Raw genomic sequence first — 280,000 nt, 5'->3', positions numbered from 1 at the left:
TGTCAATATCAGAGAGATGCTTTTGGGAAGAGAGTGAGACAGAGGGCAAGCGAACATGCTTTGAGTGTCTCACTGTTTACTATTGCTTGTTTGGACATGTCAAGGGCATCAGTTAGTGACCCTGACCTTTCAGATCCAACTGTCAGGAAAACAAAACTTTTTCCATCCCACATTGAGCAGCTTCAGAATGTAATTTTCCTTTTTTCGGCAACCCATTTTTATGTCATTTGTTTGCTTTGTGCTCTATACCCTTGCCTGTGTGCAAAAGGTACAGAATAAAATCAAGAGAATGTAACTCATCTGTAAGGCTTCTTTTCGTTTTGAACTATGAATCATGTAATTTGGTTGATCACAATGCAATAGCCTAGCTGTTAAAAGGTTTCTCTGTGTTTGTCTTTCTATTGTCTCTTTGTTATACAGCATTTATAGAGCTTAGACCATCATAAAGATCTCTGGAGTCAGTCCGGCCTCTAGACTCCTTTGATACCCTTGTGTAATCCTGTTAAACTTTAGGGCTTCTTACACTAAGACTTGAATTGGTGGGTCCCTTTAATCTGTTTTTCTGAATCAAGCAGACTAGAAATTATTTAGTGATACTGTATTATTGTTAAGTTTAAACATTCCTCTTATCTGACAGACTGGGCTTGTTCCTATGTGCTGACGTTTGTCTTAGTGCAGTGGAACAATCAATGACGACATAGAATACAACCATGCTGTAAAAATGTGATTGAAACATCCTGTTATGTTCTCTGGGAATTTTTAATTTGAAGTGTCTCATAAGTATCTGTCTGTTATGGAATCTGTTCTTTCTGAAAGGATGCCTAGAATCTCTCCAGAGGTTTCCTATTTTACAGTGTGCTGCTGCTCTAAGCTGAGTAAGTCAGAATGCTTTGGATAAGACAGCTGCTAAAACTCTTCGCCTAAATTTATCCTGACACTTTCTCTTGCTCTCTGCTTCCTTATGTGTCTGTTCACATCAAGCACTTTGCGCTTAGTGGTGTATTTATACTGTAGTAGGAAAATCTGCTGTATAGTCTGAATGTACAGTATTATAGATACAATTTAATACATGTTTGTAAACAAACTGTTAGATGTAATACGAATAACAGCTGCAATGCATTAAATATGTAAATAATATGATTTAATAATATGAAACCCCAGCACAATCTGCGTATTATAAATGCTCAAGGCAGACATATCTTCTGAACCTCATAGCTGTTTGCTGCTGATCCCATCATAAAATGCATAAAGTTGAGCATTTCTCCACTGTTTGACACTATCATTGCTTTCCATTTTTTGGGCTCTGAATTATCCTGAAGACATTTCTTGCATTTGTGCATGAAATCTATGTGAGAGTTTTTCTTTAAACTCCATATGTAGCTCATATTCGGCAATCTGCTGTACCTGCAGTGTCATCTGCCACAGACTTTCAGATATCTCAGGCATGTGGAGAGGCACATAGTGACGATATCACAACATACCTACTGCATTTCATGTCTGTACGGATTAATCGTGTCTGTACAGCTCTGCATTTGATTCTGATATTTCATGGATGTCAGCTCTTCATTCTGAAATATCTGGCATACATGCTTATACCAACATATTTAGGCATCATATTTGAACATTAGCAGCACCGCCAAATTTGTGACTGTGCCTCTCCCACAATGACAGCATAGCACAGACACATGACTACAAAAGATAACCTAAAAATGCCAGGAATGTTGACACTGTCTTCCACCCTGCAGCACTGCCTTAATAGTAGATCAATGAGAAGGGATGCAGAACAATCTGAGCAGCATGTGACCCATGAATATCCTGACTTGCCCTGCACTCATACCACACAGTTCAGGCCTGAATGTAGTGTCTGTACCCAGGCGTACAATGCTATTCTGGGCCTGTTAGTTCATGTACTCTTAGATCAGAACTGGTTACATAAAGAGCAGCCGATCATTATCAGGGAGATCACAGACTTCTTTAGAATTAAAAAGTACTGCCTATTAAACAATTACAAGAAGATTTTTTTCTGATCCACAATATTGTTCACCTAAATATAAGACCTGTGTGAGTTTCTTTCTTCTGTGGAAGTGAGAGAAAAAAAAACGCATTTTTCAGCAAGTTTCAATAATTCAACATATATTACAGTCAGTGGAGTACAATGCAGTTTTTTTTTTTATTAAATTTTTTTGCATGAACCTTATAAAAAGGAAGACTGATATGTCCAGCCATATGACAGCCATGTTCTCTACACTTAACTATCAAGTTGATTTGTAATTGCTAGATAAAAAAGCCATTCACACCAAGAACAATAACTAGAAAGATAACTATAATGTTTTGGTTACTTGTGTAAGGCTCGTTCAATAAAGAGGGGAACTGAGACGTCACGTACCAATTCGTCTCTCCTCAACGTGACATCGACTGAAGTGAAACTTGAAAGGGAACTTTAATTATATTAGCATCCACACCAATGCACAACATTTTTCTGTGTAGTATAAGCATGTGTAGCCATTTCATCATCTGCAACTTTAGATGCTTGAGCTCTTTAAAGTCGAGTGAATTCTGATTGGCTGTCAATGTTTTTATCATTTATCAGCTGGAAAAATTCATTCTAAAGTGTTTCAATATTGTTCCTCTGTGACATTATCATTATTGCGGTGTGGACTGCCCTTTTCTCACAGAATTAGAACAATAGTTAAAACATTATTGTTATAGTTATCATCCTTGGTGTGAACAGGCCATAACTCTGAAAAGCTTGTTCGAACACACGCATTAAATTTAAAGCACATTTACTGTTGCTATACAAATTTTCACTGGCAAAATCTTGTCATTACAGGAATCCATGAGATTTGCTTGAGGGGCAAAATAATTCCACATGCAGATTTCACAACCGATTCCCTCGCTGCACTGACCAAAAGAAAGCTTCTTGGTTTGAAAGTGGTGTCTCTGTGTGCTGTGCTTCATACATCTAAATCAGAGGCATCCAAACTCGGTCCTGAAGGGCCACTGTCCTGCTGAGTTTAGCTTCCCTCCAGGAGCATGATTGAACACCCATGATCTACATTATTGACAATAGAAAACTGACTTTTTTTGTCTTGTGAAAATTTCACAGAAACTTTGCAAAATGTATCCACACCTTTAATCATGACCTCATATAAAAAATATAACACTGAAAGGCATGTCTCTATAGTCCAATTAGTTAAAAACAGCACTTTCAGAAAAAGCTGATGTCAAACCCAAAATTTGCTCTCATATCTTCACATTTCAGTGTTCCTGAGTCACTAGACCCAGAGAACACTATGTCTGTCGCTGGTGATCAGAGTGAGCATAAGTGCTAACAGATGCCAGTACTACTGTCTTGGTTGAGTCACTAGCTGCAGGGCTTACAAAGGAGGGGCACATGTGTGCAATGCAGACATCAAGCCAGCTGCAAATCGGTTTTCAGGGTGAAGTGTTTTTGGTTTTGAAGCCTTGTGCACCTGTGAATACAAATGAGAAACAAAATGTTTTAATGGGTGAGGAGCAACACGTCATTGTTTTTTACAAGGTGGTGAGTAGTCTAATGCTGAAACTCTATTCACAGGAAAGTTTGGTGGCCTTTCTCTCACATTTCTTGAAAAGTATTGTGTGGAACTTTACTGTGTGGTTTTCATAGAAGGTCTCTTGGTCTCTGAGAAAAACGCTTCGCTTTGGGCGGAAATATGATGAGAAATGCATTTCATATTGAGAGCACGTCACAAGTCACATGCAGTGCACTCTCCACTGAGAAGGTGACAGATGGGTGAGTTGCTTGTCATTCAGTGAATGCAAAAAATGATCAGACACATTAAGGCAGACATATTACAACATTTATTTAAAAGTGTGTAATCTGTCTGATATTTTAAAGAAAATGAAGTCTAGATTAGCCTCTCCCAAAAAAGCAGCTCAGAAAAAAACTGTTAAATGCACCTTTGAAACAGATATATAAAGACATTTTCACCCCTTGAAATTGCTGGTTCTGAGAATACTTGGACAGCTATGATGAAAAAGACTACAAAGAATATGTTTGTGGGTGTTTGTTACTAGAATGACCTTAAGGGGATCTCCATAGTACCTCCTTTGCAATTGACCCAGTTTCTTGACTTCAGTGGATCAGTTGTCATTAATTAATAAAAGTAAACTGCAAAGATCAATTACTATCCAAGGGAGTGAGAGATTCTCTTTGTGAACCCGCAGTCTGCTGTTCTTTGTTTTCATAAGCAGGTGTGTGTTGCTTTGTGTGCGCATGAGCTTTGCTTTCTTGTCGGCTGACTTTCAAGTACACAAAGACTTTTCAGGTGCTACTTGAAATGCTCTTTTAAGTTTGGATGCACTTGCTTCGGGCATTTGCCATCGGAACAAGAAATCTGGTGTAAGTATTTGCTGTTAAACATATGCAGCTTTCTTTTCAGAAAACTTCCAGTAATGTTACTTTGGAAGACTGAGCACGAGGCTGACTGGACAGCATAACTAGAGAGCAAACAAACCTCAAATGAGTATCTGTCTTATGGGTAGTTTAGCACCCTTTCTCTTGTAAACCACAAACCATATACGCACAACAATGAATGAGATGAATTGACTTAGTAAAGAGAGTCAGGAAACGGGATTCCTATTAACTTGCTGCTAATATACTTGTAATTTTGTTTAATGCAAAATAAGAAAAGTGCATATTAGATTTAAATATCACCCCATATATTGTAACCTTTACTGTCAAGACAGCTCAGTTTCGACTGTTGTGTTTGGGGAGTTCAGCTCAATTAGTCATCTAACAGATCTGGCTCTACACTGCCTCTCCTCCAAATGGATGGTGCAAAACCTACACATGACAGAAGTCAGTCCCCCATTGCAAAGGGGGCCCTTCAGTTGAGCAAGCCCTATAAAGAAAGCAGCTGGTGTATGGGTGGTGAAAGGTCAGTAAGAGCTTGGAGAGGTGCCAGTTTCTCTAGTGAAATCGTAACCCCGCTTTCTCTCTTGTAGACTGTGTTGAAATGCCCTGAACTCTCTCCTCTGATGTAATGGAGTGAAAATAAAACGCACTACTGAAAGGCAACAACTTTGAAATGAAACACACTTTTAAGGTATTTATTTTAAAATTGATTGCAGAAATGTTAGCTTCTTCACCACAGTTTGACATTGCATTGTGAATATTTGACTAAGACCACAACTTTGTAATAGGAAACTCCCACCACCCCTCCGCACAAAAGAAAAGTTACACTAGTGTCTATGTGATATTTTTCAGATAACATCCCAAGTGCCCATTAGACCTCAAAATGTCCTCAAAATGTCACTTAATCTTAGTTCCTTTTTAAAATCCACATCTCATTCCTCATGAACATGTATTCCAAGGCTCTTCTTCGCCGTCAGTCTCATAAACGTTCTCTCACAGTCCACCTGTCCTTTTCTCTCCTGTGGTCTCCATGATACCACCAAAACAGACTTGAGTGGCACAGGAACCTTGACTTTTCCATGCTCGTCCAAAAAAAAGATTCTGAACATCAGCTTTTCCAGGACAGCCAACCGTTCGCTGGGTCAGTCCACTTTTATCTTCCCAGTTGTGAGGGTAATCCAGACAATATCTCAAAGCTTTTTCGCTTTGCACCGGTGCACCCTATAGGATGGACAACTTCAACTTGTATCTGATTTATTCATGTGCCAAAGCCATCTCCTATCATCGCTCCGGCAGACTAATAGTAGGCACCCATTCGTAGACATTGCGGCTCTCCTCGCAGAACAAGCCCAATCTCTCAAGAGCAGAATCTTTCAAAGAGTCAGCACTGGGGCTCTTAAAAAAAAAAAAAAAAATAGTGATATTAGTATGACACACAGATGAAGTGCAAATGTAGGCGTTGACAAAGTGTAGGTGCAGATGCAGTGAAGAGGAGTTGAGCTACTCACAGTTACAAGTATGCAGTGTACGTCCTTAGGTTCCTCATCCTGTTCGCTGCCCACAATGTCAGCAAGACGTTCAATGTAATTCACACGCACAATGTTGATGTCGTTGTCGAAGCAGAAGGCTTGGATGAGAGTGAAGTGGATCTGCAAGGCGATGTCACATTCATACTCCTCATCCGTAGCCAGGACGCAAAAAGCAACGCTGTCTGGGTCACTGAGGTTGCATAAAGAAGACATTGATTAGGGAACAGTTCAGCATGTGCTGCTTGCATATATGCATAAAGATGCACCCAATTATTCATTATTGGGAAGACTAGGTAATTAAAAGAAACATTTCCATTTTCTTCCATATGCATACTTTCAGTGACTAATGATCTAATGTATACTAAAAGCAACACTTTAAGGCGTTTAGTAATAAATGAACAGATACTTACACATTCATGACTTGTGCAGACTCATATACCCCAACGGTAAGGCAGTCCTGCTTCCTAGCTGAGACCAAAAGCTCCTCTAGTGCTGTTCCTGCCCTATGCATTCTGGAGAACACAACCGGCTTGTTAGTCCATATACTTAACCTAGCATTTGATTGATAAAACGAAAAAAAAACGAAAACAGCATCTCCTGAAGAAACTCACCTATCGCCAGCAGCACCTGCGTTATCTTGTCCACTAAATTCTTCAAAAGTCATTGTTTAAATCCACGTTTCGCTTGCGTTCGCCTTGAGGTGAGCTTTAAGTGTCTGATGCCGTGTCACCAAGCACTCGCCGTGTTTTATACGGAATCAGCTGTGTTTCTCGGCAGTGGGCGGGCATTCCGCTCATACCCGCTCTGATTGGCTGGTGGCACGGGTGTATGCAAACTACTCTGATGACTGTAAACAGCCCACGTGGGTGTTCAAATATCTCTCCGTCAACAAAACAAAGCACGGCTTGTGCTCTTTCTTACTGCTTGGGTACAAACTGCTGAAGTTTTTGAGTCCAATTTACTATCTAGAAAAAGACGGAATTATGTCAGAGTTCAAGTTCAAGTTCATTTATTTATATAGCACATTTAAACAGCCGCTAGACAGACCAAAGTGCTTTACAGAACAAGCATATAAAAATAAAAACAGCAAAACACACATAAGCACATAGAGAACAAATAAGCTAAGATTAATTATAAATCAAAGAAACAAATGTAAAATAATAAGAACAGCCTAAGAAAAGTAATCAATATGCTAACGAGAATATATAGGTAGGTTTTGACCAGAGACTTAAAAACAGAGAGGTTGGGAGCCGTTCTGATCTCTAGAGGCGTGGTGTTCTACAGACGAGGCCCTGCCACCACAAAAGCACACTCAGCTCTACGCTTAAGTCTAACACGAGGGACTACCAGCAGCGCCTGGTCGTGGGATCTGAGACTTCTGGACGGAATGTAAGGATGAATAAGTTCAGAGAGATAAACCGGTGCTAGGTTGTGTAAAGATTTGAAGACAAAGAGAAGAATTTTAAAATCTATTCTCTGCCGGACTGGTAACCAATGTAAAGATCTGAGGATGGGAGGAGAAATATGATCATATTTACGACAATTATGGATGAGTCTGGCCGCAGCATTTTGGACTAACTGAAGACGGGAAATTTGAGAATCTGATATACCGCAATATAGTGAGTTGCAATAATCCAGCCGACATGTGATGAAAGCATGAACCACCATTTCCAGAGTTATTGGAGTGAGAAAGCCTTTGATTTTAGATAGTAAGCGAAGTTGGTAGAAACCGGAACTAACTACAGATGAGATGTGTTTATCAAACTTGAAGACTGGTCAACAAGAACACCTAAGTTCTGCACTCCTGTAGATTTAAAGGGAGATAGACTCCCCAAGTCTGGGCATGTGCACTGGGACCTTTCACTCGGGCTGAAAACAATGAGCTCGGTCTTATCATCATTAAGAGATAGGAAATTTTGAGCTAGCCATGCCTTCACCTCCTCTAAGCATAGATGAAGAGAGTTTAATGCTGCAGGATTATTGCGCTTGATTGGAATGTAAATTTGGGTGTCGTCTGCATAAAAGTGAAATGATACACAGTGTTTCCTAAAAATTGTGCCCAGCGGTAGCATGTAAAGAGAAAATAGAGAGGGAGCCAAAATAGAGCCCTGTGGAAGACCACAGCTCAGAGGTGCCATGGAGCTGGAAAAGTTTCCCATCTTTACTAAATACTTTCTGTCAGTAAGGTAAGACTGGAACCATGACAGGACAGAGCCTTTTATGCCCACCCACGTCTCCAGTCTAGCTAACAGAGTAGGGTGGTCAACGGTGTCAAAAGCCGCCGACAGATCTAGGAAAACTAGAACCACAGTGTCTCCAGAGTCAGTGGAGAGATAAATGTCGTTTAGCACTCGCAGGAGAGCGGACTCAGTGCTGTGGACAGTCCTAAACCCAGATTGAAAGACCTCATATATACAGTTATTTGACAAAAAATGTTGGAACTGATCCAACAAGATTTTCTCTAATAACTTGGAAATGAAAGTTAGGACAGAGATGGGCCGGTAATTTTTTAAAACAGAAGGATCCAGTGAAGGCTTCTTGAGCCAGAGGAGTGACCGTAGCCACTTTAAGATTGGCCGGAACAGAGCCAGTGCTTGTTAATAAGGGATACCATACCTGGACCCACCGAGTTGATGATTAATTTTAAAAATCTCGGGTGAATGATATAATTTGGGCAGAATGAAGGTTTGAGCTTGGCGCTCACATCCTTCAGTGTCTGGAGGTTAATGTGAACAAAAGCCTCCCAAACACAGGAGGTACGCGGCATAATAGGGGGGAGAGTTAATTTGGGGCAGATACTGATTCTTAATTTAGTGATTTTGTTAATAAAAAATCTCTGGAAGTCTTCACATAGAGCATCTGAGGAAACAGACAATTTAGCAGATGGGTTTAAAACAGAATGAATTACAGAAAACAAGACCTTAGGGTTAGAGGGATTGGATTCAATTAAGTTTGAGAAGTATGCGGCTTTAGCTGATTTAGCAGCTTTCTGGTATGCTGTAAGAGAGTCTTTGAACATGCGGAAGGAGACAATTAGCCTGTCCCGTTTCCATTTGCGTTCGGCCTTTCTACATATTTGTCTTTGGTGACGAGTGTCAGAATTTTGCCACATATCTGATTTTGGTTTGGGTTTGTGAGGCTTAAGAGGAGCAGTCATATTTGCTACTTTAAGCCAGGCAGAATTTAAAAGGCTAAGATGCTGATCTGCATCCAGGTCAGATAAATGTTGGTCCAAGTGCAAGTGAGAGCATAGCTCAGCAAAGCACAAGTCGAAGTTTGTGTTGAACTGTGGAGAATAGAACCGCGACATAACAGGATCAATAGTGGGTTGAGGAAGCTCCAGAAGAGACAGTGAGAATAAAATAGGCTTGTGATCAGAGAGAGGAAAATCAGAGAATAAATTATCAGTGACATCAATCCCATAAGATAACACAAGGTCCAGTGTGTGGCCCTGGATGTGGATAGAGTTTTTGACCCACTGCAGTAGGTTAAAAGCATCTATTAGGTCAAGAAACTCCTGCGACAGGGAATTTGAATGACAGCAGACATGAATATTGAAATCGCCCACATTTTCAGTAATTATTCAGTAACATCTTGAAACAGCATCGCTGCACATATCAGACTACAACATCAAGTCTTGTTCAAGCTGGTGTAGACTATTGCAAATTCTGTAATTCTGTATGCAGCAGCTTGCTGAACAGACTATTTAGTTGGTCTTTGGTCTCCCAGCCTGGTTTGGAGGGATTATAGGCACTTTGCAATAGTAATGGTAGAGAGCTGAAGACCATTTTAATAGTCTGGGAGACCTTTACAGCAGGGTAGAGTAGATATGACTTGATCTATGTTTACTTGTTACTTTTACAGACATTTATCTTAATATACCAAATGATGTAATAACTCGTGCGTCAATATTATTTAAAAGCACCACGATTTGGGGTTTCTGATTGATATTACTCTTATGTTAGGCGCCATCTAGCGGCTGTGCACAAGTGGCTGAGTGTATCATGCACTACGGATACAAAGATGCACTTGCTCATCATCTCAAATAGCAGGGATGAATATTTGCTTATGTTAAAACACTCAACCTGCAAGGGTACTGGATACAGGATACCGCAGTAAAGCGGCATCGAAAGTGGCATTATATCAATAGATTTATTGTTCTCCTTTTCTTAAGCCATCTGTGCAGGGCTAATGATAGTACAGTGTTTCTAGATGTTGTGGCGCCATCTGCAGGTACAACAAGGAAATAAGGAAAAAAAAAGATTTCTCGGTGTTATGACGTTTTTTTCGTACGTGTCAAAAAAAGATTGGTACAGATTCATTTGCATTGAAGTAAAACAGGATATTTGGTTTTTATAGGTTACTTTGTGCTGATTTGCATTTCTTTCTATCAGCCTAAATAGGACAAGTCTGACTGTGATAACATGCTCCGACATGTACCGGAGACTGACCTAGTTTCAAGGTTTAGACTTATATAGATCACTTTCTCAAAATCCTATTGTTTTGAAATTAGTGCCATTATATTTCTAGTGTAATTATTATTATTTTATTGTTCATTCATCATTTCTTTATATCAATTTTCATTGTGATAAATGGCCAACAAAAATTGTTTTTTTATATTAAACTGAGAATTTTTTATTAATTATAACATGATCACAACAGAAATAAACAGTTTATGAACATTCCATGTTTACAGATACATCAGTGCATCATATGACCAAAGAAAGAAAGAAATCATTTAAAAAAGACTGCAATAAAAATAAGTCTTTTTAAGAAACAAACAAAATAACATAAAAATGCTTCTCTGACACAGCAGATCATGACATTTTTTTCATACGTATATACATATACAGACATAAACTTTTTTTGCGTGGATATGTGCAACACTATGCCCCCTCTAAAAGGTACATTTAATGCAAAATTTACAGCGGTTTAACGGAAGGGGTTCTAAGTAACAAATAATGCACAAGCAAAAAAATAAAATAAAATAAAAAATGAAAAAATTATTTAAAAGCTTTTCCCTTTTCTAAATACACTCCCATATCACTAGGACTGATCATTTTTCAGTAGTGGAATCTCTTTAAGCATATGGCTCCCTTACTAAAAAAGGGAAATCATATTTTACTAGATGCCCAAAAGACCTTAAATGTCTCAAGTAATACAAACAAATAAATACATTTCCTGAATGTACTAATACTCAATGTGGACGCAATGCAGAGTTCAAAACAATATGACTCCTCCATCATTTGTGCAGATGAATAGGACAATAACATCCAAAAATGGCTGCTATTATTAAAAAAGTGCTATTATAGGATGACAGTTGATCCATGTAAAAAATAAAAATGAAGGAAAAAGGGTCAGAATGTGATGCTACAATAAAAAAGAAAATGGCTATACTGAATTTTTCATCTAAGACAAAGCAAGTTTTGTTTTAGATGCTCTCCTACATTTCATCAGATCGGTGCTGTTGAATTATAACTGATGTGGGTTTCTGTTCCATCCAGCTCTCCTCGGTTTTGCTCTGGCCGTCGTAGATCACTGGAGAAGATGCTGAGTTCCTGTGGGACTCTGAGAGAGATCCGTCCGCTTTGAGATCTGACTGGGCAGGATCAGGGAAGTCAGCAGATGAGTTGTTGTTGACACCAGACTCAGAGTCAGACTGCTCGACCCGCTGGTAGTCAGGTGTGTGGTTCTGAGCACCGGACAGCAGCACCTGGTTATTCTCTATAGTCGCCATGAGGAGGACATCCTGATCTTGCACTTCTTTAGCAGACGTGGATATAATGTCATCTTTCCGGATAGCTGGAAAAGACCGTAGGGCTCGGGACATTCCTAGAAGCAAGGAATTTTTTTATTACACGTAAAGCACCAGTACTTGGGTAGAAAACGGAGTAAATACAATGTACAATGTTTTGTTATACATTATTTTATGTTTTTTTTTTCTTTACTTTGCTCCAGGCATATTTTTTGTTACTTGAAATAAAATAACTTTTAACTGAAATAAAATATTTAAAAAACTAAACTCATTTTATTCAGCTAGTTTCCAAGGCAAACTGTTGGTTTACTTTAATTTGGAACAACTAAAATAACTCCAACTAAAAAAACTAAAACTAATTACATTTTTTTTTTAAATAAAAAGTATACAAACATATTTAAAAACATATTAATAAAAATGATAAAAACACAATACGAAACTGCAAAAAGTTTAAATAAAATTAACATACAAACAAAATATAAAAATAAAATACATTTCAAAATATTAACAAGATTTATAATAGTATATAAATTACAATGAAATAACACTACTATTACTCCTAGATATAAAAAAATAACATGAAGCTTGTATCTTTTATGTTTATATTTATTTTACTGCTTTTTTATTGCCACTTACTAGACTTTTTATGTATAACCTTAATCAATGTTTGTTCGAGAAATATTTAAAAGGCACATGCTACTTATTTTAATGCCATTTAAATATATTTATATTAACTATTTAACTTATTTTTTAAACAATTATCATTATTATATTAGACATTAGTTATTGATATTACATATTATTAGCATATTAGTTATCCTTATTAAATTAGCATCAAGAATTGTGAAATTTCCCTGGTACTGATTACTGAAACTGCATTATTACATAAGCAGAACAATACAGTACAACAAAACAGAATAACAAGCAGGACAACATTCCACAGCACCCTATGGAAACGAGGACAAATGCTGTCTGTGCTCACCTGTAGATGATGTATACAGATCTTTCTGATTGCTGCTGCCAAAAGGATTGACTGAGGGGAAAATGATCAGACAGAAAGAAAGCAGGAACACCTGAAAAAGTGACACCGGAGAAGGTCAGGAAACACATCACACTGCCATTGTATTTATGCAAGACACAAAGTTTACATGACATGCTTGTGAAAGATTACATTCGTGCATCATATTTCATTTATGATCAATAAATATGTGTTAAAATAAAACCAACTCAACAGAACTGCAACCCCACTGATAGATTCAATTCTATAGCGGCTAAATACTCACCATAATACAAGTGGTAGTTGTGGTGGTTTTCATCGTGGACATTTTCACCATAGCCTGCAGTTTTCTTAGCTGTTCAATAAGGGATCTTTATATAGAAAACCAACAACTGTTGTTAGTACCAATTAAGTATCATTACAGTCTCCACTAAAATTATGTTATGCTACTGATGATGAAGGCTTACATGTTTTGTTTCTGCAGCATCTGAACTTTCTTCTGTAATTCCTGGTTGTGAGCAGTGCAGATCGCAACCCTATGGATATACAAAATATTATTTCAATTACTTAAAACTAGTTAAGTAATTTACAAATGGCATTCAAATTCTTCACACTAAAGATTTTTTTAAAGGAAATTAATACTTTGATACAGCATTAAATTGCTCAAAAGTGACAGTTACGTCATTTATAATTTTATAAAAGTTTTCCATTTCAAATAATTGCTGTTCTAAAAATTACTGTTCATCAAAAAATCCTGAAAAAAAAAACACATTAGAATGATTTCAGAAGGATCATGTCACACTAAAGACTCGAGTAATGACTGCTGAAAATTCAGCTTTGAACCACAGTTGAATAAATAACATTTTACAACATAATAATGTAGAAAACAGTTATTTTAAATTGTAGTGACATTTTACAATATTACTGTTTTTACTGTATTTTTGATTATTTAATGAAGTCTTTGTGAGAATCAGACACTTATTACAGTGTTGTATCTTCGGCTTGCATAATATATACTATTCATTCCTGAAACCTTATTCATTGAATTAATGGTTGCACTTTATTTTAAAGTACGTGTACTTACATGTACTTGTAGTGTACTTATAGTGTACTTATCTAAGAAAGTTCTAATAATACAAGGTAACTACATGGGGTAGGGTTAGATTTAGGGGTAGGTTTAGGGTAAGTACATAGTTATTACATAGTTATTGAAATTACTATAATAAGTACATAGTATGTACATAAGGAACAGGACTGTAAAATAAAGTGCTACCGAATTAATAATAGCTGAAGTATCAACTGAACTACAACAGTTGGAACACTGAATACACAGTGTATTGTGCAATAGCTTCATAGTTAAGTGTTAAGTGTTAAGAAACATTCTGATTGTCATAGTGTCTGTCTCTACACTAACCTGTTCTCTAGGCCATCAACGTAAACTTTCTTCTTCTTGCGACTCTCCTGAGCAGACTGCTTATTCCGGATCTTTCTCCTCACCCTCTTCAGGGTCCGTTCCTCGGCCTGAAGGCACACAGCATTTTAGAAAACACTGTCGTGTTACGTTTCATTTTGCATTTCAAAATTTGTTGCAAAACATCAACATGAAAGCACCATTAATCAGAAACCATTTCTCTTACCTTTGTAAGAGGCATATGAGTTGGAATGGTTGCACCTTCTTTCGCCAGAAGTCTCCTCTCCTCATCAGTCAAAACAATCTCTTTGAACTGGAACTGGAGACAAAATTTGCACGTTATATCTGATCTGGGACGTCATGGTAACTATTTGCTGTTTTCTTAAAATCATTTGAAATGTACCTGGTTGTCTAGTTTGCTGCTCTGTGTGAAGTCTTCAATCGTGAGTGAGCAGGGCAGCTCGGGGGAGAAGTCATCTTCCATACTATCATCCAAATCATCTGACCGGAAGATAATCAAACTTATGATGGGACACTTAAATAAACCACTTGACAAAAGAAAATGAAACAAGAATATTTTACATGTCTCTACACACCACAACATGACCTTACCTACATCTATGAAGACGTCAGACTCCGGATTCTCTGATCTGACACTCAGCAGGGCATCTTTGCCCTGTGGAAGGGTGTAAGAGTGGTCTGTCTGCACCACCTGAGCCTCGTAGCTCTCTGTCACACATTCAGAATAAAGCAGAGGCTCGACGCCTGGACTGGGGACAGCGTCTGTCTCACTGCTATCATGTGGACTCTGGCAGTATGGAGGGGTGGTGTCCTCAGAGATGCCGCTGTCACTGCCGTGAGGAGACTGAGACAAGCAGCTTACAGTCAGGCCATCCTCTTCCTCCCCCAGAAGACTGCTGAGAAACTCCTCTGTATCCATTGCACTCAGCATCTGCAACAATGAAAACATTTCTTTGTCTCTATTTAGTCTACACACTGTACAGCAATTTCTATTTAGTTATTTATATTATTCAAAGTAAATGTATATAATTAATGTAATTATGTATTTAATTTGCAACAACGTATGTATATTACATTACTACTATTACATGTATCTATCATGTATGTTACATACATCTTGCTCTAAAAGCAAATCATCCAGCAAGTTATTCCCCTCTGTGAGGAACAGATCGCCGGATACTGGGTCTTCATCTGGGAAGATTAGACCAAACAGGTCTGTGTTCTCCATATCCTCGCAAACTGACATCTGACAGTGCTTTGGAGAAGTAGAAATCAAACAAGACTGTATGAAACAGGGCAGATCCGCAGCGAAACTGCGCACTGACAGCTGATCAAGCTCAGACCCCGCCCACTCGTCATGTGACTGCTGCAACACCACTAATAACTACTAACAACTGCAGTTCACAGCATTAACAACAGGTCACAAGCAAAGAAGTAAAATGGTTCAACTGTGTGTGACGAATAATTTTAAAGCCCATTAAACCAGGAAATACTACTATAACACGATGACAGCTCAGTTCATATAATAATGTTTAGTGAAAAAAAAAGAACCGAGACAGGTAAAATTTGAATCGGATTTGGTTATGTGTTCCGCTTTGCATATTCATCACAGTGACAATATGTATCGTCGAATTTAACAGATTTATTTATAATGAAAATAATAACGCTTATAACAACGCTTTTAATAATAAAAAAATATTGGGGGGAAATTGAATAAAATATAATACAACAAGACAATGGAATTATTATAAATTGAACATATAGGAATGAAAGCATTTGGTAAAGCATGTGACAGGTCTGACATTTGACAGCTCTAGTTACAGTAAGCATTCTGCATTTTGCTGAGGAAGGCAAAGTCGAGAAGCATCTAAAATGCTTTAAATAAAGCCTTACCTCTGATGATCTTGTTTCGAAATAACATACGTTGACATAGACAACAAATAGGAAGTGCCTTTACTCTTTGTCCTGTTCCTGATGAAATCACCCTCCAACAAGGCAAAAATTGCGTCATCACGTATGGGCGCGTCAGTACGTTAACGTCTTCTGCGAAGGGCTTTCTTGGAGTTGTAGTGTTAAATGTCATGCCTCGAATACGCCATTTATGAATCTGTAGGCTACTTTAGGAAGACTTCGTGAAAATGTTATTACAAAAGTGAAGTAGAAATGTGTGTGCATTGCAGTTGTAATTATATTACAATTAATTGTAATTGTAATAAATAGATATAATTGTTGATTTTGTGCACACAATGCAACATTCAAAAAAGGTTATAATTATAAATTATATGTAAACATTATTTATACTAATTTAATATTTTACATTTTAATATTCAAAGAATTACATCTAATTCAACATGGCCTAATAAAATTTTATTCACAAAATTTGTGACTTGTAATTTCTATTATTTTTCACAATTCTTATTTTACACAGTAAAACTACACTCTTTTACACTCATATGAGATACATTAAAACATTACAAAAATACAGTAGAATAGGATTGGCCAGCAATGAATGATTAAATTGGTAAGCATCACTTCACACAATAAGAAAAGATGTTTTAGAACATTTCTGGTAAATTATATTGCAAAGAGAATGTTTGAAACAATGCAGTCCGAAGCACTTTATTACATTTATAAAATACATTTATGATGTGACATCCATGACAAGACAAAAGTCTTGCACTCATTCACTTGCAAACATTCATACTTTCTATTCATTCATATGGACTACTTTATTTAGAGGCATTCACTGATCTCATTTTCAAGTGAAAAAAGATAACAAAAGAGGTATATCAAATATAACTACCTGAGCTATAGTGTCTGTGAGCTCCTTTCAGAGCATCACAGAATGATGCAGAGTTTAGATTTATGCCTAAGGCTCCTGTATGTCTTCAGACGGTCCTTTTTAGCATCAGTTCCATTCACTACGTGAGTAACTACTGGCATGCTCTCCACTGCTTGTCGTTTATGCGAGCGGTGTAAGAGGATTCGATAGACTCCAGTGATGGAGCTCCTGCAGTCTTTGCCCTGGTTGTTATGAATGTGGTCTGCAGTGATGCCAAGAGCCTCCAGGGCGTTCTTCATCTCCATATCATGCTCTTCAAGCTCCCCCGGCTTAGACTCAGCCAGATGGAGCGGTTCCAGTTTGAAGGGCTCAATGGCTTTTGGAAACTCCACTGGCAGCAGCCACTCACAGCCCATCATCTGTTCTACAGTGTAGCGGTCAGACGGATTGGGTTGCAGAATGCCCTGGATCAGTTTCTGGCAAGGTTCCGGCATCCAAGTAGGAACTGTGTACGTCCCATCCAGGATGCAGCGCTTTAGTTTGGCCACCGTTTCGGAACGGAAGGGCATGGTTCCAGTCACCATGAAGAAGAGCATGACCCCCAGTGCCCAGATGTCAACACAAGCACCTATGTAGTGCTCATCCCTGAAGAGCTCAGGAGCGGCGTAAGGGGGAGAACCGCAGAAGGTGTTGAGAGTCTCGTTGCGGCGGCTGACAGTGCTGAAGCCGAAGTCTCCCACTTTAACACAGGTGCTACAGGTGTAAAAAACATTCTCTGCTTTCAGGTCTCTGTGAACAATGTTATTGTCATGCTGCAAAATGAGAAAGATAAACTACTATTAACTTCTAAATATACAGATATTTTGAATAATGTTTCTAAACTGATTTAACTGGGTAAATATATTCGTATCAAAATATTAAAAAGAAAATCTTGTGAATTAAAATATATTTGTTTGATATTATTTGATATTTTTTTTAAAGTCCGTACTATGTAATAAAGGTTTCTGTGTAAGAACTGTATTCTTTCAGATGCTTTTTCTTTACAATATCAGGGCAATTGTATCTGCCATTTTAACTTAATCTCTCAAAACTATTATCATTATTGTCATTATTTATATATAAGGTTCACCATTGTTTTGAATCAAATTTAGCAATCTTCTATATATGCATATTGATTTTTACTACAATTTAGGACATTTTATTCATGATACAACACAAAAAAGGCAAATAAATAATAATAATTATTATTAATTATACAAAAAATATTTCATATACTAATCTTTATTTACTAAATATTTGACCTAAAATTTTTAAAAGTAAACAATAATTATTAACTATAATATTATATTCAAATACAGGTGTCGAGGAAAAGTTAAATTTCAGTAATTCAACTCAAATTGTGAAACTCATGTATTAAATAAATTCAATGCACACAGACTGAAGTAGTCAAAGTCTTTGGTTCTTTTAAGTGTGATGATTTTGGCTCATATTTAACAAAAAACCCACCAATTCATTCACATCTCAACAAATTAGAATGTGATGACATGCCAATCAGCTAATCAACTCAAAACCCCTGCAAAGGTTTCCTGAGCCTTCAAAATGGTCTCTGACAATCATTGACACCCTTCACAAGGAGTGTAAGTCACAAAAATTAATTGCCAATAAGCTGGCTGTTCACAGAGTGCTGTATCCAAGCATGTTAACAGGAAGTTGAGTGGAATGAAAAGGTGTGGAAGCAAAAAGATGCACAACCAACCAAGAGAACCACAGCCTTATGAGGATTGTCAAGCAATATCGATTCAAGAATTTGAGTGAACATCACAAGGAATGGACTGAGGCTGGGGTCAAGGCATTAAGAGCCACCACACACAGACGTGTCAACAGTGGCGGTTCTACACGGAGGGCTAGGGAGGCCCGTGCCTCTGTAGACATGTCCCTAGCCACCCCTGTGGCCACCCCTGTGCTGAAAAAAAAGTAACATGATTTTACAAGCGAGCGCCAAAAGCGGAACTAATGTGACGCAACGTTCTACACGGGTAAATTAGTGCAGCGCACCCAAACACTTAGGAACTTAATCATATTTAGGGATGCAAACATCGCGCTTTTCGGCGCATCCCGTTTTTTTCACATCAGTTTGGGTGACTTGGGTCTGATTATAATTTCTCAAAGTCATCTGAAGCAATTCCATAGCTTAATGTTATGGACAGAAGACTATTTACATCATTAAATTAAAGTTTACGGAAACTTCCCTCCTCTGCGGCTGTCAATCATTCTCCATTCAGTATTCAAATAGCGCGCACCTCGTCCATTTACAGCAGGATGCATGGTAAAACTCTCCAATATTATATACTCACATTATAATGCTTGATCTGTAGATAAAAAGGCTGTGGATTTGCATAAAATGACTTTATTTTGTGTATTTGCATTTTATGTTTGTAGCTGTTTTTAAGAGACTCGCTTGTGCCTGGTTAGATCACACACGTTTTAAAAGCCGTAAGCTTATTATATTTTTAGCCTGCACACTACATTTAAAATAAGCATAATTTAATTGTATATCATTTCTGTGTAGTGTAAGCATTATAAATATATACACTTCTGAATTCTTGACATTCATATATAAATATTAAATTGTGAAATGTATGATTGCCTGATTGAATTTTATAAGAGTACTAATAGTAATTTGTTTTTATTAACATGTTTAGATTGTGTAAAATTACTGTGTAGATTTTTTAAGAATTACTTTTTGTATTTATTTGCATTACATTTAAATAAAATATGTTGCCATTTTTTATGTGCCCCACTGGTTAAACACTGGCCCCTCCTTGGCCCCCCTAGTAAAATTTGTCTAGAACGCTACCTGGACTAAGAAGAAGAACTGGACTGTTGCCCAGTGGTCCAAAGACCTCTTTTCAGATGGGAGCAATTTGGGGTGTAATGTCATCTTCTGGTGTTGGTCCATTGTGTTTTTTGAAAACCAAAGTCACTGCACCTGCTTACCAAGAAATCTTGGAGCACTTCATGCTTCCTTCTGCTGACTAGCTTTTTGAAGATGCTGATTTCATTTTTCAGCAGGATTTGGCATCTGCCCACACTGCCAAAAGCACCAAAAGTTGGTTAAATGACCAGGTGTTGGTGTGCTTGACTGGCCAGCAAACTCACCAGACCTGAACCTCAGAGAGAATCTATGGAGTATTCTCAAGAGGAAAATGACAATCATTTATTGGTTTTATGAAGTATTTAATTTGTTGAGATAGTGAATTGGTGGGTTTTTGTTAAATATGAGCCAAAATCATCACAATTAAAAGAACCAAAGCCTTAAACTACTTCAGTCTGTGTGCACTGAATTTATTTAATATACAAGTTTCACAATTTGAGTTGAATTACTGAAATAAATTAACTTTTCCTTGACATTCTAATTCATTGAGAAGCACCTGTATATTCAAATACTTTCAAGTTTTACAATTGTATTTTTATTTATCTGGATCTTCAATCTAATCAACAACTAATTCAACAACCTAATAAAAGAATCATAAGATTAAAATTTTTACATATCACATCTTACATATTCTATAATATGAATATATCCAGATGCATTTGAAATGATCATAGATCTTTGTGTCAATTAACAACATTTTCATTGAATTATATGTTATATTTCTGAATAAATTCTGACAAAATACGGGCGCTGTGTCACTGACCTTTATGTATGTGTTCTCCAACTATGTACATTATAGAAAAACTCAAAAAGTAGACTGGCATAAAATGGCTTAAATCTGCCAAATTTGAAAGGTCAGGAAAAACATAAGAATCATGACGAGAATATGTTTATACCCTGTAAACATTTAGTCCACAATTCTAACAGATTTCCCATTGAATTCTATTCATTTGCATCATGTACATCTCACCATATGCTTCACAGCTGAGAGAACCTGAGAGAAGACAATCTTGCTGTCGATGTCGGAGAGCTTCCCCTCTGTGCTGATCTTCGTGTAGAGCTCTCCTCCGCTTGCGTACTCCATGACCAGGTGCAGACGGGTCAGCGTCTCCACCACCTCATACAGACGGATGATATTTGGATGGTGCAGCGTTTCCATGCTTGATATCTCCTTGGACAGCAGCCTTTGGGTCTTCTGATCGAACTTGGTTTTATCCAAGATCTTGATGGCTACTTTGTCTGTGGATGACAACAAAGTTTCAGTTACCGAAGACTATCATTCAGAAAACCGTCTTTTTTTTTTGTCTGAGGGACATCTGAATTCCTACTAACTGTATATATGAACTGTTTATTCAAACAGCAGTAAAAGTCAACAAGTAATAAAGGGAAGACATTTGAGTAGTTTTGGTATTGGATATGGTGCCATGCGATATGGAAAGTCATTCCACATCCTCTCTTCAAGATCTGCTGCAGCACTAGTACAAATCCTCGAAATGCTCTTCGAGTAAATTCACAAATGGCTTAGTAAAGGCACACCACAACCCCCTATTCCTTACACATGGCAATCTTTGCTGAGGCCTACAACAATTCTAAAGGTCTCAACAGAAATGTGATGCCTCATAATCAATCTGTGTCTAGACCAGACAAGTTGTCTCAGCTTGACTTTGACTGAGGACATGACTCCCACAATATCAATGTAAACTTGACTCTCAGGACACATATTCATCAAGAGAACAACACTGAGCATAAAGCACGCTTACTTGGGTTAAAAAATATATAAATACTTTACAGGGTGTCAGTGAGCTATATGAATATGCCAGGTTCATAAAATTCTACAAAGTGTCAGTGAGCTGCTCCAAAATAAATATATCAATATTTTAGCCTCCTACTGTAGCTTGTGGGGAAAACCACTCAGTAAAGTCAAAGTGTAATATGTGTAATATGACCCATTACACAAAATTCAGTTCAGAGGCTCTTAACTGACACGTACCTTTTGTCAGAGCATGGATGCCCAGCTTAACATGGGAAAAGTTTCCACAGCCGATCTCGCCACAAATCTTGTAGAAACCGATGCGGCGGCCCATGGTGAGCTCTCTCACCATCATCTCATCTTGGCACATGTCCAGATTGAGCTTCTCCAGTGGGGTGAGGCGGTGTGGCTGGGTCCCCTCATCGTCCGTGCAGATGTCGGTGCGGTCTTGTCGACTCCATCGGGCATAATGCTGGGGACCCGTGGCCACTTCTAAGACCCCAACAGAGCCCCTCCCAGCTGGGTAGACAGCAGTCATCCTGCCACAGACCACTGAGGGCTCAGCTCATGGCAGGAGACCTGGAACTAAGGCACCACCTGAAGGCACAAAATGAAACACAATTAGAGAACAGAGGAAAAGTTAAAGGGAAAAAATACATTTGCTTTTTTATCTCTGCCTATAAACAATATCCATAATTTATCAAGGAGCAAATTATATAATAATAAAAAACAGAAACATTCTGAATAATAATTATTTTAATAATCTTAAAATTGTAGTGAATATATATATATATGTGTGTGTGTGTGTGTGTGTGTAGAAAATTATAACAATATTGATGATAATAATTGAACAAAAATATTATTCTTATATTATATACAGTATATAATACACACACACACACACACACACACACACACACACACATTAATTAATTGTATGCAAATATAAATATAATTGATATATACACAATAATAAAAAAATAATATCTACATACAAATATTTATTAATAAAATAAACAACACTATTTCTCTAAATTTTTTACTAATAAATAGTAATAATTTTATAAATGCACTTTAATAAAATAAATGCACAACATAGGGACAGAGTTTTTCATTATAAAAGCATTCAGACATGAATGGATATTCCTCTCTCACCTTCACATGTTGCCCTGTACGTCTGCTTCAATTTGCCAAATTAGCTCATTATCATCACCTCATCTCAACTCAAGCTTATACACATATCTAACAACAAAAGAGAAGTTGTTTAGGGTCATCAGCTTCACCCAAGTGGCCCGGTGCACAGTGCTGTTCTTTCCCCTCAGTCCTGCATCTTCCTTAATTGGTGCGTAGTCTCAGTGATAAAAAAAAAAGCACTGTGGATAAGCGTAGAGAACGATGAAGGCTGTGATTGTTGCCTGGCTGCTATAACAAGGCTCCACGTTGCTCTCGCTGGCCCTGGCTTCATGTACGGTGCTTTCTCTCATTTAACATCGTTGCCTGGTTGGTCATTCAGAAATGGGGGTCCCACCTGGAAAACAGCCACTCCCTTTCATTCGTTTACCTCTGTGTGTTTCTTTGGTGCTTCTGACTCACTCTACAGTTTTCTTTCTTGGATTAGTGTTTACAGAGATCCTAATCCATGCCTTTTTTAGTAGCCCTTAAGTCTCCAATTTAAACATAGGGACTAAACTAATAGATTCACATTTACCTGGTGAGAGAGAGAGACAAAAAATATATCAGTACCATGACACACTGCCTTTATCCTGTACTTCTTTTCCGAAAGGTAAACCCTTAGCTGCTTTTTCTTTTAAAGCTTGTCTAAACCAGGATGCAATTTAATCATTTTTTGTGACAAAATTTGATGCATTTGCAGTTTTAACTAGATAGTAAAGTTTGTGGTCAAACTTTAAGTTGGCTTGAAAAAGCCTGGCCAGAAAGTTTGAAAAATGTAGAAAGTTTGAAAAGTTTAAAAAGATTTAAAAGTTTGAAAAGTTAAGAAGTTTAAAAAAGAAAGTGATTAACATATTGCTAGCATTAAAAGCAAGTGACTACCATGTCATTAGCATGATTAGCAAAGTTGCTAGCATGTTTGCTAGCATGATTAACAGGTGACTAGCATGTCGCTAGCATGATTAGCAAGTTACTAGCATGTCGCTAGCATGTTTGTAGCATGATAAGCAAGTTACTAGCATGTCGCAAGCATGTTACTAGCATGTTCCGTAGCATTATTAGCATGTTGCTAGCATGTTTCTAGCATGATTAACATGTCGCTAGCATGTTTCTAACATGATTAGCATGTCGCTAGCATGTTTCTAGCATGATTAGCATGCGGTTAGCATGTCTCTAGCATGATTAGCAAGTTGTTAGCATGATTAGCATGTTGCTAGCATGTTTCTAGTATGTTGCTAGCATGTTTCTATCATGATTAGCATGTTCCTAGTATGTTGCTAACATGTTTATAGCATGATTATCATGTGACTAGCATCTTGCTGGCATGATTAGCATGTTGTTAGCATGTTTCTAGCATGATTAGCATGTTGTTAGCATTTTGCTAGCATGTTTCTAGCATGATTAGCATGTTGCTAGCATGTTTCTAGCATGATTAGCAAGTGACTAACATGTCGCTAGCATGTTTGTAGCATGATTAGCAAGTGACTGGCATGTCACTAGCATGTTACTAGCATGTTCCTAGCATGATTAGCATGTTGCTAGCATGATTAGCATGTTGGTAGCATGTCGTTAGCATGTTGTTAGCATGATTAGCATGTTGTTATCATGTTGTTAACATGATAAGCATGTTGCTAGCATTTTTCTAGCATGATTAGCATGTGGCTAGCATGTCTCTGGCATGATTAACATGTTGCTAGCATTTTTCTAGCATGATTAGCAAGTGACTAGCATGTCAATAGCATGTTTGTAGCATGATTAGCAAGTGACTAGCAGGTCGCTAACATGTTACTAGCATGATAAGCATTCGGCTAGCATGTCTCTAGCATGATTAGCATGCTGCTAGCATGTCTCTAGCATGATTAGCATGTTGCTAGCATGTCTCTAGCATGATTAGCAAGTGACTAACGTGTCGCTAGCATGTTTGTAGCATGATTAGCAAGTGACTGGCATGTCACTAGCATGTTACTACCATATTCCTAGCATGATTAGCATGTTGCTAGCATGTTTCTAGCATGATTAGCATGTTGGTAGCATGTCGTTAGCGTTTTGTTAGCATGATTGGCATGTTGTTAGTATGTCGCTAGCATGTTTTAGCATCATTAGAATGCGACTAGGTTGTTGCTAGCATGATTAGCATGTGACTAGCATGACTAGCATGTCTCTAGCATGATTAGTAAAGTGACTAGCATGTTTCAATGCTAATCCAGGTAAAACCAGTTGATTCAGATAGAAACCAGCTAAGACCAGCGTGACAGTGGCCAAAACTACTTTAAAACCATGTTAAAAGCATGTTTCTAACCTGATTATCAAGTTACTAACATGTTGTTAACATGTTTCTATACTAAACCAGCTAAAACCAGTTTATTCAGTAAAGAAAACCAGCTAAAACCAGCTAAGACCAGCTAAGATCACATAAGGCCAGCGTGACAATGTCCAAAACCACTTTAAAACCATGTTAAAGGATTGTTTCTAGCTGATTAGTGAGTAACTAGCATGTTGTTAGCATGTTTCTATGCTAATCCGGCCAAAACCAGCTAAAACCAGTGGATTCAGTAAAAACCAGCTAAAACCCAGCTAAGACCAGCGTGAGAGTGGTCAAAACCACTTAAAAACCACCTTGGGAGACTAGCCAAAACAACTGATCAGCTTAGGCTGGTTTTAGCTGTATTCTCATTAGAGAGTTTTTAAGGTTTGCTATGGTAGTAGAAAGCTTGAATACATTATAAGTCTTATTTTGTAAAAGTTTGTACCCCCTCAATGAAAGTCTATGGGATTTAAGGTGTTTTTGGTAGTCTGGTTTACGAAAACCATAAGCCAGATCAGTTAGAAAAGATATAGCAACCCGAGTCAGACCAGTCTGAAGGTCTGACCCGAGTTTGGTGGTTCCAGCTTGAAAGCTCTAGGAGGAGAGTGTTTAAAATTTGGCTCAGAAGAATAATAATAAGATTAAATAGTAGATCAGTAAGTTGGCTTTTTCAAGCCAACTTAAATAAATCATTTCAGTTATTTAAACAAGTATTAAATACATTTTTTAACTGCAAATTATTATGTGCATTTGTGTGTGTTTCAGGATGCAATTAGGGTGAGTTTGCTGATGTAGTTTTCTGTAACAATGTCCCAACAGAGCAGAATATAAGAACACAGAGTGCCGTCATCTCACTCTCTAGAGCCGCGGAGTGCTAACAGCACACATAAGACAAGCACTACACCCCCATTACACCACACTGGAACACAAATTAAATGATAGACGACGCAATAAAAATATTAATTCACATATTCAAATGATAAGTTCAATTCAAATGATTCCGGAATGATCATGTGACACTGAATACTAGAGAAATGGCTGCTGAAAATAATAATAATAAAAAATAAAAATAAAAAATCATATATTATATATATAATCAGATGGCTGAAAATACAGACCTTTGAGCTTCACACTAGACTGCCCTACTTCACACACACTCTGTTTACCAAGGCACACAGCACACAAAATCAAAGTGATGTTTCTCATGAATACTCAAATCCTCAGGCTTCAAACACCTTCCTGCTTGTGTGTTCTGCTGATTGCTGAAAGGGCTGCAAAGATTGACCTGCTGACAGAATTCTCTTTTAAAGTGTAGAACAAGGAGGGATCCTAAAAAGATCCTTTCAAGTGCATGTGTCTGCATAATGATCTCACACTCTCACCAGTTTTCCACCAACTTTCTGACCCTTAGAAACATATTAACTTATGTGATTAGTTTTTATTATTTCATTTATTATTATTATTTATTTATTTATGTTCGTAAACACCCTCCTCTCATGTCAAATAATATAGAGGGCTTGGCTTTGTTTATTGGTTTTAACTGCTTCATTCCTCGCTCTCTCAATTTCAATTTCAATTTAGGTGTACTTGGCATGACAAAAACTGTACATTTGTATTGCCAAAGCAGTTGCAGCTGGGCCGCTTACAAATAGTGCACATATGTATTAACAGAAAGAAAAAGAATAATAATAAAAATATTTAAGTATTAAGCATGTAGTGCAAAATGAATTAGTGTAAGTGTATAAGTTAGAAATAACATAAAATAAGATATAAAGTATTAAATTTACAGAGGCAAAATATACATCTAAATAATATAATAGAGTAATATGGCATAACAATCTACATGTGCTGGATACATCAGATCAGGGCAGGTTGAATGTTTTCTCTTCTCTCGTGACAGCAGACACATATTGAGCAGCAAACACACAGCAGATCTTGTGCTCTCCTAACAGATACGGCAGTTTCTCCTGGTTTGAAAGAGTTTTAAATGTCTGATGGATCTGCTGTATTTTATCATAGAACACTGTCTGTCCGTGTATTTGGAGCATTCTGTTCGGAAGCATTCTCTCCCTCTCTCTCTCTCTCTCTATATATATATATATATATATATATATATATACACAGTGCACAGCATAAATGAGTACACCCCCTCTGAATTAATATAAACTATGTATTTTCTTAATGATCACTAATATATATCATGGAAAGATGGCAAAATTAAAACATATTAAACATCTACTTAATAAAAACAAAATATACGCCAATATTTTCTGTAAGATAAGTAAATTAGCCAGTTTTGTTTAAATGAAGGATTGCATAAATGAGTACACCCTAGATTTAATTCAGAAAATGTATAATATTCTATATATAACAAAGTATACTGCTCTGACCCTTCATGGCACTGAGTGTACAAGTTCACATCTGTCCTGTTTAACTCCTGGACAACCTGCTTAAATGCTCTGGTCTTTAATGGGGAGTTTTGCTCAGCTCGTCTCTACAGAATCCCCTACAGCTGCTCAAGAGCATTAAGATTGAGTGAAATACATGTCCACTGAAGGATTATCACCTTGGGAAAAAATGTTATGCTGAAAAAATGGCCAACAATGTACGGAATGAGGAGAGGGTAGATTCTTCTGTTTCAAGTTTTTGTATTACATCACACAGTAGTGTGTGAATTCATGCCAGCGTTGATAAAGCACAACTCCCTCACACCTTCAGCACTCATTCATCCCTATATAAAAGCTTTACTACCACAGAACCTCACTACCAAGCACTTATCACTGTACCCCTCTTTTAGCAACAACAGAACATTTTGGATGCTTTAGGATCCAGAATAACTGACTTGGTCTCTTGAGACCAGAGCATGGATTCCCAGAAGTCTCTACTTTATAAATCCATTACTATAAAAAAGCATATAGCTCATAATTTAGTTCCTTTCTGGGACACAGCACCATTAGCACGAGTCTCATGTGCAGGATTTCGAATTTGGTCCTTGCATCAATAGTGCGATTCTTTTCACGCCCCATGGGACAGAAGCACTGACTAAGCATTAAGCATTGTCCACAAGGGCCATTTCTACTAATCCGGCCCTGATATACACACAAGATAAACACTAAACACACGGGATATCAGTGGCCCCTGTAAGAAAAAAGCCTTGCTGCATGTACAGGGTTCAGATAGTAAAACCTCTGGCTCTAAAATGCAGGCACTCATTCTATGAAATGCTCCTTCAAGGAAGTCGTGGCCTAGTGGTTAGACAGTTTAACTCCTAACCCTAAGGTTGTGGGTTCGAGTCTTGGGCTGGCAATACCACGACTTACGTGCCCTTGGGCAAGGCACCAAACTGCCACCTGTTCTCCGGATGCCACAGCATAAATGGCTGCCTACTGCTCCAGGTGTGTGTTAAATGCAGAGCACAAATTCTGAGTACGGGTCACCATACTTGGCTGTATGTCATGTCATTTTCACTTTTTTTTCCCACTATGACTCTCCTCACTACATCCAAATATGCCTACTTCCCTACTATATAGCAGGCAAAAAGCAGTATGTGAAAGGAGTTCTATATCCGAATGCATAGTTTTCATATAATATTTGGCAAAAAGTACCAGGATGACCTTCCACTTCTAGCGAGATTCTAAAAAGCACATTTGTTGTACTCTTTACTATCCCATGAGGCCACAGAAGAGGTATTGATGCAACTAACACCATAAGTTAGATAACAAAGTCACATGTCATTCATAACCTGTTGAACACAAAAGAAGATATTTTAAAGAATGTGACCTCCATAGTATTTTTTCCACACTACTGAAGTCAGTGGCTACTTTGAAGTGTTTGGATACCATATTCTTCAAAATATCTTCTGTGTTTAGAAGAAAGAAACTCATACAGGTTTGGAACACCTTGAGGGTAAGTAAACAATGATAGTATTTTCATTTTTGGGTGAACTATCACATTAATGACAGAATATGTGTTATTAAATGTGTTATTAAATATATATTTAAAAATGTGTGGATGACAATAATAAACATATTTTGAAGAGGCTGTACATGTTAAAATGATTAACTGGTTACTGTCTGTTTCTTAATAATGATATTAATTCTACATAAAAAATGCACAAAACCACAAGCATCACACATGCTTCTTAGATGAGTATTAAATACGGAAAATAATTAAGGAGTTCATCTGATGTTTGGACCTTTGAGGAAAAAGAAAACATGCAAATAATGTGTGGAAACCAAAAAAAAAATAAAAAATGGCTGCTTCTGTTGCATTGTGCCCTGTTAATGTATTCCATCAAAGCAGCTTTAATCACAGACCTAAAACCACGTTTCATGTTATCTAACTGAGGATTCATCAAAGGAGCCTGAACAAAAGTTGCCATCAATCCATGAGAAACTACAAAGGATCATTCAATATCATAAATTACAATATTCTCAGTAAATTAATACTTCGTTCTATTCAGGAGCCATTTGGGATCAGCTCTATTCATTCAGACGTGAAGATTCACACACCTGTACTGTTCAAACACTAATGCTGCCCTATTATTTACACCACCAGACCCTCTGCAGACTAGACCCCCACAAATTCCCAAATGCAAGACTAAAATCATGTTAATTGCAAATGCCATTTGATCAGAGGAGTCTGAATCAGTTTGTCTAGCTTTATAAATGTTCAGTCATAAAGGCTGGTAAAAAAAGAAAAATATAATACATATTTTTACACAGATATTAGCAATAGTACATATAATATGAAATATTACATTATAAATTAATATAATTTTAACAAAATTATTCTGCAAGGGTAAATCTTTTAATTTAAACGCATTCTAAGTCACTAAAGGTGACAACACCCATGTTAGTGTCAGACTTTGGTGTCTATATGAGCTCTGTGTAATATAATTATGAGTGATAATAAGACCAGCCACATTTTTTAGATGATGCTCGTATCTGCGCCAAAGATGAATTGTAGTTTACAGGCTTCCATAACAACCGCTGCTGATCAACATCAATATTTGTCTGGTAATATCTGAACAAATTATACCTATAAGCCTTGTAAACAACTTGTAGGCAAATATTAATTCATCATGCTTTTAACCTTTCAATATGATAAGAATCGATAAGGATAAATATCCTTACCTTTCTGAAGCGTTGCTCGTTAAAATATTGTGCGCATTCGTTACGGGAACATTCAGCTTGCGGCTGTCACAGACTGAATGTGATGCGCGAGGACTCCGTGCACCGTCACAGCGAATGGGAGGTCAAATAACGGGACAGCTCTGTTAACCAATCACAGCTTGGAGGTGGGACACGGGGTTTTCTTAAACCAATAGGCTATTAGGACATTTCCAAATAGAAAAAAAATATATGTCCGTTGTGTTTTGCAAAAAAAAAAAAAAAAAAAAAAAAAAAAAAAAAAAAACCATTTAAAAAGAGTAACAATTTGGAGACTCTAGTTTAAATTAAACAAAAAACAACAAAATCAAAAAAGTCACTTACCTTTGAGACTATCCGTGGACCAGATTATTATCCATATCAATGTATCAATTTATTAAGTGATTATGATCCTATAAACTAGTGTGTTTCATTAACACAGCCATTCCCTTGCAAAATATAAAGACAACCATATATTTTAATTTGTTTAAAGAAATATAAATAATTATAATGGGATGTTTTAAACATTTTTAATCAAACTGTTTTAAGATATTAATAATAATATCGAAATTAACTACATTAATGATGAGAAACAATTTTAACATCCTGCAGCCCTCCAATAAATTTTTAGAGGTCCCATAGTGGGTCACGGCCCTCTTGTTGAGTCACTGCCCTTACAGGCGATCAAAGCACCTCTGGTTTAACCCATGCCCACTTCAGCCCTAAAGAGTTGCTGTATATCCCAATTACATTTAATTTCCTGTTCACATTAAACACTGCTACTGAAAACAGGCTCAGAGTGCCACATCAGGGTTAAAACCTGTGACAAATATTTTATACATTATTTTATTGCTCTGTACAGCTGAACAGCAAATTTACTAGAAATTAATTGTGCAGACCATTGTATTCCAGCATTGACTGAAGCTCAAGAACAGAACTGCATACATGTTGTCTCTTGATTATCCGGGAACACAATTTGATTTTTAATTATTTTATGAAAATAAGTTTCTTACAAGCACTATAAACATACATCCAAAGATAACTTAAAAAAAAAAAAATCTTACCACCCCCGAAACAGTCTTGGTGACATGCACTATTCATGTAATTACATCTCTCACTATTCTTATCCACAAAATACATTAAAAAGCATGACTGAACCCGTGATCAGATTTATAGAGACACGGCTTTCTGAGAAGTGAAAAGCAAAGCTTACTGTATAATATTAATGTGGTATGGTAGGAAAGGAGAAAAGGCCTGGATCACCTTCCAAGTTTATACTTAAAATGTCCATGCACAGGGGAGGCCTTTCATACATTTGCAGTCTTTTCTTCTTTCGAACGGTCCACTGCCTCTTGTTTAACTTCACAGTCTGCTGGTTCTGCAACAGTCACCTGTCCTATTTGGATTTCTATTGCTTGTTCTTTAAATCTCTTGTCATCTACTTGTAAAACCACTGTCTCTTCCACCCCACCCACAGTCTGAGAAGGCTCTTCCTCCACCATGACAGTCTCGTCAACAGCAACAACGTCCACCGGCTCCACAGTGATATGCTCCACACACATGCCGTCCTCCAGGATCACCCTCTCCTCTCCCTCCTCAACCTCTGCCACAGCCAAGACCGTGGTTGGGTCTGAAATCATGACATCCTCTGTGCCGATAACCTTCTCCTGTAAGCCGTGGATTTCTTGCAGATGAGTGTGGAGGTCTCTAGTTAGCATGAACCATTGATCGCAGATGGTGCAGTGGTTGGGTTTCTCACCCGTGTGGATCACCAAATGGTACTTGAACTGCTCCCAACTATTGAAAACACTGCTACAGACCTGAGAAGGGAAAAAGATAAGTGAGTAGGGCTGCAAGAATAAGCAAAATAAAACTGAAACTGCCATATAGTGTAATTATTAAATTGCATTTAATTCAATTTATTTTCCATTTTTGGCATCACAATAGACCACAACCACCTTCCCAAACTTAAAATGATAACGTTTATAAATCCACGGTTGTCAACAAAAGAAAACAAGCCTGAAGTATTCTGTCAAAAATAAAGCTTGATGCTTTGGCATTTGAAAATGATAGATGCATTTTGGTTGATCCAATATCAAGTGGACAACGCTAAATACAGGTGTGAACGGGGTGTAAAACGCTTTGTCCACTTTCGACCACTTCCAGAGGTACTGAGGTAGTCAAATGCAGTCAATCAGACTGGTCTCGTAGTGTGGACGCTCACATGGTCAAATGCATTCGAACAGCCACAAAAGACCATCCCCTCTCTGCCTACTGAACCAATTCTAAAACATTACGGGACGTGAAGGCAAAAAAAAGTTTAAAACAAACCCACAGCTTTCAACATAGTTTTGTAGTTATCATAGCAGAAACAAAAGCTGCTGCACTCCTTATCATTTTCCGTTGTCTCCTTTGGCATTTTTTTGTAAATTTCGCAAGCATACTTATGAAATACTAGATTGAAAGATCAAAAACAGCCCTTACATACACTTGCCCATAGACCCTGCACTCAAAATCAGGGCAGAAGTGGTTGAAAGTGAACAAAGAGTTGGATTAAAACACCAGGGCTCATATTCACAAAAGATTTTATCTTAGCACTAAGAGTTCACCTAAATAGCAGTAAAAGTTTTCAGCTAAGGAGTTTCTCTTAAAACCTATTCAACTTTAAAGTTTAAGCTAAGAGTAAGGGTGGGGTTGACCTCTTTTCTATGAATGATGTCAGCTTGCTTACTAATTACGTCCACAGTGATTGGCTGATAGTCTCTGTCAGAGATTTATTCATAGAAATATTGAAGAGTGCAATATTATGTTGCCATATTCAAATAAAGGTTTAAAATGAAAACTGCTTATCGCCACATTCAAATAAAGATTTTAAAAAGCAGGCTCTGTCACTAATTAAACCATTATATGTTCAGCTAATTGTCAGCCTCTTACATGTGTGCTACTCATAATTAGTGAATATGCATATAAACAGCCTTTTTAATTAACAGAGTAGAAGAATCATAGCTGATAGTAAAGCATGCAAACGTAAAAGAAAACCACAAGCACAGCTGTTACTTCTTGTCCAGCTGGTTAATGAAAACAAGGATATAATATCAAAGGAAAATTTGGAGTTGGAATAACCTCTAAAACCAAAGGTGATACCTTTTTAAAAGCTCATTATCGTCAAATGTTTTTAAAATGTTTATATTCTAGGGCAAATTGTCTGCAACAGCCATTTTAGGATAGTTTGTGGCTTGGTCTTTATAGTGACTAAGGAGTCCTCTTCACTACTCCTAATGTTTCACAGATTTAGGAGCTAGTTTTAGTGTTAAAATGTTTTGTAAAACACTTAGAGCGCAAAACATGCGTAAAATATGATTGTGTGTTTTTTTTTTAGTCCTGTAAGGGAGTAAAAATGCATGTTTGGATAATATGTTACTGGCTAAAACCAACCTGGCATTCATAGAGCTTCTTTCTCCCTTTTTTGGCTCCAGCGCCATTTTGACATGCTGACATGTGGCACTTTAGCGTACTGTTCCTGGCAAAACGTTCATGGCACTCCGGGCACTCAAAGGGTTTCTCACCTACATATACATGAATAAATGAAAAGCTGATTAGAGATTAAACTTGAATACATTTGTTAAAATCCATTTAACCTCATAATATCTCACCCACACACCTGTGTGCTTCCTTAAATGCTCTTTGAAGTGTCCAAAATGATCAAACTGCTTTTCACAGTACTCGCAAACATGCACTTTCTTTTTCTGCCGTCGGGATTGTTCCTCTGCATCAAAATGATAATTATTCAGGTGCAGTTTAAGGGCTCCTTCGCGGGCGTATGTTTTACCGCAGTGTCTGCAGACAAAGCCCCTATCTGGAGTAGTGGTGTGAGTCTTCATGTGCTGTTTGAGGTGGTAGTAGAGTTTGAAGCAGCGGTCACACGTGTCACAACGGAAAAGGTTGTCCAGCTGAGAGATCTGAACCTCCACCACTTCAATATTCTCCAGGGTCTTGGAGGCCATCACAGCCTCATCCTGCATGACTATTGTCTCATCTTCTTCATTTTTCATCACATGGACCGTTTGCTTTCCCTGCTGGTACTGGCTGGTGATGTCAGCCAATAAGGCCAATGCAGAGTCATCCGATGAGGGTTCAGTGGAATTCCTGGCAGCATCCACTACTTCCACCAGGCCGCTTTCCTCCACCTCAATATGTTCCTCGCCAACCTCCACTTCAATTTCAACAGATTCAGTCTCCACTGAAGGAAGAGTCTCAGTGATCACATTGGAGGTCTCTGCAATCTTCCTCTTCTTAGCCTTGCTCTTTCCAGTCAAGGCCTGGGAGGAGTTTATTGAGGTGGTACCATTCCTTCTAGATGGGAGAAGAAACATAATAGTTAAAAATCAACTTCAGGATAAAAGCAGGCAAAAGAAAATGTATAACAATGAGTAACCTGTTGTTCAAGGCTTTGATTGCCTCGTGCATTTGAAGGTACTCCGCAGCTCTCCAGACATCATTGACTTCTTCCTGACCATTCACAGCTAATGTAGCCGTATAAGTGAACTCCATTAGGTGGCGGAAGGCAGTGTTGCTTACACCTAGTGAAATAAATTATTGAGCATTTAATATTTTAAGTATTTTTTAGATTATTACTATTAGCGCTGGGAGAACATAAAATACAAAAGTAGAAATGTGTCAACTTGTAGATTTAATTGCTATCAACTTGGATACAAAAACTTGAGGTCTGACTCCAGTGGAACAGGTTTAAAATTTTGATAAGAGCGTAGGACACAAAGACAGAAAAAAAAATGTAAACGTATGGACCTGATGATCTCTATTGGACCTGATGCGGTCTATTGTGATGCCAACTTTCCATTATTCGTTTTGAGTGTTTAACAATATTTGAAACAATTCATATCAATAGCTCTATGACCATTGCATTATCCTCCGTCTTCTCCATCAATCTGTGATAGTATGTTTAAATGGCCAAACCCTCCAGAAAACTGGTGCAGGCAGCCGCACCAAAACATTCTCCCACATTTTTTGACAGCTTGAAATTTAAAGTATAGGCTACATTATCTGACTAAGCAGAAAAACTTATCGCCCGATGCCGATATCTGAAAAATGTCTAATATCGGCATTGGGCGATACTACTACTACACAGCTCACACTCTCTCTCGTTTACTGTCGTTGTGAACAGTTCTGTCTAATACAGATAGAACTCTGCCTAATAATCGGATATAAAGGTTAAACAAATTAATGTATACTAAAAGTATTATAATGATTAGAGGTCGACCAATGTATCGGTTTTGCCGATTAATCGGCACCAATAGTTGAGTGATGGAACAATCAGTTATCAGCAAAAATCCATGCCCATAGTTTTCCGGGTTGCGTCTGTTGCTGGAGTGGCTGAGAAGGGTGTTTTCATTATACAGAGCGAGAGCGGCCTCTAGTGGCTGAAATCACTGACAGCATTTTGTTTAGACACGTGATGCTGCACGCTGAACAAAGCGAGAAACTTCAGACCCGGATTTAAATCCAGCTGACAGAAAATCCTGCCGCGCCATTCACATAGTTTTCCATTAAATTGGATATTTGACCCGATTCATTTTTAATGTACATAATGAATTGTATATCGAGCATTTTCATCGAAACGTTTGTATTTCTGTGGCTCTAATAAAGTCTGGATTGCTATTTCCGTTTGCTCCGTTTTTTAAACGATGAACTTCAAACTTATCTATGCCTCATTGTTCATTCTTGAAGTAATCTTGTGTCTGTTTGGTGAATAAATAAACAGTTTTAGACCGCTGCTCAAGGGCAACTTGAAGCGATGTGTCCGGAGTGTGTGTGATACCGGTGAGTTCTCCTAGACTCTGTGCTGCTCTTTTATTTTGATTAGATAATCACTAAGTGTTTAAGGATAGAAGCAGTTAAAATGTGAGAGTTAAATTGTACTGGAATAAATGTAGGGCCCTTCGTTTTCCGTGATGCAGAAAACGTGGAATCGTGGAACAGAACTCACAGTTTAACGTGGAATGTCACGGAATTGGTAAAATATTGAATAAATTAAAAGCAGGTCATTACACTTAAATCAAATCGCGATATGGACTAATACCTATAACTATTAAGCTGGGAAAGTCAATACACAGAACTGTAAAGGTATTTACAGAAACCCATCAAAAAAGTCCGGCTTGATTTTTCAGTAGAATGTACATAATAACATTATTTTTTTAATATAGTAAATCCTATTTGTTTCCAAAAAAAAAAGTTAGCTTCATTTTCAGTAATTAAAAGATAAAATTAAAATTATATTAATGGTTCATGTCTTGATTTGATAACCAGAAAAAAATCAATACACAACAGAATTTTTGAGGGGGAAAAAAATCATAAGGCTTCTTTAAGAAAAAGCTAAAATAAATTAAGTTGTTTTATGCATTCAAATAATTAGACATGCTAAAACACAGAATTTGGTAACAATAAAAAAAAATATGGTGAGAAAAAATAAAGCATTTAATAGGGCCATAAACGTAATTTTTGTTCAACTTTTATTAAATGAATGTGAAAATGTATACGTTTCATGATTTTAATTAATTAGACATGCTTAATTAATAAACTTTAATTTAACTATTAAAAAGGAGTGGAGAAAAATTAAAACAATACAGAAACTACTACTAGTATGGTTCAGTACTGTTTTTTTTTTTTTTTAAATAAAGCACTATTTTAGTTTTTCTTCAGTATCCATTTTAAATACTATTGGTTAATTAATCTGTATCGGTCAGTGTGGTCCAACCTAGCCATCGGTATCGGCAAAATCCACTATCGGTCGAACTCTAATAACGATTGCTTTTAGCTGTGAGATCTTGTGAAGTGTGTATGTGTATCCAGCATGATCAAGTGTTCTCTGTGTGGCGGTCAGTCTTTGTGAATTACATGCTATAAACTTTAAACTCGTGATTTTAAATTATGCTGCGCTTTATGCATTTGCCCACTGTCATATTTGTCATTTTCACTATGTGTTGTATGTAAAATGACTGTTACCCTTACTTTATTAAAACAATATGATTCCAAATGCACACAAACTTCCCAGAATACTAAGTGTGCTGTTGGTTACAATTGCTCAGCTCAACTTAATGTTTTTATAAAATATTTATTTATTTGTGGAAAATTCTTAAATTATCTAAAGTATGTTTATTTTACACAATTTTTTAACCACTGTCATACTATTTCAAATGTCTTAAATATTAACAGTAAAAAAAAATATTTTATATATATATATATATATATATATATATATATATATATATATATATATAAAAGGGTTGTGCCCTCTCTCTTGCTCCACCCATGCATGATAATATCATGTGTCGTCGATCTCAGGGGGTGACGATATGACGATTTGAAAAATGACCATATCGCCCAACACTAATAGATAGATAGATAGGCTTTATAGCAGCTATAAGCCCCCCTGCTTTCCAAGATATCGGCATCAGCTGTCAAAAAAAACAAAAAAAAAAAACAATATCGGTCGACCACTAATCTATTATCTGCTATACAAAAAAATGCCACCAAGTCGTCAACAGGTGCTTTCAGTTTAGACAGATATACTGATTAAGATTTGACATTCTTTGACATCCAGAACAAACAGGCTACACTAATAATTAATAACAGTTTTTGATTCCATACAGTTGTGTGTATTGTTTGGTACCTTCAATCTCCACTAGAGGCTCTTGAGTGAAGTCCTGGAAGAATTTGTGGAAAAACTGACTGCAGGCAGCCAGAACAGCTTTGTGGGCTCTAAACTGATGTCCTGTTAATGTAACTACAATCATCAACACCACCAAATATGTTCAACTGTTTATTTAACTGTATAATAGTTTGCATAATTCAGTAAGATACTATATTTTGAGGTAGAAAGGCCGGAAACCATACCATCGACGATAAGAGTGATGTCTGTGAACTGATCCAGCCGACGCTGCTCATTCAGTTTGTCAAGCATCACTTTGTAATGGGCTGGAAACTCATGCCCATAGTCAACATCTCCATCAACAGACATGGCTCAGCCCTTTCCCTGCGCATGCAAGTACTATTAAGAAACAAATAAACATGACAGAGTCAGAAAATTATGTATGCATGTGTAATATGCATATTATTATACACAAAAAAAGATGCATGTGACTTAATGCTACCAAAAAGCAGTTACAATTGCTTTTGCTCTTCTAAGTGGGTAACGTAGACATCTACAATATTAAAATATTAAATGTATTTTGACAGCCAACAAATTCTTCTACAAACTTTCACTAGCTTATGTCATTTAACACAGACAATGTTTTCAGATAAATTAGGCACATACTTTGTAATGGCCCCTATGCCAACAGATCCACAGAGTAGCGGTCATTTCTAAACAGCAAGCTGAATAAGCGCTTTTCTACAGGGAACTTCTCTACGCAAGAAGGGCTGCTTTACACCCAACTGGTCAAACTGCTGCAAAAGCCACGTCTTCAACAGCCCAACCGTACAGAGGCCCTACAGAAATATACAAACGGCAAAAGCAGCAATGTGTGCCAGTCAACTTCATGTTCCTCGCGCGCTAGGCCTGTGGATGCTAACGCATTCGCCATTTGTTTTCTGGACCATTGTCGTTACGTCATCAAATCGCGCATTAAAATGCTCTTTTAATCAAACAGATTCCCTCTCGGCTAAATAATGAGTGATGCCGGGTGTCTAACGCTCCCGAGAACTTACCCCGGGTGACGCTGTGATGTTTAGTGCAGTAGTTTCTATTCGTTGGAGGCCTGAATCGATGTATGTGCTGTTTTTCCTCCGCTCGTCGGAAAAAGGGCGGTCGCTCTTGCTTTGGCCTCGAGTTCCCATAAGCCCCTGCGGAAGGGTTTTATCGCGCGAGGCTGACAGGTGGTGGTTACCAGGGCGACGGAGCCCAAAGATTATGTCATCTTCAAGAATGGAAAATTTAAATACGTATTATACGTGTTATAAGTAACATTTTGGGGTTGGCAGCCTGATTTGGATTAAAAGAAAAATCAATAATACTATAATTACTCTATAATTCATTACAAAATTACCTACTAATAAACCTATTGAATGCTTGTACATACAGTTCATTGATATATTATTATTATTATTATTATTATTATTATTCACTTCATTTAAAAAAATATATATGAATATTTAAATTACATTTTAAATGTTTTGTTTCTAAAACGTTTTTAATGGCTTTAGTTTTAATAACCCTGATCCAATGTAGCAATGTTACTTTTGTTCAAAAATCCACAAATTAGAAAAAAAACCTCAGCATTTATTAAAGTCTAAAGAGAACATTATTTTGACCAATTCATCTGTTATAATTAATTATAGCTATATATTATTTGTTCATCTAGACCTATAAGACATCAAACATAAATATTATTACATTTTTCACCAAGGGTATTTGAAGATAAGTTGAAATTTGAGATATTAAAATGTTTTTTGTTTCTCTCATGTAATCCACCTTATTCATTGACAAACAAAGCTCTCCAGTGATACACTCTTAAATCTAAAGGTTCTTTATTAGCATTGATGGTTCCATTAAGAACCTTTAACATCCATGGAACCTTTTCATTAAGAACAAATGGTTCTTTTAAGAACTGCTCACTGAGAGGTTCTATGGGAAACCTATGATGATTATTGTATGGCATGACTGTGAAAACACGTTTGGAATCTTTATTTTTGAGAGTGTAGCATTAATATGACAAAAAAAAAAAAAAAAAAACACGGCAGCAAGATTGATTTTTAATGAGCCGAGAAGAATACATGTCACACCTCTGTTTATAAATTTGCACTGGCTACCAATAGCTGCTCACATAAAATTCAAGGCATTGATGTTTGCCTACAAACCTACTGGCTCTGAACCCATTTACCTAAATTTGTTACTATAGACTTATGTGCCCTCTAGAAGATTGCGTTCTGCAAGTGAACGTCACTTGATTGTGCCATCCCAAAGAAGTACAAAGTCACTTTCACAGACTTTTAAATTAAATGTTCCCTCCTGGTGGAATGCCTCCCCAACTCAATCCGAGCAGCAGCTTAGAGACCTTAGCCATCTTCAAGAATCTCTTCCATCTTTATTTGGCCCTCTAACTTTAGCACTCACTATTCTAATTCTATTCTTTAAAAAAAATCTAACCATCCTCTAATCTTTTTTTATTCTATTTTCATTTATTATGCAATTGTGTGTGTGTGTGTGTGTGTGTGTGTATATATATATATATATATAATACCTCTAACACTAGCTTGCTCTATTCTTTTTCTATTCCATCTGTTTTCTTTCTTTTTATTTATTATATTATTTAAAAGCCCATGCTACATTTACTGTGTTAAGTTAACTGAGACTTGTTATAGCACTTATATATCATTGCTCTTTTTGTTGTTTTTGATTGCTTCCACTGTCCTCATTTGTAAGTCGCTTTGGATAAAAACATCTGCTAAATGAATAAATGTAAATGTAAAAAAATGATGATGCTTGTAAATGTAGTTCGAGGAAAGAACTAAGATTTGATTGCTGGAAGCATGTTGTGACGAGTGGGGCGGGGCCGAGGGACATGGGAGCGAGGCCGGGGGAGTGATTGGAGATGAACTGCACCTGTTCGACCCACCGGTCTCGAGGCCCATGGAGGAGATGGAAGGATATAAAACTGGAGCGACGACAGTGAAGGACGAGAGAGGACCAGGCCTGGGCTTTTAGTTGTGTTTTGGTTTTTATTTTATGCGCACCAGTCGTCCGTGAGGGGCTGGTGCGCTGTTTTGTGTTTATTTTGTTATTAAAATGTTTTTGATTGTCCGCCGGTTCCCGCCTCCTTCTTCCGGATGAATATGAAGGTTGATATCATTACAGTGGTGCCGAAGCCCGGGAGAAGGAGGGACGCGCTGCTGAAGATCCCTCGCCGCTGTGGTGAATCCGCGGTGCCATCGAGCTGGCGAGGAGTGTGCCGCCATGGACGCTCGAGGCGGTGGACTGGAGCGAGTTGCCGGGGACGGGCGAGCTCGCTACCGGCCGCCCACGATGTGGAGAGACGGCTGCCGTCCGTGAGGGAGCGGAGGAGTCGGCGCCGTTCGCCAGGTGGCCGGAGCCTGCTGCCTCCGCCGGAACGGGGAGGAGCAGGGAACGGGGGACTCCTGCCGGCTGCCCAAAACCGGAGGAGCCGTCGCCGTCCACCGGGCGGCGGAGGAGTGTCGTGCCGTCCGCCGAGGGCCGTCCAGTGCCACCGCCAGGCACCGCGGAGGAGATCACCCAGCTGGTGGAGGGCCGAGCAGCGGTGCGTCTGGGAACCGGAATTTTTTTTTTTTTTTTTTTTTTTCCTCTCTCCCCTCTCTCGTCTCTGTCGCTCCTCCTTCCATCTCCTTTTCTCTCGCCTCGCCTGTCCTACCCCCAGGTTCCCGCAGGTCCCCGGGAGCGGCCCCCCCGGAGGGAGGGGGGGGGGGGGGAGTAGAGCGCAGTCTCGGGAGTACCCCCCGGCCTGCGAGGGGCGATGGGGGTATGTGACGAGTGGGGCGGGGCCGAGGGACATGGGAGCGAGGCCGGGGGAGTGATTGGAGATGAACTGCACCTGTTCGACCCACCGGTCTCGAGGCCCATGGAGGAGATGGAAGGATATAAAACTGGAGCGACGACAGTGAAGGACGAGAGAGGACCAGGCCTGGGCTTTTAGTTGTGTTTTGGTTTTTATTTTATGCGCACCAGTCGTCCGTGAGGGGCTGGTGCGCTGTTTTGTGTTTATTTTGTTATTAAAATGTTTTTGATTGTCCGCCGGTTCCCGCCTCCTTCTTCCGGATGAATATGAAGGTTGATATCATTACAGTGGTGCCGAAGCCCGGGAGAAGGAGGGACGCGCTGCTGAAGATCCCTCGCCGCTGTGGTGAATCCGCGGTGCCAACGAGCTGGCGAGGAGTGTGCCGCCATGGACGCTCGAGGCGGTGGGCTGGAGCGAGTTGCCGGGGACGGGCGAGCTCGCTACCGGCCGCCCACGATGTGGAGAGACGGCTGCCGTCCGTGAGGGAGCGGAGGAGTCGGCGCCGTTCGCCAGGTGGCCGGAGCCTGCTGCCATCCGCCGGAACGGGGAGGAGCAGGGAACGGGGGACTCCTGCCGGCTGCCCAAAACCGGAGGAGCCGTCGCCGTCCACCGGGCGGCGGAGGAGTGTCGTGCCGTCCGCCGAGGGCCGTCCAGTGCCACCGCCAGGCACCGCGGAGGAGATCGCCCAGCTGGTGGAGGGCCGAGCAGCGGTGCGTCTGGGAACCGGAATTTTTTTTTTTTTTTTTCCTCTCTCCCCTCTCTCGTCTCTGTCGCTCCTCCTTCCATCTCCTTTTCTCTCGCCTCGCCTGTCCTACCCCAGGTTCCCGCAGGTCCCCGGGAGCGGCCCCCCCGGAGGGAGGGGGGGGGGGGGGGGAGTAGAGCGCAGTCTCGGGAGTACCCCCCGGCCTGCGAGGGGCGATGGGGGTATGTGACGAGTGGGGCGGGGCCGAGGGACATGGGAGCGAGGCCGGGGGAGTGATTGGAGATGAACTACACCTGTTCGTCCCACCGGTCTCGAGGCCCATGGAGGAGATGGAAGGATATAAAACTGGAGCGACGACAGTGAAGGACGAGAGAGGACCAGGCCTGGGCTTTTAGTTGTGTTTTGGTTTTTATTTTATGCGCACCAGTCGTCCGTGAGGGGCTGGTGCGCTGTTTTGTGTTTATTTTGTTATTAAAATGTTTTTGATTGTCCGCCGGTTCCCGCCTCCTTCTTCCGGATGAATATGAAGGTTGATATTATTACACATGTATAAATTGTAAAATTAAATGTAAAAACAATACAACATAACCTCAATCTAAACGATCTTAAAATAGGAAGCAAACATCAAAAGGTTTATACATGATCTGTTAAACCATTGCAGGTTTGGTAGTTAAACATTAGGCTAATCTAAAAATGATTGTCCAAGCTTGAGATAAAGTATCTAAAATCAAATAGATTAGACAATTTCTCAACACGCTATTGATTTAATGTACTGTTGTTCATTGTCCAACCAGATGGAATGTCTTTGAATGTTTGAAATGTGTTTTGGTTATGTAAGTTTTAAATACTGTCTTCTTAGAAAATGCACTTTATCATTGTTTTTCCAGTCTTACAGAATTTAAGAACAGGGTGTTCATAAAAGTTCAGCAAAGAGACAGGAAGCTTCAAATTTTCATCTCAGCAGGAAAAGGGCTGACACTAACCCAGCTGTGTACTGCTGCTCAAAAAATGCAGGATGTTAAGAGAACCATGCAAATAAATAATTATTGATTCTATACAATTTAATGCTTTAACAATGCTCTGATACATAATTGGTTGTAATCCACCCCCCCCCCCCCACACACACACACACACTGTTTAGTATCTAGACTTTTTTGACAAACATTTTGCCATCAGTTTTTCTCTCTTTTTTCCATGAAAGAGACATGAGTGAAGACACGAGTGAACAAATTAAACAGTTAGAAAGGGAAAAAAGAAAATAAAAAACAAACTTTAGCTGAGTCATATAGCAATACTAATCCTCTTATAGATATTTTTCTTTTCTTTTTTCTTCCACTCAAGCTCAGGCTTGTCACAGGGACAGAGGGACTTCTGACCCGCTTTCATTCAGGAAAAACAAGAGCAGTATAAATAGGAGGAGCGGTGTGGGAGCAGGTTGTTTTTGTCTAGAACCAGCTCAGTAGTGATGTGTCGTTCGTGAACGAATCGTTCTTTTTGAACGAATCTTTTAGGTGAACGAATCGTTCTCGTTCACGCAATCCACTGACTCATATTTCTCGTTCACTGAAGTTCCTCCCTCCACAGCAGCGTGGCGCTATTAGCAGTGCATGCGCAGCTCGGTGAACCGGGTAACTCAACCATTTCATCCTGTCAAAGAATTACTCAACCTCGAGCCAATAGCCTTCGATTATGAGATGTGACAGAGCAAGTGATTTGTTGAATGTAGTGAACGAATACGCCCTTCAATGAACTAGTTTCATATGAGTCTGAACGAGATCTAGAGATCTTATCGTTCGTGAATGAAATGTCTGAACTGGCACACATGTCGTTCCTGAATGAGTTGAATGAACAGATACGTCGTTCGTGAATGAAATGAACTGGTATAGCTTATCTCGTTCGTGAATGAAATGAATGGGGGTAAACCGGGTTAGTCTGCCATTTAGCATGTCAATCTCGCAAAATGCAAAGAGCAGTTACAGGTACTGTGCACATACACTTATTTTGATATTTAGCATACAGAACTCAACGTTTAATCCCCGATTTATGAATGAATATATAATATACAATCTCATCAAACAATTAAAATGCTAATTAGGCAAGAAAACCTTGTGCTTTGTTCATCTGAACAACTTAATTAGACTTTATATATTGAATGCGATTATGCACACATTTTTATAAAGCCAGGTCAGTTTTTGTAACAAGTGAATACGTTCGTTGACTTAAGACAAAACACATAATACACACTTTTTTACCACCTGCTGGCATATTTTGTGTAATACAAAAAAAATTATCACTGAACGAATCATTTTGGTGAACGAACTGAAAATGAACGAATCTCTAGAAAGAATCATAATTTCCACCACTACAGCTCAGAAAGTATCGCTGCTGAAGACTCTCAAGACTCCAAAACAAGTAAGTTCACTCATCAATTATGGGTTATCATATTTTTTTAGATTTCTTTCTCTTCTTTCGACAACTTTGATTGACTTTTTTTGAATATATATATATATATATGTATATTCACTGGCCACTTTTCTAGTACCGGAAGGACCCCCCTTTGCCTTCAGAACTGGTACATATTGACATAATAGCATTACGGAGCTGCTGCAGATTTGGGTGCACATCATCCATGATGTGAATCTCCCATTCCACCACATCCCAAAGCTGCTCTACTGGATTGAGGCCATTTGAGTAAAGTGAACTCAATGTCATGTTCAAGAAACCAGTCTGAGATTATTTGAGCTTTAAGTGACGTGACATAAGTGACATGACATACAGAATTCGTGCTCTGCGAACACATCCAAAGTGCGCACACACACACACACACACACATGCACACACATCAGTGAACACACAGCCGGAGAAGTGGGCAGCCATTTATGCTGCAGCACCCAGAGAGCCATTGGGGGTTCAGTGCCTTGCTTAAGGGCACCTCAGTCGTGGTATTGCCGGCCCGAGACTCAAACCCACAACCCTAGGGTTAGGAGTCAAACTCTCTAAACACTAGGCCACGACTTCCCTTTGTTACATGGTGCATTTACCTGCTGGAAGTAGCCATCAGAAGATGATTACACTGTAGTCATAAAGTAGTTGTGCGTTCAGAGATGGTATTCTGCATACCTTGTTTGAAACGAGTGGTTATTTGAGTTACTGTTGCCTTTCTATAATCTCCAACCAGTCTGCCCTTTCTCCTCTGACCTCTAACATTAACAATTAATATTTGTCCAAACAACTGCCACTCACTGGATATTTTCTCTTTTTCAGACCGTTCCCAATAGATCAGCAGTTTTTTTTTTGTGATAAATTTTTTATTGGTTTTTCCATTTAGGAAAACAAAAACAAAACAAACAACAACAAAGCAAATAAACAAACAGATGTAGCTAGCATCAATTTAACAGTAATAGCAAGATTAACAGAGAAATTGACATGGTAGTGTAGCATAACAAATAAATAAATACGTAACAATAGCAAAACTACCAAGCATATGAAATCAAATAGACAGAGTATATGCAGGGAATACCACATATCCACCCATCCCCCCAGCCCCCCAACCCCCCACCCAACAGGACCCCAAGAGAGAAAAAAAAAGATGACTACAATAAAGATTTTAGCGTAGAGATGGTATCATCTCAACATGAGATGTTTCAGGTTTGGCCAAGTGCAAGTTTGCTGCCCAACGTTCCATAATGGCGATATCCATGTAATCTAGCAGCCATTTGTTTAAGGATAATAAATGAGAAGGTTGCCATCTACCTGCTATCAGTTAACGTTTGGATTTAGCAGGTAGGTTCAAACCTGAAGAGTCATTCAATAATAAGAGAGTAGGCGAGTAAGGAATCTCCTGAGACAATAATGTGGACAATACACTACAAACATTTTTCCAGAAAGCCACAACACCTGAGCAATCCCACACCATATGAAAAAAAGTGCCCAAACTCTTTTGCAAGCACAGAGTACAATTAGGAGAGGGCAAAGCTTTAAATCTGAACAAACTGCGGGGAGTGTAATATGACCTGTATATAAAGTTGTATTGAATCATTCGGTGGTTTGGGTTACTGGAAGAGAAAGACAGATTTTGCCAGATCAAGTGCCAGTCCAGATTATTATTATCAGATGGCAAATCCTGCTTTCAAACTCTATCCAGAGAGAATAGTTTGTCTGATGCCTGCAACAAGACAGCATAAATAATAGAGACCAACCCCTTACCCCCAGTCAAAACCTTATGAAAAGGATGTAATCCTAGTGTGCCATTCATAGACTGTAAAAAAATATGGACGTAGGGTCTGTGACGTCACCCATAGACTCCTCAATTGCGGTTTTGAAGCGCAAAGTGTCCAGAGCGGGCTGTCGCCATCTTGGCAGCGCGTCACCGCGCGACTCTCCCGGATAATCGAAAATGGGCAAAAAGGCGGGAGCTGATTGCTGAAGCCACGCCCACCTAGCACGACGGCATTGTCAGCAGCGGCAATCCACCTGTCACTCAAGTGGCCACGCCCCTAATTATGCAGAATTTTAAGTCTTAATATAATTTAAACGGATGAGTTTTAAAAAAATTCACCCCCCTCACAGTTGTCATGAAGGACAAAATTAGCAATATAGACCAAAATCATTTTTTGAACCAGGCTGTAAACACGTTTTCTTCTGCTTTAAAGTTGGGCATTTTAACATGGGGAGTCTATGGGATTGACTCCCTTTTGCAGCCAGCCTCAAGCGGCCAGTCGATGAATTGCAGTTTTTGTCACTTCCTGATTGGCCTCACGAGAGAGAGCGCGAGGTTGCCGCTCGGTGCCATTCCAAGGAACCCCATAAGTGCGCATTGCTGTACGTAACTGAAGATAAAAGAAAAAGGAGGAACCGGGTAAATTAAAGATTTTCTGAACGTCTAAGAATGAGCGGAGACCTTCAGCCCCAAAAATGTCAGATAGTGTAAATACACCATCATTTGCCCAACTAGAAAAGTATATAGGGCGTCCTCCTAGCTGTAGACGAGAGTTAAAGAAAATAGATAACTGGAGAGACCAATTTGGAGATATTTTACAATATTTTTCGGCAGCATTCCAAGTGGAAATTAGCTCAGTGATAATGGACCCAAATTTAACCTTAGATTGTTTAATAGAAATATTAGAGTAAATAAGATCTTGTAAGATTGGTGGGGCTTTACAATATTTTCCTCAAAAGAACGCCAAGATACACAAGATGCCGTGTCAAACCAGGTGGAAAAAGGGCGCAACACAAAGGCCCAATGGTATAATTGGAAGTATGGGAGTCCTAAACCCCCAGACTTTTTTGGCCTTTGAAGGACAGAGATTTTAATTCTGTGTCTTTTACCCACCCAAATAAATTTAGAAAGTAGTACATTAATTTTTTTCCAATAAGCTTTGGGAGGTGCCAATGGAAGCATAGAACCAACAAAATTTATTCAGGAGAGAATATTCATTTTAATCACTGAAATGCGGGAATGAAAAGACAAAGTTGGAGAACTCCACTTTAGAAGACTATTTTCCACCTCGACAAGTACTTTATTGTAATTATTAGTCACTATGGATGATACTGTAGGGAAAATTGAGATTCCTAGATATTCAAACGTCTGAACAACTGGTATGTTCATTGTGGCCACGGTGGCAGGGGCCTGTCCGGTAGAAGAATTCAGAAGCAATAATACAGATTTTTCCCAATTGATTTTATATCCTGAAACCTGACCAAAGTCCTTAAAGATATTTAAAATGTGAGGAAGACTATGAGAAACATTATGAAGGAAAAGAAGGATATCGTCTGCATAAAAAAGATATAAAATGTTTGGTATTACCATAATTTCCGGACTATAAGCCGCAACTTCTTTCCCACGCTTTGAACCTCGCGGCTTAAACAACAACGCGGCTAATATATGGATTTTTCCCGCTTTGAGATTTTTTTTTTTTTTTTTTAAACACATTCTGTGACGTGCTCAGTTTTTTGGCGGAATGAAGCTTTCATTAGACCAATGAAATTGCCGAACGGGTTAAGGTCAAAAAACTTTTTTTGTTTACTATTTAGATTAAATCGAGCGCGCGCTCTAACTTCCCATCATTCTGATTACGGTAGTCATTTTGTCACCCTCATCATGGCAAAGACATGGAGAAATGCATATGATGCAGCTTTCAAGTTGAAGGCGATTGATCTGGCTGTTGGAAAAGGAAATAGAGCTGCTGCACGGGAGCTTGGTCTTAATGAGTCGATGATAAGACGTTGGAAACAGCAGCGTGAGGAATTGACTCAGTGCAAAAAGACAACTAAAGCTTTCAGGGGGAAGAAAAGCAGATGGCCCGAACTAGAAAATGAGCTTGAAGACTGGGTCAACACACAGAGAGCAGACGGCCGAGGTGTTTCAACTGTGCAGATCCAAATTGAAAGCCAAAATAATCGCCACCACAATGAAGTTTGAGGATTTTAGAGGTGGACCATCGTGGTGTCTCAGATTTATGAGACGTAAAGGCCTGTCCATCAGGGTACGGACGAGTCTATGTCAGCAGCTCCCTCCCGACTACGAGGAAAAAGTTTCAAACTTCCGCAAATTCACTGATGCAAAGATAGCGGAGCATTCCATCGGCCCGCACGACATCATAAATATGGATGAGGTTCCTCTGACGTTTGACCTGCCTCTCACTCGGACTGTCAACAGGAAAGGCGAATCATCCGTCATGCTGAAAACAACTGGGCATGAAAAAACGCATTTCACCTGTGTTCTGAGCTGCACGGCATCGGGAGAAAAGCTTCCACCGATGGTGATTTTTAAACGCACGACGATGCCGAAAGAAAAATTCCCGAGAGGAATTGTTGTGAAAGTTAACAAGAAAGGATGGATGACGGAAAGCCTAATGCATGAATGGCATACGGAGTGTTACGGCAAGCGACCGGGAGGATTCTTTCACAGGAACAAGGCATTGCTCGTTTTGGACAGCATGAGGGCCCACATAACAGATTCGGTGAAAGAAGCCATCAAGAGAACAAACTCAATTCCAGCTGTGATTCCTGGAGGCACAACAAAGTATTTGTAGCCACTCGACATCAGTGTAAATCGTGCATTTAAGGTGGCGCTCCGTGTTCAGTGGGAGGCTTGGATGACAAGTGGGGAGAAATCCTTCACTAAAACGGGCCGCATGCGAAGAGCAACTTATGGTCAAGTCTGCCAGTGGATCCTGACAGCGTGGAGCATTGTCAAAAAATCCACTATCATCAGCGGGTTTCGAAAGGCTGGACTGTTGCGTGTTGAAGAGGGCTCAGCGGGGGATTTGCCTTCGGATGAAAGTGACGAGAGCGACAATGAAAACGATCCAATGTCGGATGAAGCAATTCTGAGGCTATTCAACTCCAACACCGAAGGAGATGACTTCAGTGGTTTCAGTGCACAGGAGGAGGAAGATAGTGACCAATGACTTTCTTGGTAGGCTACTGTTTACTGCTAATTTTTTATTTTATTTTTTTGTGACAAGCCGGTTTTGGTTAAAGCCAGTTTATTTTTGTTACAAACCGTGTTTCGTTAAAGCCTTTTTAATTTTGTTACAAGCCGTGTTTCGTTAAAGCCTGTTGTTTCAATGTACCGGTAGGCACCTGCGGCTTATAGGCATGTGCGGCTTATTTGTGTTCAAAATAATGATTTTTTTAAAAATTCAGTGGGTGCGGCTTATATTCAGGTGCGCTCAATAGTCCGGAAATTACGGTATGTATAACAATAGGGTTATGACTAACTGACTGCCGAACTGCCTGAGCAAGAGGCTCAAGAGATAAGACAAACAACAAAGGTGAGAGAGGACAACCCTGTCGAGATCCTCTAGATATGGGAAATTGCTTAGAACAGGTGATCCCTGTCAAAACCGTTGCAGTAGGATCATTATGTAAAGTTTGAATCATAAGCTTAGAACAGGTGATCCCTGTCAAAACCGTTGCAGTAGGATCATTATGTAAAGTTTGAATCTAAGACTTTGGCGAACAACTTAGTATCAGCATTTAGAATAGAAAAAGGACGATAACTCGAACACTCAGTAGGTTCCTTACCCTTTTTTAAAAGTAAAGAAATAATAGCAATATTTGAATTGTTAAAAAAAGAACCCTTAGTACCTTTATACCATCAAGCCCTGGAGATTTATTCTTATTCATGCTCAATAAGGCTTTGTATAACTCACTCAGAGTTATTGGAGCATCAAGTTCAAGAGCAGAATCATAAGAAAGCTTTGGAAGTTGAAGAGGGTTCAGAAAGCTTTTGCATGCCTGCTCATTATAAATAAACTCTGAGGAGTATAAATTAGAATAAAATGAGCAGAAGACATCATTAACCTCATTTGGATCAGAACACAGTTTACCTGTGGAAGATTTAACACACGTTATGTTGGCCACAACCTGTCCTCCAACCAATACGCTCGTATAGGTCGTTTGTCCAAATCCCTGAAATACGACCCATCAGAGCGTATACTACAATTGCGCCCCTATCGGCAAAAGGTCGTTTTCATATTAATGTTTTGTACTCTTTTATTTGCCCTCTGATTTGCGTTTCGTGTAGCTCAGTTGGTAGATTATTGCGCTATACATTGATAGGTAATCATGGTATCATGGGTTCGATCCCAGGGAATGCACATGCATGAAAATGTATATGCTCAATAAATCATAATTTAGCATGATTTCTGTGAGGGTTAGGTTTAGGGGTGGGGTTAGGTGTGGTCATTCGAACGAGTAAGCCACCTAGTAAAATATGTAGGAAATACTGTGAGATCGGTGTAAAAAGCCCACACATTGCAATTGAATAAACGTGCGTTTTGATTGGTAATGACGTTATACGTCATTTCATGACGACAGACGCAACGCAATACTGTCATTATTTTTACGCCTGCTAGAGGGCGTTTAACTTTAAAACGTAAATATAGGTCGTAAAAGGTGCTTGCACAAACGACCTATATGGTCGTTTTTTGTTGGAGGACAGGCTCCATTCGAACGAATAAGCCACCTAGTAAAATATGTAGGAAATACTGTGAGATCGGTGTAAAAAGCCCACACATTGCATTTAAATAAACGAGCGTTTTGATTGGTAATGACGTTATACGTCATTTCATGACGACAGACGCAACGCAATACTGTCATTATTTTTACGCCCGCTAGAGGGCGTTTACCTTTAAAACGTAAATATAGGTTGTAAAAGGTGCTTGCACAAACGACCTATATGGTCGTTTTTTGTTGGAGGACACGCTCGTTGGCCAATTGTTCATTGGTTTTAAGTTTCAAAGCCAGTGGATGACTTGGTTGAGCACTGTACAAGTTATGAAGTTGCCTAGTCCTATGAATGAAAAAGTCAGATTTGTTCTTAAGTAGTTGATTAAGGTCTTTCATCAACAAATCTCGCTCAAGAATAAGGTCAGAGGTAGCATTCAGAGACAAAGTACGCTCTAAAGTTGAAATTCTATTTTCTAAATCTACGATATGCTTCCATCTTGTTTTGTTTAGATTAGAGGCCAATCCAATTGTTTTGTCCCTTATGAACCCTTTTACAGCTGACCAGAGTACCCTGGGATCATCAACAGAGGATCTATTTATCGTTAAAAATTGGTCCAGCTGTTCTTTCATTTCCCTCAGAAAGGTTTCATTCGGCAATAAAGTACAATTGAACCGCCAACGGGCCGCTCGTTTGGGGCCTGGAGAGATTGCCAGTTTGACAAATACAGCCCTATGGTCAGAAAGAGACATAGGAAGAAGAGCGAAATCAGAGGCTTTTTCAAATAAATGTTTAGAAATGAAAATGTAATCTATACGGGAAAAAGTTCTATGTCGTGATGAAAAACAAGAAAACTCCTTTAGAGAGGGATTAGCAGTCCGCCAAACATCTATTACGGCACAGTCTAAAGCCCATTTTCTTAATGCAGTGGAAGCAAGACGTTGGTTTGCCTAATGAATTTCTAATGAATGTGACCAAACCGCATTGAAGTCACCTCCTATTATTAGACCAAAATCAGATAAATCCGGTATAAGTTTAGTCAGATAATCAAAAAAGCTCCTATCAAAAGCGTTAGGGGCATAAACGGAAACAAAAGCTATTTTTTTATCATTTATTAGAGTTTTAATAAAGACAACTCTACCCTCAGAATCTTTCCCAGTGTCTAAAATTGTAAACTGAAAACTACGTTTAGCAACAATTGCTGCTACTCTGTTTTTTTTTTTAATTTGAATTTGAATTTGATAAAATTTATTATGAAATCTGGAAACATCCCTTTCCAGAAGATGGGTTTCCTGAAAAAGAGCTATATCTATTTTCATCCTCCGCAAAAAATCCAGAGTGCTTGTACGTTTATGAGGAATATTAAAACCCCGCCCATTCCACGACAAAAAAGAGACACTAGTCATAAGTGTCTGAGTAGAAAAATAATATTAAAATAGTGAACCAATAAACTACCACCTCGAATGCAAAATGAAAAGTGTAAAGTTCTATCCTTTGGGGCCTGTCCCACCCAACCATTATCCCTCCATTCCGAAACAACCCCACCAAGCCTACCCTCATTCCCTTCTGAAACCCCAAAAGAAAAAAAAAAAAAAGACAGATGGAAAAAAGGTCCATCTAAAGCCCACCCTCACCCCCCCCAAAAATTGAAGTGACAGTAAAGATGGTTAGATAACCCCTTTCTCTCCAAAAAAAAAGGAAAGAAAAAAAGATAAACTCCATCTGAGTGCAAACTGCATAACAACACAGAAAATATACAAACTGGCAGGCTTCTCGAACCAAAGCCGCCGACCAAACAACTGTAAACAAGTCAGAATGACCAGAGTGACGACCCATCAGTTCTGACACGTCATCCAGGAAGTAAACAAACCAGCATATAAGGAACTTAACAGAACGGTACAGTAAAGTAGATAAGCGCTCAAAACATGAGCCCTACCCCAGTTAGCGGGATTGTCTTCCTCTGGACAAAGAAACTTCTCCGCCTCTGATGGATCACAAAATAAATGTTGTTCTGATCCACGGATAAGTTTGATGACAGCCGGGTAGAGCAAGAACGCCTGGTATCCTTGCTGTCGGGCCCGGTGCATGACAGGGAAACAGGGGCGCCTCCGCTTCGATGTGTGGTCACTATAGTCCGCTGTGAACCGAATGGTGTGCCCATCGACTTCAATTGGATTTTCCCTGGCTTCTTTGAGGATGCGATCTCTGTCTATATACCGGAGAAATTTTATGATCAAAACTCTAGGAGCCGAAGTGGATTGGCGCAGGTGACCCACGCAATGAGCCCGCATTAGCTCCGGAGGATTGCCGGCGAGTCTCGGGAACCATTTCGAGACGTTAGCACTCAGGTAGGCCAAGGCATTACCCTTTTCTGCTCCTTCTTTTAAGAACATCAGCCGTAGGTTGTCCCTTCTGCTTCTGTCCTCCAGATCTGCCAGTTTGGACTGTATCTGGTCCAGAGAATCGCCATGTATTAAAGCTGTAATCTCCGCTTTCTTTATGCGCTCCTGAAGTTTAACGGAGATGATGCGTTGTTTGTCAATCTCCTCAGTGTGTTTGTTCAGAGTCGCTTGCATATTATCAAGCTGAGTCTCTATGCGATCAAATCTTTCGTTGGCATTCATCTCAGCTTTATTGAAATGTTTCATAAGAACAGCTTCAAGAGAGGCCATTGTGAGGCTTTCAGATTCCTCCTCTTCATCCTCATACACCGTTTTTTTTAAAGCGTCTCTAGATTTGCTATTGTTTCGACCTTGTCTCGACATAGCATAAAGCACAAGTTTTAGGTTTTCAATTTATGAAAGTTTAGGAAGAAATTAAAAAGCCTGGCAGTGAACAAGTTTGCATCAAACAATTTGGAGGGAGAGGAGCTGAAGTTCTAGTCTGCCATAGGGGTGGGCGATATGTAAAAAATATCATATCACAATTTTTTCTGGGGATACCACGATTCACGATTTTTATCCCGATTCTTTTTCAAGTTGGTTTTTTAAGACTATTTTGCAAATTACAAAGGTACAATACAACCAAACTAATGTCCCCATATAAAAAATATACTCTTACAATGTATGTTTAAGAATATTTTAATCAAGTGAAGATTTAATGCAAGTGCTATTCTGCAAAGAAAGAACATTCAACAAGACTTGCATTACAATTACTGTACCATCAAAATGAACATTTGTTTAACAAATCTAACAAATCTTAGTTTAACAAGTCTTACAAATCAGATAGCTTATTAGACATAGATCCTCAGCAACACCTTCAAAAATGTAAATGGCTTATTTTTATTTTTTTACAAAGTTAAATAAAGTTTAAATAAAAATATTAACTGTCAATGCAAGTGCACAGACTTTAGCATAACTCCCAAAATAAACATTGGCTTAGAAAAAAAAAATAAACATACAAACTGTAAACAACCTTTTGTACTCTGTTAAGTACCATAGATTTTTGTGCAACATGTTTCAAAAACAAAAAAAATTAAATAAAGATACAAAAATATTTCCTGACCTCATTCCTGAGTCTTGTAAACTTAGCAGCTTTGGAACATATAAATTTCTGAAGATTACAAAGTATGACAAATCACAATCATAAATTCTTAGAAAGGAAGACCAGCTGATTCACTTTCTCAGGCTTAAGAGATGCCCTTTGGCAGGTGACGATATTGCCACCAGTGCTGAAAGCCCTTTCCGAGGGAGCACTTGGGGCTGGAATGCAGAGATACTTTCTAGCAAGCTGGCTAATTCTTGGAAAGTTTGCCTCATGGACTTTCCACCATTCCAGCGGATCCACCTCACTTTCTGCATTTGGCGTGGACAAGTATCCCTTCAATTCTCCTTCTATTGCCTCTTTCACAGATGAGGAAACTGATGTGGTTGCAGATGCACTTGCAACACCGAAAAAAAAAAAACCTGAGTGATTTCTTTGCTTTCTTGGGTGGTGTCTGATCCTCATCAAGGATTTGTGATGTGGAGGCTGAGGTACTAGATGTGGGCTGCTGATCTGATTTTGGATCCTGTATGTGTATGGTCATCAAAGACTCCAGCTCAGCCACAGCTCTGGTTTGTATTCCCTCTACCTTGTCTTTGGCAATGAATTGTGTTTTGAATCTGGGATCGAAAAGCGAAGCCATATCCAGCAGGTCATCAGTGGTGGGGTCCTGATATTTGTCAGTGAGGTAATTGAGAATGGTTGTCTTCATTGTTTTTGTTAGTTCAGTGTCTTCATCATTCAGGCTCAAAATGTTGACTTTCAACATGTGAAGCACTGGCTTGACACAAGATACACTCACATAGTCCTCACCTGAGAGTGCATCAGTAAAGTCTCTCAGTGGACTCAGTGCCTTTTTCACAGACTCAATCAGGTCAACATCTTGCCATGATGGGACCAAATGCCTTACCTTCTTGTCTGCCTTCAGGACCTGAGAAATCGCCTTTTCCTGGTCAAGCACTCGCTCAATCATGCTGAGCCTCGAACCCCATCGCGTTGGGGACTCAGTGATGAGCTTCTGTTGAGGTAGCTTTAGCTCAGCTTGAGCATTACTTAGTTCCCTCTTTTTCTTCCAGCTGAAGGAGAATGTGCTGACAACTTTCTTGCAGACAGATGTTGCACGTTTCAACACGAGGGTCTTTGGCACTTTTTTCTAAAAAAAAAAAAGAACAATGTATCAATTAGATTTAACCAAATGCACAACATAATGTAAAAATGTATATAAAATGTTTAAATGTATATATAACATTTCATTTACAAAACATTTACTCATACCAGTGCAATTATTATAGCAAACTAATCTCATGATTTTACTACGTTCAAAGTTCCTAATGTAATTTGCAATGATTTATTATAATAGCTGAATATAATCACTTGAATATCGGAGACCATTATTATTTTTAGTTGCACTTACCGATGGCTAGGTGGAGTCTGTGCCCAAAACACTGCAGACGGGTCCAGCTGTTGAGCTCCAAAGCCTTCACCATATTGGCCCCACTATCTGTCGTCATACAGGTCATGTTTGCTTCTTTCAGTCCCCAACATTCAAGCGCGTCCCTAAGACCTTGCGCTATGAGCTCGCCTGTGTGGTCTTGTGGAAAATATGTTGTTTCTAGACACGCACTGCACAACTTCCACTCATGAATAAAGTGAATCGTCAGACTTAAATACGACTCTGACGTACAGCTAGACCATAAATCAGCCGTTGTAGCAAAAAACTTTACGTTTTGAATTTTATTTTGAATTTTGCTGCGGCACTCTGAATAAAGCTGTGGAATGGCAGTGGAGGAAAAATATTTGCGACTGGGTATTTCGTAACGTGGATCTACGACTTTGAACAGTCTTTTAAAGCCCTCATTTTCCACAGTCTTTATAGGAATCATGTCTTTGGTCAGGTAAAATGTCACAGCATCAGTTACGTCTTTCCAGCGCTTGCTCGTCCTCTCATACGGAGTTCCTTTCTGATATGTTTCTTTCGTTAGAGTTGTTTGTTTAAGCCTTGTCATTTCTGGCTGCTTGGTTGTACCTGGTGATGTACTCGCGTGGGGTCCTTTTAAAATTAGACTCTCTGCATATTCTTTCGGGTGCTTTCTCTTGAGGTGGTTAAAAAGGTTCGTTGTGTTGCTATCCGTCATGCGAATCTTATCATTGCAACATTTGCAAATAACTGTTGTTTGCGCTGTGTCTGTTAGCAAAAATCCGAACCATTTCCATATTACAGAAGTTGCTTTTTTTTTAGGAACCAACTCCTCCGTGTTTCCCTCCATTGTCACGGACTCAGTCACTTAATCTCACTGAATTTACGAGCAACATATACGAGATTGTTAACCTGGCACCATCTATCGAACTGCTAAGGATATAACGTGTTGTGCACTATATATGGCGATACAACGATTTTTCTGAAAAAGTAGATCGTGCAGTAATTTTGATCGTCCACGATCAAATATCGTGTTATCGCACAGCCCTAGTCTGCCATCTTGTCCGCCATCTTGGACCTGGCCAGATCAGCAGTTTTTGAAATACTCAGACCAGACCGTCTGGCACCAACAAGCATTCCACGTTCAAAGTCACTTAAATCCCCTTTCTTCCCCATTCTGATGCTTGGTTTGAATTTCAGCTCGTCTTCACTTTTGAACTTCAGCTGGTTGTCATCACTACATAAATGAACATTTTAGGTAAGGATCCTCTTTACTGTTATTATTTAATGGGCATATAGAACAACAACAACAACTTTAATATTCAAAAATTACTTTTCATGTTTAAACTAATATAATTTTTTTTCTGACTTTTGTTTTTATAATATATAGTTTGTATTCTATACTTGTTGTTAAAATTTCATGTAAGCTGTTTGGCATCAATAAAGCATGTTTAAAAACAGTTTCATTCTTTATTGGGATCTATTCTATGACTCCATGAAGAACCTTTAGCATCCTTTCCAATGCATAAAAATTTCCATTGCATGGAAAAAGGTCCTTCAGATTAATAAACTGTTCACTGAATGGTTCTTTGGGGAACCCAAAAGGCTTTATTTATCTATGGCAAGACTGAAAAAAAAACCTTTTAGAAGCTTTATTTTTATTTTATGAAATACAATTTATTTTAATACTATTTATTTTATAGTATTTTAAATTTTATGACTGCATACAGTATTTTCAATTTTATGACTGCATATGGTATTTTCGATGTGCCATTTTCTTCTGGTCATTACAGAGTTCACTGCAACTTGAACACTGCGAGAAAAGCACAGATGAGAATACACCAGTAGAGGAAGAACAGCGTGGCCGAGGGGATGGAGAGACACAGGCATGCTGGCTCCCACCATCACCACCATCACTACCTGACCCAGGCTGACTGTGGTCAGGCAGCCGTTGAGCCACCAATCATGAAACACACTAGGTGAAAAGTTCAGTACAGCTGTTACAGCACTGGACTTTAGCATGCAAATTGGAAAAATTTGCAAATTGGTTATTGTTAGAAGGAAGATATATAACTCGCATACATCTAAATGACAACATGTGCACTAGATTTTGATTTATTTATTTATTTAGGTTAAATCTGTAATATTACAACCAAACTTCCAGTGTCTGATTGTTTCTGAGAGTGTGTTATTGTAACGAGGAGTTGTGAGGAGTGGCAGAAAGCAAGTGCGAGATTAATGAGATTTAATGAAGACAATGAGACCATACAAAACTGAGACACAAATAACGCTGGGAGGAATGCACAGTCCAAGATGGTGGTGAGGAATGACGAATCCGGAAGGCGGAGGTGAGTTGGCAGCAGGAGAGGGTTACACAGGAACTGCGGGGAAGCGAGCCGAAGGTAAGTGGTGTTGCTTGGTGGTGGGTTGCGTAGAGTGGACGGGGTTCCAGGAACACAAGGCGCTAGACAAGCCAATTTATAGGAAAGAGTAATAAGTAGGGGTGCTCCGATCACCATAGGCCGATCGTTATGCGCATCTAGTCAGTAAAGCCGGTTCTCTAATCAGCGGTAAATTCCATCAGGTGCGTGATTTCACATAGAGCAGCTGTTACTACACAGAGCCATTGTTAACTGAGAAGCTGCGCAAATCCACGTTCATTTTCAGCGTTTATTTGCGCATCTTCTCATTTAACAGCTGCTCAATGTGAAACCACGCACCTGAGATAATTTACCGTTGATTAGCGAACCGGCTTTACTGATGAGATGCGCATTAACGATCGGCCGATCGTGATCGGAGCACCCCTAGTAATAAGTGACAGCTGTTGCTGATGATAATTAATGGAGATGCCCACAAACTAATCAGTGCTGACGCGTAACACACAGACTTCACCCACAAAGTGCAAAACCCAGAGATCACAGTTTACCAACCATGACAGTACCCCCCCCCCTCTACGAACGCCTCCTGGAATTCCCAGAAGGGCCTACCTGCTGATTGTAATCATCAGTAAGGGAGTGAACCAGTATGTCCCTAGCAGGTACCCAACTCCTCTCCTCCGGACCGTAACCTTCCCAGTCCACCAAGTACTGGAATCCTCGTCCCCTCCGTCTCGAGTCCAGAATACGATTAACCGAATAAGTCAGTTCCCCATCTACGAGACGCGGCGGCGGGGGAACCGGGGTAGGCGGATTAATACGTGAATAAAACACGGGTTTAATTTTGGACACATGGAAGGAGGGATATATCCTCCTGTATGCCGGAGGTAGTTTGAGGTGGACTGTCACCGGACTAATGATCTTGGTGATAGTATACGGGCCAATGAATTTGGGAGCTAATTTATTAGAAACGGAACGGAGAGGAATATTGTTCGTAGAAAGCCACACCTTTTGACCCACGACGTAAACGGGAGGCTTTGACTGGTGGCGATCGGCCTTGGCCTTAGTGCGCTCCCTCATCCAAAGCAGAGTCTCGCGGGCTCTGGTCCAGGTGCGGTGGCACCTCTGGACAAAAGCATGAGCGTAGGGGACCGCGACTTCAGATTCCAGACTAGGAAAAGCTGGTGGCTGGTAACCTAAACTGCACTGAAACGGAGAGAGGCCCGTGGCTGACACTGGTAACGAATTTTGAGCGTACTCCACCATAGAGAGTTGTTGGCTCCAAGAAGAAGGATTCTTGGAGACCAAACATCGCAACGTTCTCTCTAAATCTTGGTTGGCTCGCTCAGACTGCCCGTTACTCTGGGGATGATAACCCGAAGACAGGCTAACCGTCGCTCCCAGCAACTTACAAAATTCTTTCCAAAATTTGGATATGAATTGGGATCCCCTGTCAGAAACCACATCTACCGGGAGGCCATGTAACCGAAAGACGTGGTCTAGGACAGTGACCGCTGTCTCCTTGGCTGTCGGTAATTTGGGCAAGGGAATGAAATGTGCTGCCTTCGAGAACCGGTCCACTACGGTCAAAACGACCGTCATGCCATTAGAGGGCGGGAGGGCGGTAACAAAATCTAGTGCGATATGTGACCAGGGTCTCGAAGGGGACAGACAGCGGTTGAAGAAGCCCATCAGGAGGCCGGTTAGACGACTTACCACTGGCGCAAACTGAGCAAGCCAAAACAAAATCGTGGACGTCACGAGCCATAAGTGGCCACCAGAATCATTGTTTAACTAACCCCTTGGTTCGGCTTATCCCTGGATGACAAGCAACGTTAGAGCAGTGACCCCACTGAATAACTTCGGACCGTAACTCTTCCGGCACAAATAAACGATTCGGTGGGCAACCGGGCGGAGGCGTTACCCCTTCTAAGGCCGTCTTGACCTTTGATTCGACCTCCCATACGAGTGCTGAGACAACTATTTTCTCAGGTAAAATACACTCAGGAGTCACCGGGCGGGCGGAGGGATCAAAAAGACGTGACAAAGAATCGGGTTTGACATTTTTGGAACCCGGGCGGTACGCGGAGTAAAATCAAAACGCCCGAAAAAAGTGCCCACCGAGCCTGCCTGGAATTGAGTCTTTTGGCAGTTCTAATGTACTCTAAATTCTTGTGATCGGTCCAAACAATGAAAGGTACCCCTGAACCTTCCAACCAGTGATGCCACTCCTCTAAAGCTAATTTGACGGCCAACAATTCTCTGTTACCAATGTCATAATTGCGTTCAGCAGGAGATAACCGATGAGAGAAAAACGCACAGGGATGCATCTTATCGTCCGAGGCAGCACGTTGGGAAAGAACTGCTCCTACCCCCACCTCTGATGCGTCGACCTCTACCACGAACTGCCGTGTGGGATCAGGGGCTACAAGGATGGGAGCCGAAACGAAGCGGCTCTTGAGGTTGGTAAATGCAGTTTCGGCTGCTTTCGACCACCTGAACGGAGTACTGGGGGAGGTCAAGGCCGTCAGAGGTGAGACTAGTTGGCTGAAATTACGAATGAAACATCGATAGAAATTGGTGAACCCCGGAAACCGCTGTAGGGCCTTACTGGAATCTGGAGATGGCCAATCTATCACAGCCTTAACTTTGTCAGGATCCATACGTATTCCCTCGGATGAGACGATATACCCTAGGAAGGGAACAGACTGTGCATGGAATACGCATTTCTCCGCCTTGACAAAAAGCCCATTCTCGAGTAATCTCTGGAGCACTCTTCTGATGTGTTGAACATGTTCCTGGAGAGATGAAGAAAAAATCAGTATGTCATCCAGGTAAACATATATGACTGATCTACCATGTCTCTCAACACAACATTAACGAGTGCTTGGAAAACCCCTGGCGAGTTGGAGAGCCCGAACGGCAATCTGGAGATGGCCAATCTATCACAGCCTTAACTTTGTCAGGATCCATACGTATTCCCTCGGATGAGACGATATACCCTAGGAAGGGAACAGACTGTGCATGGAATACGCATTTCTCCGCCTTGACAAAAAGCCCATTCTCGAGTAATCTCTGGAGCACTCTTCTGATGTGTTGAACATGTTCCTGGAGAGATGAAGAAAAAATCAGTATGTCATCCAGGTAAACATATATGACTGATCTACCATGTCTCTCAACACAACATTAACGAGTGCTTGGAAAACCCCTGGCGAGTTGGAGAGCCCGAACGGCATCACCAAATATTCAAAGTGCCCTCTAGGGGTGTTAAAGGCGGTTTTCCATTCATCCCCCTTCCTGATGCGGACCAAATGATAAGTGTTGCGTAAATCCAATTTTGTGAATACGGATGCTCCCTGTAACCTCTCGAAAGCTGAAGACATCAACGGTAATGAATAGGTGTTCTTTATTGTGATGTTGTTCAGCTATCGGTAGTCAATACAAGGTCGCAGAGAACCATCCTTCTTACCCACAAAAACGAATCCCGCCCCCGCTGGAGAAGAGGAAGGGCGGATAAACCTCGATGCCAAGGAATCAGAAATGTATTTCTCAATGGCCTCCCTCTCCAGAATAGAAAGAGAGTAAAGTTTGCCTTTAGGCGGAGACTTACCTGGCACTAAATCTATAGCACAGTCGTAGAGACGATGCGGAGGAAGAGAAGCAGCACGGGACTTACTGAACACCTCCTTCAGGTCCAAGTACTCTGCGGGCACGTTTGATAAAACCATGGTCTCTTTCTGAAAGACAGAAACAGGCACAACAGGACAAGCAGAAACCAGACAAGACTCATGACAACTTTCACTCCACAAGGTGACAGTGTTGGAACCCCAATCCACTCGTGGATTATGTTTGATTAACCAGGGGTGACCTAAAACAATGGGAGCTACAGGGGAGTCCATGTGGTAAAAGGATATGGTTTCACTGTGGTTGCCTGAGGTGAGCAGAGTGATGGGTTCAGTGTAGTGGGTTACGTGTGGCAGTTCCTGGCCATTGAGTGCGGTGACATGGATGGGATGAGACACAGGAAGGTTCAAGTGACGTGCAAGGAGAGAGTCAATGAAATTACCTTCGGCCCCAGAGTCCAGAAGGGCGTGACAGTCGTGAGTGTGTTTCTCCCACCGCAGTTTCACCGGAAGGAGAGTCGATGATGTGGTTGAGGACTTCCCGGCGGAGATCCCACCTGATAGTAGCCTCAAACTTGCTACCGGGCTGGCTCTTTTACCGGGCATGAATGGATGGAATGCTCTGAGCAACCGCAATATAAACACAGTCCTTGGGACCTCCGCTGCTCTCTCTCCCTCCGGGAAAGCCGAGCTCTACCCACCTGCATGGGTTCGTGATCGTAGATGGGACCAACCATGTTCTCTCGACTCGAGCGGCCCCTTTCCAGAGAGACATAATGGCGTGTAGGACTGACTTGTCTACCCAGGCAGTTAATCCGAGTGTCCACCCGAAGGGCCAGGTCGATTAGGCCGTTGAGCGTTGGGGGCAGCTCGAGGAGGTAGATCTCCTTTTGAACACGGTCGGCCAGCCCATGCAGGAATCGATCCCACTGCGCCGCCTCGTCCCACTGACACGCGGCCGCCAGGCTGCGGAACTGAATGGAATAGACCGCCACTGATGATTTTCCTTGTTTCAGGCCCGAGAGCTGGTGAGCGGCCTCCCTGCCGGCCGCGGCTCGATTGAAGACCCGTTTCATCTCTTCGGAGAGGGAGTGGAACGAGGAGCAACATGGATGTTGATTCTCCCACACCGCCGTCCCCCATAAGGCGGCCCTGCCAGAGAGTAGGGTAAGAGCAAACGCAACCTTGGACTCCTCTGTCACGAAGGTGCGGCGCTGCAATGCAAAATGCATGGAACATTTGTTAAGGAAAGTCTTGCAAAAGTTTGGCTCACCGGAGTAACTCTGTGGTGCCGGAAGTCGCGGCTCTGGCCGGAAGTGGTCCTGGGAGGTCTCCCGGCGGATGGGCGGCGCAGGCGGCGCAGTGGGAGAGGTGAGTTGATGAACCTGCTGGGTGAGCTCAGACACCTGTGTCACCAGCGCTTGGATTGCGTGTCCGGTGTTCACGATGCTCTCCTGCTGCTGATCCATGCGGTTGACGCTGTGGTGAATGAATTCAGACAGTGAAGTGGTGCTCGCTGCTTCCATGGTTGGTGAGAGCGTTCTGTAACGACTGGGTGAAGGAGTGGCAGGAAGCAAGTGCGGGATTAATGAGATTTAATGAAGACAATGAGACAATACAAAACTGAGACACAAATAACGCTGGGAGGAATGCACAATCCAAGATGGTGGTGAGGAATGACGAATCCGGAAGGCGGAGGTGAGTTGGCAGCAGGAGAGGGTGACACAGGAACTGCGGGGAAGCGAGCCGAAGGTAAGTGGTGTTGCTTGGTGGTGGGTTGCGTAGAGTGGACGGGGTTTCGGGGAGACACGGACAACCAACACAGAAACACACAAGAAAGCAAGGCATAGGTTACAAACATGAAACAACACTCTCACGAACACAAGATGCTAGACAAACCAATATATAGGAATGAGTAATGAGTGACAGCTGTTGCTGATGACAATTAACGGAGACGCCCACAAACTAATCAGTGCTGACGCGTAACACACAGACTTCACCCACAAAGTGCAAAACCCAGAGATCACGGTTTACCAACCAGTTATGTTCATCATGTTAGTGTCTTTTTACCTTTAAATGCTTTATGCGGCCTTTATGAAAGCAGGTGTGAAAACTATGCGCTAGTGGTGCCTTTGTGATGTTATGCCACATCGAGCAGAGGGCAACTCTTGCTATACCCAAAGCTATACTATATTAAAATCTGGGGTATTAAAATATTTTTTTCTGTTATTCAGAAAGATGTTTTAGTTTTTTCAGTTTGGAGATGGAGCTGGTAAAGTAGGTGGAGAGATTCTGATCTTAAAGGTTTCTAAACAGGACCAAACACTGTTGAATTATTTCATTAAATTGCAATGCACTACTTTACAATCTATATCTGTTCATACTTGGCATTACACAAATATTAATGGATCATAGGGAAATGAACAAAACTGTAATTTTTAATAAAAATTTATTAGAGTAACTGGAAAAAGGTTAGGTCATTGGTATCTTGGGAAAAAAATATTTGAAACATTTGACATATTAATGAGGTTTTCCTGGAAAGAGAGAGAGAGAAACATGTTACTTAGATAAATTCAAATAAAGTTTTCAAAAAAAATCTCTACCCACTCATTAACTGAACTGTGAGTGAACTTTACTTTGATTTTTATACATAACATATATGCAACAGACACAAACTATCCTACCAGTAATTTGAAATTGTACATTTTGACTGATGACTTAAGTTAATTTATTTATTAATGTATTTTATTTAAATGTATTGATTTTAATTGATTACTTATAAATACATTATTATAAAATAATTTATACAATTATTTGTCTTATCATTTAAATCAATATATCCTTTTTTTCATTTTAAAATAATTTTAACATTTAAAAAAATAATGTATTTAGATACTATATATGATATTATATATATATATATATATATATATATATATAATATCATATATGATATTATATATATATATATAAACGCAAATTTACATGATTTAATTCATGTATTATTACTAAATAATTAATTTCATTTATTATTTTTTTATTTAATTTAACCGATGACTTATAAATACATGGTATTAATATGAATTAATTTATAATATATAATATACCATTTTTAAAAAATAATTAAATAACTATTGGTAACACTTTATTAATAATAGATAACCCTAACCCCATAAGAAGGCTACACGTCCTACTTAGAACTTGCGTAATTACATTGCAACTATATGACACCTTAAGATAAAGTGTAACCTAAATATTATAATAATATTTTATAATTTTCAACGTATTTTATTATATACTTCATATTCTATTTAGATACACTTATAAAATTATTATTAAAGGGCAAATATAACAATAATCTGTTAAAAAAAACCTGTTACTGTTCATTCCGCTGTTTACGTCATTCCGAATTTTCACCGACAGATGGCGCGCGCGCACTGATTCAGCTTTCGTCCACGTTGCTTTCCCTTTGAGACCTATACTTGTTCCCTTTGAGAGCCTCTCCAGAATTTTTCTCACAGACCTGCTGCTGTTTGCAGTGTGTTTCCTTTTAGATCCGGTTAGACACACAAATGTCCTTTGCCATGCACGTGCAACTTAGACATAGTATCCTGGCAGAAAACACAGGTAAAGAGAAAGTGAAGGAGAAATCAGCGTTTTTACCACTGCCACGCAAACACCTTCTGAAAAATCACTTGCAGTATTTATAGCAGGACAGCATATGTGCCTCTCAGTTGCAGACTAATGGCTGGAATAACGTTTCACTGCACGATTTTTGCCTCGATTTCCACTCGATTTACTGTGGCTTGTGTGTGGAAAAGCAATAATTTGACCTTGAAACTTTTGTAGCAAAAGATAAAGAAAGCAGTTCCCTTGATCGTTTTAACAGCCATTGAGATGCCCTTGAGACTCAAACCTCCAGTTCAAAGCATACATCACAAAAGGTCAACAAGCCAGTAGAGGCAATAAATGGTCAGGATGGGAGGTTTTGATAGGCTTAATTGGCTTGAAGATCCAATGCAAGAGAGCAGAGACTCATGGCGAATTACTTACAATGTCCTGAGAGGCGGACTGTGAGAGTGGGCTGCACAGATTCAATCAGCCTCATGCAGTGTTGCTAAGTACACACCATTCGCCAAATTGCCTGATCTGCTTTCGCTATCAGCTAGGGTCCTGCTGCTTCTGTATCTACTTAGCAGAGACCGGAGAGCTTCTATCTTGTACTTGCTGGACGCCTGCTCTTCCCCTCGTTCGCAGTACATTAAAGCTTCGGTGGTGTTGACCTGGCTTTCATAATGCATCAGGCCCTTTCCACAGCATGGCTCTCAGTGATGTAGTTAAGTAAGTCTGTCACACACATCATGCTAACATCATACTAATGGACCCCTTGTGCTGTGGGTTACAATTTGTTCCTGTTTTCCACTAAAAGCCTGTGAAATAAGAATGAAAATAACTTCCTGATGTGCGTGAACTGGATATTACCTTTGTGCAATTAAGATGATTCATTTATTCATATCATAAGTGTCATATCCATCTACAGTGTGGCAGACCACAGAAATAGTAAAGAATATGTACCATATTTAAGGATTAATTCACTTTCAAATGAAAAATTCTTGATAATTTACTCACTCCAATGTCATCCAAGATGTTCATGTCTTTCATTCTTCAGTCAAAAAGAAATTAAGGTTTTTGAGTAAAACATCCAAGTATTTTGGTCCATATAGTGGACTTCAACAGTAAGCAAATGGTTGAAGATCCAAATTGCAGTTTCAGGGCAGCTTCAAAGGGCTCTACATGATCCCAACCAAGGTATAAGTGACTTATCTAGCCAAACCATCGGTCATTTACTTAAAAAAATAATATTTATGTTCTTTTTAACCATAAATGCTTGTTTTGCTCTAGCTCTTTTTGAACATGTGCATCTTCAGTTTATGTATTACATAATTCCGTTGGAAAGGTCATGTGCAGTTAACTCTTCGTCTGGTTCAGAAAGGTAGGGTAGGGTCGAAAAACTCCATCTCATTTTCTCCTCCAACATCGTTTAACCTTTTTTGTAAAGGGCATTTGACTTTCACACTGCCATTCCAGAAAATACATGGGTAAAGTGTTCCGGCAATTGTTCCTGGGTCACTAGATTTTGCACTTTCACACTGCCAGTGATTACCCGGGATATGTGCTTGCTTTCACACATAACCCGTAAAAATCCAAGTATAGGTCTCTGCAGTAAAGTAATGGGAGTTATCAGATCAGGGTGTTTTTACACCATCTGATTGGTTGACTTCATAGTGATGTTAGGTTAAGGGGTGGGGTTGGGTAAGGGGGATCATTTAGATTGCATGATTTAGAAACACCCAGCAGTTTGAAAACACCCACATGGTGATAAACGCCCACTTTTGCTCTGCAGAGACCTAAGTCTCTAAAAATCCCATAATGACACGTGACATCAGGGCATGACGTGATTTTTCTCAGTTGTTGTTCACAAACATATGGAAGCATATGGGTAGCAATATTCAATTTGGAATGTAATATGCAAAATGAGAATGCAATATGTAAAATGGCAATGCATTTCTGTATTTACATTTACATTTTCCAATACATTTGTGCAACATTTGGTGGAAAATGAAAATTAAATTACACAATTTTCATTTGCCATTTCATACACTAGTTTTACTAGTTTTAATATGTAAAATGAATACTAATTTTAACGCTTTATAAGTTGCTAAATTAAAATGAAAATGTATTACAGAAATTAGATATGTGTAACATGTTCAAGCAAAAACTGTGGCAAAATTATCATTCAAATGCTATTTTTCTTAATTGCATTAACACTCACAGTCAAGACACTTACGATTGCATTTTCATTCAGTGTCCCGCAATGAATGTAGCAAAATTCAATGTGCACATTGAAAATGCATTCCGAGCCGAATTATGTGCCCAGCTACATCTGATTCAAATATTATGCTAATTAACAGTGAGCGGTGGTTTCAGACATTACAGTGCCGTACATGCACTGACTCTTATTCTGTCTGAAAGAATGAAAAGAACGAGCTGAAGGTGGAGCGATTCGACCAATCAGATGAAAACAGATGAAATATTAAAACCATAAACCAAAATTATCAAAACGTACACGGACCAACTGTCTTGTCCATGTTCTTTCACTTGAATCCTCTTCTTGAGTCTTGAGTCTCTTGACCTTCTGCAAGCCCCGCCTTGTTCACGCAGTGATTGACATGGCGGGAGGGGGCGGACACGTGATCGGCTCGGAATGCATTTTCAATGTGAACATTGAATTTTGCTACATTCATTGCGGGACATTGAATGAAAATGCAATCGTAAGTGTCTTGACTGTGAGTGTGAGCAGCAGCCTTCCGATTGATATCTCTATAACCCTCATTAGAGAGATCATAGAGTACTGCACATTCAGATACAGACATTATCAATCATTCTAATCTCTCCGCCTTTTCGTTCTACTCGCTTCTGAAGCTTTCCGATACTTTTCAGCGGTGTAGCCGTATCGGAGCTGATTTCAACTGCCAGTGTGAAGGCGGCGTAAGTGTCTTGACTGTGAGTGTTAATGCAATTAAGAAAAATAGCATTTAAATGATAATTTTGACACAGTTTTTGCTTGAACATGTTATACATATCTAATCATTTCTGTAATACATTTTCATTTTAATTTTGCAACTTATAAAGCGTTAAATTTACTATTCATTTTACATATTAAAACTGGTGTGTGAAACTGCAAATTGAAATTATGTAATTTCATTTTCATTTTGCACCAAACGTTCCACAAATGTATTGGAAAATGTAAATGTAAATACAGAAATGCATTGCCATTTTACATATTGCATTGTCATTTTGCATATTACATTCCAAATTGAATATTGCTACCCATATGCTTCCATACAATCAATCTTATGTTCAGGGCTATTTCTGTTTATTTTTACCAGTTTGTCTTCACCTTGAGGGAAATGATGCCTAAAACGCTGGAACATATATTTTCACAGTCATTCCCAAGCGCACAGTACACATTCAGCCAGAATAATATACTAATATTACGTGCACCAAGATTAACTTAACAGTCCATGTCTTTAAATAAAAAATGAAACAACCAACAGCATACAGCCACAGGAAATCAAACAGTTTGAGGCCATCTTTATTAAACTGAAGAAAACAGAACAAGGCAAATGCTGAAAATTACAGTGATTTGAGGTTTGATGAATTCAACCAATTCCAATAGCAAACTGTACAAATGTTTCAATAACAAACCTGAATCAAGTTCTTTATAATGTCTCAGTAATGCTCAGCGGTGTGCATCCGTAAGGCAAATACACTGCTCCAAAAATATCTAGTCACATACAAGACTAACCATACAGAAGATTAAATGTAATAGCATGTCTATATATCATGTACATTTATCAACTTGCTTGTACAGACATTTAACTGCCTATGCATTTTAAGAATTTTGCAAAAGATGGAGATTCATAGGAAAATGCTACATGAGAAGGTAATAGAGAGGAGCAGCACTTCAGGAAACGCAACAAACAGCAGAAGTACATTATATGTAACAAAATACATATCATACACCACATATCATGACAGCTTAAGACATTTCTATTAAAACATGAACATGCTGGTTTCACAGCAATGGCAGCAGCAGAAGAGTTGTATAATACTTGATATTTCTCAGTAAGGCAATATCTTTACATATAAAAGAATGGCACATTGCTTAGCACAGTGTTAAGATTGACTACATCATGTATAGGCCCACTAATCATATATACACATAATAAACATGCAGGACTTCTCAAGTGAAATCATTACTCCTCATTTATGTTTTAAACTTACTGATTTAGCTTATGTCCTGTTCTGTGTGTGTGGAGGCACATAAAGTGTAGGCCATTCAAATCGGTCTAAATATATCATATTAAATACTTTATATTTCTGCATGTCATAATACAAAAGTAAATGTTTTAATTGTTTTTTTTTCTTCTCCAGCTCATTTTCAAAATAAGAGAAAGCTAAATACTTTCTACTGTACCATTTTTTCTCTACACCAATATCTACACTATGTATATATATTGTGACGGGAGGAGCACAAGACAGACACAGTGGGCGTGTCGTAAGGCCTCGGCGAGGCTTTTAATAACAGAAATCAAATAAAACAGGGAATAAGAGTGGCCAAAGGGGGAGAGTGTCCAAAACAACAGGGAATCTGGTGTCCTCGTCATGCTGCAGGGTTCGTGTGGGTCGGGCAGTGTTCATGGAGGAAGGGTCCAGGCAAGGGGCGAAGTCCGGCGGCCGCTCCCATCTTCGGTCCGGGGCGCGAGGGGCGGCGGCTTCCTCAAGCGGCCGCATCACTCTCGTTGGCCGCGGCGCTGGAAGGGGATGGACGGCCCGGCATCCTGGCCCGACGGCCGTGTAAACGGGTGCGGTTCCTATCCGGATCGCGGGTCCGGCAGCTCACGTCTCTGGTGGCGCGGGAGTCCCTCAACGCACCCTTCCTGGACCCACAAGGACACCAGTGTGCATGCACGGGGAAGAGACCGGTCTCTCGAGGAGAGGCGCGTTGGGCTTTTAAACAGCGGCGGTGATGAGGCTCCATTTCCTTCAGACTCGTCCAGCACACACCCACTCCAGTCGGGAGCCTGGTGAAGGACGGCGATTTTGGACGGGGTGCCGGTGACAATCAGGGGGGAGGCAGCTGACTCGTCACAATATATATATCTAATATGAATTTCAGCATCAAGTCCTTCCCTCTGGCTCATTGTTCAACAGTTTTTGGTCCCATTGTCTTAGGTGTATCTGTGTGTTCGCATAATAACAAAGGCTTATCATCATAATTATGGCACTTCATTCTACTGCGGTAAAACAAAGCATTCAAATTGTACTAAATAAATTATTAAATCAAACAATATATTTGATTAGCCTGAGTTATAAAAGCACATACAATGCCTTCCAAAATCAATTTAAACATGTTTTGTATTTAAAGAACTTAAATACATTTTTCTCAGTAAACAAAACTCTGGAAATGAGATGATAAAATAACTCCACATTTTACGTGTGAACTATAGCAGAAAACTAAAGAAATGTTAAACTATGCGCAGGTTGAAAGTAACAGCACAATTTAGACCTTTCACATATAAATGGGAAAAACTGACCACAAAGGGTGCACTACAAGCAGGTTCTGCTCGTGGCATCTGTGCAGATCTGGCAGAACATCAGCCTAGTTCTGTGATGTCTGTAAATAGCAAATTACATGAAGCTATTTATGAAGATCAGTTGATTCAAAACTGAATATTCTGTCATTATTTACTCACGCTCATGTTGTTCTTAACCTGTATGCTGTTATTTATTTTATTTTTTTCATGGAACACAAAAAGGAAACTTTTGGTAAATATTCTCATTGCTATTTCCTATACTATATCAGTTCACAGTAGGTTGATCAAGCTTTGAAAATGGCAACAAAAGTAATCGTATGCATCCTGGAACTGCAGAGACCAAATCAGTAAGTCGATGAGTTGAACTCAAAGACTGGATGAGTGAACTAGTTGTTCTTGTGAGTCTGTTTTAGTGAACAAAATAGGATTTGATTCGATTTACAAACTGGACTTTACTTATGCCCCAGACTAATGGAGCTGAAGATTATCACAGTATAACAGCTTAAACTTTGGTTTGTTCATCACACAAAGCTTTCAAATGACATCAGACACTAGTCGTATTGATGAATTTCTATTTGGGTAATTTTTGAAGCTTAAAATCATGGTTCACTGTCTTTGTAAATGAGGAAACAAAAATGTGCATGATGAATATATTTAAAAATAAACAGAATTGTCATTGTGGGTTAAACTATTTCTTTAGCTATACTGTTGGTATATGCAATATTAAGAATTAATAACAATTCACCGAGCAAGAAATGGTTTGTGAGACTGTCTGAATACCTTTAGTATACATGTAAAAGATTGGGGCACAAATAAATGTAACTCCAAATCAGCAAAAAAAAATAAAAAAATAATTCACTTTTGGAAGGCACTGTAACTACAACAGACACCTAAAACAAATAGGACCCAATATTCAAGCATCATAGTCTCCTTCTTCACCATCATATACCTCCACTGTGTTTCTCTAAAAACAGAGAACGTCACAAAGTGCTCAATATAAGCTCATCTACTGTATAAAACTTAACAAGCAGTACTTTTTCTGTACAAACTTATCAAGAACATAGAATTACATCTGTGAGAATTTCACCAAATGGGTTTCCAATATGTGGCTTGACAAATCTTAACACTCTATGGTTGTAAATAAAAAAGATAGTTTTTAATTCTCCAGTTATTATAATGCATGATTTCATAAAATAGCTCTACTTAAAAGCAGCTTTTGTCCCTGTGTAGAGGCCATGGTGCACAATAATTTGCTGTTTCTAGAGGACATCACTTAATTCATTGTCCAGGCAAGAATTGTAGCCTTACTTAATTGCAAGTCTTTTTCTAATTAAACAAGTCCAAAAATTGGCACATCTTTCCCAGCTATTCTGTAGTGTAACTCTCATTGTAAATGCATGTATACATTTATAGTGTCTTCATCAATATAAAACTGCTACATGTACAAAGATAACATATAAGAAAACTTGCCATACAGTCTGCATTGCACAGCAAAGACTCTATAAGCACTTTGTTTTTGACATTTCCCCTGAACACATACAAATAAAAATGTATTTTTTTCACTTTTTGAACAAGGTAACACCTTGTTCAGTGGGCTATTATCATTACAAAAACTCGTCTTAACCTTTTCTAGTAATGATGGCAAATATTACAGTCATATATAGTGATGCTAAAATACACATTTGCACCACAATCATATTTAGCATATTAAAAAAGTAAATTTGCTGAGTTTATCCATCTGGATGTGGCAGAAGATAAAGTGTGCAGAAAGGATGCAGCGCTCAAAATGGCTCCCATAAATCTGGGGAAGCAGGTTCCCTTAAGATCAAGGCTGTGTGGAGACTTGAGAAAATATACTGACTCGTCCACAAAACGAAATAATTCAGGAACCTTGATATGAAGCAATGGAATATATTTAATATACCATATATGAGCAAATCTGGGTTGATGTAATCAGAGTAAAGTGATTCATCTTTCACCTGTGTAAACAATTTTTTATAAAGATATGTTTGAATTAATTTAGTCAACTCTTCATCCCAATGCCACAGTTGCTCTAGATCTGTAACTTTGTAATAAGATAAACACATTTTCAAAACGGTTCTCAGACACAGCAAGCGAGCGTATATCTGTAGTGATTTTTATAGATTTTTTTTTTTTTGCATGTAACCAGCTGTTTCTGATTGTAAATTGAAAGCACATTTAAAATTTCCCGGTGAGCTACCATATCACTGCTGCAACAGCTGACAGAAAATAAATGTTTTAAGCTTGTTCCATTTTGTTGCATATATTACAGAAAATTCATGTGCAGAATTCCCAATCAAAATGGAATTTCCATCAACTGTCACGCCATTCATGCAACTTTGGTTTCCAGCAGTGAAAAGGTACAACAAGACCATGAATTTTGTGCTTTTTAGTTCCTTCATGGGTTCAGGTTTCCCAGGAGTTCTGGGGTGAGGTACCCCATGGGCATGGTTGGCATTGCGGAGAGATGTTTGTTTGGGCTGTGAGGGCATATCACGGGCTGTGAGGAAGGAGGATTCAGGAGGACGCTGTGCTGGGCGTTTACTTCCTGCACTACAGTATAGTCTGATACTGGTGGCAGTATGGGGGCCGGAGGAGCTTCAGGAACCAGGCACGGCATCTGGGAATCATTGGCGGACACCAGGTACTCACCATTCCAGAGGTTCCCCTCAACAGCTTGGGTTGAGAATGCTTGGTACCCCTGCTCAGGACCAGGGCTGGGTGGCATATCGGCAGAAAGCAGCCTGGATGTGTTCTCTGAGGTGTAGGCTCCATTGGAAACCAACTGGAATTGTATCTTCTTCTCATTCTCTTCTTCCTTCTTTTTCACCGGAGAGCTGTTCAGTTGTCCAGGTGAAAGCACCACTCCTCCTGCTGGTGTGAAATCACTTACTTGGGCATAAAAGTCCATGTTAACCCAGCTGGGCACAGTGGGTTGTGTTTGAATGGGCGTTTCCTCAACTTCTGATGTCTGCTGGATGCCAAGATCAGGGATGGATGAGCTGCTTCTGGAAACCAAAGGGTGGTTATCTCCTCGTCCAGAATGGCCAGGCAAGTCCACGGGTTTAGGGATTTCTGGGTCACAGCTGCTAGCACGACCTGACTCGTTGTCACTTTTGAAATTAAGGAAGTGAGAAGAGTCTGAGCGGGACAAGCCCAGCAGATGTTGTGTATCAGAACTCTCATTCTTCTCTGCAGGGTCATCAAGGTCCAGCTGGATGAACTCCACCCATGGATCCTCATGGTAGAAGTCCGGCTTGTACATATCCTGACTGCTCAACAAAGAATGGAGCTGGTCAAGCTTTCCATTCTGTCAGTTAAGGAAAATATATATGGTGTTATTAGTACCTACAAAACAAGTCCCATATACAATCAAATAAAACTATGATAGAAAAAAAAATACAATAAATAATTTTCAAAACCAATCATCATGCATCAGAAATATTAAATTTATATGTTGGCATATGTGTGTTTGTTTTCGAATTGCTCGTGGAGTTTAATTGTTTAATTCTTACATTATGCTCTAAAAATGGAATACGAGGGTTGTTTAATTAACAAGTCCCTGAGCTTTCCGGAGGTTTTAATAATTACGGGAGAACACCCACAACATGTCAACAATTATGACCTTTTCAAAACAATCAAGTTCTGCAGTGATTCGTGCCACTTTGCAAATCATGCTAGGTTTGCACAGAGGCTCAATCTTTTCAGTCTAATTTTATAATGCAACAATTTAAATAATTATTATGTAACACTCTTCCTAATATACTTATTCATGTAGTCACATCATTGTTTTGGTGACAATTGCTGTAGTAATTTCTGACTAATTCTTAAATTAAAATCGCACAAGGTAATGCATTTTCCATGCTATACTTTCTCTATTACATTATTATAATTACTTGCAGTTGCAAAAACAAGACAAATATAATTCTTATTAAAAGATTAACAAAATGATCAGGTACACGTTCATTTAAAATTGTACATGTTTGATGCAAAATTACCTTCAGCAGCTCTGGGTCGATACCTTTAATTTTAGGTGCAGGAATAGGTGGTAAAAATATTACCATCAATCTGTGAAAACAAAATGAGCAAAATATTGTAAATGAAAACCATTATATGCATTTGTAATTGTGTGTTGCTCCTGGGGTTTCCCTGCTTATATCTTAACATGAAAACTAATTACAAATATATATATATATATATATATATATATATATATATATATATATATATATATTAAATCTAATTTAATAAAATAATTTAAATCTTAATGGTTTAAAAAATGGGTTCATTTGCATTGTGTATAATCTAATTTCTGACATAATTTCAATTTTTTCTTCCTTTTGATTCTGGGTTGAAATATAACCATATCTGTGAGATACAACATGTAGGTTTTTAAAATAGTTATCTCACCTCTGCTGCTGAGAGAAGATGAGGAGGACAAGAAGAATCACCACTCCGATCACTCCAAAAATTAACACCAACGTCGTCGGGAACATTGATTCTATGCAAAGAAAAATGTTCTTTACTTACCCTGGAGCAATTTGCTTAACTGTTTAATGATGGTTCACCTGTACAGCTGCTTTCACTTTGTGCAAACAACAAGTCAAGTTCTTGGCATCAACTAACCTTTGCTTGGTATCTGTGCCACATGCACAATGATGCTGTTACTGAATTCGCCAAAGTTGTCAAAGGCTAGCATCTTGCAGCGCACCCGGACTTCGTACTCTTTGTCAGTATGCAAACCGTAGATTGACTGCTGTGTGCCACTCTCCAGATCCAGCTGTTATAAGAAAGGATGAAAAAGTAAATAAAAAAAGAACAAACCAAGGGATTGAGAAATAAACTAGCATTTGTGAGCCATTACATTTACTCAGAGAGAAAGATTTTCTCAGGGCTGTCAATTGAATGTGTTGAAATGTTAAAAAGATTTAACATTCATTTAGTTGACAAATTGCAAAATGGATTACAGTGGATCAATGATATGGAAATTAAACAACATTTAAAGCCAACTATAAAGCCACTTTTTTCAATGCAATACTATTTATTTGTTTTTCTCCAAGCCTTCCTTTGTATTGTAACATTGCACTTTTATACTAACCTTGCTTCAGCACCATATTTTGACCCACAAAGAGAATAACTGTCAAGAACCTCAATAAAAGTTATCCGTAAAATTTATAACTGAAACTCTCTTGAGGACACCAAAAAGCAAATGTACTTATATGTGACCTCAGAAGAGGGCCTACAGGAATAACTATAACAGCGAATCATTCCCCTCTGATCTGTCAACATATGACAGTGATTTAACATGTTGCTCAATGTGGTTTTTCGTATGTCTGCTCAATCTGAGCAGGATTGCCGGGCAGGACAGGGGGACATGGCTGTCAGGGAGTGTAAACCGAAATAGCTCCTGAAGATCCTGCCAGATGCAAAGATCTCCCTGAATTACAGAGCATACTGTATATGACTGCTCTGGACCAGTGGTGACCCTTTAAGAGTAGATGAAAACTGGCTTATAATGTGTCTCCAACACAAAATTGGGTGGTATAACCAATTTCCTCCACTGCAATGCCTGGGAGTCCATCGAGACAGGAAGAGCAAAACAGCCTCAGAATGTTCTGTGATGGTCTGATGAGCTCCACAGACTACCTTTTAAAGATGGATTCTCTTGGTTTACGTTATTTTATGCCACAGCACTGCTTAACATTTAATCCTCATTGGCTGGTAAAAATGTTAAATGTTAAGGTAACACTTTATTTTACTGTGCCCTTTTTACATGTTACATGTACTGTAAATACTACAGTAATAACCGTAAATTATACATTATTGCATGCATCTATCCCTAGACCAAACCCTCATCCTAACCCTTACCATATAGGCAGTACATGTAGTTAATTAATATTACACAGTACTTAAATGTATAATTACACTGTATCAAGAATACAGTAAAATAAAGTATAACCAAGGATAGTTTTAATATATTGATACGAATTATATTATTTAGGCAGCATTTGCATATTCATACTTAATTTAACAACCTTTTATCAAAACATAGAGAGTAAGTAATTATAAATAGTCCCAATATTATTGACCATATATCACTTTTCTACATCATCTTTAAAGTAAGAGCATGTGTATGGTTTATAATCAAAATGAGTCTCCCACACACAATATTGAGATGAAAATCTGAAAAATATCTAATGTGCATGTGGTATAAGTAGTGTGCATACACTTGTGACTGTTGAATTATTGAAAATTAATGTAACTTTTTTTTTTTTTATCAAGGTTATGCTAAACCTTTCATAAACCACTCTTCTTTTATTCTTCTCCAGTATGAGGTGCTAGCAACATACCATCTCCCAGTGGGAGGCATTCCTGACCCGGTAATGAACCTGGTACACCAGGCTCATCCAGCCCATCTGCACATCTGCTGATGGAGGGGGAGCCCAGCGCACAAGGACGTCAAAGTGCAACCCTGAGCGACTCACGTTCAGTAGAGTCCAGTTCAGCCCAACTGGTGGGTCAGGATGCACTGGAAAAAACAAAGAATTTTAAGTCAGGCCTCCAACACTGATATTTCTGTAACCGTGTCCATGGAGCAGTTTCATAGCTATTAACTGACCTATGTTCTCCACTGTAAAGCAGGCCTCATCATAGGTTATGTTCTGAGGAACCGAGCGCAGCTGGACGCAGTAGGAGGTCCAAATCTGTGTGTAGGTCTTGTTGAAGTAACACTCGTTTTCCACAGTACGTGTGTAGTCTGGACACTCCTGCCACTCAGAAAGAGCTCTAGATGCCATTCAATAAAGCACAAAAACAATATTAAACAAAATTATATGATGTATATAAATCTTAAACACCTCAGTACATTGCACTACATGAGTATTTGAGTAGTTAACTTGAAATACTTATAAATGAAAACATTAAAACATACAGTCTGGTGAAACATGCTATACTCTAAATATAAATACAATCTAAAACCATTTTAAACAACATTTGATTATTATTTTATAATTATTATACACGCTAGGGAAGTCGTGGCCTAATGGTTAGAGAGTCGGACTCCCAATTGAAAGGTTGTGAGTTCGAGTCCCGGGCCGGCAGGAATTGTGGGTGGGGGGAGTGCATGTACAGCTCTCACTCCACCTTCAATACCACGACTGAGGTGCCCTTGAGCAAGGCATCGAACCCCCAACTGCTCCCCGGGCGCTGCAGCATAAATGGCTGCCCACTGCTCCGGGTGTGTGCTCACAGTGTGTGTGTGTGTTCACTGCTCTGTGTGTGTGCATTTCGGATGGGTTAAACGCAGAGCACAAATTCAGAGTATGGGTCACCATACTTGGCTGAATGTCACGTCACTTTCACTTACTTTTATGATCTCTAATAATGTAGTTGTACTTTTAGCAATTCTTTTTTTTACATCACAAGATCATTATTATAAATTAATATAATATTGTTACTTAAAATGTTCATGGTCCACTAAATGACACAATTTTCAAAAACATTTTGAACATTTATCAGAATAGGCTGCATTTATTTGATCAAAAATACAGTAAAAACAATACCATTGTGATGAACCTGACCATTTTAAAGGACTGGTTTCTTTTTTGATGTATTTTAAAATGTAATTTGTAGCCATTACTCCATTCTTCAGAAATCATTCTAATATGCTGATTTGCTGCTCAAGAAACATTGTTTTCAACATAGAAAAAATGTAAGAAATTTCTTGAGCAAAACAGACTTCTTTCAAAAATATTAAAAACGCTTCATGAGTCCACATTTTTGACTGGTTGGTAGTAAAAAGTTTTAAAATATATCATATTAATATAAAAAAAAATATTGCAATATTGAAACTTTTAAATAGTTGGTGTCTTAAAGTGTTTGTCTCTTACTTTTTTGTCTTGTAGAAGACCCTGAGGGCTCCAGGCTCGGTGAGGTTCTGGAAGGTCCCAGCGCTCCACCAACAACGGAAGGTCTCCTGCTCTCTGGAGCGGCAGCCCATAAAATGAGGTCCTCTGCTTGGATCTGAATCAGGAAAAGAAGAGAAAAACGAACAAACTATAAAATGAATTAACAGCATGAAAAGCAGGTATATATATCATTATTTAAACAACAAATAAAAACATCAATTATTATTTTTATATACTGTGTGTATGTTATCTTTTAGCACATTGTCAGTTCTGTCCTCTGCAGTTGAGCTCCTCTGGTGCCAAGTTTACCAGCAGTCCTCTCCGTCCTCTGCTTTTGCGCAGCCATAAATAAGCCTTGGAGGGTGCAATTGATTTTCTCATCCTCTATTTCTTCGCTCCTTTCCTAAATGCAGTATAAATCAGCAGAGCTTGCATGTGGCAAGAAATCCGCTAAAGGTATCAAGATTTTTTTATGACTGTTTTTTGTTGATCCCTTTCTGAAATGTAACAGTAAGAGTAAATCTAGGTCTGATCGTGTTGGGAAGGGATTTCCAGTGGCTCAAGTGTGTGAGTTCAAAGCTATTTTAAAATCACTTTATTAAAAATGGCACATACAACTGGTGTTGTATGGAAAAGAATTGCTTGAAGATTTTCCATAATGTTCCTTTTGTGTACTGCAGATTACATAAAATAACAGCATATGAAAATGACACAAAGCTAAGTAAACAATCACTAATAAACACTAAAGCGTTATTCTGGATCCTCTCAGTGTCTAATGCTCTCTCTCCTCCTTTCTGACTCCAAATACTCTGTTATTGCTGTTCCCTCCCCCTCAAAATTCCGGCATGTGCAATAAAAGAGCTTGCTATGGAAGCGATTAGGTCTGAGATGAACAAATGATTTGTGGGCCACTGCGGAAAGGATGGGGACAGAACAGATAGGGACATTATCACCACCAAATTGTTCCTGGTCAATATTTGGTTTGGTGATGAAAAAAAAAAAAAAACGTCTTTAGGCACACATAATTTGCTCTCAAGAAATGTTGCAAGAGCAGCTGTAAAAAAGCCAAATTTAAACTTTGGGACCAGGTTCAACTGTGTTAGATGTCAGTTTAGGAAACTTTTATACCAGGAACAAATCAGACATATTATTTATTTTTTTCCTTTGTTACAAAACAATCTCTCATTATATTCGCAATAATTTTTTTGTTGGGGGATATTTCACAACTTTTTTTTGTGATAATTATGCAAGCTGTGAGTTATGCAGTTTTTGCACATGATGTTGGAACTATGAGTTGAAACTTTGGAGCCAAAGTACATGCATTAAAAAGAGCTCATCTATCATTGAGATGCTTGGCAGAGTTGTGGAATACTAATCTGCGTATGTGGTTGTGCAGGCGGGAATATTTTGGACCTGTACTGACCAACGATTCCTACGCAAGAGATGTTACAAATCATTAATGAAATTCAGTATGGATTTTTATACATGTGTTCCAGAATGAAACGCACCAAATAAATCATTTCTTTTTCAGTTAGAACTTTAACATTGTTTTTGAAAGACATGAAGCCAAAATGCTTTGTGTTATTCTGTTCACCCACCCCCCCTCCCACTCCATTTCAGATACTTATAAATAATAGCTAAATTAATATGCAGTTGTTTATGCATACACCTTCTGATTAGAAACTTAAATAAAGCTACAGCTTGTGTGGGTGAAGGTTTTCCGTGAATGAAAAACATGATGTTTACTCAGCTTCCTGCAAAGATAGACCATCAGTAACTAGGATACCAGACCAGACAGAAAGACAGAAAAAACTTTGAACAAATAGGCCACATTTCAACAATTAAACTATCTTGATGGACTCCTTGAAAAAGCACCTTTATCACTGGCTGTCCAGCAAATGTATTGATTGGCTCAGGCTTATGAGCTGCTTAGCAGACGCACTTTTGCCTGCAAAGATGACAGTTTAAGAGCAGAATTACAAGAAAATGCGTACTTCAGTGAAGCTAAATAGCATGTGTCAACTCACACAGTGTTGGTTACACATGTGCACTTATGAGAGCACTTACATAAGGTTGTGTGAGCCTTTTGTATGAATGCTGTTACAGTTGTGCGTCATTCAGACAGGAACCATGTGAAACTCATTTGAAAGTGAGCATCACTATGCCCTATTGACACTGAAGCACCTGAAGTAAGCACTAAGAAGACGTACTTCACATTATTGGCACTTAATTTAAATCAGAATGTTACTTTAATCACACAGGTTCATTTACTTGTGTTTAAATAGAGAAACAGCCGGCCAATTTTATTTTATTATTTATTATTTTTAAATAACAAACCTTCTGAAAACTGTAGTTAATTTCATGAAAGAACTTATAAATGAATAATTTATGTTTTACATTAAATACAAACTCCTTACAGATTGAAGAGTGTTAAGTACTTAAACTGAACATTTCAAACACAGAACCTTAAACTAACAGAAAACAAACAGTAAAGATGATAAACCAATCACACACACACACATTTATATTTAAGAAATATTATTTTATTCTGCAAAGATGCATTAAATTGATCTAAAGTAACAGATCTTACCTACCCAAACTTTTAAAATGGTAATGTAAATATAGTTCAGTTTAAGGTTTACAGCACAATGACATGTAGAAAGCTGCAACAGTTACTGTTACATCATAAATGTTTGTGTGGTGATATAAACAAACATAAAAACATGCAAATAATATTTCCTATTGATAGTCCTTTCCTTACGAAAGGAAAATATATTTACCAATATATTTCTTAAAATTTTTATTTTCTAATATATTATATATTTGAATACATTGAATAATATATTGATGATACATATATTATATAATATATTGCAAAATATACAAATGATTGCCGCTTTCAATATATTGGAAAAAATAAATATTAAATCCCATATATAAGAATATATGCCTAATATATTACATGATATTTTCCAATATATTGCAATATATAAGGGTTAGGAGAATGCATGGGTATAAATCTCTCAAAAGAGCAAAAAAAAAAAAAAATCTTTATTTTTATGTGTTCAGTGTGAGGAGGTCACTTGGACACCTCGAAATATCTGAAAAAAAACCTGGACTTTCTGAGAAAAACAGCATGAGAACATTATGTGCCATTAGCATATGGATGTGTTCATTACCAGACAGGGATTCCAAGCCTTTATCACAGAGAAACAGAACATTATGATTATCATTCATGCACTATCCACAGAGAGCTGGTTGTTTTTACATTTATTCAACAGTAATTGGTTCTGGAAACATTTTGACCAATATGCTTTACAACTTATTTAGAGCTTAATAATGAAAAACAAACAGCAACGGCTTAACATAAATCCAGAGCTCATGACTTTATTCATATGGCAAATATATAAATGAAGCGCACACATCCCATTCACCGCTTCTTTTACTGTCATCTGCTCTGGAAGCCTGAATTATGAAAGAACACTGAAAGCTTCTCTTTATTTAAATGAGATGTTTGTGATTGGATAATTCATTACGTCAATGGGCTGTTAAAGGGTAAACAGCTACACAGATAGCTCTTTTTATTTGAAAGTCTTTAATGTTAAAAGCTCAATATTTTCCTTTAGGTGTTCAATTGAAATTTTAAGTTAAAATGTGAAGTAGAAACAAGTTTTTCCATTGTCGTTGTTGCCAGAAACACTTTAAAAAAATAATTTACCTAAGCAACAAGGGGTCAACTTGGTTAATAAACAAGACAAGTAATGAGCACACATATGGCAGCAGTTATGTAATCTACATTCTCCTAGTCCCTCAAAACTAATTGCCAATCACACACACACACACACACACCCATTCACAGTCACTAATGAGCACATTTGAAAAGCCCTCTGACCCATGGCATAACCGCATCTAAAGAGGTTCAATATTTAGTCCAAAACACAACTAAAATAATCAATACATTTCAAGAGAGAAAGAAGTGCAGCAGCAAACAACTCTTGAGTAAATAAGCTTTATGCAAATTTATTCCTTAGCTTAAAAAATACACCCTTCATGATAAGCCACCCAACATGTAGAAATTATATTTGAAAAAAAATGGGTTTATGTCTTTTCAAAAGTGTAAGAAAGTCATGATTTTACAGCATTGGTAAAAGTTGATGGGGCCAAATTTTACCTCTAAAACCATGCAAAGGAAGTGCTTTCCAAATTATGCCTGATTAAAATCCCAAGGGAAAAAGTCTCTCAGAAAGATCCATTCCTGCAGGGTCACCTAGGGTGACCTTTTCACTGCTCCAAAACTGCAAACACACTAATGGTTCTTACTGGTAAACATAATGCGCCTTAAAGGTATAGTTCACCCAAAAATGAAATCTAGATGTTTGCCATGGCATCCAAGATGTAGGCGACGTTGTTTCTTCAGTAGAACACAAATTATGATTTTTAGCTTCAGTCGTTGCTGTCTCTCAGCCGTACAATGCATGGCAAATGGTAACAGAATCAATGAAAGTAAAAAAAAAACATGCTCAGACAAATCCAAATTAAAACCTGTGGCTCATGACGATACATTGATGTGTAAAGACACAAAATTATCAGTCTGTGCAAATATAATATTTTACCTCTGATTCACGCAATGTCTGAACTGTTAGAACTCTTGTGAACGCACTTCAGAGCGGCAAGCGCATGAAGCATTCTTCTTCTTCTTGCATTATGGCGGATCGCAGACTTATAAGTGCATTACCGCCACCTACCTCTCATTGACACTGCTAACTGAGATTGTAGATAGAGTGAATGCTCCACACTAGAGCTGTAATCGGGCCTTAAAATTTAGGCCAGACAGGACCCGAGCCCAACAGGTTTCGGCCTGAGCCCGACAAGTAAATTTTGATTGACAGCTTTTTTAAAGCCCGAACCCGTTTACAGCCCGACATTATTTAAATGTGCGCACGCACACAACTCTTTTGCCTTTTGTCAATAATGAGTCATTTATACGTTTTAACATTATTTATTCATAACTAACATAGACTAGACCACTTGGAAGTTGGAATAAAGAAATAAAATAAGTCCTCTGTGACATCGTAACATCTCAGCATTCTAGACATAGGCTCATTTAGCCTATAAATAGACCTACACACCAATAAAAACGAGTCTTTTTTAACAAATTAAATTAAGATAAATTTTAAATTAAGATGGGTATTTGGCAATAACGAAATTAAGATAAAGGCTCCGCCGGATTTGCTTCGCACTAGCAGATGATATTTAATAAAATAATAATGCCAACATTAGCGTAAATACTCTGTCCACATTATGCATTTAAGACTCAATGAATATTTAGCTATCATTTGAAAAAACTTTACTCACAGAGATTAGGCTAAGCCTACATGTTTTTCGTCCAGGAAAATTATTGAATCCACTGTAGATGTCTTCGGCACATTCCTGCGCTCACTGATGGCACGTCATTATTCACTCATTATTCTCAATATAGACATGGTCAAAACTTTTCCACACTTCAGACTTTGCTTTAGTTGCTGGTACAACCAAAACGTAATCGCGAGAGGCAAGCCTCCGTTACATCTACTCAACATCCATTTTCGCATCTTTCTCACGCTAATCGAAACACATCACATGACCGCTCCTTTACCTCGCAAACTGGAGCGCAAGCCCGAGCCCGACCCGAGCTTGTGTAAGATGATATAAATTAAGCCTGAATTAAGCCTCCCATCTGGTCCCGTCGGGTTTGGGCAAAGATCTTCAGCTCTACTCTACACTCCATTCTAGTAGGTGGCAGTAAATGCACCTAAAGCTGGTTTGCCAACTGCCATAAAATGTCAAAGAAGAAGAAGTGGTAGATAGAGTGTCAATAGTCCATTTGAGAGATAGGTGGCAGTCATGCACCTTGTCTATGCTCTGCCATAATGCAAGAAGAAGAAGAAGAAGAAGAATGCCCAGGGGGGCGGGGTTTCATATTTTTTTGAAGCACCCCTGGGCGCCGCCATTGGCTAGCGGACCCCCACCTGCTGTTAGCATTCCATTGACTCCCATTCATTTTGGCGTCACTTTGACAGCGAATAACTTTACATCTGAGGCGTTTAAAGACTGCATTTGTCCATTAATTATTTCTAAAGAAACACTAAAATGTATAAAAGGCTCCATTACCTTGTATTTTACGTTATGGTCCCGTAGAAGCAGTTTTTGTAAAAAATAGGCTAACAACCTATTGCGTCATAACCAGCAACTCTCTGCCGCACAGTAGAGAAATTACCGTATAGACAGGAGGAGAAGCTCGAAGGCAATCTTTTACTGTCTATGAGGCTATCGGGGGGACGTGGAGGCATAAAGTCAAGGGAGATAATTAATCAGAATACTTACCAAAATTTGCTCCTGTTCACGCTCGCCTTCTCTGGAAGATTCGTTGGGTGATTCAGATTTCTCTTGGCACAGGGATTAGAAGACTTACAGGTTGCTCACGTGACATCTACGTCATCAAGCTCAGTTTGAATCTGCGCAGTACGCCCGACTCCCAGGAAGTGCGTGCTTCTAATTGACTTCACTTTTCTCCGTTGAATCCAATGGGGTCGCTGTGTCCATTTCTTTTAGTGTCTATGAGAATGCCTCGTGCGCTGGCCAATGTGAAGCACGTTCACAAGAGTTCTAACAGTTCAGAAATTGCGTGAATCAGAGGTATAAAAAAAATAAATACAAATAAAAATAAATAAATAAAAAAATAAAAATAAATACTGTTCACTTTCTTGCACAAACTGATCGTTTTGTGTCTTTACACATCAATGTATCGTCATGAGCTGCAGAGTTTAATTTGGATTTATCTGTGCATGTTTGTTTTTTTTACTCTCATAGATTCTTTTACCCTTTACCATGCATTGTACGACTGAGACACTGCAACGACTGAAGCTAAAAATCATAATTTGTGTTCTAATTTTCATTTTTGGGTGAACTATCCCTTTAAAGCACTTGTAAGACTTATTAGAAATAAAGAAATATCAATGAACCCTTTCATGAATAAGTTTTAGAATTCTAGCTGAGCTCTCAAAGTGAGTTTTTTTAGAATGTTTGCCTTTATTGTTTCCATGGCAATGCGCCATGCTTGTCACATGACACACCACAGCAACAATAACACTTTATGACAGATCTTTTCATTCATTTAATCTTTCTTTATTCAAATATATTCACAGTCTTGCTTACCGTGTCACCAACCATCTGTTATTCAGATTCTCAAATATGTGTAAGTGAGTATGTTTTGTCATTTAAAAAACTTTATAAATTATCTTGATCTATAACGTGAGACGGGCACCACATTTGTTTATGCCACAGTTCAGAGTCTTGTCAGTCAGATTTACAGCACATGAATTCATCAGTTTCTCACGAAATACATGCAAGTGAGTGGCTGGTGAATTGGGAGAAGAATAGAGTAAACTTTATAGTTACTTACATTATGTATATCTGTCTCTGATAGGAATAAAATATGTCTGCAAATTATATTTGAATGGATTGTTATTGCTGCTTCCATAGACATCAGTGTGTATTTTACAAATTCTGAATTATTGTTTTACAAGTACTTCAGTTTATTTAAATGTCTGAAACCTAAAATAAACATTACATGGTTTAAAATTTTTTTTGTGATATATATGACAAGCGCTGAGTGCATCTGTCTATTGCTCAGTGCCAGCCAAAACATTAAAGCACAGTTTGAATCTGACATCATTCAACATTCTAAATCCCATATGTAGGACTGACCGTACTCCCAGGGGCACAGAATTAAAAATCCCTGGGGGGGGGGGGGGGGGGGGGGGTTTAGTTTTCTGCTCTTAACAGATTTTTTTTTTTTACAACAAGCACACAGATTGTAGCAAATTTGTTTTGCTCTGGCAAATCTCAGAATATTTTTAAAGGAACACTCCGACTTTTTGGGACTTTAGCTAATCACTCCGCCCAAGTAACGTTAGCTGTGCTCCTACGCCTAGTGAGAATATAGTTCCCAGTATTTATACGATTAAAAATGGTCTCGGTCTCATATAGCCTTGTTATTTGTACACGCTGTGACTATACAGATCACAACATGTAAATAGGAAATGTTTGTATTATTTTGTCACTTATTGGGATTACTATGCTACCATTATCCATTTACATCCAGTCTTTGTGCTAAGCTAGGCTAGCGGTGGGTGCGTCAAATAACACTTACAGAACGCACAGAAATGAAAAAGGTATGTATGGACTTATTTAACTCTGGGGGATACTGTGAATAAGCTAAAGTGTTTTAAGTAATCAGATATCAGCCTACTCAAACACTGATAAAACAATTTTTGCTTTGGCACTGCTCAAATTCCACAGTTGAGAGACAGAGAAAGTTTGGACACACCTTCTCATTCAAAGAGTTTTCTTTATTTTCATGACTATGAAAATTGTAGAGTCACACTGAAGGCATCAAGGGCTATTTGACCAAGAAGGAGAGTGATGGGGTGCTGCGCCAGATGACCTGGCCTCCACAGTCACCAGACCTTAACCCAATCGAGATGGTTTAGGGGTGAGCTGGACCGCAGACAGAAGGCAAAAGGGCCAACAGGTGCTAAGCATCTCTCGGGGAACTCCTTCAAGACTGTTGGAAGACCATTTCAGGTGACTACCTCTTGAAGCTCATCGAGAGAATGCCAAGAGTGTGCAAAGCAGTAATCAAAGCAAAAGGTGGCTACTTTGAAGAACCTAGAATATGACATATTTTCAGTTGTTTCACACTTTTTTGTTATGTATATAATTCCATATATAATTCCACATGTGTTAATTCATAGTTTTGATGCCTTTAGTGTGAATCTACAATTTTCATAGTCATGAAAATAAAGAAAACTCTTTGAATGAGAAGGTGTGTCCAAATTTTTGGTCTGTACTGTATATATATATATATATACACATACACACACACACACACACACACACACACACACACTCACCGGCGGCGCCAGGGGGGTCTTGGGGGGTCTCAAGACCCTGCAAAAAAACGCTTTGACCCCCCATTTGACCCCCAAAATATATATCCGGGACCGAACTGATTCTTTTGGTGATTGATTCTGAACTGATTCTGTGCTAATGTTATAAGTGTGGGTAAACCAAGGGATTAAATGAAGGGCAGTCATCGCCAATGACATTACATCGAGTGCAAAGTAACCGGCGAACCGTTTATTTTTTTCAACTGTGTGCAAAGCAGTAATCAAAGCAAAAGGATTGGATTGGATCCAATTGTCCGAAAGAACCGGTTCACTTGAGCACCTGCTCCTTTGCCCCTTAAGTGCCCTTTTGTCAAAGCAAAATTTCCTCAAATTTTTTTTGTAATAACATGCTCTTTTGTGAATGCCTGCCCACGCCCAATCATAATATTAGTACAATTTATTAATAATAATTTAGCCGTAAATAAAATGACCAACATGATGACCTTTCACCTGATGATGACGACCTCATCCGACCGGGACGATTCCTCACGTCGCACGCGTATTTTTTAATTGTTAGAGGATATTTTCAACACCGTGGCAGCTGGTAAGTGGTGTTTCATTCTCAGCGAAGTGATTTTTATTTTTATTTACTTATTATTATTTTACAAGAACGATGTGATGTGAGAACATGCAGATATGTTGTTTATATTGCTATGTGTAGCCTGTAGTGTAGAAGTAACAGTAGTGTGCTGTTTGAGGGAGAAAAGTTTCACAGGCATCGAAGGGTCTGGTCTTTTTTATGTTATTTGACTAAACTATTATTATATTACAGTACTTATTTATTTTTTAACACGTTGAGTGCCTTAAAAATAATTATCACAACACTGGTAAGGCTTATTCAGATTTTCTCATTCTCCGAATTATCATTATAAAAATAAAAACAATTCAGAAATGAATTAAAATATAATTATATTTTAAATGTGACGCAAATATTTTTTTTTTCTACAATAGCAACAGTGTTTACAACAGCAAGACCACTTTAGCCTGTAAACTCAATAATATCTCTCTGGAAATAAATGTAAAAATATCAATGTCAATAAAAAATGCATAATATACCTGACATCAAAGTGCAGTGTGAAGGATATGAATAACAAATGTAGCCTGTCATTTGTTTACATCACAAAGGTGTTCAATTTTGGACAACTACAACAGTAATAATAATATTAATCACTATATTCCAGTGTATCAGTTTTTTATGTTTTGTATCAATATTTAAGGTGGACTTATTGATTAGGTGCAAGAGTAGTCGTGATGGTTAAAATAATAGATTAATGCTGAAATAGTAAATTGAGCCTTGTTCCTAGATGGACAGAGAGTGGAAAGTAATAGATCAAATGAGGAGATGGAGATAGAGGAAGAAAAAGAGGGAAATGTAGAGGCACAAGTGAAAGAAAGAGAGCAGGTAACAGCAAGTCAGGAGACAAAGGCTGGTGAGAAAGAGGAAAATGTAGAGGCACAAGTGTTTTCTATAGTTTTTTTTCTTAATTATTCTGTAGAACAGAGAAGAAAAAGCCATCAGTTTGGGACAATTTAAGACATTTCAGTTTCTAATCCCAGAGCTATTATTATTTTAAACTTAAAATTGTCTTCTCTATTGTTTCTTTTTCAAAAACTGCATCAAAGCATTTGCTGCTGTATCAATACATAATAATCCATATCGATACGCGAATCAGCAAGGAATGCATCACAATATATTGCTGTATTGATATTTTGAACAGCGCCATTTAAAGCCTTGTTCCATGTGCCCCTTTTATACTTTGAGCACCTGCCCCTCCAAAGGTCTCTGCACGGCCCTGTTCAGAGGGAGTGTCAGCCACGTTAAAAAAGTTAACCGCTTAAGTCATTTGTGGATTAATGCTTATTGGAGACGCTAACCATTTCAAACAATTCAGTTCGATTTGGTGAACTGGTTCAAGAAGATCCGGTTACATCGAATGATTCGTTCGTGAACCGGATATCACTACACTTGAGTGTTTTGAAATCTCACACAACAGACACCGAAGAGAAGACAATGCTGAATAAAGTCATAGTTTTTGCTATCTTTGGACCAAAATTTATTTTCAATGCAGTAATACTCAGTTATCAGCCATGTCCACTGTGTTTTTTGTTGGTTTTCAGGAGACCCCCCTTGAAATGATAAGGACTCCCCCCATTGGCCCCCTAATCAAAATTGTCTGGAGCCGCCACTGCACACACTATTCAATATTTGATCAAATGTACATAAAAATATAAAATGTAGTTATTAATGTATTTAGGTCTGCTTGTCTTTATGTCCACAATTGTCTGTGGTCATTGCATAACAGTCTCTAGGATGAACAAAAAGGTCAAAGGCAGCAGACACTTACAGCAGAATGTAAACAGGTGTTAAAAATAACTGCAAAGAACACACAGACACACACACAATCACACACACACACACACACACACACACACACACTTACACCTACATACAAAGTGTACAGAAAGTCAGATGAGAAACTCAATACGTTGCAAGTGTTCACTTAACACAAATTTCAGTACCCAGATAATGTATAGACTATAATGTATATATATATATATATATATATATATATATATATATATATATATATATATATATATATATATATATATAACCACAGATAAATGTCTGTTGCCATTTCCTAACATGCAAATGATTGTTTTTCCAAATGTAATGTCAAGCCAGTGCAAAGAGCCATAAACAAATGCTGGCCTCCAGCTGCCCTGTCTAAGTCCATCATTAGCACAACCGCTCTTTGATGTTCATTGTACACAAATCCAGACCCTCAGGCTAAACTGCAGCAGATTTATGTCAAATGAACCTACAATAATGACCCTAATCCTCTCTAATACTATAATAATGAGGCCATTACTAGAGTTAATCTACTAAATCAATTCTTTATAGGGAATTTTACCAAATAAATAAATGTATACAAATAAATAAATATATTATGCCAAAGTACAGTATCATATAAAGAAATAAATATTATTTTAAAAATATTATATACTTTAGCGTTATTTATGTAATGCTGTATATATATATATATATATATATATATATATATATATATATATATATATATATATATATATATATACATACACTACAGACCAAAAGTTTGGACACATCTTCTCATTCAAAGAGTTTTCTTTATTTTCATGACTATGAAAATTGTAGATTCACACTGAAGGCATCAAAACTATGAATTAACACATGTGGAATTATATATGGAATTATATACATAACAAAAAAGTGTGAAACAACTGAAAATATGTCATATTCTAGGTTCTTCAAAGTAGCCACCTTTTGCTTTGATTACTGCTTTGCACACTCTTGGCATTCTCTCGATGAGCTTCAAGAGGTAGTCACCTGAAATGGTCTTCCAACAGTCTTGAAGGAGTTCCCCGAGAGATGCTTAGCACTTGTTGGCCCTTTTGCCTTCTGTCTGTGGTCCAGCTCACCCCTAAACCATCTCGATTGGGTTAAGGTCCGGTGACTGTGGAGGCCAGGTCATCTGGCGCAGCACCCCATCACTCTCCTTCTTGGTCAAATAGCCCTTGATGCATTATGTAATTAAAATGTTATATTATATTATATTATATTATACTTTTGACTAAATAGATATATCATCTCATCTGTCATTAAAGCTCTTGTTAAACTGCTTACCGTTTAACATTTTTTATTACCACAAACGAAACATTCTACATTGCTAACCCTCAAAAATCTATAAACCAAACATTTAACATTTGTCTCATATTTCTATAAACCATTATGCTGAATCTGCAGACCACAGAAATATGCCTGCAAATGAAGAGGAATAGTTTTATGGCCGCATGCTCCTTCTGGATAAAGTTTCATGTGAACGGCCATGTGGTCCTGCTCTCCATTTGGAAACTGGACTATTTTTCTGAACAAAAAGAGCCAAACTTCGCTGTCCTCTGCTGTACTTTCTCTTCAGGCTCAGCTCTCTCCCTGACTTCACCCGGCAGCTGCCTAACATAAATAAACTATAGCCCAAAAGCGGCTCCGCCTTCGTCTGAAACTCCCTGAGTCACGGCAGCAGACTCTCATGTTGCTGAGCGCTCCCAACGGCCCCTGTGTTGTGCGAGGGTTATGGCAGACAGAACGGCACAGGGGGAAAAAAAGGAATGAACATGTCAACATAATCACTAGGACTTTAAATGCAAACAGCATGTTCTGCAGAAAACATTGCTTCAGCGGTACAGTGGCTTGCTCCTTGGTGAACATATTGTTAGTGGAGGAAAAATAGATAGAATAGACTGAAAAATAGACTGACTTCAAAGTATCTTTTCGTGCTACCAAAAGTTTCCTGTGTATGAACAGACTGCCCTGAAGCCTTCAGCACGTCTGTATGCTTATTTATAAATTTATTTAGAGGACAATCCCGTTAAAACAACCTGGCCTTGGTCATTTTACATCAGGATTGGGTTAAGACCCAAGCTTCTTGAGACTGTAGAAGAGGTTTAATATTATGCTCATAATGTGATTATTGTAATCTGAAGTGCTCATTGATATTTTTAATGTTAGATCTACTGATAAATACAGCAAACAGTTAAATGGTATGATAAAGTAACTTTTAGTTTTAAAGTTATCATTGTGCTGTATTTATTAATTTATTTGCATCAATTACACAAAATGATTAACAAAACAACCATTCATACTCAAGTGAGAAGTGCATAATGCTTCAAACTTAACAGTTAGACCAGTGCTTCCCAAACCTGTCCTTGAGTGCCTGCCCTGCACTTTTTGTATGGCTGCATCTGAAAACTTAAGCAGGTGACTTGCTGCCTCGCTGCCGTATCAGGTAAATGACTTCGGAGGCAGCGTTTATGGCTTATGACAGGCTATAACACTGCATGACAAACGACGCACGAAAATGCTGAAAATCGGCCCGACCCGAAAAAGAGTCGCACAAGTCAGAATTCGGCTCAAAATCGGATGACAATCGCACAGTGTATGCCCGGCCTTAGGGAGACATACAAAATGTGTAGGACAGGGGTTCCTCCAGTACAGGTTTGGGAAGCTCTTCGTTAGACAATAACATTAAGGCATAAATTTGTTTTAAAAAATACACGCATGGCTTTGACAGCGCAGGCCTGCAGTGCTGGCAGGTCACTCTCTCTTCTCCACAAGACATCATCATGTCTTTGAAATTCCAGCCAAAACTAAAGAGTCATGGTTGCCAGAACTCTCTCAGAAGCCATAACTCAAGACGATTACTTCTGTTCTCAATTAAACCGCAGCCTGTCCTCAGAACACCTCTGAAGAGAACTTCGTCAAGGCAGACAGCATAAAACAGGACAGATGGACAATGTTCAATAGAGTTTCCAGATTTCTGTCCTTAGGATTTTTTTAATGCAAAGAAATATTTTAAATGCTGCATCATTTGAACAATCGAAACCCAGATACACAATGGCACCGTCCATCAAACACTTAATTGTGGAAAAATATTCAGGGCAAAAGATATGTTTTATGAAGCATAGCTAGAACTTTATGATCATCTCAGACAACAAACTCTCATGGCAATTCGTAACTAATAGTGGTGAATTAATACATTTTCATACAATCTGCTTACGCCCCACTGTGGACTTTTATGCTTAGTTTTTTTTTTTCATACAATTTTCTATAACATAAATTAGTTGCATTTTCTCATGAGACTGGGTTAATTTGAATAAGACATATTTCATAAGGCAAAAAAAAATAAAATAAAATTGCACATAGTCTGATGAATATAGTTTTAGTACATTTTTGTTGGAACAGCTTGGAATTTAAACTGAGAACGACACTAAATGCTAATGAATTAATAGCCCTTTCTTTAGTTTAAATTATTATAAAAAAAAAAAAAATGACACAATGAACATGATTCTCCACATCACATTTTTCTAAAAAACATTCTCTCCAACAGGCAATAAAGCCATATTTTCATCCGTAGTAGTTAAATAATAACTTAATAAACATTAAAAGAGAATAATTCAATCATAAAACCAAAAAAATGAACTTTAGTCAAAGTGCTAAAGTTTGTGCTCCAACTTGGGTCATTAACCCAAGTCATTCACTGCATCTCTGAAAGCCTATTACACAAATGTTATTCACAATAACATATTACTGCCTTGACATCCCATGTAGTTCATCATCCCATAAGCGCCATTGTATCCTGTCCCTGGACTTTGGATGACCACAGTCAATGTGTTTACTTTCAAACAAAACCTATTTAATGAAGGATTGTTTGACTAGACCAAAGCTAAATGTACTGTGTGCTCAAAGGTGAATAATCTTGACACAGGCTCAATGATTTTCCAATAATGACCTGGCACAGACATCTACAGTTTTACTCTGTGATTGATGAGAGCCCTTCGTAAATTTATTCATATTACAACTCTCATTTTCACATTTTACATGAACATTTGCAAAAATTACTTATAAATCAATCAATGAATCAATCTTAATTGTGTATTCATTTTGAGTATTTATAAATGTATTGTTTTAAATATTATAAAATAATAAATATACATATTAATTAATTAAATATCATTAATAGCATCAATAATTATGTATTAGTTTTTAAATTACACTTATTAATTTAATAATTATTTGTTCATTTCATTATTTACAACTAAATAAAGTGAAAATAACGCTAATTGACAATATATGCCTCCTAACCATCTGTAATTTCCATAAAAATTAATTTTTCTACCATCGGAGTAATTTAAAAAGTATCACCTAAATGCAAAGCCCATTTTTGCTGTAGTACAGCTGACAAAGCAGCCAAAGACATCCATCTGATGTACTGTATATTTACATAAGCAAACAATTAACAAATAGGGCAGACTAAATGCATAAACCACCTCATTTCTCCTTGGATAGACTGTAGGGCTGCACAATATATCTAAATAAAATCAATATCACAATATGGATTTGTGTGACTGTCAAATGGCCCAGGCAGCCATTTAATTAAATTCATTTATGCATTTTCCAGCATGGCACTACACGTGTAGCTGACCAGTGTCTGAGAATGCCTTGGTTCATTTACTGTCAATCAAGCCATTGTGAGACACTGACTGTAAAATAAAACAATTATTTTTATTAATCTTTTTTAATTTTTCAGTATTATTACAATATATTTATTATTATGTTTAATATCTTTATTTAATAATAATCACAACAATCTTATAAACCATTTTTATAAACCAATAACCGCAATAAAATCATCACAATTACTATTTAACACTGGAAATGTGGCCTATGAAAGCTCAAAGAGATTTTTCAAACTCTGAAATGTTACTAAAAGAGATTCGAGATCCAATTATGAATTCACCATTTATTCAAATTGTATTCATTCTTTCCAAATAAAGCTATTTAAGGTGAATATAACTGTATTTATTCATATCAGAATATATTCTAATAGATCGACCAACCTGATTGCAAATTGGCCAGCTTTGGCAAAGTAAAAGAACAAATGTTTTTGACGTGGTTGCAAGTGCAGTACCTGCAGTGAACAGCTCGGATCCTCTTGCGGACACCAGTCCGTTTCCACACAGCAAGCCCAGGTAGAGCAGACTGAGCGAGAGAGAGTAAGCCATAGCTTCTGCTGTCTCCCTGAGTAGGGGAAAAAGAAAAATCATTATCAGTGGTGCTCCCGGATGACACCCCTCTGACAATAATGAGCTGAAACCTCCTGAGAGCCCGGGGCCACTGCCATCTCCATTGCTTTTACAATTAATTTTCTTACTCTTTCATGCCAAAGTGCGTTGGCTGTTACCGTTAATTCTTAGCTGGTCTGTGTGAAACCCTATATGAGGACACCAGAGAATTAACAACCAGACACTGCCTCTCCAATGCTCAGCACTTCCAGTCATACGTGGGTTTGTCATTATCTGTAGGTAACCGAGGGTCTTTTCAGCATGCAGACAATGCGGAGGATGCTTTCACAAGCTAATACTCTGCATTTACTGTGTTAAACTAGAGATTCCATTATGAAATTATGCTAGGCTGACAGAAAACCATTCAAAATGTCAAACATTCATTGTATCTCAGCTAAACGTTCTGGTGAAACTTCATCTCACACACAGTGAAGCATAAAGAATTTAAACTGACTCCGACATATATAAGTGCTAGATGTGCAACAGAAATACTGTTGACACATTGCCATCTTTCGTTCTGTGATTTGTGTATTTGGGGGAGCTTTGTGATTTACACTTTGAGCTTGGGTTAGTCTGTCGGTGACCCTTGACTCTATTCCTTCACCACTTTTGGGTCTTATCACAATAATAATAAAAGAGATAATGGTTTGTCTGAAATGGTGATGACATTGTGACAGTGAGAAATTACTGTCACAAGCGTGTAGTCTGAACAGGTTGTATCCAGCTAGCTGAAGAGTAAGGCTAAAAATAAGTAGACTATATTTGTTTGGTCACAGCATAAATTATAGAGAGGTCAGTGGTACTTTGGGACTGATGAGTCTTTTCTTAATAGTCAAACTTAGCCTGTAGATTTATATAGACAGCCTACTCATATTTTTAAAATGTGTGTCAAATATATGACATCAAATAAAATCTTAAATGGCCAATTAATAAATACAACTAGCTAATGAACGCTGTTTAGACTGTGCTTGCCCTTATGTGTTTCTGGATCTAGTTTGATTAATGAGGAGTTCTGGCCTTAAACTTGGCTTCAGAGCTGTTTTTCTTCTGCACTTGGCAGTGGATTGTTGAAAACAGCACCAGGCTATAATTTCAAAATGTGCGAAAATACACAGTCAGCAAATAACTGGCTTTGTTGCATTTGACCTATAGCTTCACCCCATCTCATCATCTAACAATGCTAGAATAACAACATAACCCTGTCTTTTTGCTTTGTAAAATACGTTTTAGTATTTTGTATTTACATTCACAAAACTTAACTAAAAGCATATGATTTACTAAATTATTCAACTCAAATATTTTCTAAAATTATACTGTAAAAAATGTTATTGTATCCTTGTGCTTTGGTCTCAAGTCTGGTATGAAAAGATTCAACAAATACACCTCCAACTCGCCTTGATCCTCCCTATTCTTCTCAAAGAGACAGCCCTTCTCAGTCAGTGGAGAGGCCCCAGTACTCACACGAACGCTGCTATCTTACAGCAATAGAGTGTAAAATGTATTACACATTATACTGACAGTCCAGTACTTATTAGGTCTATGAGACTGTATTGCATTTAGTAAAGTATAATTAAGTACATTTACATTTATTCACTTAGCTGACGCTTTTATCCAAAACGACTTACAATTGCCACATATGTCAGAAGTCGCACACCTCTGGAGCAACTAGGGGTTAACTGTCTTGCTCAAGGACACATTGGTGTCTCACAGTGGATTCGAACCCGAGTCTCTCACACCAAAGACAAGTGTCTTATCCACTGCGCTAGCACCACCAATAGTACAATAATAAAGTACTATTATTATTGATAGTATAATAGTAAATGAGTTTGGAAATGTTTGAAAGGCTGCATTTATCTGATTAAAAATACAGTTAAAACAGTAAAATTAAGAAATATTTTTACAATATATTTTAGAATGTCATTTATTCCTGTGATGCAAAGCTAAATTTTCAGCATCATTACTCCAGTCTTCAGTGTCACACGATCCTTCAGAAATCATTCTATGCTGATTTGGTGCTCAAGAAACATTTCTTATTATTATCAATGTTGCTTAAAATTTTTGTGGAAATTGTGATACATTTTCTTCAGGACTCTTTGAAATAGAAAGACCAAAAGAATAGCATTTATATGAAATGCAATGTGTCCTTGCTAACAAATAAATAAATAAATAAAAACACTAACCCCAGATTGAATATTATATTATATTACATTATTTTAGGAGGCATATACAAACGCTCTGCTGCAACATATCCACATTTCCACCATGTGGAGTGTTCGGAGATACTGTGGGAGGGCCAGTAGGGTCTGATCCCACAAGGGAGTTAAAGAAGCATCGGCAGTCTACACAGAGGACATGATTGTCCAGTTAGCCATGAAAGGGAGGAGGGGGAGGAACCTCCCTTGAATCTGATTGGCTGGAAGAATTTCCCGCTTCTCAAGTTCTTCAAAGATTGCTCCAGCACTGCATATTAGGCAATGCTTCTCACCCTTTAGCCTCCAAAATTTGTCCATTTGAGGGCTATGACTTTGAAACAAAACTTACTCTAATGATTGATGTAGCACAGACATTTCCCTATAAACACACACACATATGAGCATTGTTGTACAGTGGGTTGTGCGAATAAACAGGTCTGTTTTAGGTTATTGGAAGTGTGTGGTTTAGAGGATGACAGCCCATAGTTTGGTCAAATTTATTTGTTGCTTAAAGCATTTAGAGCAAAGCTTGATATAAATAAAAAAATATTGCTTTCAGTGTGGGTTTTAACTGGTCCTTAATATTTCACACAGAGACTACAAAGACTCTTAAAACTTTATGTCACATATTTCATTTTCTGTGTTTTTCCGTTCTCCTGCCTTGTTTGTTCCCATGTTCTTTTATTAATTTACTCCACACCTGTTTCAGTTCTCCCAATTAAGTTTCTAGTATAAGTTCTGTGTTTTTTCCCTGGTCTTTGCCTGCTATTATTTTGGTGTACGTGTTGTGCTTCCCCAGCTCCTCGATTTCTTGTGTTTGCTTTGTGGATTATAATAAAAGACTGTTATTGGACTACATCCTTAGAGCACAGTTACAGTGACAGAATAGCACACCCTCAAACTAAGTAACAATATAGTGGTGTTTTTATTTCTTTTTTGATTTGTTTCTCCCCTTTGCCAGAATGGATTTACCAGCTGTTAAACTCCTGTGCCTGGAGCAACAGGACCATTCGAGGAGGACCATACCAGGGACTTTTCCGATCTGGCTCAGCCTGAGCGAGCAGTGTAAGGCACCCCTGCCAGCGAACAGTCCCAAGAAGGATTTTGACACTGGATTGAATTCTGGAGAACAACGGATCTCCATTCACTGTCAGCCCCACTCCCGAACCAGAGACCAGCCAGCCCTCTTCCCGCTACATGGAGCAAATGCCTAAGCCCACCGCAGATGGAGATCCTGAGCCTGCCGCGACACTTGAGTCAGCGTGCATAACCGCTACTAAGCTGATTGTCGCACCGGAGCCTAAGCCTCAACACCGATCTGACCAGGTGCGTGAGGCGGCAACATCACCTATCCCCAAGGGAGTTTTGGTGGAGATCGAGGGCTGGGAGGGTGAGCTGCAGCCGGTTTCTTGGATAAATTATGAGGAACTAATGGACATTTTCAATCTGACTTAATAGACTGGTATGGGGAGGTTATACCCAGTTCTCCTTCGCTGGTTCCGTCTAGCCCTGAATTTCCTGGGTCTCCGCTGGTTCCGCCCAGCTCCTGTCCTCCGGTGTTCCCTCCCAGCGTCCCTCTCCCACCTCCTCTTAAGACCAGTCAGTTCCTCAGCCCCATCTCCACTGGTGCCTGTCATTCACTCAGCTCACCCTCAGTCAGTGCAATCTGGGCGCTCCATTTCCAGTCTCCAGCTCTGCCTTGGTGTGAGGATACCCTGTCTCCACCTCCAGCCTACGAGCCCTGGACTTCACCTTGGTCCTTCGACCCATCAGCTTTGGCTCCTAGCTCCCTCGTCTCCACCATGGCCCATCTTCCCAACAGCTCCACCAGGCCCCCTTGTCCCTTCAGCTCTGCCTTGGTCAGTTGTCGACCATCCGCTGCCTCGGGACTCCACTCCTCTGTACTTTTGGCTCTGTTAGGCTCTTCCTTTCCTTCAGCTCCACCTCCATCCTCAGTTGCTTTGGCTCCGCAGTGGTCTTCTGGAGCCCTGCCTCAGTCGCTTGAGCCTTCAGCTCTGCCTTGGCCCTCTGGATCCATCCTGGGCTCCTCTTCTGCCAGCTCAGTCTCCGTCAGTCGGCCCCCTGGTGTTGTTAGCCCTTCCTCCTCCATGGCCCTCCCCCCATCGACTCCACTGTGGGCCGCTATCCTGGCTGGTCTCTGGAACTCCACCTGGCTTATCTTCCTCCAGGTTCCTCTCATCTACTCCGCCCTATGAACTATGCCCATTTCCCATTACCTGCCCCACGCCCGCCTCCTAAACCCCCATCCTCCCTCTTCTGGAGTTGGTGCGAGGACACACTTTTCTGGGAGGGCGGCGAAATGTCACATGTATAATCTGTTTTGGTTTAGTTTTCTGTGTTTTCATTCTCCTGCCTTATTTGTTTCCATGGTTTTCGATGAATTAGCTTTACACCTGTTTCAGTTCTCCCAATTAAGTTTCTAGTATATGTTCTAAGTTTTTTTTTTTTCCCTGGTCCTTTGTCTGTTACTAGTTTGGTGTACATGTTGTGCTTCCCCAGCTCCTTGATTCCTTGTGTTTGCTTTGTGGATTATAATAAGACTTATTGGACTACTCCTGCGTTGTGTGCCTCCTTAGAGCACATCTACCATAATATAATTAAGGGAAAAGATGCACCATTAACACTCTCTAGATATCAGTGCAAGACACATAATTCAAACAAATACACAACTCAAATAATGTAGTAAACAGTATATATAATATAAGCAAAGTTTAAAGTTCTGTCAATTTCAATTACATACAACTCTATTATAATAATATAATGCTTGGATGCATTTCTACTTAAATGGATGACCTTTTGTGCCGGAGTAAGGTCAGAAATCATAATTTTCACACTTTCACTTCATTTAGTTCACATTTTCAAACACAAAACCTCTGAATGACGACTGTTGTAGGCTTCACAAAATGAACTACTAATTTAACAAGTCTAGAGCTCCGGCTAACAAGCAAGAGAGTATATCATTTCTGTCGGGCCAACATCCAAGACTAAATGAATAACATCCATTCTTAGCAATGAGTAATGCAAGCAGAGTTTACCATTTCAAACCTGTTGATCTCTGCTATATAATAAACGTCCAAAGTCACTGAGTCATACTCTGTTATGATGGTACACTCCAAACAGGAAGTAATACTAAATCTGTGTGCTTGGTCATAAATTGCTCTTAATAGCACCTATTTAGCAACTTTATATCAGCACTCAGACAATCAAGCAGAGATTAAATCTGATGGCTGAATCTATGTGCACTAAGACTAAAACCACTATACATTTTTCCAGTTCTTCCTAGCTCAATCATACTTACATCTATGATGTAAAACAAACATGTAGGCATCATCTGAAACTACCGATGATATCAGTTTATTACCAAGAATGTTGTGGTAACATGTTCCACGGATAAATGTATTTGTTAAAGTAATGTACACCATATTATCCAAGTCACTTAAAAAGTACAAAAAGTAGCACACATTAATTTTCCACTTATTTAATTTATTTAGTGGCAAATAGAAATAAAATCCTGGAATGTTTTTCCTGGAAAACCTTAATTTCTTTGCAGCTGAATAAAGCAAGACATGAACATCAGTAGGGCTGCAACTAACGATTATTTTGATAATCGATTAATCTGTCGATTATTTTTACGATTAATCGATTAATCGGTTTATGTACTTATATTTTAGTTTTTTCCATTTTTTCCCCAAGTAAATTATTAATAAATGGTCTTTATCCTTCAGCATGGATTTTTTAAAGAGATTTTAACCATTTTGCACTGTCATATCCTAATCAAAAATATACCTGGAGTTGTTTTATTGTGTTAGTAATCCTTTGTCGAACTCTTCTGCAATCAGAACACTGACCCATACTCTAGCAAATTTCACAAGGAGATTTAAAATAATGTTTTCACCATGGCAGTCCTTAGAGCTCCTAAAGTAGTTTAACATCCCGAACGAAGCTTATTAAGGAATCTTTCAGAACATATTTTCACGAAGAATAAGGATAAAACAGAATAAAATTGCAGTGCATTGTATTTTATTATTTACTGGGAAACAGCTTTATAGCTTTTGCTGTGAAATTGTAAACAATCCTTCGAATAAAGTGCCAGTGGCATGAAACCTGAATGGAACTCACAATTTAAAGTAAAATCCATCAGAAGGTTGTCCAGAAGAAAAAATTGGACAGTCACACACAAAAAACCTGCTGTGTGAAAAAGAGCAGTGAATACTTAGAAAAAAAGTGCATTTCAAATATCTTTAAACATTTACCTCTCTCATTCAGTCATAATTAGGCTGCACGACTGAATTTTGAACTGGTAAACGACAAACTGATCACAGAACATGTTTGTAAAGCTTTAAATGTTAACTGTTAAAAAGCAATGTTATCAGCTTTTACGACTAAACATTTGCAAACAACATTGTACTGGAGAATCTGCACAAATAAAAGTCTTAGGGGCCGTTCACATATCGTGCCTAAAAACGCGTGGAAAACGCTAGGTGCACCGCTTTCTCCTCCTTTCCAAAGCGTTCGGACAGAAGCGCCCCTGAGGCGTCTGCCTTTGCTAAGCAACCATGACGTGCTCTCTCCTTGAAGACGCGGAAATTTCAGCAAAGGATAAATGGATTTGCAGCTTTAAAAATCGCTTGCAGTAGCTCTGCTACTAAATTTATTTCAAAATGGAAATCCATATACAACTATGATCAGCTGTTCCTTTCATCTTGACTGAGCTTTTAACGTTGTTACGGGAAAGGATGAAGCTGATTGGTTAGTTCTTGTCACATGACCCGCGATGCGCTTGCAGCATTCTGAAAAGTTGAGATGTTTTTAACTCGATGCGGTGCGGTGTTGGAAATAACCAACTTGAGCGCGCAAAAGACGCGATATGTGAACATCCCCTTAAACAGTTCAGTAGTGCAGAGTTTACAGGTTAATCTTCTTTTTTGAAGGCTCAAAGTAAAGTACTCCCACATCACGCTAAATGCTGCAGAGACGCTGTTCGGGAAGCACGTGACATAAAACGAGGCCAGCTATTGGCTATTCGCTACTTCTCCTGCTGTACTGGCTGAGTAAAACCTCCGGTGGCTCATTACTGCCACACTTTGGTCACCGCAGATTTGAAATATGCACGAAATGAGCCGCTTACGGCAAATAAAAGTTATTTAGCAACGAATCGATGACTAAATTAGTTGACAACTATTTTAATAATCGATTTTTATCGATTAAATCGATTCGTTGTTTCAGCTCTAAACATCAGGGATGACATGGGGGTGAGTAAATTATCAGGAAATTTTTATTCTGGAAAAGAACTGAACCTTTAACAATTACCCTTACAGTGGATCTCAGTAGTGTTCAGTGCATATGTATTATTGCAGCATTGTTAATATCCCATGAATTTACTGTTGTAATCTAATTCTAGCATAATCTTTAAATGTCATTACTTACACCTCACAGCATTTAGCTAGTGCAGAAAAGAGGATATCAGAGAGGATTCAACCTTTCCTATTCTGATTGATTTAGTCTGAAGACTATATGCAAAGTTCAAAGGTGACATTCAGTCACCCCAGTTGCTCAAGCAAGCAAACAGTGTGTTATGGTGAAACAAGCACAAAACCTTGTGTAAACAATTATACATGTAAATACATGTGCACAGGGAAAAACTGCATGTGCTGCAGTTTTGCTGGAGAAAAGGGGATTTTAACTTGGTTAGACAGGGGTTTAACACTACACTGGACTGTTCAAATAGAGATTAAAGGGGGTTCCTGCCAGCAGCAGCATATGAGAGTCTTTTTGCTTTGTGTTGGCATTCACTTCTGGCTGGTGAGACCCGATCGTCTCTGCCGCTCCTATTTCACAAGGGCAGTGGAAAAGCCTAGGTCAGCAGAGCAGGCTACTGGAGGGGGATGGATCTACATTCTGCCGAACCGTGTGTGTGTGTGTGTGTGTGTGTGCACAGACACATATGTCTGTGAGGAGAGAAAACTGAGTTTTATGATATTGACTCCAAACAAGGAGAGAGAGATATCATGATTTCAACACCTGTGGTAAACTAAGGTCAATCATGTTTGTGCAGAGAGTGCTTGCAAACCTGTTTGTGTTGCAAAGGTCTTCGAATGTCTAGATGTTTTTCACAAAGAGTCAAAAGCTAGTGCACTGTAAGGCTTAAACTTTCATACTCTGACTCTGTTCTGAGTTTAACATTTAAGTCACATCTAAAAGTGCATTCAATATTTTTGTGTTGTAAACTGCTGTTCAAAGGTTTTTAGAGTGCTTGAACTGAAGTGAACATTTTTTTTGATAACGTAAAGGTTCTTTGCTCTCTTTTTGTACAATTAAATTGTTACAGGGGTATTAGTAACTTACAATGTTTTTATTAAATTCACATAAAATACAAAGTCAGTCATATTAAAATATTTGGTACCCATATCTGGTACTTAAGTAAAGAGACAGATTTTTAAGCAAAGTTAGATTACACTATACTTTGCCCATCGCCCATTATAGATCAACTAACAATCTATAAAGGTGCAAAATGCATTTACTTACACATACTGTATTTGAGAATCTAGATATTTCATGATATATTTTAGGAATATTTTGTATAAAAATAAAAAAATTATAAAACTCCTGCTGAAAAAAAACAACAGACACCATTACAAAATTTGTAATGGTTTTTACTAGTTATAATGGGACTTGTATTGGTTTTACTGGAAACTGTAATGGAACATGTTGGTTTCTACTGTTAATTGGATGCCTTCTATAGGTGGCTTGTTAAGCCCAATAAATCGGAATATGTCCCAAAATACATTACAGAAAACCATTTTTTATGGTATTAATGTTTAAAAGTTGATGGTTTGTAACGTTTGTAATGGTAACTTGAGGAGAACAAATGGTCACTAAATACGACTTTGGAATGGATAAGTTAAAAGTAAATGCAAGTTGGCTCAAAAAAGTTATATCTGATAATATCCATTTGTTTTCGAATGGCTCAAAAAAGTTATATCTGATAATATCCATTTGTTTTCGGATGCCACTTAGTTCAATATTTTACAAACAATGAAATGCAGACATTTTAAGTGTCCTAAAAGTGTGCAAATATTAATAGCTAACCTAAAAGCTTCTCAGCATTAGGGAAGCATTTTAAAGTCAGCCGATTAAACATCTAGAGTTTAACATAAGCTGATGTGCATGTCATGCCTTGAATAGGAAACCTGCACAACATGTGACCTTTTCCACAATGAAGAAACATGTCGCAAACTGGGGATACAGAAAAAAATGAACTGGAAAAAAATTGCAATATAGTAATAATAAATTAATACTTTTTTTAAAAAATCACTGTAAAGCAGTAGATTCATTTCAGAAAAATCGTTCAACACATTTGAGTCAGTGTTTTAGGAATATGCAAATCTGCAGCACTCTTCTTGCTATCATCTTAAGACCTCTCTCTTCATAACAAGCTGCCTAGCTTCATTCACAGATGCATTTCAATCTGGAACTCATGACCTTTCTGTTTAAGCATCTGTAAAATGGGAAATTTGATTGCAGCACTTTTACATCTCTTTGTTCAGGATTTTGTAGAATTGCACAGGTAATGTCATGGCTGCTTGGAAATATTAAATGCAGCGAGTCTTGGATTTGCAGCCTATTTCAATGCCATTTATGGCTGAAAATGTGTAAGGGGTTTTTAGAATAATTTCTATGATTATTTTCTGTGATTTTGAGTTTTTAGATGGTCAAGCTTGCTTAATTCATCAGTATTAAAATTCAAAGTGAAAAAGTTATTACTGCAGTATTCAAAAGTGTTATCAATGTGCTACATACTAAATCTTATTTTACAGCAGAGAAAAAAGGCACAAAATAATAATATACAAAACTAGAAGACACATTTGTTGAAACAGTAAAGAAATACCAGCTTCTTTATATTTTCAGACCTCAAATGGACTTGATATATCTGAAGGGCCCTCAAACCTGCGGAAAACAGCTGTATGACAGACGCCACGTGCATAAATCCAGCTGCCGCGCTAATTCATAACAGGAATAAACAGCAAATGTGTCCATTTAATTCCCGCTCTGTTTAACTTGCTACTCTGGCCTTGATTTGACGAGGGTAATAAATATTTTCAAACACTTTTTACAGCCGATAAGCCACCCGAGGCCCCTTATAAACATATGCGTGCGTATTTATGTCTTACTCCCTCTTACGCTGAGAACTGCGCAAAGTTTATACGACAGAACAACATCAAACGAGAAACAACAACAACATAAAGATTACTAAGTTACTTATCAAAAGAATTTTAATATGCACACACAGCACGCAAAATGTGCTAGATTTCCCAAACTGTTTACTGCCCTGTGCTCCACAACCTTTGCACACCCCTTAAAACCAAAGCGTAGCCCAACTAATACACTTAAAATAAAGACGTTTAAATGCATATCATGCAAGAACACTTGATAAGAAGACAGCGAAACTTACTCAGCTCCAAATAAGTTGTCCGCGAGCAAAATCTGTTGAGAGTTTTTACTTTTTGAACAGTTCGTTCATCCGGATCAACAGACTTGCCTGTAGTGGGGCTCTCGGCAAACTCCGATGCAAAAACAAGAAAAACTGAACAAAAACGTGATCAAATCACACTCAGAAATCACCCGAACATCTTTTCCGAAAATACCGCTGAACGCGTTGAACGGTTTTCAGGAATAACGCGTTGTTGACAGTTATTTGTTAATAGGGAGCGGGGGCACCGCACGGATCTTTAAGGGTCTCACGTTGACTGCGTAGCACTTCAAGTCTTCAATTTTCACCCAGTGGGTCTGGTGTCACTGGCTCGCGCCCCCTGTCGACAGATATTCGAGTCCTCAAAAGCCTGGCGCGAGCTCCGAAATATAGCGGTCTCCCACGCGCTGAGCGCGCGCAACATCCAGACCGAACACTAGTGCCGCGTAGAATCGAGTGAGTTTAATCAGTACAGATCATCGCGGAGAGTTTCTCTCTGTTGTTTTCGAAAGTGTCGAAGGTCACTTTAACGCCGTATTTGGCCAGTTTTGAGAGAGCCAGCGTTTTTGAGGGAGACCAGTCACTCTTTTGGTTGTTTATTTGGGAGAGAGCGCACTGCTTCGCGTTTCAACCAGTTTATAAAAGACATCCAGCTCAGGGCACTCTTTTTGTCTATTATTAGGGAGAGAGGACACAGGCTGCTCTTTTTGGTTACTTAATTTGACAGTCTTTCATTCAGATTGGCCACTTTTGTTCAGTGGTCACTCTTTTGGTTTACTAATTAGGGAAAGAGAACAGATTGGCAACACTTTTCAGTCACTTGGTCAGGATTTTTGAGCAAGACCAGATTTTGTCAGTTATTTTAACTTATCCACACTTTTGGCCTCTTTGTAAACTATGAACAAAAATTAAGTGCCTTTTGGTCATTTTCAAGATTGGCTCAAAAAGTACTTATACTTGAAGAAAGTGCATTGGACATTTAAACATTTAGATTTTAATTTCTTTACTGTGACATAAATTTTGGGGTTTTGTATGTTATCTCTGTGTTAATGAATTGCAGATCAAGGCACCTGGTGTGGGCAAATTTCTTTACCTATATTAACTTGCAATCTAGAGAGTAATGGCAATAATTGTAGAGCAGTAATATTTATATAGGATATTTATATTTATGTAGTAATTACTTCTGGGGGAAGTTATGGCCTAGTGGTTGGAGAGTTTGACTCCTAACCCTAGGGTTGTGGGTTCGAGTCTTGGGCCGGCAGTACCACAACTTAGGTGCCCTTGAGCAAGGCACCAAACCCCCAACTGCTCCCTGGGTGCCGCAGCATAAATGGCTGCCCTGTGCGTGTGTACACTTTGGATGGGTTAAACACAGAGTGTGTGTACACTTTGGATGGGTTAAACACAGAGCATGAATTCTGAGTATGGGTCACCATACTTGGCTGTGTGTCACTTTCACTGAGAATATTTTGTATTCGTCTTCTCTAATTTGCAGTGGAAGAATAGAATCCAAAAGTCTGAACAGCTAAAAATGACCTCATCTTTACTTTAGGTCAGAGTTTATCATATGTCTTTTGTCATGTGAGCAACCTTTTAATTACTGGACTTGGCTCGAATTGAGTACTTTTACATCTGTTTGTTAGACTTTGAGAAACCTTATGTGCTTGAATCAAATTAGACGTTTTCAGTTTCCTTGTCAGCCTTAATTCTGTTTCATCATTTATGATCTCAGATGTGAAAGGGTGTGCTATACAATTCAAGGTCTGGATGTTTTAAATGAAGCTTGCCTGTCTGTTTAATATGAATCAATGCAAGGGTTGTGCTTTTAATACAGTCCTCTTACCCATGTGTCTTAAAAATATAGCAGAAATTCAAGTTTTTTTATATCAATCTTTTGAAAAAGAAACTATAACATGTGAGGTGGGATAGCCCCGTAGTGAATTTTGATCAGAATTTAGAAGGACAGTTCATTGAAAGGGGCCCATTCTTCACTCCCACAAGTGCCTCAGTGAATGAGAGTGAAAAAAAACCAGACAATTTACATTAAATGAATGTGGCATGTGAAAAAAGCTCTTGGATGACAAATTGGGTGTCTGACTTCTATCTCAGCAAACTTCAAACTTGCCCTTATATTTTATCTCAATAATGTGCATTTCAACATATATCTATGGCCTATGCTCTCAATGTCAAATGAAAAAATGTTAATACATGCATTTATGACCTCAAGGTTAGATTATTGTAATGCTTTATTGGGTGGTTGTTCTGCCCGCTTAGTAAACAAACTACAGCTAGTCCAAAATGCAGCATCAAGAGTTCTTACTAGAACCAGGAAGTATGACCATATTAGCCCGGTCCTGTCAACACTGCACTGGCTCCCTATCAAACATCGTATAGATTTTAAAATATTGCTTATTACTTATAAAGCCCTGAATGGTTTAGCACCTCAGTATTTGAATGAGCTCCTTTTACATTATTATCCTCTACGTCCGCTACGTTCTCAAAACTCAGGCAATTTGATAAAACCTCTAATATCTAAATCAACTATTTGGCACCTAAACTCTGGAATAACCTACCTAACATTGTTCGGGAGGCAGACACACTCTTGCAGTTTAAATCTAGATTAAAGACCCATCTCTTTAACCTGGCTTACACATAACATACTAATATATTTCTAATATCCAAAACCGTTAAAGGATTTTTAGGCTGCATTAAGTAGGTAAAACAGAACCCACATGGAAAAAACCTATATAAACATATATGTTTCAATATAGGTTTTGATATATGTTTTTAATATATGTGACATATATAAAATTGTCCGTTTTCCTATATGTACATATATGTACATATATGCACACATATATATGTACATATATATGAATATATATGTACATACAGGTCCTTCTCAAAAAAATTGCATATTGTGATAGAGTTCATTATTTTCCATAATGTAATGATAAAAATTAAACTTTCATATATTTTAGATTCATTGCACACCAACTGAAATATTTCAGGTCTTTTATTGTTTTAATACTGATGATTTTGGCATACAGCTCATGAAAACCCAAAATGCCTGTCTCAAAAAATTAGCATATTTCATCCGACCAATAAAAGAAAAGTGTTTTTAATACAAAGAAAGTCAACCTTCAAATAATTATGTTCAGTTATGCACTCAATACTTGGTCGGGAATCCTTTTGCAGAAATGACTGCTTCAATGCGGCGTGGCATGGAGGCAATCAGCCTGTGGCACTGCTGAGGTGTTATGGAGGCCCAGGATGCTTCGATAGCGGCCTTAAGCTCATCCAGAGTGTTGGGTCTTGCGTCTCTCAACTTTCTCTTCACAATATCCCACAGATTCTCTATGGGGTTCAGGTCAGGAGAGTTGGCAGGCCAATTGAGCACAGTAATAACATGGTCAGTAAACCATTTACCAGTGGTTTTGGCACTGTGAGCAGGTGCCAGGTCGTACTGAAAAACGAAATCTTCATCTCCATAAAGCTTTTCAGCAGATGGAAGCATGAAGTGCTCCAAAATCTTCTGATAACTAGCTGCATTGACCCTGCCCTTGATAAAACACAGTGGACCAATACCGGCAGCTGACATGGCACCCCAGACCATCACTGACTGTGGGTACTTGTCACTGGACTTCAGGCATTTTGGCATTTCCTTCTCCCTAGTCTTCCTCCAGACACTGGCACCTTGATTTCCGAATGACATGCAAAATTTCCTTTCATCGGAAAAAAGTACTTTGGACCACTGAGCAACAGTCCAGTGCTGCTTCTCTGTAGCCCATTTCCTGCACACGCCTGTGCACGGTGGCTCTGGATGTTTCTACTCCAGACTCAGTCCACTGCTTCCGCAGGTCCCCCAGGGTCTGGAATCGGTCCTTCTTCACAATCTTCCTCAGGGTCCGGTCACCTCTTCTCGTTGTGCAGCGTTTTTTGCCACACTTTTTCCTTCCCACAGACTTCCCACTGAGGTGCCTTGATACAGCACTCTGGGAACAGCCTATTCGTTCAGAAATTTCTTTCTGTGTCTTACCCTAGGCAACATAAATAAAAGTCCAAAATGTAGAAATGTACATTATTTATTTACTCAAGATCAATCAAATAGTACAAAACAAAAAATATAGGCTAGTACAAGAACAAAAATAAGACAAAAAACCTGCTAGGCAACATAAATAAAAGTCCAAAATATAGAAATGTACATTATGTATTTACAAGAACAATCAAATAGTACAAGAACAAAAATAAGACAAAAAACTGAACAGAAAAAAAAAATTATCTTTAATATTCTTTGAAGGTCTGTCATGATATATATATGCAGTATATATATGGCATATATGCAGCATATATGCAGTATATATACACATATATGCAGCATATATGCGCATATATGCAGCATATATTATCATATATGTGCATGTACACTGCATATAGGTTTCATATATGCGCATATATCCACATATAGGTTCTTTCCATGTGGGCGGGAACACTTCCCATAACACCCGATGTACTTGCTACATCATTAGAAGAATGGCATCTACGCTAATATTAGTCTGTTTCTCTCTTATTCCGAGGTCACCGTAGCCACCTGATCCAGTCTGTATCCAGATCAGAGGCTCACTGCAGTCACCTGGATTCAGTACGTATCCAGACCAGATGGTGGATCAGCACCTAGAAAGGACCTCTACATCCCTGAAAGACAGCGGAGACCAGGACAACTAGAGCCCCAGAGACAGATCCCCTGTAATGACCTTGTCTCAGAGGACCACCAGGACATGACCCCAGGAAACAGATGATTCTTCTTCACAATCTGACTTTGCTGCAGCCTGGAATTGAACTGCTGGTTTCGTCTGGTCAGAGGAGAACTGGCCCCCGACTGGGCCTGGTTTCTCCCAAGGTTTTTTCTCTATTCAGTCACCGATGGAGTTTTGGCTCCTTGCCGCTGTCGCCTCTGGCTTGCTTAGTTGGGGTCACTTAATTTAAAGTGTTATCCTTGACTTGATTGCAAATGAATGCACAGACACTATTTAAACTGAACTGAGATGATGACATCACTGAATTCAATGATGAACTGCCTTTAACTGTCATTTTGCATTTTTGACACTGTTTTCCTAATGAATGTTGTTCAGTTGCTTTGAAGCAATTTATTTTGTTTAAAGCATTATATAAATAAAAGTGACTTGACTTGACTTGATCTATGTTATTGTTAATCGATTTTGGGTCAGGGTCAAGGCCACAACCCACGAATGTACATACATTTAGCATTTATATTGCAACACTGCCAGTACTGTGCTAATCATTGTTTTGGAGCTGATTTTTCTTACTGATTTGAAAAGAGTGTTCAGCTACACGCATTAGGTTAAAAAGTTGGAAATTAAACAGTTGGGAAGAAAATGGCCTTTGGATGGACTTTGAAAAGTGGTATGAAACAGAAATGCTTGTAAGATCCTTATTTTTCACACAAAATGTGGCCTTTTCTGGCTCCAAATAAAGTGTAATTCACTTTGTTGGTGTCACACCAAGCTAATGTGTATTTACCTCAGTGTCAGTAGCTAAGTCTCAATTGGATTAGAAGTCTGTTGTGCAGCCTGTCAGCTGGATGGACGCAGCACTGGTTTTAAGTTCCCTGAGGCATTAAGATAACATAATTTTTATAAGTTGTTACGTAATTGAAATGACAGTAAGGTGTAAAGGGAAACGAGAAACATCAGATTATTGGACAGGAATAGAGACAGAATGTGTCCTCCATCCACATTTAGCAGATCAGCTATTACCTTTTTTATAGGTACATAAAAAATGCCTCAAATACTTTCTTATTTCTATTTTTTTTAAATCTGTTCTAAGAACTGTTTGCCAATTCTGCCAATCAACAGTTAAAGCAGAACTGAAATCTATATCTGTTTCTCAAAGGAGTAGCGTTTAAAGACAATTTTTTTTGTTTGTTTTTTGTGTGACTCTTTCCACGTTACACAGTTACTGTACATAAATTATTTAACCACTTTGTCATTCACAAATCTAGTCACTTGAATTATTCACTCAACTGAAATGGTCAAAAACGCTGATTCATTCAGGAATGAAACACCACCATTGTCTGTGTCTGAAATCGCATACTGAGTATGTACTTCTTTTGAATAAGTAATTACTTTGTGCTTCACTACCATTCACAAATCCTCTCCCGTCGCTTGGATAGTTAAGTCAAAGTGTCCATCAGATTCAATATCTCACCGGCAGAGTTTTATGAATACTATGAATTCAGACATACTCTTTTCACTTACTGTTTTTGGCCTATTATTCAGAAGGGAAGTAAGAAATTTCAGATGCAGCCTCTGTGTTTTTTGGAGATGACAACTTGATACCTTAACTAACATCAGATTTGAACACCAAATCGGGATGATTTAATAAGCACTATAGTGTAGATGTTTATCAGGCTGTTGAACTCAAAAGAGATGATTTTACCCTCCTGCTGACAGTCTCACTGGGTGAGTAAAATAAAGCAGTCTTTGTCACTGTATTAATAAAGTATGCAAATGAAATGTTTCCCTCATTTTCTTGCACATGGGTGATCTTAATGGAGGTTAACATCAACGAATACAAATAAAGACATTTAATTCTAATCGGCGGTGAATAATGGGTGTGTATGAGAGGAAGAGAGGGATCATGGAGCCATGTGTGAAATACTGCTATTAATCCAACAAAAACAATCTACACTTTGTCATTAATAAAAAAGTAAAAGGTAGAAAAGTTATGATAAAAAAATACTCTCGTATGATCAAAACTGCTGTTGCTTAATTCAGTTATCTTGTTTGAGGAGAATGGTAACCGTAACAACGCTGGTGGATTTCACAGCTATCATCCGAAGAGAAAATAGAATTAATTATTTTCAAAGATAGAAAACAAAAACATTATAAGCTTTTAAAGAAAAATTGCTATTGGAGTATAGCAGTGGAAAAAACATGATACATTATCAGAAGAGATGCTACTCTGTAGACTCTGACCCTCTGTGTCATTATGGAGTAAACAACTCACATTCTAACATAAGGACTGATATGTTAGTCACGTTGTTCATGACCCACCTCGTTATCTCTGTAGCTCTGTTTCTGAGACAATGCCACAGGTGCTTATGCAGCCGAGGTGTTTGGCAGAGCTGAATCACATTAAAGCGACCAATGTTGAATTCAGCCCATAAATGTGATGTTTTCTTTGTCTTCACAGCCAACAGTCAGTATACGGTCCAGGTCAGGATTTCACTTTATGATAAGTCCAAAACTAATTACATCCATTGCAAAAATGAAAATGATTGTCAATTATGTCCACTTTGCTACTTGTTATATCTTGATTGGACTAAAAAAACAACAACAACAACAAAAAACCCAACAAGATTTGAAATATATATATATAATAGAACTAAATAAATTTAGTTACAACTAGGCAATTAAGCAATTGTGATGCATGCAATTTTAAAACAATCCATGGAAATCAGCAAGCAATTTATTTAAAAAAGATTTCAGGCCTGTCTTTTTTATGGGTGCACACAATACATGGTCTGTCTCGCCACATGAAATCATGGCATGAGCGAATTAGAGAGACACACATGTAAGAAAACTGTTTGCAAGAGCTTCTGGGGAGGTGAAAGAAAATTTTAATCAGAAAGGTCAACACTTTCTCTTTTATGTCAAATTACATTACAGAGCAGACAGCCATCTCTATCATTCAGGTTAGACTTAATGTATCCAAATTGCAGCAATTACATTTTCATTTTAAAACATCTCTTTTCTTTCCCAAGACAATGATTATTGCTATACATAATCATTTTATGAGTAAGAAAAGAGATAGCAAGAAAAAACAGTTCTGTTCTTCCTCTAGTAAAATACAAAATGGACTAAACATTTTTTTTATTACATCTGCTTCCAACCAGAATGGATTTTAGTGTTATTAGTACATGTACTTAGTGCTCAGAAGTGAGTTACTTGTCATATAAAACCCCACCTGTCTAATCTATCAAGCACTCAACCTTGAAAATATGTCAGAAAGAGAAAAAAGACAATGATTCTTGTCTCATTGCACAACCATTATCCTCCTATTGAGTCCCATTTTTCACTATTTAAAGTGACTCGGTTTGAGAGTTTAAGCATGCTCAGTGGCAGTGTGGCCTTCAGTTAGGCTGAACTTTAGCATTAGTTTTAATTACTCCGTTTAGCATATTACTTCTGTAAAATGCCGAAAGCATAGGCTGGCTTTCACTTTAATTAAACAGAGGAAGAGAACAGGGCCACAGGGAGTCTCCGACAGAGAAGACAGACAAAGCAATACCTAAATATTTCTTGAACACTGGCCACTGGTTGACCTCCACCCTGAATAAAACTGAGCAGCAGATTATACAAGGTCAATGTTCTTATTGTTGTGAACATATCATCTTAATAAAGCTGAGAATGCTGCCTCTTTGTGGACAAATTAGGAAAAACACCCTTCATGAGACAGAATGATCCATACTGAATAATTAAGAACAATATATGACAATTAATATTGTGAGCAAGATATGATTTCCTTTTCCCAAAAATGCTAATGTTAACACTCTGGACTAAATCTTACTGACTTTACTCACAGAGGTGTTTCCATCCAAAAATGTCCAGGCTACAAGGGATTTCCTACAAATCTCTTGGTATGCTATATTATTACCAAATATCGAAACTAAAATATTGAAATATGGGAACACCAAATTAGGTAAAAGATTTTCAGCACAGCACAGGGTTAAATTAATTGAACTATCATTATTCTGAGGTTACATATTTTATATGCATTATTCACCTAAGATAGTTTCATAAAGAGAGGAAACTGTTATGCTGTGAGCCATATTTATACAAGAGTTCCAGTCCTTGAATTTGATAGGTTCCAAGAGCAAATATCAGCAAATTTAGTCAAACAGCACTGGGACTACAAGAAGTGAATCAATAAATCACTCAATTCACTCAATCAATGCATTTAAAAACCCTTGTTTGGAGATGGATGGCTCTGCTTTGGATTTGTGTCTTAAATATAAGTTCCTTAATATTAACTTTTTCTTTATTAAACTGCACTGTATTACAATCATAACTTGTTATTCTGATTCTTAATATCACCTGCTACAGTCAAATCTCAGACATGTTGATGTTCAGTGCAAAAAGCATTCTTGCTTGTGTAATATTACCTTTAGAGCTACATACATTTTATTCCCCTGATTAAATATATGTGTGTATGTGTGTGTGACCCTAGTCTTAAATGTCAGTTTTTCAAAATTGAGATTTATGCATCATCTGAAAGATGAATAAATAAGATTTCCATTGATGTATGGTTTGTTAGGATATGACAAAAAAATCCAAATACCAAGAAAATTGCCTTTGAAGTTGTCCAAATGAAGTTCTTAGCAATGCATATTAATGATTAAAAATTAAGTTTCTATATATTTATGGTAGGGAATTTCCAAAATATATAATATAACCCTAATATAACCCTAACCCTAACCTAACCTAACCCTAACTAACCTAACCCTAACTAACCCTAATGATCTTTACTTAATATCCTAATGATTTTTGGCAAAAATGAAAAGTCTATCATTTTGACCCATTGCTAAAAATATACCCCAGCCTAGACTGGATTTGTGGTCCAGGGTCACAAATGTAAAAATATGTCACTTTTTTTCAAAAAATCTAACAAGTCAATTAAGGGACAACATTTAGCCAAAATTGCAATTGTGAAAACAAATAAATGTAATGGTATAACTGTGGTCGCCACCAAAAGCACAACCCCCTATAATAGTGTGACTTGTGACTTGATACATCCAGTAGCTTCATTACAGTCTTATTGGCTATAGCTTGACTCCAGAGTGCCTCAGCAGCCAATCAATACCATTCAGCAGTCCTGTCAGTGTTTCTGCAGTCGTGTCCTGAACCTATAGTATGTCAAAACAAATACTAAAGACTTACTGCATTTTCACTATTAATTTCTTCTACACTGTACAGTCAGAAATACTTTGATTATGTTTGCAGATGCTATTTGATGTCTTACCATCCAAGGGTTGGGCAGGGAGCTGAGCTGAAGCTGATGGGCAATGGTCACACAAGATATCCTGCGTCTGTCTGTGGTCTCTCTAGACACACAGGAGAGCACCAGGATCGGGCGGGACACAGCACCCACCGCAGGGTCTAACATAACCCTGATCTGGGCACATTCCTCCTCCCACCCTCTGTCTGTTCCTCCAATATATAAAAGAGAGACAGACAGTATAAACTGCAAAATCACTATGTGGATCTGCTTACAATGTTACAGCAAACTAAAGAAATTCATACTTAGGCACAATTTATATTAGTGTACAAAACTGATTTCAGGCATAAAGGCATAAGCAATTAAATCCAAAAAGGACAACCATACCTCTTTCTGTCTCAGCATTAGCCACAAAGATGAATCCATTCACAGCTTGACAAACTTGATTAAACATGGGGATGATGCTTAAGGGTATGTTAGACTCACTATCCTCTTCATAGACAAAGATTTTATTGCGCAGATTGACATGCTCCAGACGCGCTCTCTCTCGCTCCGTCCTAAACCCAGAGACACAGACTCTCATTCATACAGTTCATTCAAACTGTGTTATGTGACATATACAGATCAGATCCCATTGAACATGAGGTATGTGGTATACGGCTTCCATATAAGACACTTCTTTCAAAAACATTAATATACCAAAAAGTCCAACGCCAAACATTTAAACAGTATTACGTGTACAACACTTCTAAATAACGATATTATATCCTCTTCCTCACCTGTTTGTTGAATATAAAGTTACAATATTGAATCTGTGCTGATCTTTGTACTTAAAACTGATTCCAGATCCAATGCCTGAAAAAATCCCAACATGGTCAAGTACAGAAAAAGCAACCATAGCACCACATCCATGTATTCAGTTTAATAACTGACTTGAATAAACAATAATGGCACACCACCATCAATCTGCCGATGAGGTAGTCCTGCTAAAGGCAGTACATGAGGAGAATACATGATTGTATTCATGAGGGAAATCTCTAACTGCTCAAGCCCGGGGCCAAACATGGCAAACTGTGGCTCTGAAACCGGTACAAGAGACTGGAAGAAGGAAGTCACAGATTCGAAGGCTCTGGGTTGGTATTGCCATTGGTTTCGACAGGCCGGACAAACACGTAGATACCTGTGGGTGCCATGTTAAAGAGAATATTATAGTAAATATTAAGGGTTTTTAAATACAGGCTAACAACTTTCATAGATACAAGAGATAAATCACTTTATTATTATAAAAATTAAAAAAAGTATAATAAAAATAATAATAAAATGCCATTTTTATTATAGAATTTTTTCGTAGTCTTAGGAAATCTGCCAATGCAACATAAACAGGGTGCACCTAGAGCTGATTATTTCTGATACTGAAGTGCCATGTGCTGCAGCATTAAGCTCTTACTCTGCCATATAATCAAGCTGCATCTCAGGGTCATCCAGCAGAGCTGAGCCAGTGAGCTTGACCTGAGGCACTGATAAATGGTCAACTGACTGCCAGAGTGGCATATCACGTAACAGGAAGTACTTCCACAGGACAGGGTCTCGAACCATTGACTGCCAGTATGTACTGGTGCCTCCCAATCTGCAGAGGTCTTGCGGAGACAGGAAGGTCATGATGAGAAACTGCATGTCAACCTGTATGTTTAGATAAGACAGACAAAAAGAATGTGTTTTGGAGAAATGTTTTAAAAATTATTACGGTTCAAAAGTTTGGGGTTGATTAGATTTTTAATGTTTTGAAAGAAGCTTATAAACTTTTTAATATAAAGTTTATAAGCTTTTTATTATATTTTATATATTAATTTTAATATAAATTAATTTTAATATAAAAAATACAGAAAAACCATAATATTGTGAAATATTATTGCAGTTTAAAATAACTGTTTAATAACTGTCTATTTTAGTATATTTTAACGTAATTTATTCCTGTGATGGCAAAGCTGTATTTTCAGCAGCCATTACTCCAGTCTCCAGTGTAACATGATGCTTCAGAAATCATTCTAATATTTTTGTTGTAATATATGTGCGTGTGTGTGTTTTTTTTTTCAGGATTCTTTGATGAATAGCAAGTTCAAAAGGACAGCATTTATTTGAAATAGATATTTATGTAATATTATAAATAAATGTCACTTTTGATCAATTTAATGGATCCTTGCTGTAACGTTTTTACTTTCTTAAAAAGCTTACTGATCCCAATATTTTAAGCAGTAGTGTAAATAACACAATAATTATTTAGGGACATGATCTGGTATTAGCACCTATACAGCTGCAGTTTGGTCTACATATGTAGTATATTGTATTTGTACACAGGCTATGTTTGGCAGAGCATACTACCATACTGCTCTTACAATTATTGCAGCATATAGTATTTATACTGTGCACAGTAAAATGAGTGGTAAACAAAAAGGTTTACAATACTGAATCCCACAATTCAATGCATTTGTTTGATATATGAACTAGAAGTAATAGCAGCTGTGATTTTTCGCATTTCTGTTTCTCGTTTCATTATTTGATCAAGAGTACCAAAAAAATAAAATAAAAATAAACAAACAAAAATGGAGAATAAAGAGTCGTGCCTTACCGTCAGGTTATCCAGACAGGGGCCCGTGACTTCATTACTTGATCCCTGACCATCACTTTTCTCATTTCTTTGTCGTCTTGTATCAAAAAACCTATCTCTGATACTCATGAGACTTTGCACGACTATAGATCTGCTCAGCATACTGACACTTATTTGTCATATATTTCTTAGATTTCTATATGTAACTTTTTTAATAGAGCAAAAACGTCTTACATGACATGTCATTTATCTGTTAATAACGATTTCAGTTGTAAAGTATTCCTGTGGATTTTCCCGGAACTGTCAAAGTTACACGTCTCTCGTGTTTTCATCATAGGCGTATATGTAACGTCACGCACGGTAGGCTACTGCACTGTGGGAACGGTAGTTAAATCGACACTGCCGAACTACAATAGAATAAAGCAAGGTCTGTCATGATCAGCTTTGGGAGGACATACGGAGGACTAAGAGTGACACGTACAAATAAAATGAAAGTACACGTTATCAATTTAATAATTCTGCAAACTATATATTTAAATTAGCAAATGTATTATGTACCATTTAAAACACAAATTGAATATTATTCCTTGATTTATGTGAAGTATCACTACTAGCCCTTCATAAGGACAAACTGTGAAGCAGTTAACATACTTAAATATTGTTCTTCTAGTGCCCCAGTTACCTATAGATTGTACTTCGTGTCACAACTTTGCAGAAAACAATAGTATTATGTTATTCACAGCCATCAATTTGTTATTTTTTGTGTGAAAGTTTACTTTGGATAAACATGATTTATTTTTGGCTTAACACCAACAAAATTATGTTAAAGGCCTCAAACATTATGTAGCATTGCCATTGACCCCATAAAATGATAGAAATGTAAGATGGTATGGTTTCATTTATATATATATATATATATATATATATATATATATATAATTCTAATGAATGCAACATAATTCATAATTATAATGTTTTTAATTGTTTCAGTTTGAATCTTTTAAGGATGTTCATTTTTATTACACATGAAAAGGTTAGCAGTAAGAGTATAAAAGACATTTTTGAACCAGCATCCTGACTCCAACCTTTTAAATATGTAACCTTTCAAATATGTGAAACCAAAATATCACTCACATGTTCACTTTTCAACATTTCTTAACCCAAAATTTATTTAAACGAAGACATAAAAAAAAAAAAAAAATTAACTTCATTTTTAAAAGAATATGACCAAAAAGTTTAGCTTTTTAAAAGTATACTATCAAAATATCCAAATTCCCATCTCTAAACATCTGGTCAATGAAAGGGATAAAGATGCAACTTTTAATAAGTGAGCAGAAGAGGTGTCATATACATAGATGTTATTAAAATGAAAAGATCCATACTTAAAAATGGTCACAAATACTTAAATATGCAACATATACCTGCATTTTCCTCTCCTTTGTACCATTTCTTTTAACATATATAAATGACATTTATAAATGTAATGAATTGAAAATAAATAATTAAAATTAAAATAAATAAAAAGTTGCGATGTTTCTTGGTTGGAATTTTTTTTTCTTAAACAAATAGTTATTTGTTTATATTTTACATTAGAAGTATTATTCCACATTCTCGGCAAAAACACACATCCAGAAAACAAATCTGGACCGGAAGATAAGTGCCTTTTTTTTTTTTTTGCTAGTTTCAGAACAACGACATTTTTGTGAATCCCCTCTCCTAAAAGCTCTCTCCAGGTTTACTGCAAGATACTAAGGATCTCCTTGGCATTCTCTGTGTTCCAGCCCTGACCCTGAAGTGGCCCCTCGCATGCCAGCACATACTTATGAAGGATTTGTGTGCCAATATCTCGGAAATGAAGCCTGTCCTCTTTGCGCTCTGTGGTGTCCATGCTGCAGTCCTCATATTTCACTGCCCAGAAACACATCTCACCAATGTACATCATTGTAAGCAAGTGAGTATCAGAAAAGATACCTAGTGGGGGAAAAACGGGAAAAAAAAAGATAAATTTTTCAGTTTTAAAAAGAATATAAACACACACACACCAAACATTTTATTTTGATTAGTAAAATTCATATTCTTTAAAAATAACATGTTATGCTTGATTTTAAGATTAATAAATAAAACTAAGCATCTCATTGCATCCTGCCCATTAACCTCAATAACCAGTAAAATTCAGTGCATTGTAAAAACACTAGCAATCTCAATATTATTGGTTGCTACAGATTAATGGAAGCAACCAGGGGTGGAGTTTGCAGGCTACACATCTTTCCAGTGGAAAATTACTTCGTAAATGAACTTAGATATTTGAAGATACTGATAACCCACTGGCTGTGCTGGTTAGAGATATAATAAATGTTGTAAATCTTTTTGTGCTTTTAAAATCTGTTCCTGCAGAGACACAATGTCTGATGTCACACACACAAAGACAATCTGAAGTAATAATGCATAATGTGTGAAGCATAATGTGTGCACAATGACTTGCAAGTCCAGAGTTTTCAGCTCCCAAATTACAAACACAGCTTAGAAACTCTACAAAAATAACAGAAAGTACATTTGCAAAGATGTACCTTCTGCCAGAAAATTGGCGGTTGCAGAGTCATGAAAAACCACACCATCGTTTAGCTTGACTGAGTTCCTCACTTGCAACATTCTCATAAGGTAACGCACACCTTCTTGAAGACACTGTGAAGACATGGAGCATTGCAACACTTACTCAAGTCATGGCCACTAAAACTGGCACTGTGGAGTGAGAGGTTGGAGAAAGAACCTTAAGGAAAGTGGCTTTGTTCTTCTTGATCCATTGCTTGCGTTGGTGTAGTGTGTGGCAGTACATATATAATAATGCCCCACGCCTCCAGTATAGGCACTCCAGCAGCTCCAGCCCCAGCACAGACTGCACCTGAACACAACCACATCATCACACTACCGTTACTAAGAGCAGAGCATTCAATTCTTATTCAGTCTATGCCAATTAAACTAGAAAATATAGACCTGCAGGTTATATATACACACTTATGCTATGTGTTATAATGCATTAAAAGTTGCATAAAAATTTGAAAACAAATTGCAAACAAACAACAAATGATACGATGGTATATATATATATATATATATATATACAGTACAGACCAAAAGTTTGGACACACCTTCTCATTCAAAGAGTTTTCTTTATTTTCATGACTATAAAAAAATTGTAGAGTCACACTGAAGGCATCAAAACTATGAATTAACACATGTGGAATTATATATGGAATTATATACATAAAAAAAGTGTGAAACAACTGAAAATATGTCATATTCTAGGTTCTTCAAAGTAGCCACCTTTTGCTTTGATTACTGCTTTGCACACTCTTGGCATTCTCTTGATGAGCTTCAAGAGGGAGTCACCTGAAATGGTTTTCACTTCACAGGTGTGCCCTGTCAGGTTTAATAAGTGTGATTTCTTCCCTTATAAATGGGGTTGGGACCATCAGTTGTGTTGTGCAGAATTCAGGTGGATACACAGCTGATAGTCCTACTGAACAGACTGTTAGAATTTGTATTCTGGCAAAAAAAAAGCAGCTAAGTACAGGAAAATGAGTGGCCATCATTACTTTATGAAGGTCAGTCAGTCCGAAAAATTGGGAAAACTTTGAAAGTGTCCCCAAGTGCAGTCACAAAAACCATCAAGCGCTACAAAGAAACTGGCTCACATGCGGACCGCCCCAGGAAAGGAAAACCAAGAGTCACCTCTGCTGCGGAGGATAAGTTCATCCGAGTCACCAGCCTCAGAAATCGCAGGTTAACAGCAGCTCAGATTAGAGACCAGGTCAATGGCACACGGAGTTCTAGCAGCAGACACATCTCTAGAACAACTGTTAAGAGGAGACTGTGTGAATCAGGCCTTCATGGTAGAATATCTGCTAAGAAACCACTGCTAAAGAAAGGCAACAAGCAGAAGAGACTTGTTTGAGCTAAAGAACACAAGGAATGGACATTAGACCAGTGGAAATCTGTGCTTTGGTCTGATGAGTCCAAATTTGAGATCTTTGGTTCCAACCACCGTGTCTTTGTGCGATGCAGAAAAGGTGAATGGATGGACTCTATATGCCTGGTTCCCACCGTGAAGCATGGAGGAGGAGGTGTGATGGTGTGGGGGTGCTTTGCTGGTGACACTGTTGGGGATTTATTCAAAATTGAAGGCATACTGAACCAGCATGGCTACCACAGGATCTTGCAGCGGCATGCTATTCCATCCGGTTTGCGTTTAGTTGGACCATCATTTATTTTTCAACAGGACAATAACCCCAAACACACCTCCAGGCTGTGTAAGGGCTATTTGACCAAGAAGGAGAGTGATGGGGTGCTGCGCCAGATGACCTGGCCTCCACAGTCACCTGAACCCGGACCTGAACCCAATCGAGATGGTTTAGGGGTGAGCTGGACCGCAGACTGAAGGCAAAAGGGCCAACAAGTGCTAAGCATCTCTCGGGGAACTCCTTCAAGACTGTTGGAAGAAAATTTCAGGTGACTCCCTCTTGAAGCTCATCAAGAGAATGCCAAGAGTGTGCAAAGCAGGCTACTTTGAAGAACCTAGAATATGTGTTAATGTGTTAATTCATAGTTTTGATGCCTTCAGTGTGAATCTACAATTTTCATAGTCATGAAAATATAGAAAACTCTTTGAATGAGAAGGTGTGTCCAAACTTTTGGTCTGTACTGTATATATATATATATATATATATATATATATAAATTTTTTGACACATTTCCTAATTGCACCGGTGGTCTGTAACTGAAAATATTATCCAGTGGAAGTGGATGCCTTATTTAGAATCAACAGCAAATAATGAAACTAATTGTTCCAAGCAAAGATCTCCTAAAGATACAGAAATACAACACCTCTTGTGAAGGTATCAGTCGCCCTGCCAACACCTCTGGCTCTGTCAAGTCCTGTAGTAACTGCTGAATTTTAAAAGGGGAAGTGTCCTCGGGAAACTCCTGATCTACAAGCCTGTTTTCCTCATAGAATGTTATGTCCAAGACAACCTGTAAAAAAGCAGGTAAAACAATGGGCCATATGAGCCACTACATCTAAAACAAGGTATCTGCAGTGTTTTTAAACTGAAACTTAAAGGGGTCATATGATGCTGCTAAAAAGAACATGATTTGATGTAATGAAATGTGTTTATGTAGTTTAAGCTTAAAAAAAAAAACTTTCCACATACTGTAAATTATTGTTTCTCCTCTATTCCCCATTTTCTGAGACATGTTGGTTTTTACAAGGCTCATCTGTCTGAAAAGCGAGGTGTGCTCTGATTGGCCAGCTATCCAGTGCGTTGTGATTGGCCGAATACCTCGAGCGTGTGATGGAAATGTTACGCCCCTTAACATACTGTGATGCCCTGTCCGGCCGGATCAACAAGACCTAACATAAAACCCATTATAAACATGATTTCTAGTCCTGTATTCTTTTGGAAGGCCAAACAAAGTAGTTTCACTTTCTCAATGAAACAGCGTCACAAACCGCAGCCTTGAGTGAGCTGACTTAAGAACAGCGCGGTCGGTGGATTCTACGAAGGAGCGTCCGTTGGGCTTGTGACAACCACATGTGACGACCCCAGGCTGGACTCCGCCTCGTTCACGTTGAAAGATGATCTGCCGTTCCACAGTGCAAAGTTGATGTATTTTCTCAGCGACCAGCACGGATCAACTCCAGGCAATGCGAAGCGGATATCGTCCTCTTTTGGAAGGTTTCGCTTTCACAGTCTATGTGTCATGGTGACGGCGCCAACAACAATACTACGAGAATAAAAGGTACACCTTCTTTCTTTGCGTGAACATTTGGGCGCCGTTATGTAAATCTTCCCGTTGAGATGTGGGGGCGTGTTAGAACGAGCCGTTTTAATGGGGCTGTGGACGAGTCTTAACTTCTATAAAGAATATCTCTTTGGATTTGAGACTTTTACAGCACCTTTACAGATCTTCCTAATGCACCAAAAGCTTATAACACTCCAAAGAGAAAGGAAACATTGACTACGTTTACATGCTGTTAAAATTCGGGTTATGGTCGGTTTTTTAGGCGCCGTCTCTACTCAAAAGACCAAGATTCCTTGCGAATAGAACATGCGCAGAACACACATTTTGATGGGGATATGCCGAAACGCGTTTCGACATTTAAAATGACATGTTTTATTCAATATACACATGTATTGAAACCGGCTGATATGTACTAATATATAATAACATATGATTTAGGTTTCGATCAATATTGAAATTTGCTGATATAATATGTTTAAACAGAAGCCACTAAAGAGATTATTGTGTCGATAATAACATTTACATAATGAATGTGTTAAATTATGTTCTTAGTCTTTCCTTTCTGTAAGAGGGTGAAATTAAATGCCAGATGTAGTTTATTGTGTAATCAAAATACCAACAATATTTTAATTATAAATAAGCACAAAAAACACTGACTCTTAATTTGAAGTGTCTGCTCTTTAATACTTACAATTGCTAATTTAAAAACGTAACCACCTACAACAATATTAAAAATCAATAATAATGAAAGATCACTTGGCATAAAAGCGTAGTGTTCATTTTGCATTGCTCTGAAATCCTGAGACCTGTAGAACATGCAACAGTGCCATATTTTGAATTTGATTGTGCAGTGCTATCATTCATTTAATTCAAAGGTTTTTCAAAGTTTATTAACTGCATTAGGCCATATTGCTTTACCGCCTCAAATTTTAGACATACTGAAATTATATTTAAGACTTCAGAATTTTGACAAAACTGAATTCAAAACACTTTTAAGGATGTATGGGACCCTGTTAAATGTTGTATTGTTCACACATTCAACATGTTAATACAGGGATACTCAAATCTGGCCCACAAGATCTACTTTCCTGTAGAGTTTAGCTCTAACCCTAATCAAACACACCTGAGCATGCTAATCAATGTCTTCAGGATCATTAGAAAATCACAGATAGGTTAGTTTGATCAGGGTTGGCGCTAAACTCTGCAGCGCATTGGCCCTCCAGGACAAGATTTGAGGAAACCTGTTTGAATATATAGTTATGCTATGCTTAAGGGAATGTTGCAGGGTGAGACCCGTGCTATGTGAAGTACCTGTGTATAATCCTGCAGCAGTTTAGGGAGGCTGCTGCTCTCTCCTCCATGTCTATAATGGGTTTTCAACTTGTCAAGTATGGAAGATGCATTCTGTAAGTAGTCATCATCTAGAACAAAAATAAAAATACAATGTCAATATGTAATACCTAACAGAGGATATACAACATGAGTTTACAGTTGATGGTTTAAGAAAAACAGCTGAGGTTATATAGGCTATTGTTCCAGCAAAATATGGCCATAAGTGACTTTCTGGAATCAGGCTTTTAAAAATGTCTATAAAAAGAAAATATTACACTTATTTAGCAACTTTGATGGATGTAAATCTATGACCTAAAGCTCACCTTTTGCAGGGTTGCCAATTCTCACGCATCTGGCGTGACACTCATGCTTGGACTTCAGCGTGAGATTGATGCTAAAAGCGTGGGTGTCACTCCAGATGCGTGAGAGTTGGCAACCCTGCCTTTTGGTATAAAACAAATTGCAACATTCAATATCACAACGACAAAGAAATTAGCACTGTAAAAAAAAGTCGGAAAAGAGCTTGTTTTAAAACCATCCTGTATGTCCTCCTGTTTTATTCCGATTACACTCTCGCTGCTGAGAATCATTCAACTGAAGCATTTGAAAACAAGAATGCATTGGTATGTATGTATACTACGTATGATTTACAGGACCCAAAATATAATGCAATAATCAGCATCATTAAGACTACAAGCAAATAAACAACACATAAATGTGATCAGCTGATAATGCATTTGTTGTTAGTTTTAATTAACGTGCCCTTTTGTCTAGCTAAAGTAGGCAAAATACTTATTGAATAACTCTGCTAAAAGAGTATGACATGCCTTTAATTCCTATTTAACGTTACCTCTCATGTTGTTTAATAAGAGGTTGTAATATCACATTGCAGAATAACTATAACGACGTACGTTTTTTTAATTATTATTTGTGCATCGCGTTCTGTATCATAGCATGACCGCATGCGACTTCACTCAGTTTGTGCAAACTGGATCTTACTAGCTAGCCAAAAATTTGAAAGTTACAGAACGTAATAAACGCGCTTTACCTTTTACATAATTTTTTGGTTTAGTTTAAGTGCTACGATGTTCGTATGAACTAGTTAGTCGAACATATGTCGTATAAACGTCGTGATAGATGGGCAGGGAATTGTTTGTTGTGATTCGCAGGAATGCTAACGCAGAGCAGCTAAGCTAACCAGCTAACGATGACAACACCGGGCTGATTCTGCCACTGAACATGCGTTTTCTAAAATAACGGGAGGCTAGTTTTGAACAACTGACGACATGATTCCCGGTTACCTGGTTTCTCTGTCCGAAGAGTGGCACACTTGTTATCTAACTCAAAAATCCTCCTCTCCAGCTCGACGCTTCGTCTGTAGTCGTCGGCCATGACTGCAAACGACAGTCACGTGACAACCGCGCGATTACTCACGTGCAGAGGATTACAGAGACGTTTTGTTCTTTAATTTCATTCATAAACTTCAGGCTTTGTTATTACATCAAAGTAAGAGTTTACTTTGTCCACCCTTATCCAAATTATACCCATAATACTCTGTGTTTGATAACAGTGGATTGAAATATTGGCATAAGTGATGAATGAGAGTCCGATTCATTTCCGCGAATCGATTCTTTCAAACAGTTTTTTTTTTTATAAAGTCACTTCAAGGATTCATCAATTATTTTAAGGTTATGACGTAATTATGCCATTATAGTGATGCCACATAAATATATTTCTGTTACTTTTTAAGTAATTTACTTTAGATAATTACTGTTATTATGGGTTTTATGTATGTATTTTTATTAGTTGTATTTGCATTTTATTTATTCCTTAATTAATTTACTTGTAAATAATAATTTTCCCTGACGTTATATAGAAAATATTTGTTTAAAAAAAAACTTAAAAACATTTTAAAAAAGCTAAAGTAGGCTCACTTTATATGATAGGGAGCACAAATACGACACACACATATATAATTATTTTTTTTAATAGTCAAACAATTTAAATTCTAGTTTTTTAGTGTAAATAATAAAAATAAAATGCTTAGGTTCTAAATGTTTTAATGAGCTGGATCAAGACTGCACTATCTCTCACTATACCATCTAGTGATTTCTTATAATATAATATAATATATGGATCACTGTGACATGTACTAAATATCTGCCTTGTTCAATCTGGAACCACCAAAGATTCAGGTTCGTGAACAAATCGTTCTGACTGGTATGGTGAACATCCGACACATTAAAAAAGATCCGATTCACGAATCGGAACTCGCAAGATGGTGGTGAGATGGTTAAATGCAAATAAGCACATCGAGCCCCCGACACTCCTTTTCTTACTTCGTCCCCGCCTATCTGAGATCAACGAGGGCATACTGTCACCATCCTTCACCACACACAATATTAGGCCTGTAATTTGCAGACATGGCGACTCTTAAAGCGCTATCTAGAGTGGAAAATGTGATCATCAGGAACGTGACAGCGACGATCAAGACGAACATCTCGCGATTCTCCGTTGGCAAGGTCAGTGTTTACAAACAAAAGACGGTGCATCCGAAATTTTGCACGATGTTGAACGGTCGGTGCTTCTGTTTTTGCCTCTTTTTGAACCCCACTTTCTATTGCATGGAGAAGATGGACGTGCATATCTTATTAGAAGGCTATATATTATCATATATATGACGTGTGTGCATTAGTTTAAAATAATTGTTGCAACGCTTATATTTTAAGCTTTTGTAATTGCATTTATCTCAGACAGAGAGAGTCTAGTGAAACTAGTCATTTTGTGCTGCATTGTGTTTTCTTAGCAAACCATTTAAAGACCATAGGCATACGTTTGACCTTTTTGATTTTCTGAGTAACAACCAATCATTTATGTTTTCATGTATTTGATTTATTGTTAACCTGGAAACACATTGTCACTAAGCACTACTGTCATGAGGGATAAATCACAGATTTGATCAATAACTTCCATGAAAATGCTAGTTTTTAAAATTAGGACAACTAACTTGACAGCACTGCCAACACTATTCCTTGGTTAACAGTAACCTGACTCTGCTCTCTCCTACTCACACGCCTCCTCTTTTGTTTCACCCGCCAATTTTGCCTTTTTATATCACACAACATGTGAACTAGACTGCTATAATAACTAGTGCTCAGAACAAGGAGAAGAATTTTCCAGACCAAGACTGCTAAGCCTGGGTTTTGAAGTCTATAGTTATGACACCATCTCATGATAGTGTCATGTGCCTCTGAGGCTCATGCGGTTGTTCTGTATACAGTCAGAGCAGAAACCTTTGAATGATTTTCAAGGAATAACAGTGGTAATGATCAAACGTGGTTTCTTAGTTGAGGGAGATATTATGGTCTTTGGATTACTACTATAACACTATTATTATTATTAGTCTACTATTATTTGGTAATCCTGCATAAGGCTGCCATATATACAAAAACCAAGCAAATGAGTTATTTATTGAGGTCAAGTGATAAGTATTCAGCTGTTTCCTCTCCTCGTCCTTTGGTGGAGCATTTGTGAGGTCAAACACGCACTGTTGTCAACATATAAGGGTATAAATGAAATGGATGCCTTGGCTGGACTCCCGGGGTTTATTTAGCATGTGCATGTCGCTGACTGACAAAATCTTATTTGATGTTTATTTTCTATGCATGATTTAGGATTCCATTGTAAATGGTTAACATCGTGAGAGGCACAGTACTCGTGAATGGAAAAGTCAACCACTGATCTTCATAGTGTTTTTATTCCACTTGGACTAGGCTGTATTCCTCAATCACTACTTATATGGATTTGCACAAACACTTGATTTTAATCAATGGAAAGGGAGATTGAAAGGAAGCTTAAATGATTTCCATTGTAGTACAGATTCACTGACTGTGTGTTTAAGTGTGTAAATCTCTTTCATTAACGCTTTGAAGTTGTTGCCTGTGCTGTTTCTGTATGTTCAGCCTGCTTCATTCATTCTGCTAACTGTCTGTTGTTGGCAGACGTGTGGGTGTTACTTTTCCACGTCAAGACAACGGTCAGGGCGATTTTATTCAGACCCCCTTGACGCAGTCAAGGATATTCCTAATGGAGCGACTATTCTTGTGGGAGGTAAGAGTTCTAATTTATCATCAATATATATGTTTTTTTATGCTGAAAAAATATTCATTTATTTAAAAAAACTTAAACCAAATTTTTAAATGACGTTATTATTATTGTATATATTATATTACAACAGCATTTTTGACATCCCCTTGATAAATAGCTGATATCCTTTCCTCTTATTCACAGGTTTTGGCCTGTGTGGTATTCCAGAAAATCTGATTAACAGTTTGCTGAAGACAGGAGTTAAGAGCCTGACTGCTGTCAGCAATAATGCAGGGTAAGCTTTTTTTTATTTGTAAACAACAATTTAAACCAACTTGACTGTCTTTATTACTCCACTAGTAGGCCTAAAACTGGCCTCCTGTACTTCCTGACACACGCAAACAACAGAAACGGCTTATATTGGAGTATTAAAACTAACAGTAAATGATTGTGACGCATACAGATGGTGCTCAACCAGAATGAGCTTTTTACCACCGTGGGTACTGCTGCCTCTGTGTCTGCAAAATGCATTTGCAGCTTTCAACCACTTAGTGGCGCTTTAACCTCGAATTATCAAGCAAACGCATCAAAGCGCATTTTCACAAATAGCAGTCAGCTTTGTCTTGCTGGGTCTTGATGGGTTACATTTGACAGCTGCAGTCGGTGGAAAATAAAATAAAAACACGAGTTAAAATAATTTACATTCACTGAAGCAAATTTAGTACTCGTGTATATTTAGTAGAATGCTGAAACTTAAACTGATTGTATGAAGCCTCTGGACAGTTTTATTACAGGTTTGCAGGTATTTGCCGTGCGATTTGAAGTAAAATGTGAAATACAGCATTCTTACTATGCAATATATTTTTACCTTTGTATTGCCAAAAGAACTGCAGCGTTTCTGTTTCTCAGGTACACACGGGGTCAGGTCCCAATGGTTAGAGTCAGACTCTCAGTAGCGGTAGGAAATGTACATGAGGAGAGTGAATGAACAGCGCTCTCTTTCATCCTCAATACCACGACTGATGCTCTTGAGCAAGGCATGGAAACCCAATTTGCTTCCCAGGTTTATTATTTAATTCTCTTGGTTTAAGATCCATCATTTTATCAACTTCTCGTATACATGGCTCTAAAGGAAAAACTGTAAATTTATGGCTTTCAGTTTTTAATGTTGTTGTCACAGTGTCTGGTTTGTGTTCCCTGGGTAACCACTAGATGTCCTCCTTCCCCACGGTGTCTGTCACTTTTTTTCCTCCTGCGTTTAAAAAAAAAAAAAAAATCCCGTCCACATGAAAACGCAAAAACGTGATATCAAGCACTGTCAAGAGCATGTCACACCAGCAGGCGGCGATATAACCCAAATTGTAAAGTCACCTTGGCCAATCAGAAGCAGGCAGCAGCGCACAATCTGACGTCAAACACAGCGGATAACGATGCACACTCTGATGTAGCAAGACAAAAACCCCGGTTATACTGTCTACACAACACTGCAACCGGCGTTTCTGAAAATGCTCACCCTGGCCGTAGTTTTCAAAAATGTTCGGTTTCGGTGCCCTGAAACTGCGTTTTCGTGTGGACGAAAGGCCGAACCGCGTAAAAAAAAAAAAAAAAAAAAAAGTCACGGTTATAAAAATACCCGTGTCCGTGTGAACAGGGCCTTAGTATGTGTTACGGAGTCCTTGTATTTATCACGCCACTCCTGAGTCTGTTCTTGCCCGTTTGTCTTGCCTGTTTATGTTTGATGGATACTTTGGTTTTGACCCCTGCCTGGACTGGATATTGATGTATGGTTTTCCCTTATTAAACCTACTGCTTTTGGATCTACTTGTCCTCTGTTCTTGTGTGGGGATTGTGACAGAAGGACTCCGTCACACATACTAAAACAGACAGGGTATATATACACAGTCAATTCCTCATTAGCATTGTCATTTCCCTGAGTGCAATGATTAGTGACCAGGGACAGCTGAGTGCAATGAAGAAACAAGGATCGTGGGGAATGTAGTTCAGAAAGTGACAGACACCGTGGGGAAGGAGGACATCTAGTGGTTACCCAGGGAACACAAACCAGACACTGTGAAAGTTGTCATCTTTTCTAAAATCTTTGTAAAAAATTATTTTATTTTGTTATTTGTGTATTATTACTTAATTTATTTTTATTATTCTTGTGTATTTTTTTCCCTTTTATTTTTAAGTCTAGCATGGGGTGGGATGGGTTTTAAATTTGCACAGTTGCTTTTTGTTTTATACTACTGTTCCCAGAAGAAAATTTCAATAAACAGTTGTTAAAAAAAAAAAAGTCATCATTTTAGTTAAATTGTGAATATTCTAAACCATTTATACATTTTTTTTTTTCATTTTTTATTATTATTGTTAGTTAAAACATAACACTATTTAAACATGTTTTAATTAATACAAAGTAACAGTTTAATAAAGTGATCAACAATTTCTTAATTCATGGAGATTATGATTTTTGGCATGTCATGAGCAGGGCGCTTTTTGCGGCAATAGATGTGTCAAAAAAGGACTGATAATGAATATGCTTAAGTATGCGTGACCTGCTGAAATGTGTAAGTGAATTATTAAAATTAAGTTTAAAAACTTTAATTTGTGACAATGTGACAATAATGCCAAAGTATGTGTTAGAGCTAGGCCTATACACTCATAAACCTCTTAGCAACAATAATCCACCTTTTGTATATTTTATTTTTTTATGGTGTAGTGGACAGCGCTTTTGTGATCTAATGTAATATAAATATGTAATCTAATAAGTAATCTTAAATACTGGCTGGTTATTACTGTACAGTAATAAGTTAGCACGCTTCAAGCTGCACTGCTGTCACTGTATTATTTCACCGTAACAGTGGTCAAACAGCTGGAACAATAAACATTTATGAATAATTCAAGATAAAATGTTATAATTCTTTATTAGCCTATTATTCTAATATTTCCACTGATTTATTTCATTATTTTTGTTTATTTACAAGTGAAAATGTCACAATTCCAGCTTTATTGAGCAATTGCCATCCGTCTCTTTGCGCCACCTAGTGGTGATTTTGTAAACAGGTTTTATTTAGTACACACGGGTAGGCATTTTGGTTGATTTACGTACAGTAGTCCATTATTGTGTAAAAGTCTGGCCATAATCAGAAAGGCTGCTTCTTCGAGTCTGTGAGATTTGAAATCCATTTGGAGCCTTTTGGGATATGGCAAAATAACCAAATCAACTTCAGTCGTTCTAGATAAACATCTGAGGTCACTTAGTACAACTTCATAACCTCAGTTGTTTTCTAGATGACACCACAAGAATTTCTCCCTTAAAGGATGATGAGAATGTGTGCACAACTGACCACAGATTTAAAGAGATTACCAGTATGAAGCATCACACCACCTTTTTCTAAAACAGGATAAACCAGTCGAATCTGTTAAGTAGGCCTAGGCAAACTTGCAAACAGGGAAATGAATGATCGAAATTCCTTCTTTGAAGAGGAAATGATTTTTTTTTTGTTTGACATGGCAAACATATAGTAGTCTATTTACTGTCTTATTGGATATTGGCATTTGGTTTATTGCTGCTATGTATGTTGCAGCTGCTCTGAACATGTCACTTGACACTATGTGTAGGCCTCTGTTCTGGCATTTTCCCAGGTTGGTTGTCTATGACTATATTGTTATGTAATTTCTAAAAGTGGCCGAGTTATGTTGGTTCTTTTTTTCTTTCTTTCTATCATTACCAGAGAACAAAGCCAGTGTGGGTTACTGCTGAAAATGGTTGAAGAAAGCAATAAAGTCCATTCTAATCCTCTTAGTCCGGATTAAATAAGACTATACATTCTAAAAACATTATTAAAAAAAACACAATTTATTATTGTCATCTCCTTTATAACATAAATTTCTCACATCTATTAAAACCCTTTTTAGTTCAATACAGCTGGCTTTCTTCCAGAGTTAGTTTTTGGAAAACCTCGAGGGAGGTTGTGACCTGTTTTAAATAGAAAGTTCTTGACTGATACCCCTCTTGAAGATTGTTTCCTTCCTGTCTGACTGTTTGAATCCTGCTGTTCTTGACTGTATTGTTTGTCGTTGTAGGCCTTGTTTTGCGAGTTCTGAATCTCTGTGGTGAAAATCGTTTGGTCTACCACATAAAGACTGCTCAGTGTGACTGTAATGTGAAACTAGCGTCACAGCAGTGTTTGGTATTAGCATGCATTGCTTGCACAAGAGAATGTTGTTTCCTGTGCAACTTCTTTCCATCAATAGCTCCTGCTGATACTTTTAACATGTTACTCGTTACTTAGAAATGGTGTGCTGACTTTTTAGAAGTAGTTATTGGCCGCTGTCTATTATCTGGTTACAGACTGGTGTTATTGTAAGCTGTTAACACTGCAGCAGTGTTATTATGGATGATTATACAACAGTTAGTTCTGCGCCTTGAATTTAATTGGCCGAGATGTTTTTTTAAGTTTGAATCACTCACTTGTCTGTGATTGCATGTTCCAAACGGTCAGTCTGTGTATATAAGAGGACTGGATTTTTCAGTTAGTTTTTCTGCAGGTTACACTGATACTCCAGTAGGTGGAGAAACTGTCTTTATGACTGAATTATTGAATTATTCCTAGAACTAATTTAAAGAAACAGCTTCACAGGAACAAAGCATGTGACAGTTGCATTACTGTTACTCAGTAATAGTCTACTTGAAAGAGTAAATGAAAATGAGTTATAAATGTGGTGTATTATTGGATCGAATGAATCCGTGTCCCCTCAAATAGTGCACTATATTCAGGTATGAGGGCAAATTTATGCACAGCCTGTCTTTTATGAGTGAATCATTCATTTAAACAATTTGCCCCAAATAACTGATTCATTCAAGAAGCAAACAACACCACTGGTTTATGAACCTTGGAGATGCACTACACTGATTTTGCTTTAATTTGGAACTTTTATTCACTAGCAAAGCTGTGTAAGTAACTGCCAAAACTGTCTAAAATGTAAGCGACTCAATATTGACTTCCACTAGTTAATTGTGCTTTTTATAAAATACATAAAACCACTTGATTTCTCTCTAAATTCTAAGCACATATGACCTAGATAGCGGTTTGTTTTATCCTTTCTCTTTAAACTAGTTTAAGTTCAAGCACTAAAAAGCCTTTGTCGTTTCTCTGGCAGGAGAAAAAGTGAAGAAGACACATTAGTAGGGAATTAATGAGAACATGGCTTGACACAGTGTGTGTCTAATTGCAACCTTTCTCGGTCCAGTGAATGAGTCGTGACTTGAAGAGCCTGTGCTCCCTGTTGATTGAATGATCCTAAAAATATGCACAAGCTTATAAAATGCCTCCATTAACTTTCATCAAACACCCCCCCCCCCCCCTATTATGTTTCACCAGAACACCTTTGGTATTAACAGTGTAAAAATGTCCAGATCTGCTCTACTGCACTGACTACCTTTAAAATGGGATGGCCAACATATTTATACCTCAGTGCCTTTCAAGTCTCAGTAAGTCACTTTGCCATTAGTTAATGAGTGACAGAATCAGTTTTGGGTCACTGCTTCTGTAACTGTGCCAATCCACCACACATCTAACTAAGGAGGTCTGACTGATCTGAAAAATGTTTCATGTTTTATGCTGTAAAAATGTGTTGTGTGGCCTTTGTCTCTCTGTATTCAGTGCGTGTTTTGAATTTTAATGACCTGTTTGTTACAGAATGCCCATTGGACACTGGATTTAGACCCTTTTAGGCAATATTTTTCCATCAATAGTTCAGCCTAAATTAGACATTGGATTTCTGGAAATGTTTATTTGCGGCTTTACTGTTGAGACCATATCTGGGGGTTGTGTGCCTAACCATCTGGATTTGTTACTGAAAGAATACTACTATAAATTCAAACCTAGTTTTCAAAGGTTTGGGGTCAGTAAGATTTGATTGATTTGATTTTGTCAAAATAAATTAATACTTTTATTCAGCAGGGAAGAATACATTTCATCAACAAAATGACAAAAATACATTTATTAATGTTACAAAAAATATATATTTTAATAAATCATTCTTTTGAACTTTCTCTTTATCAAAGAATCCTGGAAAATGCATCAGTTTTCACAAAAAAATATTAAGCAGCACAACTGTCAACATTGATAATAATAAGCACAGATTTGGCATATAAGAATGATTTCTGACGGATCATGTGACGCTGAAGACTGGAGTTATGATGCTGAAAATTCAGCTTTGCATCACAAGAATGAATGATATTTAAAATATACAACAATAGAAAACCGATATTTTAAATAGTCTATTTCACAATATTACTGTTTACTGAATTCGCTCAGTTTTGCTGTCAGGTTGTATTGAGCCAATCCCCTTGAGCTATGAATGCCATGTGAATACAACCTATATAGAAACATATCTAGTCCATTTTTGATTATTTAACATGGTTACATTTGAACGGTCATCCATAATGTATGAACATTTTTACAGTCATGTTGTGTACTTAAGGCAAATACTAGAAGGTAATAATAGCAGAAATTAGTTATGTATGCACTGAATTGTTTTGAAATATATTGCATAAGGACCTATTTAGGTGTGTTTTTTTTTATTTTCTGTATGGTTTACACAGAGTTGATGACTTTGGCCTGGGCCTACTCCTTCGGACCCAACAGATCAAGCGAATGATCTCGTCATATGTGGGGGAGAATGTGGAGTTTGAGAGGCAGTATCTCAGTGGGGAGCTGGAGGTGGAATTGACCCCACAGGTGAGACCATCAACTTTCAGAATAAACACTTTGTCATTGTTCTCAATGGCAAGTGTATTGCCAAGTAAATGCATGCTATAAAGATTTTTATAGTACCATTCTTCCAAAAAGATCCAATTTTATTTACCCATTGTGCTGTGTGGATGGCAGGGCACGCTAGCAGAGCGGATCCGGGCCGGAGGCGCAGGTGTGCCTGCCTTCTTCACTGCCACAGGCTATGGCACACTCATCCAAGAGGGAGGCTCTCCTATCAAATACAACAAGGACGGTACCATTGCCATCGCAAGTGAACCCAGAGAGGTCAGAGCTACTGCTTTTATCCTCCAGTCTTACTGACTGATACAATAATACAGCTGATGTCTCTGCTGATGAAGTTTGATCACTGATAATACCTGAAATGTGATCCGTAAAAATAGATTTAGCTTTTATATTGATTTCTATGTTGTATTTTAGGTGCGTGAATTCAACGGCCGGCATTATATCATGGAAAAATCCATTACAGGAGACTTTGCACTGGTCAAAGCCTGGAAAGCAGACAAAGCTGGGAATGTCATCTTCAGGTACAAGTGTCTCTTTTCTTTTTTTTTTTCAGGTTGTTCAGACCTACTTTAGACAGACTTGGACAGTTTTCCTTAACTGTGCAGTGTCACATGTTCACTGGTGTGGTTGGTGTTTTGCCCGAACTTAAAATGGCTATTATCTCTCGCCTTTTTGTTTTCATTTAGCACAATCCCACAGACTGTTTCACAGAAAGGAAGGCCACATGAGACACTTTTTAAAAAGGAGACATAAACAATACCTTATTTTAGATCAAATTTTACACACAGTAGTCAAGGCAGACTCTTAAAATGACTGTAAATGACTGTAACTTTATTCATTATACAACCCACAGAGAATAATGTTCTAAAAATAGTACTAAACTACATAAAAGAATGAAATGGTGGTATTTTAAAATATTTTTAAATGCACTGCTATTCAGAGTACTACTGCTTATCAAATCTGCATTTATTTGATCAACAATACAGTAAAAACATTAATATTGTGAAATATACTGACAATGTAAAATAACTTTTTTGTAATTTACCATACTGTAAAATGCGATTTTATTCCTAAAGGAAAGCTGAATTTTCAGCATCATTACTCCATTCTTCAGTGTCACATCATCCTTCAGAAATCATTATAATATGCTGATTTGCTACTCAAGAAACTACGGAGCCCTGCACATCACCTGTAGGAGAAAAAAAATCAATCCGTGGCGACGGTTTTGCAATCCGTCCACTCAGTTTATAAACCGTACTCACGAATTCATAAACTGTTCCCTCGGTTTAACAAATCGTGCCCACAAATTTCCAATCCATGCGCTCAGATTTGGTAAACCATAACCTCAGTTTTTGAATCCGTACCCACGAATTCATAATCCGTGCGCACGCTTTCGCAATCCGTTCTCTCGGATTTGTAAACTGACACGCATTTCTGCCTCCGCCCCCACTGGCAGATTCATTTCTGTTTATTAAACATTATTTTTCATAGTGACCAATGAGACCATGATCAGCATTCACAAAATAGTCTTCCTTTTTAGCGTTTATTTTACATTACTTTTATTTTTATAATTATTATATATATATTATTATACAGGTTATGCATAAGAAGCTTTTATCCAAAACAACTTACAAAAGAGGAAAAATATACTCCAGAGTCAGTCACAGTGCCAGGTTTATTGTTTAATTTGTGATAATCTTAGCACTTGATTATTATTGTACAAGATTTTGATGCACATCTTTCTTATTAAATCGTTACATTTCACCTCGTACATTTCACACTTGACCGAGAATCACTTAAGACACTTTGCTGTAAACCTATTCCACATAATAATATTCAATAAAACTGTATGTTAACACGTAGGAGCTTGCTGCATGAATCCGTGAGTACGGTTTACAAATCCGAGAGAACGGATTGCGAAAGCGTGCACACGGATTATGAATTCGTGGGTACGGATTCAAAAACCGAGGTTACGGTTTACCAAATCTGAGCGCACGGATTGGAAATCCGTGGGCACGATTTGTTAAACTGAGGGAACAGTTTATGAATTTGTGAGTACGGTTTATAAACTGAGTGGACAGATTGCAAAACCGTCGCCACGGATTGTTTTTTTTTTTTCTCTCCTACAGGTGACGTGCGGGGCTCCGTAAGAAACGTTTTCTTATTATTATCAGTGTTGAAAAGAGTTCTTTAATGAATAAAAATAAATACAAATCTTACGGTAGTGTATATAAAATCCATGAACAAATGTTAAAATAAAAACACAAAAGACACGTTGCCATATTAAAGAATTATATTATAAAATTAGTGTTATACAAATAGCCCCGTGTGTGGTAAAATACTGATATAGCATTTGAAAACATTCTCATTTCCAATGTTACAGAATTTTTGTATAGCATCTTGTTTTACCACCAGGGTGCACTGTTTCCTTTTCCATAACAAAAATGAATGTACTCTTGTTCTGTTTAAAAAATTTAGCATGAGGGCACCACTTACAGATGATGACTTGACAATAGTCAGTCAAACTGATTTGTATAGCCTGTCATTCTGGCTCATTTCACTATATTTCGTAAATAGAGGAAAGGACAACCCAGTCTTTCATATATATATATATATATATATATATATATATATATATATATATATATATATATATAACATTTCACCTCAGCTCTGTATGTTTGAAGTCAGCGTTACAGACTTTAATGCTGAGCATGTACCTTATTTTTATTTTCTTACAGGAAAACAGCACGAAACTTCAACCAGCCCATGTGCAAGGCAGCCAAGATCACAATTGTGGAGGTAGGTGGCTATCACATGACCACATAACACGCATGCTTCTTTCAGATGCTGTTTGGTGCATTATTACAAGTTTAAAAGCCTGTACATATATCATATTATCCATCCTATGAATACAATTCCCCTGAACATATATCTCTCCATCTGTGGTTCATTTCATTGTTTTTCACATAAACAAAAACAAATTGTTGGTTTCATCTAGATCTTTGTAGTTTTTGCCCCCTACTAGTTTTTCATTTCCTTTCTACAGAGGGGGCTTTTCAAACACTTGTCTGGATATCAAATATGCTTTTATCTAAGCCTTTGTTCAAAACGTGCATCTAAGAACAAAAGACTTATCAAAAGGCATTTTCAGTAGCCATGAACAAACTCCATTAAATAATATGGTCTTCCAGCATCCCGTTCTTTCTCTTGCAACCCTGGTTTGAAACGGTTTACAATGTGGAGCAATAACTGAATTCAAATCCTTTGTGTAGATATTTCTGTAACTAGGTTTCACCCTTCATAATCCGTATACCCATCAATCCATTACTACTAGTAGTATCGTCAGGAAGGAAGACTTTTAGCTCGCTCATAATGTTTAATCGTGTCAGATGCTATCAGCACATTAGAGCTTTTATTTTTCTGGTTTTCAATCTTTATTGTGGCTGAACGGCAATATGAGTAGTTATTAGTGGCCAGTATCATCTGAAAATACGATTATTGCAGTCTCACTAAAGATAAGCTTATCAGTTTACTGAACACACAGTAATAGTTAAAGGCCTTTTTTCTGTGTTTGTGCATGAGAATGAGTCCGAATCAGTCGGCTGAGTGCTGAGCAACAGTGTGTTTCTTGCATTCTGTCTCTGTTTGACTGGTTAAGATGTTATTTGTGGCAGCAACCCTTCAGCTTTCGCAGCAGGGACACATGCCACGTGCTGCCTTCACTGTAAACAGTCATCTGGTTTACTACAGGAGTCTGCCTCAAATGTTTTAAAAGATTAACTTGAGGATTCTGTACTCATCCGATGTATTTATACAGTACCAATCATTACTTTTATTCACTAACCATGCATTGCATTTCTCAAATGTCACCGTAAAGGCATTTATAATTTTAAATTAAAAATCTAACTGATTGAAAGGCCTCCTTAAAAATTTAGACCAAATGCATGTAGTGGAGATTTTGTGCAAAAGCTTTTTGAGAGCATAGTGGTTGTGACCCACTTTCGTGGATATTGCGTGGAAGTGCAAGGACATCTCTTTTCCCAGACAGAACTATCCTGTTATGTGAAGCTGATGATGTGAATCGTCCTTACAGTCCTTCATAAGCTTATTATGGTCTCTTGTGTTTGATTGGAACCATCGTAAGCTCTGTCCCATGCTTTACTTCAAAGAGACTGCCATTTCCTTCGGCCCTTCACCTGTATCCCCCTGCATATATTATTTGGCTGTGTAGTGCATTATATTTTGAAGCTTCAGCATTTCATTTACTTTCTGACATCTGATTTTTCACTCTAAAACAGCTGAGGCCATATTTTGCTGCGTGGAAGGGAGACAGTGTTTTATGATCATCCAGTAATAATCTGCCAAAAGCAGTAGCCATGTTAAATTATTTCCTCTCAATTGGCTGGCTGATGAGGCTTTCCAATGGCTCTGTGTTTCGAGAGAAGCGTTCCAGTTGTCTGTCAGAGCCAGGTGCTGGAAATACTGATGCCACTGGAGGAAACTGCCACCTTGTTTCCTCTCATTATAAAACAGACAGCACATCACAGCGTCTTAATTAACAGGATATCTGATAGCTGTGCATCCATAAAGCTGCTATTTAACTAATGAACTATAAAGAAATGATCATTAGCATTAACCAAAGGAAATGTAGATTGCCAAAAAACAATAATAAAGCAAGAGAAATTGATTTGGCCATTCGGTTGCCAGGCGACACATGCCACGGATCTGGTGTGCAAGCTTATTCCAGATATCCTGTTATCGCAGGTACAATGAGACCCAGAGCATTGTGGGATGCAAGGGCAGTTGGTTCAGACAAGGCCATATTTGCTAGTGGCAGCAGTTATAAAGGAACCAATCAGTTTTTTTTTTTTTTTTTTTTTTTTTTTTTTTCCAAGTTTTGTTGAAATGACAGGTTGCATGAAATGGGTTTTCGAGGATGAGGCTAATTGGTTATTGATAAAATTCGTCCTCAAAGGTATTATCTCTCCTCCTACCTCTGTCCAATTTCAAAACGCTGATTATCCTTTTGGTTTGTTGCACATAAATTACCAGTGCACAGCTGGGGCGTTGTGAGCGAGATCAGGGATATGGCAAAATGTGAAGCCAGTAGGTTGTAGTGTTGATTTTTCAATCCTGTTTCAATCAAATAATCTCCTAGTAGAATATTTGTGCATTTCTTTATGTAAAGATTTTCTTATTATTCTGCTAATTCTTTGTTTTGTCCCCTCTCATGTCTTAATCACAACTGTATGGTACCCAGAAAGGTTAACTTAAATAGAAATATCATTTAAATAATTAGCTCATTCATTGAAAAATGATACATTCTGCATGATACATGATGCTGTTTTCTTATTTTTTCTTTCTTTTAATTTATATATATATATATATATATATATATATATTACAGTTAGCTTTCATTTTAGATTTCAAGGTTACAAAAGGGCACACCGACAAGTATTATATAGTCTCAGGGAAAAAAAAGGATACTAAAGTTGTGACTGAGGCAGTGATCTGGATCTCATACACAAACTTTAAAATGTTTAAATACTAATATTTGCTGTTTTACAGTGCCTTTGTGATGCCTTTCTGAACACTGTAAAGAATCATTGAAATAACCGGTCAAAAACTATATTTTTCATTTTAAAATTACATTAAATGTTCCAATTTAGATTTATTTCAGTTTTTCACCATATACAGTAATGTAACTTTTACTAATATATATAATTAATAAAGGATGTAATGGTACACAAACATGAGGGTTCAATACTTACCTCGATTTTGACATCACCGTTAGGTATGGTTTCAGTACAGAAGGGGAAAAACTAAACATAAAATTTTTTAAATATATATATAAAGAATAAAGAAAGAGCAATTTGTTCAGTAAACCACGGTTATATATATATATATATATATATATATATATATATATATATATATATATATATATATATATATATAACCGTGGTTTACTGAACAAATTGCTCTTTCTTTAAATAAATTTAATGTAAAAATTTTCTTAAGGATAAAAATCTACCTCCGATTCTGCTCTAAACTGTAGGTAGCACTTTTACATAAGGTTACAATTAACAACAGAGCCCAAACTTAAATTCAGTAAATGTTTATTTTTAGATTATAATCCACAATCAAATTAAATAATGTGCATTTACTTATTTGCCTACAATTATGTAGTTTTTAATCAACTTCTAAATTATATATCTATATCTATCTATATACCGTATTTTTCAGACTATTTGTCGCACCTGAGTATAAGTCGCATCAGTCCAAAAATACGTCATGATGAGGAAAAAAAACATATAAGTCGCACTGGACTATAAGTCGCATTTATTTAGAACCAAGAGAAAACATTACCGTCTACAGCCGCGAGAGGGCGCTCTATGCTGCTCAGTGTACAGTAGACTACAGGAGCACTGAGCAGCATAGAGCGCCATCTCGTGCCTGTAGACGGTAATGTTTTCCCTTGGTTCATTTCTCTTGGTTCATGTCAATAAGTCGCAGGACCAGCCAAACTATGAAAAAAGTGCGACTTATAGTCCGGAAAATACAGTATATAATATGCATACATATATGTATATAAAGTATGTTGTATGTACAGATACTGGATGATGATCCACTATTTATAATGTAGATTGCCCTGTGAGTTTATTTGAAATGCTGTATTCTGTTTTATCAATGCTCTTGGTGTAGATACATTTTATGAAAATGTGCTACATGTCGATAAAAAAACTTTAAAAACGTACCCGTTTCTTTAGAGGTCCCCTTCTCTTCAGTTGGTGCATATTCCCCTCAAGGGCCACTTGAGTGAAGTGGTAATTGTATTTAGCCTCAGGTTGGCAGATCCTCAAGGTGCATGCTGCTGATAGGCCAGGACTCCTCTAACATTCCCATACTGAGCTGAAACCTGCTTCAAAAACATCTGGAGAGGACCAAGAAGAGAAGAAATTCGTTTTTTAGGATTAAAAAAAACACTACTACACACAATCTATACATACCTTGTTTTGTGGTTTTTAGAAAATGTCACATAGCTTAGTAATGTTTGTGCCTCCATTGGATTTTTGGATTTTTATCATCATTCATTGCCACAATGCCTATTTTTGAAGATTACGGTTTATTTGTGCACTGCCTTTTGTCTGTGCTTGGCATTTGGTATAAAGGGAGACGTGCAAAAATAAACACGTTGTCATTTTTAGCTACCTGCCTCATTTTAAGCGATATGTTGAATATATCCACTGCATGTTTCTGATCGAGACACCAGCTGTTTCATAACAACATGGGTCCATCAGTTTCTGTTGATTTAACTGGATTTGACAAGGATCTTAGTCCAAAAAAAGAACAAACCCTCAAACAAAAGATTTCTCTGTATCCCTCAGGGATTCTGTATCCCCGTTTTCCTTTTTTCTTGGTGACATCAAGCTTATTTTCATTTCAATTGAAGACCAAAAGCCACTTCAGAGGAAGATATTTCAATATCTGAGTTTATTCCTGGGGGCTGCTTGTGTGAGATATCTGTATATGATATATATATTATGAAAGCAATATAATATAAATGCATTAATGTAGAGCAGTGCATACAGTACATCCAAAACATTCTAAATTAAAAAATGTCTTACTATATAATTTATTAATAATAATATATTTCTTTATATAATATAATACAATTTTACAAATGTAGTAAATGTAGAAAGTATAGACTTTTTCCATATTTAATATTAAAATACATTATTATATAAAATACATTATATAAAATATAAATGCATAAATATAACGCATTTAAGCAGTTATATTTCATATATATTGTAATACAAACCCGATTCCAAAAAAGTTGGGACACTGTACAAATTGTGTATAAAAACAGAATGCAATGATGTGGAAGTATCAAATTTCAATATTTTATCCAGAATACAACATAGATGACAAATCAAATGTTTAAACTGAGAAAATTTATAATTTTAAGGGAAAAATAAGTTGATTTTAAATTTCATGGCATCAACTCATCTAAAAATAGGTGGGACAAGGCCATGTTTACCACTGTGTGGCATCCCCTCTTCCTTTTATAACAGTCTGCAAACGTCTGGGGACTGAGGAGACAAGTTGCTCAAGTTTAGGAATAGGAATGTTGTCCCATTCTTGTCTAATATAGGCTTCTAGTTGCTCAACTGCCTTATGTCTTCTTTGTCACATCTTCCTCTTTATGATGCGCCAAATGTTTTCTATGGGTGAAAGATCTGGACTGCAGGCTGGCCATTTTAGTACCCGGATCCTTCTTCTACGCAGCCATGATGTTGTAGTTGATGCAGTATGTGGTCTGGCATTGTCATTAGGGCTGGGATAAATGATTATTTTTTTTAAACGATTAATCTAACGATTAATTTTTCGGGCCGATTCGATTTCGATTATCTCCCCATTAATTGACTACTAACAATTTATACATGTTGATTTACATATCTGAATGAAAAAAACATGAATTCCTTAACATTGCTATATATGTTTATTGCTCTTAAAATTACAAAATAAAAGACTGACTAAGAATATATTACTTTGCAGTTGTATAGAGCATAGCATTCAATAAAACCTTGAAGCCTTGAAAACACATAGCTTACTGAAACAAGCTTACTGAACACATAGGGCCTAGCTTACTGAAAAAAAGTTCTTCTTTCAGATGAAAATAACAACAACTTGATGTCTAGCATTCATTAAAAAAGTTCACCCAAAATACTTGTTTAGAGCAATTGAAAGAATACAGTAACCAATGTAAACTTTAGGGCTTTAAGCTAATACAGAGAGTGCTTTTCCAAAATAAAAATAAAAAATTTAACAGTGGGAGTCAGCAGCCTGTCATGGAGAAAAAAAATCTCCGATTGCTCCACGTGAAACTTTGGCGTTCCGCCCTTTTTCTATCGTGTCTAATGATTTTGGTTAATATTCACGAGGGGTGGGGGAAGAGAGAGAGAGAGCGCTCGTGTAGTTTAAAGACTGTGAGTGAAACTGCGCGTGAAACTTTGGTGTTTCGCCCTTTTTCTATCGTGTTTAATGATTTTGATTTTGCACAAGGGAGAGAGAGAGCAAGAAGCGCTTGTGTTGTTTGAAGACTGTGAGTGCGCGCGCAGCCGGGGCTCTCTCTCGTACGCGCTCTGTCACTGTCACTCACCGATCAAATAAGGCTTTGACACCCGCCAAAAAAAAAAGATCAAATGCAGAAAACCCCCTGGATTGGTTACATAACGTTGGACAGAATGTTGATCCGGCCATCGCGTATATTCAGCGCACATAAGGTAAACGTTTTGCAAACGTTTTTTAGATAAATAAAAACAGGTCGACGAATCGATGCGCATATTTTGCGTCTACATATTTTTTGCGTCGACGTCATCGATGAACTCGACGCGTTGTCCCAGCCCTAATTGTCATGCCTTTGAGGATTGATGGTGCCTTTCCAGATGTGTAAGCTGCCCATGCCACACGCACTCATGCAACCCCATACCATCAGAGATGCAGACTTCTGAACTGAACGCTGGTAACAACTTGGGTTCTCCTTGTCCTCTTTAGTCTGGATGACATGGCGTCTCAGTTTTCCAAAAAGAACTTCAAATTTTGATTCGTCTGACCACAGAACAGTCTTCCACTTTGTCACAGTCCATTTTAAATGAACCTTGGCCCAGAGAAAAATGCCTGCGCTTCTGGATCATGTTTAGATACGGCTTCTTTTTTGACCAATAGAGTTTTAGCCGGCAATGGCAAATGGCACGATGGATTGTGTTCACCGACAGTGTTTTCTGGAAATATCCTGAGCCCATGTTGTGATTTCCATTTACAGTAGCATTCCTGTATGCGATGCAGTGCCATCTAAGAGCCCGAAGATCACGGGCATCCAGTATGGTTTTCCGGCCTTGACCCTTACGCACAGAGATTATTCCAGATTCTCTGAATCTTTGGATGATATTATGCACTGTATATGATGATAACTCCAAACTTTTCAAAATTTTCTCTGAGAAACTACTTTCTGATATTGCTCCCCTATTTTTCTCTGCAGCATTGGGGTAATTGGTGATCCTCTGCCCATCTTGACTTCTGAGAGACACTGCCACTCTGAGAGGCTCTTTTTATACCCAATCATGTTGCCAATTGACCTAATAAGCTGCAAATTGGTCCTCCAGCTGTTCCTTATATGTACATTTAACACTTCCGGCCTCTTATTGCTACCTGTCCCAACTTTTTTGGAATGTGTAGCTCTCATGAAATCCAAAATGAGCCAATATTTGGCATGACATTTCAAAATGTCTCACTTTCAACATTTGATATATTATCTATATTCTATTGTGAATAAAATATAAGTTTATGATGCATAAATATAAAGTATTTAAGCAGTTATATTTCATATATATTGTAATACAAACCCGATTCCAAAAAAGATGGGACACTGTACAAATTGTGTATAAAAACAGAATGCAATGATGTGGAAGTTTCAAATTTCAATATTTTATTCAGAATACAACATAGATGACAAATCGAATGTTTAAACTGAGAAAATGTATAATTTTAAGGGAAAAATAAGTTGATTTTAAATTTCATGGCATCAACTCATCTAAAAATAGGTGGGACAAGGCCATGTTTACCACTGTGTGGCATCCCCTCTTCCTTTTATTACAGCCTGTAAACGTCTGGGGACTGAGGAGACAAGCTGCTCAAGTTTAGAAATAGGAATGTGTAGCTCTCATGAAATCCAAAATGAGCCAATATTTGGCATGACATTTCAAAATGTCTCACTTTCAACATTTAATATCTTATCTATATTCTATTGTTAATAAAACATACGTTTATGAGAGTTGTAAATTATCTCATTCCTTTTTGACTCACAAAAGTTTCCCAACTTTTTTGGAATCGGGCTTCAACTAATATGCTATCATTTTGTTTCCTAGTGTATGAAATGTGCATGAAGGGTTAATGAGGCAGCAAACTCTCCAGAGAGAGTGTTGCTAACTCCTACAGATTTCATTCTGTGCTATGCATTAAACCCTTAGGTCGTCTGGAAGCCTGAGCCCTTCAATCACTTGCTGCCCTGTGCAGCCCGTCTAATGATAAAAAGCCAAATGCTACCAGCTGTAACCATGACAACAGCAGCACCGCTCAGTCTAGGCGCATCTTTTTGCCATCTATAACGGTGCAGTGTGCAGAGGACACATTTGTAATATGCACCGATTTCAGGAAATGTCCCCTTATGTACAGTGCACAAGTGTGCTGAATCTGACAAGTAAAGTCACACTGGTGCGCTGGTGGTAGGATCCTTTTTTTTCTCTGTTTGTGCATATATGCAGGGCTTAAACATGCTTTGGACGCATTGATTTGGTTCTTAGCGAAGTGTGTTTTCTCCCCTGGTCCTTAAAAGAGAGCTAAGCTGCTCTCTGAGCTCTCAGCGGCACTGTGTGTGAAACTGTGTGTGTGAGTTTTTGTTAACACACAGCACCAGAACAGATACATCAACGTTCATCACAGGAGGAAAACCCGTTTCTGCAACATGAGACATAATCGACTAAATCGGCGTCAAGTGAGTTTACACTATATAATTACGGATCACAAAGTTTGTACTTAATTTTACATTTTAACGTGTATAATTTTCTCTGTTCCATGAAACATAAACAAGTTTATTTTTTTTAGCAGGATGTTTCACATGCTATTGGTTTTTGTGTGTCTTGTAACTGGTTATAATTTACTGATATTAAAACTTCACAAATTTTATATTTATCATTAATTTTGGAGTATTATAAATATTAAATCACTAAATATTTTTGTTTGTTCTTTTTAATGGTAAACACCATTGGTTCTTTTTTTTACTTGTAACTGGTTACAAGTGCTACATTTGAATATGCAAATATTAAAATTGGAGAGATGAGATTAACTATTAGTATGGAGTATTAATAATTTATCACCAGGTTTGTTTAATAATTGTACACTGTTGGTTCCTGTGTTTCTCATAAATGTTTACATATTCCAAATTTGAATATGCAAATATTTAAATTGCAGAAATTAACTAGTATTGGAGTATTAGAAATTAATCACTAGGTTTGTTGTTAATTGTTAAATGCTATTGGTTCTCTTGTTTCTTATAAAAGCATATTTTGCATATTTTCTTATATGTAAATAATAAGATAACACAAATGTTATATTCACTAGTATTGGGGTATTAATAATTAATCACTAGGTTTGCAGCTAATAATGGTAAATTTGATTAGTTCTTGTGTTTTCTGTAACAGGTTAGAAGTGCCAACTTCAATATTCAAATAATACAATTCACAGATATAATAGCTACTGTGGAATGTTATTGATTAATCACCAGGGTTATTAATCACCACTTCCTTGGGGAAGTCGTGGCCTATTGGTTGGAGAGTTTGACTCCTACCCTAGGGTTGAGGGTTCGAATCCCGGCCGGGCAATACCACGACTGAGGTGCCCTTGAGCAAGGCACTGAACCCCAAACTGCTCCCCGGGCGCCGCAGCATAGATGGCTGCCCACTGCTCCGGGTGTGTGTTCACAGTGTGTTTTGTGTTCACAGCTGTGTCTGTGCACTTTGGATGGGTTTAATGCAGAGAACAAATTCTGAGTATGGGTCACCATACTTGACTGAATGTCACGTCACTTTCCAGGTTTGCTATTAATAATGGTCATTTTTGGTCATGCTAATTTTATCTAAAATAACTTTTTAAAAAGTTTTGTGCAAATTCTGCCAAACATCTCTGTAAAACTTGCTTTTATGAAAACTCTCACTTCAGCCTGATATATAAAGGAGTATTAGAAACTTTACTTCAAGATGAATGGTTGTGGAAAGTTTGTGTTTTTTTTTTTTTTTTTCTTGAGTAGCTGTCAGCACTTCATTTCCTGCTTCTCATATTCTCTAGTCTCCAAAGACAGATAGGTTAACATTTTCCCATTTGCAGGGCAAACCCTCTTCAATCAGGCTGCTTATATGTGACATGTTTATTGTTCCCTGTGGGGTCCTCAAAGCTGCCCATATCAATGCTGTTTGAAGTTGATAAAGGCAAAATCAACATCTCAGAATTTTTTTTTTTTTTTTTACATTTGACTCCGTGTAAGGCATCTCCACCAAATTTAAGGGCAGTTTAACCCTAAGTATGTAGTACTTCTTCAGCTGTAATGGATCACAGACAGAGAGCTGATGATAGATCATGATACAGGACTTTTAAATCGCAGGTTTTCAAACCCCACCCAAGAGTCTTGAAACAACTGGTCGACAGGATGATTTAAGAAAAATGTGTATGTGTTCATATATATATATATATATATATATATATATATATATATATATATACATTAGGGGTGTAACGGTACGCAAAAATCACGGTTCGGTACGTACCTCGGTTTTAAAGTCACGGTTCGGTTCATTTTCGGTACAGTAAGGGAAAGAAATGCAAACATTAAACTGCAGGTTGTTTATTACTATAAAACTTTTTTTAACAATTTGTTTACACTTTTTTTTTAAATACTTTTTAATAAAATATATATAAAATAAAAAAAGAATAAGAAATAAAATACTGCTGCAAAGTTCTCCACTAAATAAAATACTCTGTCTCAAACCAATATCATATAATAAAATATAATGAAAAATATAAATAAATAATTTTGATTACAGTGCATCATTACCATTCCCAGCTTGTAGGCCTGCTCACATTTTAAATATATATATATATATATATATATATATATATATATATATATATATATATATATATATATATATAACTTTTCCAAAGTGTGAAGTGCAGCATCAACAGTTTCAGTTTTTAGACCAGCTCAGATTTTGTTATTGCGTTGGACCGATCGGAATTAAGAGTAAAGGTCTGTTTAAATGCCGACGGGAGCTGCGTTTGAATTACAATCGTTTTTTTCCTAGTTGTAGGAATGTTCACACTCACGTGATGCCTTTTGAAAACCTTAGGCCAGTGACACACTGGCATATTGCACCTGTCAAACATAGTCTATTTTGCCGTCAATACTGTTGACGGTGTCCTTTATCAGTAGGCTTTATATTTATGCTCAACATGAAGTATAGATATTGTTGTCGTGAAGACAAGATCCTGGTCTGTCGGCGGTCTCCCTCTGTCACCTACAGTAGCAGACTCGCGAGTATTCACACTGGAAGCGTATAAGTACAGCATCAAAGCAGCAGCTGCAAATCGTGTTCGGCAGACAGTATAACCATTTCAAACAATGGGTATAATTCTTTCAACATTTGTTTTTATAATTTATTAATTTAAAAGTTTAAATGGGTAAATACATATTTGTTATTCTTAATTTTCTTTTCTGGCATAATTGTGAAAACACTAGACATTGGCATTGTTGTTAAAACTCTTGACATGCTTATTCTGTGCATTTTGAGCACGTTTTGTGTTAATCACATTTATTTTGTCCATCAAAAGTGTGCTTTCACTTTAATTGAGCGTGAGCAGCACAGCAAAAATAGACCGGACGCCGAAACCCCCGCTGCACTGCTGTTCACGCGACGCTCCTGCTTGATGCTCACGCGCTGCTCCTGGTCCCGGTGTGAATGCACTCATTGATTAACATGGATGCCGAAAAAAATACGCGCTGCTCACGCGCCGCTCACGCTTGCGGTGTGAAATAGGGGTGAAAGAAGGGTAAAGACCATAGACTGTATAAAAACATGGACGTAGTGTCCGTGACGTCACCCGTAGACTCCTGAAGTGTGCTTTTGAAGCCTAAAGTGTGTAGAGCGGGCCGTCGCCATCTTGGCAGCGCGTCACCACGCGATTCTCCCGGACAATCAAAAATGGGCAAAAAGGCGGGAGCTAGTTGCTGTAGCCACACCCACCTAGCGCGGCGGCTGTGACAGCAGCGGCAATCCACCTGTCACTCAAGTGGCTACGCCCTTAATTATGAAGAACTTTAAGTCTTAATATAATTTAAACGGATGAGTTATAAAAAAATTAACCCCCCTCACAGTTGTCATGAAGGGCAAAATTAGCTATTTAGACCAAAATCATTTTTTGAACCAGGCTGTAAACATGTTTTTTCCTGCTGTAAAGTTGGGCATTTTAACATGGGGAGTCTATGGGACTGACTCCCTTTTGCAGCCAGCCTCAAGCGGCCAGTCGATGAATTGCAATTTTAGTCACTTCCTTATTGGCCTCACGAGAGAAAGCGGGAGGTTGGCGCTCGGTAAAGACACAGAAAACATGAAGCAGCCGTCACGCAGCAGAAACGCCTCGCTCACACCACGCAGCCAGTGTGTCACCGGCCTTCAGCTGCAGGGCGGGATTTGTGCTGAACGCGGAGACTTCCGCCACTTAATATGTTCGTTTGGAAACACGAAAATGTACCTGTGTTCCGCATACAAAATATTGCATTCGGTCATTCGGTACACACGTGCACCGTACCGCACCTAGTGGTGGACCGTTATCGGCATTAACGTGCTGCATAAACGTGAGACTCTCTTATCGGGCGATTTAAAAAAAAAAATATTGCTGTTAATCTATTCTCAAAGTTGGGTTGAGAGCTGGGTTTTTACTAAGCAAGCTATGATGACTTTCACCTTGATATTTTATATAACCGACTGGCTGAGGCCAGCCTAAAAAGATGCTCAGGGCAGTTGACGGGCCACTGCTGTGCATCGTCACGAAAGCTTATCTTTTTCACGTGTTTTTAAGCCTTAAAGCTTGTCAATTTAAACATTAAAGCATCCAAACACAAAACGCGGAAAAGCTGAACAGAGTAGCTGGTTACTCTCGCGCTGTGTTCGGTGCGCACAAGAGAGATCGAGAGCCGCGTATCACGGACAGCGACACTGAACCGAGCTCTCTTCTGCGAAGTTCTCCTCGAAGTCCCTCCTGCACCTGAACGAACAAATACAAATCGCAGTTTGAACAAACAAAAAGATGTGAAAGAGCCCAATTCAGTACTCGCGGTGTTCTGGTGTTCAGGGCTCACGCAGAGAAAGGCGTCTCAAAACACTTGAACACCGAATTTGCTTTTTTGCTCTTCTGCCGACAAATACATACAAAATATGTCAAAATATCCACCTTGGAAATTATGCTCGAAAAAACTGTCAGTTATTTCTTAAGTGAAAGTAAACAGTTGAGGAAAAAAATGGGATGTGTATTATATTGAGAGTGAGGAGTCACGTGTCGATTTGGGTAGATTTGGGCGGGGTCTGAGCCAGTTATTTATTCCTGTGATGCAAAGCTGAATTTTCAGCATCATTACTCCAGTCTTCAGTGTCACATGATCCATCAGAAATCATTCTAATATGCCAATTTTGTGCTCAAGAAACATTTATTTAGCAAGGATGCACAAAACTAATCAAAAGTGACAGTAAAGACTTTAAAGAAAAGTATTAATCTTTTTCCTAAATAAAAAATACAAATCTTACTGACCCCAAACTTTTGTATATACCGACTGACATTCAGCAAATAAATAGGCTAAATATATAAATTTTTATTGCAGAAAATGATTGTACTTACAAAAAAAGAGCCCTACGGATTAGGCAAAATAACCAAAACTGGATTCATAGCAGGTGATCTGAAGTCCCAACAGTGCTTTAAAAGGGATGAATTTAGAGAAACAACTTATCTGACATATTGCCATGCTGACAGTACTGATAGATCCTTAGCAAGCTAAGTGCTACATGCTGTAAACATACAAAAACTGTCTCTGAGATTTACCGCATCCACTGAACATGTAATTTAAAGCTACTTAAATAAATCTTGACCACTCTAATCAACTAGTCTGTTGTTGAACGGGTAGTCAGCAATTCTGCCCATCTGTAGTTCCTTTTTTACTGTACCATTGTCATTGTCAGCTGGTCTATGTTCTGTCTTCAGGTGGAGGAGATTGTAGACGTGGGCACATTTGCAGCAGAAGATATCCACATCCCCAGCATCTACGTCCACAGGATCGTCAAGGGAGATCGCTACGAGAAGCGGATCGAGGTAAGGAGGCTTGACCTGTCTGGCTCGTTTCTATCAGTTTTCCTCATCCATCTATCTTCCATCATTTTTTTTTTCTCCTTATTGCCACCCTTCTGTCTGACCTTTTGAAGAGGCGTACAGTAAAGAAAGGCCAGGCTGAAAAACCCAAACCCAAGAAAGACTCTGATGTTGTGAGAGAGAGGATTATTCGCAGAGCTGCGCTGGAGTTTGAGGACGGGATGTACGGTGTGTACAGTGTTTCAGATCATGTCACTCTTCTTTTATCTAGTGTACCTGAAAAAGAGAATTCTGCCATCATGTACTCACCCTAATGTTGTTCTAAAACTGTCTGACGGTTTTGTGAATGGAAAAAAGGGTGAATTTTGAAGAATCTGTCTTTTCCATACAATTACTGTACAATGAATGGTGATTGAAGCATTCAGAGCATAATAGAACTGAATCATTCACACAACGTGTGTGCTATATTTGAAGCATATAAAAACTATACTGAAATTTGGTGAGCTTTTCCTTTAATTTGAGCAAGTAATTATAAGCAACAGTGGCTTTAATGTTTACCAAAAATGTCATTTCCTGTGTGTCTCTCGTGATAATCCGTTAATGCAGTTTGTTAACCTTTTTAGCCAACCTGGGCATCGGAATCCCCATGCTGGCCAGTAATTTCATTAAACCGGATATTACCGTCCACCTGCAGAGTGAAAATGGCATATTGGGGCTGGTAAGTTCTCCTTTCAGAGATTTGTATTGAATTGGCTAAATATGGTTAGAAATTTGGTTCTACAAGCATTTAAAAATCCTGTCTGCGATTTTATTGTCCTTGTATTCATGTTTATGTAAATGAGACAGAAAATCGCTTTAAAAATTGTTTTATCTGGTTGTTTCTGAAATGTTGACATGCAGAAGTATAAATTATTTAGAAACTACACTACCATTCAAAAGTGTTTTGAATGCTTTTATTCATCAAGGACACACAAAATTAATTAAAAGGGATGGCAAAGACATTTATAATGTTACAAAAGATTTCTTTTTTAAATAAATGCTGATCTTTTGAACTTTCCACAAAACACCTGTTTTCAACATTGATGATAATAGGAAATGTTTCTTGAGTAATGAATCAGCATATTAGAATGATTGCTGAAGGATCATGTGACACTAATATATAGTTTTAATATATGAAAATTACATCAAAACAGAAATTGTTGAAAAATTTAATAATTTAACAATATAATTGTTTTTACTGTATTTTTGATCAAACAAATGCAGCCTTGGTGAGCATGTGAGACTAAATTTAAAACAAATAAAAAAATAATTCCCAACCCCAAACATTTCAATTGGATTTGTAGTTCCTATGATCTAAATATTAATATCAAATATTATCGCTATTAGATATTGTTGCGGAACTCCAAGGAAGATGATGCAGATAATCAAAAATAAAGTCTTTATTTTTAATCCACAGGAATACAAGGAAGGAAATAACTCAGGGTAGCAGCAAAACATGTAACACAAAAAAAAATAGCCAACAGTATACTGAACAGAAAGGAGACTTTAAATAGGGAAGCTGACGAGGGGCAAACAGGTGATGGGAGTCAACTAATGATGACTAACAAGCAAACCAACTAATGAGCTACAGAACCGGAACAAAACCATATAAGGGAAAACAGGAACAGGCAGATGTAACAGAAAAAGACAATAATAAATGTCATAATCCTAACAGATATACAGTAGGTGTATATATAATGTATGTATGTATATATAAGGAACAATAATGAATTCATAGACAAATGTCAGATCTGTGTAAAAGTTCTTCATCTACTGTACATGAAGCCACAGTTGAATCCTTGGCTCCATTTATCTTTAAATGTTGTTATATGTCGTACTTATTTCTGTAATAATATGAGTGATTTTTGCGCTCCTCATAAAAGCATTTTTAAGTACTGTTTTTGTGCTTTTTGAATAATTCAGGGTCCCTACCCAACAGAGGAAGATGTTGATCCAGATCTCATCAATGCCGGTAATAATTATCCCTCACTTTCATACTAGTAGACAGTTATACAGCATTAGCATTACATAAATTACCTTTTAATAACCTAATTTGTCCATTCAGAGCACTTAGAGGGTTAGTTCATCCAAAAATGAAAATTAGTCCATAAATTACTCACTCTCAAGTCATCCTAGGTGTATATGACTTTCTTCTTTCAGACAAATCCAGTCTGAATTATATTAAAAATTGTCTTTGATCTTTCAAGCTGTTTAATGCTACTCAGCAGGTGTTGCATGCATCAGTCCAAAAGAAGTTAAATAAATGTGCCCATCCATTTAAAAAAGTGTCTTACACTGCTCCGGGGGCTGAATAAAGGCCTCCTGTAGCGAATCGATGCGTTTTTGTAAGAAAAATATCCATATTCAAAGCATAATAAATAACATTTATGTAGCTTGCAACAACAGTTGTACACTGAATTGAGTTGTGCTGAGTTGTACACAGTTGCACACATGACGTATGAGGTCGGCATTGCGCATGCGCTGGTGAGTCTCTTGAAAACCCACGTTTGTTAACAGGAACCAAGGAAGCAAAGTTTCCTTACTTAAGCAAAGGAAAACCTGTCTCCTCTTGGCTCATATAGAAATCCTCCGACATTCTTCTTTACAAATCCTTGTTTTGTACTCCTAATTAGTGACCGTTGTTTTGTTTTGATCTCTTCCCTGTGCTTCTGCGTTCATCACTTCCGAGTGGCGCATTCGAAAAGCCGACCTCCATACATCCTTTCCCCGGAACTGATTCTGGTTTCTGATTCTGCAAGCTAAATTAAAGTGATTATGTTTTAAATATGGTTATTTTTATTTGAAAAATGCATGGATTTTGTTCACCCTCCTGGAGCCATGTGAGACCATTTTCTTTATGGATGGGCACATTTCATTTCACTTCTTTTTGACTGAAGCACTGCAGCCCCCACTGAGTGACATGAAACCGCTTGAAAGCTCAAAGACCATTTTTAATATAACTCCAATTAGATTCAATCTGAAAGAAGAAAGTATACACCTAGGATGACTTGAGGGTGAGTAATTTACTGGCTAATTTTCAATTTTGGGTGAACTAACCCTGTAATGAAATATCTTTCCATTTCACCCTCACCCTTTCAGGTAAAGAAACTGTCTCAGTACTTCCTGGAGCCACTTATTTCTCTAGCGACGATTCCTTTGCCATGATCAGAGGGTAAGTCCTTAAAACTTATATAAGATCAGTCATATATAAAGAATTTTTATATATATTCAGTAGGGCCGGGACTTTAACGCGTTAATTGAGATTAATTAATTACACAAAAAATAACGTGTTAATTAAGATTAATTAATTACACAAAAAAATTTCCGCATTTTCAATAACTTATTTTTGCACCGCGGAACGTTTCTCACTGGATGAGTTTCGGCGGACCGATTATACTGGAGCACCAACTAGCGTTCATGACTTCAGACAACAACAAACCACAGTGAACATGAATGAAGAAGCAGACGAGACCGCTTTGGTTGGCCCCTTGGAGGGGAAATTTTGTTATAAAAAACGAACGGATGGAAGCGTCGATAAGAGCATGGCACTTTGTTTAACTCTTTATTGTTTTGGCCAAGGTTATTGAGAGTTGGACTTAGTATGTTATGGCCTCTGAAGCAACAGAGAGATGTTTTCTAATAGTCAGGGTTTCCAATGTTCTGAATGTACTTGACAGTATTGTGTTTTACTTAAAAACGGTTTACAGAAGGTTCCAGCACCTATAAGCTACCTGAATTTCTGAAATGTACTATTTCTAAATTGTTTCTAAATATGCTATTGCTACACTTAATGGCAAACTTTGCACTGGTCTGCTAGACTTGAACAAAAATAAACAATATTTTTTTGCTTAAGCTTATGTATTCAGTCATTATTCAATGGTATACTATAAATCCATGTGAAAAAAAAATTACTTTTCACTGTTCTCAGGTCAAATATTTATATGCGATTAAAATGCGATTTAATTTCGATTAATTAATTACAAAGCCTCTAATTAATTAGATTAATTTTTTTAATCGAGTCCCGGCCCTAATATTCAGTGTTTTGTAACAATTCCCTCAAAAATTTTTCTCAAGTTGACTTTCAGTAGATTATTCCTCAGACAGGCTAAGCACTTTGACCCAGATGCTGACACTTTTAAAGAGGCCAGCTGTGGGTGGAAGAGCTCACTTAGACATTCCTGATAATAAATGTGACATTTCGTGTTGAATGAAGCGCCGTGGCTGTTTTGGCTTGATTTGGAGTGGGTAAAGGGTTGTTTGCTGTGTGTTAATGGTGAAAGTGAGGGATGGAGCAGAGGCAGAATATGCAATGAGTCGGTCGTGATGCTGCCTGCGCCTCAGGCCCAGTTGGCTGACATTTTCAGCGCTGTCAAAACAGGTGGCTACTTTAATTGGATGCTTCTTGTACTGCTCAGTAGGGTGAGACGGCCAGAACGAAGGTGCTTTGTCTCTGCCGGGACTGTTCTGGCCTTCACAGAGGGATCACGCGGTGCTGTCGATAAAGCAATTGACTCTTGCTTGTCTTAAGTGCGTGAGTGTGTAATTGTGCATCCTGGGTGTGTGAAATATCAATTTCCTGATGATACCATTTTTGAGGGCCCAAAAGCTACTGGAGTGTGAGACCACTATGGAAAATGCTTAACTTTTTTTTCTAATTGAATTTAAAATACTATAAAAGTCTACATTTATTATTAAAATGATTTAAAATTAATACATTTTTATTTTATGATTTTAGTTTAGGTTAAATGAAATGTAGAGAATATATTTATATATATGTGTGTGTGTGTGTGTGTGTGTGTATATATATATATATATATATATATATATATATAATAAATATACACACACACACACATTCATTTTATTTAATTTATTTTAGTTTTTATATAATTATACGATTAATCACAATTAAATATAATGGTTAACATTAATTCTTAGTTCCCTTTCAGTCAGTCAGTCTCGACATCACATCGGTGACCGACAAATTGGGATCTTGCTTCAAGAGAGCAATCTACTTTGAGTGTAAACTAAACAAGCCAATGCACATTTCCAATGGCATGGAATCATTACATTCAGCTGCAGCTGATCACAGCGTGAGAATAAAAAGGCAGTGGGTGCAATGCATACCAGCTTTTTGCTTCAGAGCCAAGCGACAACATCGTTCTGCTCCATCCAGTGACTACGAGTTCATCTTGCTTTTGGTGTTGGCGGTACAGCGCTTCAGCAGGGTCGTTCAGACTTGAGCGGGTTGCGCACTTCAGGCTGCACTACCCCCCTGTCATGCTGCAAGTGGCCAGTCCCCTGTGTTCCTCAGCACTAAAAGAGCATTTCCCTGAAAAGAGCAGTTTCTCTATAAGAGCTCATATCGGTGCGTCTTTGTAAAGATGACAGATCGTTATTTAAGAAGATGCCATTTCACCCGTGCGTTTCTGGATGCAGTCGTTACCTGGCGTCAGGTGATGGTCACGATCACTGCCTAACATGTCTGGGCACCAAATGTGCTGAGGTGCCGTTCGCAGATGAGTCATTTTCCTATTGCGGGAAGATGACCATCTCGGAGCTCCGTTGCCTCTGCTGCAATCTAGTGCTCGTCCTAGTGGCTGCCAGGCTTACAGCCGGGTGGTTTGAGGATTACAGTGGTGGCAAACTGGTTTACCGGACACAAAGCTTTAGGACCACAGACCAGTTTTTGATCTGTTTTAAAGGCCGGCAGAAGGGGAAGTCGGTCTCTAAGCAGAGGATGGCCCACTGGATTGTGGATGCCATCACCTTGACTTATCAGGCACAGGGTGTGCCCTGCCCATTCAGGTTGTGGGCTCACTCTACTAGGAGTGTTACATCCTCCTGGGCGCTGGCTCGTGGCACCTCACTGACAGATATTTGGAGAGCCGCAGGCTGTGTGACCCACAACACGTTCGCTAGATTCTATAGCCTTCGTGTGGAGCTGGTATTCCCCTGTGTTCTCACCTCAAACGGGTAGTGGCATCGAGAGGCCCCGGTTAGTGTCGGCTTGCTAAAACTACTCCAGAATGTACATACATACTCTAGAGCTCTTCCATACCCTCTGCAGGCAGATGCGGGCGGAACGTCTGGCGCCAGGCCTTCACTCGTTGAATTCTTGAGAACCGGTAGAAGGCTGGGTGTAAAGTCCAAGGTACAGCCTCAGAGCCTGTGCTTCCCTGCCTTTTCTGAGAGGGCTACAATCACCTCCAAATTTCCATATGCACCTAAATGGATATTCAAATGTGTATTTGCTCCTGAGACCTCCTTTGGGAAAAATGGGGCTTCCGCAGCATCCCTGTTCCAAGTGCACCACCCTACACCAAAAATAATTGCAGGTTGCTTGCACAGGGAACTGGAAGGGGCAGCATCCATGGCGCTTTGGTAGTGGATCCCAATTCCTCGATCACGGCACGACGAAGAGAGTGACCGATTGAAAGGGAACGTCTTGGTTACGTATGTAAACCTCGTTCCCTAAAGGAGGGAACGGAGACGTCACGTCCCATCACCATGGCTGCGGTACCACCGCTTAGTGGTCGGGACACCGGCTCAGCTCCTCGGCGAAACCTTGTATGCATTGCACCTGCTGCCTTTTTATGATCACAATGTGTTCAGCTGCAGCTGAATGCAATATTTGCATGCCAATGTGCATTGCTTGTTTAATTCACACTCGAAGTAGATTGGTCTCTCGAAGCCAGATCCCAATTCGTCGGTCACTAACGTGACGTCTCCATTCCCTCCTTCAGGAAATGAGGGTTACATTTGAAACCCAGACATTCTTAGTTGAGTTAAATATATATGTTAATAAATTCTCTCTCTCACACACACACACACACACACACACACAAATGTATACATGAAAATATGTATTTATAAACATCAGTTTGAACCTCAATTTGAACAATTTTATTGAATCAAAACATATTTTTAAGTATGATTTATGCAAATAAAAAAGACATTGCTTATTTCGAATCATCTGTTTTAGTGTTGTCATAAGTTTAAATTTGTCTTTAATATTTCAGTTATTTGCATGGCTGTATGTTAGGCATTAGATCCATGTCGTTTAGCAAACTCCCTGTTGATGTTTTATGAGCCTTATCGATTTTTCCACAGGCAGCAGACGCCTTCTTCCCACAAGCTTCACTGTTATTTCTGTTTTCACCATCTGAGAATCCAGCAGAGGTCATATATTTAGGCCTTAGTTGTCTGGTGCTATAGGCAACACAGTTATTGGTCATGGGGTCTTTGCTGTACCCGGCACAAGGGGAGTCATGACAGCACATACATTAAGAATAGAGCCCTTCCACCCCCTTACAGTCTGTCTGTAGGTTCATGAATAAGACCATCTGACAATCCAGTGGTTTAATGGTGCACTAATTCAGGCCAATAGGCTCGACTTGTTGGCACACCCTACCACACGAAAGATTTAGTGTAGTCTGAAGGGTTGTTTTTTTTTTTTTTTGATGGCTATTTAAATTTTACAGTTTTGCCTAAATCATGTGCTTATTGAGCATGAGTTATAAGGATGTACTGTAGTTCACCCTAACATAAACTTGTTACCGGTTTCTTTAAATTGTTTGTCAGCTTGTCAGACCTAAGTAAACAAATTTTGTGTGATATCTTGTATTTGTTAATTCCATGACCAAATGACATGATCTCATAACAAAAGTAGTGGCTTTTTGTTGTGATTCCTATACTGAAGAAAAAAGGGATCTTAGTGACCGGATTGCAGACAGGATTACAACATTGAAACCAAACAATGTTGTTGCGCATTCTTTAATATCTCTTTAGAATTGTTTTATTAATTAGTGGCACCAAACATTAGCATATAAGGTTAATTGTCAGTCTCAAATCTGTTAAATATTTAGTCATAATATTGGCAAATAAAGAAACGGTTACATTTAACATTGGTCAGTGAAATTTTCATCTAAAAACCAGTAATTTTGAAAAATCTAAATTTGAAAAAGCGCAATCTGGAATTTTTGTGGAAGCAAAAGATTTCCATATGCAAATATCAAAAGACCAACAATAAGCTGTTTGTTTTGAAACTGAAAGTGTGCTTCAAACATCTCTACACTATGGACCTTTTTGCCCATGAACTTCAGCAAAATGGCATTGTTTTGCCACTGTTGCTTTGATTTATTGTTTTGTTTCCTCTAGGGGTCATATCAACTTGACCATGTTAGGAGCCATGCAGGTATCCAAGTATGGAGATCTGGCCAATTGGATGATTCCGGCAAGTTCACAATTTCATTCCCTTATTCATACATATGTCAGTATGACTGGCTTTGACCAAGCAGAGTGAAGATAAAACAAGATGTTGCTAAAATTTACTCTTGCTTCAGTCCAGCCATGTGTCACACACAAAACATTTTGCCCCACATAAAACATTTTTTGTTTTGCAGATACAGTATGTGTGTAATTGCTTATAGTTGTGTCCATTTCAAGTATTTTAAGATGCATGTAAAAGGTATAAAAAGCTTATCCATAGTTTCATCATGCGCACATTCATTGCTGAATCAAACCGAACTTCAAGACCATCATAGCCCAACTCCAACGCTTACCCTTCTTTCCATCTGCATCTGTTCTCCAGTCTCCCGCTGAAATTAACTCAAGAGTTTTCCTTTTGTTTTATGGAAATTACTGAGCAGCTAATGACCGAACTCACAGCGTGAAATCAGAAATGATTCATGTAGAAGATGATGTTCTCCGAGGAGCACAAATACAGATGTATGGTCTCATTTTACGGCTGTTACCATCTCCTTTCAAGCAGAAAAAATAAGTTGTCACTCAGGTAGCACTTGTACAAACCCATGAAGATTTTAATTCAGAATGTAACATTGTAGTGCAAACGTGCATATCAATTTTGATCTGTATATTATCTAAACCAAAAACAAATCCATATTTTCAGGATCCAAAATTGACATAAATCTAATCTGTATTTTTTGGGTCGCAACCCATGAGATGATAATCACTACAGTTAATAACAACAACTAAGAAAACTAGTAAATCTCAACAGTTGACATGTACAATATCCATTGAGCTAACATGGGCTCCAGTTAATCAGACCCACTGCATGTCAGAGCAGTTTCCTTTCTTTTATTTGCATTCACATTGTTTAGTGTAATTCTTCCTTACAGTCATCCAAGTATTGTCTGTGCATCAGTTAGCCTGCTGTTGTCCTAAGTCCAAAGTCATTGCTTCCCTGTAGGATCACAAAAGGTTTCTAAGGCTTAATGAGAGTCAATGTTGGCTGTGGTTTTTTGGAGCCATTCTTCTGCTGGCTGTCGCCTGTGGCACCTGATCCTGCTGTCAGTTGAGGGACTGTCGATACACCGCTGCCCTGCATGCAGACACCTCTGCAGGGTTATTTATAGTTCTCCAGGGCCCTCGTCCTGTCACTGACTGATGCCTCATGGCCCTCTGCGCGTCTCGCTTATCGAGTTTGGTTGAAGGTTACTTCTCGCAAACTGGCACACATAGACCATGAGCTGCACTCTGCTTTCAGTGTGCACCCCCACCCCACCCCCAAGCCTCCTCACTTACACATTGGTAAGGGCAAAATCTGAAGCATACATTGAAATGCAGAGATTATGCTCATGATAGATGTGCTCCTTTAATGTGTCTAAGATGGTGAAGATATGGATTGGTGAGCTGTTAACATTTAACATTAATGCATTTGTCAGAGAGTTTTATCCAAAGCAACAGCAACGCAGCATTCAGAGTATACACTTTATCACTTTGTGTGCTCCCTGAGAATCAAACACATGACCTTGGTGTGTTGCTAGGGCTTTGGTTTACCATCTGAGTGCCTTGCTTTACCATTTCTACCCTCTTGTAATGGAATTTCAATGGGTGCTGGGGAGATATATGTTATACATGTTATTATATTATGTGTTCCAATATATAATAAATTATATTATTTACTAAGTAGAAACATATTAAGTATAAGTAATTTTATCTAAAGCTTTTCAATATATGCCATTATATGATTAATGCCGGTCCGCCGGTTCCCGCATCTTTCTTCCGGATGAATATGAAGGTTTTATTATTACAATGATATATTCCAATACATAATTTTTTGTAATATTAAATAAAAAATGTAAATTTAGTGTTTATTTTATTTTTATCCAAGGCTATGGAATATATGTTAGTATATGGTACATTCTAATAGATAATACAATTATTTTATTTACTATTATAATTAATTTTCATTTGTTTAGGTAAAACTAGGTTGTGATCTCTTTATTTTATTTTATTTAGAATTTTAATTTTGGATTTTAAAAACCTCACTTGTACCCACATACTATAAAAAAAAAATTGGCTAGCCATTACACTTTATGTACAAAGGCATCAGAATACAGATATATTTGTAAAAAAATATTTTTCTAAAAAGTTTTTGACCTAAACTTAATTTCAGATCCTTTTACACATTTGTAAACATATGTCCTTTCAGTCGAAAACCTAAAGCATTCCTCTAGCTGAATCAGTGGAGCATAACATTAGCAACGGCAAAGTCATGGGTTTGATTTCTAGGGCAATGTGCAATATAAATGTACTGCAATTTTAACCTAAATACAACAGACTTATAAAGTCCATATCCTCCCGTGATCATATGTTCAGGTCAGTATGTCTGTGCGGTAGGGCTGTAGCTATCGAATATTTTAGTAATCGAGTATTCTACCAAAAATTCCATTGATTAATCTAGTAATCGGATAAAATGTGTTTTTGCTTAATTAAAGTGCAATATTAATTATGCAAGAGAAAATAAGACTCCTGGGTCTCTTAAAATGAACAACTAAGTTTCCTTTTTTAGAAAAAAAAAAAATTTTTACTTTTTAAATGCATAGACTGCAATGCATACATCAAAAATAAAAATTTAATTATTACCCTTTATTTCTCTGTCTGTACTTGTACTGTGAACAATGACAATAAAGTTGACAGATGAATTAAGTGCATTTAAGTGCCATTCAGTCGGGGTTTTAAATAAAGCATTTTCTGAGATGCACAATAAACATTAAACACACAAAACATTAATTTAATTTATCTTTTAATTATTGAAAATTAAGCAAACTTAACTTTTTGGTAAACAAAGGGGATTTACTATTCAAAATAAAACATGGAAGAAATGATTAAACCTTAAAAAAGAAATAATGTTTTTTTTTTTTTTTAGTAGTAGGCTATGTACATTCTTCTGAACAATAGTAATACAGGACTTTGTAGTTGTGGTATGCCAGCTCTATCAATGGACACACGCCACGACGTTCTCTTTACGTTTGCCCGCGCCCTCAAATTAAAACACTGCTGACTCGGACGCAGCGCTCGTGTCTCCTTCCACTTTGTGGCTGACGTAAACGCGTTGTGTCACATTAAAAAAAATAATTGCGAAAGAACCTGACGTGAGATTTAAAATAAATTAAAAGAGGCTTCAAGGCAGAGGAATTTGCCTCTATCATTTTTTGTAATCGAGTTACTCGAGTTACTCGAGGAATCGTTTCAGCCCTACTGTGCGGACATCAGAGTACATTATCAAACATAAATTGGTTTTCATGCAGTGCTACAGAGTGTGCTGGTCTAAGCTCTCGTTAGCCTTTAAACTCTTAATGAATCAGACAAGCCTGGCAGACTAATTACGATAATCCCCTCAATTACTGTGGGTTCCCCGGCCACCTCTCAAGGCTAAAGGGACAACAGAATGTAATGTAGCCAGAGGGCCTGGAGCTGGAAGACTAATACTTTCAAGACAGGAACAGGGACGTAACAAAACCCCTCCCCTTCCATCTGCTCATTGGCTGATAGCAGCTCTCCCTCTCCACAGCATCCCAAATGAAGATGAAGACCTGCTACATCACATAGTTATAGCATCTTTAACAGGGGGGCATACTGGTCACATTGATCTTCCACCAATAAAAAGTGGAAGAGTTGTGTCAGAGTGTCCCAGATTATAGTATGAGCTATTATTTGTTCTGTTGTTCAGCTGTTGTTATTAATTGTCACTTTTCAGACCATTAGTAAACAAATCCCCTGTAAACACCACAGGTGTTACGCTGGCGACAGGTAGGAAGGTTAATATTTTATTTAACCGAGCTGACAGGTTGCTCTCTCATAGATCATCATTGTAAGTCATTTCATTCATTTCAGTTCAGATGAGGACAAAAATGGTTTACTTGCTAAAGTTTACTTTGTAATTAGTCCACGACCCCCATTGGGGAAGTCATGGCCTAATGGTTAGAGAGTCGGACTCGCAATCCAAGGGTTGTGAGTTCGAGTCTCGGGCTGGCTAGAATTGTAGGTGGGGGGAGTGCATTTACAGTGCTCTCTCCACCCACAATACCTCGACTGAGGTGCCATTGAGCAAGGCACTGAACCCCCAACTGCTCCCCGGGCGCCGCAGCATAAATGGCTGCCCACCACTCCGGGTGTGTGTTTACGGTGTGTGTGTGTTCACTGCTGTGTGTGTGCACTTTGGATGGGTTAAAAGCAGAGCACAAATTCCGTGGCTGTATGTCACTTTCACTTTCATTTTCACCTTTTTGACCCATTCATTTGGATATTGTGAACATAATAGAGCCCATTTTGGTTCTGTATTTTTTCCATTCATTTTTCCCATAGAGATTCTTAAAAAGTCTTTGTTAATGACTTATAAGCCATGAACCAAACTAACCCCAACCAGCTTCAAGTTGAATGACAAAATTACAAACTTTGTTTTGAAGCAAGACATTTTTTTACAAGACCGCATATTTAATGGCTTTAGTGAAGGAGAGAACTACAATCTCATGAACCATTGCAAATTACTTATAAGGGGCAAGTTATTTGATGTTGGTAATGACAACTATTATTATTATTACTGAATAACACACCTAGAAATGTTTCATTTGACCAATCAGAATCATGTATTCCAGAAAGAAAAAAAATGGACGTTTTATTTTTTTTCCATTCCACTGCCCGCGTCTCATGTTTTTCATCGCAGAAACACATGCTGTGTGCATGGCCACTTTGACCTTTCGTATTTAATTTAATTTTTGTACTGTTTCTCATCCAAATTGTTTTGAGGACACACTGCCTCCCTTGCATCCTTGGAGAAAATGCCCCTGAAGCATCGGTAATGGGGATTTTGAATTAGCATTCGTAATGTTCCAGAACAGCTTAATCCAAAAACAAATGTACATCATCCTTGAGCTCTCAGAAGAGCTGGTTGGCATTCATTGGTAAAGGAAGGCTTTTGGGCTAGCTTTTTATGGTGAAGCGGTGTTCTCTCTCTTTTTTTATGGAAATGAGAGGGGAAAATGGAGCCATTCCTCACATTATATTCATGCTGTGTCTTTAATTATATTGTACAATGCTGATGCGAAAAATGGGGGTCGGAACACATTCTGAACTAGATGAAATGAAATAGTCCTGCTTGCTTCCACATCCTAACACCCACACACTCTCTTGTTAAAAAGATGTGATTCATGTGCACAAACCTGAGTTGGGACTCTCTAACTCTTGACCCTCATGCAGAAATGGCTCTCATACAGCCTTTCAGCAAGTCCAGACACAAAATTATAGTCCACTTCAAAGTACCCATTTCCTGACACAACTTAAGGACACAGAAGTTGCTCAGCCTCCGCTCACCATTCTTTTACTCAAAACCCAGGAGGAAGGAGGGACGCACTGCCGAAGATCCCTCGCCTCTGTGGTGAATCCGCGGTGCCATCAAGCAGACAACTTTAACTGACAACTTTAATAACAAAATAAACACCAAACAGTGTGACAGCCCCTTACAGACGACTGCCGCGCACAAACAAAACCAAAACACAAACTAACAAAAGGATAGACTGAGTAACTAACATCTACTAAACTAGTACAATGAATGGATAAAGTGCTAAAGATTGATAGTTGCAAGTGAGTGAGTTGGACGTTATCTTTAGATAAACTGAAGTTTCCTGGAAGAAATAAGGTAAACCTTATTCTAGATTCAACAAATAAATCAAGAGATTATTTGTTATTAAATGACATCAGTTATATAGAATCTAATACAAATTAGATAATCATAAACTGACAATACACACTAATGCCAACGGTGTCAGGAAAAAGGTTTGGAAAGAGTGATATTTATGTAATTACGTGCGTCATCACTACGACACACCCTTTACGACATTGGTTTTGGGTTTTGTTCACACAGAGCTCGTTCCGGGACTGAACCCGGCAATGTTACTAGGTCCCCAACCCAGGATTGATCCCGTAATCAATCCCGGGATGTGTTTGCATTGAATACACAGAAGGCGAGCCGGCAATGTTCCGGCAATTTTCCGGGTCCAACATGCAGTGTGAAAGGGGCTTTGTTGACTTGGGTCACGTTGCAGTGGGAAGAAAGGTGTAAGATCTGTTTCTCAGCCTTAAACACAAAGCACTGGTGAATAATGAACTCCTGAGCACTAGGAAGGTCCTTTGTCTGGAAATGCGCAGACAGAGGAGCCTCGAAGGTGAAAGTTCTGTACAGAAGATCCAGATGATCTGGAACATGCAGGAGAACGATTGCTGGCGAAACGTTCCTAAAGTTGTTGCATAAGATGGGGAGCAATAAGCTTGTGGTCATTGTTGCTGTTGCTGTTTCCAGACTCCTCAAATTCGCTTCTTTCAGAACTTCTTTGTTTCTCTTTGGAATAAGTCAGCATAGCAGCTTAAGCAACATAGATTTTAGCACTTAGAGAAGACCAACAACATCTTAGCATGATGTAATTTAGAACACTTCTTTGTCTTGAAGAGAACCTTTTAATCTTTCCTGCGAAGGAGGTATTTGCAAGTTGGCACCTTTCAGATCCAGCGTTTTGATTTGGCCAGTGCTGTCGGAGGTGGCTATGGTATGGCCTCTCACTGGCATGAGGTCTGTTTGCAGAGACATGGACATGAAGCAACTTCGATCAATTTTGTCCATTTTGTGTGAATGCATGTGAAGATCTGTGTGGCTTTGGTCACATGACAAAAACTTGTTTCTCCTGTGAATGGAATTTACATTTTTGGAAATGTAACACATTTTTCCTGCAAAATTTACACTTCAGTGTTCCCTGAAACTGAAATGTCAGTGGGTAACATGCTGCAAAGAGTAAAACCACCTTGCCAAAAGGTTATCATTCTGGTTAATTGTTAAAAAAAAAAAAAAAAAGAAAAGAAAAAGAACATGGAAAGTAATATACTAAAGTTCACAGACTTCATAAAATGTGATAATTACACAATTGTCTGAAGTTGTTCTGCACTGTCTACACACAGCCTTTTGTCACAGTGTCACTGGTGCTACAATTGTTGTCTAGGAAATGACATTAACGCTAGTCACTGTTGAATTGCCACGCATTTAAATGTCCAGCCGGTTTGTGTAGGAGAGAATGAATTTAGAGGAGCGGATAAAGATGCAAACTGACAAAAGGAAATTGCCTGAAGTGAAGGGCATAATTTCTCGTTTTCATCAGCAGGCATGAAAAGCAAGGATAGTGTGACTTTACAGGGGAAATATTTGATAAGTTGTCATGGAAACTCTCAGTCTGCTGTCCACCAAAGTTGCATTTTATTTCCATGTGAAATATCCCCTCAACACATATATATACACACACACACACACACACCCACACAGCACTTCCATGTGGCACTTCCTCAACGTGTAAACCGCTCTCCTTCCAAAATGTGCCTCCTTCAAAGCCTGCATAAATGAAGAAGAAAAAAGCCCAGGTGTCTGCACTTGGACCCTTTCTTTCCACTTTGCTCTGTTATTTATTTGCATGCTTGTCAAGCTCTCTGTGTTAAAAGCTCTTTGCAGTGATGATGAGAGCTTGATGTTTGATTGATTGATTTGCTCTTTGTGGTTTTGAGGTAGACTCTTGGACCATTTTTATTTGGTTAATGTATTATTATTCATCATCTGGCAAATGACAGTTCAAGTTTCATGTCCATATACGTCATTTGATGTAACTTGATGTAGTGTTCAAGGATAGAAACTCAATGAAAGCTTACATCACCATTTGGCACAACTTATTTTCTATTGTTATAAAGTTGTAGGAAAGCTATATGTAGGGTCGGAAACAGCATTTACCTCAGAATACATTTCAATGAATAGTGTACAATGTCACAATTGGATTGCAGTTATTATTACTGCTTAAAACGAATAAAAAAAATAAAATTAGTCTTTAATTACTTTAATAAAAAGACACATATATTACAAAATGTGCCAATTGAAAAAATATCTAATATTAGACCACATTGAGCTTGTGACATGAACCTCAGGCATCTGATGAACCAGAAGGACTGTCAATCAACCATTGAGCAAAAAAAGGGGGGTTGAATGTCTTTTTTTCCATTATCAACATGTTCTAACACTCTGATGTAAGTGCTATATCTAGTCGTATTTATCACTATTTTGAATTAGCCTTTATTTTTATTTTTGTAATTTTCAATTTAATTTTTGTTACACTTTTTTTCATCAAAAAATGAATAATAATGAGATTCAGTCTGAGATTAATTGAGTTTTGTGACATGGTGCATTTACCTGCTTCACCTTCTGATGGCTACAGAAGATGGAAGACGACACTGTAGTCATGAAGAGATGGACATGGTCAGCAACAATACTCGGGTAGGCTGTGGCATTTAAATGATGCTCAATTGGTACTAAGGGGCCCAAAGTATGCCAAGAAAATATCCCCCACACCATTACACCACCAGCCCAAACTGTTGAGACAAGGCAGGATGGATCCATGCTTTCATGATCTTTACGCCAAATTCTGAACCTACCATCTGAATGTTGCAGCAGAGCTCGAGACTCATCAGACCAGGCAACATTTTCCTTATCTTCTGTTGTCCAATTTTGATGAGCCTGCTTCAGGGTTCTATGTGTTGTGCATTCAGAGATGGTATTCTGCATACCTTGGTTGTAACAAGTGGTTATTTGAGTTACTGTTGCCTTTTTCATAATCTCTAACCAGTCTTCCCATTCTCCTCTGACCTCTGATATCAACAAGAGATTTTCATCCACACAACTGCCGCTCACTGGATATTTTCTCTTTTCCTGACCATTCTCTATTAACCCTGGAGATGGTTGTGCGTGAAAACCCCAGTAGATCAGCAGTTTTTGAAAAACTCAGACCAGCCTGTCTTGCACCAACAACCATCCCACATTCAAAGTCACTTAAATCCCAATCCAAGTTAAATCCAATCCGTCTTCACCCACGTCTAGGTGCCTAAATGCATTGAGTTGCTGCCATGTGATTGGCTGATTAGCAATTTGTGTTACCAAGCAATTGAACAGGTGTACCTAATAAATGGCCGGCGAGTGTATACATTTCAGTTCAGCTTTCTTTCCATTGATGAAAATCATTTGGAATTGTTTTAGTTACCAATAATAACACTGCTTGAAATCCGATTGTTAGTGGTCACAGGAGACATGTTTATTTGAGATGCATGTTACTACTAGCTGTAAGTGGCAGTTTGTCTCTCCTGACCACTTGTGATCCTAGTATCAGTATATATTTTAGTGTGAGGTGTAAACGGGGCCTGGCACACTTAAATATCCATTTGGGCTGTTAATGTACATCCCTAATTGTAATGTATGAATATAAAATTAGCAATATACAGGTGCATCTCAATAAATTAGAATGTTGTGGAAAAACTCATTTATTTCAGTAATTCAACTCAAATTGTGAAACTGTATTAAATTCAATGCACACAGACTGAAGTAGTTTAAGTCTTTTTGTTCTTTTAATTGTGATGATCTTGGCTCACATTTAACAAATCCCACCAATTCACTCACATCTCAACAAATTAGAATATGGTGACATGCCAATCAGCTAATCAACTCAAAACGCCTGCAAAGGTTTCCCGAGCCTTCAAAATGGTCTCTCTGTTTGGTTCACTAGGCTACACAATCATGGGGAAGACTGCTGATCTGATAGTTGTCCAGAAGACCCTTCACAAGGAGGGTAAGCCACAAACATTCATTGCCACAGAAGCTGGCTGTTTACAGAGTGCTGTATCCAAGCATGCTAACAGAAAGTTGAGTCGAAGGAAAAAGTGTGGAAGAAAAAGATGCACAACCAACCGAGAGAACCGTAGCCTTATGAACATTGTCAAGAAATATCGATTCAAGAATTTGAGTGAACTTCACAAGGAATTGACTGAGGCTGGGATCAAGGCATTAAGACATGTCAAGGAATTTGCTGAACTACAGATAACGTCAGAGGTGTCTTACCTGGGCTAAGGAGAAGAAGAACTGATCAACAAACAGATCACCTCCATGCCACGCTGAATTGAGGCAGTAATTAAAGCAAAAGGAGCACCTACCAAGTATTGAGTACATGTACAGTAAATGATCATACTTTCCAGAATGCCAACAGTTCACTAAAAATGTATTAAAGTATTCTAAATTGTTCATGATAGTGAATTGGTGGGTTTCTGTTAAATGTGAGCCAAAATCATCACAATTTAAAGAACCAAATACTTAAACTACTTCAGTCTGTGTGCATTTAATTAATTTAATACATGAGTTTCACAATTTGAGTTGAATTACTGAAATAAATGAACTTTTCCACAACATTCTAATTTATTGAGATGCACCTGTATGTGTCTGTGTGGCCCCTTCTTTTAGCTAAGGTTTGTCCAGCACATTTTCCATAAAGCTGTATTGAGGACATTATCATAATTTTGCCAAATGTCAGGATAATGTGATATCTTAGTGCCAGGTCCATTAAGATAAATAAACCTTGAAAAATAAGATTGTTCATAATATTTATTTAAACCAGATATTCCTCTGTACACAAGAGTACAAAAAACAAATTACAGATACCTGTAAAACAAAAATACCATCAAGACTTTAGGTATTCTATTCATATTCACTTCTTTTATTGAGAATCTACTCAAGCATTTCAAGTACGTCTGTCTCTGTTGGAGACAGAAGGAGATCATGCTGGTTGAGCTTGAGCCAAATACTTTGAGAAACAGCATAAGACATTTTCTTAAATGAATTCTCTCAGCATATAAAATAGATTTTGGAAATTACTGTAAAATGACTCTACGGGGGATCATGAAGCACGAACGGTCAAGGCCATTTTCTGAATTGTGGCAGAATATCTAGGCGTTGACTTAATGTGTTGTTTCAGGGATGGCAGGAAATGTTGTGTTAATGCATTCAAAACCGAAACAAAATCTATATGGCACACAAGAGATGTCATTAATAAGCATTTTATAAACGCAAATACTCATAGATTTCTTAGCATCCATGTGCCCAGTTTGTTTGTGCTCTCGTCTGTATTTTGAGCATGTCTGGGAAAAAAAACTATATATAAAAAAAAATAATAATAAAATCAACATCACTAAAAAGACCCTTTTGTTAAGTGACTCCAGCCACAGGTAATCTGGTTTATGGTTTCCTAGCAACAATGTCCTTTCAGATCCCCTCCAAAACAAACCAGACCGAGCTCTCCTGTCCTCCTCGAATTGAACTAAAACACATAGACCACTTAAGGATTTCATTTTAATTGCTGAATTTCCTCATTTGTTTCATGCAACCTGAAATATTGTTTGTTTGTAATTAGGGTTGTGCCGATAGACGATAGTATCGTGTATCGACGATAGTCAGAGATATCGACATAAGCAGATTTCTCTGTCGATAATCAAGACAATATTAGGCTCATTTTCCTATTAATGTATTAGATTATAATAATAATAACTATTATTTTTATTAGGCTGCTTATTAAAATAAAACTGCCCAGCTATTTCATTTCAGCATCGCATTTCACACACACACACACACAGCGCGTGCGAACGCAGGAGGATTAGAGCCTGTAGTCACTGAAACTGTCCGCCTTGACTCTGATAACTCGTTAAATCCATGAAATGAAAGAGATAGAAAACGAGGAGTTGGTGTCCCACACATTTAATGGCTGCTACACGACAGCACGCTCTTCTCATACATGACAGATTAACTCTTTCTTGGCGTTACAAATAAAGTAAAGACAAAAAATTAACAAGGCGGCAGAGCGAACTTATCATCCATAGTGGTTCTCACGTAGACCTTCTATTAGACTTATCACTTATAACACTCACTATGTGGTGATGACGTAGAAGGACTACGTGAGAACCACTATGGATGATAAGTTTGCTCTGCAGCCTTGTTATTATTTTCATGCACACCGCACTATAATGTGATGCATGCAAAATACAGAGTTTTGGCCGTTACTAAGTCACCATCCACAAACAGACGTACATCGTCTGCAGATATAAGGTGTTTCATTGCACTTTAACAAGTAATCTGAACGGCCTATATATGTGCACTATTTTAAACGAGCCCTCACTAACTGAGTTTAATGCCACAGTTATGTTAGAATGCATCTCATTCTTGTTTCTGTTAAGGGGCGTCGAGCTCGTCATGAGGCGCGCGGTCCGGAGCGCTGTATGACTGATGCATCAGTTCAATTCAACTTTACTACAAATATATCAACTTACCTGTTTTAAATATTTTATATTTAACTTGCTCCTTTATGGCCAATATTAGTGTTAAACTGTTGGACTTTAAATGAAATATAATATTGATTTTCACCGTTGACTGATTATGCAGAACATTTAGACTGATAACTTCCGCACACAGATGCGGCAAATTGTCACAGGACGCACGATATGACAGTTGTGTCCGACTATATATATGAATGTAGCTGTTTTAAATACAGTATTTTTATATTTAACATTAGTTTATTAGTATGTTTTAAAGTATATTTTTTTCAATAATTGGTGATTCCATAGGCTCTCTCACGCACCTGCACGGTTTAAAAAACAAGAACAAAGAGTCTCTCTTGCTCCACCCATGCACGATAAGATCATGTATCGTCGATCTCACGGGCTGACGATGTGACGATTTGAAAAATGACCATATCGCCCAACACTATTTGTAATGTAGAATTGTGTTTTGAATTACATGCATGTGTTGCTTATTTCTTACAACATCTTTATTTGTATGTTTCTCTTCAGGGTAAGATGGTGAAGGGCATGGGAGGAGCTATGGATCTAGTGGCCAGTGCTGGAACTAAAGTAGTTGTTACAATGGAGCACTCTGCTAAGGTAGGTATAATCACAAGAGACTGTGTTACACTAGCTTCTTATATTGCCTAATTTTGTGAGCAGTTGTTCAACAAACAAGAATTTTATATAGAGTAACTTCAGCATTTCAGATACAATATGACCATTTGTTTGTGTTTTGCTAATGAAAACTGAAAGCTGTTCTGGAATATCTTTAACCTAGGACCATTCAAGTCAAAGCAAGAATCCTCCCACTGAACTGATGAAATCATATAGATATTGGTCATTTTTCTATATTTATCCATGTCATGTCAGACTTTTTATAGATCACCAGTACCACCACTAAATTTGAAGGCTTTTCCCACTCCTGAAATCCCAATTCAATCCCTGGTTTTTAAAATTTTCAGTACTTTTTGGTACGCTGCTTAGAAAAGTAAGTGATGTTTCTTTCTCTCGAGCCGATGGAAGGTGTATGAACAGAATATGTTGCGTTGATCATCATGTTATGAATGTATTTCTTAGGTATTTCTTATAGTTTTGTTTTAAATGTAAAAGCGAGTGATGATTGCATCAATCAGTTTTAATGAACAGATTCTCATTGAGTCACATTGCATGGCACATATTCCCTGGGAGAAGGGTATCATTATTTCCTGTGAGTGACAGAATCTCCTTTCCCTAAGCAGACAGTTGGAGAGGCGTCAGTATTCTGAGAAGCTTTCAGCTGTGCAGACAGCGGAATGCATACACGCGGTGTCAGTGGTGTACGCTACACATTTTTGATATTTTAAAGTATAGTTAAATGAACATTCTGTTGTTATTTATTCGCCCTCCTGTTTTTCCCCAGTTTTATGCTGTTTTTTTTTTTTTTATGCAAAACAAAAAATAGTTTTTATACTTTTAACTGTATAGCAAAAAATATAAGGACGCACATAATGTCATTACCTCATTGGTTTTCAGCTGATATTAGAGATTCTATATTGTTTTGTGCGTTTCATTTGTGATCAGTGTTATTTAAGCGTCATTAATAGACTACTGTAGTTTTTGTTCATATTTTGAATTATGTTTTGTTTTCAGTTTTCAGAATTTTTTTGATAGTTTTAGTACATTTTTTATGTTTTGTCATTTTTATTATTTTTTATTAATTCTTATTTAATTCTTTTATTAATTCTTATTTATTTATTTTAGTACTGCAAATTAAACTAATCAAAATAATGGGAAATATTGCCTTGGCTGCTAGCTTAGGTAACATCTTTTTTATGTTTTTAGTTTGTTAGAACTAAAGTCTTTAAAGGACTTTAATGCAATAACAGCTTTCTGTGGCTTTAAATATTTGTAATATACTGCATTAGTCACATGGACTACTTTTCTGTTGCTTTTGTAGTGTCTTTGTTGTAACTTGAAAGCCACTATGAACTGTCATTTATTGGAATGAACTGTGTAAAGCCTCTTCAAAAACCTTTGACAGCATACGGGTTTGAAATGACATGAGGGTGCGATTTACTCTTCCTTGAAACAGTTCTTAAGGTACAGATTGAGCAGTCTGTGAAGAACTTTTGGAGTTTGGCAATTAGACTCACAACATGCTGAAGAATTAATCTGGAATGGTGTTTTTCCTTCAGAAATTAGTCATCGTCATATTATCAAAAACAAAACATATTCAGTGTTGATGCTATTAATAATGTTTCATTTATATTATACTTATAAAAATAGATCTATATAAATATTATATAAGTATATGTATTATATACATGCACTAAATTATAATTTCTTCATGTGGGCTCTTATAATAACACTAGTGGCAGGCACAGAACAAAAATAAGAAGCATCCATTCAGACATAAATTTGGCTGTGTCCATCATCAAAACCCCCTATTAAACATAAATGGCACCATTGCTGAATTATCTGTGTCAGAGTTCCCATCTGTGAAATGTGCTTAAATTTGTTCCATGGTTGTGAATAGTCTTGATTATGACGGTGGTGACATAATTCCCTTCACACCACTCAGATCACATTGGTCCAGGCTGAGATGGAGTGAAAGATAGAAAGACATGACTGCTGCTGTTCACATGCTGTCCTTGCTTTGTTCATGCCTGAAGGAAGGCTAACAGGGCCAGCTGCCTGCCCCTGGTGGGATGAACTCTCTGGACATGACTAGAATTAACCACCATCAGCTATCTAATTACTATCTCCTGAGCCAACAGCACATGGAGTCAGCAGGGCCAGTGTATCCATTACCCTTGATGATGAACACAGCTAGCTTAGAGTGTTTTCTGTACCCAAGGGCTGAGTGGATGTGCACCAATCAGCATTTAATTGAAAGCGACTTTTTTAACTTGTAATTCCTAAATCTAAATACACCATGTAGGACTGAATTTTAAATTTCACTGTATTAATAGTAGAATTAAAATGGAATGTTATGCAAAGAAATTTATTTTCAATAGAGCAGTATTCTCTAAAAAGCCATATGCATATAATTATAGAAAAAACATATAAAGTATTTGTGTAAATGGGTTAAAAATGGGGAAAATGTTTTAATGTTTATGTATTTATATCACAATTTTAAATGATCATACTTAAATAATTAAAAAATATATGTATTTTTAACATTTATTGTAAATAATAGTTAATTAAATAATATTTATCTATATTATATTATATAGTACTAACAACTTATTGTTATGGTATTAATTACTAATTGCTCATGTCATATAATATAATACATACATACATACTTATATATACCAACGTTCCAAAGTTTGGGATCAGTGAGACTCATAAGTCTCTTATGCTCATCAAGGCTGTTTTTATTTAATCAAAAATACAGAAAAAAAGAGTAATCTTGCAAAATGGTATTACAATATAAAATAATGGTTTCTATTTTAATATCCTTCAGAATATAATTTTTTTCTGAGATGCAGAGCTGAATTTCCATCAGCCATTACTCCAGTATAAAGTGTCACATAATCCTTAAGAAATCATTCTTATGATTTGATTAGATTTATTATTAGAATTATCAATGTTGGAAACAGTTGTGCCAAATATTATTTTGGAACCTTTTCAGGATTCTTTGATGAATAAAATGTTAAAACGAATAGCATTTATTTAAAATATAAATATTTTCTAACAATATAAATCCTTGCTATCACTTCTTATTGATTTAAAATATACTTGCTGAATAAAAGTTTTAATTTCTTTCAAAAAAATTAAAAAAAAAAAAAAAAAATTGACTGACCCCAAACTTTTGAACGATAGTGTATATTGTGAGAAAAGATTTCTATTTTAAATAAATGCTCTTCTTTGTAACTTTTTATTCATTAAAGAATCCTGAAAAAAAGTATCACAGGTTCCAAATAAATATTAAGCAGCACAACCGTTTCCAGCACTGATAATAAATCAGCATGTTAGAATGATTTCTGAAGGATCATGTGACACCTAAGACTGGAGTAATGATGCTGAAAATTCAGCTTTGCATCACAAGAAGAAATTTGATTTTATGTATATTAAAATAGAAAAATTTTACTTTACATCGTAATGATATTTCACAATATAATTTTTTTCCTGTATTTTTGATCAAATAAATAAATCCTTGATGAGCATAAGTAAAAAGATTAAAAAAATCATTCTGATCCCAAAACTTTGAACGTTCATCTGAAAAGCTGAATAAATAAGTTTTTTTGTGGTCCAGGGTCATATATATATATATATATATATATATATATATATATATATATATATATATATATATCAAATATTATAGAGTTTATAATAATATTGTATTGTTATTTTATGGAAGAACACAGCAGAATGCTTTAATCTAACGAATATTCACTTCATGAAAACGTTCTATATTAATTTATTATGTTTTATATATAATTTCATTTATTTATAATTTACAGAAGTATATGTAATCAAAAATGATATTGCATATAAGAGGATAGATACACGTATTTACAAATAATGGAGTAATTACTTATTATTTGTTGCAAAACTTATAGTAAATAATTACTTATTTGTTAGACTAATGATTATTAATTAGTTACTGAATTGTCCAACCCTCAGACTGTCCTCAGTAATATGTATTAATATATATTTTATAATACTAATATAATATTTATTAATACTAATATGGGTCAAATTACATTTTTATTCTTGTGCTAATGACACCTAGTATATTTTAAATGTGAAATATTCTACGTTATATTTTATAGTTTTTGTTTTGTTCTGTGTTTCCTAGGGTGGCAAACACAAGATTCTGGAGAAGTGCAATCTGCCTCTGACTGGAAAACAATGTGTAGACCGTATAATCACAGAAAAGGTGGGTTTTGATTTACATGAGTCATTGATTTGACCCTTTTAGGAGACTGCTTTAATCAACAGCCCACACCGTGTCTAACCAGACTCTGCTGGTAAAGAATAAATGCAATCTATTCAGCAGCTTATCACTTCATCAATATACCGAATCAGCCTCCAATAAAACTCCAGTCGCCACAGTGAAAAGCTGTGAAAATGGATTTGCTCTCTTCTCTTAACGCATGTGCAAAGACATAAGGGGACATGACAAATTGTTATGACACTGCACATAAGCAGTGGAAAACAGAAATCCAATTATTGGACCAACCCTAGTGATTGGAGTGGCATAACATATTGACTGTTTTTTCAAACCCAGAGCTCCTTAATGTGAATGTCACCTAATAATATTATCAACCATGCCACATAGCCTGGGTTCGGAGACCTGGGGATCCCAGCTGGTTGGTTGAGACAAAAAACCTTACTAGATGGTACAAGGGCTCTTGACTGATGCAGCTGTTCATAGCTGCTGGTTTTTATGGACTGCTGCTGGCACTTGTTGAGCCGACCTCTCATCTCGCCAGTGGCATCACTGGACTGTATAACAGCAGTCTTCCTCCTCTCCTTACCTTTTAGTCTTCTCTTTCTCCCCATTTCCTCGCTGTATGCTTTGCCACTGTTTGCTTTTGTAACAATTACACACCGTGGTTTCCAGTGAAAGGATTCTGTCAACATTTGGAAAGGTTAGACCTCTCCAGCTACATTTTCACCACCTTCTGCCCAGCCTGTGTTCGTCATGCTACCCTGCTGTTCAACACAACCCCTGTCTGTCAGCCTAACAAGCAGTGCTTTAGCTTCACTTGTAAGAAGAACCTTTCGCTATTTAACCCTACTGTTCTTCAAGACCCAGAGGCCATGTTAATAGCTCAAGGGACAAGTTTAGTATTCAGATATCTCCTTGATGCTTGGTAGCTTTTTAATCTTATTAAAAAGGGATGAATATAATTTCAATTTGAGAACATTCTTCAAATAAATAAATGTTTGGGGTCTCGGAGATTACTGATTTTTCATAGTTATGCATTGTGTCCCATGTTTTAATTATGTAACGTGAGCATTTAAAAGAGTTTGAAGAGAAAATCTGAAGTTACTTTTGAAATTACTAGTATTATATTTTTGTCACACATCACTAACACCAAACATAAAGTCAACATGAAGACAGTCACTCAAAAAACATGAGGTTTAGGCTTTTGTGAACCTCTCACAGAAAAAAGGAGCAACTGTAGAGCCATTTAATGAAACTTAAAGGGGTCATGAACTGAGAAATCAAAATTCACTTAATCTTTTTACTTATAAGAGGTCCTTGAACTATGAAAGCATCCTGTAAGTTTCAGAACTCAATCCTTTCTTGTTAGTCTAAAAACAGCTTATATTGAAGCCAATCAGCCAAAATGACAGGTTGTGGAATGTGCCACTTACGTAAAATTTAAAACTTAAAGATGATGCTGTGTCAAAGATATACAGTAATGTCGCACCACACAAGTGTGAGTAACTGCTTTTGTTACATGGTCACTATTGCTTCGTCTGTTATTACAGATCATTTGATATGTCCTGAGTATTTATGCACTTTTCAACTAAATCACAGCAGCGTACATCTGTGAAAAACTGCAAAACTGTTAGTCAGTCATAGCAGTGGGCGTTTACTTCTGAGTCTACAATCAGCCAAACTTATTGAAACAGAGCATTTCAATGAGGGGGTCAAAACAGGACAGACAACAGCCTATTACTTCTTGAATTATGATGTTTTTTATGTAAAATCTTGATAACATTATAAGTGGACCTCAGTGAACAGTACAAAATAAAAAACAAAGCCAGTCCCTGAGCCCTTTTTATGCATGTGGTTCACATTTTAGTTCATGGACTTTATTTTTATTATAAGATGCTTTCATTATGAGGTGTTGTCCTAGAAATAAAACCAATACAGGGCAAACATCCTTGCTTCCTAGAATGCATATGAATCCAAGAATGGCTTTCTGAGCCAATTTGTCACTTGTCATCTCCAGCGATGGAAGTTTTTATATAAATATTGCTGGCAAGCTGTGATGTGATTACGCCATCCGTCTTGTTTGACTGTTCAATTCGCTTTCCCCCCCGATTGTTTTTTTGACTGTCAAGAGTTTAGGACTCTGGCAGGTAGATTAATCCTATCGCCTGCATTGTTACACACTCAAGCAAATCCTCCAGGAATTAGAGACTCATTCAGGTGGAAGAGAGGATACAGAGACCGCAGGCTCAAGGCAAAGCTACAGCAAGCATGCTGCCCGTGGCAGGTTGTGCTCCACAGGTATTTTGTGAAGTGAGACTACAGTAACGTTAGATTTGGGTCACATTGAACATTAACAACATGCTGCTGGTTTCATGCAAACATATATTATTTGGTTCAGTAATGGCCTTTAGCATACACAATGCATGCACTTGACCTCTTGCAGGTCATTGTGAACCAAATCACGTACGTGTCTTGACTAACAAAAGTGTTTTAATGATTCCATAAACAACATGGTGTATTATGTATTGCAATATTATAAGAATAATATTAAAAAAAAGTTATTTCTTATATTAATGATGTGGTCGCTTGATTTGATGTTTTTAATCACTGTAAGCTGAATGAACACAATAAAAGAAATGCCAAAAGCTGCCCTAGTAGTTTAAATGTGATATATTATTCATCAGGAACTGTTTTTAAAGTACGTTATCCAACTTAAAGTGGCATTATTATGAAAAAGGAGCCATTTCAGCTCACAACAGATCTGCAGTGCATGTGGACATCTATAATGTTAAACACGGGTTTAATTGAATATTATTAAATTTAATTATTTTTAATATACAGTTAGGTCTAAAAGTTTGAGAAAATGCATTTTTGTAATTTCTGTTTTTATAATTGTACTGTATTTTTTTATTGTTTAGTAAAGATGATTTCTGAATGTTTTAGTTTTATTTGAAGAGTGACCTAGAATTATTGCAGTGAACAAAAGTATTTCTTAATGTTTGTTTACCCCCATCAAATCTGTTTGCAGGTTTATATTCATATTTTTTTCAGCATGGTCTGAGAACTTTTTCGATACATTGTTTTTATTTTATCACATCACCAAGTGTCTTTTTCTGTGCTTTTTTCACCGCACTGCCTTTCTCTACCTCATTTGACCACATCCTCAAGGTCAGAAGAGTTCACTTACACATGGCTGCACATTTGATGGCACTTCTGTCATGGTCACATTGTTTTCCTTTCTTCTCCAGGCGGTATTCCATGTCGACAAGGACAAAGGTTTAACACTGATTGAGGTTTGGGAGGGTCTGACACCAGATGACATTAAGAAATGCACAGGGACTGACTTTGAGGTGAATGACATAATTGATGAATTACAGAAACAGTTAATAATACTGAAGACTTTGTACCATAGTTTCCATAGCCCATGATGACATTTAACAACATATAAAGCCCTCTAATACTAGCTTGAATGAAAACTAACAGCATTAGCCAGAATACAAAATCTTAATTTTGATTCCTCTGCTTATTTTCCTGTTTTTTTATATCTTTTTTTTATTTCTCCAAACAGGTCTCTCCTAACTTGAAACCAATGGAGCAAATTTAATGGTTTTAGAAATAAATGCACACAATTCATAAATAAATGCTTCAACTGAAGATTTTTGAGAAAATATGTTAAAAACAACTAATATTCAATAAGGTCATCAGAACATCACAGTATCTTCATCTCTGTTTAAATAATGAATTAATGTGAAGTAGCCTGAATGGTTGATTTAGGTTGTCAATATCAGTTTATTTAAATGCAAATGATTTGTTAAAATATTGTCAATAGGTTAAACAAGAAGTATTGTAAAATAACAATGTCATCATTTCATACTGTATGTAGATTTTCCATTTTCCCATCTAATTCAGCTCAGGTCTGAGGCTTTAATGGTTCTATCTACAGTCTGTACATATTATTTGTACAAAGCAATAAATGTCCATTCATGACCCAATCGAAACCCCTTCTTGCGTTTTCTATATTTATTAATTGCAGCTAGTTAAACCATCATATTATTCAAGCATGACTTAATTTTCTCAGTGGAACATAAAAGATATGCAGAATGTTAAGAGACTTGCAGTCACTATTTCACTGCATATTAAGTAAATGGTGACAGAGACTGTCATTCTGACTAAGATCTCCTTTTGACTGGATGTTTGTATAGTTTTATCAGATCCTTTAGAATGTTTTTGAAGCTCTGTAACTTAAGCCTGTTGATTTGTCTGTCATTTTGGATGCATCTGTTTGCAGTTGTTCCACAGCCGTTTGTTCTAATACCAGTTCAGACTTACAAACATATAGGTTACAGCGGCTGTGTTCATATCCAACGTGAAAGGGTAAATGTGTATGATGCACGGATGCTCCGCCTTGTTGCTCTACACAAACAGAAATTGTTCAATAACATCAAATGAATGAATGAATTAAATCCGCGCGCGTTGCGAGCGCTTAAGCCTATATCCTATTGCGCCCACACCCAGCAAACACGTGAGAAGGAATAATTCAGACATCTTACATGCAACGAGTTTATATGTTTGCAAAGACGCTTTTTAAATCCAGAAGGATGGGGAAATTATAATGTAGGAGCGGCGCGCGCCGTCTCGGGGGTGTGGTGATGCTCGCGCTGTGAACTCACGCGAGCGCGAGCGGGCGCTACTAGAGCACTCGGAGCAAAGCACGGACACCGAACAGAGAACCGACAGCATGGCATCGTCTCAGGGGAAAAGCGAACTCCGCTATGCGGACTGGATGTCAAGTTTACCGGACACCTTGCACAGTATTCCTCTTACCAACCTCGCCATACCGGGTAAGCCTTATTTCGCATTTTAATGCGCGTATGGGAGGAATACTAACTGAACACTGAGAAATTGCTGCAGATTATGAGAAATAAAATATGCTGCTTGGGGTCAGGTTCTTAAATGACTTAACTGATAGTTTAAAAAAAAAAAAAATCAATATTTTTAGTCAACTCTTGTTCAAATCGCACATCCCACTGAGAGCTCACTCATACGTAGATAAAATGGGTTCTGCTTATGACATAACAAGCTATTGTGTGACTAATAGGTTGTCGACATTAATATTGCTCCAATCTAGCGAGTTCATAATGATGTTAAGACGTGTGACAGAAATGAAATAGGACACTTGTTGCTCGGAGCTCGAAATTTGTCTCTGCGTTGTATTAATCTACACAAATTACACGTGTGCCACAGCCTTGACCAGATACAATATTACGAAATAACACTGAGCTTATACATGGACCCACATTGTAGTTACATGAGCAGTAAAAAAAAAAAAAAAAAAAAAACGCAACATCTCAGTCACAGGCAATACTCTTAAAAACCCTAAACGCCGTATTCACAAGCAATAATTTCCATAATACCTTCTCTCTTAAACTTATAGGTTCTTTATTTACATCCGTGGTTCTATGAAGAACCTTTAACATATATGGAACCTTTCCACTGGAAAGTGTAGTTCTTTACAAGAACTCTCAAGAAATATTCATTGAAATGTTTGAGAAACCCAGTATGGTTCTTCTGTGGCTTTGCTATGAAAACCCGCTTGAGGAACCTTTATTTTTAAGAAAGTAAAACACCTTATTCAATGCCAGTTCTCTCCATCATATCCAAAAAAAACTTTCTCACAGGCAGTACTCCCCATAATATGCCCCAGTTGTGACTTAGAAGATGTGACAGAGGGCAGTTACAGAAACTTTGATTGTTGACACTGTCCTGAAGTGCAGAGCAATAAAAATACATTGGAAGGCATGTTGGAATAAGATGCAAGACTGTTTTGCATGCAGGCGTTGCCCATGTTCATGGCGTACAACCAATAATGATTCATCACTTGTTGAGAGTGTGTCAGTATTTTCTGTTCAGACAAATCCAATCAGTGACTGAGCTCTCATTCCTTGTAGGAATCTGTTTAAAGGAATAGTTTACATTTTAGGGGGTAGTATAGCATTTATAAGAGAGCAGGGTGCCAAATAAATACAGATGAATCCTAAACCAGGGCAAAGTATGAACAAACATAGGACATGATGACCCAGGATTGCGTTATTATTATTTCAAATGTGAAACGCACAGTTTTCATCTTGTTCTTTTAAATGACTTTTTAATGGTTTACATAGATCTGAATGGCTCTGAAAGTAAGATGGTTTGGGTTTTGTATAGTGGACTATGTGTAGTTGAAATGCACCAAAGGCTGTAGCAATCAGCCCGGATAGCTCTGATTAAAACCCCTGATTAATGTCTATGTCACTGATTTTGACCCTGTGCCAGAGAGACCAATTAACTGGCCTGCCATCTCCAAATCATCTTGTTAATCATCAGTCATAGATTCAGATTTCTTTACCGTACTGTACTATACAGTAAGTGCTCTGACTTCAACATACTGGATAAATGCAAACTAAACTGCATCATTTGCATGGACGGCTACAGATGAGAAGATCACCTCATGCCACTGATGCTAGTCTGTGCTGGATTCATCATTCCAGCAATAGCATAGAAGCAGTATTTTACTTAAGGACAACTTGACCCACTGCCATCATCACTCTTTTGTAAAACTTTTGTAAAACAGTATTGTCGATGAGGCTGTAGGTGGATGATGGAAAGTTGTAGTGTAAACACTAAACAAATTAAGTCTTCGGTAAGAATTCTGGCAACATATCACTCCCACACAGCAAAAATGTGAGCTTTTGAGCTTTTGAGGACTTACAATGTGCGGTTAAGGAAAAGGAAAAAAGATCCTTTAAAATGTAAGCACCCTGCCCAGGGGTTTGTATACAACTGACACTGTATGAGAAAGGATCTGTCTGTCTGTCTGTCTATCCATCTATCCTTGTATCCATCCATCCATTGTAGAAATGCATTTATCATCTGCAACATTGAAAGCTTTTTTAATGTCCATGTTTTTTTGTTTTTCTTTTACTTTATGAGTCTATATTAAAGACACCATTATCCAGAATCGACCTATTTACTTTCTCAATGCATGCTCTTGGTTTTCTGTTATGCTGGTGTTATTTTAGTGCATATTATTCCAATGGAAATTTTAAAAAGTATCCGTTAAAGCAATAATCCAAACCTACAAGCCACAAAGTAAATCACAATGATACAATTTTAGATTTTAAGCTAAAAAAAAATAAAGGGTGTAAAATTAGATAAAAAGACAAAGATACAGAAATACTGCACTTAGCTTTAATGAAGGAAAAAATACCCAAGAAGCAAGTAAGAAGAATTTTTACTTCCAGAACCCGACTAATGCATCCTATAGCGTTCCTCCTTCCAAATTCACTTCACTTTTCACAATTCAATCAATTTCAGGGTAAAATCAAATATCACTCTAAATTTCCTTGGAAATACATCATATTAGTAAATCTTGAACTTTCTCATTTCTAATAACAATTTCTTCCTATACAGTCATTTTCAGAAAGCCATCTGTTTTAAACATCATCAAAGTCAGTGTGTGGCTGTATTATAGAGCCTGATATTTTCAAGCACTGCCACTCAAAAACTGACTCTGTCACCTCCTGTGGTGTGAAGGTCAGTGCTTGCGCTAAGAGACTCTAGTGTGAATTTGATTTCCTCTATCGGAACTCTTTTTATAGTCATTCCAAATTAAGAGGCTCAAGAAATCATTGTAGCCTCTCAAACCTCTTTCTAAGATTAAAGATTTGACTGACCCTCCTGTTGTAACTCAGCATTTACTTGCAACATCAGTGTTGGCAGTATTTTGGAGGTTGGCTTGTCGTCCTCCACATACACACTTGCAAAAACGTGAATCATTCTCCTATTGGCAAGCAATAGGCATCTTAGAGAAAGGTTTTTATTTTTATTTTTTTGCAGAGGCAGGCTTTTGTGTGGCTCTTACACTACTGTGCTCTGCTGGATGGCTGGCTTGATGAGGTCGTCACCCTGTTACAGTTGGCATTGTCACCAGCACAGGCAGCAGGACAGGGGCAGAGGAATTGTGTCATTGCTGAAGGCAGCTATGCTGAAGTGACAAGCCCACAGAATAAGCAGGACGCCACTGCTTTATCAGCTACCTGTGCCTTGAAAGTACGCAGGGTGTTACAGTTCAGAGACAGACATGGAACTTGGTTTCATTTGGAGAGCTATAATTTGTATTCATGCCACGGCTCTCATAAGGGAATGTGTCTCTGCCCCTTAATCATATTTAGCATGTAATCAGCTTTTGACTGGCAGCCAATAATAGACACTGTTTTTTTATTTTTTATTTTTTTTTATCTTGAACATACAAACATAAACATTTTATTTTCTGCAAATGTATTAAACATGGAACCTTTTGCAGATTAAAAGCAGCATTACACTATTGTTTGCAAATTGTAAGATTTTTTTTAATTTTTACTTTAAGTCTTTTATGCCCTTTAATGGGCTTATTCATAGTTCATTTATGGTGGGGAAGTCGTGGCCTAATGGTTAGAGAGTTTGACTCCTAAGGTTGTGGGTTCGAGTCTCAGGCTGTCTTGAGTGTTCACGGTGTGTGTGTGTGTGTGTGTGTGTGTGTGTGCACTTTGGATGGGTTAAATGCAGAGCACGAATTCTGAGTATGGGTCACCATACTTGGCTGTGTGTCACGTCACAAATTAATTAAATGTAATTTGTTCCTGTGATGGTGAAGCTGAATTCTCAGCATTATTACACCAGTCTTCAGTGTCACATGATCCTTCCTTATGCTGATTTGCAGCTCAAGAAACATTTCTTATTATCAATGATGAAAACAATTGTGCTGCTTAAAATGTTACATTTTTCAGGATTCTTTAAAAAAATTCTTCAAAAGAGCAGCTTTTAAATAAAAAATAAATCTTTTGCAGCCTTGTAAATATATTTACTCTTAACGTTTGATCTATTTAATGTATCCGTACTGAATACAAGTATTAATTTAGGATGGTATAGACAAAAGCATATACCATCAATTGACCATTTGCCAGAAGCTTGATTAACAGGCTATCTGACCAAGCTTAATGTCAAATCAGAAATTGTGTCCAATTCTTTTCCAAATTTTTGTCTTTCTGTGATTGATACAAAATATTTTCTGATGTCCAGTCATTTCGTGCTATGATGATCGGTTCACGTGCCGCTTGTAAATGAGGAGCTACAGCGATCTGTCATGACACATTAAAGAGACACAAAATGGTATTTATTGTTTGAATTTCTTTCAAAAAATGACAGAATTTGAAAGCTGAGACTGTTTGATACTGCTCTGTCATGTCTGTTGGTGCGTTGTCAGTCTCCTCTTGCTCCATGATGTATTTTTCACTGCGTGAGAACATGATGTGTGGCGTGAGAGTGCTGTGGCTTGTCAGACATAGGAACTGTAATGAAGGGGGGCAGGTCTTTTCAAAATGTCAATTAACAACAGCATAGTTCACAGTAGGTCTGTCTTTATCAGTTAAGTTTTCAATGTAAAAAATAAAATAAAATAAAAATGTTTAAAAAAGTCTTACTGGCTCCAAACCTTTAAACAATTCTGTATCTAAATTCTGATTTGTTAAAATTATAGTGAATGATAGTGTTAAAAGCATCAGTAAGAACAGGTCAAAAATTACAAACCAGTCAGTAATGTTTTGCATCTTATGCCATATATATATATATATATATATATATATATATATATTTTTTTTTTTTTTTTTTTTTAAGTTTGCGCATAAAGCTTTTATTGATTTATATTATCTATGTATTACTTGTATTGTTATTGTAAATTAAAAATGTCTATTTCAAAGACATAGCAATTTTTTATTGCAATTTACGTATTGTTTATAAATAAAATAATATGTAAAAAAAATATATTGCTAAAAATAAAGCTTAAAAAATGTTTTTTTTTGTTGTTGTTGTATGAACAGTAAAGATGTTTGCAGGGCACAACTGGAGTTATCTTGCCCTATTTTTCATGCATGGTAGCGTATGTAATCCCACCTATTCACTAATGTGAATTACGCCACTAACCAGAGCTTTTTGTTGATGAGCTTCACAGAGTCTAACTGCATTGGTATGTTAGAAAATGCTCTTGGTCTGCAGTCTAGCCATTTGACCTTGAGGCAGCAGGAGAGTGCCATTACAAACTCATCTGCTATGCAAAGTCTTTTTTTCTGTTTCTGTTCTTTTAGTTATTGGCTAAACACTTGGACTGATTTTACATGCTCTGTTGGAAAGCAAAAAAATAAATGAATAAATCATCAAACTCGAGGCAAATCTTTGTTGCAGTTTATTGTTCTCTGAAAATTATTTTAATTACCAATTTTTCTCTTCTTCTATCACTAATTTTTCTTCATAGTAGAGCATTGCATTGCTTTGATGTCAAATCCCAAAATGTTTCCTGTGGTGAAGTGTTAAAATTATTTATTTATTTTCTGACTGATCACACACAGCCACATACAAAATGATTTCAATTACTTAAAGTTGCACTATAGGGGCATGACAAATCGTAATGGATTCAAACCTCGAAGGCACCATTTGTTCTTGTCTGATTCATTTTTAAATCTGTCTATACATCTAAATGTTCATTCATTAATCCTTCACTTTAGACCCAGAAGAGAAGATTTTTAGCCTGCCATGTCCCAATAAACAGGATAAATGGAAAAGATTAAGTGATCATACATGAATTTGCACAGTCACCATGGGGACAAGAGTCACTTTTTTCCTGTAATGATGACTTTTTTTCTTGCTGAACTGAGAGGCCGTCCCCTTGTGGTTGACCGTGACGTGTCGATCTTTTGTGATGAGTAGTTTCATCATCACACAGCAGCCTAAGGGTTCATCGAATCTGCTGTGTATTTCGCTGTTGCTGGTTTGCTTTTTAATATGACCAGCATGTTTCTGAGCTGCATTATGTGATGTTGGACAGGTAACCCAGGGAGATTTTGAAGGATAATATTGGAAAATAATGTATGCTAGCTTTCATTCAGCATATGTACAGTATATGAACAAAAACACATTAAATCAGAAGATAAAGGCTTATGATGTAAACACTGCAGCACTTTCTCATCTAGGTTCTGTTCAGTGATGCTATGAACAGATGTTTTGTGCCTCTCTTACTATCTGATGAATGTTATTAATAATAATAGTAGTAATAATAATAATTATTATTATTTTTAATAATAATAATAATTAATATTATTTTGTAATATTTTATATTTATTTTATTTTAATATTAATAAAAGTTAATTTTACAGTTATTCACATTTTTATATTTTCTGTTTGTGTGGTAATATAATTAGCCTTTTACTTATTTTAATCTAGACAGGTCTGTGACTTCTTTGAACAACAACATTTATTGTCTCTAGATAAATCTCTGGATTGTATGTTTCAAAAACAAAAATGAGTCTTTAATCCAGTCTAATGTGTCTCCTCTCAAGGGGTGAAACATGAGCCCAGTCGGTCGCTTTCATTTTGTTAATAGGGCCATTTTCCCAGAAATAATTTTCCTCAAATCTTCCTAATATCAGCTCAGTGCATCTCAAAGCAAGGATCTCATAACAAGGAGATACTCCTTTGTATTTAGCTGAGGAGCTATAAGAAGGCCAAATAAATTCCAAATAAATGTCCTCATGGAGCTGAAGTTGTTTGGACCTGTTGAATTTACATGGTTTTCTTCTGTTAAACAATAAAGCTTCAGTGTCCGTTTTACTTTCCTTTTTCTTTAAGTTTGCATAACACTGTAAGGAGAAAAGGCAAGTAGTTAGAAGGCAATAAATGTAGAAAATGTGTTTGAATAGTAATGTAAAGTGTTGTTTCCATAAAAACTGATTTATAATCATGCTCATATCTTATGTCTCTGATTCAATGAGACGTACATGGAAATTGTGTTAGGGGAGACTTCCCTCCGTTTCCACGTACCAGAAGGCATTACCTATATCAAGGAGGAAAATGAGACCTATTTACTCATTAATCTGAATTTGACACAGGAGGTAACGGCAACAAAATCTGCATCTGTTTAATGAACATTCATTAGATATAGGACACACGTTATTGTCATAATAGAGAGAGATTGTCTTTGAACTGGGAAAACTGTAGCAAATCTCTGAGGGTTGTTTCTTTCTTGCTTTCCTTCTTTCTCCTTGGCTTGTTAAAGCAACATCTAATGCTTCCATCATTTCGACTGGTTTTGGTGTTGTGGTGATTTCTGAGATGTCTTTGCCGAGCAGAGAGCTGTTTGTCTAATGGTCCTTTCCCATGGTGAATGTTGATGGCTACAGTGCTTCCTTCAGATGCAGAGATGCATTGTTTATTCATCATAAATAATATTTGGAGAGTCTCTCACACGCACCGGTTATAGACTGATTAATGCTTTCATTTAATTACATTAGCAATGCATTTATTTAAATAGTTGTTTTGATTTTTGGAGATCAAACATAGCACCTGGCTTTGCTCTGTATTTAAATTAAGAGCGTGTTTGTGAACTCTATGTTATTATCATGTAGGCCCTGGCAACGCTTTTTCTCCTGCTGCAGTCTGGATGCAAGTGTTGGCTATTGCATTATTTCATTTAACCGTTACAACATCCATTATATGTATTCTTAGGTTCCTGCTGTACAGAAGTACTGCAGATTGGCAGGCAGTATTTGATTTGCGTCTTTTTCAGAGCAAGCTACCAATCATTGTTCTCATTATTTTTTAGAGAAGATGGCCCTGTCTCAATTGGCACGTGATGTGCGTTCATAGTCTTGTGCATGTCTGTGAAGTCTACAAGATCACAAAGCAGGGCTGTTCTTTACCAGCAAGGAGCCAAAACTGAAAATTTTCAGGGACATGACTGCCAGAATATTCGGAGTCGATGAAAAGCTGCTCTCTTTAACATTAACTTAAACATCAGTTTTTATTTCATTTTTAATTTAGTAGTATTTAATCAAAATATAGTTAAATATGAACTCTAATTAAATTACTTTATAGATCCACAGAATAAATCTTTATTATTAAATGTATGTACACCACCAACATACACTACCATTACATCTATCAAAAGTTTGGAATCGATACGATTTTTTTAATTAATACATTTCAATATGTTTTTATGTTATGGGCACCAAGGCCTCAGTGATCAAAAATACAGTACAGCCAGTAATATTATTAAATATTTTTACAATATAAAATAAAGGTTTTCTTTTTTACTATATTAATATAGTAATATAGAAATAATATATGAATATATTTTTTTCCTGTAATGGCAAAACTGAATTTTCAGCAGTTTCAGCATTTTCAGAACATTACACCAGTCTTCAATAAGACGAATTGCTGTTCAAGAAACATTTTTATCAATGTTTATCAACAGTTATGGAAACCATGATACTTTTTTCAGGATTCTTTGATGAATAGAAAGCAATATTTGAAATAAAATCATTTGTAACATTATAAATGTCTTTACTGTCACATTTCTTTCAACGTTTGAAGATGTTAGGTATTCAATTTTTATATTATATTATATTATATTATATTATTATATTATATTATATTATATTATATTATATTATATTATATTATATTATATTATATTATATTATATTATATTATATTATATTATATTATATTATATTATATTATATTATATTATAGTTATTTTTATGTTGCCTTTCTTCTATAGCAAAGTGAATGTTGTCTTTGTCATTCCACAAAGACTAGTGATGTTTGGTATTATAAATGAGATAACTGTTCAGTTCCCTTTGGAATGTTTAATATGAGCCAGAAAATTGCATTTGTTCACTCAGATGTCATCATAATTTTTATGTTCTCTTTTAATAAATATCACTAACTCAGAAATCTTCTCATCCAGGTTCCCACGACTCCTTTAGTTTTTACATCGACGAAGCCTCACCAGTTGGGCCGGAGCAGCCTGAGACCGTGCAGAACTTTGTCTCTGTGTTTGGCACAGTGGCCAAGAAGCTGATGAGGAAGTGGCTGGCGACACAGACCATGAACTTCACCAGCCAGCTGGAGGGAGGCATCCGCTTCTTTGACCTCCGCATATCCACCAAACCCAGAGACCCTGACAACGAGCTCTACTTTGCACACGGCCTGTTCAGCGCCACAGTACGCGAGGGCCTGGAGCAGATCAGCACCTTCCTGGCCTCCCATGCTCGCGAGGTCGTGTTCCTGGACTTCAACCACTTCTACGGCGTACAGAACCTCCATCACGAGAAGCTGGTCCAGATGCTGCGCACCATCTTCGGGGACCGACTCTGTCCAGTAGTGTTTGCTCAAGAGGTAAGCCTGAAGTACCTCTGGGAGAAAGAGTATCAGGTACTGGTCTTCTATCACAATCCCATGGCTCTGGAGGTTCCTTTCCTGTGGCCTGGTCAGATGATGCCTTCTCCTTGGGCCAATACCACAGATCCTGAGAAGCTCATTCAGTTCCTTCAAGCCTCAGTAAAGGATCGGAGACGTAAGGGCACCTTTTTTGTGTCCCAAGTGGTTCTCACTCCCAAAGCAAGCACCGTCATGAAGGGTGTCACCAGCGGTCTGAGGGAGACCATCACAGAGAGGTAAGCTATTGTACACTGTTACAAAATCCATTCTGTGAAATGGTTGGCATCATAGAACTTGCTGACTCATCAGATCTCACTCTCTGCTATCTTCAAATCAGCACTAGGCAGAATTGTACAATCCCAATTTAATCTCATTACAGTTATTAGCCATTGCTAAGAGTCTCTTGGGATTCACTGATCAGGATTTGTCAAGCTTGGTTAGAAACATGAAACTCTTAGCAGAAAGCAGAATTTAAAATGGCTCTGCATGACAGAACAACATATTCAATGCATTAATTCAAATGACTGAGAGGGGGTCTTTCTGCTTCCCACATTGGCATCTGCTGCTGTCAGAGGATGATCTTCTGTTGTTCCTTCTCGCCCGTCAGCAGGCATGATACATTGTGTGCCACTGGGCATGCAGCTAAGCAAAGCTATAATAACTAGCCATTGGAATTGTAAAGGAATTGAATAATTTGATTCCTTTCAGTGATACTGGTTTCCTAAAGGAATGATTCTTTTAGTATTTCTGAGGAAGACATATTTGGAAAATATATATTTTTTCCAGCTGATTAGATAATAAGTATTTGTAAAAAATAATTCTTGCAAAAGATGTTCTTACCCAGATGTTTAAATGACTCTTCATAGTCTTTATCACAGATGCAGTACATAAAATTGGCGTTAAATATGCAATACTAAATACTGAAAAAAAAAAACGTTAGAATTTTTAATGCATTTATTTATTTAAAGTATGTATACTGTGCATAGTATGCAAACTGTCTATATGCATGGAATACCTAGGTGACCTACTATATTTGCCAGAATCTGATAAATAGAATTCAAGTACACTGAAATAAGTAAAGAAGCTGTGTTTGGAATGGCATACTACCATATAACTCCTACTATATTACAGTATGCTATGTGTACAGTATACTCTGAATAGTATGTGAATTTTCTGCATGCATGGAAATTCTGGATTACCCACATTTGCTGAAATCTGACGTATGCATCTGAAGACACTGCATGGGATACTGTTTCCCACAACGCAACGTGCTCCATGTGACGTTTCATCTTCAAATGCGTGATAAACAATGTCGTTGGTAGGACATAAATTACACCTTAATCTCAACGGCACGTTTTAGATCAAGTCAAATGATATCAACTTTATCTCTATAGCGCTTTATATAGTACAGATTGTTTCAAAGATATTAAATAATAATAATATTGCAGTTATATAATATATAAATGACACATAAATACAAATAATATTTCAATTATACAAACAGAATTAAATTCAGCTGTAAAGCAGCTCTAAAAAGAAACAGAGTCTTTATTTAAGTACAAATAGCCCAATTTGTTTTGTCAATTGCGTAGCGAGTAAGATGTGAAATGATTGCTTTTGATACAATCGACCCGAGTTTGAATCCGCCTTTTGCCAAACTCAGTCTTCTCCTTTTCCCATTAAATATCAGGTCAGAAAGGCAATTATTTTAATTAAAATAAAGTAAATATTTGAAAAGTGGATATAAAATGCCACGTTAATAATAGTGTTATTGGATATGGTTACATATAGATGTAGGGAAGGTTTTGTCCAAATAAGGCTTTATATAATAAATTTATGCCAAATACATGTAAGTAAGGTTATGCCAATTTGCTGCTCAAGAAACATTTCTTATTACTTATCAGTACTGAATAATCAGGGCTGCTTAATATTTTTGTGGAAACCATGACTCATTCTTTTCAGGATTCTTTGATGAATAGAAACCATTTATAACATTATACATGTATTTACTGTCATTTTTGTCAGTTAATTGTGTCCTTGCTGAATACAAGTATTAATTTCTTTAAAAAAATCCAAACTACTGAACAATAGTGTAGATTCAGTAGCTGTATTGCTGGTACCAATGAACAGACGGCAGAAGAATTAGTTTGAACAGAACCGACTCATTTGGTCAAGGTATTTAAAAGAGTGGAAACATATCTGAACTGTAATCACACCACCCTATGATACCACCTTCATGCTATCCACAGACTTAGCTGGTTCCCCTGGTATTTGGTGAGGAGCAGCACATTATTTCTGATAGTGTAAATGGAACATTAGCTAAAGGGCAGAGCTGGCACCAGCGTTAGTCACCCTGGTTACTGGAAGACTCTCAAGTGTCAAATCTCAATTTTCTAAGGAAAATGCACACTTTAGTCATACGTATACATTAATTTTATCCAGGCCAAAGCCAATGTGATAGCTTGGTCGAATGTGTCTTTTTTTTTTGCATCGACTGTGCTGATGTCAAATTAATTACAGATAAGGGGAGAGGTGGGGCACAGAGTGTAAAATGATACAGCCTCTGCCAGCACACTGCAATCTGACAAGCATGGCATCTTATTAGCTGATAAAGCCTTCTAGCCCTTGCATCATCTGGGAGTGAGCAGTAGAGCATGAGATAACTCCTGAGTCATAGCCCTCACAGGAATGAGTATGTGTCTGCTGATGTGACCCCACTTCTGGTCTGTCGCCACCTGCAGACAATTTAAGACTGATCCAGCAAACATTGAATATCAGATTTGTTCCAAAATGTAGTGATCTGCCGGCCTAGACAGTATCCTAGTCACACAATTTAATCATACTTCCTACTCAGACTAGGAAAGCCCATTTAAGCAACATAAGAAAAAACTAATATTTCTTTGGTAAATAGTGATGACATACAAATCATAATTGTGACATAAGTTTATGACATTAAAAGTTAAAATTTATAACATAAAAAAAAACAATGAGAGTCATCTGATGCAATCTTGACTGACGTGACCTGCCAGGCTTGATTTCAGTCAGGATACCGCCTTAAAAGGCAGCTGTCTATGTAGGCAGCAGACAGTGAGGCAGCACACTATATTTTGAAACTGAGCTATTGTGTTCGCTGATGTTCGGTTTGGGAACAAATCCCCTTAGATTGAAACAGACTGCATGTGTTTTCTCAGGGCTCTTCCTGCCATGATGCAGTGGATCCGCTCACAGCGACCTGGGGAAAGTGGAGTAAACATCATCACGGCCGATTTTGTGGAGCTGGGGGAATTTATCAGCGCTGTTATCACCCTCAACTACTACCTGGATGATGAGGAAGAGAACGCCACCTGAACCTCCAGATATCCCACATCGCTTGTGGTATTAATAACTTGCTCCCTCTCTCTTTTTATGTTTTATTGATTTTTATAGATTTTTTTGGATCATAGAGGCTCTGTTCGTCTGACATTTTTAAGGCTAATGAAAACCTTGAGAATGATAGTAGACACCAGACACGGTCAGGTGGAATAATTTCAGGTTTTGTCTGAGGATGAATGGGGGCAGATGGTGATTTAATTTCTTTCTGGGCAAAAAAGGTGACTGGCCTTTTCCCATGTTTCTCTGCTTCCTATCTATTGGACTACTAGTTACTGATCCACATGCTCCAAACCTTGATAAGTTCCCCCAATTCTGCTTCTGATCAAAGTAACAGTAACACTTACTAATTTCATGGGAATAAATATCGTTTGTACAGTGAATGTGATGCTGAATCTATAGTGGGTTTATTTCTTGTGGTTATAGTAACTTGTATGATTGTCGAGTTGTAAATACTTGTAAACCTGTTGAATTGTATCTTTGCTCACTATCTGTCATGCCCAAACGTATGTCAAGAGTTGAGGTTCCCTTCCAGGCCTCAGTATGGTCATGCAATGTTGAAGAAGTGAACTAGATGTTTAGATGTTTGTATTCACAACCAAAAAGTTCAGTTGTATGTAACAGCATTTTTGCCTTTCTGCCGTTATCAACACTAATAGGTGTGGCTTTGTATCTACATTTTTGTAGCCGTACTTTACTTTAGCCAACAGATTATTTTATATATATCAGTGAACAACATAAATATTCTTTGCATTTGCACTCTTGTGACTGTGGACTGTTAAAGAGTGGCCACTGAAGTTGCCCATAAAGTCCCCCATACAATCCATTACTTAATAATGCACAAATCGCATTCAGTTGTAAACATGCATACGTAAACAAACAAACACACAAGAGACTCACTTAATTGGTGTGAACAGATTTATTATAACACCATTTTCTAATTAGCCAGACTAATTGGGTAAATGGCCATGCTAATGTTTTAATCACACAGATGCCAAGTAATTGACAGTAGGAAACAATGTAGGAAACACTGCTGTCTTCTCCTTTTTACAGTCACATGGCACTGAAAAACCAACTCAGAGAGTTTGCAGCATTGTTTGTTCATTGAAATGTTGGAATCATGTTAATCAATGTGACATGGTCAATCAGGAACATGGACTAGTGTGAATGCATTAATCATGCCTTTGTACAGTATAAAATTGCATGTAGGTGTCTAGGTCGATAAATTGTACGTAAATGGGTATATGTCGTAATCTAACATTTCTGACAAATCTGGTGTACAATAAATGTAAATACTGCATATATATACCATGGTGTGTTTATTATTATTATTATAAAAAGATACATTAAAATGCAATTCAATACATTCAATGACTTTAATACCGCTTTTCTATGACAATCAGAGAAATGGAGTGATGCCCTATAGATCCTCAGGATTGTGTGTCAAGATCAATAGGTCTCTCAGATTCAGTCAATTTGAATTATCCATGACAAGGCAAGGTAGTTCAGGTTATAAAATGTCATGTGGTGTGACTCCTCAACAACTACATATTATTTATTAATTAATTCAAAATTAGTTACAAATACTGCCATCGTTCACTCATCCTAAACCTGTATGAGTTTCTTTTGTGTTGAGCACAAAATAAGATAATTTGGAGAATGTTGGTAACCAAATAGTTGGATTGACTTAATAGTATGAAAAAACATTCTTCAAATTATCTTCTTTTGTGTTCAGCAGAAGACAGAATCATACATTTGGAACAACTTGTGTGTGAGAAAATTAAAATATATATATATATATTTTTTGGGTGAATTATCCATTTAAGAGTTAGATGTAGAGGTGGACACGACACCTCTGTTTGTTTGTTTGTTTGTTTTTTTCCTAAAAAGTATTTTCAACACAAATGAACACTACCAACACTACCAATTTGCCAAAATATAAAATAGCAATGCTTTCTCATGAGATCAGGTTGTTATCTATACAAATGTATGTAAAATCATAACTGATAATGCTAGTTAAACACAGTTAAAACACATTAAAAATGTGCTGAAATTCTTGCTCCAGGTCTTCTATGATATCTTCTACCAAATGAGCCATGACTGGTGAAATCTACTGAAAAGCAGGCGAGAAGTTAATTTAAATAAATAACAATCGAAAAAGTAACATTTGCGTAGATGTGCAGTTTGCCAACTCTCTCTCTCTCTCTCTCTCTCTCTCTCTCTCTCTCTCTCTCTCTCTCTCTGTGTGTGATGCCGAGAGCAGAGTCCGTGGCCTCATTACATGCTTTCTCAATTACAGCTATTTATTGCTGGCAGAGGTCCGCTCAGCATGTTTTGACAATGGCACTATGCAGCTGTGAAAAACCTCCCTTTCACTTATTCTGAGAACTGTGTACTCTCTTTTCTGATTGTGAGCTTATTAGTAGAAGCTGTTAGTCTGCTGGTTGTATTTTTCAAACTGCAACGAACAAGTGTTGCTGTAACTGTGATTCTCAAAATTAGAGCACAGCAGATAAACCATCTCTGCTGTTCAATGGTTTCATTGCTCAATTCAGCCAGTAGCTATACTTAACTTTAACTACACCGTCATTATCCGAAGCCATCTAAAGATATGTCAGCCAACCTGAATATTCAAAATGATTCACAGGCAGAAAACATGTATGATTGGCTAGTTTTCTGAGCGATGCTCCTCAGTTGTCTATATTGTTTACTGAGCCTATATGGTTAGCTTAGACTTTAGCTGCAACACAAAGATGTTTGATTTCACACAACACAGTGATATCTGTAAGGGTATGTGGATATTTTACCATGTGTATTCTAAAAGAATCACCTAAAGCTGCTTTAAGTTAGCTAAAAATGTGATTATAGAAAATGTTCGAATTAGTGTAACTGTTGTTTTTCTGATGGGCTAGGGAGGAAGCTTTAGCTTTGACTAATTAAACTACTTAATCAGCAATAATCACTGATTTCCAGTTCTAGATGTATATCATTCTAGAGAAATGTTTCTCTTGGGCATAAATAAAAACCTGTTGTGGGAGGCAATTATGATATAATCATTAGTCAGTTTCCATTTCTGATTAAGAGTGGACATCGTCTGACTGGCTCTTTTTCCTGCCAGCTCAATCTATTCGTGTTTGACAGTTGCCTGCAGCGATATTAAAAACGCTACTCGGATTGCCAAATAAGGTTGGGCATAAACCTCACATTCACGCTCCACAGTGTAATTACGAGCAGCATGGCACCATTTTTAAAAGCAGTACTGGCATAAGATAAGAGTTTCCCTAATGCCAGCATGCTTTCAGACAGCCAGCTGAACAATATTAGAATATCCTAGTTTGACAGCATCCATTTACAACTCATATTGAGTCAAATAATGTAAAAAATAACTGTATAAATAATTTTTTCACCTTTTAATGATGTTAACAATTTACATAAATTCTGAATATTGTTGCGTGTATCACAATTCAAAGCAATGCAAACTTTAATTTGCTAGTGTTGTATAATCTATTGTTTCTTCAAACTGTCAGACATTGCAAATCTTGACTGTGAGATTTACTCTAAGCTGGATTCTTAGGTTTTGTGTCATCAGAACCACAAACCGAATATACGAATGCTCCTTTCTAGTCCCATTACAGAGCACTCAAGAAAAGTGGATGAAGATACCATTCAATATTACTTGAAGTTTCCATTATCACATCAGTTTTTAAAAGACTCTCATAAACATACTCGCTGATGCACATATTATTGCATTTTAACATAACTGTTTTCTGTCTAGTACTGTATATATTTTAAGGAATGTAAAATTGTATTTATTGCTGCGATGGCAAAGCTGAATTTTTTAAAAGCAGCCATTATTCAAGTCTTGAGTGTCACATCATCCAGAAATTATTTTAATTTGCTCCTCAAGAAACATTTCTTATCGTTATCCATGTTTGAAAACGGTTGAATATTCTTTGGAAAACAGAATTTTCAGAATCCTTGTAGAGTTCAAAAGAACAGCATTTACTTGAAATGGAAACCTTTTGTAACATTATAAATATATTTACATTACTTTTGATCAAGTTAAAGGGGTCATATGATGCGATTTCAATGTTTCCTTTCTCTTTGGACTGTTACAAGCTCTTGGTGCATAAAGAAGATCTGTAAAGTTGCAAAGACTAAAGTCTCAAATCCAAAGAGATATTCTTTATCAAAGTTAAGACTCTGTCACGCCCCCCTAAAATGCCACGTTCAAACACGGCCCCACATGTCTATGTCACTATGTGGAAATATTTAGGTAATGCCACCCAAATGTTCACACAAAGAAAGCAGTCATGTGTTCGACCAATTACAAGGCCAATCAGTGCAGACTGCGTTTATGGAAGGAGGGATTTTGCGAGAGGCAAATATATTATTAAAAATAATGTGTTTTTTGAACATTAAAGCATGTCTACATATTCTGTTACACCAAATACCCAAAATAATGTTCTTTAAAAAAAAAATCATATGACCCCTTTAATACATCCTTGCTGAAAAAAAAAATCTTACCTCAAACTTTTGAATAAATTTTGAGTATACAGTATGTATTCTACATCTAGTGTTTCCATGTGTCATCTAGCAAACTAAATGGGGTCCTCAAGTCTAGGACTCCATTGGAAATGGAATTCTAAATCTAATTGGAACCAGGGAAGTTTTCTTTTTGGAAAAAAAAAACAATTACAAAAAAATTCCATATTCTTACTTTTTCTGTCACTGAAGTTATGGGACAGCCGGTCAGATGTTCTTCCAATGATGCTCAAGATGCTCTATGGATCATCTTAAATCACGCTGGAGAACATTATCGTCAAGTTTTAAACAAACTACAGTTTGAGTACTGCTGTCATTAAATTTAAAGGAGAGATACATGAAGTACTAACATGCTCTGTTAGTTTTTCAATTAAACTTTTAATTCAAATCCATTTCAATTAGATAATGAAAAACCCTTTCACTACTGGTCTCAGACGGTAGACCCCACTGAACAACACACATGGCTTTGAATGAATGAGTGTAGTGAGTGTTTTGAAGAATATTGTAGCTGGTGCCAGCTAAAGGTAATTAAAACAGAAATATTTTTTTCAGCTCCTGATATCATAAGTTCCCATTCATTCATCAAGATACAAATGATTTGAAACATCAAAGTGTTAATGAAGAAACATATCAGCGCTCCCAGGTCCAGTTGAAGATTTCCTGCTCTGTGCATTTTAATGTTAAATAATATTAAACGTATATATTTTGGTTTGTGTCGACTCATGCAAGAAAGGACTGTGTGACCATGACTCTGACATGAATTTATGATGCCTTACCTGCCTGCTGAACATGTTGTGAATAACAGCTTGCTGATGAGGGGCTCACTGAGAAACTCAATTACCTTTTAATTATGCAAATGAGATCGTCAGAGGAACTGTGGATTCTGAGGTCTAAGAAGCGGAAAAGCATGGCGATTAACCCCTGACACAGAGACAATATAAGGCATTATTATTCACAAAGGGATCTATATGCTGGGAAAGTGCTGTCGTTCTCTTAGGAGATACATCAGGAGATTTTTTTTTAATACAGTGACCTTTCCAGTAAACAAGACGTATTAAACCTAAAAGAGGATATATATTAAATAATCCACATTTGAAGCTTCTTAAAGGGATAGTTCACCCAAAAATGAAACATTTTCTGTAAATGTACTCACCCATCGGACCAGATTTGGAGAAATTTAGCATCACATCACTTGCTCAACAATGGATCCTCCACAGTAAATGGATGCTGTCAGAATGAGAGTTCAACAAGCTGATAAAAACAACACAATAATCCACAAGGAATCCACATGACTCCACTAAATCATTTAACCTATTCTGAAACGAAAAGCTGCAGTATTGGAAGAAACTAATCCATTAAGGAATTTTTAACTTCAGCATAGATTAAGTAGCATTTAAAAGTGAATATTTTCACTGGAAGAAGTGTTATTATGGTTTAAGGACTGGTATTTTAAGGGTTTATAGTTAAAACAATTTAACAACTTTTTTTACAAACACGCAGATTTTCACTTCACAGAACATTGCAAGTACAGTACGTCAAATTATTCTGTTAACCCTAATGAGAGTTAGGTGACATGTAGTTATAAAGTTACTTATAGTTAGTACAATGTCTAAACTAAACTTTCTAAATAAATCGTAAGAACAAACTCTTCTACATCTGTAATGGCCTGAGGATGAGTAATTTTCATTCTTTTATTCACTATTCTTTTAATGTTGCAGAATTGGATGGAAAGAAATGGTGCTTTGTTTCCATCAAGTGTTTATTGTGTTTACCTGACAGAGAATCGAATGTAGATGTCTAATTCTCATTAGATGCATGACAGCTACCTAAGCAAACATGATTTAATCTGTCTATTTACTCAAATGGACATCCATAACTGACCGTTTAATTCTCAGCGTGCGCCATAAATCCTCTAGAGCCATTAGAGAGAGTTATGTGCTCTTTCTATCCCCTGAGTCTCACTCACATTCCAGTGAAATGAGGATTGTGCTGTCACATGCATTTTTTTTTGGCAGAGAAATGATCATTTCCCGCTTAAGACTTGTTGTTGTGAGATAAAACAGGAACTGGGAGTGTTTCCTGTAGCTGCACACAGTAAAGACAGTTTGGAGAGAATTTGTATGTTGCTTTGGATTATAACAATGAAGGTAAGCATTTATATATACATTCCTGCATAAGGGACCACTACAAATATACTTTTAAAGCACAATGCTTTACACTGACACAAATGAGTAAACTGTAAACTGTCAAGATTAATGCAATATTGATAAAATGCATTTTCCCCCCCCACAACTGCTAGCATGGGGTTATTAGGAGGAAAACAGTTTTTCATTTTAACTTTGTTTTTAGTGTGTGTTCCTGCATGAAGTCTTTCTTGTCTCTCTGTTGTCTTCCGCAGCAGTTATACAGTAAGTAACTAAAACTACTTTGCCGCAATATGTACTTTATTTCCTAATGCTTTATGAGCAATAATTGTAAATAACTAAATCACTGTAAATCTATCTGTCTGTCTATCTATCTATCTATCTGTCTGTCTGTCTGTCTGTCTGTCTATCTATCTGTATAGCTTGAATACAAAATGTATGGCTTGAATGCAATGTAAAATGTTTATATGCATGGCAGTTTTAATGTGATAGAACATAAAATATTCTTAGACAGTGGCCGCAAAAAGTATCTGACACTGAAATCACACTTTAAAATGCCATTGCATTGTATAACAACATAAAATGTGAAACCAAACATTTAATTGAATTACGCGATGAATCTATAGTTTTTTATTTTTATTTGAATACTTTGTGGTATTTTCATATTGTTGTAAAATCTAATGTATACTGAATACTGTAATATACTCCAATAGGACACCTGGGTGAAGGCAGTGAAGTTAGTTCTGCGAAAAGCTCCAGTGTCATTTGTTTAAAAATGTCCAAATATTTTTGTGGCCAGAGTACATATATAAAGTAGCATATTTTGTAATTCTGGTGACATCATTTTAATGAGCTTGCTTCTGAATCAGTGCAGTGTCAGTGAGGTCCATCAGGTCTGTGTCTAAACCTGTGCACTGCAAGTGGGGACCCTGGTCCCCTGAAAGCTGGTCTGCCTGTGATGGCTGCTCCAAAACACAGGTGGGACTAGTGTTTTGTTTCTGACCTGTTCTTAGACATGCATCACTAACAATGTACATCTATCTTACACTAAATAATTGCTTGCTGTCTAGTATGCTGTATACATTTCTGTAAATGTAGTTGAGGTATCTGTATACTGACATATGTGGACATTACAGACACAGACCCGCTCCATTGCAGTCTACTCTCAGTTTGGTGGTCAGCCTTGCACTGGGAGCTCAACCCGCACACAATCATGCATTTCAGCTCAGGTCTGTCCTCTAGAGGAGGGTTGTGGAGAACGTTTTCGCTGTCAGTCAGGTACTTATTTTGATATGAAACTTGTTTGAACGTCTTTAAAAGTTAAACAGAGTTTTAAGTTGAATGTTGAATAATTTTTCTCTGAAGGGAAATGTATCAGTCAGTCTCTGGTGTGCAATGGAGATCAAGACTGTGAAGATGGCTCAGATGAGTGGAAATGTGACAGTGAAGTGATCTGTGGCCTGCAAAAACCTCCACCGAATGTAGAGCTCACTGGTCACGGGTAACTTAATGATATCTGTCATCTGCTTGTTTCCGTATTCCATATTTCAATAATACATTCACAGACAGATCACTAAAGCCACTATGATTGTGAATGTTTGCACTAAAGGTTTGATGCATTGAGGAAAGAGGCAAGAGGAACAGTTATCAACACCAAAAGCTTTGGAGGTCTGTGTAGAAAGACCTTCAGTGGAGACCACAGGGACCTATACAGACTTCCCCAAAGTGTCCTCAGATACACTTTCCAGGTCATTTAAATTTCACAGTTTATTAGATTAAGATAAATAAGACTTATGAGATACACAAAGCAGAACACGTCGCCAGTGCAAGAGCAGAATCTGGGAGACTTTCTATTAAGTTTTATCTCAGTTTCTGCATTTGTTTTTGCCAGGTCACAGCAAAAAATGATTTTACAGATGAATCCTATGACAGCTCTTGGCATTACCTTACTCACATTGAAAAACATTCAAGAACATCCGGCACAGCTTATGGGCATGACGATTATGTCTTCCATAACGAACTGTTACAGTCTCAGGTACCGTATGCTACAACATATTCACTATATAATATTGATAATAACTCTTGAAATAATTTTTACCCTGGGTTAACATAATATTATGTTTTGTTTCATATTTTACTCTGTGTATGTGGTTAACACTGTTGGTTGCAGATGTGACGTGATTGTGTACAAGAGCAAATGCTGACACAATCTGCTCTTTAAGCTGTAAATCTTCTGAAATACTGCAGAAATAACACTGTCACATCGCTTCAGTTAAGGCATTTGCTATTGCTGTTCGATATTTTTAATATTTTCTCCTCAGATACTGCAATCTAAAACTAAACAGAATCTAAAACTAAATGCAGCCTGTGAATACTTCTTCAACAGTTCATAATTAATACATAAATTAATAAGCACTGATCCATTTTACAATTGGTTGTCTATTGCTAAAAAAAATCCATGAGAAATTCGAGCACTGTGTGGCTGTCTTCGGCAACAAAAGTTATAATCCAAGATTAAAGTCGGCATGAAAGGAAATGTCACCTTATTTGTCTTTTGAATTAATGTTATAGATATTATTATGAATAATTCATTCAAGCATATGTTTTATTTATTTATTGACATTTTGAGCAGTAATGCATTAGATTAGGTAATGGTAACAAATTATTATTTTTTTTTAAAAGTTAAAAGTTAACATGGGGATTTAGGCATTAATTTTAGGTTAACTGTCTCACAATCTCTGAATTTTCTGTTGCTTTAAAACAATGTTTAAGTCAACATATGCCCAAATATTAAAATCTGAAACTTTGCTCTCCTTTCAGTCCAAAAATCTGCTTATCATGAAGAGTGATGTGGATGTGGCCCAGTTCCAAAACCAGGCCCCAGAATATCTGCCACTTTCAGAAGAGTTCTGGAAAGCACTGCTGTCCTTACCGGTCACATATGATTATGCTGCCTATCGTAATGTGCTGGAGAGATTTGGGACCCACTACATTTCAGAGGGCTCTCTTGGGGGCCAGTTTAGATTATTTATGATGGCCAGCCAAGATGTCATTCAAAAATTGCGTGAGTAGTCTGTATGTCACATATTTGTTTCATTATTACATGAGAAGTTGTTGATGTTGTTTTTCATTCAAGGTCATTGCACTGTCTAACAGCTGTCTATTTTCTCTTTTTACTTAGAATCTGTGCAAAGAGACTATAAACATTGTGTTGAAACGTCCCATTCTATCCTGTTTTTCATCAGATGGACCACAGTAAATTGCCGTGAAGAAACATTTAGCGAGGCTCAACGATTTTGTAAGTCATTTAGAAAAAGAAAGCAAATTCAAACCATAAATGCTTAACTGATGCTTTACTTTACATTTGGAAGACAAAATTCTGCACACATATGCAATAATTTCATACTTGTTTCTGTATACAGGCAATGTACTGTATAATAATATTCTGTTTTGTGTTTCCAAATCAGATGAAAGCATACCAAAAAATGATATGACCACCAATATATATGGTGGAGCTCCTGCATTTATAGCAAAATTGTCAATGTTAAACAAAAACACACTAGTGGAGAATGGCAGGGCATTCTCACAGTGGTCGGGTTCAGTGAAAGAGTATCCAAAAGTCATCAAACAAAAGGTTGGTTTGGAAAAGCAATGTTAATATATGGTTGTTGTATGCAAATAAGGCTGTTATAATAACAAATAGTGTATGCTATGCTAATCATATAATTGAAACACATGCAATGATTTCATTCTTATATGAGAAACCATGTGTGAATTTCTGATTCGTGCAGCTCAGACCTCTCCATGAGCTGGTGAAAGAGGTATCATGTGCGGGGGTGAAAAAACATCATTTAAAGCACGCAATTGAGACTTACCTCAGCGAGAAACACTCATGTCACTGCAGAGAATGCAAGAACAACGGGCTGCGCATGCTTGACAATGACGTCTGTAAGTGTGTGTGTAAACCAGGCACCGTAGGCCAGGCGTGTGAGTATGGGACGCCGCAAGATGAACAGCCAGGTACAGATTAATCACTTAATTTAATATTGCATCGATCTGGGGTTTTCAAAATTTGTAAAGCTACAGTCCCCAAAATATGACAATCCCAATTGAATTTTTTTTATTATTTAACGAGTTGGGAAATTTGAATAAATTCAAGTCAAGTTAAAACATACAAAGGGATAAACAAAAAAATGCTTAATCAATTATGGAAACTCAGCTATGAAGAAAATTGCAATTCTTAATTATATTAAATTGTATATATTGTATATATTAAATGTATACATTTATATTTTTATATATTTTATTTTGATTTATAAATGTAAACATTTCTTTTTACAATAATAACTAAAAACTTAATTTTTATTCTATTTTTCTCTTTTTTAGTGTATGATTTTGATTTATGATATGTGATTGGGAATTTACTCTGTAAATATAAACATGCTCAATTTATGTTTTAATCATTCACTTTAAGTGTGGCTTAAAGGGATACTCCACCCCAAAATTAAAATTTTGTCATTAATAACTTACCCCCATGTCATTCCAAAATTATAAAAGCTTTGTTCGTCTTTGGAACACAATTTAAGATATTTTGGATGAAAACCGGGAGGCTTGTGATTTTCCCATAGACCTCCAAGTAAAATACACTGTCAAGGTCCAGAAAAGTATGAAAAGCATCATCAGAATATTCCATCTGCCATCAGTGGTTCAACCATAACATTATGAAGTGACGAGAATACTTTTTGTATGAGAAGAAATCAAAAATAATGACTTAGGGCCATTTTTGAAAACAACTGCGTAAACTCTTCTGCATCAGCAGCGCCACAAGAATACATTTTCTACATGAACTTACGCTTTGATTTGAAAGAAAGTAGCGCATCCTTGTGTTGTGGCTGACACAGAATAGGGTACGCAGTTTGCGTTCAGCAGTTGTTTTCCAAACTGGCGCTACGGTGACTGGCGCAAAATATCTGAAATTGTGTTCCGAAGACGAACGAAGCTTTTACAGGTTTGGAACGACATGGGAGTAAGTGATTTATGACAAAATTTTAATTCTGGGTTGGAGTATCCCTTTAAGTATCCAAATATCTTTTGTGGTCACTATACTTGTTTTTGAGTGTCCAGTTCATGTCTTTTTATCTCAGGAGTGATTCACGGAGACTGGGCCTGTTGGTCTTCATGGAGCACCTGCAAGGAAGGTCAGAAAAGCCGGAGCCGCTCCTGTAGCCGTCCCGCTCCTTCAGGCGGCAGGGACTGTATTGGGAACGCTGTGGAGACGACAGTCTGCGATGATGTGCAGGAATTAGATTACCTACGGTGAGTAGCGGTCAAACGCCTGTTCAACAGTACAAAGCTTTGTTCTGAAAGGCTGTAATAGGCTGTTCTTTACAAGTTGCTAGAGACCTAGAGAATATTACTGTGCAGCAATAGTGCCACTATGTGGAAACCTGACTTATTGGTTTTGACCTATTTTCAGTTCAATGGAGCCTCACTGCTTTGAAAATTCTTTAACACCCAGGAAAAGTTGTAAAATCCCCCCCTTCCTTGCTAACGGATTTGTTTTGGTAAAAAATAATTTATTAAATATTCTCCATTAAAATGTGATTGAATATGTTTTTTGAGACGTTATAATGTTTTTGTCTTCCCCTAATTGCAGTACCCCAAAGATGCATATCCAGTAGGCAGTAAGATTGAGTATGCATGCACTGAGGGCTTTCACCTGATTGGGGATCCTATAGCAGAATGTCAAGAAAATCTAGACTGGGGCCGACATCAAATAGAGTGCAAGAGTAAGTGAATATGACTTTTTAGAGCTGATATATATATATATATATATATATATATATATATATATATATATATATATGAAACCATGTCTTCATAAATGATTAATTAGTGAGGAACTTCTTTAGGATTATTTACATTTTATTTAAATATTAAATGATATAAACATACATTTTTTGTAAGATATAGTTTGTGACATATATAATAACTGCTGTTTTAATGATTTAAATTATACATTTAAGAGAACAAGAAACCATTACAAACATAATGCATATTTTATATATTTAATATTTTACATATTTAGATTTTTTTCAGTTATTGATTCATTATTAACTTTCTAAATTAATTTTATGGCATCCTTAATATTTGACTTTTCTGAGAAATGAGAAACCATATATGTTATATATGTTTTAAAATAAATGTTGCTTGCTGTCTGCAGAAACATTATGTGATCTACCTCAGCTTCCTCCAGATGTCACTGGAAGCCCGTGGAAGCTTACCTATAACATCGGTGAAGCTGTCTCCCTTTCCTGCCCTGAAGGGAAAGTCAGAGAAGGTCCGGCTGAGATTCAGTGCAACGCTGGCCTTTCCTGGTCACCACAGCCAAAAGAAACCAGTTGTCTCACAGGTGGAAGCTGTGCAGTTTTGTACACTATGTCAAATGTAGATACACACAAACATTGAAAAGAGTCAACCGCTACAAGGTTGTTTGACAAAATTTGAAATGTATTGATGCAAAAAAAAAAAAAAAAAAAAAAGAATTAATGTAAGTAAAAAAATTTGAGTGTGAGTAAAATGTAAGTAAAAGTTATTTGTTTTCCACTAGTTTTAAAGTCAACCACTGTGCCAGTGCAGTGCCAGCCATGGGAGAACCTGTCGAAGGACAAATGTGTCTGTAAAGTACCCCACGAGTGCAAGTATGTTCCTAGACAGGACAGGTATTTCTATATAGCCATAGAGCCAAAGGGTTGTGTGTTTCCCTCTTCTGCAGGTCTTCCCTGGAGATATGTGCCACTGATGTGAAGCGCGGTCGGGCACGGACAATGAGCCTGTGTAAAGTACAGGCTATGCGCTGTCTGGGAAATCAGTACACTCTTGCTGAAGACAGTGCCTGCCAGTGGCCACATCGCTCATCCACTGCTTGTCCGGACTGCACGCTCTGGGAGATGTGTGATGGTGAGGGATTATAAAATAATAGAACATATCCCCTTGTGAAAAAGAAGTACGCTTTAGCTTACTTTTAAAAACAGTACTTAACAAGGAAATAATATACTTCAAAAAATATACTTAAGTGCAAACTGAATGTAATGTTTTCAGACAATTAATTGCATATTAATTGCAATTAAATTAAAATACATTATGGTTTATATTTAGATTAAAACTATTATATTAAATATAAATCTTTATATGTAATTTCATAACTACTTCTGTTTTTAAAAATATCTTTTGTTTGTTTTTAATATTTTGTAATAAGTAAATCTGAGTGTCAAGACATTTTGACATTTTTTTAATTTATTTTGACATTTTGAAGTTTGGTGATTAACACTGACTTGACTTTCGACAAAATTAGCACCTTTTGTTTTAAAACACAAAGTACATGCTTTCATACCCAAACATGAATGTACCACAATGTTTTAATGTTGTGAAACAAATCATGGAAGTCTCTTCAAATAACGCTAACCACAGAAATCAAAAACTGCTTTTTAAGGAATCCATTGGCTTGAAATTGTAAATTCTTGCTAATGTATTTTTGAAGCTTATTAGAAAAGAGCTATGTACAGATTGAAAATGTCGCAACTAGTCAATATTCAGGAATGCTTGGTTGTAACAATTGTGTCATTGTAGAGCAAACGAACAGCTGCCGTTGCAAGACAAGTGAGGAATGCTCATCCCAGGATGCCTGGATCCATGTGTGCGTGCAGCAGGAAGGAGCGTCTGCACCAGTGACAATGACAGAATGTGAGGCGGCTGTGAGGAAATGCAGAGGAGAGGCTCTCAAAATTGTCAGCATTCAACCCTGTCAGTTATAATCTCAGAGCCTCACTTACATATTAAAGTGTAACAATTTATGTTGAACCCTGAGAAGGATTCCTGTAGCAGTTTTCTTAGGTTTGCAGAAGATTCAGTCAGTCAAGGTAAATCAGTAAGTTCGGTCAGGACCAGGAATACAGTTCTGCTGTTTGTTTTCATAGGCCAACCCGGAAGATAGCATCACCCTGGTTGCTTCAGCCCATTAAGATTTTTCCAATGGCTTTTGAATTTTTGTTAATCATGATAGTCTTCACAAACTTTATCAAATTTAAAGCCTAAAAGAATCTTTTGCAGAAGCGCAAATATAAACAAAAGTCTGTGAAAGTGCACTAGTCTAGTGAGTATATGAGATTTAATGTCCTGACAACCTCTGTAACTGCCTTTAGTAAGATAAGTAAAAGAACTTATTTCAGGCATTTAACCAAAAAAAAAAAACTGTTCGGCCTACAAAAATACATTATCCTTAGAAAAAGCAGTGTAGTGCAGAATGTCATTTACATTTTTGGTTTGTTTTCCTGGAAGAGAAGGAACAAGTGTATCTGCTAAAAGTGCATTAAAAAATATATTAATAATAATAAATCAAACTTTTTTTTTTATCAGTTACAGAAAAAAAAACAAAAAACAAAGCTAAACTATGTGTCTTTGCCTTCCTTGACTTTTTGGTCAACCTAAAAACCTTAAAAAACTGAAAAAAAAGCACACGTTAAACCAAAATGGCTGTGTATTCTTGTCAACCTGTTCTGGACTTCCACTGGACTCTGAAAGGATCGTATTGAGCCACCTCCAGACGTCCTGCCAAACTCCTGACATCCAGCCCAGATTCGGCCAAAAGCTTGTCCAGCGTCAACATTACAGCCAAATAATTAACCTGAAAACCATGTCTGTTCCTGGAAATGCTTTTTTTTCCCATTACTGCTTCAGCCTTGTTGTGAGAAAGTAAAAGGTTAGGCACTGCTGCCAGGTGCAAATTTCACAGCCTCCCTATTAATGTGCTAACAAATCCAATTACCCATAACTGACTGAGATCCATACGTGATACATTTAATGGGAGATGTTGAAATGGGAGCCTGTGACCGGTTGTTCCGAGAATTGTGGATAATAGGGTGCATATCAGAAGGTTTATATTGTTTCCTACTGAAAATCTGACTAATCTGAGTTTCTCTGAAAAGAGGGTAATATCTATTGATACTGACTTTTATTATTCTACAGATTTAATTTCTTTACTTTTCTTATGGTGTTTAGTATGCTAAATAAAACATAATTCTTAATATAAGACACAAACTTCCAGTTTTGTTAAATCACTATAAAAAGGTTTATTATGAATGTAAAACGACACTGCGTTTTTTCATAGACACTACAGTATCTTCACCATGCCTGACACATTTAGAACTGTTATTAATAAGCAAGACCCATGCTGAGTCCCTCCAATCTGGACTTATATCACACCAGATGGATAGACATGCCACCCTTTACTGACTATCTCTTTAAAGGAATCACAGTTTTGAAAAATATTTCAGATCGCTTTTACAGTGCGTTTACATTGTACATCTCTAAAATTCCCATTTATAGATATATTCTTTATTTACAAAGGCTTCTTCAGGTATTGTATACTCCTAAAGGCTGAAACAAAAAGGGGGAATAAAAGTTACAGGATTTCGGTTTATGGAAGACTAAATAATACCGTAGTAAAAATATTGTAACAGCAAAAAATACAAATAAAATCAGATCAAACCGACAGATATCACACTCACTCGTATTGTGCAGTATTTTTTTAAAGCATCATAAATGTTTAGCATCATAACCTCTGGACTCTTGAATGCCTCAGTACAACACCTGTCTTGACAAAAAGCACAGCATATGAATCGTGTGGACAAACATAGCAATATTCATACTACAAACCATTTTCTTTACTAAGCATAATGTAGACGAACATTCAGTTAAAAATGAAAATCTGTCATACTGATCAAATATAATATAGTGTTTGTATGACTACTGATGTTACACAGATATTACTATTTATTCTCATAGCAGTAGGAAATTGGACAGAACTCACTAAAAGAAAGCACTTCTTTGGGAAATGGCAGTAGTACTGTTGATTCGGTGAGTGTCACACATTGTGAGGAAACTCAGTCATTTGTGACTGGATTTTGGGAGAGACAGCTCTTAGCTAGACACCAGACAACAGAGGCCAAAGAAACGCCGCTTTCTCTGCCGGACCAAGGGGTATGGCGTCAGATTCAACAAACTGCTGTCATCTGTGTTGACACAAAAACAGACAACCATTAAAGAATCAGCTGTCCTTTCATTGGCCAATATATACATTTAATAAAACATTATTTTTAATTCAACAGTCAAATTTTTGTTACCATCTAGGCAGCATTAGCTACAATTTGCAAATCAAAATTTGGAATAAAATAAAAATATTGCTAAAGTCCGAAATTTCTAAATTGGAAATAAAAAAAATAATGTGGCCACTTGGGACATGTGGATAATAACTGCATTATTATTATTATTATTATTTTCTGGCAAATAATCCTGTTAAGTATAAGAGCATCTTTAATTCTAAGTGAATCTTAAATATATCACCATTCAAAAGTACTTTTATTCAGAAAGGATGCATTAATAAAATATGACAGTAAAAACATTTACAGTGTTACAAAATATCCAAATAGGGGTCAGACAAATGCTGTTCTTTTAAACTTTCTATTCATCAAAGTGAAAAATGTCAAGGTTTCCACCAATTTTAAGCAGCTGCTTATAACATTGATAATAATCAGAAATATCAGCAAATCAGAATATTAGAATAATTTCTGAAGGAACATGTGACACTGAAGACTGGAGTAATATTTGCTGAAAATTCAGCTTTACCATTACAGGAATAAATTCAAGTTTAAAATATATTAAAAAAGACAACTTTTAAAATTAGCTAAAATATGCCGAGTGATACTACCTTGGTTTTTCAGTGGTAAAGGCATGGTCTCCCTGAGTTTGCTTAGCAGGTTTTTCATTTCTGTCATGTCCCTAGAACATTGAGGAACCGTTTCAGAGTCAAACTGTCTGTTTCATGGTAAAAGAAATGGAGATCCTGTTCAGCAGCTCAGACTATTCACCTCTCGATGTTCTCAATGTCTGTGGCCACCAGGGAGTATGTCTGCGGACAGTCCGGCAGATTGGAGGACGTGTCTTCCAGGATTGGGATGTCAGAGCTGTCCTCCTTCTTATTGTCAACCTTTGTAGCTCCTGAATAATGTTTTCCTGGAACACACAAGGTGAGACATAAACATTTCAAGGTTTGACCCCAGGGCAACAAGTCAACCTGCTCCAAGAGCATCCATATTTACATCCATGTTTCTGATAAGCTCAAATCAGATACAAAACACAGAAACTATCAGTGTCAACTCCTGCAAACATACTCTACAGTTGGACAAGCCAGGCTTCATCGATATCAGTTTCCTGTCGCTGGTGTGGCTGTTTCTTGCCGAGAGCCCTGGGGCGCCCTAACAGCATTACCTTTTCTGTGGAGCTGCAGGGATCCCAGCAGACACACAGACTTCAGCATCTCCGTCAGGTACATTTCCAGACAGCACTGCAGCTGGATAAAGAGGCGGCAGATCTCCGGATGTATTTCTCCATCTTCTGGGCTGTGAAAAAAGCATCAATAATGCATCTTATATCTAGATTCTGCAGAGTTCTGGCCCCGAGCCATGCACTTCAACCTGTCTAATCTCTCACAAGTTACATTTTACTGCATTCCTATGCCTCGCAGTCCACAAAAAGTGTCCAATGTTAAAAGTCATATCTTGATATTTGTCAGCCTTCTGATGATATTCAATTTGCGTGTATTTATTGTTTGCACTGAAATTGCTTAACAGTTTATTTTTCAAATCTGTATGACCATCAGTTTAATATTTTTAAAATGTGAAGCAGACTAATTGCAAATTGAGTTTTGAGCTGATGTCTGGAAACAGAACTGATTCACAGAAGTACATCAAACTTGCCAGTTCCAACACAATTTTTACTTTTAAAACATCAGTCTTGATGATAAAAATACTACACGCCTGTAATTACTGCTCTGTAATTCCCAGGTGTAATGCTGTGGCATAGTGGATACTTTCTTTTTCTGTTCTTTAATTACTTGGAACAGAGAGACGCACCAAATGCAGGCATTAAAGATAAGCAAGGCCATAACCATGTCTTGACCATTCTTTGACTATTTCTAGTTGTAAAGTAATCATTTTGAATTATTTGCAAATAATATTTTAAAATATGCACATATTTGTATGCTGTCGGAAATCCAAAACATGTCTTGTCTCATCACATTCAGTTCAGAATTACACGAATCACATGAATGATACCTTATTTTAATTCAATCTGAGCAGTAGTTTGCATGATTGTCAATCATTTAACATGTCTATTGCAACTGCTGTCAGATATTAAATGGTTTGTTACTTCCATCTTACCTTGCTTTCTTTCAACGTAAAAACTGAAGCTTGGTGCTGGAATTCACACTCGTTTTTTTGTGTACAGTAAACCTTGCCTTCTTTGATTTGATTGGCCATCTCAATCATTTTGACATTGACGAGAGCTGTCAGACCACTAAAACAGACCAGCTTAAAATGTCACTTTCTAAACCTTTTTATCATCCTAACAGCAAACAGAGTGGTGTGCAATCGAGTGCAGCAGAGAAATATTGGGCAGGACAATTTGAGAGCTTTAGTAAAGATTTATAGTGTTCTTAGAATGTGAAATCGTGTCACAGATCTGTGATTAATGGTAAATGCACAGCAGAAAGCATAATTTCCAGCTTAATCAACAATCTTGCTTTCCAAATATAGTGCATGGTAAGCCTGTCAGCACTAGCTGATATTTATTATCTAAATGTTGCTGTGAAGGTGAAATTTTGTCAGCTTCATAATATATAACATGATTTCAACAGGGGACCCATGACCCCTAGAGGGGCCGCAGGGGTACTGCAAGCTAATTATAACTTGACAAACAAAAAATTAAATAAAATATTAAATTCAAACAAAGCTAAAGAAGCTAATGTTCAGCTTAATATCTCATTGACCCTCCCACATTAAAATGCACTGTTAACATGTAATATACATATATATATATATATATATATATATATATATATATATATATATATATATATATATATATATATATATATATATATATATATATATGGTATACAGTACAGACCAAAAGTTTGGACACACCTTCTCATTCAAAGAGTTTTCTTTATTTTCATGACAATGAAAATTGTAGAGTCACACTGAAGGCGTCAAGGGCTATTTGACCAAGAAGGAGAGTGATGGGGTGCTGCGCCAGATGACCTGGCCTCCACAGTCACCCGACCTGAACCCAATCGAGATGGTTTAGGGGTGAGCTGGACCGCAGACAGAAGGCAAAAGGGCCAACAAGTGCTAAGCATCTCTCGGGGAACTCCTTCAAGACTGTTGGAAGACCATTTCAGGTGACTACCTCTTGAAGCTCATCAAGAGAATGCCAAGAGTGTGCAAAGCAGTAATCAAAGCAAAAGGTGGCTACTTTGAAGAACCTAGAATATGACATATTTTCAGTTGTTTCACACTTTTTTGTTATCTATATAATTCCATATATAATTCTACATGTTAATTCATAGTTTTGATGCCTTCAGTGTGAATCTACAATTTTCATAGTCATGAAAATAAAGAGAAAACTCTTTGAATGAGAAGGTGTGTCCAAACTTTTGGTCTGTACTGTAAGTACTTATATATATATATCAGGGCTCCAGACTAACATTAGCGCCACCAAGTTCTACAGATGGTGCACCAGGAGCAGATTTGCTAGCGCTGGTGGGTTGATGTGTGGGGGGTATTCAAAATAAAGATCATTTAGGTCATTTAATCATAAAATTACTATTGTTTTGCATTAATCTGTTTATACAGATTTGACAGTAAAGCACTAAGCACTCTTATTAAATGTACCATTATTTTTCTAGCATATGGAACTGACCAACTTCAGTGATTATGTGTGATTTAGTAGCAAATTGAAGAAAAGTTTGTGACTTTTCTTACTTCATACACAAAGAAAGTGTACAATTCTGACAAAATCTGATTTCTTGATGACTTGATATTTTATAGTAGTGATTTTATCATTTCAAAATATAGAGAAAAGGTAGAAATTAATTACTAAAATGAGCCAACAAGTGCTCCTCTGCTGCTGTCTACTGGTTATAATTGTGATTTTATGTATTTACATTTTACATAAGTGTTTGTTTAACACAAAGTAGGCTATATTTTGTTCACCCCATTAAAAATAACATTCAAACTGGATCATCTTAGAGCTTTAAAGTGCTGGAAATAGTTGTGTGAAATGTTTGAAAGTCATTGAAAAGTGCTTGATTTTCTCTCTCAAAAGGTAATACAAACCCTGAAATGAATAATTGATTCATTCGACTATTTCTACCACAACAACATGGTTCCAGTTAGCGTTACCGCTTCTTGTTCCCTGACATATGTCAGCGGTGTTTATAACAGATTTCTGTGCAGAATTTGAACGATTCTCACTAGATCTCGCAGTAACCATATAATTGTGCTGCAAATTTAAATGCTTCTCACTGTATCTCGCAGCACTGTCGCATCTGTGCTAACAGTGTCGCGAAATCAACTTTGGCTCCCGAGTAAAGCTGTTCTGAGCTCGGACAATTTTGCTGAAACGTAGCACAGTTTAGTTTAGTTTAGTTTGCCAATTGATGTTTCTCAAATACAACAGAAATGGAAGAGCTTATGAGATGGGCAACGCGGTGCGACTGTCACAAAAATTAGTCGCACCGGCAGAAAAAATTTGGTCGCACATATACAGTATATATATAGGCTATATACATAAAGCATGGGCTATATGCATGTACAGCACTATGTTTTTACCCTGATATTGCAGAAAGATTTTGATGTGCGGTCCGTGCCATCTCACAGCCTTTTGTGCGTGTCTTGTGCATTTCCGCACGCAGAGAGGGGCAATCAGCGGAAATCTCTCCAATAGAGATAACCAACTCCCTATAGAGGGCCACAAGTGTATTGAACTCCTGGACAACCTGATGGAAGAAAGAAAAACAAATGCAAACTGAAGATGTAGGGTTTACAATACCATTTTAACCTCAAATATCTATGAAGCAGATAGATGAAACGTGACAACACATTGATGAAATGACATGTATCCAACATGCCAAGAATTTGTTTTCATTCTGAACACTGAAAAAACCTGACAATGTCACAAAGCTAAAACAGGCTATTAGTTGGAGAGCAGCGCCACAGGCAACAGATGCTCATGCCATTTTATCAATATCTGCTGAAAAGGGAACAAAAAAAAGGGGGGGGGGGGGAAGATGTATAGCCTGATTGCACTGTAAGTAATTTTGCATAAAAGGGTCTGCTAAATGCATAAATGTAAAAGGAAGTGTTTAATGGCAAGCTGATTAAACATAAATACCTTAAGAATCTATTGTTATATTCAACCCTTTACATTGCGAGTAAATCACTCACATATGCGACTAAATCTTCACTCTGGCAACTAAATGATGTCTAATATTAGCTACTGGCTAATAAATTATCAGATTTTACTCGCCAGTGTTTGAGTTGGAGGCTAAGTATAAGTTTAGCACAGATATATTTTCACTCGCCGAACACTCTCTCTGACTGAGCGCTTCAGAGTTTCACTCTCTGTCAAGCGATCTGTGATATTTTTCAGTTCATCTCAATGGATGCGCAGCGCACCTGTGTTTGTGTATTTGGCGTACCTTGAACTTTAGTGTGAAGGTGCACGACTCGCGTCACTTTCTCTCACATGCGCGAAGTGGGCAGAAGTAATGCGCAAATGGCAATCTCATTGGCTAGTGCTCACTTATTATCGTCTCTGTTTTGATTTCAGCAAATCAGTTCCCACAAACTGATACAACCTGATTAATATTCATGAGTCCAGCAGCTCGTTCATCCTTAGTGCATTTTTTAACTATTCTTATTAGTAGAATTCGGATTATTAATATTATTATCATCATTTGAGTATTAATGTTTGTTTTTTCCCCTTTGTTCTTTTTTTTTTTTTTTTTACAGAAACCCTGAATGACAAACAATGCACCACCACCAGTCCTAAATTCATTTAAAATGTCTATGCATTCATACATGGTTACCGAGTTAATTATAATTACTAAAGCTCTATCATTAAATAATTCTTGATTATCCAGATATCATATTATAATAGTTGACTGACTGATGTCAAGAGTGTACTTTTAGGTATTTAAAAAGCTGTGCCATTTTAAAAACATATACAGTATTAAACAGTATGTGTATCTGTGTAATATATATAAATGTAAATTTTATTATATATATATATATAATAAAAACAAGTATTTATTTCAGTAATGAATAGCATATAGTCTATTCAGCCACTAGCACTTATTCATTCACTACTATAGTGACAAGTAACTGTTCCACACACTGCATATTTTTGTCTTTGAATCATATAGGAATCTGAGGGTCAGGTGTCAACTACTGACTGGCGATAAGTTGCTTACAAATACTCCAGCACTACACAGCACTAGCAACACTAGAATAGTTACCAGCAACAATTGTAATACACATTAGTCATAAATAAACAGCTAAATCTGCACCACAGAATTAAATGTAAAAAATTCAAAGCAATTGGTCAATGTTAAACATGGCTTGCCACAAGCCTTCTGCCTGTTAATGGGGCACACAAGCCAGTGTGCGTTCCAAATGTGCTCGCAGTTTTAACTCAAAATGGAGCACTAACTCTCCATGCCATAATCTGCCAAATGAAACGTTTCTGAAAAATCAGCCCGAGAAAATGAAGCTGGAACTACCGCAAGTCACAGACCTCCAAGCCAGAATGATTTAAAACGTCCCTAGTGTCGCATTATACATTTAGGATGTTGGCACTTGCAGAACCCTGCGTGAATTTCAAATAATGCTTGAACAATCAGCAGGATTCTGAGAGGAATAATGCCATGGGTCATGACGCAGGCTTACGCACCATTCTGCAGTCCGCCACGGCGCGCAGAGCCTCGCTGCTCTCCCGGCGCTCCGACTCTCTGGACGGGGGTTTACTGCCGATTTGGAAAATGGTCCCGGCAGATCTGGGGCGGGTTTTGCGCCCATTCGGTGCAGAACTCATGCACACACATCAAGTGAAGAAACTGCCCTGATATAAAATGCTGATTGATCAATGTGCCGCAGCTCGTTTGGTAAATTTCTTACTCAATTGATCGATCTGCCCGTGTCTTGCTCCTGGATTCTCTCCGCATTGCCACGATGCAGAAGCCGAGTCACCTTCATTCACTCCAGCAGAGAGCTGAAGTGTCCTTGCAGGGCTTCATCTTCTTCAGCAGAGAGAAATGCGATAACAAAGAACCAGATGCAAACATTTCTTGATGCCCCGTATAGTCCTTCAACGAAGAAATACCAGCCACTTTTAAACGGAACACCTCCCCGCGACAAATGATCGTTACTCGAAATAAACTAATAAGCGCCGCAAGTTGAAATGATACTCTACATGGCGTTTATTGAGAGTAGAAAGCGCTATTCTAACCTTGATAGGTGCAGTTGCTTGAGGCATGACGTGGTTGAACACACTGCACTCTCATAGGATGAGAATACTAATGCAACAGATTCACCAACTCCAGTGCGCTCACGGCTTCAAGTGTGCCACTAAAGGCAAGCAGTAAAAATATAACAAGAGAAACCATATAGGCAGCTTAGATCTATCTAACCTGCTGGAATAAAAAAATGATAATCCAATTGCATGAATATGCCACAATGTTAAGACTCTTAAGAACTATTGATCAACTAGCAGTTAGCCAAGGGGTAGTCTTACTTTTCAATTCAAATTAGATCAGTCTGCATTTTTGTAAATTGTGTTAAAAATGTTATGACCAGTCTTGAATAGTTTTTTTTTTGATGACTGACTGTTTAAGATTATAGTCCAAGCAGTGCAACCGGCCCCTGGTCTTAGCTGGTCTTTTAAACAGTAATCAGGCAAACCACAAACTGAAAAATCATGATTCAACTTTACAGTAAATGGAATAATCTAGCTCTGGAACTTTGGCTGCATAAATTCATTTCTCTCTGTGCAGCGCATTATTCCCTTGTTGCTGACTTTTTTATTGTCCTGAAAGATCTGAAACACTGCAGACAGCTTCCCTGTGCCTTCTCTTTAAAAAGAGAGGGAGATGAAATAGCAGAAGAAGCGGAAGATAATGAAGCCAATGTCCCGGTTGACGGAGTATATATAGATGATCACCATGTCCATGTCAAATCGCCAGCCATGTGAATCATCCTCAAAGCTGAAGGCATCAAGCCGGTAGCCCCTGTGATGCCTGGTTTTGAAAGCCTAAGAAAGACATATAAGATATATAGAAAGTGGGAGAGAAAAAGAGCAAGACAAAGAACAATGAACATTACTACCATATGAAGAATAAAAGCTGAATCTGCAAAGTTTATTTAGGAGGGAAATCAGGGAAATAGATGTAAAAATTGATTTACCTCCAAAAATCCGACAGTTTATGGCACCTTGGTAGAGGCCATTTGGCACAGCGCGCTTTCTGGAAATTCTGTTTCCAAGACTAGTATTTTTTGGGAAGAATGTACGGCTGTTTGGTTCAGTTCTGTGAAGAGTGGGATGTGTGATTTATTTATTTTTATTTTTTTTTGTGAATCATTAGTGTACTCAGTGTAATGTGCATTACTTTAAGAAAGCCCAGACTCATTTTAAATAGATTTATCATATCTCACACAGCTTGTTTTTCAGATCAGATTCTGTCTGCTATATTTGATGTCATTTGAAATCAATAGAAGAACCTAAATTATATTCAATCACTGAAAAACCAGTGCAAATGGAATAAAAAATCCCATTCATTTTGCCACTGAGAAAATGTTTTTAAATCCCTATGGTCAACATAAATGGAAAAAGTACTTCCAAAACCAAAGAGTCTGAAAAATAGGCGCTCACTTTTGCTTAATCCTACTAAAAAGGTCCGTAGTGTGAAGCAAGACTACTTTATTCAGTGTCATGAACTTTCTCCCTCAGATCTGATCTTAAGCTCTATTCTCACAGCACTTATTCCCTCCTTGTTGTTAATCTTGTTTTACAGAACAGTTTGAAGGCCAACTCAGAAGGCTAATGCTACATGGGTTCCCTTGGGAACTTCTAATGAGTTTTAGTCCATTTAGCCACTTATATTTTATGCAGCAACTTGTTAGCCACTTACGTTTATAAAGCACACAAAGGTTTAAAAATTCAGGCTTGAGGTATGACTGTGTGTATTTTATGTTGTTAAAAATAATGTGAAAATCTCTTCAAGTAATGTGAACCACATTTTACTCACAAATATAAACCGCTATCTAAACCCATAGGAAATTCCATAGAAAATCGATTGCTCGTAAATCCTAATTGTCTTCAAGTGAAGAGCTTTTGTTTTGTTTTGCTCGTTTCCCTCTTTTGATATTATTTCATTTTATGTATTGCTTCTTTCCTCGCTAACATTTTTTGTTTATGTTCTGTTTAATGCTGGTTTGGATATATATGAAGTGTCCCTGAGCTTCGGAGAAAAAAATATATTATTTATATTATTATTTATTATTATTAATAATAATAGTTATATTTAACAATAATAATAATGTTGATATTATTATTAACAGTTTTGAAAAAATTTCCAAATAATAAAATCACATCAAATTTATTAATCACATTTTAAAAATATTATTGTTAGCTGTTTTTGCAACCTCTTTGACAAATCACAATAATAATAGTATTAATTAATAACAACAAATTATAAAATAAATTAATATTAGTAGCTTTTTATTAGCTATTAGCTAGCTATTCTTTAATTATTATTTTTTTTAACAGCTAGATTTGTTGTTTTGTTTAGGGTTTTTAAGAAAAAAAACTCTTGGGTAACTCCTTTGATAAAGTATAAAAAACATCATAATCATCTTCATCATCATCAACAACAACAACAACAACAACAGTAACAACAAATTATATTATAAATAATTTATGATTCCCAAAAAGATTCCTGAAAATTACAACAACAATTATTATTATTACTGTTCACATTTCCAAAGAGAAAATTTAAGACGTCTTTTTTTTCTGAAACAAACCTTTCTAAAAGACGTGTGTTGTGGTGGTTCTGCACAATTGACAGGGTGTATTGGTGGCAGTTCTTGGCCAGCATCATCAGACGAGGCTCACAGAAGATGTGGCTGCAGGGATGTCCACATGTTGGGACTGAAGTAGACATCCAGACACACAGCACAGATGTAGCCTACACGATCTCGGCCAGGCAGCTCCTCTTCCTCACTGCTGCTAGATGGGTTCCCTGTAGAGCTCTTCAGCAGAGTGAGAGAGGAGAAGAGATGACTCAGTGCTGCTATTAAACTCAACAATCTGCTGAGCTTCACCTTTACTAAGGAGCATTACTTGCAGTGTTATGCTGATGGTGCATATAAACAGTGTTTTAACTTGACTTTCAACACACTTGTTTGTTGGACTATAAACACACAATAAGATTCCCTGAACTGTCCTGTTCTGGATCGTGTAACAGGCAGCCCACAGGGGTGGCATGTCCCACACACGACTCCTCTGATACACAGGGCCTGTCTGCATAATTACAACCCATAATTGAAGTGTGTGAACTCCAAAGGGAAAATATACAGCGTACCACCAGAATTATTATTAGGATTTCTCTTTCTCGTCACTGTATTATGAAGGGTCCTTACTTCATCTGCCAAATCACAACCCACCCCACTTCTAGCCAGTGGATGGTGACAAATGAAGGAGCAAAAGACATCATTGCATTTGAGTACTAATAATCAAACCAAAACCAGGAATTATAGGACCAGTGCTTTCTAAGAGCATTCTTCTGTGGATTTTGATTTTAGTCTTCTTTGGGTGTTGTGCATTAAAACATAATCAAAATAATTGTTAATATAAATTTTTAGTTAATTTTAATAATCATTTAAAGCATTAATTTGATTTTACTTGAGATGTAACATCTATGATTATGTTATTGCTGATGAGTTTATTGCTGTGAATTCAAAATCACTAATGCAGAACCTGTTGATTGTTGAAATATGCCCTCTGCTGCAAAATTATAAATTCTTAATGATCTTTGAGTGGCTTTATATTGTGCTAGAGAAAACATACGAACATAAGAATAAATGTAAGAGATAATGTACAGCCAGTTTACTATTATCACAAAATAAACCCCATCAAGAAATATTAATTTGAGAAAAATATTTGAAGAAAAATAGTCCATTACAATGTAAAAAACAATCAGTCTGGAAACAAGATTGAAAAAGCAATATACAGTGGGTATATAAAAGAATCACCCCCTTTAAATAAGCACATTTCGTTTCTGAAGTTTAGTCATGTGATGGTGAGTGTTTGTGGACTGCAGTCTTCAAGTCATTCCACAGATTTTCAGTGGGGTTTAAGTTTGGGCTCTGACTAGGCCATGCAACGACATTCACCTTTTTCTCCTTCAACCACAGTGTGGTCAGTTTTTTGTGTGTGCTACGGGTCATTGTCATGTTGGAAGGTAAACCTTCTTTACAATGACAGCTTTCTGGCAGAGGGCAGCAGATTTTCCTCAAGAATTTGAATTTCCGCCAGACATATCATTTGGTGTTGAGGCCAAATAATTAAATTTTAGTTTCATATGCCTCAGAATCTTCAATGTGTGTTTTGGTAAAGCTCAGTCATGACTGCATGTGGCCTTTCTTGAGGAGTTCTTTTCTTGCAATCCTCCCATTCAAGCTCCATTTGTGAGAATTTGTAATATTGAAAACCAAAATAAAACCTAAAATATTGTCTTCAATTTGTTGCATTGTTTGTATTTTTAATTTGTATTACATTGACAGAGAATAAACATCTGCAATTTTTTTTCTTCATCTTCATTTACTGTCAGCATTCACTTCTCTAGAAATGCAGCCTCTAGAGAGCTAATATTCTGACAGAAAACTTCAGTCCTATTGCAGTTCAAACAGCATGCATGTGTGTAAATACACACTTGATTGCGTTTCTGTTTCACCTGCACATTCTCCTGCTGCTGGGTCTGTCTGCAGCACTCTCTCCTCCTTTGTCTCTTTCTCATGCTCCTCAGTCGTTTCCTCTGTCTCTTACCCAGTCTGCGCTCCCCAGTAGGAGTGGGTGTAAGCAGGGATGAAGCCACACTGAGCCCCGCTGGAGCTCTGCCAGCCTGTTCTCCAGCCTCCTGTTCCTCATCAGAGCTGAGAGACATGAGAGGAGCTCTGTGGTTGAAGGAGCTTCCTGCTTCCTGTTCCTCACAAGAGATGCATGAGCTTCTAATAATATCTGACCTAACAGATTCTAGATCAGAGCTCCTCGAAAGCATCACAGCCCTGTTAAAAAGAGGAGGGCTCGTCCTATGGAATGGGGAAGTGGAAGCCTGCTGGCTGGCTGTGGACCTCAGCATATATTCTGCCTGGGGATCACAGTCTGGAAAATGCAGATCATAGTAACCTTGTAAGGGTTTTGCCCCCTGTAATGAGCCTCTTGATAGGTTGAGTAGGAACATACTGGCCCCCTGAGGTATTTTGCACTGTTGACAAATGTAAATCCCCCAAAATAGTGGCAGTTCAGTGACCTGAATGTCTCTGGGGGCCTATAGAATTCAAATAACCCACAATGCATGCATTGTGTTATAAGGGTGGCAAAATTAGGTGAAATAACTAGACCAAACTTTCAACAGACACTGTCAGCTATTTTTCTGTCTGAACAATTGGCAGCATATAGGAATATGACAGTCATGCTGACTGAAACTAAATGTGTGGTCATTTTATACAGTTTGTACTGTATGTGTGGTTTCTACTTGAAACTTAATTCATTTTATACAGTGATTTAGCTCCTAGTGCAAGTTGGTAACAAATATTTAATAGAAATTATAATATTATAATACAAAACATAATTACAATAAATATAATTTTTACAAACATTTTAAAACACATAATATATTTTAATGATATGTTTTAAAGAATTTATTTCAATTTAATTAAATGCACATTACAGTGGATAACAAATAGTTGCTTAAATGGATTTGGATATGGATACAAGTTCATGCTGAATTATTTGCAAATTAAAACACACCACATATGAATCATTCAATTCAATAGATTATTAAATTATTCATGACTGAATATAGATTTTTTTATTTTTGTTGACCCTGTAAACATGTTAAACAGTGAAAAATATTTTAAATATTAATGGCAAGCAAAGAAACAATATATATTATATTTTTTTATCGGACAAACAGCTGTCAAAGGGTACAAAGGTGATCCTTTGCAGAGCTTTGAACATGTAACCCTTCCTTGACCATCTCAGGTTTATTTATTTTTTCATACCACTTGTATATATTATGTTTTTAAAGACACGTACAAGTTTAATTGCATGGCATGATGTTAGGTTAAGCATTATACGATGTGACGTTTGTTAATATTAATAGTGCATGTCGAATGGTATCGAACATTTTTTCTGTATTGATCATCCGTGTATGTTTTTTGGATTCTCGATAGCCATAATTGTAAATAATTCACTGATATTATTTATATTCCAACAGCTTTTCAGCATTAAATGAGCATTACATCGTCATTATGTTCTCTCATTCTTTTGCCATGCTCTCACCAGATGGCAGCAGATTTCCGTTCCAGGGAACACGTGGAACTGTCCACGGTGCTGAAAGTGCATTTTCCTGATGCATCGCTGTACCAAAATACATATAGTGTACAATATTACAATAAATCTAATAATCATCAAATGCTTGTGATATTCAAAACTTTATTACTATCTAAACTAACTTTAATACTATTTTTATTACTACTGTAAAAAGGGCCTATCCTAAAAATGGTTCTAAATCAACTGAATTTATTCAAATAATAATAATAATAATAATAAGATATTTAGCATCAATGAATCAACCTAAATACATTAAAACATTTTATTAATTAAAACGGGTAAAAATTATTTGTATACACATTTGTAATTTATTGTAATTTTCACAAGATCTAGCTATATAGCCTACACAAAGTATTTTTTCACCGTTTCGTCATAATTATATTTATTTCCAACCATTAAACTGATATCCATTCATGTGTTCTCAAGTTTCAGATTTCAAGCTGACTTTCTTTATCTGAAACGAAATTTAAATGAGTTGAAAAAGTACAAGACTTTATCACTGCAAAAACTAAAATAAACGTAAAAAAATGTTTCAGGTGGCTGTGTGAAGAAATAAAATCGATTTTCGTTTACTATGTTTGCTGACAAAACAAGGAACTAGGAAACAATTTAACAGACGCAGCACGTCGCTGAATCTGCCTGCGCAACTTTCCTAACAGAAGCTGCTGAATATCTCTGAACGTGTACTACAACAGTTCACATCCAAAAGGACAACTTTGTCCCGCTGTAAAGCTTGGACGGCTGCTCTGCAAAGTGCGCGTGCCAACCTCTCAGCCATCTCTGACGCACTTAGCACGACTCGTATAAATGAATTCACCTCGTCACTGGGCGCCAATCGCAGCTCGAGTGTGCGGCATTTCCTGAGCCCGGAGCCCGCCATGCGTCTTCAGAGCAGCGAGGTGACCGGCGCAAGGGACTGTTTCTGAGTGACCGCTCTCACCATGGAGGGATACAACAACACCACAGTAAGCCAAGACTGGAGCCGGAACGAGACGACAGTTAGCGAAGTTGCTTTGAGTTACCAAATAGTCTGCTCGCTTTTCCTGGCCGCGTTAATTCTGTTTGCCATATTAGGAAACGCGTTTGTAGTCGCTGCCATCGCCTTGGAGAGATCGCTTCAGAATGTGGCCAACTATCTCATCGGCTCCCTGGCCGTCACAGACCTCATGGTGTCGGTTCTAGTGCTACCCATGGCAGCCCTGTATCAGGTTCTGAACAAATGGACTTTGGGACAGGAGATGTGCGATATTTTCATTTCGCTAGACGTGTTGTGCTGCACCTCTTCTATCCTGCATCTGTGCGCAATCGCTTTGGATAGATACTGGGCCATCACTGATCCCATAGACTATGTGAATAAAAGGACCCCCAGACGAGCGGCTATCTTGATCAGCCTCACTTGGCTAATAGGATTTTCAATTTCCATTCCTCCCATGCTGGGCTGGAGGAAACCAAAGGACCGGGCAGATCCCGACGCGTGCACAATCAGCCAAGACCACGGGTACACCATCTACTCAACTTTTGGAGCTTTCTACATCCCCCTCATTCTCATGCTGGTCCTCTACGGGCGGATATTCCGAGCGGCGAGGTTTCGCATTAGGAAAACTGTGAAGAAAACCGAGAAGGGCAAAATCGCGGACAAATGCCTGTCGGTGTCTCCGGCGCTGTTCCAGAGGAAGGCGAACGGAGAGGTGAGCAGAACTTGGAGGCGAAGCGTGGAGCCACAGCCGGGCTCGTGCGTAAACGGAGCGCTGAAACACTCAGACGACGGAGAGTCGTTCGAGATCACAGAAATTCAAATCGTCTCCAGAAACCACCTGATCTTGCCTAACAACCATCAGCCGTGCTTCGAGAACAGAAAAGAGAAAAACACGGAAGCGAGGCGCAAAGTGGCACTTGCCAGAGAGCGCAAAGCGGTCAAGACTCTGGGAATCATTATGGGCACGTTCATTTTCTGCTGGCTGCCCTTCTTCATCGTGGCGCTTGTTTCGCCTTTCTGTCAACACTGTTTCATGCCTGAGTGGTTGAGGGCAGTTATTAACTGGCTCGGATACTCCAACTCACTTTTGAATCCCATCATATACGCTTACTTTAACAAAGACTTCCAGAACGCATTTAAGAAGATCTTGAAATGCAAATGTATTAGACAGTGAACGATGCTGTTAAACGGATGCTTATAAGCACATATTGTTTTTTAAAGAACTGCCCTAAAGGCATTCATGCGAATGGACGCAGAGCGGGACAGTACAGCACAAGAAGAGGTAGCGCTCTGTCCTTGTGTATTTGTTTATCTGTGAAGTTTATCTGCTTCCACAAAACAATGTGCATATACCACTGGATGGATTCAGATTAGACCAGGACTCTCAGACCAGCTGTGCATTCAATAATAAAGCCCTTAAACAAACAAACAAACAACAACTACAAAATAATAATAATTAATAAATACATTATTTATTTTACTGTATATTCTCCGAGCAGGGAGCTGTTGGTGGGACTGTAAGCACAAAGAGATGTCAAGATCCAGCAGGTCATTTATGTAGAAAAAAAAATGTAATGTGAAACCATTTCTCATTTCTATTTATTTTCAGCAGTTTTCTTAAAGGACATGGACTGACTGGAAATACCTTGAAATAAAAACAAATCTAGATCACAAAAATGGACTGTATTTTGAATCATTGTAGTTGGGGTTGGATAGGGTTCTTTAATAAGGTTGGAAATAAAAAAAAAGATCAAAGGGAAATTAATGTGGTTGTCAATATAATCTTCAGATGTACCATTTAAGAAATTACTGAACAAAAATATAAATTATATTTAAATACAAGTTAGTATAACTCAGTAAAATGCATATACTTCCTAAAATGATTAATATGTTCTTTCTTTTTATTTGGCACGTAAAGAAGCTTTAGGTAAATCAAAAATTTTTAATTTGCATATGGACATAAAATTCTAATATGTACATAGATAATAAAGCACTATAATGTGTGTGCCAGTGGCAGTATCAGAGATGCAAAAGAGTTCACAATGATCAGTTCGCCTCAGGCAAAGCTAGCCTATTACTGGGTCTTTGTTCCTCTAAAACTGCAATTGTACCATGCTGCATTAAAAAGTATCTTAGAATGTGTAAACCAGTTTAAATTATAAAAAATGAAAATCCTTCTGTTTGTTTCTAAAGGTTTTAAAGAGCCTAATAGGAATAGTTCACCCCAAAATAAAAATAAAAAATATGAGAATTTACTCACCCTCAGGGCATTCACGATATAGATGAGATTGTTTCATCATCATAACAGATTTGGAAAGATTTTGCATTACATCACTTGCTCTCCAAAGGATCCTCTGCAGTGAATGGGTGCCGCCAGAATGAGAGTCCAAACAGCTGGTAGAAACATCAAAATAATCCTCAAGTAATCCACAGGATTCCAGTCCATCAATTAACATCCTGTGGATCAAATGGAATGTGAAGCTGTGTGTTTGTAGGAAACAAATCCATCATTTTTGACATTTTTAACTTCAAACCGTTGCTTTCGTCTAAAATACGAGTCCTCTGTTCATAATATTTATTTCTCCAGTGAAGGATCTTGTTTGAATCAGGAGAGAAATTTAAACAGATCAAGCACGATTTACAAGCAAAACGAGTCTAAAACAGTTCTAAACAAATACTGTATGTGGGCGGGTTTTTGTGAGAGAACAAAAGGTATGGATTTTTACACTAAAGGAAGCATTATTATGGATTATGGACTGATATTTTAGCAAGCAGCAATGGTTTAAAGTTAAAACACCTTAGTGATAGATTTGTTTATTACAAACATGCAACTTCTTGCTTCACAAAACAGTAATTGATAGACTAGAGTCATGTTGTGGTTTATTATGATGTTTTTATCAGCTGCTTAAACCCTTATTCTGACGGCACCCATTCACCACAGAGGATCAGTTTCTGAGCAAGTGATATAATGCTACAAATTTTCTCAAAAATCTTTTCCGATGAAGAATCAAACTCTTCAACATCTTGGATGACTTCAGGGTGAGTACATTTTCAGCAAATTTTCCATTTTGGGTGAACTATTCCTCTAATAAACAAATACAATTACTTCAGCTATCGATACAGACCTCTTCTTGTAAAATGAATGGACTTAAGTCACCCCAAACATCTTCCACATGTGTCCTGATGTTTAGTTCTTTAAAGCCAGTCCCTATAGCTTATAAACCTCCTCCACTTCCTGTGACAGTCAGTCAGTAGCCACATGCAGAGTGTGATGGAAGAGGCAATGGTGCAGAAATGTAATGTTTATGATTTGCTTTCCTCCCTAAATTTGTAAACGCACTGTTTTACTGACACACTGCCATGTGACGAGGATGTTCGGAGGAGCTGACAGCATTGATAACATGACAATGGATAATGTGAATGAACACAAAGCACTCGCTGTAATATCCTCTGCAGGAGTGAAATTTTGCTGACTCATTCCTTTAGGAGATAAAGGGCCCATGAACTAATTTTACCTATTTCACACGTGACATTTTTTAAAATGTCCCACAGCTTCTGATGACAGTGCTCATGACCTTGTGTCAAAGTTATAAATGGCCAGCCACTAACTTTGGCTTGATTGGAAACTATAGGGGAAAGGCACAATATGTATTCCTCCTCCTTATGCCCTGGAGTAAATTGAAATGGCCATGAGGGATATTCACAAGGTCATTCTAACCTTGATACAACTATTTGTGACCATGGACCACAAAACCTTAAAGGGTAAATTTTAAAAAAATCTTAAGGGTAAATTTTTTGGAATTGAGATTTATAGATCATATGAAAGCTGAATAAATAAGTTTTCCATTGATGAATGGTTTATTGGGATTAGATAATATTTGGCTGAGATACAACTATTTGAAAATCTGGAGTCTGAGGGTGCAAAAAAATCTAAATACTGAGAAAATCACCTTTGAAGTTGTCCAAATTAAGTTCTTAGCTTATCACTAATCAAAAATTAAGTTTTAATATATATATACGGTAGGAGATTTACAAAATATCTTCATGGAACATGATCTTTACTTAATACCCTAATGATTTTTGCTATTTTTGACCCATACAATGTTTTTTTGGCTATTGTTAAAAATATACCACAGCGACTTAAGACTGGTTTTGTGGTCCAGAGTCACATTTGTGAGACTAAGTGACAAGTGAAAAGAATATTTTGAAGTCACTCTCATCTTCTGAAGAAAGTCTGAGTCTAGAGACAGCTAGTCTTTTAATGTGGCTGATAGTTACTCAGCTGACCTTTGCTTTGAAGTATTAAGAAGAGATGATGTCAAAGAAGAGCATGTTTGTCATTTCTTTCCTTCTCTTTCTTTCTTAAAAAAGTGATATAATAGCAATAACCTATAAATCTTCACTTCCTCACATTTAAACAAGCTCTGATGGACCTTTCCCCTTCTGATTAGCATATAGGATATTATTATAACAAGCTTTATCTGTACGGTAAGCTGTGATAAAAAAACAACAAAAACAAATGCAGTGTTGGATCTCTCGATTGTAGCACATGACCGTGTTGAGGGTTTGTATTAATAATATTTGATAATAATAATAATAATCTTACTGACGTCAAACATTTAAACAGTAAAATCTTATGATAAACACACACACACACACACACACACACACACAAACATAACACAATATAAATACATAAATAAATACATACAAATATTAGACAATAAATTTAACAAATATACTATGAATTGGTCTCTCCCAATCGCATTTTCAGTGTCACATTATGGTATTTCAGTGAATTAATTTATGAGGTAAATTTACAAAAGGGATGAAGACAAACTCCTTTTAAGGCTGTTGAAGTAAAAGGGCCTAATGTAAAGATAAGTTCACATAATGCATCTCACTTAAGCTCCTGTTTCAGTGTTGCTTTAGGAGAGGGTCAAGCCAAAGAGCTTTTTTTAGAGATCAAAAGTCCTCGTCTGGTATCATGACAACATTTATTCAAAAAGAAACAGAATGCAAGCTAGTTCATTAAATAGTCAGAGCAGAGGCGAGTTATATATATATATGCTAAATATATAGATTGTTTTAGATTCACACAACAATTTTGTAATTAATTTATGGCATTAGTTTGTTTGATTTATGCCTTTACATACAGCAGAAAAGGAGAAGAGATTAAAAAAAGCACATAAGCGAGTGAGTAATGTGGTTTGACGGAATCTAAAATGTAAATTTTCCTTATTGCTCTCTTTTTCTCTTATTCATGGCACTTCAGCTGTAATTTATTGAGCATGAACACAATGAAAAATATCAATTTTACGTCTTCTTTGCATCTCTGCAGACTAGCCAAGGGGCACAACGATGTCATTATGTGGTCATGAGTCACCTCTTAAGGCTACAGTCATCACACACAAACGTCACTGAGTCACATTTGATTCCCTCTGTCTGACTCCGGAGCCAAAGAGCTCTTGTTTACTTCTGAGCATGATGCCGCAAACTCTTCTTATCTTAAACAAATGTTTGTACCAGAACAGCTGACATGTAATTAAGTTTTAACAGTGTTTGAATACAGACTTTTTAATCAAATGTGAGACAGGTTTTCTTCACTGCTCTCTTTGTCTTCATGGTGTTGGGCTTCACGTAAACTGAGTTGCACTATTTCGATTGTTCGACTATCGGCTCCATTAAATGAGCAACTCCATTAGCTTTCTTTCACACATTTGACCCAACCATTTAAGATTCAGATAAAGGTCTCGCTGCTATTGGCTTGTAGCACATTCCAGACAACTTACCCTAAGAGCCAGTGGTTTGCCCAGAGAGAGTGCGTCTGAACATTAAATGATGGAGAATGTGGTGCACAGAGAAGGCATAGCTGATGAATAATCAAAGCATGGTCTCACTATACATACAGTTTATGTCACATTAATCAAAATGCTTTGTAATTGCATTACATTTTGCCTATATCAAAAAGAGTGATTAGTTAAACAGGTACATGTTTTGAATGTGGAACGTATAACAAGGCATTAATCACTTAAACTTAAAATAATTGATTATATATATATATATATATATATATATATATATATATATATATAATGTAATGCCTTTAATGATATGGCAGTCTATTTATATTGTCCACATAAAGGTTACAATAATACTGTACATTTTCATTCAGACATGTAGCACAAAGAGCTGTTCTCCAGCCACTGCCATCAGATCAATGCAAGAATTATTGCACTTTATTAGACCGGACCCCTTGTGGTGCTCAGAAATGTCTGTGGCTTAAACTGCGTCCTTTTCATGGTGCTGGTCACCATGGAGATGCTCTAAAGCTGAACCTCCACAGTTCTAAGGGAGCAATTACCTGATGACATCAAAGCCCTTCAGCAGCACAATAGAAGCATGCAGGACAGACAGGCTTCAAACAAATTAGTCTGAAGATTCTCCTCATTTCCATTAAATTTCCACAGAGCAGAGAGCAACAGCAGGATGCACATCAAATTTTTAGAGTAAAAAATGTTTGATGTACTGGGAAGTACATGCTTCTGGAGAATGAAGGAAATTGACGGAAACATTATTGAAGCATTCTGGGAAAGCTGACAATGTAGTACAATTGTTAACACTGAAAAGTTTCTTTGCAGGGGTACAACGAGTACCAGTAGCTTCTTACAGTGTCACAGAGAAAGCAAGATCTTGTGGGGTTATTTTTGACATGTCAAGCTAACCTAATTGGGAGTTAATAACTAGCTAGCTATTACAAACATTACCATGTTAAACTTTTTTGATGCAACATGAAATTAGGAAACATATGTTGTGTAGTGCTCTGGCAGGAAGGGAACAGTGCTGCTCATCTCACTCACTGATCGCTCACTGAAACTTGTAAACTTGTTACTAACTTGTGTTAGTAAACCTAACACAACCTGTTCGCGTGCACAAATCCCATTTTTCGTCACAGCAATAACTCGCCAATATGATAGAAAAAGTATGACACTGTCTGTTGCTACATATGCAAGGAAACAAATCAGCTAAATATTTCACCTGTTGCAAAGAACACAGATATACACTTTTTTAAACAAAATAATGCTAAATGCATTTTCATTGCTGCTGGATGTGCTAATGGGGTGCTTTTTGTTGCTGCTGCATGTAAATACGTATTTTATTTGTATACATCTAGCACCAACTAGCAATAGTAATATTTAGCATATACAGGTGCATCTCAATAAATTAGAATGTTGTGGAAAAGTTAATTTATTTCAGTTAATTAACTCGATTGTGAAACTTGTGTATCAAATAAATTCAATGTACACAGGCTGAAGTAGTTTAAGTCTTTGGTTCTTTTTATTGTGATGATTTTGGCTCACATTTAACAAAAAAACACCAATCTCAACAAATTCATAAGACCAATAAAATAAAATAAAAACATTTTTAGTGAATTGTTGGCCTAGTGGAAAGTATGTTCATTTACTGTACATGCACTCAGTACTTGGTAGGGGCTCCTTTTGCCTCAATTCAGCGTGGCATGGAGGTGATCAGTTTGTGGCACTGCTGAGGTGGTATGGACTGTTTCCACAGTCTGTGATGATTTGGGGTGCAATGTCATCTGCTGGTGTTGGTCTATTTGTGTTTTTGAAAACCAAAGTCACTGCACCCGTTTACCAAGAAATTTTGGAGCACTTCATGCTTCCTTCTTCTGATCAGCTTTTTGAAGATGCTGATTTCATTTTTCAGCAGGATTTGGCATCTGCCCACACTGCCAAAAGCACCAAAAGTTGGTTAAATGACCAGGTGTTGGTGTGCTTGACTGGCCAGAAACTCACCAGACCTGAACCCCAGAGAGAATCTATGGAGTATTGTCAAGAGGAAAATGAGAAACAAGAGACCAAAAAATGCAGATGAGCTGAAGGCCACTGTCAAAGAAACTTGGGCTTCCATACCACCTCAGCAGTGCCACAAACAGATCACCTCCATGCCACGCTGAATTGAGGCAGTTATTAATGCAAAAGGAGCCCTTACCAAGTATTGACTACATGTACAGTAAATGAACATTTACTGTAAATATACATATATACATATACATATATATATATATATATATATATATATATATATATATATATATAAACTACTGTAAATAAAAAGGACAGTAAGGTACCACAAATGTTTGTGGTCAGTTGATTGATTTTCTTGAAATAAATAAAAAACATTTCAGTAAGAATGTATTAAATTGATCAAAGGTGACAGTAAATACATTAATGATGTTAAAAACACATATTTCAAGTCAGTGCTGTTCATTTAAACTTCAAAATCCTGGGGAAATAAATCAGTTGCCACAAAAATATTATGTTAAGTTATATTAAAATATTGTAGAGAAACTGGTTTCAACAATGATAATAATAATAATAATAATAAATGTTTATTTTCTGAAAGATCATACGACAGTGAAGACTTGAGTAATGGCCGCTGAAAATTCAGCTTCGCCAACACAGGAATACATTACATTTTAAAATATATTCAAATAGGAAACAGCTATTTTAAATTGTAATAATTCATAATATAACTTTTTTCATCAAATAAATGCAGCCTTGACTGAAAATAATGTGTGTGGTAATATCTTAGTGGATATTATTAATATCTATATTAATAAAATTAATATAGCGCATTTTATTTACAGTAATTTTAAACTTCTATAACTTGATACTTAAATTTTTTGAAAACATTCCACTTTTGCCAAAATCTGCTAATCTTCTTCTTTAAAAAGAGACCAACCTTAGGTTTATATTTCAAAGTCTTCATAAATTACAGCAATTTAAGTTTGGATAGTGCACTTTAATGCCTATTTAAAAAATGGGGGGTGACAGTTAAGGGGTTAAGTTTGAGTTGCTGGAACACAGGATGTGAGTTCGGCTCTGAACAGGGATTGGCAGGTAAGTGAGTCCCTGAGATCACAGTCTTCAACACAATTGTGTCCTTGGGCCACTTAACACCACATTGCTCCAGTGGGACCTGTCCATGCAATTAGTGTACAAAAGGTCACTTTGAATCCAAATGTTATATCTAATAAAATATGAGCTACTTCAAAGTACACCATTTATCATTACGCAGTGCTAATGTGTTGTTTCTCACCTTGTTATAGGAGAAAACTGTGTTCAGGGTAATCTTGTGTATAATTTCCACATTTCCAGTGTGCAATGTTTTGAACAGCGGATCTATATATTGTGTTGTCCTCATTAAGGGAGACTGAAAGATGTGCAGAAGTCATTTATAAAACATGAAAGGATGAGAGATTCTATTGATCTCTCGGTCAAACTCATAGCTTTTAATATGACACTTTACAAGTCTTACTTTAAAGGGATCGTTCACCCAAAAATGAAAATCATTTACTCACCCTCGTGTCATTCCACACCTAGCTGTCTGGGTCTACTGCCAAAGTTGATAAATAATAATAATAATCAAAACATTATTATTATTATGCCACTATGTTTGGCATAACTCAATTACTAATCTGCTAATTGGTTTCTCAAACTCAGTGAGAGGTCTGTGGGTTTAGATTCACTCCCTTAAAGGAATGGTACTCCTAAAAATGAGAATTTACTGGAAATGTGCTCATCTTCAGGCTATCCGAAATGTAGACTATTTTTTTTAATCAAAACAGAGGAAATTTAGCATTACATCATTTGTTCACCAATGGATCCTCTGCAGTGAATGGGTGCCGTCAGAATGAGAATGTTTAAACAGCTGATAAAAACATTCTAATACTCCACAAGTAATCCGCACAACTCCAGTCCATTAATTAACATATTGTGAAGTAACAAGCTGTATTTAAAAACAAAAAAAACAAATTCAAAATGAAGACATCTAGCTTTGACTGTCACTTCTAATCAAAATATGGCTCCATAATTCATAATAACACTTCCTGCATTGAAAAAGTCCATCCCCTGCTGTCCTCCCATATTTAAATCCACTGACCTTTTGTTTAAAACTGTTTTCACTTGTAAACAGTACTTGGTTTGTGCATGTTTCTCTCCTGATTCAGAAGAGCTGACATTTATTAATTTTTTTCTGGATAAGGCAATATTATTACAGAGGATTTGTATTTTAGCAGGAAACAACAGTTTGAAGTTAAGTGAATGAATTAGTGAAGGATTAATGATGGATTTTCTGTTTACACACACGCAGCTTGATGGATGGCATACATTATTTGTGGATTATTGTGAAGTTTTTATAAACTGTTTGGAGTCTCATTCTGACGGCACCCATTCACTGCAGAGGATCCATTGGAGAGCAAGTGATGTTAAATTTCTCCAAATCTGTTTTGATGAAGAAACAAACTCGTCTACATCTTTGATTGCCTGAGCATGAGTAAAATTTCAGCAGATATTTTGTGTGAAGTATTCCTTTAAAGTTTTAATGCCCTAGCTGTAACACACACACACACACACACACACACACACACACTTGTTACTACAAAGAGCAAGATCACACAGCTCTTTGTGATGCTCCACATTCATCCCCTTTTGTGACCTGCTCGAGTCAGTCAGTAAAGCAACAACACACCTTAATCCTCCTGTATCCAGCCCTGCAGTTGCACAAAGAGTGATAATTATCTCTGCTTCACAATGCAAATTCCTCTCCTATAATCTTCTTGTTGTCAGTGGATGTTTTGTTCTGCATGCAATAGATAACATATCTCCCAATCAAACATTAAGGGTCAATGCTATTAGCTAATGTGCATTAAGTTTATTGTCGGGAAAAAAGTTTTGTCAACAAATATTAGGTAAATATCCGGTGATGTTTTCTGCATGGAATGTACACATTTAAATGTTTGTATAATGTAGCATAAAATGTCACAGATTGATATATCCCATTCCTTTTCTACGTGTCTTTGATCTGTAAAAGCCTCTGCATTACTAACCTAGAAGCTGTAATTTGCTATATACAGTGGATTACCATGATTATGAGCAACACAGAGACATCAAACTAACAGAACGCAGAAACAAGACTGAACAAGTTTGTGCTCAGATAAAAACAAATTATTAATTATTATTAATTATTAACGGCTTCATAGCTGATTGTCTGTCGAAAAAAATAGAATGACAAAAACACAACCAGCATACAAAAACCTTAACTAAAATTTAAATGAAAACAGAAAAATAAAAACTAATTAAAAATATATATATACAATATTCTATTGTAATTTCATAGCTACAAGTTTTATAATTATAATCTCAGTTACACTAAAATAATCATGGTCAAAATGGATTTATATAACTGCAAACATACATCATTCACTCATGCGTGTCACATCATATCATAATGCTAAATGTATAATTAATAATATTTGATCATATACTTAGATTTGTCCTGAGACAAATACATTTTAAGAAATACATTAGATTTAGATTTTATTAGATGTCATTATACCATGTGACTGAATTCAATATTCAAATAAACATTATCTTTGTAAAGCTGCTTTCAAACAATTTCAACAATGTTTTTTGAAGCACGATACAAATTAACTGAAAATCTCTGAGGTCCAGTAACTTCCCAACCTGATTCAATTTGAAGAACTTTAAATGGTTTTATCGCACAGCTGGAAGGCTAACCTTAAACTGATTTCAAATAGATGATGTTTGTCTCCTATTATGGTGAGGCTGTTTATATTATTTTAGATTGATTTACCATGAGGAAAGCACTAGAGGAGGTCATTAAAGAACAGACCTTATCCCTTCAGCTCTTATCAGGAAACACCATTTTGAGTGGATCGCAGAAAACACAAGCACTTCTTCACAGGACTCTTTTAAGAGACCGTGCACTTACCCCAGGAGAGCACTCACACATACTCACCCACAGCATGTGTGTTCAGACAGGACTTTGATTTTGTACTACTACAATAGAGGAAAAGAAAGGACTTAATGGTGAGGAGTGTCATTTTTGTTAGTAATAGTAGTATCCCAGTTTAATATGCAGAGGCAACTCTATATTACAGAATGTTGGAGTGTTTGGGAAACAATGATCATTTTTGCAATTCAGTTCAAGATATAAGCACCTGAAAAGGATATAGGTCATAGTGATACTAAGAAAGTGTATGAGCTTCATATTTTTATAGTTTAAATGGAACCTCTCAGTTTGGTGGCTCATCCTAATTTTTGGTCTCATTACACTTCACTGATAACATTTTCTGTTTGAAGCCATCAAATTTCACCCCCAGTCAATCCCATGATCATTACGGGATTCTCTGGGATACCATTCGCATTCATTTATTCCCTTCGCTGCTCCGTTCTGAGTCACTGGGCTTTGTTCCCTTGTTCTTTGTAGTCTATCCTTTTAAGAGGTACGAATCCCTCTTGCGAGTTTCTTTGCCTGGAGCTCAAAAAGTAGAAGCCTTAAAGGTGGCAGACAGTAAGGAACTCAGGGTAAAGAGAAAAGCAGCTATATCTCAAGGAGGGCAGGGGACAGAAAGAGACTGACAGTGAGAGGAAAAGAAAACTGGGAAAAGAGATCCTTTATGTCAATGCAAATCTCCCACTGATATTTCTCTCTGCTTAAAGAATAAACCTGATTCTAAACTATAAAAACATCCAAGCACTTACTTTACTTAGTAGAAAGTGCAAATGCAAGCGGTCATTTTTCATTCTAGCCATACTGACACTGCAATACTAATGTAAAACAAAAAATTATGATTTCTAAGTTTTCTAACTTTTTATATTATTATTACCATAAAGGAAACGAATGTTCACACTATGCTATGCTTTCTTTTCTTTTTTTCAATCTTTTACCAATGCATCATAAAACTAATCCATTTAAGGTGTCACATATTACTCCATTTAGTATTACTATTAAGATTTACTCATTTATTATCCACTACTATAATTAATTAAATATAGAAAAGAAAGAATCAGGTGTAATTATAGGCTGTTTACCAAAATAATTAAAATGTTTAAAATGCTTATGTAATTGAACTCCAACATGAAGACTAAAGCATGAACACATATCGTTTTAAAAAGGTAAGGAGCAGTGGGAGGACATTGTGGGGGCAAGAAAGAAAAAGAATGAAAGTACTTCATTCAGAGCTGAAAGAGACCAACGTAGATCACTTATGAAACCTGTCAAAACTGAAAGTGAAAAGAATGAACTGGGCTTCAGAAAAATACTCAGAGCACTCAGAAGCTTAAAAAAAAGAAAAAGAAAACGCACAATAAAAGGCTTCACAGGCTTTAGTTTAATGAGATAACATCCTTCCGTGCCAAGAACACTTTGGTATCTTTGAGTTATTTTTGAGCTGTAATTACTGCTTTAATAGTTCAGACAATCATTTAAACAAGTCTGTCCTTAAAGGCATAAAATTAATACTGGCATTTTAATGTGTACTATTTAATATGTACAAGATGGTTGGCTGCTTGCTCAAAATTGTATAATTCAATTCAATTCAAGTGTTTTTGAAAGCACATTATGGTTGGTCACGTACAAGGAAACAGACATGTGCAAATCCATTTGAATCTTTGTTAATTTAGTCTTCATTTCCTGTTGGTTTCAGGCTCTGGGGCTTGTGTAAAATACCTTAGCAATCATGTCTGCTAGTTTCTTTTTCCCTGTCTGCTTTGTAACGTGTGTGCTTGAGGCATCCAGAATTTCCTGTTGAAAATGTAAGGGCAATAAAAACTATACTGAAATACAAAATCTGCATGCACAACAGTAAATTCATTATTTATATTACTCATATTTGTTTCTTGCACAAAATCTATACAAATTAATCCATCCATCCATCCATCTTCTTCCGCTTATCCGGGGCCGGGTCGTGGGGGCAGCAGTCTAAGCAGAGAACCCCAGACTTCCCTCTCCCTAGACACTTCCTCCAGCTCTTCTGGGGGGACACCGAGGCGTTCCCAGGCCAGCCGAGAGACATAGTCTCTCCAGCGTGTCCTAGGTCTTTCCCGGGGTCTCCTCCCAGTGGGACGCGCCCGGAACACCTTCTCTGGAAGGCGTCCAGGAGGCATCCGGAACAGATGCCCGAGCCACCTCAGCTGACCCCTCTCGATGTGGAGGAGCAGCGGCTCTACTCTGAGCTCCTCCCGGGTGACTGAGCTTCTCACCCTATCTCTAAGGGATCGCCCAGCCACCCTGCGGAGAAAGCTCATTTCGGCCGCCTGTATCCGGGATCTTGTCCTTTCGGTCATGACCCAAAGCTCATGACCATAGGTGAGAGTAGGAACGTAGATTGACCGGTAAATCGAGAGCTTCGCCTTGCGGCTCAGCTCTTTCTTCACCACGACAGACCGGTACATCGACCGCATTACTGCAGAAGCTGCACCAATCCGTCTGTCAATCTCCCGTTCCATCCTTCCCTCACTCGTGAACAAGACCCCAAGATACTTAAACTCCTCCACTTGAGGCAGGAACTCTCCACCAACCTGAAGTGGGCAAGCCACCCTTTTCCGACTGAGGACCATGGCCTCGGATTTGGAGGTGCTGATTCTCATCCCAGCCGCTTCACACTCGGCTGCAAACCGTCCCAGTGCATGCTGAAGGTCCTGGCTTGATGAAGCCAACACGACAACATCATCCGCAAAGAGCAGAGACGAAATCGTGTTGTCACCAAACCTGACCCCCTCCGGCCCCTGGCTGTGCCTAGAAATTCTGTCCATAAAAATCATGAACAGAACCGGCGACAAAGGGCAGCCCTGCCGGAGTCCAACATGCACCGGGAACAAGTCTGACTTACTGCTGGCAATACGAACCAAGCTCCTGCTCTGGTCGTACAGGGACCGGATATCCCTTAGCAAAGGGCCCCGGACCCCATACTCCCGGAGCACCCTCCACAGGCCGCCGCAAGGGACACAGTCGAATGCCTTCTCCAAATCCACAAAGCACATGTGGACTGGTTGGGCAAACTCCCATGAACCCTCCAGCACCCCGTAGAGGGTATAGAGCTGGTCCAGTGTTCCACGGCCTGGACGAAAACCACACTGTTCCTCCTGAATCCGAGGTTCTACTATCGGCCGGATTCTCCTCTCCAGTACCCTGGCATAGACTTTCCCAGGGAGGCTGAGAAGTGTGATCCCCCTGTAGTTGGAACACACCCTCCGGTCCCCCTTCTTAAAAAGAGGGACCACCACCCCGGTCTGCCATCCCAGAGGCACCGTCCCCGACTGCCACGCGATGCTGCAGAGGCGTGTCAGCCAAGACAGCCCCACAACATCCAGAGACTTGAGGTACTCAGGGCGGATCTCATCCACCCCCGGTGCCTTGCCACCGAGGAGTTTCTTGACTACCTCGGTGACTTCAGCTTGGGTGATGGACGAGTCCACATCTGAGCCCTCAGCCTCTGCTTCCTCAATGGAAGACGTGACAGCGGGATTGAGGAGATCCTCGAAGTATTCCTTCCACCGTCCAACGACATCCCCAGTTGAGGTCAAATTATACAAATTAATATATTACATTATATTACAGTAGTGTATTATATACAGAAAACTACACACAGTACACATTATGATCTTGGATGCAGTGTTATAATATATCTGTTATATGATATCTAATTAGAAATTCATTAAGCAATAGCTCTAGCTCCTCCAGGTTATTTTGAACAACAATTGTGTTGCAGCATTCAGGAGCACAGTCTCTCATTCTAAAAAGTATTAAGCGAAACACTCTTACGTTTACACACACACACACACACACACACACACACACACACACACACACACACACACACACACACACACACACACACACACACACACACACACAAAAGAAACAGTGTTGAGGAAAGAAAAAGACAGAAAAAAAAATGTCAGGCAAGGCAAGGTCAAAACATCACATTTTGTCTTTGTAAGAATCAGCTAATTTATATTCATCGAATTGCAGTCAACATGCAATTAAGTGTCAGAAAAGATTACATTCTTTTTTCTAAGTTATGCTAAGTGTATTGGGCACACAAGATCACATAATCATAAACAACAAAACTACTTAATAAGTTCAGTTGATTCAGTGGTTCACATTCGTATACTCTAGTCTACTTCCCGTTCCTGCAGTGACCTTCAAGATTGCAAAAGTTCAGAAATCCGCCAAAAATATTCCGAAAACCCAACGAGATCAAGTCCATCTAACATTGCCTGATGTTTGCATCATACCCTGGTACTGTCACTATATAACCATGAATAAAGCAAGATCCTGAAAAGCAACTAAATATGCTCACTTCGCCGGAGGGTCAGAATTTATCAATTTATTCAGACCATATCTGAACCATGATTCAATTCTCTTCTTGTTTAAATTAACAAAGCCCCTGTAATCTAAGATGTAGTGATTCATTCTCAGAGCTGAAGGATTAAATCAATGAACACTGATTCATTGATTTGTCTGTGATGAGAACTTAACAACTAACAAGTGCATAGTGACAGCACTACTAGAAATCATCTGCTTGCGTAAACCTGACAAACAGGGTTTTGTTAAAGCACAGTACATTATGTCAAGGTTCTCTGAACAACATCTTCCATAATGTAGTAGCACGATCGATTAGGACCATGTGACCTGGATTAAGAGCAGGTGAGGCGGCGAGCGTTCACAATGACTGACAAAACACCCAGGCTGCCAGATGATCAGACCCACCGAACATGCAGAGGGAGAAAAACGAGATTGGGTGAAGCACTAATCAATAAGTTGTCTATGCTGGAAAAATTAATTCAAAGCTTTTAATATCCCAACCGACGGAGCATTACAGATTTTTAAATCTTCAAAAAGATGGGCTGCAACTCTCTAACCTTGGTTAGTGCTACTCCATCTTCTGAAATAAAAGATGGAGGTCCACACTATATATATTTGGCAGGACACTCTTATTAATAATTGATTTGTGTAACCGAGGGCCAAATATTGCTCATGCGGCGTGATAAAGACTTGCTACTTTGCTGTCATGCTCAGATGTCCCAACAGAAAATTAGTTGTGGTAAGAAGGCAATGACAAAATGCCTCAGGATGCGAGCAGACCTTGAATTTGAAATTGCTGCCGTCAATCAGTTAAGATATAGTGAATGAATGCAGCATAACAACTAGAGCCCGGGCGGTCAGATGAGTCCAAAAGTTTAATATTGCATGCCCACTTATTTGTGAACTCTGTGTTTGTGTGGGTTTTAAATATGTGAATATGTCAGTTATGCTCATGCATGCTTTATTCAATTTTAATTTTGCCTCGAGTCCTATCAAAATCATTTCCATAATCACAATTCCACTTTTCAAATTTACTCATACAATATTACCAATGGTGAATTCTTAATGCAATGAGTGGCTTTGTTCATGACTTTTACACTTCAGTTTTATTCAACCCATTGCCTCGTAGTTTTTCAGAAGGCATCAGCCAGAAGTCATGAAACATAAACCTCTTTGAAATATGTCAGCACGGTTCCTTAGGAGCTCGATGGAGGCATTTGTTTTTCGCTGAGAGAACTATTTGTCTAGTAGCTGGCCTTGATGTTCTTTTTTGCTTACGTTGTGTCATGTAAGAGCTATGATAGCCATGGCAGACAATTTTCAATGGCTTCATATTAATTTGTGTATTATATTTCATATACTTTTGTGTATTTGTGGTCTGTGAGCAAAGAATGGTGCACATTCTTTAATTGCAACGATTGGATAAAGGATAGAAATCGCTTTTATTTCTCAAAAAAATTTGAACTGGAAGTCCCTGGACTTGACTTAATTTCTCACTCACACTCTGCTTATGCTTCGGCAATTGCTGAAACCATAAAGGTACCATTTTTTTCACTGACATTGTACATTCACAGATGTTGGTAGCCAGACATAAAACACTTTTTGCTATATCCTCAAAATGGCTCTTAAAACTAATAATAGGAGGACAAATAAAAGTAAAATAAGGCTTAGTAAAGCCAAAGTTAAAAACACTCTGATGTTTTATTTGTGCTGATTTATGGTGCATGAAAACAATGAGTAGGAAGGGGAACAAACCAGTGCTCCAGGAACAGAATGTATTTGATCAGACCAAACAATTGCTTCAGAAGCCAACACCACCAGGATAGCAATATAAACCAGCAAAAGACAGTAAAAATAAATCCATAAGGAAATGAACCCCCATCCTTCTGACATTATATAATCTGAATGTTATTTAAAGATCACATCATAAATTAGCTGCATTTTTCCTTTATAAATGGAAAGACATCTTTTAGAAAAGATGTTGCGAAGTCAAGGCACACAAAGGCACGTCTGGCACTGTACAAGAATCAGACACATGAGTTTTGTGATTATGGTCCAGGTATTTGAGCTAATCCACCCAAATGTGTCTTCTATCCTACATTGACCTGAAAATATTGCTTTCAAAACCTAGGAAAACCTGAAGCAAATTACTTGGAGCTCAAAGCTTGATCTCTCAGAATGATTTTCAATAAATGAAAAATAAAGCTACATTTAATTAAAGTTTTCAGTTTCGCTTAGCTGAAATTGAAAAGTATCCTGCCCAAACTGTGGCAGTAAAGATGGAAGCACTCATTCCTCTGTAATGCAATTGTATGCCACAAATTTGAGATTTGTAGAATTAAGAGACTATTAATTAGATGGGGGTGTCCATATACTTCTGGTCGTGTATTAAATGTTAGGATTATTGAATAACTGCTTACATGAATGCTCAAGCGAATTATATGAAAGAAACATAAACTTTATCTAATACACTGTAATAAATTAAATGAAATCCACAGCAATATGAGCACAGAAAGACCAAAACTAAATTATTATATATAGCTTAATTAAAGATGGATGGTAAAAGCAGAATAGAAAAGGCCTTTTGAACAAGCTGTTTATAACCAGTAATGATGAGTCTAATAGCAGGTTGTTAAGAAAATTGAGTTTTTTTTTTTTGGCAGAAGGAATGCCACCTGCAGTATATCCCACAAAGCCTGCATCTAACCTTGCCTTTTGAGCAGTGCTCTCAGGGGACTTCCTTTCAACAGCGAGCCCCAGGAGAGTTTCTGGAAACCCTATCAGCAATGTGTTATAGGTTATTTAAGACGTCAAGATATAAAAATTAAAACCTTAATGGATGAAATTAAAGGGTAAGTTTTCCCAAAAATTGAAATTCTGTGATCATTTACTTACCTCAACTTACAGCATGTTGTTCCAAACCTGCAGGGCTTTTCTATCTGAATACAAAAGGAGACTTTTTAAAATTGCCCCTATTACGCCATTTAGAATATTGCCTTTCATGCAATGTGTATTTTAACTATATGTGAATGATGTACATGGTCTGTAAAGTTGTAAAGCTGAAAGTGCATGATAAATAAAGTTATTGTCTCCCAAAAGAAAAAAAATAGACTCTGAACAGCCTAAATAAAACATCAGTAATTCAAATCCCACTTCTGTTATGGGTGCACGTCACAGGGTAACACATTTGCATAATCTGTGGCTATGTTCTACATTGGCCGGCCACAAACAACTCGACTCCACCCAGGCCATATTTAGGCCGAACAATTAAAAAGGGTTCTGGGGGTTGGTGCTCTGTAACACCAACCAGAAGGCAATAGGTGTATGGGATCCCAAGTGATTTTATTAGCCCTTTTCTTCAATCTGGAAGTGTAAAGATCATGGAGGTTGGGTAGGGGGAACCAATAATCCTCTCAGCAGTCCTGATTGTCTATTGTAGTCTCTTGATGTTTGATTTGGTAGCTGAGCCAAACCAAACAGTTATGGATGTACACAGGATAGACTCGATGATGGCGGAAAGGAACTGTTTCAGCAGCTTCTGTGGCAGGTTGAACTTCCTCTGCTAGCGAAGGAAATACAGCCTTTGCTGGGCTTTATAGTAATGGAGTCTATGTGAGTGTCCCACTTCAGGTCCTGAGAAATGGTGGAGCCCAGGAACCTTAATGACTCTACTGCAGCCACAGTGCTATTCATGATGATGAGTGGGGCATGCAGGGGGGTTCTACTGAAGTACACTATCATCTCCACTGTTATCCTTAACCTCCTGTCTGTTAGCAGACTTGTCTCCACTGTGTTTGAGGCGGATGATGGTTGTGTCATCTGCAAATGTCAGGAGCTTGACAGAGGGGTATTTTGAGGTGCAGTCATTTGTATACAGGGAGAAGAACAGTGGGGAGAGCACACATCCCTGGGGGGCACCAGTGCTGATCTTGAGAGTCTTGGATGTGAGTTTGCCTAGCCTCACTAGCTGCTGCCTGCTCTTTCTGTCAGGAAGCTGATGATCCACAGACAGATGTAGGTGGGTACAGAGAGCTGGGTCACTTTGGCTGATAGAGGGTCAGGCATAATGGTATTGACGGCCGAGCTGAAATCCACAAATAAGATTCTTGTGTAATTCCCAGGTCTGTTGAGATGTTGCAGATTATAATGTGTGATCAGGGCAGGTGTGAGGTGTAAGGCTGGGCTTTTCGAATCTGCAGTAAAACACATTCAGATTGTCAGCTAGTTGTTGATTCTCCTTGGGGGTGGTGTCTTGTAACAGCATACCCCCACTTCCACCCCCATCACATTTTTGAGCCTTAATTTCAGTGATATGACACCGAGTCTCTGATGACTGCAAGAGGACATATGCTTCTGCAGCAGTGCAGACACCCCCTCAGGGAGATAACAGACCACTGACGGTCATGTCAATGGAGCTGTAATGAATTCTTTTGGAGTCAAAATGTCTCATCAACATGAGCATCTCCAGGTCCTAATTGAGGAGAAAAGAATAATACAGGTTACTGTCTGGAGTCATTTCCTCATCTCTTAACCACAAGGGAGCTATGTAATTCCCCTACGAAATCATAGGAACGTGATTAAAAAGTGTGCAAATCAAAGGGTGGGAGGATGCCTGGTGCAGATAAAGATGACTGCAATCAGAAATCATCAAACCTGAGCTGAACAGTTCAACACCAGCTTAAGAGTTCAACTCTGACATTACTATATGAAAAGCTCTTCACAGACTCAGAAGTTTCAGAATGACATCAAAGGGTATTTTCAAAGAGAATAATCAAGTCACTGCCGGATGTTTGTGAAAAAAAAATAAAAAAGTTTATCAATTTCAAAAGAACTGTAATCATTTGAAACAAACTGCGAAGTGAACTGTGCAAGATTGTGGTCTTTACTGCCTATGGCCATCACAAAAATACTATAATGACCTCTTATAGCAACTACTTTTCTTTCACATGTGATACCAGCTGGTCCTTTAGAGCTATTTAGTTAGAATCCATTTGATAAGTGAAAAAAATAAATAAAATAAATAACATCAAACCACAATTCAGTGCTAGATACATCAGAGAGATGAAACCAAACAAATGATTCATTTGAAATCTCTGATAACTCTTGAATGCAGTGGGGGTCTCAGGGTGCATGCAGCAAATAAGCTTTGCTGGAGGCATGAATGGACACATTGGGAGCCTAAAGGCACAAAGACATTGTTAATGAAAAAGTATTGACCTATTCCAGACATGTCACGTAACTAAATTCTTCTGGCTGCTCATAACAATAAGAAAGAGACAGCACTGATTAAGCACATTGTTGTGTTCATGTGCAAAGAGTCCAACAACACCTGGAGCGATCACTTGCTTGACTTCAGTTGCACAATTACACAGACTTTTAATTGCTAATTGCTAACTCTAACAACAGTAGCACACAAGTGGAGTCCCACAGATCCACAAGGATTGCTGACATTAATATATCATCTTTGCACTCTCAAACGCTTTAAGGGTAATGCTAATGCATACTCTTAATAAAGGTACAAAATACAGTAATAAATACAGATGCTATAGAACAATTTTTTAGTTCCCCAAAGAACCTTTCAGTGAGCAGTTCTTAAAAGAAACATTTTTTCTTCTTAGTCGGAGACTTTTTTTGTGGAAAAGAAAAGTTTTGTGGATGTATCATGAAACCATTAACGAATGAAGAAGAAACGTAATTTTTTTTTTTTGAGAATATACAAGTCAAAACATTATAATGAGCATTACAACTATTTTTCTTTTAGACTGTAATAATACTTCATTTAAAGGTGGTCTAAAATGGCAGATTTCTAACTTCATTAGTGCAAAAATTTTAACAAATATATATAATATGTTTTTGGGTTCCATGACTATTCATCAGTTTGTTATAATTCTCCTTTCTTCAGTGTAGATTGATAATTTGGAATATATACCAAATGTAAATTTTTCATATATAATCCATATTTGCTTTTTTCCTTTTTTTTTCTTCAATGAAAATTTGCTAATTCAGCCTAAAGGAGAAAACATTGGTGTTTAGTCTTGCTTCAAGTGCATGTGCATGAACATACTGAAATACATTTCAGGTTGACCGTCTTTGAAACTCAAAAGATTCCAGCCTCTCAGATCTGCAAGCCAAGTACACCAGCTTCCCATTTCTCAGTTTTGACACCTCGACACATTTTGTTCCCTCTCCAGTTTAGAAACTGATTTGACATTTGAATGGATAAAAGATAGTGGCTTTCCTGTCACAATGAAAGCTTTGTTTGTGCTTGTGTAATCATACTTTGCCAGACAAAACAGGAATTCCTACCTGGTAGTCACTAAACTGATGCAAAAATTTTGATTTAAACAAGTGATTTACATGACATACATATGTCTATTAAGCCACCTGTTTTGTTATTAGGAATTCATTCCACCAATGAGCCGCAGCAGTGAAGATGTTTGAGAAGCGAATCATACTAGTGCTGTAAGTAAGTAGCGTAAGTGTTGGCAACAAATGTAATTTATTCTTTCTAAAATAGCAACGGTTTTCCAGTAACACTATACTGTTTCAAACAAGTTGCGTACAGTAGAGTGCTAAACAGCTTTATAGCTGGACTGGTGTCACAAAAAACATTAACTGCACATTAACACATGAGCATTACAAAATATTAACACATTATTACAATTACGCAATGCAAAATGGAATATTTGATACAGACTTGTACTACCTTGCTGGTGTTTTTGTCGAGCATCATCATTAGTTATGTGTGGCCTAAGCTTTATTTAATATTTGTAATAAATAATTTAGACTTATATTGACGATTTGTATTTAGATATAAATTGTATATATATATATTTTTAAGTACAAAATAGCACTAAAACATGGCAATATTTTTCTAAAATGCTTAAGGTAAATTTGACCAAATGTTTTCCCCCATGCTAAATAAAAACAACAACAATCAAGCTAGTGTACAAAGTACACTAAAGTGAGAAGAGGCACAGAAAAGTATATCAAGCACATTGACCATGCAAAGAACTAGTCTGGAATGAACTGAATCAAACAACGATAGTCCGATTTGTTTAAGCCATCGTTCAAAAGTGTTTCTAAGTCCTTCTAGATAGATTGTAGTTTGGCAGGCTATATTTTCAAAGGTCATCTACAGTGACATCAAGGATTTTTGCACACCTGGGGCCTGTACCATGATAGTAGCTGAACAAATTCAGAGTTACAGGATTAGTTTTGAGTTGACAAAACCAAACCTCTCCAATCCGGCTTTGTTGGTGCCATGATGCTGTTCATCAACTTTCTTTGTCAACTCAGGCTTTGATTCTGAGTTTGTGGAGCGCGTGGACATGAATGTGTGACATCACTGGCTAACAGCCAATCACGAGCCTTGCAGCACAAAGCAAGTTTGATTCACTTCTCGTGAGAGACCCAGTGAGATTCAAAACTAAAGGTTAAAAGTTTTGCTAAAGGTTAAGAGATTGAAGAATATGACAAATTTAAACGTCATATGAAAAATGAAGGACAAATAAAATAAATAATCTTGCTCTATCAGTGCAGTGACAAGGGAAACTTGTTAACTTAGTTTATACATTTGAAAATATATAGCGATAGAGACTCGAACATGTAAGGTCAGATTTTTTTTTATTTTTTAAAGAGTGCAATCTTTTGATTCTACAGCTTATTTATATTACATGATCTGTATACATTAATATTTTAATTTAAAATAAATGATTTATAATAACTGTTAAACTACAATTACTTGTGTGTAAAAGATAAATGATAATAATAATATGAATCACAATAATTATATAAATAATAAAATGACTCAGTAATTTTGACCTTTAATTTCGGAGCAAGATAAACTGGAGTGACTTTGTGTCAGACATGTATCACCACTTTGGTTTGATTGGTCCAACTTCAGTTTGAGATCTCTAACCCAGAACATAACCTGCCCCGGAGCAGGTTAGCCGTGGAGTGTAAGTTACTATGGCAATGAAAGCCGCTAAAAGCCAAGCCACTTACGTGTTACCTAAAACCCAGGATTGGTGCAAACTAACCTGAAACTTACCTGGCTAGACAGATAATCTAACTTCACGGTACAGGCCCATTGAGGCAATAGCCTTGTGACCTTCAACAAGGACATTGAGAGATTTGGTGGAGGAAAAGGAGCTCAGTTTTGTTAAGATTAGACTTGAGGTGATGAGTAGGCAGCCAGTTTGATATGTCAGAGAGGCATGCTGAGATCCTCTTTGAGATTGCATTTGTGGAGACAGAATGGATGGAGACCAAGTATCACCTGCATAGCAATGACAGCAGTGACACAAAAGAAAACACCAAGTCTGGTACATCAAAATAAATATTGTGATGGTCCTGGAAGTCAGTTTGTGCATTGTCTTCCTTGGCGTGGAGCATGCAGAATCGGCTCTCGAGAGAAATATTGTGATAGTCCTGGAAGTCAGTAGGAAGGGGATGAAAATTATATTGATTGATTTTCTGCTTTTCCTACAAAACGGTTTATGTATTTATACAGCAGCTTTCACAGCAAAGCAAAAAATAAAATAATTTTTGTAAATTACTTTTATAGATCTTTTATAGAGACATAAAAAAGAAAACGTGAAAGCATCGGCATGGCAAGCCAAGGTTGAACTACTGACCCAACTATCCCAGAATAAAACAAACAATCCTTTTTGTTATTCCCTGCTTGATCTTATAGGGCAAAAAGGTTTGCTTTTTATATAGATAATGCATTACTTTCTGCCCTAAAAACACATTCAAGTAAACCCCATTTTTGCTGAAAGAGTTGTTCAGTCAATACCACAACAATTGGAGTCTTCCAAGATGTTTTGCTTCATAAATCTCCCTTGACACGAAGCTTTCCAACAAATCTGATCCTGCCAATGCCTGGCACAGTCACTTTCTTTAAATTCAAATTCTGGACTATTATCACTCCAGATGAATGGATACGAAGTTTAAATGTCTGACTGAACTTGTCAAGCAATTATACTTGTTTATTCAGTACTGCAAACAGAAATGTCCCTTTAATTGGTTTAAGTAGGCCGCTGTAGCAAACAGCATGATGGCAAGTGAGGGCAAGCTGTGAGGTGGAGATGGGCCAGAAACTTGTCTGAACGACGATGGATCTAATAAAACACTTGTGGGTTCCAGGAAAATACTGCTTTTGTTTTTTTGTTATTCTATGGTTTACTAAAATGCCAGAGTTCTAGTAAGTGTTTACATTTAAACACTAGTAAAAATCACAAGGTGCTTACAAGAGTAGATAATAACCTTATATAAGCGACACCAACTTATCTTCACATCTTACATGATAAATAAGCACTTTCCACATTAGTCCCAGCCTCCGGCAGACCAGTGTACACTTAAACTGCTCCTTTAAATGATCAGGGCGACACGCCGAACACTTCACTTAATTGATAACAGTATTTTCCATTGAGTAAACTCTTATAATTTAGACGAACTGGAATCCTAAGGTCCACTGTCAAGCATTGATTCCTGAGTCATTATTCTCAAGTGATTGCCTCACAGTGAAGTCACTCTTAAATTAGCAACACAGCATTGCATTGTGGGAACTGAAATGACTGCTCATAAGATGCTTGTTGTTTAGTGCTTGTGTGCCCAGAGGGGGATTTAATTATATAGTAATCATCTCCTATACATTCTAAAGTCAATCTGTCCTCATTTCATGTCGTTATCTTTTTCGTAGTATTGACGCAGAATGTCTCCTTATCAGTGTGATGAGGTAGCTTGCCCTGAACTGTTTTTCGCTACATCAATCGCATAAAATTTACAAAACTGAATAAGTTATGGACAATTTTTATGCATTTAGCAGACGCTTTTATCCAAAGCGACTTCCAGTGCATTCAGGCTATAAATTTTTACCTATCATGCGTTCCCGGGGAATCGAACCCCCAACCTTGCGCTTGTTAACGCAACGCTTTACCACTTGAGCTACAGGAACACTTACACGTTACAATTAAATGAAAATATTACAAGTCAACATTTTTGATTAAATATCCTCTCATTTCAATAGACAATATACCAATCTCCTACAGGTGCATATCAATAAATTAGAACGTCATGGAAAAGTTCATTTATTTCAGTAATTCAACTAGTGTATCCAATAAATTCAGTGCACACAGACTGAAGTAGTTTAAGTCTTTGGTTCTTTTAATTGAGATGATTTTGTCTCACATTTAACAAAAACCCACCAATTCACTATCTTAACCAATTAGAATACTTTATAAGACCATTATAAAAAATAATAAAAAAAAATAAATAGTAAATTGTTGGCCTTCTGGAAAGTATGTTCATTTACTGTACATTTACTCAATACTTGGTAGGGCCCCTTTTGCTTTAATTACTGCCTCAATTCAGCGTGGCATGGATGCGATCAGTTTGTGGCACTGCTGAGGTGGTATGGAAGCCCAAGTTTCTTTGACAGTGGCCTTCAGCTCATCTGCATTTTTTGGTCTCTTGTTTCTCATTTTCCTCTTGACAATACTCCATAGATTCTCTCTGGGGTTCAGGTCTGGTGAGTTTGCTGGCCAGTCAAGCACACCACCACCTGGTCATTTAACCAACTTTTGGTGCTTTTGGCAGTGTGGGCAGGTGCCAAATCCTGCTGGAAAATTTAATACATTTCTTGGTAAACGGTTGCATTGACCTAGGTTTTCCAAAAACACAATAGACCAACAACAGCAGATGATATTGCATCCCAAATCATCACAAACTGTGGAAACTTAACACTGGACTTCAAGCAACTTGGGCTATGAGCTTCTCCACCCTTCCTCCAGACTCTAGGACCTTGGTTTCCACATGAAATACAAAACCTGCTATCATCTGAAAAAAGGACTTTGGACCACTGGGCAACAGTCCAGTTCTTCTTCTCCTTAGTCCAGGTAAGACGCCTCTGACGTTGTCTATGGTTCAGCAAATTCCTTGATACATCTGTGTGGTGGCTTTTGATGCCTTGACCCCAGCCTCAGTCCATTCCTTGTGATGTTCACTCAAATTCTTGAATTGATATAGCTTCACAAACGTCATAAGGCTGTGGATCTCTTGGTTGTGCATCTTTTTCTTCTACACTGTTTCCTTTCACTCAATTTTCTGTTAACATGCTTGGATACAGCACTCTATGAACAGACAGCTACTTTGGCAATGAATGTTTGTGGCTTACCCTCCTTGTGAAGGGTGTTAATGATCGTCTTCTGAATAACTGTCAGATGAGCAGTCTTCCACATGATTGTGTAGAATAGTGAACCAAACTGAGAGACCATTTCGAAAGCTCAGGAAACCTTTGCAGGGGTTTTGAGTTGATTAGCCGATTGCCGTGTCACCATATTCTAATTTGTTGAGATTATGAATTGGTGAGTTTTTGTTAAATGTGAGCCAAAATCATCACAATTAAAAGAACCAAAGACTAAAACTACTTCAGTCTGTGTGCATTGAATTCATTTAATATACAATTTTCACAAGTTGAGTTGAATTACTGAAATAAACGAACTTTTCCACAACATTCTAATTTATTGATATGCACCTGTATGTATGAATGAAATGAAATCTGAAAATATTTTTGGTTCTTATGTTGTATTAAATTTAATTCCATGATTCCTGAAGTTTCAAGAACTTGTTTTTTATTTCCAGTAGTTTATTTGTATCTTACATATTGTACTTTCTTCGTGAATTCAACCTGATACATTACTATAAATATTTTAGAGCTTGACAAATGTATATCACAGAAATTTTAATGACTTATTTTATATATTACACACATATACACACTAGTCAACATTTGAAGTGGATCAAAACCTTTCATCAAAGTTGTCCTAAAACCAAATTATTTTTGTCTTAGGACAACTTTGATTAACTTTTTTGATCCACTTTAAATGTTAACTACTGTGTGTATATATATATCCCTCAGTTGTGCTCAGTGTGAAAAGATGGATCTCAAAATCATAGACACTGTTGGAAAGGGGTAAATGTATATTCATATTAAAAAATACATACTTCTCAGGTCTGTTATTTTTTTCCAGGTTTTAATCACGCAAACACACAAAGAATACGTGAAAGAAATGGGATGCAATACCTCTAGCATATTTATTTATAAAGCTTATTTCGTCTTGCTTTAAATCATTTTAAGCCATCTTTTGGCCCCATTAGAATTTGAAATGAAGTTCAGCTATATTATTAGTTTCAGCTGCTGTAAGAGCCAAAGCAATCAAAAAAATTCTGCATGTCTCTGAATGAATGTATGATATCAGCTCTGTTTTCTGCTTTATTAAACAAAAAGGTTCAGCTGCCAGCTTGGTTTTATGAGACCAGTCAACAATATTGCTTTTTGCCAGTCATCAAGTATGGATACACTCCCAACCAGGCCTTCTTATTAATCTGAATCAAATGTCAAGGTCTAAATGTAATGTTTTACTGGCTATAAACATTTCATACAGTCAATAAAATTGCAGATGCAATATCTTTCATAAAAATATGTTTGTGGAATTATTTAGCTGTTTTGTTGTTGTTGTGTATTACTGATTCAAATAATGGTGTATCAGTCCCAATTCATGAATGTACAGACATCACCATAAAAAGAAAAAAAGAAGAAAAAAAGAGAAAGAAACGTGCTGCTCTTTTTGCTAAAGATTTTTTCAGTTTCTGCTATTTTTTAGTGCAATCTGGCGGTCAGTGAACAGACTGCGGGCGGCCCATGGGTGTGTGAAGTTGAGACTAATAGTTTAAGACTTTGATGGCAGACCTATTAAACAACAGAAGTGAACCAGCAATGGGTTTGCCTGAATCAATCTCAGGACACTTTTTTGCTCGGAAAGCCAGTTTCTAAACAGATCACCTTAAGGTTAGTGAGCCTTAAAATGAGCACCACTTAAGACTTCCACTTTAAAGTCAAGTAGTAGCCAAGAACTTGATCACTATGGAGGCTGAAAGTGAGAGACGTAAATAATAAGCATAATTCCAGAAATGCCACAGGTAATTGGACGTGATTCACACATCTTGCCACCAGGGACTGTTTCTGGTTATTACATCAGCAAGAGAGAGTGGGCTATATAGAGTGAGGAAAGCAAGATCATTGGAAGCTGCCAGGCCAAAACTATTCACCCAAGTGTATTAAATGCTCTTTGTTTTGCTTTTGTGTTTTAATTATTTCATCTATTTTTAATACTTCACTCCAAAGCTCAGCTCTGACTGCCTCTTGATTTGTTCCTTAGGTCATGGTAAAAAACACTCCGAAAACGTCAACCATTAGGTTTATACAAACAAGCTTACAAAGTGAGCAGTGATTTTCAGACTATACTGAATTTTATTGAAGCTGCATCAATGAAAAAATAGTGATCATACTTGAAAATAAACAAGAGAGCGTAATGTGCTGTAATGTAACATATGCATGTTATTACAGATGTAAGATTCAACATCAGGTGTGTTAATGGTGGATAAATAAGGCTTAAAGCATAAGGCTTTTATTCAGACTCAAAATTAATTTCACAGTGACATTCGTTCTACTGTATGACTGTGCTTTTTAACATCCCATTTTCAACCAAAAATATTTCTATAAAGGTATACGCACTAATAATTGCGTGTACATAAAAAAAAAAGAAAGAAGCTTGCTACGTTAGTAAGAATATTCACTCATACATTTGCGATGTACTTGTGATTAAAATAGACATTTGTTTAATTAAACTGATGTATTTGGTTCTTATGATCTCCTGTGAACCTCATGTGAGAGGTACAGTGTTGGAGCATTAGCAGCAAAAGTTATGGGAAGGTAAACATTTACATCCATCCATCTTTCATTATGCGTATCTGATATGAAAATACTTTCAATCAAAAATGTTAATGACTTTTTAGTAGTTCCTGATATACTGAACTTGGAGAAAACATGATTGGGAACAGCCACCCGAGGAAAAAAAAATGTAATGTTGTCATGCAGTGTATTTTACATAAATACAAAAATTACAACTTTTTAAATGAAGACTCAGTGTAAACACTGCTTGGGCCCTTCAATTGGTGCTTTCAAAACTTTTCCTATTACAAAAACTTGGCAGCACAACTTTTCTTCTTACAGTCTCTTTTTTCAGTCTAAGTAGATTTTCCCTCTGCCCATTCTCAAACTTTGAAAGGTGTGTTTGAGGAAGCAAACAAAATTTGTGTTCAAAAAATATGGAAGCTCTTTTCTCTGGGTTATCATTAAAATGCATTAACAGTCTTTAACAGTCTGCTGTCGCCTCTTCCTCACATGCCGTGGATGAACTCTTGCAGCTGTCGCACGATCTCAGTGTCCACCGTCTCCATGAGAGCCTGAAAGCCCTGGTCCCCCATCAACGCCTGCTGAGCCTTCAGCTTCTCATAGACAAACTGCTGAAGAGAGACGCAGTGCACAGGGTCCTCAAGAGCCAGCTATAGAGGAAGAAAAAAAAAACACATTATGAGCATCACAAATGACACAAATGTTCTACTAATACATTAGCTTCTAATAATAACTGGTAATCAAAACAGTTATTAAATAAATCTTTTTTTTTATTCACTAAATTGGATCTCTTTCCATCTTCTCAATCTTTATAAATATTAACTAAGCTGAACCATTCAACCCTGTTATCCAGTTTATTTTAAAGGGTTCGTTCAACCCCAAAATGAAAATTCTACCATTAATTACTGGGTTATAAAATGGTTCAGCTGTGTTGTTGTCTATGCAGGGTCAGAAAGCTCTCGGATTTCATCAAAAATATCTGAATTTGTGTTCTGAAGATGAATGCAGGTCTTACGGATTTGGAATGACATGAGGGCAAGTAATTAATAACAGAGTTTGTATTTTTGGGTGAACTAACACTAAGGGAAAAAGTGATTAATTATCAACAAATATTTCCTTTTAAAGTATTGGAAACATGTTCATCAGTAGCTATAAAACAATATTTTTCCTAAATGTATACTGAGTGACAGCTTAATTTTAGAAATTATCTACACAACATTTTTTTTTTTTTTTTTAAGGTGAAATATGAGACCCAGCATTAGAATTATCCAATAAAACATCTACCTGCTTGCAGAAAAAAAGTGCAATGATATCAGCAGCAAACATTATGCTAAAAAAGCAACTGAAAAAGCCTGTTTTTAAGTCTTGTTGAAGAACTGCTTTGATATAAGACAAATACAAAGGATATTGATTAGGTGATAAGGGATTAATGTAATATTTTCAGATTAGGAAACCTTTTCGATACTGGACCATGATCCTAAAAATAGTTTTCAGCTCTCCTTTTTCGAAATCATATCTATGTGATATCGATTTACAATCCATATCTGTTTGGCGGATTTGTTGGAGGACAGAGACAGTGAGACACGTCAGCAGACAATTGTGAAGAAATTTTCTTGGTGTTAAAGCAAAGGCACTGATCCGAGCTCTTATCACATGTGACAAATGAAAATACATTCCCTCTCAGTATTTATATGCTAGTCACTGCTCTGGCTGCCTGCGCTAAAACAAAGGGCTGACATCTAGACCCTCATTAAGATGAATTCATTAATTGAGTTTGCTTTCCATTGCACAAAGCAGTATCACACTTACTTTCTGTCATACACTGGGAAACAATACATGATTAGGGTTTATTGATAAAATGACTCACACTACTGTGGGATAGAAACCCTATTCTATTACATCTTCTGCCTGAATCACTTCCATGAGCAACAATGATTTCAAATCCTCTCATTTATATTTAATGCTTTTTTATTTTTTAATATTAATATTTTTATAAAGTATCTTTTCCTGCAAAACTGCAGGAATTCTATTTAGGATGGTGTCATTTTCACCCTCTTTTTGACACTTGCTGATTGATATATTGACGACTTGATGCTTTCATTCAAACTCAACTGCAATGTTATGGTTGTAAATATTACATAAACAGCTCATTAATACATTATACTTTTATTTAAGAAAAAACATTCAGATCATGAAGCATACATCTGTCAATGTGATTAGCACTAACGGAGACAGCTTTGATTTTTTTGTGATTATACATATAATTCACATTAAATTAACTCAACAGCTACCCTGCGGCATGTGAAAAATAAAGAAAAAAAGAACTATTCCAAATGCCACCATCTGGTTACTGTAATATCTTCCAAAAACTTAAACATGACAAATGTCTAACACACAGTCTTTCTCCCTCTCCCTGCACATAATACTGCTGTAAAACACAGGACTCAACATTTACCCTCCTTGAGACTTTTGCACAGAAAACATACTCGCAGCAGATCTTCCTATGAGGTGTTTGATCACACTGATTCAACTGACAGGCAAAGGTGTCTAAAATGTGAATACAACCACCAGAAGCATCAGGCTCATTCACGAATCCTCTTGAGTCAGATGCAAAAATAATCTTACAAGATCAACTGCTTTAAACTGGGGATTCTGACATGTATGTATATTGGATAATCCAAAATGTGTCTGAAAAAAACAAAAAAAACAAAAGGGATGATATTTCCTGGTGTCTGAACCTAATGGACTGTTTGTGTTCTTTATATATTTAGTCCAGAGGGATTAACCCTTAATAGCTGCTTGTTTTTCTTTTGAAGCACAATTATAATGGATTGATTTCACTTGAGCACTGCATTTAAACTTCTATACACACAAACTAATATACACTAAACAATCTATAACCCAATTACACCAGATGACATTTTAACATTTCAGAGTCAGACTCACTGCTTAATGAATCACAGTGTCTCAAAGCTAAGGTTCTTCTGAGGAGTTTAAAGGTACCCTCTGTAATTTCTTCTATATGGTGGGAATATGATAGCAGTCTAAGAATCGTATTAACAAATAATAGTGTGAATGTAGCATCTTATATTATATTGCTAATATTAGTTCAAAAATTTGTGGTCGGTAATATTGTAAATCTCTCATGCTCACCAAGGCTTCATTTATTTGATCGACAAACAAACAACAAAAAACGTAAAACACTAATATTGTGAAAAATTATTACAATGAATTGATTTACTGATTAACTGCTCAAGGTTCAAAAGAACATTTATTTGAAACTGAAATATTCTGTAACATTATAAAAGGCTTTACTGTCATTGATTGATTTAATGCACCTTTGCAAAATACAAGTATTCATTTCCTTAAAAAAAAAAAAAAAAAAAAATCGACTGCCCCCAAACTTTTAAAGAGTAACTAAACCCTAAACCAACTTTTTTTAGTTAATGATCTGTAAGATTGGGGCTTTATTAGTGCTGTTCATTGATTCGAGTAACTTTTTTGACATTTGAGTATAAAGTGTTTTAATTCTACAATATATGGTGTAAAAACGTGTTAGTGCTGCCCTCTTCAGGTTGAACGGTGGCTACTGCAGTTGATTTTTCCTATTGGATGTTGCGGTGGCAAGTGACGTAAGCGGTGGCAGGTGACGTAAGCAGTTTCCAGCTCAACACGCCCCTTGGTATGAGCTACCACGGCCTTGGCAGTATAAAACCATCTTGTTCCGTCATAATCACTGTAGTGGTTTGCCAACCGCCATTAAAACAACAGAAGAAGAAGAAGAAATCACTGGAGTGAGTCAGGAGTTGGAATTGCGAGTATTCAAAACGACCAGGATAAACTATTATAGCATCTATTTAGCATATCAATTATATAGTTATTTAGATTATTTTGTGTAGCCTATGTAGTTAATTAGCATAGTTGTTAGTGTAATGTTAGAATTGTTTGAAGCATAGTCAGTTAGTAGCATAGTATTGCATCAGTTAGGATAGCTTCAAGTTGGCGTAGATTTATCTGTATTTAGTACAGTGGTCAGGATGGTACGTAGATGTAGTGTTGCTGGTTGCGACAGCACTGCTGGACTGAATAGTTTTCCAGCAGACTTTAAAATTAGGCGCCAGTGGTTGCATGCACTTGGCCTGAAAGACCGCGAGTTCCCGCCTATTGCTAGAGTGTGCAAACTGCATTTTACGCGGGATTGCTTCTCCAACGCAATGGAGGTGGAAATGGGCTTCTCCACACAGCTCGCGCTGAAAAGCGACGCGGTGCGGGAGTTAAAAGCGCAGTTTGAGCCAGCGGCTCGAATTGATATGAACAGACACCTCAACATCCTCCACTTCAGGTGAAGGTGGGGGAGAAAAGTCCTCCACTTCAAATGAACGCTCTGTTGCAAAGCTACTTGCGTCACTAGTCACTCTCCATTTTAGCGACTCTGACAGCAGCTGTCAATCAATCCGTCACTGCGGGTCTCAGGTTCACGCCCCACTCACTCAGCCCCGCCCTCGGTTCATCCCCTCTATCTCCGCTGTGCTCTGCCCACTTTTCAAATATTGCCAGTGGGTTGAGTCAGGCTCTGACCAGGGGTTTAGTTACCCTTTAAAGAGTAGTATGCATATTATTTAGAAAATTAACAAAAACATCCACAAAATAAAACAGAAAAACTATATTGCTAGTAGTTTATTATTAATACGTTTTCACATGCTGCTGCAAGTTTATCAAAATTTGCCACCATGATAATTAGAAGTCATCAGATCACACTGAATAATTACCACATTTATGCACCACGATATCATGGAAAAATGTAACGCCGTGTGTCTATCAACACTAGCCTGCAACTTAACAAAACTGCATTGCTACTGAAAAGCGTCATGATAAAAAAAAAAAAAAGGTAATTCACTGCTGAGAAAAGTAGTTTTCACAGAGCATTGCGTTGACACACACACACACACACACACACACACACACACACACACACACACACACACACACACACACACACACACACACACACACACACACACAGCTGACATACACTAAAGCAACTATAACCCAATTACACCAGATGACATCAGCATGTTTCATACAGAGTCTGGCTTTAAGAGCTTTTCCAGCATATTAGTGTGAAACACATCTGACCCTTCATGTTAATTACTTGACCTTCGCAGAGCTTTAAGATGTAACTGTAAAACTCTAAAACAGCATGCCTATAAAAAAGGTTAGTCAGAATAAAATTAAATGAGCTGTCAACAAAAATAAAATATTAATAAAAGAACAAATCTAGCAAATCCAGTCTCTCTGCAATGCAGCTGCTGATAAGAAAGGCAGTAAGGCACTCTGACGCCCCAAACAAAGCTCCTCTTTTCTCCATGAGCTGGAAATCACATCATGCTGGTGCTTTTAAAAGAATGACCTAATAGTTACAGTATCAATGGTGAAACACAGGAATCAATTGATTCAGGATAAATGGTGAGGCTTGTGACCTTGGTAGTCATACAGAATTATACATACCGACTCAATCAGATCTCTCCAGTGATCCGATGTAACCTTGATGTTTTCCTGGGAACACGATCAATACATCTATCAATTGCAACTGGACAGCTTCAAAATAAAAAAAATTGCAGTTTTTAAACTCCACGGTTTGCTCAAAGAAGCATCCGCGAGCTTTGAGTTATAGACATGTTCACCGTCATTAGTAGTATAAAAACGCACAAGGATTTATTTATTTTTTATTAATGGATGAAATGCCAGAATGCAATTGTGATGCACACCATAACAGCATCTACTGCCAAACGTGTAGGTCGAATGACAACAGGAAACACCATCGTCGGCACTTGCACAAGAGAGACCCTGATTTTGAGAGAGTATTATTATCTCTACGGGAAAATCAATTACTGTGGTTCTGGAAAGAAGAGTGAAATCTGAAGTCCTCAAAATGGGTTGTTATTCTAAGACATGAATCCTTCTGAATAACCTAAACCTCCAAAAGCATAAAAACTATGCATCTTTGAGATCTAAAAATGACAGACACAGAAAGCACAAGGACCTTGAACACTTGAAGGGTTTTGTTGAAAAACAAGGATGACTTTAAGGAAGAAGGCACTCTGAAAGCAAAGCCAGTGCTATAAAGCAAGTGAGGCCTCTGGAAGAAACCCTGCCTGAGCCGCTGAGAACTTTAAATTGATTTTTATCAAATTAATAAAGTAAAAAACTATGAAGAGCACATGCCAATAAAGTCAAGCATACTCAAAAGTAAAGGCAGTCATTTCTATTTAAGCTCTACTGGACCCATGATCCTTTTTTCCCCCAGTGTATTTTAGTCTCAGTGATCCCCCATACAGACTTTCAATTTAAAAAAGCAGGATTTACTCAGTATCACTGTATAATAACTTTCATTAAGAACACATTATAATGTGCTAAACAGATAATCAGTCAGGACATCTAGAATCTGTTGTATTTGTATCTGTTGAATTGCTTGTAAACCTGCAAGTTGTTCCCAACCCAAGGTATATGTACTGTAGCCCAGGGGGTATTTAGAAAGTTTAACTTATAAAACAGAAATAATGACAAAAGGGGATTTTTTTTTTATTTTTAGGTTAAAAAATTAAAATAATGAGCCATGTTCATGAAATAATTTACAAATTTCTGTTTAAAATAATTCATAAATCCATTATTTTGTAAACTGTCCCATTGATTTGAATACAATCATTTATGCAAGAATGGTTTTAGATATGATATCCAACGGAATTTATTCAGCTTGTTTCATAAATAAAGCCCAAAGCGAGATTTGAGGCAGGCACTTTTCATACTTTATGAATAATTTCTTAAAAAAATAATTGTGCAGTTGTCACAAAGGTCCTCTTCTCATTAATGTTTGTAACGTATTATTAATAATAATAGTAGTTGTAGGGATAGTAGTAAGAGTTCGAGTTATTGGGAATACATTTTTGGTTTGGTGTTCATGACGGGACACTGTGGGCTGCTAAAGAGATATATATATAAAAACATACTTATAAAAATACTTCTAACCTAAAAGAGGTTTGTCAGTCTCAAGTAAACAACAAAAACAAAATCCATTTATGTACATTTGGAAAATAAAAGCCATTAGAGAAAATTGGATTATGCGCTCTCTCTCATATTGCCCATAAAGTGTCTATTCCACAAACGAAAAGATGTCCGAGACCATCACTGCAGTTCCATTTGACACAATCTCAAAAATCACAGTCTCTAATGCTCTACATATAAATCAATGTACATTTAAATGGTCCCGAGATTTTTTGCATATGCTGGTATCCAGATTTATACCCCTCTATTCACACTTTACAAACACTTTTTGTTTATGCAGTTAGCAGAAGATTGTGCGTACATGTATAATCTTTAATCCTCATTCTGTCTCCTGCTCAACGTAACTAAAATGGATTTCACACCATCTTTTTTATTATGCATAACATCATCTGCATGTCATTTCCATGTGCGATTTCTGCAATTTAGAAGACAATTCCAAGAGCTCGACCTTCAGAATTCAAAATTATCATGAGTCAGAATTTTACTGAAATGAAATGTGCATTTTTTTGATAGGAAAGGTCATCCCAACTATTCATGTAGATTAAAAATTTCAGGGACGAAATTTACAGCTGTAATTTACTTCCCGAGTTGCCAATAAATCCTACTTTACCTTACAATGTTGTCTGAAAGGTTAAGCCCACATTTGCTCACTTTGCACTTCCTTGGGCTCTTAAAATAGATTCTAAATTATATTAATGGTGTGCTTTGCATCCACTTTGCTGGGCTGGTAATGAGAGTGTGGGTGAGGGAGTGGATCAAAGAGATGGAGCCATGCTTCATGAATTTCTAATTAGAGTTTTAAGCATCATCAAGTCACTCAAAAGAGGCCGTGGACTAAATGAGAACGGCACTTTCCCATACAAATTGTGCATCCGTCATTCAGTCCTCTTCTGTGAGGAACATTGTCTTCCGTGTTTTTGACAAGCATTGGTTTTTCTTTAATCTGTTGGGTCACACAGAAGTGAATGTCGTCGCGGGTGACTTTAATGTCTCTTTAATAATGATGGGAATTCTCAAAATGAGGGGCTGCTGTAGCATTTGGAGCATGTTTAAAGTGGGGTCAATGACAGAAACAGTCAATTGCGGAATTTTTTTCTAAATCTCATGTCATGAGGCTGTTATGTTTTTCATCCATTACGTTAAACTAATAACAGAACCGGAGCTGGATTCACAACATAGAATAGAACAAAATTCTAACAAAAGGGTTAGTTCACCCAAAAATGAAAATTAGTCTGAAATATGTTTGAAATAGTGTTGTCACGGTACCAAAATTTCAGTATTCGGTACCGATACCAGTGAAAATCCACGGTTCTCGGTACCAATTTCGGTACCAAAGCAAAACACAAAAATATGCTAATTAAAAATAAAAATAACTTTTTAGCACTAAAAATAAAACCAATGCCATTCTTTATACTTATTTACAACTGTGTTTAAAGTTTTGAAAGTTATGAAGTTATGAAAAACAGTAAACAAGTTTCACCCAAATTTAATTTGTCTTTTATTTTTTTGAAATTTAAACATTTTATTTTTGGTAAATAAAGGGGATTTGCTATTAAAATTAAAACATGGAAGAAATATTGTGATTTATTTCTTTAAAAAATAAAGTATTATAATTTTTTTCAACAGTAGTAGCAGTATCACATACATTTTACTAAATAATAGTAATATTTCTAGCACAATGCCTTGATGTAAAAATTAACTTTTAGGCCTAGCTAATGAATGCATATTTGTCATTTTAACTGAACTTAAGACTGGTGGTAATGCTTAAGATATTTTTGGTCATTGAGGGTTTCTGTAAAAAAATAGTAATAGATCATATTAATTATTATTAAAAGACAATACTACTACTAATTCTACTATCATACCAATGTATATACAATGCACTATGAATTGATGAGCTGCTGGGTTCATGAATATTAATCACGTTGTCTGCGTTCGGTCAAAATGATTTGCTGAAATCAAAACAGGGACGGTAAGAAATCAGCGCCAGCCAATGAAATTGCCATTTGCGCATTAGCTCCGCCCACTACCGGAGAAACCGGTATGTCTTCTGCTTGTTTGAAAATAAATACGAATAATTCTATATGAACTCCATTATTTTGACTGGAGAAGACAACAAAGAATAGTTTACATATAGCGTGTCGATTCAGCATGGTAAGACTCTCGCTCTCTCCCTCTTTGCATGTGTGAGAAACAGCGCTATCAGTAAAGCGACGGTGAGTTGTGTGTCTTCACACAGAGTTTAAAGAGCATCAAATACAGGTGTGCTGTGCGTCCATTGAGATGAACTGAAAAGTTCAGATCGCTTGATGGAGAGCGAACTCTGAAGCTCAGATGCTGAAATTAATGCGAGCGTCATGCGCTTCGGTCTATGTAGTAAACAAACCCGCACGTCTCTGCCATTCATTAATTCACACAGAGACGTGCAGAACACATAGCGCGGAAATCATAGCGCTGAACCGGGTTTGAACGGGACCTCGGTACTACCGGTGTGAGCTTTATTTGATGAGTTGTGGACTGTTCAACTGCAACAACCGCTGACTGCAATGATAGAGCTTGGAATAGCCAGGACAATTTGTAATACAACTCCGACTGGATTCATCTGAAAGAAGAAAATCATATACACTTAGGATGCCTCGAGGGTGAGTAAAACACAAGCTCCTTTTCATCTTTGGGTAAACTAACCCTTTAAGTTAGAAAAGAAAAAGAAAATAGCAGTTAAGAATATTTTGAATTCCCAACAACATTCTTAAGAGGCCATTCACACAAGAGTGCATTTTTGTGGTTAATGCGAGTATTTAGTCATTATATTCAGTCATTTAGCAGACCACTTTATCCAAAGCGACTTACAATTGGGGATACATAAAGCTTTTCTTCTTAAAGAGGCAAACAGACACAAGAAGTGCTTGTAATACCAAGTTTTAGGGATCGTTCAAATAAGTACAAGCTAGAAGAAGGAATAAATAAAGAAGAAGAGAAAATGCATTTATGTGAACGGCCCAAAATAATTTTGTTTTTGTATTTTTTCTTAAGACAATCATTGCACTAACCTCCAACTTGTCTTAAATACACAAAGGTAAGATGTTTATTTAAATATTAAGCATTGTAACACTATACATATTAGTGTATGAATATGAAGTGACACCAGTTATTGATAACGTAAACAATGATTGCTCATTATTATACTTGATGTGAAGTTGTTCAAGAATTCTAGCAAACTATTTCGAACTAAAGCTTTTTGTGAATCCAGCCCCTGGTGATATTAAAGACTGGCAAAATCACTACTAGGACACTATAGTTCTGGTTCACTAAAATCAGACAGCAAATTGTCTTGGTGGTTTAACTCTGAGAGATGAATGACAGGAAGACTTCACAGTTTTACCCTTTGTGCAATAAAACTGTATCCCCTGTATTGATCAGCTTTAATCCCACTGGGAATCAAATTGTCTGTGTAAGCATAACTCTGGCAATACTGTACATAAAACAATTCAATATAACAAATGCATCTCTCTTCAAATATTGAAAATGGATACGACTTCTGATAAGAGATCCACTGAAACCGTCAAAGTCAATTCAGCATATCATCAAATATAATCTGGATACATAGCCACAAGCCATAGCCAAAGCTAATCAGGTCTTTTTAAAGGTCTAGATGAAGCCAACATTCAAGATTTAACACCCTTATTTGAAATTTACCAAGACTAAATATACCCATGAAGCAGGAGATTACAAAAGGTCAAAATTAGCATTCCTCTGCTACTACAGAAACAAGACATTACAAACTGAAAACAATTACTTAACCTGAAAGAAAAAGATTGATACAATAACGGTTTATCAATTAGGTAAGCGATCGTAACGTAAGCAGTATGAATTAGAGTCCTGCACGGGTTTGGCGGGTGACCCGCAAATTTGGCTGAAACGGGTGAAAAATATCCAACTGTGTCGGATACGGGTGCAGTTCGGGTCGGACAAAGGGGAAACACGGGTCTAAACACGGGTTCAAAACAGTCATGTGCAAACGTAAAAACAGGCCTACGATCCACTGTAAAAAAAAAAAATCACAACCGTGCGAACGGCTGCATGAGTGATTAGTTAACAGACATAAAAGATCAGCCAGCTTTTTTTTTGTTTGTTTTTGTTTTCCGTTTATATATATATAAACATATATATATATATACAGAATCTGAATTAAAATGTGTTTGATGTAAGCCTATTTCAAAATTTGTGTCATAAAATTATATCGCGCATACAGCTCAACTAACGTGATCGTTATAAAGGTGTTTAAACAACAATACACTTCCACTTGCATGTATTTGACAATCGGAATATCAGATGTTTCATTCCATAGCTAACACATTTGTGAATATGGGCCTAATCAAGGCTATCCATGGTGGTTGTTTTTTTTTAATTTCATCTGAAAATGACTTTGTGCAGCTCATTCACATGTGCGCTCTGGCGCAGATCCGCCTCTCGCGATGCTCAGTTGTGAACGATTTAAAAATGGGTGCATTCGACTTGAAGCACAACCTCAGACGGTGGTATGATTTGCTCTTTTGTTGTTCTGTTTTCCTCCAGGATCAAAAATACAACAAATGAAAGCGTTTATCTGTATTTCCGACTGATGAGAACTATGCATATACATTCATAAATCAGTCAATTTTGTATTTTATTATAAGATTTTATTCTAATGTGATCAGTGACTCAAGCACTGATGGACCAAAGAGCGCGTATTTCGACATTTGCAGTAAAAATGTGAAATTTTCAGAAAATGCATTTAATACCAATATATTGAAACGTCTGTTTATATACTCCATTAATAAAGGAGTCCAGACATTGGAAAAATATCAGTCCACATGCGTTTTATATTTAATATGAGGGAAATAGACATGCATGCATGCGTGACACAAAAAATATTTAACTTTTAGGTAGCAAAATTTTTTTTGTAATTCTGTCAATTACACTAAGGTTATTACATTGTCTGCTATATATTTGCTTCTTATTTATTAAATACGGGAAATTGATTGATAAAACATTGATCAAAATTAAGATAAAATGTATAAAAAACGATTATCTTTTAAAAAGAGTTTTCCATAAATAACTTCTGTATGACCTGGCAATAAAATTCGAAGAAAAAAGTGTGCCTAATGTGATTGGCTTAACTGATTTGATTTCGGGTGCGCGTCGGGTGTCGGTTCTATTTTAAGCGGGTCGGGTCGGGTGCGGATTTTAATTAGTGCTGCTGTCGGAAAACGGGTCGGATGCGGTTTTAAGCACTGTGGGTACGGGCAGGTGCGGATTTACAAAATCAGACCCGTGCAGCTCTCTGGTATGAATAGTAAAGTCCATCAGAGTATCTGCAGTATGCAGTAGAGCCCGACCGATATGGATTTTTGGGGGCCGATGCCGATATTAACTCGAAAAGAGCCGATTTATAAGCCGATATTTTGATTTAAAAAATAATCTGGATATTAGACCCATTTCCTATAAACTGCATTTACACAACATTCAATAGCAAAATATCTGCCTGTTCTATGTATGTGGGCTGTATAAACCATTTTCCAGAATGGACTATGTTAAAAAAAAAGCCTTAGATTACAGTCTCAATGACTAAACAATTGCACATCAAAAGTATATATTTTTTTAATGATCAAAAAACAGTCTGGTTTTAAACATTTAACACTTTTACTTTCTTCCAGTTGAAGCTGGTTTTAACAGTCTGTGTGTTTACTGTAAATAAATTATAATACTAAAGTTAAAGTATTTGCAGAAGTAGTCCCACACTTTGCTGCTACAGCATTCACCTTTTTCAGCCATCTGTAGGCAGAAAGAGAGACGGAGAAAGAATAAGCATGTGTATTAATAATATCACCATGTATCATTACTCATGTCATCATTAGAATTATAATAATAATAAACTGGGATCTCCTACATAGGCAAAAATGAGAAATATATATATTTTTTTTATTTGTCAAGCAATAGGTATTACCTACTTGTATTTAACAATATTATTTCAACATTTTCCTGTTATGTCTGTAAAGCTGCTTTGAAACAATATGTAAAAAAAAAAAAAAAAAGCGCTTGTTCAGCTCACATTTATTTACATGTCCCCTCTGGTTTAATCATTTCTGACGCACCTACTGTAGTTACTGTAACTACACTATATTTGCTCTCACAGACACATTTCACAACAGACCCGTATATCTTCTCCTCTTCTCTTTGTGCAGTCTGAATCAAAACATCGTCTTGCCTACTATTACCGGAAGATTACGGAATCAATTCGAAGTTGAATGGTTAACGTTAGTGTCATGAACACACCGCTGTCAATTTTGAGAAGAACCACCTTCAAACAAGTTAATAGCAAGCATTTAAGGGGCCTGCTAAAAAGGAAGCTATTAGCGTTAGAGTAACGTAACCAGCCTGAATTCACCAAATTGTTCTCTGGACCTGAGGGTAGCCTCTTCTTCCTTGCTTCTCTCTTAATTCTCATCAGCAGGACTAGCGCTATCGCTCGCTTCTTACAACGGGACAGATACATGTTTGCTGCTGACCGAAAGGAGGAGGAACAGACTATGAAAGAGCTCCCGCTAAACGTTTTTAAAACTCCGCCTATGCCATAGCGCAGCGCAAATCGCGTTGTATCTGAAGGGCAACGCTGAGCCCAGCGGCAAGCGCCGTGCATACCGCGTACTGTGTGAAAAGCCCAATTACGCGGTCATTATGTGGGAAACACACCGCAATAGAATAAGAATAAGTTAAACGCTAACGTTATAGTTTGACCTCCTATTAACGTTCGCGCTCTTCCACTGATAAACATGGTATTAGCTTTGTGGCTAATCTAATATAGCAATGCATTAGCGGCTGTAAGTGATGTTACAGAATATTTAGAAGTGATAATGATAGGACCGTTAGCTAGAACTACCACACAGTTTTTATATACAGGGTATGAACTAAATCTACAATCATTTCACATGACGAACGACAGACTCACCGTCAAAACAGTTGATCGCTTTCTTCTGTAGTGGACTTCTGGCGCTGTTGTTAACTCTGGAGCTGCAGAGCTCCCTCTGGTGGGCACACTATGCAACACTCATAACATGAGTGAAGCATGAGACTCTGTTTCTCATGTTTCATCGGCCGTTATAAATGCCGATGCCGATTTAAATGCAATTAGCTTATATCGGCCGGCCGATATATCGGTCGGGCTCTAGTATGCAGATCACAAAATTAATAATAAAAAAATAAAATAAATGGAAAATAAAAATAAGGTAACTTTCTAAAAAAAAAAATTGAAATACATAAAGACAAATACATTAATAAACAAAAGACTGTCACATGAATTAAAAAATGTACTTAAAACTGAATGAATTTTTGTCACATGACAAAAAACGCCCAGTTTGCTAGATTAGAGGGCAACAACTCTTGTCATTCTCCCCATAAACAATTTAGCAGATGCATTTTCAGCTAATGCTTATTTGCTAATTGCAGGAAAACTTCTCTCGGAGTAATCTGGAGGAAACACTCTGCTGAGAGCTGCTCACTGGATACCAGAGACCCAGTCTGTCACCAAATAATAAAAAATACCCAGTAAATAACTCAACAAATGCGAGAAAAAATACGAAAAAGACCTATCTTGCACAATACTTCCAACAGATGAAGCAAAAATGTGTCCGACAGTGCTTATCAACTTGTCTCAATCCTCTCCAGTCACTTGAGGAAAGAGAGGCACTGCTCGATCCTAAGAGACAGCTCTAGAGGACAGAGAGCTGTTATGCTAGCGGCGCTAATGCTTGGCCACATAAAACAGAAGAAAGGAGAGAACGCTTGAGAGAGATCTCAGTGTGGTCCCATCAACAAATTGAAGGTTAAGCTGTCTAAGACATGCTGAGAGCTCTTCATTTATGTGTGGAAAAGGTCAGAGACCTTTAAAAGTGTTGCATGTAACCACAGAATGTTCTGGAAAGAAAGACAAACACTGTAAATTGTGACCACCAAGATTGTGTAAATAAAATGTTATTCATGAATGTTGATTGGAAACAAACTCATATCCCTGATGAATTTAAATTACTAGGACTACAATCTAATCTTTCCGCTGAAGAACAAAAAAAAAGAAGCACATGGTTTGGAATGATTTGAGGGTGTGTAAACAAATGACAAAAGTTTCATACAAGAGAAGTCTGATATCCAACAAAAGTCACTAAGTCCATCAAAAGACAAAATGTCCCCTTCAGTAACTAAACACTAAACACTATTCTCCACTGAAGAAATGTCTGAGCTGCCAAAGCAGTAATGTCTTTTTCTCCCACATGCCATATTCCTCCCTTTTGCTGCCCAGTCAAAATGACCATATTGATATTATGCTGTGATAAAAACAGCATAATAATCTAATCAGACTAACACTGAGGGCTAGTTTGAAAGATTTTACAGGCAGAATGGAGAAATATGTCATTATTTCAGAATTATTTTATGTGATTGCCAAAATAAATAAATAAATAAATAAATAATTAAATAAATAATAGAAAAATAGAATAAGAATAAGTTAAACGCTAACGTTATAGTTTGACCTCCTATTAACGTTCGCGCTCTTCCACTGATAAACATGGTATTAGCTTTGTGGCTAATCTAATATAGCAATGCATTAGCGGCTGTAAGTGATGTTACAGAATATTTAGAAGTGATAATGATAGGACCGTTAGCTAGAACTACCACACAGTTTTTATATACAGGGTATGAACTAAATCTACAATCATTTCACATGACGAACGACAGACTCACCGTCAAAACAGTTGATCGCTTTCTTCTGTAGTGGACTTCTGGCGCTGTTGTTAACTCTGGAGCTGCAGAGCTCCCTCTGGTGGGCACACTATGCAACACTCATAACATGAGTGAAGCATGAGACTCTGTTTCTCATGTTTCATCGGCCGTTATAAATGCCGATGCCGATTTAAATGCAATTAGCTTATATCGGCCGGCCGATATATCGGTCGGGCTCTAGTATGCAGATCACAAAATTAATAATAAAAAAATAAAATAAATGGAAAATAAAAATAAGGTAACTTTCTAAAAAAAAAAATTGAAATACATAAAGACAAATACATTAATAAACAAAAGACTGTCACATGAATTAAAAAATGTACTTAAAACTGAATGAATTTTTGTCACATGACAAAAAACGCCCAGTTTGCTAGATTAGAGGGCAACAACTCTTGTCATTCTCCCCATAAACAATTTAGCAGATGCATTTTCAGCTAATGCTTATTTGCTAATTGCAGGAAAACTTCTCTCGGAGTAATCTGGAGGAAACACTCTGCTGAGAGCTGCTCACTGGATACCAGAGACCCAGTCTGTCACCAAATAATAAAAAATACCCAGTAAATAACTCAACAAATGCGAGAAAAAATACGAAAAAGACCTATCTTGCACAATACTTCCAACAGATGAAGCAAAAATGTGTCCGACAGTGCTTATCAACTTGTCTCAATCCTCTCCAGTCACTTGAGGAAAGAGAGGCACTGCTCGATCCTAAGAGACAGCTCTAGAGGACAGAGAGCTGTTATGCTAGCGGCGCTAATGCTTGGCCACATAAAACAGAAGAAAGGAGAGAACGCTTGAGAGAGATCTCAGTGTGGTCCCATCAACAAATTGAAGGTTAAGCTGTCTAAGACATGCTGAGAGCTCTTCATTTATGTGTGGAAAAGGTCAGAGACCTTTAAAAGTGTTGCATGTAACCACAGAATGTTCTGGAAAGAAAGACAAACACTGTAAATTGTGACCACCAAGATTGTGTAAATAAAATGTTATTCATGAATGTTGATTGGAAACAAACTCATATCCCTGATGAATTTAAATTACTAGGACTACAATCTAATCTTTCCGCTGAAGAACAAAAAAAAAGAAGCACATGGTTTGGAATGATTTGAGGGTGTGTAAACAAATGACAAAAGTTTCATACAAGAGAAGTCTGATATCCAACAAAAGTCACTAAGTCCATCAAAAGACAAAATGTCCCCTTCAGTAACTAAACACTAAACACTATTCTCCACTGAAGAAATGTCTGAGCTGCCAAAGCAGTAATGTCTTTTTCTCCCACATGCCATATTCCTCCCTTTTGCTGCCCAGTCAAAATGACCATATTGATATTATGCTGTGATAAAAACAGCATAATAATCTAATCAGACTAACACTGAGGGCTAGTTTGAAAGATTTTACAGGCAGAATGGAGAAATATGTCATTATTTCAGAATTATTTTATGTGATTGCCAAAATAAATAAATAAATAAATAAATAATTAAATAAATAAATCTTGAGCTACTTGAGATACATTAGTGAAGACGGTCTACTGCAGACTGTAAATTTTGGTTTTGATTCTCTCAATAATAATATGCTAATACATCTAGCTAATATTTTAACATTAATGACTTGGGAAAAAAAGTTAGGCTAAAAATTAAAACCATGCCATAAAATATTTAAATGCACATGATATCAAGTGATAGCAAATTTAATATAAAAGAAAACCCCTTCACAGGTTACTTCTTCTCAATAATATGCCAATGCCACAGGCTAATATATATATATATATATATATATATATAAAAAAAAAAATAATAATATAGTAATTTTTTATTTATACTTTTATTTAGCAAGGACTCATTAATTTGATAAAAAGTGACAGCAATGCTTTTAACTGTACTGTAGGCTAGATCTAAACAGGTCCATAAAATATTGAAAAGCAGATATCAAGTGGCAATAATTTCAAAACAATCACATTTTTGCCAAACCAAACAAAAACAAGGAACCCCCTCCTTGTCACGGAAAGTGAAAAATTAAAAGTGTGTGATATGAGGAGCCTTTTGCTCAGAGCAGGATTAAATAAAAAGACTTTTAACAAGCTAACTGAATCTGGCACACCCTGGAATTCACGGGCAATAAATCAGAGAGAAATGTGCTTATTAAATAGATGGATCCGTTTCGCAGTATTGCATCCCGCAAGCAACTGGTTTTGATTCAGTATTTTTGTTTGGATTGACCTTCAAACCCTGAAGCACACAAACAAATAATAAGAGAAGGCTGGCACTGACGAGAAAAAGGAGGCAAGGACGAGTCTCAGTATTGAGTTTGACTATGACAGAGACACTAATGCAAGAGGCAGCATCAGCAATAACAGATTGGGCATGTCTGTTCACGTCATCAAAAACAGACTAATCCACTTCAAATAAATAGCCTTGGGACACTAAATGTCTTGGAAGATACTTGTCAGTATGAATGAATGTAAGCAAAACCATCTTCTTATTAATTACACCGTTTATATTTACTTTCACTGAGTCTGGACAAAATATAAAAACTATGGGGTTTTATTGTAAATTGCAATGTCAGAGAAAAATGAGAGCAGACTGCCTATAAAACAACAACATGAAACCATTTCAGTTCTATTTCTTTTTATAATTGCAATGAGAAGCACTGCACATCAGTTGCAACACAATGACAGGTTAACCAGTTTTGGAAACAAGGTTAAACAAGGTTAACGTCGCCCCTATTACAGAACTGTCCTGCTGTCTTAAGTCGCTGGCACCAATTTATAACAGTAACGACTGCACAACTTTCACCCTGTCCGTAACATCATGACAGTTTGGTCGTTAATGGCTCCGATGATTTGAAATAAACCTTTTAAAATCTAAACCTGCATTCATGCTGGGAGAAGTGATGATAAGAGACATTTTTTCTTTTAATCCATTTTGTGCATCATTAACCAGCAGGAACTTACACCTTCCCTGTGTCAGGGCAGATTTGTAGCGTAATACATCTCTTTGACTTTATCTACTGACTGTTTCGGCACCCCACTGCCTGGTATGTGCGGACTGATTGCACGCTGTGTCCATGTGCTCCATTGCTTTCCTTTTTCAATGCAACTTGCACTCCGATGCTCCATCAAAACTGTTCTGAACACAGTACTAATTTCTGCAGGAAATGTAACGTAATTCAATATACTGCTGCCTTTGAGCACTGCGGTGTGGAAGTGTTCCATGTTTGTGTCTGTGAAGTATAGGCAAAACAAAACAAAACACAAGCTTATTTGAGTCCAATGATCTCTATGTGGTTACCTCAGGTTAACTAGATAATAACCTGACAATCTCCTTCCTCTTACTTCAAAGCATTTCAGTCAGGAGACACAGGTGTGAGGTTTAGTTATTAGGGATGAATAATTTGGTTATTTTGTCTACTTGAGCACTAGACAGACGAATAGAGACAGTACTATCTGCAATTGTTTAACTGTTGGGAAATGGATGTCTTTGTTTTTCTATGTAAACATTAGCTAGACAGATGCTGAGACCAGCGCTGTAAGACTGAGCCATCTGACCAATCAGAGCTGAGTAAGCTCACGGAAAGGAGGGGTTTAGAGGGGCTGAATATTAGAACTGCTTTGAATGAACATTGTTTGAGAATCATTGGAAATTAGATGATATTTAGAAAACATTTTGATAAAATGAAAGCATTGTTTGACCTTGCATGCACCTATTGTAGGAGACTCCCAAAACAATATTAGGAACCTTAAAAATGGCATAATAGGGGCATTTTGTAGAATTTAAGTTAAGATAAAATGTTCAGAAAAGTTCAAAACAAAAATTGAAAATAAGTGTAAAAATAGTGTCAAAATTTAAAATAAAGTTTGTTTATTTGTTCACTACAAAAAGAAAATTCTGTCATGCTCATAATGTTGGTAAACCTAACAACTGATTTCAATAGTATCCACCCCCTCCATACTATGTCAATGGCTACCATCAATTGTTTGGTTATCAACTTTCTTCAAAATATCTTCTTTTGTGCTCAGAGGAAAGAAAGTCATACAGGTTTAGAACAACTTAAGGTGAGAAAATCATGTACATTGTTTTGGGATGAACTATCCCTTAACAGCTAAAACGTGTTCTATGTTAATTTACTTTTTTTGTGTGTGTGTCTAAAACACAAAGTCTAAAATGCATCTGCGTTGTGATGCTGTGAATGCTTTGGCTCTGGTCTACATGTCACCAGCTTTATTACTGAAGCAAACTGTAGTTTTCAAAGGCAAACTATCATCAAGAACAGCACTGTATTCAATTAGAAAAAATAAAACTGAAACTCTCCATCCATACTTTTGCAGAATGTTTTGAAGATGTCTTTTTCAAGTACTCCGGTATTGAGCTTCATCCCATGTCACTCTCTCATTAAAACAAATTTGTCATATAAGACCACTGAGAAAAGGTTGTGACTTACAGACACAAAAATGTACTTCATTTCAAACCAGCTACCAGCTGAATGTATCAAATCCTACCAGGAGCTTTTCATCATACAGACAATTAAGAGAAATGACTCGAACCACTCAAACATGCTTTTGAACTACTGCACTTCACAGCTCATTTACTCATTTTCAGTCGTTGTTTGAAAGCTATTGTTGTAGGCAGATTTTCTATCAGAAGCGCCACTATGATGAAACATGCTCATGTGGGTGTCACACAAAAATAACATTATAAAGAAAGACTGAGATTATGACAATCCTCTCCAAAACACTGCAATGGCATTTTATTCTCTCACTATTGTTTTTATCTAAACACTTCTGCTGAGATGGTCCCATAAAAAAAAAAAGAGAAACACAAAAACAACAATAAACCACACAGTTTGCCACCCACGAATCAGTACTTTTCCGACACTGTTCATCTAATTTCTATTCACAAACAAACAGTTACACTTTATAATAAGGTTCCATTTGTTAACATTAGTTAACTGCATTATTAAACATTAACAATTACAAATACTCCTAAAGAATGCATTAATCTTAATGTTTATTTCAGCATTTTCTAAAACATCATTAAAATCAAAAGTTGTGTCCCAATGTTTAATGGACCTGAGCTGACATGAACAATGAACAGTGAACTAACATTTACAAAGATCATAAATCCTGTAAAAACTGTATTTCTCATTAATTAATGCTAGTTGATATAATAACTTATTAATGTTAGCTTATGAGACCTTAGTGTCACCAAATAAATTGTATGTGCAAATTGTGAGGAAATGCAGTAATTCTCTGTGTCTCTCTAAGTGTTAAAATACCAGTTACTGATATTGGCCTAAAATAAATCTAACTGGAGCACCTATATTAATGTGTACATAGTATTTACTGTGCCAGAACCACAGCAACACAAACAATTTGAACCTTTAACCCCTACGTTGGGTAGGATGATCGTCAATCTTGATCACGAGAAATTGATTTCTTAAGATGAAACACTTTTTGACCTGCTAGTTTTTGAACTGATGTAGCAATGCAGTCAATTCAATTTGTCCAATCAGTTGTAATGTACTATACCAGCATCCACTGTATTTCATCAATAACA

The 280,000-nt window shown here is 37.4% G+C and overlaps 12 protein-coding genes, 1 long non-coding RNA gene and 1 pseudogene across 18 annotated transcripts in view; 4 read left to right on the top strand and 10 right to left on the bottom strand.

The window, feature by feature from the left end:
• Positions 1-5,066: 5,066 nt before the first annotated feature.
• Positions 5,067-6,675, bottom strand: LOC132114455 (growth arrest and DNA damage-inducible protein GADD45 gamma-like). The gene is made up of 4 exons (XM_059522581.1): positions 6,540-6,675; positions 6,339-6,440; positions 5,908-6,118; positions 5,067-5,794 (listed from the first exon to the last, which is right to left on the bottom strand). Exons 1-4 carry the CDS (start codon positions 6,590-6,592, stop codon positions 5,681-5,683), a joined length of 480 nt encoding a protein of 159 aa, XP_059378564.1. The 5' UTR covers positions 6,593-6,675; the 3' UTR covers positions 5,067-5,680.
• A 4,126-nt stretch (positions 6,676-10,801) lies between these two features.
• Positions 10,802-16,132, bottom strand: LOC132114453 (cyclic AMP-responsive element-binding protein 3-like protein 3). The gene is made up of 10 exons (XM_059522579.1): positions 16,006-16,132; positions 15,227-15,367; positions 14,704-15,043; positions 14,495-14,592; positions 14,318-14,410; positions 14,095-14,201; positions 13,148-13,216; positions 12,967-13,051; positions 12,666-12,756; positions 10,802-11,760 (listed from the first exon to the last, which is right to left on the bottom strand). Exons 2-10 carry the CDS (start codon positions 15,356-15,358, stop codon positions 11,372-11,374), a joined length of 1,404 nt encoding a protein of 467 aa, XP_059378562.1. The 5' UTR covers positions 15,359-15,367; positions 16,006-16,132; the 3' UTR covers positions 10,802-11,371.
• Positions 16,133-16,263: 131 nt separating this feature from the next.
• On the bottom strand, positions 16,264-30,375 carry LOC132114454 (serine/threonine-protein kinase NIM1-like). Its single transcript, XM_059522580.1, has 5 exons — positions 30,190-30,375; positions 22,735-23,287; positions 21,820-22,176; positions 20,800-21,068; positions 16,264-17,706 (listed from the first exon to the last, which is right to left on the bottom strand). The coding sequence occupies exons 3-5, from the start codon at positions 22,115-22,117 to the stop codon at positions 16,951-16,953; spliced, it is 1,323 nt and encodes a 440-aa protein (XP_059378563.1). The 5' UTR covers positions 22,118-22,176; positions 22,735-23,287; positions 30,190-30,375; the 3' UTR covers positions 16,264-16,950.
• An 804-nt stretch (positions 30,376-31,179) lies between these two features.
• LOC132114452 (zinc finger protein 131-like) lies at positions 31,180-39,056 on the bottom strand. Of its 3 annotated transcripts, XM_059522578.1 has the most exons (8): positions 38,929-39,024; positions 38,537-38,709; positions 38,116-38,269; positions 37,892-37,993; positions 34,640-34,784; positions 33,866-34,557; positions 33,640-33,770; positions 31,180-32,024 (listed from the first exon to the last, which is right to left on the bottom strand). In XM_059522578.1, exons 3-8 carry the CDS (start codon positions 38,237-38,239, stop codon positions 31,512-31,514), a joined length of 1,707 nt encoding a protein of 568 aa, XP_059378561.1. In that variant the 5' UTR covers positions 38,240-38,269; positions 38,537-38,709; positions 38,929-39,024; the 3' UTR covers positions 31,180-31,511. The 3 variants fall into 3 exon arrangements, with proteins under 3 accessions (XP_059378561.1, XP_059378559.1, XP_059378560.1); XM_059522576.1 differs by lacking the exon at positions 38,537-38,709 and having other exon boundaries at positions 38,929-39,056; XM_059522577.1 differs by lacking the exon at positions 38,929-39,024 and having other exon boundaries at positions 38,537-38,900.
• Positions 39,057-69,448: 30,392 nt separating this feature from the next.
• On the bottom strand, positions 69,449-71,913 carry LOC132114451 (uncharacterized). Its single transcript, XR_009425324.1, has 2 exons — positions 71,024-71,913; positions 69,449-70,375 (listed from the first exon to the last, which is right to left on the bottom strand). It is a non-coding gene; the product is annotated as an uncharacterized LOC132114451 (long non-coding RNA).
• A 569-nt stretch (positions 71,914-72,482) lies between these two features.
• LOC132114449 (growth hormone receptor-like) lies at positions 72,483-107,043 on the bottom strand. Of its 2 annotated transcripts, XM_059522575.1 has the most exons (10): positions 106,714-107,042; positions 95,895-96,004; positions 79,379-79,511; positions 78,109-78,275; positions 77,840-78,018; positions 76,116-76,269; positions 75,900-75,990; positions 75,488-75,557; positions 74,542-74,799; positions 72,483-74,511 (listed from the first exon to the last, which is right to left on the bottom strand). In XM_059522575.1, the coding sequence occupies exons 2-10, from the start codon at positions 95,986-95,988 to the stop codon at positions 73,888-73,890; spliced, it is 1,770 nt and encodes a 589-aa protein (XP_059378558.1). In that variant the 5' UTR covers positions 95,989-96,004; positions 106,714-107,042; the 3' UTR covers positions 72,483-73,887. The 2 variants fall into 2 exon arrangements, with proteins under 2 accessions (XP_059378558.1, XP_059378557.1); XM_059522574.1 differs by having other exon boundaries at positions 72,483-74,799; positions 106,714-107,043.
• A 7,343-nt stretch (positions 107,044-114,386) lies between these two features.
• On the bottom strand, positions 114,387-119,714 carry LOC132114448 (F-box only protein 4-like). 3 transcript variants are annotated; one of them, XM_059522573.1, is made up of 8 exons: positions 119,378-119,714; positions 118,199-118,431; positions 117,711-117,931; positions 117,531-117,606; positions 117,139-117,308; positions 116,776-116,957; positions 116,264-116,659; positions 114,387-116,232 (listed from the first exon to the last, which is right to left on the bottom strand). In XM_059522573.1, the coding sequence occupies exons 1-7, from the start codon at positions 119,516-119,518 to the stop codon at positions 116,576-116,578; spliced, it is 1,107 nt and encodes a 368-aa protein (XP_059378556.1). In that variant the 5' UTR covers positions 119,519-119,714; the 3' UTR covers positions 114,387-116,232; positions 116,264-116,575. The 3 variants fall into 3 exon arrangements, with proteins under 3 accessions (XP_059378556.1, XP_059378554.1, XP_059378555.1); XM_059522571.1 differs by having other exon boundaries at positions 116,776-116,963; positions 119,378-119,712; XM_059522572.1 differs by having other exon boundaries at positions 116,268-116,659; positions 116,776-116,963; positions 119,378-119,712.
• A 779-nt stretch (positions 119,715-120,493) lies between these two features.
• Positions 120,494-128,033, bottom strand: LOC132114447 (RAB7A-interacting MON1-CCZ1 complex subunit 1-like). Its single transcript, XM_059522570.1, has 6 exons — positions 127,789-128,033; positions 126,467-126,576; positions 124,238-124,384; positions 122,124-122,255; positions 121,924-122,038; positions 120,494-121,327 (listed from the first exon to the last, which is right to left on the bottom strand). The coding sequence occupies exons 1-6, from the start codon at positions 127,877-127,879 to the stop codon at positions 121,092-121,094; spliced, it is 831 nt and encodes a 276-aa protein (XP_059378553.1). The 5' UTR covers positions 127,880-128,033; the 3' UTR covers positions 120,494-121,091.
• A 783-nt stretch (positions 128,034-128,816) lies between these two features.
• LOC132114446 (succinyl-CoA:3-ketoacid coenzyme A transferase 1, mitochondrial-like) lies at positions 128,817-183,357 on the top strand. Its single transcript, XM_059522569.1, has 17 exons — positions 128,817-129,009; positions 130,489-130,597; positions 130,778-130,868; positions 137,181-137,316; positions 137,467-137,616; positions 137,770-137,876; positions 140,097-140,157; positions 154,225-154,332; positions 154,443-154,557; positions 154,953-155,047; positions 156,292-156,340; positions 157,468-157,540; positions 162,529-162,604; positions 175,354-175,443; positions 179,636-179,716; positions 182,980-183,081; positions 183,300-183,357. Exons 1-17 carry the CDS (start codon positions 128,911-128,913, stop codon positions 183,333-183,335), a joined length of 1,578 nt encoding a protein of 525 aa, XP_059378552.1. The 5' UTR covers positions 128,817-128,910; the 3' UTR covers positions 183,336-183,357.
• Positions 183,358-184,300: 943 nt separating this feature from the next.
• LOC132114445 (PI-PLC X domain-containing protein 3) lies at positions 184,301-198,695 on the top strand. The gene is made up of 3 exons (XM_059522568.1): positions 184,301-184,572; positions 193,548-194,256; positions 197,212-198,695. Exons 1-3 carry the CDS (start codon positions 184,470-184,472, stop codon positions 197,366-197,368), a joined length of 969 nt encoding a protein of 322 aa, XP_059378551.1. The 5' UTR covers positions 184,301-184,469; the 3' UTR covers positions 197,369-198,695.
• A 5,285-nt stretch (positions 198,696-203,980) lies between these two features.
• LOC132114444 (complement component C7-like) lies at positions 203,981-211,991 on the top strand (annotated as a pseudogene).
• A 1,190-nt stretch (positions 211,992-213,181) lies between these two features.
• LOC132114443 (regulator of G-protein signaling 7-binding protein A-like) lies at positions 213,182-221,561 on the bottom strand. The gene is made up of 6 exons (XM_059522566.1): positions 220,930-221,561; positions 218,808-218,974; positions 215,404-215,534; positions 215,004-215,148; positions 214,844-214,914; positions 213,182-214,148 (listed from the first exon to the last, which is right to left on the bottom strand). Exons 1-6 carry the CDS (start codon positions 221,068-221,070, stop codon positions 214,057-214,059), a joined length of 747 nt encoding a protein of 248 aa, XP_059378549.1. The 5' UTR covers positions 221,071-221,561; the 3' UTR covers positions 213,182-214,056.
• Positions 221,562-228,229: 6,668 nt separating this feature from the next.
• On the top strand, positions 228,230-230,772 carry LOC132115161 (5-hydroxytryptamine receptor 1A-alpha-like). Its single transcript, XM_059523557.1, has one exon. It carries the CDS (start codon positions 228,588-228,590, stop codon positions 229,794-229,796), a length of 1,209 nt encoding a protein of 402 aa, XP_059379540.1. The 5' UTR covers positions 228,230-228,587; the 3' UTR covers positions 229,797-230,772.
• A 27,339-nt stretch (positions 230,773-258,111) lies between these two features.
• Positions 258,112-280,000, bottom strand: part of LOC132114442 (importin-11) — a 146,488-nt gene continuing 124,599 nt past the window's right edge. The window contains exon 30 of the mRNA XM_059522565.1: positions 258,112-259,228. Within this exon, the coding sequence (XP_059378548.1) occupies positions 259,064-259,228 (165 nt within the window). The 3' untranslated portion in view covers positions 258,112-259,063. The remainder of the gene's footprint in view (positions 259,229-280,000) is intronic.

Source organism: Carassius carassius, chromosome 34, assembly GCF_963082965.1.
Source record: "Carassius carassius chromosome 34, fCarCar2.1, whole genome shotgun sequence".
Taxonomy (NCBI): Eukaryota; Metazoa; Chordata; class Actinopteri; order Cypriniformes; family Cyprinidae; genus Carassius; species Carassius carassius.
Note: the sequence above shows the minus strand (reverse complement) of the source record. Positions and strands in the feature narration are given on the sequence as shown.

Bases quoted from the DNA above. Each gene is read 5' to 3' on its own strand.
- LOC132114455 (XM_059522581.1), bottom strand. From the start codon at position 6,592: ATGACTTTTGAAGAATTTAGTGGACAAGATAACGCAGGTGCTGCTGGC. The intron at 6,441-6,539 runs GTGAGTTTCTTC...TGTGTTCTCCAG, and splicing joins GCAGGTGCTGCTGGCGATAG to AATGCATAGGGCAGGAACAG. The intron at 6,119-6,338 runs GTAAGTATCTGT...ATGCAACCTCAG, and splicing joins TCTGCACAAGTCATGAATGT to TGACCCAGACAGCGTTGCTT.
- LOC132114453 (XM_059522579.1), bottom strand. From the start codon at position 15,358: ATGTCAGTTTGCGAGGATATGGAGAACACAGACCTGTTTGGTCTAATC. The intron at 14,411-14,494 runs GTACATTTCAAA...TTTTGTCTCCAG, and splicing joins GCAGCAAACTAGACAACCAG to TTCCAGTTCAAAGAGATTGT. The intron at 11,761-12,665 runs GTGAGCACAGAC...CCTTGCTTCTAG, and splicing joins TCTGTATACATCATCTACAG to GAATGTCCCGAGCCCTACGG.
- LOC132114454 (XM_059522580.1), bottom strand. From the start codon at position 22,117: ATGACTGCTGTCTACCCAGCTGGGAGGGGCTCTGTTGGGGTCTTAGAA. The intron at 21,069-21,819 runs GTACGTGTCAGT...TGTCATCCACAG, and splicing joins CATCCATGCTCTGACAAAAG to ACAAAGTAGCCATCAAGATC. The intron at 17,707-20,799 runs GTGAGATGTACA...CTCATTTTGCAG, and splicing joins TCTCAGCTGTGAAGCATATG to CATGACAATAACATTGTTCA.
- LOC132114452 (XM_059522576.1), bottom strand. From the start codon at position 38,239: ATGTCTGTTGATGGAGATGTTGACTATGGGCATGAGTTTCCAGCCCAT. The intron at 37,994-38,115 runs GTATGGTTTCCG...TTACATTAACAG, and splicing joins CATCACTCTTATCGTCGATG to GACATCAGTTTAGAGCCCAC. The intron at 32,025-33,639 runs GTTGGTTTTAGC...TTCCCTTCTCAG, and splicing joins AGAAGCTCTATGAATGCCAG to GTCTGTAGCAGTGTTTTCAA.
- LOC132114449 (XM_059522574.1), bottom strand. From the start codon at position 95,988: ATGGCTTACTCTCTCTCGCTCAGTCTGCTCTACCTGGGCTTGCTGTGT. The intron at 79,512-95,894 runs GTACTGCACTTG...TTCCTGATTCAG, and splicing joins ATCCGAGCTGTTCACTGCAG to ATCCAAGCAGAGGACCTCAT. The intron at 74,800-75,487 runs GTAATTTTGCAT...CTTAACTGACAG, and splicing joins TCGACCCAGAGCTGCTGAAG to AATGGAAAGCTTGACCAGCT.
- LOC132114448 (XM_059522571.1), bottom strand. From the start codon at position 119,518: ATGCTGAGCAGATCTATAGTCGTGCAAAGTCTCATGAGTATCAGAGAT. The intron at 117,607-117,710 runs GTGGTGTGCCAT...GGATTTTTTCAG, and splicing joins ACCTCATCGGCAGATTGATG to GCATTGGATCTGGAATCAGT. The intron at 117,309-117,530 runs GTGAGGAAGAGG...CTCTGGGTTTAG, and splicing joins ACTTTATATTCAACAAACAG to GACGGAGCGAGAGAGAGCGC.
- LOC132114447 (XM_059522570.1), bottom strand. From the start codon at position 127,879: ATGGCCGACGACTACAGACGAAGCGTCGAGCTGGAGAGGAGGATTTTT. The intron at 124,385-126,466 runs GTACTTCACATA...GCTTTTTTACAG, and splicing joins TGCTGCAGGATTATACACAG to GTTGTCTTGGACATAACATT. The intron at 122,039-122,123 runs GTTCTTTCTCCA...ATGTCTTCACAG, and splicing joins ACAAAGCCACTTTCCTTAAG to TGTCTTCAAGAAGGTGTGCG.
- LOC132114446 (XM_059522569.1), top strand. From the start codon at position 128,911: ATGGCGACTCTTAAAGCGCTATCTAGAGTGGAAAATGTGATCATCAGG. The intron at 137,317-137,466 runs GTGAGACCATCA...TGTGGATGGCAG, and splicing joins AGGTGGAATTGACCCCACAG to GGCACGCTAGCAGAGCGGAT. The intron at 137,617-137,769 runs GTCAGAGCTACT...GTTGTATTTTAG, and splicing joins TCGCAAGTGAACCCAGAGAG to GTGCGTGAATTCAACGGCCG.
- LOC132114445 (XM_059522568.1), top strand. From the start codon at position 184,470: ATGGCATCGTCTCAGGGGAAAAGCGAACTCCGCTATGCGGACTGGATG. The intron at 184,573-193,547 runs GTAAGCCTTATT...CTTCTCATCCAG, and splicing joins TACCAACCTCGCCATACCGG to GTTCCCACGACTCCTTTAGT. The intron at 194,257-197,211 runs GTAAGCTATTGT...GTGTTTTCTCAG, and splicing joins AGGGAGACCATCACAGAGAG to GGCTCTTCCTGCCATGATGC.
- LOC132114443 (XM_059522566.1), bottom strand. From the start codon at position 221,070: ATGAGTTCTGCACCGAATGGGCGCAAAACCCGCCCCAGATCTGCCGGG. The intron at 214,915-215,003 runs GTGAATAGTCTG...TCAATGTTCTAG, and splicing joins GACATTGAGAACATCGAGAG to GGACATGACAGAAATGAAAA. The intron at 214,149-214,843 runs GTAGTATCACTC...GTGTCAACACAG, and splicing joins TTTACCACTGAAAAACCAAG to ATGACAGCAGTTTGTTGAAT.
- LOC132115161 (XM_059523557.1), top strand. From the start codon at position 228,588: ATGGAGGGATACAACAACACCACAGTAAGCCAAGACTGGAGCCGGAAC.